The following is a 282,409-nucleotide window of genomic DNA, read 5'->3' as shown; positions in this document are numbered from 1 at the left end:
GAAGTACAACAGGATGAGGATACTGGTGTAGCTGGCGCTGGAGGAGGAAGTTGGCGAGGAGGATTCTGATGGTGATGTGGTTTGTTTAAATCAGGCTCCGGGGGAGACAGTTGTTGTCCGTGGGATGAAAAAGCCCATCACGGTCATGCCTGGGCAGAAGACCAAACATTTCACCTCTTTGGTCTGGCAATATTTCTATCCAAATCCAGACAACTGTCTTGCCATATGTACCATATGTAAAGGTGAAATAACTAGGGGTAGGGACGTTAACCACCTAGGAACATCCTCCCTTATACGGCACCTGCAGCGCGTTCATAAAAAGTTACTGTCAAGTTCAGAAACTTTGGCTAAGACCGTAAGTAGTCCAGGGACACCTAAATCCCATTGTCCTGTTGTATCCAAGCACCTGCAAACCACACCGTCAACTCCCTCCTCGTCAATTTCCTCCTTAGTCAGGATCGGAAGTAGTCCTGCAGGCCATGTCACTGGCATGACTGACTCACCTATCTGGGATTCCTCCGGAGGATCCTGCATTGCTACGCCTGCTGCTGCTGTTGCTGCTGGGAGTCGTTCATCATCCCAGAGAGGAAGTAGGAACACCACTACTTTTACTAAACAATTGACCCTCCAACAGTCCTTAGTAGCGAGGAGGATGAAGTACGGCAGCAGTCATCCTGAAGCAAAACATATAACTGAGGCCTTGACTGCTATGTTGGTGTTAGACGTGCGTCCGGTATCCACCATTAGTGCAGTGGGATTTAGACAATTGATGGAGGTAGTGTATCCCCGGTTCCAAATCCCATCTAGATTTCACTTCACTAGACAGGCGATACCGAGACTGTACAGAAACATCAGAAAAAGTGTCCTCAGTGTCCTGAACAATGCAGTTGTACCCAATGTCCACTTAACCACGGACATGTGGACAAGTGGAACAGGGCGGACTAAGGACTATATGACTGTGACAGCCCACTGGGTAAATGTATCACCTTACGCAGCAACAACAGCAGCGTCACCAGTAGCAGCATCTCAGAAACGCCAGCTCGTTCCAAGGCAGGCTACGCTGTGTATCACCGGTTTCAGTAAGAGGCACACCACCGACAAAATCTTAGAGAAACTGAGGGAAATAATCGCCCAGTGGCTTACCCCACTTAGACTCTCCTGGGGATTTGTGATGTCTGACAACGCCACCAATATTGTGCGGGCATTACATCTGGGCAAATTCCAGCATGTCCCATGTTTTGCTCACACAATAAACTTGGTGGTGCAGAATTTTCTGAAAAGCGACAGGGGCGTGCAGGAGACGCTTTGGGTGGCCCGAAAAATTTCTGGCCACTTTCGCCATTCAGCAACTGCGTGCCGAAGACTGGAGCATCAACAAACACTCTTGAACCTGCCCCGCCATCACCTGAAGCAAGAGGTTGTGATGCGGTGGAAATCAACCCTCTATATGCTTCAGAGGATGGAGGAGCAGCAAAAGGGCATTCAAGCCTATACATCCACCTATGACATAGGCAAAGGAGGGGCTATGCACCTGACTCAAGCGCAGTGGAGAATGATTTCCGTGTTGTGCAAGGTTCTCCAGCCCTTCGAACTAGCCACACATGAAGCTTGAGTCAGGTCATTCCCCTCATCAGGCTTTTGCAGAAGCAGCTGGAGAAAGTGAAGGAGGAGCTAAGATGGAGCGATTCCGCTCGGCATGTGGGACTTGTGGATGAAGCCCTTCATTCGCTTTGCCAGGATTCCAGGGTGGTCAATCTGTTGAAATCAGACCACTACATTTTGGCCTCCATGCTCGATCCTAGGTTTAAAGCCTATGTGGTGTCTCTCTTTCTGGCTGACACAAGCCTGCAGAGGTGCAAAGACCTGCTGGTGAAAACACTGTCAGCTGAAGCGGAACGTGACACGTCAACAGCTCCTTCTTCATTTTCTCCAGCAACTGGGGCTGCCAGGAAAAAACTTAGGCATCTAAGCAACCTGCTGGCGGTGATGCAGGGCAGGCAGGACCAAGTTTGGACATCTGGTCCGGACTGAATGACCTGGCAACAATTTCTGACATGTCTACTGTCACTGCATATGATACTGTCACCATTGACAGAATGGTGGAGACTTACATCGGTAACAGCATCCAAGTAGGCATGTCAGACAGTCCGTACCTGTACTGGCAGGAAAAAGAGGCAATTTGGAGGCCCCTGTATAAACTGGCTCTATTTTACCTGAGTTTCCCCCCCCCCCTCCAGTGTGTACTCCGAAAGAGTGTTTAGTGCAGCCGGGAACCTTGTCAGCGAAAGGCGTAGGAGGTTGCTTCCACAAAATGTGGAGAAGATGATGTTCATAAAAATCAATTAAGATCTCTTCCAGGGAGACCAGCCTCCAGACAGTACAGAGGGACCTGTGGTGGTGGATTCCAGCGGGGACGAATTAATACTCTGTGAGGATGAGGATGTACACAACACTGAAGAGGGTGAGGAATCGATGGATGAGGAGGATGAGGACGACATCTTGCCTCCGTAGTGCCAGTTTATGCAGGGACAGATTAATTGCCAGCTTGTTTTGTGGGGGCCCAAACGAACCAATCATTTCAGCCACAGTCGTGTGGCAGACCCTGGCGCTGAAATGATTGGTTTGTTAAAGTGTGCATGTCCTGTTTATACAACATAAGGGTGGGTGGGAGGGCCCAAGGACAATTCCATCTTGCACCTCTTTTTTTTCTTTGCAGTATGTACTGTTTGGGGCCTAGTTTTTAAAACTGCCATCCTGTCTGCCACTGCAGTGTCACTCCTAGATGGGCCACGTGTTTGTGCCGCCCACTCGTGTCGCTTAGCATAGTCATCCAGCTACCTCGGTGCAACCTTTTGAATATAAAAACACTATCGTGAGGTGTGAGGTGTTCAGAATAGACTGGAAATGAGTGGAATTTAAGGTTATTGAGGTTAATAATAGCAAAGGAGCAGAAAAACCCACAACTTCTGTGATTTTAGCTGTTTTTATGCTTTTTAAACAAAAAAAAAAATACAGATCCAAAACCCAGAACCCAAAACACGGAAGAGTGGTTTTGGCAAAACCAATCCTGATCCAAAACACGAAGAAAGATCCAGATCCAAAACCAAAACACAAAAAGTGGCCGGTGCACACCCCTAATATATATATGTGTATAGATATATGTGTATATATATATATATATATATATATATATATATTTATTAATAGTCCACATGGTCCGGCTTTCCCTGTGTTATGATAAAGACGCCCTGGGTGCCCGCACAGATAACATACAAGTTCCACGAGGTGCAGTAGTCCGGTTTCAAATAAGCTCTCATATGGCGAAGGGTATTATTGCAACTTTTCAGTGCCTATGTATTTTGTGGCACTTATATATATATTAATTACACACACTCACTCACTAGGGGACACCAGACAAAATTTTGCCTAGTGCACCAAAATGGCTAGGGCCGACTCTGCCTAGCCTAACCCTAACCCTCCCGGGGGGTTGCCTAACCCTAAGTCCCCACCGGAGCCCTAAACCTAACCCTTCCCCCCCGCGACTGCCCGTGCCCGGCACCCAGCTTACCTTCGTTTGGTATGCCGGGCGTCGGTCTTCGACGCCTGTCAGTACCACGCTGGGATTACAGTGTCTGGAAGCCGGCTGTCGGGATTTAGACGGTCGGCTTCCGGACTACATCCTACGGCTACAGCTACACTGACAGTGACAGCGACAGCTAGCCCGATGACAGTGACAGCTACACCGATGACAGTGACAGGTGTTTTTTTATGACAGTGACAGCTACACCGATGACAGTGACAGGTGTGATTTTTTTTTTTTTTCGGGGCATCAGCCATTGACAGACAGCAGCACAGCACTGAACAACAGTAGCCAGCCAGCCCCTATGGTCAGTGTGCCCCTATGGTCAGCGTCAGTCAGCAGCAACCAAGACACAAATCCCAACTCCCTCCCTGTGCACACTCCACAGCCAGAATGAAAAATGGCGGCGATCGTGAGACCTTATATAGAATCCAAAACCCGCGAGAATCTGACAGCGGGATGATAAAGTTTTGCCTTGTTTTCAGATCCGAGGAAGGCGGGAAAACCCGAGCCTGACTCTGATCCTGGCTCAGATAGGGGGGGTTCGGAGCAGGTTAGAGGCCTGGCTGATCGTACAGCTTGAGGTTGGGTATGTGCTCTCTCAAGCACCAGAGTACAATCGATACTATCGAATGTGACTGATGTTATGTTTTATGTTTCTATTTTGTGCCACACAATGCAAGCAGCTAATAATCATTTGTTATTGCTAATAACACTGCTAATTGGCTTGTAATTGATTCAGTTGCGTTTGCATTAGAGAAGAATAAGAATAAATATATTTCATGGGGATGGCTTATTCTATGCGTTTTTTTGTTAATTTTTTATGTAATTTGCACACAACACAAGCGGCCGCAACCATCGAAGAAAATTAACATACAGTGACTGACAACGATTTACTCGATCGCTAGCTGCTATCACTCACTAGCTAGAGGAGGTGCATTGGTCACGTATGGGCGTCACTTTGGTTGCGACCGACCGGCCATGCGATCGCTTCCTCTTTCAGTTTTGCGGTCGTTAGGCGTACGACCGAGTGGCCGCTTACGACCGACTCTGAATGAGGTCCTTTGTGTTTATCGTGCTTTAACTGATTTATACCCTGAGTCTATCTAGGTATCCTGTCCTTTTGTCTTGTCTCTTTTCAGCTTGCATGTTATTGCTGACTATATATTTTTTTGAACTTAATTGTGTTCTATACATTGTACTTTTCTTGTTTGTAGCTGCTTATATACAATATTTTTAGCCATGCATATTTCCTTGTCCACCTACTCAATTTTCCCTTTTTTGCTCAGCCCTGCTTGTCTGTACCTTTTTATTTTTTGTTACTATTGGTGGAGGCTCGCATTACACACTTTGTTTATTTTGGTTTCCATAGTGAGGGGCACGTCAGACGTCGCGCCCGCTGCATATTGCGTAGCGATGACGTCAGATGGTGAACCCGATGGACGCGATCAGCTGCACTCATGGTGTCTTTCTTTGTATATAGGTAAGGGTTGTATTTGTCTTTTGTACTTCCTGATGAAAATCTCTGTTATTGAAACGTTGAAGTGAATATAGAAGTTTACTCAGCCCTGCTGTAATTGTGCCTTTCTTGTCGAGTGCCGCTGCTCATTTGTGACTATATATATATATATGTGCAGTTCCACTTGTTCTTCAAGATATTTCAATGTCAAAAGGTCTGGGGAGAATTGTGACTAAACAAGATGTGATAAAGTGTGTCAGTGATGTATGACCGAAGAAAAACCCATAGATTAATTCTCTATATTTTATAGATCTACATTGAAGTCTCCTCCTATTTGGATCTGTGGTTAGCAGCATATTGTTTGCAGTTCCAGTCTTGGTTGCTGCTGAGCCTCTGCACTAATTACTGCCTGTCTGTGTGCACACTGATTGAATCTCCTGTCTGAACACAGCCCAGGTGCTCAATAATCTGTCATTAGGGAGGCTTGCTCTGGTTGGGCCCTGTTTCTGTTAAATTCCAGCCAGCCCTTCACTCCTTGCCGGTGATAGCGTTTCACGTGTTTCCGGTTTGTGTTGATCTTCTGTTCACAGTCGAGTTCCAGTATCTAGCCAGCTCCATTGTTCCTGCCGTTTGTGTCATCCAGGTGGCTCAGTCCGCATATGCACTACCTGCCGTTTGCATCATCTGGGCGGCACGGTCTGCACCTGCATTACCTGCCATTGGTGTCATCTTGGCGGCATGGTCTCCATTCCTGTCTTGCAGTTTGTGCCATCCAGGCGGCACAGGTCGAGTCCTGAGTGCGCGACTTAGCGTCCACAGTACGCAATCCTGTGTACAACTGCTTGTGTCATCCTGGCGGCATTTAGCGCACCTGGGCATCCTAAGTACACAATCCGGTGTACAACCGCTTTGTGTCATCCCAGCGGCATTTAGCACACCTGGGCGTTTTGAGTACGCAATCCCGTGTACTGACCGCTGGTGTCATCTCGGCAACACTGGCGCACCACAGCGTCTTCTAGCCAAGTTTTCCTGCCCTCAAGGCAGCATCCAGCCCAGAGGCTACTACCGGCCCAAAGGCCGCATCTCAACTAATAGGCCCACAGGCCTCATTCAGCCCAGAGGCTGCTACTGGCCCAAAGGCTGCATCTCTACTAATAGGCCCACAGGCCTCATCCAACCAGGAAGCTGCTACCAGCCCAAAGGCCGCATCTCAACTAATAGACCCACAGGCCTCATCCAGCCCTGAGGCTGCTACCGACCCAAAGGCCGTATCTCCACTAATAGGCCCACAGGCCTCATCCAGCCCACAGGCTGCTATTGGCCCAAAGGCCGCACTGCAACCAATTGACTCTAAGCCACATTTGGAGCTAGCTCCTTCAGCCATCAAGGCAACCACCCGGCTGCATCCTGCCAAGGCATTCCAGCCCTCAAGGCTGTGCAAGAATGCTCCTTTTGGCTACCATGGAGTTGTAACAGTAAGTATCCTAACCCTGTTCCTACCACTAAACCTAATCCTCCCTCCCTGCACCCTAAACCTAACCTCCGCCTCTAGTGCCTAAACCTAACCTTCCCCTCTAGTGCCTAACCCTAACCCTCCCTAGTCCCTAACTCTAACCCTCCCCCCAGTGCTTATCCCTAACCCTCCCCCTAGTGCCTAACCCACAACTTACAGTCAAGATTCTGGCACCAGATTCTGACTGGTGTTGTGATACCAGTGCCGGCATTCTCAGTGCCAGCATCATGACAGCTGGGATAATAACTACATCCTGTGTTAGGGACGTCTCCACCCCCAAGGTAAGGTATAGTGGTTGGTTAATGCTATAAATAGGTGCTAAATTGGTGGCATGTATTCACTGTGTGCTCTCAATTCCTTAGCCAAGAAGATATTTATGTTATATAGACTGCCTATAAACTTTGTCTGTCAACCAGGGGCGGATTGACCATAGACCTCACAGGGAGTTTTCCCCAGTGGGCCAGACAGTTTTGCGGTCACTGTAAACAATTTATTTTTCTGATTTATTATTTTTTTTAAATATGTGACCCAACCTACCCAATGAAAGTTCGCCCTAGCATATTAATGGCTGAAACCGACATGATTTGTTCATGGTGGCTGACCCCTCCCCAGGAACTAGCCACCTATGGCTGTGCTTCGCAGATCCACCCCTTCCTGATCCACTACTCACCCTCCCTTGGTTACCCAAGGGAGGGTGAGTAGTCAGGTGCTGGAAAGTAAGGATGTTAAGTGAGCAGCACAGGGAGCGTCTCAAAGCCGGGGTCACACATATACACTGACTGCCTGTCAATCTATTCTGTGGATGCTGGGATTGGCGACTGCTGCCCCTCCCAGTCGCTGCAGCAGAGGTCACCATCACTTCCACTCCCCTGCCTGCAGACCCCGGAGATCTTCTCTTTCGTCACCGGGCATGAGTTTGCCAGCAGTGAACACCAAGCAATGCCTGCCGCTGGATGAATTCCGGAGTGTGCATGTACCTGGGGGGCTGCTGTCTGGGGCGCTGCTGGGAGTTTACCCACCTGGTTGTCTGTGAGGGCTGCAGTATCTTTCATTGCATTGTATTACAGGCCCCTGGAGGTACGCCAGGGTATATAGCCAGGCAGACTGGAAGTATGGTAGGGTATAGGCTGGCGGTTTATCTGTTCCCCTCTCTGCCCTTATAGCACCTTGTCAAACATTGAGGCTCTGTAGCTGGGTGCCCTCTACTCCTGGTAATCCAACTCATGTAGTGTCTGCAAACATGTAAACAAGTTGTGACTATAGTTTTTAATGTAGCTGGGGACAGCGCCATGGGTATTCACTGCTAAAGGTGGTATCTACACTGGGGCCAGCCCCTTGGGCACTCACTGCTGAAGGTACCTACACTGGGCCCAACACACTGAACTAACTGCTGAGAGGGTACCTACACTGTGGTTAGCACTCTGGGCACTCACTGCTGAAGGGACACCTATACTGGGGGCAGCCATGAGCACTTACTGCTGAGAGAACACCTACACTAAGGCCAGCCCCCTGAACACTCACTGCTGAGGGGGTAACTACACTAGGGTTAGGCCCCTGTACACTCACTGCTGAGGGCAAGGGTGGATTGGCCATAGCTTCTCCTGTAATTCCCAGTGTACTGTTTTGTGGTTTTATTTTGTATATACTGTAAATAATATTTTTAAATTGCCCAGTGGTGTAACTTCCCTATGTGCAGCCATTCAAATAGGCTACATACCACAGTCTGCACTTACTGTGTACTGTGCAAATGTCTCTGCCTCTAGCTGATATTCCACTACTTGTCCTGCCCCCTTTGAAGAATAAGCAGCCTTGCTTCTCCTAACCATGGCTTCCAGGCAGGGTTGCATTAGGGGCTACATGGGCCTGGGGCTGTAAATGTACAATGGCTTATATTGAGAAGTGGAGAATCAGTGACCAGTGCTGTGTGGGTGTGACCAGTGCTGTGTGGGTGTGGCCACCCCCTACACTCTCAGCCCCACTGTCTCCCTAAATACATAAAAAGAAAAGAGTTGCAGAATTTTGTGAAAAAAATAGAAATACCCTTTTAATAGTTAAGATTTTTGGCCGACTATTTGATGCAGCCAGGGCCGGTTCTCCCGTTATGCATGGTACGCAGCTGCGTAAGGCACCACATAGTGAAGGGCGCCTCAGCTGCGTACCATGCGGGCTGCGGTGCAGACTGTGTCTCCGTGACACAGCTGCACCGCGTGTGTAGCACTGACCGGACGGAGTTCGGTCAACGCTACACAGCACAAACACACAGCCACCGGCGCCGGCAGCTGTGTGTTTGCTTTAGCAGCTGATGAGAGTCAGACAGACTCTCATCGGCTGCTGCTCCCACTGCCAGAGCTGGACATCTTCCGGCTCCTGCAGTGGGTAATGGGAGTGACGCGTCACTCCCATAATGCAAAGCGGCGGATGGAGGAGCTGATCTCGGCGGCAGGAGCAGGACCGGGGGTCAGGTAAGTGTTTTTTTTTTTTTTTTATTATGTCTCTACTACGGGGGGAGGTTTATTACTACTGGGGGCACTACAAGGGGGGGACTACTGGGAGCACTACAAGGGGGGGACTACTGGGAGCACTACAAGGGGGGGACTATTACTAGGGGCACTATATAATGGGCACTGCATAGGGGGGTACCATTACTGGGGGCACTGCATGGGGGAGAGTACTATTGGGGCACTATATAAGGGGCTTACTACTGGGAGCACAAGGGGCACTGCACTGGGGGGACCACTACCGGGGGTACTGTTAAAGGGGCACTGCATAGGGGGGCACCAAAAAAATACTCGCTTACCAAAAAATTTGGGCTAGGGCCGGCCCTGGATGCAGCTGATCACCATCATGCTGCTATGGTGATAGACCTATTTTTATGTGGAGGCCTTAGCTCCATCGGCTCCTTTGTTAATCTGGCCATGCTGACAGGAGGAGAACAAATGCCCCAAGTCTAGCAGCTGGGAAAGTCCCTCACTGAGAGGAAAGTCCTGTCTACTCGGTTACCACTAAGCTTGAGGATTCACCTCTGTTGATTAACAAAGTGGGTCCTAGCCAACAAGATTTCCCCTCATCAACATTTAATTGACTCCTCCTCTCGCATAAATGTGGTGAGGGAAATATTACATAATCGTCCAATCACACAGTGCACATATGAAGATCCCTTTATCAAAATAACAGAAACACACGTTATTTAGAGTGCCAGCAATCAAAATACAATTGTGATTAAACCAACTCAGGGATACATAATTTGGCATTCTCATACTCTAGTCTGCAGAATACTAACTTTAACTAGTGATGGTTATGAGAAAGCACAATAAATAATTAAACCAAAATACTGGGTAATTTTACTAAACTATAGGAAACAATTACTTAAAATACTGATGAAGACTAGAATAACTATGCACACCTAAACAACAGGGTGGATTGGTTGTAGGCTTCACTGGTAGATGTATTAAAAAAAGGTGTTCAGCATGCAACAGTAAGTGGGCAACAAGGGCCACTCAAGTATAGTGATCTCCCATGCTGGTCTCCACACAGTCTGTTGGACACGGGCTATGGCCAGAGTGCTGTTTCTTGAGTTTGTCATCCAGAAGTGACCAAGCTACAATTCTGGGGTGCTATGTACATTATGATGTACTGTATGGCATCAGATTGATGCTCAATGTACTGTATGACATTCAATGGAGTGCTGTCTGTACATTATGGCAGTCACTGGGATGCTGTATGGTGATGATGGGATAAAGCCTTTGCTGTATGGTGGTAGCTGTTTGTGCTGTATTGTCATTAGGATGCTCAATTTAATATGTGCCAGTCCCTGGAATGATCTATGTACTTTATGGTGGTAACCAATCTGGTGGTGGTGATTGAGATGCTCTTTATACTGTAAGATATTTCACTGGGATCGCAAGCAAGACCTATGGGGGCCCAATAGCAAAGATTTTAAAGCCCCCCACCCCAGGCAAATTTTGATTGTAAATTACCTAATACCTACCTACTTAGCTTAAATAAATTGTAATTAGCATATAGTAAGCATTATAAATGCAATATATATATATATATATATATATATATATATATATATATAGTCTCCCTAATCCTAAATGTTTCTGAAACAACATGGTATATAAGACGGCTATGATTCACTACTAAATCAGTTAATTAAGAGAGATGGAGGCAGAGACAACAGGACCAGTGGTAACAGATGCACTCAAAGGCTGCCAGGGCCCCTTAGCACCCCCATTTTCTGTACCTATTGTGTTAACACTCTGGCCTAGAGTTGAATCCTCCACTTGGACAAGTGTGTATTCATATTAAGTCATGCAGTGTCATATCAGATAAATAATTTGCTTTATCCATTGTTTCTAAATTAAAAACCACAGATAAAATGGAAGGAGGGGTAAGGGTGACAGGCCAAAATTTGTTATAAAGTCCTTACCTTAAGATGTTATTCAGATTCTTTTTCTAAAAATGTTGCTGGATCTTATTGGGAGATATAATCCAAAATTCATATCAGTAGTCCAAAGTTGCCTACATAAAAAAGGAACTACTCAGAGAGTATCAATGTAAAACAAAATGTCACCACAAAATGGCTGCCAGTAGCTGGGCATCCTTTATATAGGGCTGTGACCTGCATTGTGACATCACAATGCATGCAGGCAGCAGCTTGTGATGGCTGTAGCTTAGATCATGTCTGGGCCCAGATACCTTGCAGCAGCACTCTGGTGAGAATAGAAAAGCTGGGGCTCAGGAGATGGTGCACTCTCTGTACCTACTATAGCTACACCCTTGGCTGGGATGCTGTTTGTGCTGTATGGCAGACACAAAGCTACTCTCTGTATTGTATGGCTGTCAAGTTGGCTGTTTGCTAGCACAACTTATGATTGATTTGGGGCACCAAATGTGAATGAGGATACTCTCAGAATTTTTTCCAGGGCCACTTTAAGTTCACAATCCGCCCCTGCTGTTAACACATACTGTTATAAGATTTTCTGTGAAAATATGGTATATCATGGGGTTACATTCATAAATACTACCAATGACCACAAAGCCAGTTCATTTATGTGATGCTATCTTTTTAGATTTCTGATCAGTCTCTAATCACATGCACACAGCAATCTTTCTTGTGTGAGGTCATCCATAAATGCATACGTGTGCTGAATAACAAACTACTACACAAATAGAGTATTTGTTGTTGTTTCTTTTTAAAAAAAATTACATATTAATCATAGTAAATATCATTATATATAGACTTATTTGAAAGTAGTGTTTATTTTAGAAAAGGCTAAGATAAATAAAATAAAGTAGATTGCAACCTACTTCATTGGTTAAATGCAAATAACATATAATGCAATACAGGGTCATTACAATTTATGTTAATATATTTATACAATTATACAAATTATTATATACATTATTCCATACTTGTAGGCGGGATGGGTACAGGATGCCAGCGCTCAGAATCTCAGCAGTCAAAATTCTGATGCTGGAATTCCGACAGGGTTAGGATACCGACACCTGTCCCTAACCTAACCTAACCCTCCCTCCCTGGTGACTGAACCTAACCTCCCCCCTAGTGCCTAAACCTAACCTCCACCTACCCTCCCCGCTATCTAAATGTAACCCTGCCTCCCTAGTGCCTAACCCTAACCCTCGTCCTAGTGCCAAACTCAAGCCCCGAACCCTCCCGTCAACCCCGCTACTTACGTTCGAGATGCCGGTGGTCGGGATGCCCTGTGCCGGGATACTGAACGTATCCCTTGTAGGCCGTACTGAAAACTTCTTGTTGGTGAGGAATATAGAATCAGAACTGCCTTGCCTAAATTGGGACAGTTTAGAGATTTGTTTTTATTTAGTCCTAATAACATATAATTTGGATAATTAAGGTTTCCAGGGCTCTATTTACTACAATCCGCATTTTTAATGCAGATTGTAGTGTGATATTACCGACTGAATTCGCATTGCGATCACAGGGATTTACTAAAAATCCCTTGCAGAAACAGTGCTTTACGATAAAGCTCTGTCCCTGCGAATCCCCTCTGCACACTTAGCATGGTATTTTCGCAAAAAATACCGTGACAAGTGCCAGTGGATGTGCCACCAGGCCACCCCCCGCCATTAAGCCCCGCCCCCCGCGATCGAAGCCCGCCCCCGCGACCCCCCTTCCTTAATTATACTTACCTCCTGTGATCGGTGCTCCAGTGATGTCCTCCGTGGCTCCGGTCAGTTGACATCCCAACCTGCACTGGGACTTGGTCAGGTGACAACCAGGCCCCAGTGCGTGATGGAAGACCAGCTGAGCAGAGGGAGGACATCACTGGAGCACTGATCACTGGCCCTGGACTCTGGTAAGTTTTTTTTTTTTTTTTTTACAAATTTTTTTTTTTTTACAGTGTATCAGCGTGTGGTCTGTTTATCTGATCACTGGGGCCGGCTCCGAGCTTTGCTCTGCCCGTTAGAGCGGAGCAGGAGTCCCGTAACTGGGGAAACCCTGGATAACGCCACCTCCAGGTGGCGTTATTATCACAGGGCTTCCCCCAGGATTTTTTCACAATTATTTTTAGTAACTTTGGCCAGATCACATTTCCCATTACAATTATGGGAAATGCAATCTGCTTACTAAAAATAATTGATAATTATGGCTTGGAGTAGAATTTTACGAATTCTACTCCAATTGCCCTGTGGTAAATGTAGGTGATACTAAAATAATGTGATAAGGGTAATAGGCTAATAGTTGTGGGCAGCCATTTTGCTTTCCTGCAGACCTGAACATTGCCATATATTTGAAGCCAGTGTTCAAAGCAAAATGAGCTGTGCTTTAAATGTAAACTTCCAAGGACACACCATCTTTTCATCATAGCCATATTAATATGTAGATACATATTAGATGACCATTAGCATACAGTACTGAACTGGGAATTAAAATTGCTGATATAGTTTATGACAGACATCTGAATGGAAAATATAAATTATAGATATAGTTAGCAACAATGGTTGAAATTATTATTTCATGCCGACAGTCTCTTTGGAGTGTTAAAGCCTTCTAGATACTATAATTGTTACATATCATATCTACAGTAGTTCCCCTCATTGCTTGATCCATGTGAAACATAAAGGAGAATTAGAAACAAGATGGCTTCTCTTCATGAGTTCCAAATTTGTAGAAATTGTGATCTGAATCTATTTGTCCTGTTTCTATCATATAGGGTTGTACAGCTGGGCCTTTCAATCAATAGAAATATCAATATAAAAATGGCTTGACTGAATAAGGAAATACAACTATTTATCATAAAAAAATATAACAATATATCACAATTAAAAATGTTAGTCAATAAATGACATGGATATCAATCATATTCTAATATGATATCATAAAAATGTTAAGGGGACCCTTATTTGAAAGGTAATAGAAAAACAAAAAATCTGACAGAGGGTCAATGCATTGACTGTCACTGTATATGCCACAAGCAGTCTATTATGTGCACATATATGGTAGTTATCCAGCTATTGCCCAGCAAACAGGATGGATGTTACCAGCTAGTTGAGATGATGGAATGCGTGCAGTCAATGATTGACAGGAATATCTCGCAGGATGATAAATGGCTGACAGTGAATACAGGTTGAAAGAGAGCACAAGTGTAACTGGTAGTGGTGATCCCAAAATGTCCAGTATAGTCATTTAGATTAACGCGTTTCATTGTGGAAGAAACCCACAACTGCTTCAGAAGCATATAGAGTCATTTGTCCTCTGATGAAAAACAAATAAATTGTGTATTCCAATAGAGTAAGTGATGGTATTTGCTATAAGTTCAGCAGAAGATAGGTGAAATAATCGCTGCAGTGCTGCCCTGTTTTGGCCTCATTTACTCTTGCTACTGTGCTATGAAACCAACTGCAACAAGTCACAAACAACAATGAAGTATATCTTCATTGTTGTAGGTGACTGTAATAACTGACGGGAAACTGTTCAAGGTTCAGATACTCTGCATACACAGAACAACTGAAACCAACAAAAGAACCCCATAAATCATGACCAATGATCAGACAGTCATTGTAGTAACCACAGTAGTATAAAAATTACAATAAACCCTTATCTTAGAACTTTACATACTTTTATGTGATCATACGGAGCAAATGATGGAAGAGGAAGCTTTCCTAGATTAAATGTTCTTCTGACATAAAATGAAACAAGGAAACATACTGACAAATCACATAATACCTGTGGCATTTGCATGATGTTACAATTCCATCTTAATAGGAGATGAAACAAAGGAAACACCTCCACCAGAACTATATGATGGTGTCAGGACTGTTTCCCCTTTAGGACTTTGCCTGGGACCAATGATGCTAGCTTATCTATTGTGTTTAATGATGCGGTTAGTGTCACAAAACCCATGCACTTGATTAATTATCAGAAACGAACTTGGCAACTCCCACTCCCATGGAAGGCTAGGTGTTTGCCTATACTTGATAGCACACAGGACTTAGACCTGAAGCAGTGATAATTTATCAAGTACAGTTTCCCTCTAAGCAAAATACCAGATGATGACAATAAGCTGTAGTACCAAAAATATCCCATGGGCACAGTTCAATAGTAAGGGTAGCGATGAAAGGTCCATAGTAGGAGTAATCTAAAGTATATCTAATGGATGCAACAAGTGGTAGCATAGCTGGGGTACACAAGCAGAGGTCAGACTATACATATTACAATTAGCAGAGTAGGAGTACACAGGCAGTGATCATGAATGAAGGCACAGCAGCAGTCACAATGACAATGGGAATACTAGTGTGAAATGCCTTAACCAGCAAGGCTGTCATACTGAAGCTGCTATTTAAATCAGAAAGCGCCATTCAGCACACAGTATAAGACGAGCATACAGATGATTGGTGAGAGTATAAAAGCATGTTATCACAAATGTCCAGGATTCATGGCTAACAATGACAAAACTACAGCTGATCATAAACGCCACAATTACAATGCTCCTAATATTATGATTAAAGAATATGCAGATCTATGACAGAACTATGACAGGTCAGCAGTAGTCCAGTCATCTCAACCAGGGGACAAAGTGTTGGCATTAGTATCTACGTAAGAGAGCAAGTTTTTTGACAATGGTTATATGAGGTATTTGGGCCATTGGCACAGTAAGCTAAAAGTTTGGTTAATTTGATAAGTAAAATTGGATCAGCTAACCTACCTGAACCATGGAAAGAGGAAACGCAAGTACTGGAAATGAATGGGAATCATGGAGAGGAGCCCGAGGTGATTTTAGGGTTAGATTTGTCCAGCCAAAGAGCCAAGGCAGAAAACATGGTATACAAGAATAGAGATGTTTTTCCTTTTGTTCTAACATGTACTAATTTAATAGTTACTCAGTGTAAACCAGAAGCTGTAAAGCAGGTCTGGCCAACCTGTGACGCTCCAGCTGTTGTGAAACTACAAGTCCCATCATGCTTTACCAGCTGATTGGCAGGAGGGTATGCTGGGACTTTCACAACAGCTGGAGAGCAACAGGTTAGCCAGTCCTGCTGTAAATGGTGCTGGATGTTAGGTGGTCTGATCATAATAGGGTAGATTGATGACATGATTCAGTAGAAGTGAGTGGTCTAATCAAATCATGATAGTTCTGACAGCAGCTGCTACCATATATTTCTGTATTGACTTTAGATACTTAAATAGAGTTTCACGTTTTGGCACATAGCTCATGCCTAGGGTACATGTACTTGTGCAAAACCTAGCCTGTAGCAGCTACTGAACTACTTTTCTTTCAATGTCATAAATTAAACAGATGTTTACTAGAGGTGTCATAGAGGTTACTCTGAATTAGGAGGAGAAAACATTATATTTCAGTTCATAAAGCATGCAGACTGCTTTCTCTTTTTGAATGAGATGGCCGAATATAATCATGCTGCAAAGCTCTGTGTAGGGCTGGAAATAGAAGGGCTTATTTTAATGGGATTTCTGGCTCTGGGCCCCAGCTGCTCTGCACAAACCTGCCTTCCTCTATCCGTGAGCTATCAATGTGTGTGTGTTCCCTCTCCAGTAATGAGTCTATTTCCTAACATGGGGAAAAACTGGAAAGCACATTTGTTCTGAGGCAGCTACAACCCTTGTACTCAACACACAAGAGGAGGGGGGTGCTTCAAGTAAACCTGCCTGTGTTCAGTTGTAAATTATTAATAGGTTTTTAGATACAACAAAAGATGGTAAACCTAGCAGGGCTTATGCAAAGAGACTTCATTTATAGCAGAAAAATACAGTACAAATAAAACAACTTTATAATGTGACTTATTTTCTTTTTTTCATGATCATGAGACGGCTTGTGACATAGTTAATATTTCTGTGAAACATTGCATTGTATTTATGCATTAGTGCTTTGTAATATATTTACTTTTATTTATTTATGATTTATTTATTAGCAGTTATTTATATAGCGCATACATATTCCGCAGCGCTTTACAGAGAGAATATTCGGCCATTCACATCAGTCTCTGCCGCAGTGGAGCTTACAATCTATATTCCAATTTCCCTACCACTTGCTCACACACATTCACACTAGGGTTCATTTCTACTGGGAGCCAATTAACCTACCAGTATATTTTTTGTAGTGTGGGAGGAACCCGGAGTACCCGGTGGAAACCCACGTAATACTAACTCCACACAGTTAGGGCCGTAGTGTGAATCGAACCCATGACCTCAGTGCTGTGATGCAGTAATGCTAACTTTTACACCATCTGTGCTGCCCTAACTTTTCAGTGGATATATTTTTATTCAACTTAATAATAATAATAATAATAATAATAATAATAATAATAATAATAATAATAATAATAATTAATACAAAAATAACATAGCAGCTCTTGGAAAAAATTTAATCTGTCTACTATACATGGTGTCACACTATCATTCCTGAATGCCGCATTTTCTACAGCCGCAAAAATGCTGTGTACAGATGATATCACAAGCTCGTTGGATGCCATAAATGTTACTGTTACAAATTTTCTTGTGACAGCTTCAGAACACAGTGTTTTTGTTCCAGAAATGCTTGTCTTTGCCTTTATGCTTCAGTCTTCCTTCTAATAAAGCACAATACAAAAGTAGGTAATGAAGAAATTTTGTTCTCTAGTTCCTAATTTTAAACTAAAAGCATCCTTATAATTTTCCATAGACTATCACTTCTTATTGCCATTTTTTATATTTTTATAGTGAGAACTAACCTTCATAAATAATTAGAAAATCAGCATACTACCACTTTATTCATTAGTCTCTATTGTATACATGGTAGCTCTGTTAATTAGATAAATAATACATACAAATTGTGTGTGTGTATATATATATATATATATATATATATATATATATATATAATAATATTTTAATTATTCAGGCAAGGTACAGAAGAAAAAAGGGAATGGGGAAGAGTCAAGGGACCTGGAAAACAGTGTTTGAGCTGTAACTTAGGGGAGAAGGGGGGTATCTATGAAGTTCTCCCAGACCTAAAAAAAAGGATTGAACTTGTGATTCTTTATGAAGGGTAGTTTGCAGCCAATCCATCTTAAATATATAAAAAATGTTGTTTATTTTTTTTAAAGAGCTTCAAGGATAGGGGGGTCGCCGTAGATCCAGTGATGTAAAATAAACTTTTTTGTCCTTGGCAGAAATAATCAATAATAATTTTCTACTACAATGAATAATCTCAGATACGGTTGACATATTTCCCAGGATGGGCCACTCAGCGGAAAGAGGGAGAAAATGTATAAGAAATTCCATAGCATAATTATTGACCTGTTGCCAGTATTTCTTAATAGGGGACAGTTCCAAAGGCAAGTAGGAGTAGACCGCAGTCCGGTCATGAGATCTTTGGAGGGGAAAAAATAACCTCTGCAAAAAAACCTCAGATGCATCTCCCAAAACATGCTGGCTGAGAGTGTCTTATTAATGTATATCAGAGTATAAACAAAGGTGCTCTCCTGTATATGGGGAAACTGTAGTGGCCACTGGAAGATTCTACTTTTCCTGTGGCCATCATAGTATGGAGACCTCAGACCCTTATAAAGATCAGATATTGCTTTTGATAAGTTTTGTGCAGAGGCCAATAAATGGTCTAAGGGGTTAGCAAGGTCAAAAGGAGTTAATGAGTCCAGGACAGCGTTGGTATAATGTTGTACTTGGTAGAAAGCCATAGCATGTGTTGCCATAAAATCAAACCTAAAATTTGCAACCAAAAATATAAGGGGCTTTCTAGATTTATCTCCCAGCTGTCTAATAGAGGAAATACCCTCCCCAGCCCACATAGTAAGAGGAAATGCCTCTATAATAGTGCCCACAGTTGTAATGCCCACATTAGTAGTGCCCCCAGTAGTAATGCCCCCTATAGTAGTGCCCACAGTAGTAATGCCTCTATAATAGTGCCCACAGTTGTAATGCCCCCAGTATTGCCCCCTATAGTAGTGCCCACAGTAAGAATGCCCCCTATAGTAGTGCCCAAAGTAGTAATGCCCACAGTTGTAATGCCCCCATTAGTAGTGTCCACTGTAGTAATGACCCCTATAGTAGTGCCTCCAGTAGTAATGCCCCCTATATTAATGCCCCCATTTTTTAGTGGCCACTGTTGTAATGTCCCCCTATAGTCGTGCCCCTAGTAGTAATGCCCCCCTATAGCCATGCCCCCAGTAGTAATGCCCCCTATAGCCATGCCCCCAGTGCTGGTGCTTCTGAAAAAAAAAAGAATAACAATTAAAAAACAAACACAATACTTACCTTAAGCCCCGCTCCTCTGTCCACTGCCGTCCGGTCTGACCGCGGCTCCACCACGGATCTATGGGAGGGACGTCATGACGTCACAACGTCCCTCCCATAGTGCTCGAAGCTGGAGCTCAGGAGTGAGCTCCGTCTTTCGGCTGTCGCTGCAGGGAGGGAGCCGGGTGTCCGCTGATAACAAATATCACCGGGCACCCGGCAAATTAATCCTCCCTGCGGCGGCTAGCGAGGGGGGACCGGCACATTTTTGTTTTTACTGGGATTTTTTTTCTCTTCCTCCTGGGGACTCAGTGGCGCCGTTTAGGGGCCGGCACTCTGGGCGACGGCCCTGTTAGCCCGCCCCTAGAACCGCCACTGACTGTATTTCTGGATACAAGCATACTTCCCAACCATCCCGTTTTTTGGTATCCCAGCCATTTTTTCAGGAGGACTGTACCATAGTTTTGAGTCACATGGGGGCAAGGGCGGGTTGCACTGCCAATTGTTGTGGAGGCATGTGTCTCCACAGTGTGCATGAAGAAAAGCATTTAAAAAAAACACACCAGGAGCATGGCCACACCCACAGGAGGCATGGACACATCCCCAGTGTGCCACAGCCACATTCCTGTCCCGCCAACATTGAGAGGAATGGCACCATCCAATGGGAGGAGCTGGAGAATTGGGGGCTTACAATTCTCAGTGCAACTTAGGCTCATGTGTGCACCTATTTTTGCACCATCAGTAAAAACTTACTTTATTTTGCAAAAACAAGATTATTTAATTTAGATAAAAGGTTTTAGAAAGTAAAACATTCCTTGCTTCTTGGGAGGGTACTGAGCTTTTTTCCGGATTCCGGACAATAGATAGACAGTAAAAAGGTTGACAATGTCTAGATAGACAGATGTTACACAGTCAATAGGTCGACTTGGACAAAAGGTCGACAGGGACAAAATGTCGACACACTGAAGGTCGCCATGTAAGACGGTCGACGTCTACAAATGGTCGACCAATTCAAAGGGTCGACACAAAAATGGTCAACACATGTTTTTTATATTTTTATTAGGTTTAGGGTTAGGCACCTACTGGAGGGTTAGGGTTAGGCATTATCCCGATGGTTAGGGTTAGGCACTTACCCTGATGGTTAGGGTTAGGAACCAGGAGAGAGGGTTAGGGTTAGGCACTTACCAGAGGGTTAGGGTTAGGTACCTACCCCAACGGTTAGGGTTAGACCATTTTCATGTTGACCCTTTGACACCGTCAACCAGAAAACAAAAAAAACATGTACATGTCGACCTTCTTACATGTCTACCTTTAGTGTGTTGACCTTTTGTCTGTCTAACATCTGGTGTCTATCTTGAGACTGTCAACCTTTTTACTGTCCATCTGTTAATCCACACCCCAGTTTTCCAACACTTTTTAGGTGGCAGAGATCATGTCTCAACTTATTTTTTCAATGGGATGTATTTTGTACCTTCAAATTAGGATTTTGTATAGAAGTCCACTTATAGGTGGGCTTTGATCAATATAATAGAAGCATTCTAACACGCAAAAGTGACACCTAATAAAGTCAGACTCTAACAATTAATTTGATGCTTAAATGAAACAAAATTATTTTAGGAGACCAATTTGTGCTGTTTCTACCATGCACATTTTCAGCTAAAAAGAGCATCTACAGTACCTTAAACCCAAGAGATGCATTTGCAAATAAAGCAGTGTGAATCTGCATGTTTTGTAACCGATACAGACTGGAGTAACACTGGTGAAGTAGATCCTAGTAAATAGCATGCCTCAATGGTTCAGCCCCCAAAAATGGATGTTTCCACTGACCTTGTAGGTGACAGGCTCATGTTACTGCTGAAGGTCTAGTAGTTACAGTATGTTGTGTTACACAGATTACACAATCATGTTATCGTGGCTCCACCTATTCTGTGTACATCCTTTTTTATTTTTAACAATGCATGTAAATAATAGCAATGGCCACGTCTAAGTAACAGTGTGTGTATGTGTGTGTGTGTGTGTGTGTGTATGTGTAACATATGTCATATGAAAGACAACATACGCTTTTGAAATGTATTATGGTAGTTGCCCTCACATCATTGTAAAAATAATAATTCCAGATACATCTTGTGGCCATCCGCCACAAATGGGGGAAATCATGAATCACAGTACTTAATGCTCATTTGTGTTATTTCTCATATAAACTCCAGTTGAAAGCCATATAGAATACATTGTGGAATGTATACAGTATGATACTTTTGTCATAATGTTGTGCTACATTACCCTTGGCTATCTGTAAAGAAAATCAATTACTATAAAAATAAATATATGGTGGGAATTCTTGAATAATATGGAGAAACATGTGTGTGTAGTATAATTCCCAGGACATTTGCAGAGTCCTAGAACATAAGGGGTATTCCTAGAAGTATATGCTTGGTTATCGGAAGAAATATGTTCTAACCTATTTGGCCTTGTTCTATAAAAATAGAACAGGTCCAGAGTCCCCACCTGCAAACATTGTGTAAGTGAACAGAAGTCTGCATCACTGCGATCCATTGGGAAATTGTCAGCACTGCAAAGAGATATTGTCTATGAGTTTTAACGAGAGAATCATTCTACTGTACATTGCAGTTACTATGAACCCTTCAACACAGGATCCACAGGAAAATTCAGGCAGAATTTATGGCACTAAATAGCAGAGTTTATCTACATCATTCTTCACAATTATTTAATGTCCTTTGTACTAGCCAGTAATGCAGTGTAGAAGGAGTAGGACAATGCAGACTATCTCTAATCTAATCTAGCAATGATTACTGTTATCTGGGGAGAAATACCCTAGTGAGTCAGACTGTTTACAGCAGGGGATATGGTTCCCTGCAGAACCAGCCTCTTCACAATAAAGAGGGATTTTTCAGTGTCACATTTATCAACAGATACAATTTCCACTTTTATTAAAGGACCACTAAATATAAACAGTGTAATGTAGCTGTACAGTACAAAGTTCTACTGTATTTTACTTATTGCTCTTTAATAGATTTCAGATCTTTTCAGATTTGGCCGGGAGCCTCCCGATTATCGGGTGCCGCTCCTGGCCCCCCGGAAAAGTAGGCAAGCCTCCCACAAGCCGCCATCCCTCCCTACCCACTGCAGAGTTAATATCAAAACCCCCGCACCTGGGGATGCGATTCGCCCTGAATCACATCTTTGTGGCCCCGCCCCCCGCTTTACAATGCCGTTTACTCCGGCATTGTGAAGAGGGGGCGGAGCCGCAATGATGCGATCTCGCGCCCATGCCCCCGCCCCACCCTGGTCACGCCCCCACAACAGCATTAGCGTGCGGCCACGCCCCCCACTGTAGGTGCTGAAGGAAGGTGCTGAATGTCGGCAAGTATGATTTAAAATGTTCAGAGTGATTTAGAGTTTAGAAGGGGCGTGTCCTAGCTTAATTGTCAATTTCATTATAATAAACAAAGTTATCCGGTATTTGTTCTTCTCTGTTTTAGGAGAACTTGCTCCTTTTTATATTTGCTCCCATCCCTGAATTAGGCCCTGTACAGTATGTATATCTGGGAAGCATAGTTAAAAAATGTGGCTATTACCAGTGGTAGGCATCTCCAGAAATAGGTTCCCAAAGCATAATAACATGGAGATCATTATTTAACAACGACAGCAGTTGTAGTAGCAATGGTGATAGTCTGGAGCCAATAAGGGAATAAAATACTTTATTGTTTTCCAAAATTAGCACTATTAAAAAATGTTTCTATGTTTTGAACTGTTTTTTTTTCTTACTTTTTTTCTTAGTAACTGAACGCCCAGGAAAGTGAAGCTAAAAGCTGACTTGCACATGTGCAGAAGGTCCCCCAACTGGCTGGCATAGCAGTAAGAATTCTTTCACTACTTGGGAGCTTAGCATCACAACGGTTATACCTCTTTTTCACCAAACACTCGGGTCCAACCTGGATTTTCAGACATGGTTCCAACCCAGGTCAGACACCATTTACACAGCACCATCGATCTGGGTTATTCTCAGGTCAGCCCCATTCACACTGAACCTGGGTCTGCCCTGCTAAACTTGTGAGGTCATAAAAAGTGGGATGTGACTGCTCCACAGCCACCAATCAACTCATTTTAGGCATGACCCAGGTCGGATAACCCGGGTTGCGCCATTTACATGGCACCATTACCCAGGTCCATCCTGGGTCCGACTCTGGAAGCTACCTGGGTTGGATTGCCGGGTCACTTGACCCTGGTTAATTTTCAGGGACCCTTTTAGCTGCGACCTGGGTAAACCCAGCACAAACCCAGGTTTATGCTCTGGTGTTAAAGGGGTATTAGTGATAAATTGATCAAATAGACTTTATAAAATTCTGATAAACGCCAATAGAATCATTTCTATTGCCGCTATTTTAGAAATAGACCCCTAAATCTCTCTAGTGAAAGGGCCTGTTCAGAGATGGACGCAATGGTGAGTTTTACGCAGATGGAGCGATTATTTGCTAACGGGCATGTGAGAGCAACGTACTGCTCACGTGCATCGTTTGTATTGCAATTACACATGTACAGAGTACCCACCTTAAAGTGAGTAACAGGTAGTCACCGTTTGGGGGTGGTAAAGGGGGCGAGGGGGTGCTTAGAAAAATACAGGCAGTCTGACTGTTTAAACGCCATTTCATGGCCATGCATAAATTAGGCATTGCAATCTCTTTAGCAGCAAAAGAGCTCACTGCGTGTCAGGAGAGCTGCCGAGTCTGCGGCTGCTCAGACCTGCTGCATATGAAGCATGGCTGCCCAATGTGCATCGATGTTACAGATCTTTACGTTGTTGCATGTCGTACGCATATGCGAAGGCAGCAGTGGGCATCCCTATGCTCATGTGTTGGAAAGCATTAGCACATTTTTGCAACTGCTATCCGTGAGAGTATGCACTTGCGTATGCATTATCGTCTGTCTCTGAATCAGGCTCAAAGTCTTTAAAATAGGTTTCATATGCTAAACAGTGTTCTTGCTGCAGACACTATCAAATGGGAACCTGAGCTCACAGAAATTGTAGGAACCGCAATTAATCATAATGTGATTCAGGAGCATATCTCCAGTGTTTTTGTCTGAGAAGCAGAACTGTCACATTTTTCTATCTCCCCCAGTCTACACAGAATAGATGTTACTATTTTAAAACCTCTATCTATATTTAGGCAAATAGCAACTGCTGTGGTGTTGCTTGAAGCTGTTTGTTATATTAAACCAAGGATGGGATCACCTCCGTAAAGAAATGGTAGAATTATGAATAAATCTATTTATATAACATTAATAATAGGAAGCTAGATATTTATTTTTATATACTTATAGTTCACCTATTTGACCGTTAATCAATTAATGGACAGATAAGTAGTTTCCTGGGGGTATATTTACTAAAGTGAGAGTTTTTAGAAGTGGAGATGTTGCCCATAGCAACCAAGCAGATTCTACTTAACATTTAACTAGCACCTTCTAGAAGATAATAGCTAGAATCTGATTGGATGCTATGGGCAACATATCCAATTCTAAAAACTCTCACTTTAGTAAATATACTCCCAGGGGTATGCAGTCGGGAAGCCGGCGGACGTAATCCCGATTGCCGGCTTCCCGACTGCTTTATCCCAGCCAAGGTTATATGACAGGCGTCTAAATCTGGACGCCTTTCATTTTACCAATGCCTGGAGACCGGCGCCCGGCATCCCGATCGAAGTAATGCCGGGCACCGCTGCGGACAGCCGCGGGAGGGGGGAGGGTTAGGTTTAGGGCTCCTGGGGGGGACTTAGGGTTAGGCAACCCCCCCCCAGGGAAGTTAGGATTAGGCACCCCCGGGGGGAATTTAGGGTTAGACACCCCCCCAGGGGACTTAGGTTTAGGCGGCGGGGAAGGGGGGGTTAGGTTTAGGCACTTAGAGGGGGGATTAGGGTTAGGCGCTGGGGGGGAGGTTAGGGTTAGGCACCCCTAAGGAGGGTTAGGGTTAGGGGGGAGGTTAGGTTGGTTAATATTTACCTTGGGACGATCAGGATTTTCAGCCATGTCGGCCAGCCACTGTCGGGACTTGCGTCCGGCAGTAATTCATACCAATTCCCCCCCAGGTATTCAAATGTTTTTCAAAGCTCCCAACAGTCCCGAATTTGACTGTCCCTATTCTACAACCTAGAAAGTTGCAGTGTCTATTGAAAAGTGGACATGGTTTGGTATACAGTTTGGGGTGTACAAGTCCGACAAGAGCTGTGGCGGGCCCGGGTAACAGGGGGCGTGGCCTAATCATGGGAGGTGTGGCCACGCCCACTTCCCAAAACAAAAAACAAAAAAACATTTTTGCAGCACCGCTTCACGCTGGGGAGGGGGGGCGCTCCTCCCCACAGACCTAGGAGACTGCTGTGGCTGCTGCTCAGCAGCCACAGCAGTCTCCAACTGCAGCTCAGCACACGCTGTGTGCTGGGCTGCTATGAGGGTGGGGGGGGGTGGCGCCGGACCCGGTCCCCTCAGGAAGCCCGGGCCTGGGTAATCTGTACCCGCTCCCCCCCCCTCTCGGCGCCCCTGGCGATGTAGCTGCTATTGGTTTGGGTGGGTCATGATCAGACCTTTATTTTGTCCAGGTTTTGCTCTTTTAAATGCGGTATGGGGGGTAAATGGAATTGCTTGCGATCTTCAGCTGCTGCAGGGATTTATGCGAGTCTCCTCGCATTTTTAAAGTGGCAATCATTTTAAAGGCTAAACCAGCTTGGTTTAGCCTTTAAAATGATTGTCACTTTAAATATATGGGAAGACTCGCATAAATCCATGCAGCAGCTGAGGGTAGCAAGCTATAACATGTGGTTTGCCAATCAATCTTTTTTTTTTCGAATCAACTTTTGTGTGAGTGACGAGTACAATACAATCAAATGTAGGGTTCTAAATCAGTCTTTAGTCTGATTGTTTTAAATCTGATTACAGCTAATTTGTCTGTTGTAATCATGTGTTAAGCTGGGTACACACTTAAAGATTTTCTGTCCAACCATCCGACTAGTTGATGGGTTGGACTGAAAATCTGGTAACGTATGGGAGTAACTGATGATCAGCAATTTGCTCCTAAATGCCAGAAAACAGTTGAAAATAGTAATTCAGACAAGTTTGTTAAATGTTTGATCTAAACAATTTGTTCAAACAACAGTATTTGTCCATTTTCCAACATTTGGGAGCAAATTGCTGATTGTCATTTGCTTTCATACCTTACCAGATTTTTATTCCAACCAATCAACTATTTGGATGGTTGGACAGAAAATCTTTACGTGTGTATGCACCTTAAGTTCTACAAATCTTAAGGTGCATACACACAACGATTTTTTGAACGATTATCGATAACGATATCGTTTATCATTCAATCGTTGAAAAAATCATTCACTTTGTGAGTTAAAACGAAGAACTATTAACGTTCATGCGCGTTCTCGTTTGTAGATTGTAGTGTGTAGTTCAGTCAGACTGACCAACTCAACAATTTCAGTAAGGGAATATGCAAAAATCATTTGTAGTTCAAAAAAATCGTTCATTACATTTAGTAAATGAACGATTTTAGTAAACGATTTTCGTTCATTTTTCCCTTGAAAAAATGAATGAAAATCGTTAACTAAAATCGTTCATTTTCTAAATCGTTGTGTGTGTATGCGCCTTAACAATTATCCTACATTGTACATGTACTCCAAGGATAAATTTACTAAGATGGGAGTTCTATTTAAGAAGTGATGTTGCCCGTAGCAACCAATCAGATTCCAGGTATTATCTTCTAGAAGGTGCTAGATAAATGAGAAGTAGAATCTGATTGGTTGCTATGGACAACATCACTTCTTCAATAGAACTCCCATCTTAGTAAATTTACCCCTAAATGTTCTAATGCTGTCAGCAGTCACATAATAAAACATTCACATTACTAAAAATGCAATTGTACCATGTGTATTTCAATGGTATGCTGATATGATTATACAGAAATGCAATTGTGGCAATTCTTAAGCTTTTCAAAGGTTTGAGTCAGCAAGAATTTTATCAGCGTACAGTACATATGACCCACCATATGAAGTAGATGGACAGCACTCTTGTAGATTATGAAATAGTCTCAGAGTTCTAAATTTTTAATAAGAAGTTCTGAGATTACTGGTCTGACAACCCAATATTAGAACAAACAATGGACCTCATTCAGAGACGGTTGCAAGCGCCGAGCACTCGCAACCGGCTCGATGTTTTGGTCCTGCGCACGTGCAGCGGCCGCACAGCGCGTGCGCAAGCCCCGGAGCGAGAGAGAAACTCTCTCGCTCCGAAGCTCACTACAAAAGGGGCGGCTGTCGATGTTGATCAACAGCTCGCCCCGTTTTGTAGACGGAACGCTTGCCATTTTGTGGGTGGCCGCACTGACATCAGCAGTGATGTCAGTGGGGAATTTCCTGCTCGATAAGAGCAGGAAGCTCCTTGGGGCTTGTGGTTGCCGGGACCCAACCTTAGGGTCTCGTCGCAAGCCCCGATGGTCTTGACCATCGCGACCATCACCCTGGTCGGTCACTAAGCTGTGGGTGGTAACCCACAGCTTAGCTAGCGACCAGGAGGCCGCACAAAAAAAAAAAGAAGTGCCCGCCCTCATTCAGAGAGAGCGATCGCTTCTTGCAACCGCCTCTGAATGAGGGCCAATATGTGTTTAAATTAATACCCCTTTTCCACCTAAATTCCGTGTCTGACCCAGAATTGGAACAAAGGGCCTGATTCAGACCCACTCGCGAGCGGCTGTCCTCTCGCAAGTGGGTCGATGTTCTGCACTGAGCATGCGCACGACGGAGGGAGCTCCGTCGTGCGTATGCGCCAGACGCGACGAGCGAAGGAAAGTCCTTCGCTCGTTGTGTCTGATCAAAGGGGGCGTGCTGTCGATGTTGATTGACAGCACGCCCCCTTTGGTAGGCGTGCCGGGGGCGTGCCTCCCTGACGGGGGCGTTCCAACGGGAACGCCTCCCGTCAGAAGCCGGCCCACTGACATTACTAGTGATGTCAGTGGGAGTGATTTTGGCTCTGATAGAGCCAAAATCACTCCGGAGCTTGCGGTTGAAAACCTCAACCGCAGGCTCCGGCTCGCAATTTCGATGGTCGCGATGGTCTCGACCATCACGGCCATCAAAATGCACGCTCGTATAGCCTGTGGGTGGTGACCCACAGCTATACGAGCGTCCAGAAGGACGCTCCATTTTCATGGAGGCCGGCCCTCATTCAGAGCGTGCGCTCTGCTCAGAGCGTACGGCTCTGAATGAGGGCCAAAGTTCCTATCCGGATCAGACCCGGAATTTTGCCAGCGCCGACTCGGGATATTCCCGAGTCGGCGCCGCTCACACTGAAGTCGGGTCTAAATAGACCCGGCTTTTCCAGAGTGAAAGTGGTCGCTTGGAGATGACGTCATCTCCAAGCGCCACTGAAGCCTGACCAATCGGCCGGCTAGCAGCGCACTCCAGGTCATTGTGACCCGGTGCGCTGTTCTCACAGCAGGGTTTCACAGGCTACGCCTCTGTTAAACCCTGCTAGTTACCTGGGTTGGATTGCCGTGTCACTCGACCCGGCTATCCAACCATCTCCCCTTTTACACTAGGGAGCTGCCCGGGTTAACCCTTCAAAAACCCGGGTTTTAGCTCCGGTGTAAAAGGGGTATAAGATAAATCACATCCGACTCAGAATCAAGCCCACTGTTTACAAATAAAATTACAAACATAACGATTTCACTAGATTCTACAAGCTATTAAATGTATTGTACTGTACTGTATGTCAAATAATATTATGAAGAAAAAAAATTCCTGCTCTTTACCATATACCTTTATGTGAGCAGATGCAGGATTGGACACGATCACACCCCAAATTGCAGCACATTTTGTATTAATTTAAAAAGCTACAATTACTACTTTATGCAAACCAGTGACTATCTTTAGATGAATTTCAGGGGCACCGAGAGGGGGGAGCGGATACTAAATTTGTAGATTGTAAGCTTGCGAGCAGGGCCCTCTTACCTTTATGTATGTCTTTTACGTATGTCTTTTATGTATGTATGTATGTATGTCTTTTACAACCCAGTAAAATGTTAATGTTGATTCAAATTGTAAAGCGCAATGGAATTTGCTGCGCTATATAAGAAACTGTTAATAAATAAATAATAATTAACTGGAGCAGGGCTTGATGGAGGGGCCCAGGTTCACGTCCAGCCCCACCTCCCTTACCTGTGAGCAGTGCCATGTGCCCCCCGGGCCGCAGCGTCATGCTGGCCGCGGGCAGTCTGTGTCACTGTGACACAGACTGCACCGCGTGTGTAGCGCTGACCGGACGGAGTTCGGTCAGCGCTACACAAATGACAATCACACAGCCGCCGGCTCCGGCAGCTGTGTGTTTGTTTTGATCAGCAGCCAATGAGAGTCTGTCAGACTCTCATTAGCTGCTGCTGCGCCCACTGCAGGAGCCGCTCCATCTTCCGGCTCCCGCAGTGGGCAATGGGAGAGGCGTCATGACGTCATATGACGTCTCTCCCATAATGCAGAGCAGCCCGGCCCGGGAAGGACAGACGGAGGAGCGGATGGCGATGGCGGGAGCGGGGATTGCGGTAAGTGTTTTTTTAGTTTTTTTTTTACTATGTGTGTCTACTGGGGTTGGCTGGCACTACAAGAGGGAGACCACTACTGGGGGCACCACAAGGGGGGAATACTACTGGAGGCACTGCAAGGGGGGGACTACTACTAATGGGGGCAATACAAGGGGGGGACTACTTCTACTGGGGGCACTACAAGGGGGGGACTACTGGTGGCACTACAAAGGGGGAACCACTACTGGGGGCACTACAAGAGGGAGGGACTACTACTGGGGGCACTACAAAGGGGGAACCACTACTGGGGGCACTACAAGAGGGAGGGACTACTACTGGGGGCACTACAAGAGGGAGACAACTACTGGGGGTACTACAAGGGGGAGATCACTACTGGGGGCACTACAGGGGGGGCACTACAAGGGGGGACCACTACTGGGGATTATAACTGGGGGCACTTCAAGGGGGGGGGACTACTACTACAAGGGGGGGACTACTACTATGGGCACTACAAGGGGGGGGGACTACTACTAGAGGCACTGCATAGGGGGGAGGGGACTACTACTAGGGGCACTACATAGGGGGGAGGGGACTACCACTGGGGGCACTGCATCGAGGGACCACTGCTGGGGGCTCTATAAAAAGGGCAATACTGGGGGTACTGCATAGGGGGAGATTACAACTGGGGCCACTATTTAAGGGGCACTGCATAAGGGTTACCACTATTGGGGGCACTGCATGGGGTGTGGACTGCTACTGGGGGCACTATATAAGGAGCACTGCATAGGGGGTACCACTACTGGGGGCACTATATAAGGGGCTTACTACTGGGGGCACAAGGGTCACTGCACAGGGGGAACCACTTCTGGGGGCACTGCATAGGGGGGATCACTACTGGGGGCACTACTGGAGGCCTGCATAAGGGGGTCCTCTCCTGGGGCACAGGGGGGCACTGCATATGGGCACCACAACGGGGCTGTCCCTAATCTTTATTTTTACTTTACATTAATCCCATATGGCCAGCCTCCTCCCTGGAACACTTGAGGGGGGGGGCGCCATAGCACGCACGTTCTTCGGGCACCCTGGCTACACACTACTCCTCTGCCAGGGCTGCCTGCATGCATTTGCCCCCCGGGCTAAAAGTTGCCAGCCAGCTCCTGCCTGTGAGCACCAGCAGCCTGTGTCTCAAACAGCCCAGGACACGCTGCTGTGTGCTGGTCTGTGGTAGGACTAGAGGGTTATATGCGGTGGGGCTCTGAGGATTATATGAGTTTTTCGGTTTTCATCTCATGAGTATGGGATTAAAGAAACCTTGATGTGTCTGCAAAATGCTTTTTCATGTAAGCTGAAGTGTAAGCATTATATGTTTTCTCATACACTGAGGTGTTGCCACTGACAACGGGGGATTTCTAAAGATACCTTCATAAGAAAATTCTACGCCTGTTCCATGGAAACACACATGTGAGCACCCCTATCTTCTCATCGACACCCAGTAGCTGCACTTCGTTTATCGCTATAGATTTATAATCATCATTCTGCTTATTTATATATATATATATATATATATATATATAGTAACAAGTAAGGACGGCACTCAGAGGTTTTTTGCAAAAAATAGAAAAAATGGCTTGTATTGAGCAATTACAAATTCATCTCAATCATCATCATCAACGTTTCGGTGACCCTGCCACCGTCATCAGGATGTATAGCCAACATATATACAACACCTACAGCAAAAACGTAAATAACTTACAGGGCTTTATAGTCCCACATTTACTTGTATTCACCTTGTGTAGAGATGGCTGCTGCAGTGGGTCACGCCGGGACTCACATCAGTGACATCTTTGTGCAACACTGGTAGCCGAAGCCACGGAAGGCCGTCTCCTAGCAACAGCTAGGGATATCAACAACCTCTCAGGCTGCTGACATGGCAACCTAGATGTGCCACATACTGTCTCTGGAACAAACAAAATACAAACTATAAAAAATAGAAAACACCCACCCTAGCAACACCATAAACAAAATAATACACCTATATAGTGCCCCAACACCAAACATTAATGATTAAAAGAAAAATATAAGGAAAAATACTTAAAAATATCTAAAAATATTCAAAGAGATATATACACCCCCATGGGTAATTCCACAGTTTAACCAATCTAGGTACAGCCTAAACCTACTATATATAATGCTAATACATCTAATAATAATCTCCTCATATGCATGTACTAAATACATCCTCCCACTAAACAAACTGTATACCGAATATTATATGCACCAAACAATTTAAATAAGGCTATTCCAACAAATTTTTTCGTTCAACCCCATAGGTGATACCATGTCCAGCCGTAGGATCCAATTAGCCTCTAATCTCAAAAGTTCTTTATTACGATCACTGCCACGTTTCTTTTCTGGCAGATGGTCAATAATCATATATTTCAAATTGGCCATATTATGACCTCTTTGTAAAAAATTATTAGCCACAGGTTGATCACTGTGACCTTCAGTTAATGCCATCCGAATGGCCAATCGATGCTGCGCAGATCTCTCTTTAAATGGATGTATAGTCTTGCCAACATAATAGTAGCCACATGGGCACCTAATAAAGTAGATGACAAAAGCCGTGGTGCATGTGACCACATGTCTGATTGGAATATATTGACCACTGTGTGGATGTCTAAATGATGTTCCAATGTCCAGATGGTTACACGTGACACAATTCACGCAGCGATAACACCCATTCTTACGTTCACTGGTACTTCTGGGTTCATTTTTCCCAAACTTAGTGATATCTGTGCGTGCCACCATGTCTTTAAGGTTTTTGCCACGCCGAAAGCTCGCCATAGGTGTAATCATCTTGAATCCATTCAATTCGTTATCAGTACTGACTATTGGCCAGAGAGCTTTTGTAGCTTTTTGAATAATGATACTCATTGGATTTTGGACACCGGGGTGTTATATATGTTTGATTGAGTGCCTGACCTGTGCTATATATATATATATATATTTTTTTTTTTTTTTTTTTCTTTGCATACAACATTTCTCTGAGGATTATATGTGGATTGATTTCTCCACTAAAGAAGGTGCTATGAAACAAGCAAACAGAGAAATTCACACTTGAAACAGGATTGGCGCAAGACTTTTTGACCTTTTTATTGTATTGTTTGTCTTATATATCAGGTTTGGGTGACTTGTGTTAGGTCCTACTTGCAGCCTTTCTGGATGTGCCCAGATTGGTTATCTTTTCACTACTTGGACCTGTGAGGCTGCTGCCACTGATCAGTAGCAGCAATCTCCTATGGCTGTGCGGGGAGATAGGGGGGAGTGATCACACAGATTGAGTCCCCCCACTGGATTTTCCCCTGTGGAGCATATGGTGCAACACATACTACTTTAAAAAATTCAAAATTTTAAGGAGACGTAGCCATGCCTCTTTACAAAAGTACCACTTTTTGGGCAAGGGCGGAATAATATCACACAATTTATGCTACCCAAACTGGTGTAGCACGCTGTCTGCATCAGCCCCAAAGTGTTTAACATAAATCTCAATGATCAGAACTTCAGCAGTACCAACTAACACTGGTGCATATGCCTATTTTAATCTAGTATAGCACAAAAAAGTATTGTACTCTGTATTTATAAATTCTTCTTCTTCTGCATGTTATGTAAACAGAGTGCCTGGATGTATTGCTACACAATGTTCTCAACAAGCCTCTGAGAGATGAAACCAATCCTTGTTTTTAACAGAGTTTCTAAAAATAGAAACAACATTGATGACTAGAAACATATCTATAGAACTAAGTGAAGCATGGTTCCATAGGAAAGTTTTCTATGTATTGAAAAAAAGATTCTAACCAATAAACAGGAAGATTTAACAGACACACATCAGATCTGACAGCTTGCTGTAGTGTCTATGGAATGTAACCCATCATGTACAATATACATGCAGTTGTTGACCCTCCCCCAATCGCTTAATAAACTGATCTCTTTGCTGACCTAATGGGGAACAAAAATAGTTTGTGAGCAGGTGGCACCGCTCGCCTTGACCAATGAACAGGCAGATCTAGGAAAGGGTGTCCTTTTGAATGATGACTGGGCTCATCAAATATTTATTTTCGTTTCTGTTTATCTGCAGTGTGCCCAGTCTGAGGATTTTGGTGGCAGGCTGATATTTTAACTAGTGAGGTGCCAGATATAACCCAACCACTAAAGGTAACATCATACTTTCCAAATTTACATACAAACTAAAATGTCCAGCCATAGAGATGCCATGTTTATTCACCTTTAGATATAACACAATTTAATATTATGTAGTGGTAAATTTATGTCTTGTTGTGTCGCATATAATGAGATGATGTAACCAGCAATGTACATCTGAAAAATGGCCAATCGCAGGCAATGCATAAGGGAAACTCCTCCTCTTTCGTACATGTAAGAAAGGAAGTGTCCCATATTTGTAATGGAAGACATGGCCAACTCATCCGAATGTCAAGTAGGAAGAAACAGCCAAGCAATCAATAAATCAAGTTTCTTAAAAAAATCACTCTTCTATTTTCTGTGTGTTATGTCAGAGTGAGGAATACAAAGAAATAAAAGATACATTCCCTGTATTACAATTACAATAACATATGGGTACACGTGCTTCTTAAGCTTAATGGGTAGCTATGTTCAGATCAGTAAAAATACTATAAAATAGAAGAAATTGCTTATATCAATGTTGGCACAGAACAGCCAATGAGTGTAAAAAAATAATGCATAATGGTATAAAGTATGAGACAGCAAAGCTGCATAAATATAAGTTTAATAACAGCCTTATGCTTTTCTAGGTAATACTATTAATACACTGCTGGAGAACCACATCAGAAATTCTTGCTGTGTTGCAAACCCACTCTCTCCGCTGACATTGGCTTACAAACCAGAAGGGGTCAGTTGATGGTGTTGGCCTCGAAGTTATTAATAAGGAAAGAGTGATTTCTCAGCAGGACTTCTCTTATACATTTGCTGTAAAGATTAATGGGCTATGGATATGGGTAGGCCATCTTCCCTATAGTATTGTGTTTGGGAGTGGCTGATTATTTCATGTCCTGCATCTGAAATTACCATGTACAAATAATAGAACCAAATCTGTTTTAAGAATGTCGGAAGTGAACTATTCTTACTTCTTTACTGGTGTAGTTAGAAGACTATGCTGAGCTGGCTCAATGAGCAAGCAAGTAGGTTAATGCCACAGAGAGCTAATACCTGGGAGCACAGGTTAAAAGTGTTTCACTATAAATGTTTGTGCTGATGCACGAAAGGTGATTTTTTTCTTATTGTATATTATGGAAAATAAGCAAGCTTGGAAATCATGTAAATTCTGTATTAGCCTTATCATGTCATTTCTACTATAAATGTCATTATTAATTACTCCACATTCTCCCCTGATGAATCATTGCAGACTCATCTACTTACCTCTGATCAAGTTTTCTCCTGCCCTGTACTGTGGTGACAAGTGGCCTATCACACTTCACTGTTTTGTTTTCATTCCTTCTACTACATGAAGAATGTTGCCCTGGTAACTACTGTTCCTTGACTTATTCTGATACATAGGAAGTCTATGCACTAAGCCTTGGAGAAAGATAAAGTGGAAGGAGATAAAGTACCACCCAATCAGCTCCTAACTTCAAATACAGCCTGTAAAGTGACCGGAATTGATTGATTGGTACTTTATCTCGATCCACTTTATCTCTCTCCAAGGCTTAGTACATAAATGATCCCTTAGTCACTCAGCTCCAGTTCAATACAAGAAAATAAAATGATTGACCCACCATACAGAACAAAGGGAAGGAGTACAAGTATTAAGGGAGACATGCACATACCCCTTTCACACTACAAGCAATAAGCCGGGTTATAGCATGTGAACGTGCAGCAACCTGGGTTACTGTGCAGTGTGAAAGGGACAGGTTGAAATAAGCCGGGTCAACACTGGTCACGAGAAGGACTGCACGTATGTTCAACTTCTGCTTGCAGGGCAGTGTGAACGGGTAACCTAGGTTGATGCGACACTGGTCCCATTCACTGCATAGGAAGAGTCGGCGCTTAAAGATAAAATCATCTCCAAGCTCCGGCTCACCTTGGGATGGCGGTGACGCCATTGACCCAGCATTAGTGCTGGGTTGGGCCGCCAGTCTGAAAGGGATCTCAGCCGGGTCACACCCGGGATGGACGCGTGAACAAAATCCTGGGTGTAACCCAGCATGCAGATGTGAAAGAGGTATTAGTAAACCATTGCTACAGAGTTTTTTTTCTCTGGCTCAACCTAATCTTTACCTTCTTTATCAGTTGGAGTTTAGGGCCTGATTCATTATGGATTGCAACAGCGTTCGCAGTTGGCCGATTGTTGCGTACTGTGCAAGCAGTGCATGACGGCCACATCATGTTCACACTGCGATCATGGAGAGCATACTAAGCAATCACAGAGTGGTTGACAGGTAGTAAGCGATTGGGGTTGGTGACGGAGGAGTGGTTGGAGAAACACAGGCGTGTCTGTCCATTTGAACGCTGTTGCATGGCGTGCATAAATTAGCCACTGCGATGGCATACGCTGCTTGAGTACTCACTGCATGCGACAAGGTTAGCAATTTCTGAGTAAGGTCTGACCTGTTGTAATTGTGCGTGAGGGGCCGATGTTACTCAATGCTCCTGATGTATATGCAGGACTGCAAGGTTTTATGGATGTGATTTAGCAGTAGTGGGCATCTCTATGCTGGCTGTGCGACGGCATGCGATAGCATTCATTAGCATATTTTCGCAGCGAGTCTGCTTGTGTAATCGCAGCTGCGATAGCAATAGTGATCTGTAGTGAATCAGGCCCTTAATCCCCCTGTTATTGTCTATCAAATACCTCCTATGTTACAAATGAATAACCTCCCTTGGATTTCAGTATCAACTGTATGAAAATTGCAACCAAACATATCTATGCTTTCCAGATCTTAAACCGTTTGTGTTTGCCCCCACTATTTTTTCCACTAGTCAACAAAAGATTTGAATCTGATATTTATGTATCCAGAAATATCAATAAACACTAAAATAAAATAAAAACAATATAGGTCATTCACTCAAAACTGTACTTTGTTTACCAAATCTAATCTGTATCCAAGTCTTGAAACATTTCTAGATTATGGATGTACAGTGCATCCGGAAAGTATTCACAGCGCTTCACATTTTCCACATTTTGTTATGTTACAGCCTTATTCCTAAATGGAATAAATAAATTTTTGTCCTCAAAATTCTACTCACAATACCCCATAATGACAACATGTAAAAAGTTTTTTTTTCATTTTTGCAAATTTAATTAAAAAAACAACAACTAAGAAATCACATGTACATAAGTATTCACAGCCTTTGCTCAAAACTTTGTTGATGCACCCATGGCAGCAATTACAGCCTCAAGTCTTTTTGAATATGATGCCACAAGCTTGGCACACCTATCTTTGGGCAGTTTCGCACATTCCTCTTCGCAGCACCTCTCATCAGGACATCACAAAAACATTAATCATTCATCTATAATCTCCCACATTGACTAATACAAGTCTTCCCCTGCAGCTTGGTAAGTATCATCACTATGCACAGTATTGGGGCCAAGGGTTTTATTTTGACCAAGGAGTTTGTATGTTCTTCTTGACTTTTGCATTGCGTTTCCTCCAACAATACAAAAATAAAATTGGCCGGTTAATTAATTTCTGACAAAATGGATCATTAGGCTGTGTGTGGTAATGAATTTACAATGTAACAGTCACTGGGGCTGTGACTGATGTGAATATATTCTGTGTACAGTGATGTGTAATATGATTGGCTCTAAAGAAATATTAACCAGATTTTCACCTCTTCATATTGCTATGTGATTGGCTCTTTTACAGCAGTAGCTTCTCTGCAACTTTTTCCCACTGCAATCTGGTTGGACAAATATGGAATACATTGCACTTTGGGCCTGATTTAGAGATGGACACAAAGGCCGTCTATTTTACGAAGTGGATCTGAGAAGTTATGCAAATGTTGCAGCCACCGTCCTTTGTAAAAAAAAAAAATCCTCACTACCGGCTTCTCAGATTCGCTATGTCAAAGGAACATCGGAAACATCAGCCGCACATTTGGACCTCTGAGCAATCCTATGCTCATTGCTAGAAACCAAAGCCAGTGACACTGTGTCCGAAGACACAGTCGCTGGCTGCAACACGCCCCCAAAATGGTCACGCCTGCATTTTTGGTGTCACTCCCAGTTACCTCCACCAAATGGACGCTGTCTTTAAATCACCTTGTGTCTTAATCCACACTGTGACTCATCACAAGATCGTTGCGTTATATGTGCGATGCAGCTCAAATATATGCGCAGAAGATAAAGCAGCAGCCAGTTGCTATGAATTTAAACTGCGTCCACCTCTGAATAAAGCCCTTTATCTCATGTATCAGCTGCTATTTCTTATATATTGTAAACGGTGCCCTCTTACCTCTGTCTGTTTATTAATACTCTGGGCATATATTTATTAAAGTTTATAGAATTGGAGGTGTTGCCCATAGCAACCAATCAGATTCTACTTACTTATCTAACACCGTCTAGTAAATAATAGAGATAATGATTGGTTGCTATGGGCAACATCTCCTCTTCTATAAACCCGCACTTTAGTAAATATACTCCTCAGTCTTGTTTTATTATATTTATTGTACCCAGTACTACATTCTCTTCAGGCAGGTGCAGGAGGCAGCCTGGTCTATGGGAGGACAGGTCGGTGATATAAGAACTACTTTAAGTATTTCGTATGAAAGACATGACATATCACTTTTAATGCATTTTATTAGTGTTTTTATTGTCAGGATAATGCATGTAAATAGGTTTATCATTGTTTCTAGTGTCACTATACTCTCTGGATTTTTGTTATGTAATGCTAGAAACAATAGTGTCTATAAAATGCATGTCAATGATTCTGACGATTTTGTAACTAGCTAATTCTTTAGAGTGAAAAGATACCAAGTACACAACTCAATACAAAGCCTCACAGTGCTATAGTGCCCAGGGAGGAAAGAATACTCTTGAATTTAGAATTATGTATTGCAAATAAAAACAGGGTACAATGGGCCTGATTCAGTGTTGTATGCAAGCCCTATGATTTGCGCACAACTCCAATGTTTAATGAACAGCGCATTCGCAGGATCTGAACAAGGGATGGATTATAGGCAGGGCGACAGGGGTGGTCGTCCCAGAGTTTCCACACAGGGAGCCCCCACACACTGTCCCCATCCCCTGGTCACATCCCTCTGATGACCCATTTTTTTTTCTTTTAATAGAGCCGCCTGCCGTGGCCTGCGTTTGAGCCCCGCCCCTCCCGGAATTTTGCTCTGCTCCCTCTTCAAAAACCCACGAATCGCGCTGGTCCAACTTCTGCTGCTCCTGCCTCTGAAACCAGGAGAAGTAAGCAGTAATGTATATGTGTATCTGTGTCTATATATATGTGTGTGCCTGTATATGTACAGTATATATGTATGTATCTAAAACCAGCATATGGAGGCATTCCTTGCAAGAATGGATGAGCCTGGTTCATTCTTTCTTGCATGGAATGCTGCTGTATGCTGGTGTGTGTGTGTATATATATATATATATATATATATATATACAGTACTTGTCAAAAGTCTGAGCACACCCCCTGAAATCGAAAAGAAGCTTGTTATCATACATTCTGCTACTTGTGTATGAAAGGAGTATGATATAAGTAACAAAGTATATTATTTCCAAATTGTCAACAAGTTTCCTGAAAGCTCCAGTTAGTCAAAAATAGCCAAAAAGAACTGTGAGTTAAGTGTGGAAACACGTGCTCAAATCATTGTTTCGAGGGAAGAAGGTTATTCTTTGCGGAAAATCCACAAACGGTTGAAGGTGTCCGTTGGGGCCGTGCATCGGGTTATTGAACGAAAGTCAAAAACCGGTCAAAATGTTACAAGAAAACAAACTGTTCGTCCAAAAACAACAAACTGTTCATGAGGACAGCTTCATTGTGACTGCTAGCAAGCGTAACAGATGTTTGACCGCTCAATAAATAAGGGAGTTGCGGAAAAGTCGTTCCCAGCCTGTGTCCGATAGGACGGTGGCCAGGCGCTTGCAGGAATATGGCCTTAGTGGCAGGGTTGCGGTAAGAACACCACTTCTATGTGCTACAAATGTAGCAAAAAGTATTGCATGGGCTAAGAAGCATAAGGATTGGACTGAGGAACAGTGGAAGAGGGTGCTTTGGACCGACGAATCGAAATTTTTGGCTCGCATCGCTGGGCTTTTGTGCGTCGCCGCTCAGGTGGGCACTTTCTTCCAGACTGTGCAGCGCCACAACAGTTAAGCATGGAGGAGGCAATGTGATGGTTTAAGGATGTTTTGTGGGCAAACAAGATTGTGACTTAGTCAGAATTGATGGAATAATGGATCAACAGGTGAACCACAACATATTAGTGCGTCATGCGATTCCCTCAAGAAGGCAACTTGTGGATCAGAACTTCATTTTCCAACAAGATAATGGGTGTAGTAGGTATTACCGCCGGACGCCGGTTCAAATCCCGACAGTGGCAGCCCAACAAGGGTGAAAATCCTGATCGTCCCTAAGGTAAGTATCGCTAACCTAATTCTACCCCCTAACCCTAACCCTCAGAGGTGCCTAACCCTAACCTCCCTCCAAGAGCCTAACCCTAATCCCCCCTCTAAATGCCTAACCCTAAACCCCCCTTCCCCTAGCCTAAACCTAACCCTACCGGGGGTGTGCCTAAACCTAAGTGCCCCCGGGAGCCCTAAACCTGACCCTCCCCACCCACCCCCGCAGCTGCCCGTGCCCGGCGCCTGGCTTACCGTCGTTCAGTATGCCGGGCGTCAGTCTTCCGGCATCTGGTTAATGACAAGCGTCGAGTTTTCGACGCCTGTCATAAGTACCACGCCGGGATTAGAAAGTCTGGAGGTTGGCAGTCGGCATTTAGACCGTCGGCTTCCAAACTACATCCCAAGATAACTATCCAAAACATACGTCCAAGTTGTGTACTAATTATTTGCAAAAGAAAGAAGACGCTCAAGTCATAACATAAATGGAATGGCCTCCTCAATCACTAGATGTTTCACCCATCAAGCTTTTGTGGGAAGAACTAGACAGGGAAGTCCGAAAACAGATGCCTACCAACACTGAGGGCCTCTGGGAGGCTCTTCAAATCTGCTGGAGTCGAATGGATCACCAAAAGCTGGAAAAATTATTAAATAGGATGCCAAGGATATGCAAAGCGCTTATCAAAGCTAAGGGTCGTCACTTCAATGAAAGCAGACTACCTAAAACTACCTAAATAAACTTGCCTAAAAGTCAAAACAAGTATATTTTTTTGTTTCCTTATTGTTCAAACAGTTGTTTATTTTGTAAACAAAGCCAATAAAACAGGTTTTATTTTGTTACTGTGCAGTTAAATTGAAAATTCCTTAAAATATACTGGTGTGCTCAGATTTTTGACAAGTACTGTATATATACACACATCAGACGGGTAGCCCGATGTCTGTGTGTGTGTGTGTGTGTGTGTGTGTGTGTGTGTGTGTGTGTGTGTATATATGTTAATATATATATATATATATATATATATATATATATATATGTACATACATATACACATATGTGTATATATATATATATATATATATATATATATATATATAAACACAGTGCATCCGGAAAGTATTCACAACACTTCACTTTTTCCACATTTTGTTATGTTACAGCCTTATGCCAAAATGGAATAAATTCATTTTTGCCCTCAAAATGCTACCCACAATACCCCATAATGACAAAGTGTAGAAAGTTTTTTTTACGATATTTGCAAATTTAATAAAAAAAAAAACTAAGAAATCACACGTACATAAGTATTCACAACCTTTGCTCAATACTTTGTTGATGCACCTTTGGCAGCAATTACAGGCTCAAGTCTTTTTGAATATGATGCCACAAGCTTGGCACACCTATCTTTGGGCAGTTTCGCCCATTCCTCTTCGCAGCACCTCTCAAACTCCATCAGGTTGGATGGGAAGCGTTGATGCACAGCCATTTTCAGATCTCTCCAGAGATGGTCAATTGGATTCAAGTCTGAGCTCTGGCTGGGCCACTCAAGGACATTCACAGAGTTGTCCTGAAGCCACTCCTTTGATATTTTGTGTGCTTAGGGTCGTTGTCCTGCTGAAAGATGAACCGTCGCCCCAGTCTGACATCAAGAGCGCTCTGGAGCAGGTTTTCATCCAGGATGTCTCTGTACATTTATGCATTCATCTTTCCCTCTATCCTGACTAGTCTCCCAGTTCCTGCTGCTGAAAAACATCCCCACAGCATGATGTTGTCACCACCATGCTTCACTGTAGAGATGGTATTGGCCTGGTGATGAGCGGTGCCTGGTTTGTTCCAAACATAACGCCTGGCATTCACGCCAAAGTGTTCAATCTTTGTCTCATCAGACCAGGGAGTCTTCAGGTACATTTTGGCAAACTCCAGGTGGGCTGCCATATGCTTTTTACTAAGGAGTGGCTTCTGTCTGGCCACTTGATACAGGTGTCAGGATCTGCAGCTTCCAGCCTGAGGCACTGCATTAATTACTGCCTGTCTGTGTGCAGTGTCAGATGCTGATTGCTTCTCCTGTCTGTTACCAGCACAGCTGCACACTGGTCTATCATTAAGGGAGACTTGCTGTGATTGGGCCTTGTTCCTGTTAAATTCCAGCCAGCCTTGCACTCCATGCCGGTGATAGAGTTTCTCGCACTTCCGTTTACTCCAGTCTCCTGTCTGTCATTCGAGTTCCAGAGTCCTGTCTGTTGAGTTATTTCCCTGCCGTTTGTTTCATCCAGGCGACATGGTCCACATACCATAGTCATCGAGGCAGCACAGTGAGCATCTCTGCCGTAGCCATGTGTGTGATCTCAGCGGTGCAGAGTTCACTCCATCCCAGACGCAGATCAGCATCAGGCAGTTTGTGTCACCCAGCAACACTGGTCGCATCCCTGTGTCACAAGTGCGCAATCCAGCACACCATCGTCAGTGTCATCCCAGCGGCACTGGTCGCATCTCAGCGTCCCAAGTGCGCAATCCAGCACACCATCGCCAGTGTCATCCCAGCGGTACTGGTTGCATCTCAGCGTCTCAAGTGCGCAATCTGGCGCATCACCACTAGTGTCAACCCGGCGACCTTGGTAACATCTTCTTGCCTTGTTCACATTACACCAAAGACTTATCAGCCCAAAGGCTGCATCTCAACCTTGGCCCTCAGGCTACAACTAGCCAAGACAGACCAGCCCTCAAGGCTGCATCCACAACCCAAAGGCTGCATCTCAAACCTTAGCCCTCAGGCTACAACTATCCAAGAGAGTCCAGCCCTCAAGGCTGCATCCACAGCCCAAAGGCTGCATCTCAACCTTAGCCCTCAGGCTACAACTAGCCAAGACAGACCAGCCTTCAAGGCTGCTTCCACAGCCAAAAGGCTGCATCTCTCCCTTGGCCACAGGCCATGACTAGCAAGGACTAATCAAACCCTCAAGGCTGCCTCCACAACCCCAAGGCTGCATCACATCCTTAACCCTTGGCCACGAATAGTCACTGCAGTCCAGCCCTCAAGGTTGGCACCAGACTTTAACCTGCCAGTCCCACTTTTTAACACTGCAGCAACGAAAGACCACTCAAAGGGGTACCCCCACCAACTTCCTACTAAAGTCTCCACTCTTTGCTATCTTAGTCAATTCCACCCTGGAATCGCAACATTATCACCGTAGAGCCACAGAATTGAAACCATGGATTCAGGTCAAAAGCCAATTCAAATTCTTGCTGCCCAGATCCCGGTCCTGATGCAATAAATTCAGGAGCTGTCTCTTCGGGTAGATGAGACACAAGCAGCCCCAGCTCTAGTTCACTCTCCGGAGCCAAAACTTAATTTGCTGGATCATTTTTCTGGCAATCGGAGGGACTATCTTAACTTCCGAGAAAGTTGGAGTACTTTAGGCATCGGCCTGGGTTATCAGGATCAGAGACTCAACAAGTCGATATTATTATCTCCCTGCTTCGGGGTGATCCTCAGACCTGGGCCTTTGGTCTACGTCCGGCCCACAGTGCTCTCCAGACAGTGGATGCTTACTTCGCCACCCTAGGCCTTCTCTATGATGACCCGGACAAGGCGGCATTAGCAGAGTCAAAACTTTGATCCTTGTTCCAGGGTCAACAAACTGCAGAAGACTACCGCAGGTGGGCAATTGACTCTGGCTGGAATGAAAGAATAAAATAGTTTTCCGCACTAGTCACTCTCTTATTCTCATTTATTTATAAGAGGTGTGTGGAGGATAATTACCTTTATACAATATGGGTTATAGGTTTTTATACCCTTTAATCGAATCCTAACAAATTGTAGGAGTGCTACCAATACCCCTCCAATAATACTTTAATGAACAAGAAATAGAAAGAAGAGGGGATTATTACTCAGTGCACTTATCCTCCACTAACAGGCAAGTGGTTACTGCCAAATGATGTTTAATAGAAAATAAAATATAACTTTTATTGTAAATCTATATAAAATAATTAGCGAAATATTAAAATTGTATAGACAAACAGTGTAAATGTTATTAAAATTTCCCATAATGGAAAAAATGTGCCCTCATGTAATCAGCAAATTATCGGTATTATGATTATTTAACTATTCATTGATTGAATAGATATTTGTTCTTAATTGTATAATAAAAAAATTGTTATTAATACCTCTTTGTGAATGTGTTATTGTATCTATTAATACAGTGTTTTAAATTACCTCAGATAATTTGTGTATATAACTGTTACTTGCCATTGATGCAACACACTGTATCATATTCCTTATAGAATAGCTAAATTAATAGCCATAGGGGCTCTGCATTCTGAAGAGATCTTGTTCCTGTTGCTCCAGTGTCCACTGGCACCATTGGTCCTTGGTCTTCCTTGGCTCAGAAGACACAAACCTGTCATTCATTGGCATATGGGGGAGATCCTTCAATGGAGTGATACCATTTCCTCTACCTGCATCAAGCTTCCTGTCCGCCTGACTGCTGCTGTCCAATCTGAATCGGCTTTTAAGATTCCGGACCCTTACCAGGATTTCCAAGAAAAGGGCAGATACTTTACCATATCACTGCTCCCATGACTTCCCAAGGGTATACTCTATACTCTTTCCTTGCCTGAAAGTAAGGCCATGGAGAAATATGGAAAAAGTCTTCATTCGGCCTTCCAAATCGCCCGTCAGAGCAGGGTTCTTTTTTGTGCAGATAAAGGATGGCTCTCTCCGAACGTGTATTGATTTTTGAGGGCTGAACAGCATACTGCCCTTAATCTCTGTCTTGTTTGACCAGCTCCGAGGGGTCTCCATCTTCACCAAAATAGATCTCAGGGGTGCATATAACCTGGTTCACATTAGAGAAGGCGATGAATGGAAGACAGCCTATAACACCCATTCCGGCCACTACGAATATCTGGTGATGCCATTTGGCCTATCTAATGCCACGGCTGTCTTCCAGGATTTTATCAATGATGTGTTGAGGGAATATCTCAAAAATATGGGTTTTTGCTGTGGTCTACCTCGATGATATTCTGATTTATTCCCACTCATTAGAAGAACATCATAAGCACGTGTGACAGGTGCTACTTACACTTCTGGAGAACAACTTATATGCAAAACCGGAGAAATGTGAGTTCGAGATCCAAGAGGTTTCGTTCCTGGGGTACATTATCTCCTCTCGAGGGTTTTCGATGGACCCGAGTACAGTTAAGGCCATTTTGGATTGGGTTCAGCCTACCAATCTGAAAGCTATACAATGGTTCCTTGGCTTCACCAATTATTATAGGTTTATTACATCTTTCTCCTCCATGTCGCACCTATTGTGGAGCTTACCAGGAAGGGAGCTGATTGACGAACTGGTCCGCCAAAGCTCCTCAAGTGTTCAATTCCTTAAAGGCTGCCTTTACCTCTGCTCCGTTCTTCAGACATCCTAATCCAGACCTCCCATTTATTGTCAAAGTTGACGCCTCAGAAATCGGTGTGGGAGCTGTTCTATCCCAGAAGGATCCTGAAAATGGCAAGCTACATCCCTGCGTGCTTTTTTCTCGGAAATTTGCCTCAGCCAAGAGGAACTACGATGTAGAGAATTGGGAGCTGTCGGCCATCAAGAGGGCATTCGAAGATTGGATACATTGGCTGGAGGGAGCAAACCATGTCATCACGGTGCTCATGGATCACAAAAATCTCTCTAATATTGAGACTGCCAAGAGGTTGAATGCCAGACAGGCTCGGTGGGCATTATTTTTCACCCGCTTTAATTATATCATTTCGTTTCGGCCGGGCTCCAAAAATTTGAAGGCGGATGCACTGTCCCGCAGTTTTCAACCTGTTCAGTCACTCACTACCTTGGAGGACACCATTGTTCCTTCTTCGAATATCCATTTTGCTATGACCAGGGACCTTTGCGGATCTCATCTGTACCTGCCAGTCGGAAGCTAAAGCAGGGATGCCGCCAGGGGTCTCGTTTGTTCCGCAAAGATTTTGGAAGGCAGTTCTTTTGGACTTTCATTCTTCCAAACCATTTGGGCATCCGGGGAATTGCTAAAACTACCAAGTTACTGTCTCGTTCTGTCTGGTGGCAGTCTATGGGTAAAGACATTCGAGAATTTGTGTCAGCATGTTATTTCTGTGCTCGAAACAAATCTCCTCGCACAGCTCCTCCTGGTCTCCTGCTTCCTTCCTAATCCTTCCAAGCCAAGGACCCATATTGCCATGGACTTCATCGTGGACCTGCCATCTTCCTCCCGTTGTTCTGTCATCTGGACAATTGTTGACCAGTTTAGAAAAATGGTGCACTTTGTTCCACTCTCCAAGCAACCTTCCACTAAAGAATTGTCTGCTTTATTCATACTTCACGTTTTCAGACTCCATGGCTTTCCGATTGATATCGTCTCTGACCAGGGGACGCAGTTTGTGGCGCGGTTTTGGAATAACTTCTGCTCAGCTTTAAGTATCAACGTCAGTCGGTCTTCTGGGTATCATCCACAGTCCATTGGGCAGACAGAACGGGTGAACCAGTCTCTGGAACAGTATCTTCGACTGGGTGTCCCTTCTTCCTATGTTCACATTCAATAATTCCTGTCACTCCTCATCATCTGTATCACCTTTCTTCTACAACTCTGGGCTGCACCCTAGAGCAAATTCCTTTGAGGTAAGTTCAACTGGCAATCCATTCTCCACGTCTGTTGCTAGGCTATGGTCAGTTTGGAGAAAAGTCCACCAATGCCTGATTAAGGCATCTTGTCGTGCAAAAGCCTGGGAGATTGGATGTGGCTGTCCTCTAAAAATATCAATATCCATCAGCGGTCACAGAAGTTAGGTCCCAGATTCATTGGACCATTTAGGATTATTTCTTATATCAGTCCTGTGGCCTTCCGTCTGAAGCTGCCTGCTAACCTGAGGATTAACAATACGTTTCACTGCTCCTTACTCAAGCTAGTGTCCTCTTCCCTCAGGTACAGCACTAGATGGCCAGCAAGACCTCCACCTGTCCTTGTCCAAGGACATTGAGAGTTTGTGGTGGAGAAAATTCTGGACTCCAGACTCTCACAAGGAGCCCTTCAGTTCCTGGTCCATTGGACCCTTCCATGGGCCAGAAGAATGCTCCTGGGTGCCTATGAGATCATTGAATGCTCCTACCTTAGTAAGATATTTTTTCAAGATTTTCCAAAAAACCTGGAGCTAGGGGTTCCTTAACCCCTCGTGGGGGGGGTTACTGTCAGGATCTGCAGCTTCCAGCCTGAGGCACTGCATTAATTACTGCCTGTCTGTGTGCAGTGTCAGGTGCATGCTGATTGATTCTCCTGTCTGTTCCCAGCACAGCTGCACACTGGTCTATCATTAAGGGAGACTTGCTCTGATTGGGCCTTATTCCTGTTAAATTCCAGCCAGCCCTTCACTCCAATCTGGTGATAGAGTTTCTCGTGCTTCCGGTTACTCCAGTCTCCTGTCTGTTAGTCGAGTTCAGAGCCCTGTCTGTTGAGTTATTTCCCTACCGTTTGTTTCATCCAGGCGACATGGTCTGCATACTTTCTGCCGCGTGCTGCTTGAGTCATCGAGGCAGCACAGTGTGCATCTCTGCCGTAGCCATGTGTATCATCTCAGCGGTGTGGAGTTCACTCCATCCCAGATGTAGGTCAGCGTCAGGTGGCTTGTGACATCCAGGCGACACTGGTTGCATCCCTGCATCCCAAATGCGCAATCCAGTGCACCATCGCCAGTGTCATCCCGACGGCACTGGTCGCATCTCAGTGTCCCAAGTGCACAATCCACTGCACCATCATCAGTGTCATCCCAGTGGCAATGGTCGCATCTCAGCATCTCAGGTGCGCAATCCGGCGCATCACCACTAGTGTCAACCCGGCGACATTGGTAACATCTTCCTGCCTTGTTCACATTACACCATAGACTTTTCAGCCCAAAGGCTGCATCCCAACCTTGGCCCTCAGGCTACAACTAGCCAAGACAGACCAGTCCTCAAGGCTGCATCCACAGCCCAAAGGATGCATCTCAAACCTTAGCCCTCAGGCTACAACAAGCCAAGACATTCCAGCCCTGAAGGCTGCATCCACAGCCCAAAGGTGGCATCTCAACCTTAGCCCTCAGGCTACAACTAGCCAAGACAGACCAGCCCTCAAGGCTGCTTCCACAGCCAAAAGGTTGCATCCCTCCCTTGACCACAGGCCACGACTAGCAAGGACTAATCAGCCCTCAAGGCTGCCTCAACAGCCCAAGGCTGTATCACATCCTTAACCCTTGGCCACGACTAGTCACTGCATTACAGCCCTCAAGGCTGGCACCAGACTTTAACCTGCCGGTCCCACTTTTTAACACTGCAGCAACGAAAGACCCCCACCAACTTCCTACTCAAATCTCCGCTCTACGCTATCTTAGTTGATTCCACCTTGGATTCACAACAACAGGACTGATTGGTTTATTGCTGCAGAGATAGTTGTCCTTCTGGAAGGTTTTCCTCTCTCCAAAGAGGAATGCTGTAGCTCTGACAGAGTGACCATCGGGTTATTGGTCACCTCCCTGACTAGGGTCCTTCTCCCACAATCGCTCAGTTTAGACGGCCGGCCAACTCTAGGAAGAGTCCTGGTGGTTCCGAACTTCTTCCATTTACGGATGATGGAGGTCTCTGTGCTCATTGGGATCTTCAAAGCAGCAGATATTTTTCTGTACCCTTCCCCAGATTTGTGCCTCGAGACAATCCTGTCTCGGAGGTCTACAGACAATTCCTTGGACTTCATGCTTGGTTTGTGCTCTGACATGCACTGTCAAGTGTGGGACCTTATACAGACAGGTGTATGCCTTTCAAAATCATGTCCAAGCAACTGAATTTACCACAGGTGGACTCCAATTAAGCTGTAGGAACATCTCAAGGATAATCAGTGGAAACAGGATGCACCTGAGCTCAATTTTGAGCTTCATGGCAAAGGATGTGAATACTTATGTGCATATGATTTCTAACTGTTTTTTTTTTAAATAAATTTGCAAAAATCTCAAAAAAACTTTTTACACGTTGTCATTATGGGGTAATTTGTTTAGAATTTTGAGGACAAAAATTAATTTATTCCATTTTGGAATAAGGCTGTAACATAACAAAATGTGGAAAAAGGGAAGTGTTGTGAATACTGGGCCTGATTCAGAGCCGCTCGAAAGCGGCCGCTCGTTCGTTCCGAGCGATGTTCGCACATCTGCGTATGGGTTTTAGTATGCATGCGCAAACCAGTCAGTGCGGTCAGAAATCGTGTGCTCGCAATATAGCGAATGTCTGCTAATTTGAGTGACAGAGTGAGGCTTTTGTGGGTGGTAACAGGGGAAGGTGCTTGAAAACGGGGAGTGGAGATCCGAACGCAGGCGTGCCAAACGGTCAAAATGGGCGTTTAATGGGTGTGCATAATTAACAAAGCAGCGTCATCGACCACGTCAGTTGGGTGTCTTTTAGCCAGAACTGCTCGCATGATTGCGGTAGGAAAATGCAACCACAAGAATAGCGAGCAGTTAATTTGCCTTTCGATGTACTCGATTAATCTAATAAATAGCGGAGATGACGTATGATGCGAGCGGCCAGGGGGCGTTTTTTTAGAAAAAAACGTCCGCTTGTTTTGTTCGCTTGTTCAGACCTAGAGGCGTCAACAGACCGCAAAGAGCGAACGGTCAATTTAAATAGCCTGCCCCTTTTTCTGGTCGAGCGAGGGCAAATAGCGTCCGGCTCTGAATGAGGTCCACTTTCCGGATGCACTTTATATATATATTCAACTTTTATTGATAGGGGACCCCACTCGTTTGTTACTTAGGGGCCCACACATCCGGCCCTGATCTGAATTGATCACTGACTGCAATGGTGGTCACAGTCCCCCCTAAATCACAGCATGATTGACATGCTGCAGTCATTTCCAGAAAACGGGGGGTGGCGGCCCCGTTTTTCAGGTAGTGCTGAGGTCAGTGTCTAACTCTGCTGACACAGATATACTGGCCTTGCAAGCAGACAGGAGGTGGCCATTCTGAGTAGGCTTACCTATAGTCACAAAACTCGCAATGTAGATGCGATCCTGTGTCTTCGGATGCAGGCAACGGATCTGAGATGCTGAATTGAGGTGTCTTTTTCCTTCAGGCGAGTCCTGCATTAACATACATGCCCATAGCGCCTGAATCCAAATGTTGTGTGCATAAGCATACGACTCTGAATCAAACCCAGTATACCTTATGGTGCGTACACATGTAGCGATTTTAAAGAGCAATTTGATCGATACCGTTATCGTTTAACTCGCTCATTAAAAATTACCCTACCAACTTACCATCGACCAACGATGTGTGGCCACGTATGAACGATAGCGAGATCGGCCATCGGCTGTGCATGCCGTTCAACTTGCTCAATATCGAGCAAGTTACTATGTGGCCCCCCCGTGATTGTTGATCGCAGGGCCGCTATAGTCAACGGTAAGTATGTGGTGTGCTGGGTGATCGATATCAATCACCCAGCACACCAGGGAGGGTGCATAACGATCCGTCAGCGATATCGTATCGCTGACAGATCGCTATGTCTGTAAGCACCTTAACTCTTACTGCAACAAAGTATAGGGCCGTACCCAGATGAGTTTATTGCAGCTACAGCTGTGAGAGCTGCATTTGACAATTAGCTGTATCACTGAAAGGAGCTGCAATGAACAGAACCAAGCTGCATGCATTTACATGCATCTGTCTTATAAGGAATGGGTATGTAATGCCTCCTGTCGGGTCAGTAAACTTACCCTCCCCCCCTTTCCCCCTAACCCTCTCTTCTTGTAGGCTAATCCTAACCATCCCCACCCCACACCCTAACCCTCCCTGTTAGTGCCTAAACCTGTTCCCCCCCTTAGTGCCTAACCCTAACCCCTCCCCTGGAGGTGCCTAACTACCTTGTCAGGATTCCAGCATCGGGATTGAGAGCAGCGGCTGCGACATAACTACATCCCGTCTTATAACACATACAACATTTTCAACATCGATTTACCCAAAAGGGAGCTCTATTGTGAGCAAGAAAACAAGTTTGTGTGATAAATTCCCAAAAATACATATCAAAGGCAGAGGCATTTAAGGGGCAGTGCGGGGGCGGCCAGCGTTCCCGGAAATGGGAATGGCCAGCCCAGGGATTGTGTGGACGTACGCAGTCTGCTGGGCTCGCAAGCTGGCCAGCCTGAGTAAGCTGAGGCTTACTCAGCTGGCCAGTCGCCTGGGGCGGTCCTCCATCGCAACCATCGACCACCGCGATGGTGATCCCAGCCGGTTACCTTCGTCGCAGTGCTGGTATCGCAAATGCAGCAGGGGGTGTCATACACCTTCTGCTGCATTTGCTTTATTGCAAGGATCGCAATTGCAAAGCTGCCTGTGTGCAGCTTTGCAATTGCGATCCTTGCTGAATCAGGCCCTAAATGCTTTTTGAATGATTAAACTGTGACTGCATGTAAAAACATTTGAGTACATATTAAAATATTAAACACAGGCCAGAAAAAAGCACTGAGAATTTTTTTTTCAAATCTTGGAGAGTGATAAAGTGGAGAAGTTGCCCATAGCAACCAAACAGCTTCTGTCATTTTGCTAGCACAGCTGGTAAAATATGGGCCTAATTCCAACATGTACTTAATCCAATGGTTTACATACATCTCCGATGGTTAGTGATCTGTGCATGCACAGGATCTGTACTGCACATGTGCAGGGTTTATTCTGCGACTATGGTTGCAGTGCCACTAAGCTGCAGCATGATTGGTATGCTGTGGCCATCGGGATAGGGCAGCAATGGGCTGCGTTCATGTCGGTCCCTATCTCTGGGAGTGTCGAGGCCAGGCTCTGCATTTTGTTATGCAGATTTACTGGCCCGGAAGTGTGAACAGCCTGGCCATCCTGAGGGTTACTCAGATGACTAATGTTCACGCAAGTGATCCGATGCTTCATCTTAGGACACAGCACTGGATCACAGAAGCCAGCAGGAATCGTCTATTTACACAAGATGCCTCCTGCAGCATTACCATATTTTAGCACAGTAGTTACCAGGGACGTAACTAGGGGTGTACGAGTGGTGTGCCACACAGAGCTCTGTGGGCTGCACAGTCACTGCCCCATGGTACCTGCATGTGGCTTGCCTGGAACGGCACCCTAGCATTACTGCAGAGCCACCTGACGCATCCAAGGGATGCTCTGGAGACCAGCCTGTGGATGCTCCGGGCAGTAAGGGCACTACTTATTGGAGCCGATGCCCCCTGGGCGTGACTGGTTTAGGGGCAGATGCGGCACAGAGCCCTGTTACAGCACTCCAAAGACGCAGCTGCTCTGCTACTGCGTCCATCAGGCCCTCTGTATCAGTCCCTATATGTGAATTTAAATTGTTTCTGCTGCAATTGCAACTAATTACAAACTAACTACAGAGAACCTTGGACATTGTGGTAGCATGAGGATGCATGAAGTCACATGTATAACAAAACAGAATGTCGGGCTTTGCTCAGCAGTGCATGAAGATCTTGTGCAATATTAGGTAAACTTTTTGAGCATTGTCATTTATTTCCTAGAACTGAAACTACATTTAGGAGTTCACAGAAAAGCTACTATAGTAAATGTGTCATATCTGCACTTTAAAATGTTTCAGATACAACAGGGTGTTGGTTTCTAGATAATATAAATTAAAATGTTGTGTGTCTTGAATATACAAATTCTTACAGTGTGCAGAAATATGCAGAAAACATGGAGCAGAGGAGAAATTCCAAAATCCCTAAATATTCATATTTTAGTTATGTATATACTATAGTTCTTTTTATTGCAAGTTTATCTAATTAACAGCAAATAAAATAAAGATGCAGTTCTTGCACGACTGTTACAAGTTTATGTAGTAAATGTTTTACTGATTACTTAACAAACATTTCCTAAATAACATCATTTTTACTACTACATTCCAAAAGCGAAAGCAGAATCAGAGATTGTAAAGGTGCGTATCCACTAGATGATTAAAATGAACGATTGAACGATTACATCATATTCATTCAATCGCTCATTAATCATTCATTAATCGTGTAGTTAAGGTGTGTATCAACTAGACGATTAAAATGTGCGATTGAACGATTACGACATCACAATTGTTCAATCGCTTATTAATCGTGCAGTTAAGTGTTGGAAACGACCAGCGACATATCATTCAGTGTGTGCACATTATCCACTGCACGGGATGAAGAACGACATATCGTTCAGTGATGGCATATTATCCACTGCACAGGATGAAGAACGATTGCGCGATTATAATATTGTAATTGTACAGTCGTTACAGTCTGGTCGTTTTCGACATCTGTCATCGCCTTAACATGCAGGCCAACATGCCGATATCGACAGGTTGTGCATGTTCGGGGATGAGGGAGGGTGCCTGCACTGAACGACATATCGTTTAGTTTGGGCACATTATCCACTGCACAGGATGAAGAACGATTGCACGATTACAATGTTGTAATCGTACAGTCGTTCCACTCTCGTCTAGTGGATACGCACCTTATGAGATTCACAAACCTTAAGGGTCACAAGTATGTATGGTAAGTTTAAGTGTAATAATATTGCTACAATGTCCCGTTTTTATAGCCCTATTTATTTTTTTACTGATGGATACAATACCTTTTAAGTGCCAATTATGTTACTTATTGTTGCTTCAGGTCTCTCTTGAAAGTTTAGAGTTTTTATAAAGGAACACTAAACTCAATGTAAAGGTATAAATTATGCTTGTGAAAAGATAAGTATTTTTTTCATATAATTTCTATTATTTTAAGTACACATAATGGAAAAACAAATAATGCTAATATACACCTATTATATTACTACACAGTATAATATATCTCAATCCAGTACAATAATGCTGATTTACTAAAAGTGAGAGAGCAAAATGCAGATTATATCCTGCCTGTCACCAGCAGGCAACACCCAAACCTCCTCTGGCTGACCCTGTCACAGACACTGACTGTTCATGCACTGTTCATCAGCAGTGACCTTAATGGGCGGAGCTAAGAATGGTGACCTTCATAGGCGGAGCGCAGCATCCTATGTTATGTCTACTTAGCGTCAGCGTTTTCTGTAACGTCACCTGCTTCTCCTTCCTCTTTTGACCTTCTAGGGCGTGGCCTGTGCGGCACTAGTCAGGGTGCGATTGGCTAACTATGGCTGTGACGACTGCCTCTCTTCTCCGCCATTGGCTGTCGGTGTACAGAGGGGCAGCACTGTGTCCGCCGACTGCGCGAACCGGAAGCGCCTCTCGCTCCAGCTGGTTGTCATTTCTCTCTGCGCTCGGTCCTGACTAGAAGGACGGGGAGGAGCAGCGGAGTCGAACAGACCCTGGAGAGAGATAGACACACAGAGGGTACCCCTCCCCCGCTCCCGGAGCCTGACACACGGACCCCCCTACTCCTCCTGCTCCCCCCTGACACCGAGACCCCCCCCTCCTCCTCCTCTCACCTGACACACACTAACACGGCGTCGCACTACCATCTCTCTCCTCAGCTGTGACACACCGGGGCCGGGCTGCTGCTGTCACCGGGGCGGGGGACCAGAGCCAACCATATGCTGTAATGTCACTGAGGCTGGGGGCCGAGCTCCTGCGCTAGGGACACAGCATTATCCCCTGTTCAGAATAATATACATATATATACTCCCAGTCCCCGGCAGCAGGCAGAATACTACCCGGAGACAGACAGCTGCTGCCCCAGAATATGCTGCTGGCTTCATGAGGTAATTACTCTGCATGGTGACTGTAGTGTATAGTGCTGTGCTGTGTGGGTGGCTCTGGTGTCCTGGGAATGATGGTGTATGAAGCCATGTATATATGTATGCATATATAGTCTGTGAGGTGTAATGCTAATGAATGCAGCTATGTAGGTGTGTGTATGTATATGTGTATAATATATAAATATTTGCGTTGGTTGCATTAGGATTTTGGTTCATTCTAAAGAGGAAAAAAAATGAGACGTCATCTTACTTTCCTCTCTCTCTGTCTCTTTTCTCTGAATGATGGGCGAGCCAGGGTGCTGAGAGGAGGAGGAGGACATACAGCCAGCTGCAGCCAGGAGAAGATCCTATCCAGCCCCCTTATATTCTGCCTCCATACCTTGTTAGCTGCATGAAAGGAAAAAGCCTCTCAATGACAGAAAAATCCCCATTGATCTCTGTGCTGCACTTAATGGATTGAAGCTGGGGGTGAGGCAGAAGCCAGCCCAGGCACAACCCAGTCTCACTAAACCAAAGAATATTTTGGTATATTCCACCCATTATTTCCTCCTCCGCTTGACAAGACGGCACGCTAGGCTGTGGTAAATGTCTGCAAAGGAATATCATTAGAAGGTGCAGATTTTTATTTTTTTTTTGTAAAGAAGGATATTTGTAACTACCATTATATTTTGGTGAAAGGTGTTCAGAAAAAAATTGACACATTAAGCACAATTTGGCCTCAACCAGAAAAAATATTTTTGTTCTGAAAATTTGTAATGGGGGATTACGGGTTTGGAGTGCTGGTGCAAAATAACACTGGGAATAAATCGGCTTTTCCAGTCAGGTTTCATCCACATCTGCAGCCTCCTCACCATCATCAAAACGCATCCCAGAGCCCCGCTGCTTTTATAAATAACACAGCTGCCAATGGCAGCAATGCTGGATCAGCTTGGCTCTTTCCTGCTCCAGCTGCCCATAACATTCAGGATGAGATTTTGGGGTCAGACAAATCCAAATCTCAACAACAGGAACAGCAAGAGTCCTTAGAAAAACAGCAGCTTTCCCCTAGCCAAAGCCAGGAAGCAGGAATTCTACCTGACCCTGAGAAAGTGAAATCAGAAGAAAATCAAGGAGATAGCTCTTCAGAAAATGGCAAGGAGAAAATAAGAATAGAATCTCCTGTGTTGACAGGGTTTGATTACCAAGAGGCATCAGGGCTTGGGTCTTCAAATCAGACCCTGACTTCCTCTGCATCCCCACTTACAGGTTTTAGCAACTGGTCAGCTGCCATTGCTCCTTCTTCTAACACTATAATTAATGAAGATGCAAGCTTTTTTCATCAGGGAGGGGTCACTGCTGCTTCAGCAAATAATGGCGCTTTGCTATTCCAAAATTTCCCTCACCACGTGAGTCCCGGTTTTGGAGGTAGCTTTTCTCCACAGATTGGACCCATGTCACAACATCACCCCCACCATCCTCATTTTCAGCATCATCATAACCAACATCAACAGCAAAGGAGGTCTCCTGCCAGTCCACATCCTCCCCCATTCCCTCACAGAAATGCCGCTTTTAACCAACTACCCCATTTAGCCAATAATCTCAACAAGCCTCCCTCTCCATGGAGCAGCTACCAAAGCCCATCACCTACACCATCTTCTTCATGGAGCCCAGGTGGCAGTGGATATGGAGGCTGGGGTGGGTCCCAAGGTAGGGATCACCGTAGAGGACTTAATGGAGGAATAACACCATTGAATTCCATCTCACCCCTAAAGAAAAATTTTGGAAATAACCACATCCAATTGCAGAAGTATGCCAGGCCCAACTCTGCCTTTGCACAAAAATCTTGGATGGAAGACAGCTTGAACAGAGCCGACAACATATTTCCTTTTGCGGTGAGGATATATGTATTGTATGTGTTTGTGTGCGTGTGTATCTCTAAATATTAAGTACAAGGAAATTAGATGGGAATGTGATGTGGGGTTATTCTCTTCATTTTATGCCAACATCTTTATAATCTTAGGTTTGTAACCGACCATCAGTGAAATGTAGCATAATGGTTTGTTATTTTTGCTGGAATCATTAGAGCATTGTGAAGTAGAATTGTGCATAATTTTGGCTCTTAATATACTGAATGAAGTAATAGTACATTCACAACTTCTCATGATGTTACAGCTTCTGTATTGCAAAACAAAATTTGCAAGGTTTTAAACAGCAGTTAATGTAGAGGCCTCCAGCAGAAGGTGGGAAATATGCAACACTGTATATTGACTAATTTAACAAATTCCCTGTTTGGATCTGTAGAACACAGCGTTTTCTTGCATGGCATGCCTATGTCTCACAGTGTAACTGTAACTGATAGCTGGGTTCCTATTTACCAGCTAATATCAATGATTGCGTAATGCTTGACCTTGAAATATTGCAGCAGAGCTACAATACTTGCCCATTGCTCAGCAATTGTGCAGTTTGATGATAGGCTTAGGCAGTGCATTGCAGATATCACATCAGCTCCTGGCAATGGCCCATGGCTCTAGGGCTTTTAAAAACAGATAAAGGGATCTTTTTAGTTCCAAAACAAAAGCAAAGACCAACATTTATGTCCATTGTTTTCAAATATTTCTCAAATGTGGTTAAAAAAATTAAAACATTTTAGTTTTTAATTCTGGCATCTTTTCAACTGCAGTAAGCATTGCTGCTTTATAATTTCCTAGGCTACCTGTGTTACACATACTTACAATTGAATGATTTTCAATGTGGTGGTTTTTTTTTTTTTTTTTTTTTGTACATATATGGAAAAGAATGCATCCAGGCCACAGCACCTTCCCATCTGAGCACAACATGCAGTAATGTCTTAATTATCTATCAATCAGACTAGAGCTACTGTAATTTTATATACATTATTAGCATTTTGAATAGTTGTGTATGTTTATATGTCATGTTTTATACATTTTCTTATTTTTTTTTTAATCCACTAGCTTGTGGTTGTAGTATGTGTATGAATGGTTTGGATTATGTTGTCAGAGGTGTTAAAAAAAACAAAAAATATCAATTTACATTGACTTCCTATGAGAATGCAGGTAATTGCTAGTATCATTGGCAGCTGTTGTACTGTTTTTACATAGATCCATAGGATGGCTTCCTTTATGTGTAGCAATTTCAGGGTTGCAGCATAACCTTTTTCTGTAGACTTGTCATGGCTATATTTAGTTCAGAGACTGCTGAAGCATCAGCTCTTTTTACACTATGAAACCAAGCCTTTGGTATATAGTTACTTTTGTCCCATTATTAATGAAACATCAATGGAATTGTCTATTTGTAGAAAACCAATACATTTAAAATGAGTAACAATTTTTTTATTTTTTTTTAATTTATTGATAATTTTAGTCAGTAAATGTATCTAAAATGCATACTCAATGTTTAATGTTGTTGTGCAGGCGGAATATAGCCTTGCATTCGCAATTTCTCTGCAAAAAATGGGAGAATTGTCTCAGCTCGATTCATAGGGGACAATTCAATTAGCGGTGATATCTTGTCGAACATCCTGCCATGTTCAGCTGTGTACGTATCCATCTCTGAGGTGCAGGAAAACTAGTGATGTTAAATCACCTACATAGACTATAAATGTAAAAGTTGCAGATATAGGGCCTGATTCAGCTTAGGACGAAATTGCAAAGCTCACACAAGCAGATTTGCAATTGCGGTAATGCAGCAGGAGGCATCACGCTTCCTGCATGTATTACTTATCCAAGCTGCGTTGTACAATTTGTGAGAGCATTGACCGGCTAAGTGACCCATGGAGTCACGCAAGCCATCCACCGCAGATGAGAGAAAGGGGCTAGGAAATCTCCGTCAGTCGACGGAGATCCTGGGCTCTTTCCCTCCCCGCCCACAAATGGCAGCAGACTGTCAATCACTGACAGCCTGCGTGCAAACACGCAGGACCTGTACTGCACATGCGCAGTACAGGTCATGTGCCTGCGCAGATACCTGACCTTCGGGAATCTGCGTTCACCAGTGCGGGATCAGGCCTGCAGTGTGGAATGGAAGATTGCATCTCCAGTACTTGTACTGTTTGTGAAATTGCCTGGTCTGCCACTCCGGGATCTGACTTCTGGGCCTGGCACATGTGATGCTTCACGAGGCTTTCAATAGTCTAAAACTGGGTACACACTATATGGTGTGTCATCCATTATATAGTTCTGATGTAAATTGTAATGATATACAGTATCGTATACATCCGTCGTTCATCGAATCATCCCATCTTCTGTGCTGCGTGTCGCAGACAATTGCATGTCCGCAAGATATCTCTGTCCAATCTTTCATGTGAAGATGTCATCTGGACTGCCAGTAAACGACATGATAATTGTAGTGTGTACAGGAGAAAAGACTAATTGGATACAATCCTTTGACATGATATATCGTGCCGTTGTTCATAAAATTGCATAGTGCGTACGCTCCATATCGTGTGCCCTGGGATTCAGTGAAATGGGAACGACCCTGCATTGTTTGTTACATCATTTAGTGTGTACCCAGCTTTACAGTCATTGCAGTGCTCTAAACTTGTTTCTTTTAATTTTGCTACATTTATTTACATTACACATGTCGTTTCTGAAATGTGTTTTACAGTGTAGTAGTACTATTAAAAAAAAAAAAAAAGAAAAAATTAAAGAAAATCAACATTTAAAGGTTGTGAACTGTAGTGAAAAACCATACACCTAGCTGATAACATGAAAAGGAACTTTCAATAAAGGTGTCAGTGCTTGTCCTTGAAAGTACAAACATGATTATATCTAGCACACTAGAAATGGGTCTGATTTCAGAATTTAGGATTGCAACCCATTGTTAAGGATCATCCATTTTGCAAGTCCCTAATTACATGAATGCTTTAGATATTGATGAAATGCAGGTAAAACCATGTGCTTTCCACTCTGTACATATGTGGGTAATTAGGTAGTCATAATAATTGAACCACGTTTTTACATATAATGTACTTACTGGTAGCCTAATTTACAGTGCCTTTTAAGACAATGGCATACAGTATGTTACATAAAATAACCTTCTGAATGTGAAGGCTGTATGCTTTTATGCCAATGGCTGCCCCACCCTCTCCTCCGAGCATCACACTACTGCAATTTGACAGTCACTGCTATCATATTGTTGGTACTTAAAGTATTGTTGCTATGATGCAAGGAAGAGGATAAGTGTAGCTTTTATTCCTGTCCATGGTAACCAGAAGAACAACTACAAATGGCTGTTTGAAACGGCATTTATTAAACTGCATCTACACCTCCTGAGCCAAGGCTTTTCTATGGGGATAAAAAGTGTATTGCAATTATAAGTCTGATATGTAGACACCCATTAGAAAGTCAAAATCTTTAGTTTCTTTAGAAACATTGACATTGTTAATTTTAATCACATAATAGGTAACTTGGTTATTGGTGATCGTGTTCAATTCAGGTAAAACACCAGCTGAAATACATTTTGCAGTGTTTCTTCCTCCTGATCTCTGAAATTGCAAATATTTCTGGGGGTCGGTCATTACCAATGCCCGTCTGTCCCCCCCCCCCAAATAAAAAAACAAAGAGAGAATTACCTAGTCAACTGTACTTTATTTTCAATATTTCCTAACATAAGGTTTGCAATAGACTGTTAAAATAATTGCAGCTGCTATTTGTCATTAATATAATAGGATATCACTGAGTTGAATAGCTGGAATGCTTAGTTGTTTACTGTATGTCTACAGTACTATGCCCTTTCACTTTTGTAGCAGGTTGCCATGTGTAGAAGGACGTGCTTCTCTAAGTAAATAAGCAGACTGTGCATTTCTCTAAACTAGCTCTGCCTAGCTGTCAGTTACCGAGAGTATTAGTTGCTTTGTACACTAGGGCATGCCGATGTCACAACAGTGCAGTCTTGTTTTTCCTGTGTCAAAAGTTTCAGGACCCTTTCCTCAGATATGAGATGATTTGCACGCATCTAACTTATTTGTAGAATCAAACTTCTTTTTATAGATGCATTTTAATGTGCATTTAGTATATTTTGCAATATTAAATGAACTAATCAATCTTCAGTTTAAAACGTTACATTTGTGTTGTGCGGGGTTAGTAATAGACCCCCCAAAATTATCTATTTTAGAAACTAATCCCTTATCGGTATCTCTTAACCATTGTTTTAGATGTTGTAGCACAAATTAGTTTTCATCTTCAATAGGTTTGCAATTAATTTGACTTGATCCACTATGCATCTGTTTGCGGTCACTGTGTTGAACTGAGCAGATTACCAGATAATTCAATATCTTTTAAAGCTAAAGTATTATTGAAAGTCAATTAGCTATTGTCTGTCCTTGTTTGTTTATGTGAGAGGTGCCTGTGTTATTGTTTGTATGTGTTGTGTGAATCTGTGGAAAGTCCTTGTAAATTGTGTCACCTGTTTGTTCAGTATCATGGTTGAAACATTCCTCTTAAGAGAGAGTGGTTTTGTAAATTGATCAAAGGTAATGTACTATTCATTTAAATGGTAGGACTATACAAATTTGTGGGTCTTTTTTTTTTATTTTATTTTTTTACTTTCCTTCCTTAGCATGACTGCTAAATAATATAAACAGACTATAATATGTAATTACAGCCCAATGACCAGATTATTATACCTAGTGTTGCACAAAATATACAAGATTTGTCAAAAAACCTGAACTTAAGAACCATCTCTGCTGCTCAGTAATAGATGCTGGAGAATTGTAAGTCAAATCTCATTCATTCAGATTAAATTAAACATCAGGTTGCCTAAAACACATTAAAGTAGATGTTGAGTATAGCAAATTGTGTTGAGTATGCCAATAAATTGTTCTATAAATTTGTTATATTTGAGTGTTTTTATTGCAATAGTATATTAAGTGCAATGTTATAATACCTTTTCTAACATTGTCTAATTTTGAAATTAATATATACTAATCTTTCCACTGCTGCCAGTCTTGTAATTTGAAGGAAGATCTACTGTAAGTAGAGAGAGAAGCTGTTAAAGCAGAGCTCGTGCAAAAAAGTGTACATAGTCTTCTACTCAAGTTGTGGTATTGGGGCAAGGGGTACAGTGCAATGCAGCTCTCCTCCGGATATAGAAGAGATGCTGCCAGGAAACATTTGTATTCAGTACTGGGAAGGTTTGAATGTATGGGTTAGTTTTGGAAAGCCAATCTAAAAAGCTATGGGAATTATGTTATTCACAAGATGTATATATTTTTTCTTAAATATTTATGGCAGCCATTAAAATATTAAGCTCCATACTAGATGGGTAGATACAGGTAGTTTTTGAAATGGCCCCTTACTGTATATATTGGAGATACTGTTCTTTCCCAGTGTCACTGGCAAGTTGCATGCAGTTAATGTTTTCTGATAGGGGCTTACCTGTAAGGCCTGTGACTATCCTGGTGCTTCCAGTATTCTATGTTGAGCTGTTTCTGACAGCTAAACGGATTTGTCTTTCCCATGTCCAGTCTCTTGTGTTACATATCCAGGGATACTGTAACTGAACAAAAGCACTTGCTTCAGGAGCCAGGCAGAAAATAAAGGATATTTCCTGCATAATCCACTTGTTAATAACGTGATCCTTTGTGTGGACACAATTGGGGGTAATGTCAGGCTAATAAGATACTAGAACATAGTTATCTATTTGTTGGTGTATGGTTCCTAAAGTGTGTGCAACTGTGACAAGCATGTTTTTGCAGTCTACTGCCATTTAGAACAGGGATGGGGAACCTCAGGCCCGGGGGACGTATAAGGTCCGCGGAATCATTTGGCCTGGCCCTCAGAGCTTTTTTCCGCTAGCCAAAAATCTATGAAGCAGTGCCGTCTGGAGCGTCCTTAGGATGCTTCAGACTGTCACACCGCTGCCCTTACCACTCCCCTGAGCATCCTCAGGATGCTCCGGGCATTGCTGTAATCACCCGGCAATTGTGGTCCCCCCCATGTGATGTCGCACGGAGGGGACGTGGCCTGCACCAGGAACGGGAATAATGTTATATATATCAAAATGGCCCTCGGCAGTAAAAAATGTTCCATGCTCTAGCAGGCGGATAGCTTAATTTAGACCCCATGAATAAGAAAATTGGAAAAATACTTTATTCATGGACAGCCATTTAAATTAAATTTGGTATTTCCCTGATTTTTCTCTATTTATGATTTTGGATTCTCATATGTAACTCCCTCTTTTTTTTTTTTTTTTTTTTTTTTCCTTCCTTCCTTCCCTTCCTTTTTCTTTTCTGTACCCCATATTTGTTTGATAATTCAATAAAAATTATTTAAAAAAAAAAAAGTTATTTTTATATCCTCAGCCTCCAGAGTTCTTAGTTTGCGGAAAAAGAAATTTCAGACAGACGTTGAAGAAAAAAAATAGATAATATCTAGTGAAGGAGCATAATTTTATGCAAAATGTGACTTCTTGTGTGTTACTACTTTGAACAGCATTGTTTCTTCATGTAAGACTACATCATGCTTTTGTGTGACTTGAAGAGACCTGTAACTATGGCTACTTCTCTGGATGGTAGATTGGTAGTCTAAATACAGCTTTACCAATCTTCCTTGTGAAAGTGATTTCCATTTGAAGAAAAATGTGATCCCATGATATGCCTCAAGGATCGAAGGACGAGTTAACTCAACTCTCTTCCTCATGACGCAAGAAGTTTAAACCAGGAAGACCGTTCAAAAGCCAGGAAAGCTATTTTACTTTTTAATCTTTCAAGAGGATAAATTAAATGAAAAACAGGCAACCTCAAAATGAATATTTCCAGTATCCGAGAACCATAGCTAAGCATAAAAAGTGTACAAAATGTAAAACTAGGAGACAAAATCGGGACTTTTGCCTTAGCTCCAGTATGTTACTGGGACAAAAGTTTGTCACGTTACCCCTTGTCAAGATCTTTTAATAGTATTTATTTGCAGTATGCTGATCCTCAGCAAACACAAGTATTTTTATGCAAAACCGTTTCTCAGAAAGTCCATGACATGACCTTAACATAGAGTATATTCAGGTTGATTCTATTTAGGTCCTTGCTGCATCGCAACAAAGAATACTAATTATACTCTGGGTTCTCCTGCTCATTCCTCCACTAAACAATCTTTCAATAGATTCGGAGATACCAAGAATTAAGAAAATAAAAAATCGGAGTGCCAGATGTGTTTACCATTCAGATGCTGAAAGAGCTACAATAAAGCTAAAGAAGGAGACTAGCCTGACCAGTAGGAAACATGAAATTAGTCTCAGCATTCAAGGTATTGGGTAAAGTGAAAGTATCAAACTAATCTGTTTCAAAAACAGGTAATTCTAGCAAATGTGGGAGGGCCTCAGCAGATAAGGACTGTCAATCATCCACAAATGTATATTTTATCAGCAAGTGCAATATAGCTTTATTCCATTCTGCAGTGTCTTTTCAGCCCTGCTAAAAAGCAACCAGCCCTTGCTAAAAAGCAACAAGGGGACAACAGAAGTAAAGCTGGGTACATACCAATGGAATTATCGGGCATTTTGGCTCATTGGGGTGATGCAATTCAGCGAGATGCTGAATAGCCTCGGAAAGGTGTTCCCGCAGCAATTCACTGCGCTGTTAAGTCTGACTGAAACCACTTATATTTGTGAAAGAAATTTAGCACACCTAAAGCTGGATGTTTAGTTGCACAAACCGGCATTCCCTGACTAAAGTACCGACTGCACGAAGCTGAAAAACAGCATCTGGTTCGGCACTTTAGTCTGATTTCTCAGGAGGGTGCGAGAAGAAATCATTTAGTCGGGCTAACAGCATGCAGAATTGAATAGCTTCGGGAACTCCTTCCCCGGGCTATTCATCATCGTGCTGAATTGAATCACCCTCTAGAATAGCAAGTGTGTATGGAGGCATGTTGGCTCATAAGCAGCTTCAAATGCTCCTACAACGAACAGATCGTGAGGTCAGGATTTTTAGTCTTGCTTAAAAATTGTTCCCAATCTCCTTGAAGAAATCACACACTGAGCAACCTCGCTGAATCTATACTTAACAAGTGGGTGATAAAACATTCGATTTTGAATATGACTGCAACATTAGGCACTAATTTTGGGCGATGAGCTCTGGCTTGCAGTTATCATCCCAGTTCATCCCAACTGTGTTCGATGATGTTGATGGTCAGGGCTTTGCACATACCATTCAAGATCTTCTACATTGGGTGGCAACAATTCACTAGAATTAGTCGTGATTAGTCATAATGCCAAATGGTGAAGCATTATTCATCACTCCAAATAACTCATTTTCGCAGCTCTAGAGTCCAATGGCAGTATATTGTGATCAGAGGCTTGTGCATGGCTGCTTGGCCACATAAACTCAATCCAAGAAGTCTTCTATGAACAGTTCTTGTGGTGCTGATCCTTCTATAGGCAATTCATAACCTTACTGAGTTTTGTGACTGGGGATCGACTATTTTATGTACTACAGATGTATCCTTATACACCTAGCCTTAAAACCCCATGCAGTGCTACATACCTGGCACGAGCAGTCTAGTTTCTTTATCTTTTTCACCCAAATGTGCATCCTGGTTGTGATGTGATGCTACACAACCACTTCATGAGACTGTAGTGAATAATTTGATATGCAACACTTGTATGTCCTGTGTGCAACGGAGTCTGAATCTGTATACAAAGTACTATGGAACTTGGCATAAAAAAAAGTTGCGGCCACTGAATCGTAGCACTTCGTATACAGCCAAGTTGCAAGAACCTGAAGAGCCTAGAAGGACTGTTTTGGCGCAACTTCATCAATAGTGTTTGTAGACACATCTGTTTATGCTTCAGCACTCACATAATCTTTTTTTTGTGGTTTACTGCTTCGCGGCTACTCCTGTTAATCTCAAACTTCACATTTTAGCATTGCTAGAGCTGCCATGTCAACTTTGAATTGTGTTTATTGTGATCTCCTGGACTAACTCTAATCTAATCTAAAAATATATCTTAAGGGGACTATCCATTAGCAGATTTTTCTATAACGATGAAAGACAAAATATTATCCCTTGAAAATTCCTGGGGCTGCGGTGACATATCTGTCATGTACATGACAGATTTTTGCAAACGACGAACGATATTGCATGACAACATTCAGGGAGAGGATTTTTTTTTTTTTTTTTAATGTTTCTATGAATTTTCATTAAAAATATCGTTCGTCGTTGACTGCTTTTAAACTGCCGATAATTGACCAACATGTTGGAGAGACGAAAGACACAATTTATCGGCCACAGGAGTGCGCATCTGTCATCGTTCAATCCAGTAGCAGATGAACGACTGAACGATATATCGTTCAGTCGTTCAATTTATCTGCTAATGGATAGACCCCTTAACAGTGACCCATAGTACATATATAACATAACTTTTAGTAACTTTTTAAGACCGCAAAATATATATATTTTTTTAATAAAATAGTGTACATGTGTTAAAACCAGTGTTGTCCACAATTATTCATAGTTCTGATTGATTTATATCTCCGATTCAGTTATATATACCACACTATTATTTATTGGGATGTATAAATTATCCCAAATCACTTCTATTTTATAAACCTAATAAAATACAAATCTGAGTGATTGTAAATCACAATATAGATTTATATACCTCAGTCAATATTTCATATTGTATAATTGTACGCCCTTCACCCCCGTATAATTCCATTAGTTATCATGTAGAACATCAATAGTTTGAAAGGCTGACTATTGTCACAATTTGGAGATGGCTGTGTTACAGTGTAACCATATTGTTCATTTAGGAACTCCGCAAGTTCCATTCACTGGCATATCAGTAACTCTCATATCCATTTAACTACTGCCCTATCGGGAGCTGATTTGTCCGCAGCTTGGTAGATATATCCATTATAACTATTTATCTATATATCCCAATTAGTGCATGCTTGCACTTATCCCATACAGTGTACACTTTTCTCTCACTAAGAGCTAATACTCGTACGGTACAAATCAGTGTTATTCATTAGATATCTCATGAACATAGAAATACAGTTTAAGCAATCTATTGGTTACACTTTCATTTGGACATGACTTGGGTTTAAGTGTATCTCTATTGTAACATCTGTCTTGGCATGACTTGAGTTGTAGCAAATTACAATTAGGTATTATCAGAGCTGTAGCCTATATATATCGTTGCTGTCTGCTGAGATATTGCAAGTGAGGTCTTTTGCATCTCACTATTAATTATTATTAATGCAGATATTCAAATAGCGTCCCACCAGATCAGGGTTGCATTAAATTGGATTTAAAAATAAAGATGAAAAAAAATCAAAAACTGATCTATTTGATTTAAATCAGATTTTTTTGGATTTAAATAGGATTTTTGATAAAAACTTTTTTTTAAGTAAACGTTTTAATTTTTTTTTTTTTTAATTCTTGCCAAGTTATCATGATGTGCATTTAGCTTAATCATAGTGATTTAGGATAATTTATACATCCCAATACATAATAGTGTGGTATATCTAACCGAATCAGAGCAATAAATACATCAGAAATATGAATGAATAATTGTGGACAACATTGGTTTTAATTCACCTACACTATTTTATTTAAAACATTAAATAAACATTTTGCGGTCTTAAAAATAGTTTTTAATAAGTTATGTGTTATATTCACTATGGGACACTATAAGATATATTTGTTGATTAGAATTAGTCCATGAGTGCCCTATAATAGGAATACTTTGTCTTCTCGTTTTAACTGTACTGTATTCCTGGGTGTACCTTCCCTTAAATTATGTACTACATTATAATGTAAACCAAAGTCTGTGCGGATTTTCTCCCCCCCCGCACCCTCCCCCCCCTCCTTTTGACTACCGTTTATGTGTGAGGTGGCATCCTATGACAGTGCCACACTGAAATTCACTGAGCGCCTCAATACAGTCCATTCTCCTGCTAATGTTTGACTATGGAGATTATATGACTGCTTGATTTTATGCAGTGTTTGGGCAAACCTACTAAGCAGGACTGACTGTGTATACATCCATCAGCCATACCATTAAAATCAATTACTGGTGAAGTGAATAACATTGATTATCTTGTTTCAATATTACCCATTGAGGGGTGGGATATATTAGACAGCAAATAAAGTCCATTCTTGATGTTGATTTGTTGGAATCAGGAAGAATTGGTAAGTGTAAGGATCTGAGCGAGTTTGACGAGGGCCATATTGTGATGGCTAGACGATTGCATTATAGCATCTCAAAGGTCAGGTCTTGTGGGATGGTCCTGGTATACACTGGTTAGTAACAACCTAAAGTGGTCCAAGGAAGCACAGCTTTGACAGGGTCCAAAGGCTCTCATTGATGTGTGGGGAGAATGAAGGCTAACCTGTCTCTTCTGATCTCACAGAAGAGATACTGTAGCACAAATTGCAGAAACAAGTTTATGCTGGCTCTGTTAGAATGGTGTGAGAACACAAAATTGTATTGCAGCTTGCTGTATATGGAGCTGCGTAGCTACAGTATGGTCAGAGTGCCCATGCTGACCTCTTTCCACCCCTGAAAGCTCCTACAGTGGGCATGTGAGCATCGGACCTGGACCATAGTACAATGGAAGAAGATGGCCTGTTATGATGAATAACATTTTTCTTTTACATCATATGGATGCCCAGGCTTGTGTGCTTTGTTTACCTGGGGCAGAGATGGCACCAGGATGCACTCTGGAGAGAAGGCAAACCGGCGCAGGCAGTTTGATACTCTGGGCAATGTTCTGCTGGGAAACCTTTGGTCCTGCCATTCATGTGGATGTTACTTTGACACATGCCACCTACCTAAACATTATTGCAGCCCAAGTGCTCCCCATTATGGCAATGGTATTTACTGATGCCAGTGTCCTCTTTCAGCAGGATAATACGTCCTGCCACACTGCAAAACTTGTTCAGGAATGGTTTGAGGAACATGACCTATTTCAAGTTGTTGGCTTGGCCTCTAAATTCTCCAGACCTCAATCCGAGAGCATTTGTGATATTTACTGGAAAAACAAGTCCAAGCCATGTAGACCCCACTTCGAATCTTACAGGATTTAGAGGATCTGTTGCTAACCTATTGGTGCCAGATATCACTAGACACTTAGAGATCTTGTGGAGTCCATGCCTTGACGGGTCAGAGCTGTTATGGTGGCACAAAGGGGACCTTGGGTCACCACCGAGGGTGAGTTGTCAGTCTCACCCAGAGCTTCAAGAAGTAGTAATACACCAACTGTTATTTGCTTAGCAGCTTGGTCACCTTTGATCTCTGGGATGACTGTTGGCAGTGCCTTTGCTTATTATTTGTGCCCCATTTGAAATGAGCTATCTTAGACATACAAAAGGATAGGAAAGGTAATGTAATTTGGTATTGTAGAGAAGTTTGTACTTGGACAGGGATAGGTGACTCAGCAACTGGAGTTCAAGTTGGAGTTGTACCCACAGTTAGTTGTGCTCTCAACTTAGTCTACAACCCTTATAACCAACTTGGCTGTACAAACATTGTATATATACTGTGCTGCCATTACTGGACTAGGTCTGTCGATGAGAGCCCAAGGATCCTTTGATGCAAGGACATTGCTGAATCGCATTTAAAAAAAAAAAAAGGCAGTGCAATTTGTTCCCCAACGGCACGTGCAGTACAAAAGGTCAATAACCTTTTTGTTAAAGACTTAATTGTTAAGCATATCTTGGTCACCTTCTGCAAATAGTTCCAAGCAATGTTACAGCAATAGCAGAGGTGTGTGTGTTTTTTCTCCTGCAGTAAGCACGATTAGCAGACCGCATTATGTAATATTTGCACTTTCTGTTGCAGTTATGAGAGGTTTCGAAATGATATGACCATTTTTGGATTTTCAGGACTTTTATAGGGGTATTCAATATGGGAGCGATAAGTCCGTTTTTGCGTTAATATCGGAGCTATGACATCATTATCGGAGGTTTTACTTTTACACCTTATTCAATATCAAAGACTTATCGCAGTTTTGAAAAGTCGAAGATAAAAACCGGGGATAAGTTTTCACCATTGAATAGGTGTCGAAAAAAAGTGCAGAATTGGAGTTTAGGGGTGCAGGCTTAAAAAAAATAGCCTGCACCCTTCAGAATTACTCCTTGAAATGATCTGTGTCAAAAAAATAAAAAATCGGGACACCCCAGAAAAAGCACTTTGAATTTGGGGGCCAAAAAAAAAAATGTTGGGGAACAAAGTTGAAAAATAGCGAACTTGACTCTGGGGGGGTCCCCAAGTATACCCCAGGTGTTTTTTTTCATTGCAGCTCCTTGCGCAAGTGGGTTTTTCATGATTTTTTCAAGTCTGTTTAGCAACTTTAAAATATGCTGACCCCCATTTCCAAGTACCCCAAATTTGCTGGGCATAGTTATTTTTCCCAAAAAAACATTCTAAATGCTCTTCTGCACCACTTTCTTCAAAGTCGCATTTATGCACTTGCCGCGGCTATTAGAAAGCCCGACTTCCTTCAGGAGTTAAAAATGGGGGTACCCATAGTGATCCCCCATGTCTAGACATCCCTAGAATATTTCCAGAAAATTCCCGTTTTTGTTAACCTGTAAAAATTTAGGGAAAAAAATGACATAAGGTCCCCCCCCAAAAGCCAAACCAGCCCCACGCTTGCCAGCCAGTGGTGGTTTCTAATAATACGGGGAACAAAATGTGTAGGGTTCCACCGTATTTTAGAAACCAACACCAGGCTGCAGGGACTAGTGCTGGTTTTAAATATAGGGGGCAAAACGACGTGGGGTACCCCCTATATTTAAGACCAGCACCAGACCTAACCGACCGGGGGTGTAAGGCCACAGCCCGGAGACCCAATCACCGGGGCTCCAGGTCCAAAGCATTACACCCCAAGTCGGTCAGCGCAAGCCGGTGATCTCGGGGCAGTCGGGGACCCCCCCAAAAGGGTCCCCCCTCTCCCGAGCACCACAGGCTTACACTGAAGCCTGGGGCTCTTCCCCATACCCCTTGCTTGGTGGGTATGGGGGTAATAGGGGGGCCAAATAATGTAACACTATTGTACTTCACAGTGGAACTACAAGTGCCAGCATGCCTGCCATTTTGCACTTGTGGAACTACAAGTGCCAGCAGACATGCGGCACCTGTAATTTCACTGTAAAATAAATAGTTAAAAAAAGACAAAACACCCACACCGTGCCCAGTATAAGTTTTACATACACCTACCCATTCACACATACTTACCTATACCAGAAGTTTCTGTCCCCTTCTCCAGTAGAGATCCTTCAAATTTGGCCCTGTAATGAAGATTTCATACACTCCTACATCCAGCGCTGGTCTCCGCAGTAATCCATGAGATTAAAAAACAAAAAATACGAGTTACCCGATCCACGCTACAAGCTATCTGTATCACACATACAGATAGCTCCCGAATGGCCGCTGCTGGGACTTCACGGGGCATTGCAGTCCCATCAGTCAAACAGCGGCAGCGCTCACTGTAGAGCGCCCGCTGATTGGCTCCGGCAACTGACAGTTCCCACGTGGGCTGATTCACCCACGTGGGAACTGTCAGTTGCCGGAGCCAACTTCGTAACTTTACGCAAATCCAACTTTGGAGTTTCCCGTTTTCATTAATTTTATATTGAATACGGGGATAAGCGGGAGCGCGCCCGATACTTTAACGCAGGTAAAAACTCCGATATGAAACGTTAACATCGACAGTGAAGTTAACGTTTCATATTGAATACCCCTCTTAATCTTTTGACTGCAGGATAATTGTGCAAACCAGCACGATAATCACACGATAATAGTTTCCAGCCTAAATAAATTATTTGGGCCGTTTTGGTTATAAAACTTATCCGATCCACTCAACCATCGATCAGACAACTTGATGCCGTGACTGGAGTTCGCCTCTGTACGTCATGCAGTGTATGGAGGTCTTTGATTATTGGACTGTTGCTCCTCTCTTCATCCGTCTGCCTTGTCGTCTTTACTGATTGTGTAGTGTATGGCCTGATTTAGGAGTTTGTATGTCGGTTACTTACTTTCAAGTCCACATGGATGTCTTTCAGAATTAAGTTGCTTTTCTTAAACAAAAATACCAAGGGCTTCATTTATAGTTAGGAGCAAGTTCATCTAAATAGTGCTAATTTACACCTGGACAAATCTTGAGTTGTAATGGGTCAATTTATTAATATTCACATGTTCCGTGCGATATTAGCACCCATGATCTCATTGCAGTATGCGATATTAATGCTGGAATGTATTGCACATGCGGGGACAAGCACATCCCTGCAATGTGCTTGGAGTAAAGTGACTTCATCATTGGTCCCTTCACTCTAGCGGGACTCCTGCTCATGTGCGGTCTATAAACCACGCATGTGCAGCGGCCATTGCTGCGGAGGGTCCCATAGGAACCTTCTCTCAGTCATTTTTGCTAAGTGTAGCCTTTAGGCTACAACAGCACAACACCGTCTTCAGATGGCGTAAGCTGCGGGGGCTAAACTCTGGAGCTTGGTAATGTGTCTGCTGTCAGGAATGGAGGGATCACAGCAGATATCAGATATCTGCTGTGATCCCTCCATATTACATCTGGAGGATACGTATTGTTTGCGGTCATCCCCCAAACATTGAGGAATATGCCACAAATATTTAATGATAAATAGAACTTTTACTGATGCAAATGCAATATTTTAACACGTAGGAAAAATACCACCTGCTCTCATATATAGCACACACAAGCTGGACGATTTATATTAACATTGCAGTTCAGAATTGTGCTAGAGGTTGTGCAATTCCTTTAAATATAAGACCGATTCTTGAAGGATCATTTCTTACTTTATAAATAATATGCACACTAAATAATAGTACTAGCAAAGATCAAATGATGCAAACCAGGGGAAGACCTCAGAGTTCAGACCTGACTGTAGTGTATATTACTAGTGAGGCAATTTTGTCATGTAATTTACAATTTTTGGTTAGCTAAAGGTTTCTCTATGTTCTGCTGCTTCACCTTCCACCGTCTTTGAACACAAATAACTACCAGCAGATTACACAATTCGTTCTTTCCCCACATTGTTATTTGGAGGTAAAATGGCATGGAATTTACATGTTTGAACTCTAGTCACAAGCAGACTGTTTTATGAGCGTTGTGCATAACCGAATAAGTTCAATAAACTGGTTGTGATATATTGATTTTCCCATCCGTATTTATTTTTACATTATAGCTACAGTGCATTAATCTATCTTCTACTTGTACAACATAAACATGACCATAATTGTAGGTTGTGCACATGCTTAATAGCCTGAATATTAGTCTAGCTTTCCTGAAACTAAATGGAGTGTGCTGCAGCTTTGTCAATTTAAAAACAAGGTGTTGATACATTGATGCAGCAGAATAAAATGGGAGTACTGTATTTTGGTGCCTGAGTGCAGTTTCACAGCATTAACTCTACAATGTCGTATGAACAAGTGACCACTGGGGGGTGTGCTTATATAGGAGCTAGTACCTACTTATGCAAGTGAGGAGAGTTGGTGTATGTGTATTCATGTAATATATCCTATTTTATACAATGGTTAGGTGTCTTGCAGAACATTTTAATGATCAATACAGTAAGTTACCTCTTTATAGCTGTGTTACCATCAGTTTGTTGATTTTATTCACCTGCTCCTTTTTCACCCTGGAGTCCAAGGGGTTTGCTGAAAACTGGGACTCTGAATGACATTGCAGTGGAAGGAAGATATAATGGGTGGAGTAGAAGTGAGTAGGAGGACCAAGTTGCAGTAACAGGCATTGTAGCTTCTGATTGGGCCTTCATCTCTCTCCCCTCCCTCAGCAATTTTTAAGTGGCCCGCTCTACATTACAGAAATGTAGGAGCCCTAGTGAGAATGGCTGCATGAAGCAGTACCTGGATCTCCTGGAAGGGGACGGAGCAGATGAGTAAAACTGTGTGAATAAGTTGCACTGCACCTTTTCATTTTGTTGAGGATTGTAACAAATTTTTAATATTAAGTAGTACCTGGAAGGGAATCTAATATTGTATTCATAACCGGTAAAGGCATGTCTGGGAGAGGTCTGTGTGCTTTTCTGATAAATGGAAAAAAAAGGTAATTCTTTGCTGACAGATATTAAGCATTACTTTGTGTGATAGACTGTCAAGTATGGTCTTGGGGAATAAAATGGATGACACTATATACATTTTGTGGCTGCAAGTGTGGAATCTTGCCGTAATAGTGTCTAAATAGAGTTGGTAACAAGTGACTGATATAGACATATTTAACCTGATTGCTTAATTATATTAGATTTAATTTTAAAATTTGTTTAGTCACTTGGAGATCATCTTTATGGTAAATTTGTTACAATTGTGGGTCATGCATCAGGGACAGTACTTTGCCATTGTGGTGTCACACAGCAGCCATTGGATGCCATGCTTTATCAGCCTCTTTCAAGATATAACTTCTGGGCATACACTATACAATTTTCTGTCATATCTGTCCAATCTGGCTGGTTGGAATGAAAATCTGGTATTGTATGGGAGCAAATGACAATTGACCATTTGTTCACAAACACTGGAAAACAGACAAAAATGGACGTTCAGCCAAATTGGTTAATAAAACAAATTTAACCAATTTGAACAATCTTTTTTGTCCATTTACCAGTGTTTAAAACCATATGATCGATTGTCATTTGCATCCCATCTGCCACTGCGCAATTCAGAGACATGACGGCATCCACAATCATACAGGTTACAAAAGAGAGATGCAATAAAGTATGTCAAATGTTTTGTATAGTAGCTACCCACAGTCTTTCTGTATTTCATTCATTATTTATATTTTAGTGTACCTACCATCAGTGGTCACACACACTTTTTTTCTTGCAGAGTAAAATGTTGACTTTCTTGCAGGGCACTTCAATTCATGGTACTGTGCATTAATGCATGCATTTCTGAGAATTATAGTAACTTTACATTGCAGATATTCTTATTAAAATATGCTGACAGATTTAGAGTTTGGGGGAGTTTTCTAAAGCTGGGTACACTCGATTATATGTTGGATGATTTGTAATTTTGAGGCGAATCAGAACAACAAATCGTCCATATTGCCCAGTGTGTACGCACTATCCCATGCTCTCATGTGTCATTCATTGCATCTTCTGATCTGCGGGCAGTGCAGGCAGGTCTGCAGATTTTGCATGTGGTGCAGTGCATATTAATGATGGACGGAATGACACGTTGTTCCGTCGTTCATTAAATCTTCTAATGTGTACTAGCAATCTTGCTTGGTTCGGGGCAAAGGTAAATTGCCCCAAACATTGGCAAGATTGCTGGGTTGTCTAGTGTGTACCCAGCTTTTAAATAAACTGTCCAGTGTTTCTGCAAATGAAGGAAGTATGCAAAAATAAACCTGCTAGAATTGCAATATGGTTTGTCAAGGTGCATGATTTGTTGTTAATTCTGAATTATTATTCATTGCCAAACTGTTTGCTGACATATAATTGGTAATGAAGCTTTCTAGAAATATCCGTGAATAATGATATACACTGAAGTGCCAAAAGTCATGTGATAGCAGTATGTTAAAGTAATGGTAGGTGGCATCACCATACTGTGACAACTTGGAAATGCACAGACCTGCATCAGTTGTAATCTGACATCTCGTGAGTCAGTTTGAACACAAGCTAAGCTGCTCATGGCTAGGCGATGTGAATTATCAGAGTTCGAACTGGGCATGATAGTGGGTGCCCAATGGATGGGGCATTCCATTTCCAAAGTTGTGCGGACATTCATCATTCCTCTATCTAGGGCGTCACATGAGTATTGGGAATACCACATGGAAGATATAACTACCCACCGTGGACAGCGCAGTGGTCGTCCACGGGTGCTTAATGATCATGACCAGCGGCGTCTGGCCAGAGTTGTCCGTGGTAACAGACCAACACTGGCTCAGATCATATCCACTTTCAATGTAGGAGGTCCTAGATGCATATCCAGCAGGCCAGTGCAGTGTTCTTTAGCTTCCATGGGATACGGGAGCTGTAGTCCCACCAGAGTACCCCTGTTAAAACTATTACACTGGACACAGTGCCTCACCGGGCTCCTGACTTTGCTAATTGGACCCTGGAGGACTGGCAACATTGGTGTGGTCAGATGCATCACGGTTCCAGTTGGTTTGGGCTTCTGATAGGGTTCGGTTGTGACATGGACCCAAGTTGGCAACAAGGCACCATACAGGCTTGTGCTGGTTCCATAATGGTGTGGGGTGTGCTCACGTTACATGGGTTGGGTCTGCTGGTCCGCCTGAACATGTCATTGACTGGTAATCGATATGTTTCATTGCTTGATGAGCATTACAGCCCTTTACGGACTTCATGTACTCCCACAACTGGGGAATATTCCAGCAGGATAATGCACAGTGTCATAGGTCCCGATTTGTTCAGAATTGGTTCGAGGAACATCCTGGAGAGTTCCGAGGAATGGTGTGGCCAGTTTACCTGACGTGAACCCAATCAAGCATTTATGGGACGTAGTAGAGAGGTCCATTTGCACCCAAGATCCTGCACTTACAAATATCAGGGAGCTGTGGGAAGCCATCCAGACTGCATGGGTCAACATCTCTCCAGAGGTCTTCTGTCCACTTATAGAATCGATGCCACGTCAAGTTGCTGCACTTTGCTGGGCTAGAGGGGTTCCTACACTATATAATAGGCATTCCCTGACTTTTGGCACTTCAGTGTGGTTGGGATACGGGATGCTTGTGCTCGGGATCCCGGCAGTCAAAATTCAGACACTGGCTTCCTGACAGGATTAGGGTAATGACACCTGTCGGTAGGTATCCTAACCCTTCTCCTAACCCTCCCTCCCCAGTGCCTAAACCTAACCACCCCCTCCCCCTTAGTGCCTAAGCCTAACCCTTCCCCTAGTGCTTAACCCTATCTCCTAATTCTCCCTCTAACCCTGCTAATTACCTTTGGGATACCGGCGACAGGATTCTGACAGATGGCAAAGGGGATGCTGGCACTTAGAATAACGACGACGGCATCCCCTTTGCCAGTATATTGACTGTATCCCCTTCAGTGTATATAATAGCATGTACAGCCTTAGTATTAGCATTCTAGTCTCCACCCAGCCTGTGTTACCCAGTGTCCGCTAACGGTGCAATAGATGGGATACACACACACAGGGTAAATGTGTCAATACTTTTAGCCTCTAGAGCACAATGTAAATTATTGGTTTAATACAAACATGTACAGCCATGGCCAGAAGTTTTGAGAATGACACAAGTATTGGTTTTCACAAAATTTGCTGCTTTAGTGTTTTTTAGACCTTTTTGTTAGAAGTTACTATGATATACTGAAGTAAAATTACAAGCATTTAAGAAATGTCAAAGGCCTTTATTGACAATTACATTAAGTTTATGCAATGAGTCAATTTTTTGCAGTGTTGACCCTTCTATGGGCAATTTCTCTACTCTTTAGTAGGTTAGATACATTTCCCCCGTTTATGTGACCGGTCTCTTACTGCCCCATCTGGCTTCCTGCGACCTGATATGGTATGGCAGTACCTGTATAATTCGCATTCTAGTCTCCACCCAGCCTGTGTTGCCCAGTGTCCGCTTCTAGCTAGCATTAAGTACAGTCTGTAACATGATAGGTAGAATATAATTGGTTGCTATGGGTAATTCCTTCTCTTGTCCTTTTTCTCTACTCATTTTAGAAGGCTATATATATCTTCCCCATAAGTGAGCACAGTATCTCCTAGCAACCGACTTGCTGGTGGCTACTACAGAAAGATGATCTATACTCTTAGATTTGGGGGCAGTTATCTATACTTCCTATGTAACAAAATAAACCTGTTTAATTTAATCAATTTAAATTAACTGTTTTTTATCCATTTTCCGGTGCTTGGGAACAAATGGTCGATTGTAGTTTGCTCTCATACATTATCATATTTTCGTTCCAACCAGCCAACTGGTTGCCTGGTTGGGAACTTAATCTATAGTTGTGTGTCCAGTGTCTACTTTACTGCAGAGAAAGGGATCTCACGGCAACATATTTGTTGTTAAATTAAGTCCAGAGTTAGTCCTTTTTAAAGTGACCATATATATTAGTCAGCCCTCTGTGATGCATGCAGGGCATAACTTTTTGGTCTCCCCAGAGGTGGTAAAACCCACATACATTTGCCCCCACACAGAGCCCATCAGTGATCGCGCTGAGCGAAAAAAATTGTGGGTCCTGAGGACCCCTGACTTTAAAGAATTGGGGTTCTACTCCCATCACATCTTAATGGAGGCGAGAGAAGGCAGCAGTTTGGACAGTCCTGGGGGCAGGTAGTAGCTGGGGTAGAGGGGATTAAGGGCAAGCAGCAGTTGGGGTAGACCTGGGGGTATAGGCAGGGAGAAGTTGGGATAGAGCTGTGGGTGTAGGGGAGTAAGAGCAGGCAGTGCCACGGTTAGGGAGAGGTAAGTGAAGACAGCAGTTGTGACAGTGGTGGGGTGCAAGGAGAGAGGTAGGGGCAGGCAGTGGTGAGAGTAGGGCGGGGGGCAAGGGTAGATAGGAGCTGGGACAGTACTGAAGGTAGGGAAGGGTGTAAGAAAATGGCAGTTGGGGCAGTGGTTACCTCCTTCTTCCTGGTGGGAGCTCCCCGCCTGGTCATTGTTGTCAGTCTGAAAAGAAAAGCATGTTCTCAAGCGCACCTAATGGGAAATGATGAATAGGTTTACAGCACAAAAATGTTTGAGTCTATTTATAGTGCTATTAAGTCAATGTATGTGTGGTGTTATTACACTACTTAATCGATCGCAGTCAAATATTACTGTATCAATATCACTGTGTCGTTAAAGAAAAGTAATCTCCAGTAGTTCACCGTAACTCCAATAATATCAAGTCGTCACTCCAAGCTCTGATTAAAATCCTTCATCCACGGTCAACCTTTTCTGTGTAGATTTTCTCAAATATGCATACATGCAAGACAAAAGAGGGTTGCCGCAATAGTGTAAAATCTTCACAGTTTTATTAAAATCTAAAACACATAAATGGATGCATACCATAAAAGACCTTTTAAAGCAAGATACACTGTTGAGCATATAGGGGTATTAGTCTGCTCCCCCTATAGAGCGTTACTTTCCTGGTTTTTGGTAGTTCAAGTGCAATCACCATAAAACCTACACGTTTCCACTAGGTATGTGCAGGCTCGGATAGGTTCGAGTTTGCACACAGAGTTCAGATTTTTCCCTCCAAAAAACGGGACTCAGAAAGAGGCAAAACGTCATCTTGCATGGACAATCATCATTCCTGGACAAAAGTTTTGGAGGGAAAAATCCGAACTCTGCGTGCAAACTCGAACCTATCAGAGCCTGCGCATCCCTAGTTTCCACCCCCTCTGAGGTCTTTGTCAAGGTATATGGTGAAATTACTTGAAATATATAGCCAATATGGGCGGAGCTACCATTTTTGATATGAAGTACATAAAAGTAGTACTTAATTTAAATGGCTCTGTCTCTAAGTTCCTAGGTGCTGAGACGCTAGCTCTGGAGTGCACCACATGACCACTACTGAGGCCCGGAAGTATCGCATTCCAAACTATCCCGCGTGGTGCGGTCCAGCTCTCGGAGCGCACCACATGGTCTCACCGTCGGTCAGAGTGCACCACGTGACCACTACTGAGGCCCAGAAGTGTTGCATTCCAAACTATCCCACATGGTGCGGTCCAGCCTCCGGAGTGCACCTTGTGGTCTCACCATCGGTCAGTGCGCTGTGCTCCACTATTTGAAACGCAGCGTGCTGCTAATATAAGCTTCCAGGAGACTTCTGGCTATTACTGCCGCTGTCACTTTGTTTACCCCACGCGACTGATTTCTCCTAGCAGCGTCATTTAAAAAAATGCAGCCAATCTATTTTCCTATTTTTATTTAGTAACATTTATCATAATAGGGTATATATAGAGGTGGGATATCATAACTCTGTCATACACTTTCATGTATGTCAATATATCTGGATCTTGTCCAGGGTGCTGAATATACAGTACCATGTGTATTGTCCCGTGTGTGTGTGTGTATATGTATGTATGTATATGTATGTATGTATGTGTATATATATATATATATATATATATATTACACATCTATCTATCACATATATATATATATATATATATATATATATATTTATTATGTGCGCTGTGACCCAATGCAATGGGTCCATCGTCATATAGATTCTACAACATAAATTATGAAACCGGTATATAAATACATAAAATGTATACAATAGTCAATAAAAATGGATTTGAGTATAAAAAATTAAAACGCAGAGTAAGTCTTCTCAAAACACAATACTCGATAAACCTCCAACCAGAAAAATATATATTTAAAATTATAATAGAGATTATATATATATATATATATATATATATATATATATATATATATATATATTCTATACATAAAAACCATTTAAGCTCAAAGTCCGTGTTCAAACCATGTGGTTCCAAGGTTTTAACCTTATTGGAGTTACGGTGAACTACTGGAGATTACTTTTCTTTAACGACACAGTGATACTGATACAGGAATATTTGACTGCAATCGATTTAGTGGTGTAATAACACCATACATTAACTTACTAGCACTATAAATAGACTCAGAAACATTTTTGTGCTGTAACACTATTCATCATTTCCCATTACGTGCGCTTGAGAACATTCTTTTCTTTTCTGTATTTCACGATTGTGACCTGTGAAAGTCACTTTGATTCTCAGGCAGCCCTATTTAACGTGGATCGCAATTGTGGTGTGTGTGTGTGTATAATATATATTTTCATTGTTGTCAGTCTCCAGCTCCTTCCTGTCTGTATGCAGAGAGCTGGCATAGAGCGCAGGCAGCACTGCTGCAGCCAAGGAGGATCCTCTGGCACCGATGGATGCAGAGCCAGGAAAGACTAAGTACGCTGGCGGGCAGGGAGGGAAGGAGGTTGTTTCCGGTTGGTGGTAGTTGGATGAGACCCTGCTGGTGGCGATTGGTTGGAAGATGCTGCCGACAGAGATTGGTTTAGAGGGCGCGTCTGCAGGACGCGCTGTGTGTGCGCTATGTCTCCAGCAACCAATCACTGCCGGCATCATCTCCCGAACCTATTGCTGCCGGCAGTCTCTGTCCACGGATCAGCGGTTTTGGTCGCAAATGGCAGAAAATGCCAGCAGAGGTCAAAATAGGGAATCATGACTCAAGTGTATGGTGCCCTTAGCTATGCTTTACTCAATGCACACTGATGTGCTGGTACAGCGCCCATCACTTCCAGGTTGCATATCAGGCAACAATGTGGGAATAGTCTCTACCACAACCCAGTCTATAACTAGCACTAAATGGAGTAGGGCAATATTGCACCCTTGGCAATCCTCAATCCCGTGTTACTATCCTCCTACATCATACAATAATTTGAAAACCCGGAGACCCCTGCCCTTTACCTGATTCCTGGGTAGCTGGCTGAATACTAAGTCTGCTACTAAAGTGCTTACATAGCACTGGGGGCGGGGCGTGGTCACGTGGACTCAGCGATGCTTCCTGACTGCATATAACGTAAAGGTGATCTCCTATTGGTCACAGCGGACAGCGCTCCCATTGGTCCTGCTGTTACATCGCAGACAGCAGCTCCTTAGATAAGTCAGAGACGCTGCAGTGCCGACAACGATCGGATGAGAGAGCAGGCCTGCGCTGAGTGTCTGTGTGCTATGTCCGCAGCAACCAATCACTGCCGGCATAGTCTCCCGAACCAGTCGCTGCCGGCAGGGATTGGTTGGGGAGATGCTGCAAGGCAGCAATTTGGCTGCTGCGGATATAGAACACACAGTGTGTCCTGCAGGACCCGCTCTGTTTTAAAAACCGGATCCCTAACTGCCTGTATCGCTTAAATACACCCTATAGCGCATATTTTGCAATCACTGGCCCATTCAGATTATACCACACAGACCCCCATTCTGGTTTTGCCACACAGTAGTATCCCTTGTACACATTATGCTCTGCAGTAGTAGTGCCCCTTATACATTATGCCACACAGTAATGCCCTTTACATATTATACCACACAGTAATGCCCTTTACAGATTATGCCACATAGTAGTAGGGCCCCATAAAGCAGATTATTCCACACAATGATAGTGCACCTCCCAATGTCCATCCAACAGTCTCTCGCCTCCCCATGTGTCGATTTGGGGCCGGGCCGCCAACTTCTTACAGCTAGCGCACTCAGGGCCTGATTCAGACCCGCTCGCGAGCGCAAGTGGGTCGATGATGGCCCAGTGCGCATGCGTACGACTGAGCCGGCTCCGTTGTGCGCATGGGCGAGACCCGGATAGCGACGGGCAATCTGTCGCTTCGGGTCTCGTACCAAAGGGGGCGTGCTGTCGATGTTGAGTGACAGCACGCCCCCTTTGGTGGCCGGGCCGGGGGCGTGTCTGCCCAGACGGAGGCGTTCCCATGGGAACGCCTACCATCTGGGGCCGGCCCCACTGACATCACAAGTGATGTCAGTGGGAGTGCTTTCGGCTCTGTTAGAGCCGAAAGCACTCTGGGGCTTATGGCAACGAGACCCGACCACAAGGGTCTCGTCGCAATCCCGATGGTCGTGATGTTCTTGACCATCGCGACCATCTTCCTGGCCGCTCGCTATAGCTGTGGGTGGTTACCCACAGCTATGCGAGCGGCCAGGAGGCCGCTCTAAAAAAACAGAACTGATTCTTCAGAGCGAGCACTCTGTCAGAGCGTCCGGCTCTGAATCAGGCCCTCAGGCAGCAGCAGACATGGACAGACAGTGCCAGCTCAATTTGAATCTGATGCTGGTCGCAAGCTAATTGGAGCGCGCAGACTGGCAGCCAATCTGGAGCCAACACTGCCGATTGGCTGTTGGTCCGTGAGCTCAGAGAGCCTCACGCCCGACGGCGCTGTCTCCATGTCTGCCTGCCGACGCGCCAGCTGTAATAAGATGGCGCTCCGGCATCAAATCAACACTCCTGCCACCTGGGCCCCCTTCGGAGGCTCTGACTGGACCGGCCCACCTTATGTGCGTGACTGGGGTGCAGGGGGAGCAGCGGGCCACAGAGCCAGCTCTGGCATCATGGCAGCAGAACCACTTGCACAGACGGTAGTTACACCACTGTTTGCAAGCATGTTGGCAAAGAGTGGGGTCCTTTTCAGGATCAATGGAATGGGGTTATAGGCGAGGACAATGTAAACAAATAAAGGATGCAGGTGTATTTCAGGGTTCAGTCTTCAACCCGGGCAACACAGAGTATTTTAAAACCAAATGTTTAATACAAACTAACATGTTGCATAATATGTAGATTTAATGACACTGCCCCTTTTTATGTGTCCTAATTTCAGTGTATTTCTTGAATGACATCCTGCCTGTATGTAATTTTCACAAATTCATCTAAATATTTAATTTCTTGAATTTATATTTTTGCAGGATCGAACTCGAACATTTGACATGCATTCACTGGAAAGCTCACTGATTGATATAATGAGAGCAGAAAATGATTCTCTGAAAGGTAACTGTTCTGTTTCATGGCCCTTTTTCTTTCCACATTTAATTTTAAAACAGTCTATTAAATGTTACAAGCAGCTTGTGCAGTTAAGGAATCTGTCAGTGCATGCAGTAGAAAATCTATACATGCTTCCTTTTTTTTTTTTTTTTTTCTTTTCTTGGTGGGGCCATGATTGATTCTGTAAAAATATTTATTACTTATTTTGTGTGCGCTTACATTTCAGGATGTATTTATACATTGTTTCTCAACATTTTTTTTATTTTATTTTGAAATGTATGGTTGTGTAATGAATTCAGCAGAATTTTACAGTGTGAGCTAGAATAAGATATAAATATGATGCAGACCAACCTCTACATTGCACTTTCATTTTCCTTCATGAGTCACATTAACTCCTCTGTTCTGCTCTACCCTTTCTTTTGCTATCAGCTTTTATTTATTTATTTTAAGTGATGAACAGGAGGCGTTGCTCCAAATTTTTTTTGTTTTTTTTGTTCGGTTTTAGATGAATTGATGAGACAAACTTCATATTAGGAGTTACATTCAGCTGAAAATTGTGATAGCTATAATTTAGATGTTTATTCCATAGCTGAGCATAACTCTGATATAAAAGTTTTACGGTTAAGGTCAGACACCTGTTTTAGTAATTGCCTTTTAATGAAAGCAGCTTAAAGAAGTGGAATTTTCTGAATAATGTCCATCCTGCATTATTTGTAAGTATGTGAATAAGACTTATGTGGGTATTTTCTGCTGCTAAATTAGTGCAACAGACCTATTTTGTTTTCATCTTTCCTGCTGATCAGCAAGAAATATCATATGTTGTCACATGGCACTGAGATTTACTGTTGTGTCTTTTTGTTTTTTAAATAAAATAAATATTTTGGTAACTACTAAAATCATCTCAAGATAATCTATATCTAATGCTGGGCATACACGGCCAGATAAAATGTCTGTCAGACCGACAGACATTTTATCTGGCAGCCTACCAGCCGCAGATGTCGCCGGCATACACTGTGAGATTTCTCTCAGTGTATCAGCCCGACATCCGCTCTCCGCCCCCGGGGGAGGAGACATTTCCCTGTTCCTTCCGTAGGAAGGAACACAGGAAATGTCTGTCTGTCAGCCGCGGCTGGGCATACACTGCCCGATGCAGCCGACAGTTTACTGGTAAATATCGCATCGGACGGGCATGCTGGACAATCCGGCATGCCCGACCGAGAAATATTTAACCCTCGGTCGCCCCTCCACACACTACAATTATCGGGGCGATCCGCCGATATCAGGCGGATCGCCCGATAATTGTAGCGTGTATGGCCAGCATAATCAGTAATGCCAGGCATACATTGCCAGATAAAATGCCTGTCAGACCGACAGACATTTTATCTGGTAGTCTGTTAGCCTGCAGATATCGTGGCCATACACTGTGATGTCTCAGTGTATTGACCCCGATATCTGCGCTCTGCCCCCAGGAAGGAACAGGGGAAATGTTTGTCTGTTGGCCGCAGCTGAGCATACACTCCCTGATGCGGCCGACATTTTAACTTGCATATATCGCATCAGACAGGCATGCTGGACGATCTGGCATGCCCGACCTATATTTAAGACTCTGTCGGCCACACACTACAATTATCGGAACGATAGCGAATATCGGGTGGGTCGGCCCGATAATTGTAGAGAGTATGCCCAGCATAATTCAGATACTTTATTGGATCTACTGTAAAATCATACCCCTTTTATTTATGACTATGGGAATCTTCATTTATTAGACAAATATGGTTTTAAACTGTATACTTGCCTACAGGCAAATCTTGGCGTGTTGTGCCCGATTCTGCCAGCATGAATGCAGTGTTCCACAGTACCTACAGATGTGTCCACATACATCTAGCCTCCTTACACGATGAACAGCCACTGACACAGTAACATAGCATTTCACATACAGATATAACCGCAGTCGCACACAGGATTTATACATCTATTAATCAGTATAAGCTGCTTGTGCATCCTATTCGCATCACATTGTACCGGAAAAAGACACACGAAAAGACGCCCGGTGGACTCTGGTGTTATGAATCACGCTTTATAATTTGGTAGTCTTATGGGCTAATATGTGTTTGGATGCCAGAACACTTCCTACCAGAATGCATACTGCCACCTGCAAAGTTAAGTGGAGGAGAAATTCTCGCCTGGAGCTGTTTCTCCTTCATCCACTAGGGGACACTGGAGGCTAAAGACAGTGGGGTATAGACGGTGCTAAGTGGAGCTGGGCACTTTAAATTTCAAGAAGTGTGACTAGCTCCTCCTCCTCCTCCTCCTCTATACCCCTCTACAAGCCTCAGTCTAAGTTTGTGCCCGAGTGGAGCTGGATGTATGGACACACTCTCCTCAGGGTTTTTCAAATGAAAGAGCGCTGCTGCGCTGAAGTTAGAAGATTACATTGAGGACAGACAGGCAGTAGCTGCACTGCCTGTCTGCAATGATGGAGCTGCCGGGGGGACCCACTCGCAAGTGCATGCACTTCGCCTGGGGTCCCCGACTGCTTAGACCACAGTCTACTAAACGGGGGTTCCACATTCAGCGTGCATAGCGGCCCCTATCAGTCACACCGCCGCCGGCAGCATAAGCAGCTTGGTGGGTAAAACCTGACTCCCTGAGTAGTGGGGTAGCCATGGTATGATATTAAGGCGGTGTATATTACAACAGGTTGCTCTGACGTCAGAGCAGCAAGATAGCAAGGTTGTCTGAGCTGTGGCTGCTGCATATCCCCCGGGTCTGTCTATCTACACTCGGGTGTAAAAAAGGCCAGTGTTAATGTGTACAATTATTAAGAGGGGCTGAGTGTCCCGTATGTATCTATAACTATAACTGGCAGCGCTGTGCTGAGGCTCAGCGCCGTTTATGATCCCTTGCAGTCCCCGATCAGGCTTCCCCCTTCTGCTCAATAAGAGAAGGGACATGGCTTATACATATGCTGGTAACTGACCCTCGCGTGTTTAGAGCATGCAGGGGTGATTGTTCATATCGCGCTCCTCATTGAGCGCCATAGCGGGGGGCGGAGCTTAGCTCCGGAGCTCTGCTTCTCAATATCAGCGGCCCCAGCGCTACCCTGACTGCTGCAGATCCCTGACTGCTGCAGAGCACCGGGATCTTTCACATACAATTGGCTGTGAGAAAGCCAGTGTTAATAAGTACACTAATAGCATGCTCATCACCAACATTGAGCACCATAACAGGGGACGGAGCCTAGCTCTGGAGTCCTGCTGCTCCCTGCAGTGTCCCCAGCGCTTCTCTGAAAAAGAGGGCAGCCATTACACACTGAGTATTATACAGTGTAACCTGGTGCAGTGATCACTGAGAAAGAAGACCCGGTTTGCTGTCTGAATAACCGCTGCTGCACAAAACTGGTATCCTAATCCTGGACTGCAAGTACACAGCAGGGTTTAGGCAAGGCAGGAGAGCATTTAAGTATCTGTGTATACATCCTTCACGGACTAGCGTTTTCTGGCACTGCTAGGAGCGCTATTAGGCTAGTGTGGCTCTATCCTGCCTCTCTGTATCCCAGTTCTTCATGTGAGAGGATATTATCTGCAAATATAGTTTACACAGGGATAGTCAGCTAACTCCCTATTGTGTAGCGCGGATGGTGTGGTGTTTGGCGGTACTGCATCGCAGCGCTGTGGGTTCAGTTGCCGCTGCAGTTCTGACTGAGCGGAGTTGGTATGTTCTCCCTATTATATAACTGACCACACCTTCCTTTATACACCCGGGGAATGCCAGGTGTTGTAGGCTTATGCATCCTCTACAATTATATTCACAGATGGCTGATTCGCTGTCTTGAATGACACAGGTTACATAAGCAACTGGGCTTTGGACTATTGGCATTGCCCTTAAGAAGGTTATCAAGTCAGCATAACATATATGAGAAGCGGCGCCTTTCTTGGCGTCCATTTACGTTTGCCTGTACGCCTCCCATGAGGTGATTCCGCGCGTTGAGTATAACCTTAGCTTAGAACTATGGCTCTTTTCCCAGGCTTTATTTTCTGCATTACGCCAGGTATGGCAGTTACGGGATTAGAACACTAGTCCTGCTACACTGTATTTCCTTAGAAAGAAGTAAAAGTCAAGATATTATATTTCCAGTTTCAGTAAAACTGGAATATATTCTGTTGTTAGCTTGGGCTCTTCTGGATAAACAAGTTTCAGAAGTCCGGCGGTTATTATCTTTTTCTCTTTTCTTGCAACACTAGGTACATTGGTTCGTTACTATCAATGTCACCGATTCCTGGGACCATGTTTTTTTAAAGATCGGGCTAGAACTTTAAGTATATTCAAGTCCATTTATACTCGGCAGGAGTGATTCTGCGGCCTGTCATTGTAATCTGCTTAAGGGCGGAAGTTATATTGAGACAGCTGTAAATATCACTTCCATTGGCGGATAGTGTATTACTTACAGTAGATCCTGATAATTGGATTTCTCAAGTTACTGGAGGTAACTCTTTTTATATTCCACCAGCAGTTCTCCCCCTAATAGTTCTTTCTAAGCACCCTCGTCTGGGTTCTTTAGTACTCCAGCTTGCTCACGGGACCACCATCTTCACGTGATTCCAGAGGCCGGGGCTGAGTCACAGCAAAATCTGTAAGCAAAATGCTTGCTGATTTTTTCCTCTCACCTTAGGGTCCCCAAAGTGGGAACGTGTCTTATGGACTTCAGAGTAGTAAGATTGGAATTTAGTAAATACGTTTACGTCCAGGCTTTCATCACTCGAGATACAGTTTGACTTTTTAGTCTCCTCCTCTACCTTGGTTTTTGCAGATTTTTACCACAGGTTAGCAGGACAGGAGCATCGTTTTACTGTATTATAACACAGGTCTCTTCGTGGTTCTGAAACTGGGTGGCTTGGTCAGACCTACTCCGAACTTTATGTATCTCAATCTATTCCTAAGAATAGAGTCCCTTCCCTCGTGGAGGGCAGCACTAGGCTCATTAGTCTTGATGGATTCTGAATTTTTCCCTAGTCTCAACCAGCTGACGTTACCATTTCTGGGTGTGATCAGGGACACCTTATGTCAGCGAGTGTTCTTCCCTCAAACAGCAACTTCCTTTTTGGATATGTTGAGGACGGTCTTTCGACGTTTTGGTGCATGTGTCCATTCGCCTCCTGAGGTAGATGGGTACGGCATTAAAGTCCTTTCCTTACGGACGATTCTCTCTGGGTCGTGTCCACTTCACCACTTCTCAGTGTACAGAATACCATCTTTTCCTTCACCAACACGTAAGGTTAGGTTCCAAAACTCGAATACCTCCTCTTTGAGGTTGACCTTAGTACAAGGGAAGACATTTGGAGTGTGGGATTGGATTCTTCTTACCACAGAAGTGGGTCTGAGAGAATGGGAGGCTGAAATTAAAAATCCAAGACCGCCAGGCTTCACAGTGTTCTGTGTTATTCATACAGCAGATTACCTGTGGCGGGGCTGAGCAGCCAGGGTCCAGTCGGTCTTCGCCACGACAATGGCATTCTTGCACGGTGGCTCCAGATGGTGAGCTGCTTTGAAAGAAGTAAGCCGAATTTACACCTGGGTGACAGAGTTCGCTATGATGATGGACAATTGGTAGGCAGACTACCTTGGCCAGCAGAATGCATCCAGGGGCTGCTTCAGCAAGTTTTTCTACAGCTAGTCTAATGCAGGTTGACATCATAGCTCCAACACAAAATCATTGACTGCCTCTCTACTGCTTTTGGACAAGAGACCTGGAGGTTGTCACAGGGTACGCCCTGTCAACGTCGTGGCAGTTCCATTTTTGTCTACCTGTTTCCTCCGTTCCACTTCTCCTTCAGATTCTACAATGTATCTAAAGGGAGACGGCCAGGGTTCTATTGGTAGCTCCGGTTTGGTCTTGAGGAGCTTGGTATTACAACATTATACTTCTGATGCTCTAGCATCCATGGCCGCTGCCTCTGAGAGGACATCTCTTCCTAGAGGGTCTTTTTGTCTATCCTGACTTAGAGCGGCTACATTTGATGGAGTGGCTGTTGAAAGGGCCATCTTAGGATATAAAGGATCCCATCCAGGGTAAGCCCTACTAGGCTTAGCACCCAAAAAGTAGTTATTTCTCAACATTGCCACTGGTTTTGGAGGATTTAGGTTTCAGGGTGTGGTTATAGAGAGATTCTCCCTACAGACTTCAATCAATGTTTAGGTAGGTGGTACGTGTCAAAGCAACATCCACATGAATGGCAGGACCCAAGTTTTCCCAACAGAACATTGCCCAGAGCATCAAACAGTCTCCACCACTTTCCTTCTTCCCATAGTGCATCCTGGTACCATCTCTTCCCCAGGTAAACAATGCACACGCACCCGGCCGTTCACATGATGTAAAAGAAAACGTGATTCGTCCTACCAGGCCAACTTCTTCCTAGGCTCCATAATCCAGTTCTGATGCTTATGTGCCCATTGATGGTGGGCAGGGGTCAGCATGGGTCTGATACCGTGACAGGTATATGGTATTTGTGCAGTGTGGTGTCACTTAATCCTACCAGATTTGAGTGAGTGCTTTAGTTCCTTTTCTGTTGACAGAGAGTTAAGGAGGGACTACAGGCACAGATTGACAGTAGTGTGGTTTCAATTAAGGGTTACAATTTATTTTAACATTTCACAATGGGTCACAATCAGCAAATCACAAATTACAATATTCTTCCTTCACATCTACTAGAAAACCACACTTAAACTACAATGAAGGTTTTATTAAACTGGAACTCTGGAAGGGTTGGATACCTTTTTCCTCAGAAATCACAGGAAACTGGAGAAACACTGGGACTTGAATGGATTAGTGCAACAATGTAAGAACCACAAGGATATTACAACAATATAAATATATTGTATAAATGAACTTTACAAAATATTGCTGGATCTTCGTAACCTCAAACGCCCTTTCTCTAACTGTCTAACTAATCCTAATGCGTGCATGTAACGTACTACCAATAATAAAGTCTAGCGCTGTCTGTAGAGATGGTGCACATTAAAAGGAATTGTCCTTTGTTTGCTTTTATTGTCCTGCTAACTCTGTGGAATACTCCAGTGGGAACTGCAGTTCACAAATATTATCACTTTGCTTTATATGAGTAGCTTGCTGGATCCCTGTAAGATACGATGTAGCCTTTCTCCTTTGGCAATTCAGACGTTAATTAGAAGTGTTTGAAGGACTAGCAATATAGTCACCTTTTGTAGTAATAGAGGGATTTTTTTGTTGCAATTAATAGTGTCTCTCTTTCTAGCAGATCTCCTTTTTTACCAACTATGCTTTCCTTATAGAAGAGTCTAGTCTTCCCTGAGCTGAGGAGAAGCTTGCTGTCCCTATGGCTGACTTATGAAGAAGAGTAGCTGCTGCTGAGTGGATCTAGGCATTTAGTACTGCAACGGGGAGGTGGGACTATAGTGCAGGGTTGTGTTGGGCAATTTAGTTATTATAGACCTCTCTCGCTGACTCCGGCTGCCCTGTAGCCAGTGTCTGCCTTTGCAGAGAGTGCTGTTCTCCCTCTGTCTGGTTCCCTCAGCTGGCCCGTTGCTCACTGTGCCGCCCACCGGGGAGGTCCACAGCTCTCGCAGGGACACCGCTCCAAAGTTGCCAATTGTCATATAGCACCGAAGGTCACCGAATAGATTCTGAGGACAGGAGATGCCTCGGCACAGATCCCCCCTGTATCCAGGCTCCCTTAGGACTCAACTCAACTCAGAACCTGCTGGAACCAGCTGCAGGGGGCTATGTGACCTGTGGCTGACTCACCATTGGTCTGGCAGCTGGACTTTTTATAACCTCCCTCCAGTCCCTTGATTCTCTTTCTTCAGAGAGAATTAACATATTTTTGTCCATAATATTGGGTTAAACTAGATACTGTACAAATTCTTACACAGGGTGCTAAATATCATACAGGAGAAATACTGTAAGTATGGCAAAAACAGACATTCAATGTTTCCATACATTGGAATCTGCTTATGTACCCTTTTTACACCTAAATATATAAGTTTCTTAGGGCACTCTTACACAGGTGGTATTCCCAGGTTCTTGGGTACCACATGGGCACTGCACAGACCCATACACAGCAAGCTGCTCTACACTGTGTGTTCGAACACCTTGCTGTCATAGCCAGCATTAACATTTTCAGCAATTTACTATACATTAGCTCCTTTGTGCTATAGGACCAATGTTATGGCTGATGTGTGTATAATATAGGAGGTCTGAAGAGCTTGAAACTTCACACAATATTTGAGGCATATACATACATGTATTGAGAATAAAGGGTAAAACACACAATTAACACCTGAAGGTGGCATTGGGCTTTTACCAGTATGATCTATTATTGTACTTGTAGCATGTATTAATACATTCGATGTGGGTCATACCTTTGTTTTTTTTTTAATCACTGTTAGAATTTTGTAATGCAGTGGCAGGAACAAGAGGATAAAAAAAAAATCCTATTAATTCCTGTTTTTAGTGCGGCTTTCAGGCATTAGATCCTGAAAAGTGAAATTACATTAGAAACTGTAGGTGTGAATTAGCCCTTATAGGTAAGGTGATAAATGAAAAAAGCAAACGTAGAGACATGTAGAATATGGAACCATATATAATACACATACATTTTAATGTCCAGTGAATTGGTATTCAGATTATTTTGGAATCAAAATTCCAAGAAGAACAAAGCAAAAATAGCATAAAAAGATACTTGACAATAATTATCTGACAATTGAATCTGATGGTTTCCGTTGGCACCTGCATGGATGTTCGCATTAGCAAAAGGTAGTAACTCTAGCTTCCCCCAGCTGCCTGCAACTACAGCCATTTTGCGTGCGACTCAGAATCAGCCCCTATATGTGTATGTATATGAGGAGCTTGGGTGGCCTTTATTTGGGGTAGACTGTAGAAAAAGCTGCTAAGAGTACAGACTACCACCGGATATTATGCAACTAGCCAGCAGCTAGTTTTCAATGTGCAGTAAATGGATGAGCAACAAAATAAATCCTTAACCCAAACAAAAGAAACTCAGGCGCTGATATATAAATACTGTTTCTTCCAGCAACTATTTAGTTTAGCAGTTTAGGGAATACTCAATCCTAAGGTATATAGTCAGGAAAAAGAAAAAAAAATACTATAAAACTTTAACCCATCTGACTCCAATGGACACTCACGATTTCCTCTCCACTTATGGGTGTGACTAGGGTCTGTCCCACACCATACTGTTTATCTGACTCAAGCTGGGTACACACCACACGGTATATTGGCCAATCTTAAGTACTGCAGTGGATCGCAACGCCCAACATATAGTGTGTTCCCCCAATTCATTGTCTTGATAAATTGTCAGATTGCATCTTCCCATCTGATGTGCTGCACGCCAGATGGGACTATGTGACATTTGATACGATGCGCTAACGTTACATCTGTATTGATAGATTGTGACATTGTAAAGCAGATCGTGTAGTGTGTATGCGTACACAATATATCATTACATCATCCTGTTCAATTGTGTGCCCAGTCATTGATGTTTGAATATTCTCATCCCTGATTTCTCCCCCAAAGGTGGGACTACACAAGAAAGTTTCCCAATCCATTTATTAATGCCTAGCAGATGCAGCCTGCTAATCACTCAGTCACCTTGCTGGGAAGCCAAAGACTAGACCTGACCCAAAGGAATGGGGGGGGGTCCATCCACTGTTATTCCTTAAACCAGTTTTTACTCAAGCTGAACATAGTGAAAGAAGACCAGAAATGTGGGTCACACATTGTATGTACCCTTGCTTCTCACAGTATACAATGGCATTATTTTCACTTACTATACTTGCAAGCAGACATTGGCATCTGCTGATCTTGAGAAAATATATAAATTTTCCTTTGGTACCTTTTTCAAAGCAACCAGACAGGTAAAATGTTCTGATTGTATAACCAAAGTGGGAGTTTACTTAACAACATTATTCTAAAACGCAAATAAAAGGACATGACCCACAATTTAATTTCTTCTTTGTAGGTCTGTTTACGAACATGCAGTGTTAACAAAGATTTACTATTGCAGCAATTTACTAATAAAGTTAATATTGGGTCAGCTGATTGATACTCAACTACCCAGTGATACCGACTTAATTTACTGCCTGCCTGAGCAGTCAGGATTGCTGTGCACAGTGCACTGAATACCTGGACTTGTGCTTCCAGGTCCACATTTGTTTAAAAGGCAAACAATAAAAAATTGAAAATATATGCACCATGTATGATGACGGCCGATCCGATGCCCGAGATCGGGCAGTCCCCACACACGGAGCGAAGTGGTGGTCGAGCAACCGATATGTCGGCACCTCCCTCCCTCATCCGCATAGCGCAACATGGGGTTGTACATCACATCCCCTGATCGAGTGAATTTTCCGTAAGATCTGGGGATGTGATGTGTGAGCGCACAGAACGATATCATGGCCATACACGGTATGATATAGCAGCTATATCGTACCAATCCATCGAGTCTGCTACTATATCGTACCATGTATGGCCGGCATAAGTGTTGCGGTAACACATGTAACGCCATGATTCTTCTTAAATAGGCTTCTGCAGTGGTGTGATTAGCATCTGGTACTATAACTCTTTAGTAAATGGGGAGAAGCCTGTATTAGATTTTGGTCTTCCTAGTTAAAAGGTGCCTTTTCTATTTATAGCTTCAATTTGAAGCTACTATTGAACATTTTGGTGTCTACCTTTTTAATCATACTTGCCTACTCTCCCTGCAGTCGCGGGAGGCTCACGATTTTTTTGGCTAACTTAAAAATTTTTTAGAATGATGTTGTTTGAATGTAACCTTACTAAAAATATACCATTTTATATAATTCCCTCTTGGCAGTCCCACCTTGCAATCTGATATCCTGTTTCTGTTCTTTGACAGCACAGAATGTATTTCTGTAGTAGTAATCTTTTCATAAATTTTAACATAATATTTGTCAAGACTGCCAAGAGGGAATTATATAAAATGCTGTATTTTTAGTAAGGTTACATTCAAACAACATCATCCTAAATTTTTTTTAAAGATGCCATAGAACTCTTGCATCCAGACATCTCCCCTGATTGGCACATATATATATATTTTTTTTGTAAAATAAAATATCCACACAATACTTTAACTGAAATGTGGAAAAGTAGTGTGAAGATCTCAAAGTAGGGAAGCCAATCCTGGGAGCCCAGATCTATGGGTATGCCCTGTATATGTAGTTTAGCCCTTTTTTGTTTGTCAATCTGATTCTAAACAGAAATGTAATTCAAAGTGGGCATTTTGTTGGAGCCTAGAACCGGTCACATAACTGGTACACATGCACAATAGCTAGCAGTTTATTATAAAAAAAATACGGTTTCCTCTCGGTCATTTTTCACCAATTTATCCGTCTACCAAACTTAATATGTTTACAAAACATTTACTTTACATGGGATGCGGTCAGAATCCCAACTGCTGGGATTCCGGTGTTCAGAATACAGACGCCGGAATCCCGACCATTGGAATTCTGAAGGTAAGTACTGGGGTTAGGGGGAGGGCTAGGATAAGGGGTTAGGTTTAGGCCAGAACTTCCCAAACGCGGTCCTCAAGGCTCGCCTAACAGTTCATGTTTTAGAGAGATCCAGGTTGAGCACAATGTGACTTAATTAGTACCTCAGTCAATTTGATTCAACCACGTGGATATCTCTAAAATCTGAACTGTTGGGGAGCCTTGAGGGTCGCATTTGGGAACCCCTGGTTTAGGCACTAGGGGGAGGGCTCTGGTTAGACTGCGGGAGAAAGGTGTGTAGTTTTTAGGCACCTAGGAGGGTTAGGTTAAGGAGTACTTGCCTTTAGGTGTCGACATTGTAACCTAGTTGGGATTCTGACTGACGGTATCCCGAGTGCCAGTATCCCATACCCAACCCATTTTACATGCCCTACAGCCTGTATTCAAGCTTCAATGACAGCGCACAACAGAAAAAGCAACATTTTATAATTGCATTAAAAGTGACAGTCAAAAAATGTATTTAGGTTAAAAGACCACAATTGTAAGTCCATGCGACTGGACTGCATTTGATGACACAGGCAGATATATAAATATATACACACGTGGTTCAAAAAATAATAGCCCCCATACTTGTCTAAGCATTTGTTCCAACAGTACACCAAGGCATCTATCCTGGCATAGACTAAATCTGTGTCAAGCTCCTGAAGCCAGGACAAGACAACTTGCTGGACGTCAAATCGCCTTCCACCCAGGTGCTGCTTCAATAGTCCAAAGAGATGGAAATCACTTGTTGCCAGGTCAGGGCCATCTTTCAACTGATGTTAGGACAGTATGTTTGATATGAGGTGCAGTCTAATGGTCTTGAGGAGAAGCAGTGGTGTGCCTGGCGGGAAATTAGAATGAAATAGAACATTACACAATTGAGAGGTATTGTTTTCTTATTGAACTACGTGTGTGTGTGTGTGTGTGTGTGTGTGTATACGAGGGCGAGTCAAAAATTATCTGCACCGTGGCTGTAGAATTTATTTTAATCAACTTTCAAAAAAGACAAATACATTATATTTCGACATAATCTCCCTGCTTTTCAATACACATTGTCCATCTGTCAACAAGCTTTCGTATTCCCTCTTTAGAAATGTTTTAGGCAGAGCTGCAAGCCATGAATGCACCGCTGTCTTCATCTCCATCAGACGTGAATCTTCATCCTCTTTGGGCTTTTTTCAAGGGACCAAACAGGTGATAGTCCGATGGGGCAAGATGAGGACTAGAGGGAGGATGTTTTAACACCTTAAAACAAAGTTTTTCGAGGGTGTCGACAGTATGAACAGCGGTGTGTGTGGACGTGCTTTGTCATGCAACAACATCCTTGGATAGCAGTCCTCTGAGTACTGTTGATTGTTGAAAGCTTTTTCCTGATAATGTTCCAATACTGGCCCTTGAGAGTCCCAGAAAACTCTAAGCATCAATTTTCCAGCTGATGGTTGACTTTTGAACTTTTTCTTGGCGATTAAAGATGTTTCCATTCAACGCTCTGCCGTTTACTATTATGCTCGTAGTGATGAATCCATGTCTTGTCACCAGTAATGATTCTTTTTAAGAAACTTTCATCTTCCTTAGAGTATCGGTTTTGTTTGCAGATGTCCAAACTATTCTGTTTGTGCTATTCTGTGAGTTGTTTCGGTACCCATCTCGCACAAACCTTTTCAAAACCCAAGTCTTTTGTGGATTATTGCATAGGCAGAGCCATGGCTGATTTGCAAATGATTTGCAACATAATCCACTGTCACTCGTCTATCGAACAGAATCTGTTCACGTGCACGCTCGATGTGCTCAGCAGTCGTGGATGGGCATCCTGCTTCTTCATGGCTGACACTTGGGAATCCTTCTTTGAAATTCTTATCCATTCATACACTCTTCTTCGCGACAAAACACTTTCTCTATACTGTGCACAAAGTCTTTGATAAATATCGGCACCAGACACCCTCAGACCACAAAAAATGAATCCCTGCATGCTGCTCTTCTTTCGTGCAAATCACAAGTGGAGCAGCCTTTTTTTTCTTGCACTGCAGTCACAATTGAACTGACGTAACACGTTCAAACCTGCACAGCAGTGACTGGAGGGACAGTGACCTAGTATGGAAAGCGTTGATAAGAGTGCGGCCAACAGAAGTTATAATATAACTTGAGTGTTGACCCTCGTGTGTGTGTGTGTGTGTGTGTGTGTGTGTGTGTGTGTGTATATACGTATGATCACTGTTTAGTATAATGTATATCTCATACTCTTATATCATATATACTCATCTAAACAGTGATCATAGCAAGAAACCTAGAGGTTATTTTGCAGCCACATTGGTACCACTGTTAAGGGCAGCCCAAAAGTAATTGTGCAGTTTGTATTTTGCGATTCTTATTCTTACTCTCTCATCACTTTTGATTTGTTCTGCTATTACTTTGTGCAAAATTATTTTGTTGTTAACCATTTAAATTATTAGTTATTTCATGAAGTCCAGAAGAAGCATTTAAAAATGTATTTAATTTCGTAAAATAAAAATGCAGATTCCTGTAGCATCATCCCCCACTGCTGTAGCATTTTTCCTTGTATCCATAGATCTTCCTGTAGCAATTGATGGCCCTGTATGATTATACCCCCACCCCTGTGTCCATATATCCCCATTGTAGAATCCCCATCCCCAGTGTCAATAAACCCCCTGTGGCAAAATGCCCCCTCCAAAACAGTGTGTGTCTAAGCACCCAACTGATCTGAGTGCAGAGAACGGCAAAATAGTTATCAAAAGGAACTTCCCCTCTATGCACAGAGGTACACTTCTGTGTGCACGGCATTCTGGGGCGCAGACTTGGCAGTGATGTTTGCGTTCACAGACTGTTCAAATACTGCCAGGAAGGGGGGTAGACAGCAGGAGGAAATCCATTCTGTACTCATTTAAAACGCTGGGCATGCTGCATGAGGTCACATGGAATGCAAACGCATCAGAAAAAGCCCAGACTTTTTCAGACCAGCCATGGTTAGCACCCTTGCTGCTGTGAGTACATATTTATGTACAGATACATTTTCCATGTGTCATAATATACAGATACACACCTTACTTATGTCCTCATTTCTATCAGCACTTATGTCATCATTTATATAGCAGCATCTTCATATATATCAGAAAATATTTGACCTGAAACAAATGATACAAAATTTCCCGGTTGGCTCCCAAAGTAAGAACAGCTGGATGCAAGGATTAAATAGTTACTGGGCCTGTGAATAAGCCGCTTTCCCTGCTTTGCCTTACATTTTGCAGTCCTCTATTCTAACACGTTCATGATTGTAATTGTGGGATATAAATAGATTTTAAATTACATGCTCGTAGGTCAAATCTCATGACAAAACAAACTTTTTTTTTTTTTATATTGGAAACAATGGATGTCCAGGATCATCAACCAGATGTGACTATCTCCCAGTGCTTAAGTGGACTTCATATTGCGAACAATATAAGGGTGAAGTCATGTCTGAGAGACAAATTAAATATTTTAACATTTCTCACAATTTTGGCAGTAGCGGCATACATGGCTGAACATTTCACTTCAGCTGTGCTAGTTGCATGATGTACCTCACCGTAAACTACGTTAATAATCATATAATTTAGTAGATATTCTAAATATATCAATTAAAATCTTTTTGATTATGGGTCTATAGCTTTATTTGTACTCTGAGTTAAAAACGTATATTTAGTATTTCTATCAAGAGCTAGCTTCTTACATTTAAGCTGGGTACACACTGTACGATTGTCCTGAACACTCCTGGACAAACGATATTGTGCCTACACATGGAACGATTGTACAAACAAAATTAATGGGTCGTTAACGACTGCAAATTGTTAATGATCTATCGTTTGGCAGCAAAACAACCTCACAATGCATCTTCTGTCTCTACATTGGCTGGCACAAAATGGTGGAGGGTAGTGGCCAGGAAAAGTGACGACAAATCGTTTGTCGTCCATTACATCGTTCATCGTGCGTACACACTGAACGATGTGCGCCAAATCGTGAAAGCCAGGTCAAGATCTTTCTGCATGTTCAAGAGATCAGCGACCACAATCAACGACAGCGGGAGCGCGTATCGGCATCATTATCATGCCCACACACACTTTTTAAACAACTTGTCGTTCCAATCGATCGAAAACTGCCAAATCGTTTAATAAATCGTACCATGTGTGGGGGCCTTTAGGCTACATTTTTGAGATTAATGTGACATATCATGAAATTGAATAATTAGATTTTTCCATCAAAAGATCCAGACTAATTGCAAATAATGCATCTATAATTTTGTAAGTTGAACTTGATAGACTTGTCATATCGATATCTCTTACCATATGCTTTATAATTATTGTGTAGAAAAGGCTGGGTTGTGACCCAGCACTGGAAAATTTAAATTTAAAGCTTAAATAAACAGAGTGGTGTAGTATGTGATTAAGTACAGTATGACATGAAACTTTCAGTAGTTGGTGGTGCTACCCGGGGTTACATATCTGACTTAACCAGGGGGTTGTTTTGGAATTGAGCAAAACCAAAGAAAACTATTTTTTTGGGGGGTACTCTTATTATTTAAATAACTTTAAGATTACATTATTGAGAATATTTTTTTCTGTACAAAATAAACTAAATCCAAGGAAGAGAGAACTCTTCCTAATAAGGTGGTCAATACACTGTTACCTCCCTTATGAATAATTAATCACAAAGGGGGGTTTTCAATTAGCTGCAGTAATTTTACAGTGGGCTAATTGGTTCCCCAGGGCTTTTCAATTCATCCCAAAATGCAGTCCACAGGCTGCACTTAACTGGAATTTTTTTTTCGAGTCATCAGATCCGAAAATAAAACCCAAATAAATTGCCTGTTAATGGGTGTTTAGATAACAGTTAACTCATAGATCCGTGTTAATACCCACTATCACCTTTAATTTAGCGGGTGTTAAAAATGGTGTCGGGTGAAAAATAGGGGCTCTAATTAAATAGTCCAAGGCTACCACCATATTTCACACCTGTTAAATTAACTGGTCTAATTGAATTCCCCAAAAATATGTATGTTACATATATTAAATATAACAATGAAAAATTGACTATCAATGTAGTTGTCAATCAAGTGAAAATCTAAAAATACTGCTATATATAATTTGGATGAATCATATACTTATATGAAGAGTATCACACTGGTAATGTGCATACACAAAAGTTTGGATATAGATATGTCCTCAAATTTGTTAGTGTATGCCCTTGGAAAGAAAAAAAAAATGGATACTTTATTTTGGAATGTTTCCCAAATCTAGAGAGCAATGATATAATAGGGAACTATTCCTAGCTAGTTTGGAATTAGATAGTAAGTTACCTGTAACAGTGTTGTCCCTCAATAGCGGATAATAATGATATGTTAGCAGTAAAATGCCATTTGTTAGTTAAATACAATAAGATATATCTTAGATCTCTAGTGCAACTTTCGACCAGAAAGTGCAATAGTGAATTTAAATTATTCAGACCAATTATACACAATCTTATCAATGAAGCATACAGTGATAGTGTATAACCCATGTATTCATTTGTGGACATAAGTATAGAACGTATTAAGAAAATCCACTAGTGGTTATGTATAACAATGTGTTACAGGAGAGGTCTGGTGCTAGCGTTTCAGCTGTGTCTGCTGCCTTTCCGTTTGTGTAACACAGTGGATGGAGGGTGAGAGGGCAGCTGGCTAGTCCCGAGAGACGGGCCGTTTCTCCTATCATGATTTGCACTGATCCGCTGCCCTATTGCCATGGAAATTTGCAGGGCAGTGTCAGAGCGTTGGCCTGATGCAGTCTGCCTGCAGGAGTGGTGTAATTAATGTGATTCCTGTAATTCCTAGATGCTGGGACTCGTGTGCACAGCACGAGTACCCGGAATTGGTGCGGTATAACACGCTTTTGCCCAGCCTATGGGCTTGTTCACATACAGTCAGGAAAAGTTTTATCTGTTCGGTTTTGCTCTCTTGCAAAACAATCCCCTGTTTAAATTATTTTGTAGACTACACCACTTTCCTTAATTCAGCTGATACATAACTGTGAGAACTGGCCTTAGTATTGAGATATAAAATATCTCCATGGAACACTGGTGGAACTCCCAGAGGCAGCAAAAACAGGCCTATAGACACCAGGTGTGTGTGTGGGGGCGCCAACAGGGAAGGGATACTGACATCTTCAGTCTTAACCTGGGTACACATTAGACAATATTTCGGCCAATCCGATTGATATGTCGGGCCTTGCCCGCTACTGTTTGGTCGTCAGACGCATCGTCAGGTCGGCCCTACATGCAGCAAAATATCACTATGCCACTGACGACCCCATGCAGGGGGTGATGCGGCAGGGGCCGACATGTCGGGCACCAGATATTCTAATGTGTACCGGGCGCCCGATATGTCGGCCTGTGCAGTCACCCATCAGATTGCTGAATACACATCGTTTAATTTGTACCTAGCTGTAGCCAGTTTGCACACTTTATACCCGCTCCTTGAGTTGGCATTCCCCAACTCAAGGAGCGGGTGAGTCCTTTAAGGATTGATGGGTGGTTTAACATTTTGGGACAATTGGCTGGAGAGGTAGGGACGGAATTGGAAATTCAAGCATTTGGTCATACATGCCTACCCTCCCGGTTTTCGCGGGAGGCTCACGATTTTTCGGGTAACCCCCCGCATCCCCGGAAGGGTAGGCATTTCTCCCGCATTCTGCCCACTTCCTAGTGAAGTTGGCAGAATTAGGGAGAATACCCGCGGCAATCGCGGGTCTCCGTGAAGGGGGCGGGGCTTAAGCTGTGATTCTGGATGAATCACAGCATTTGGCCCCGCCCCCTATGTAAATTGTGCCCAATCGCGGCAATTTTACCGCGAGGGGGTGGGGCTTAATGACGCGAATCGACAAGCCCTGCCCCCGTCGGCCCCCTGCTGTTTCTCTTACCCGGGCTTCTCCCGGGAAGAGAATATTAAAGGTAGGCAACCCTGCATTTGGTATATTTACTTCCAGTGACCCACACAGTAACCATCTAGTGCAGTGGTTCTCACACTCTGTCCTCAGGACCCACACAGGTCACGTTTTGCAGGTCACCCAGCAGGTGCACAGGTGTATTCATTACTCACTGACACATTTTAAAAATCCACAGGTGGAGCTAATATCTCACTTGTGATTCTGTGAGGAGACTTGGAAAACGTGCACTGTTTGGGGTCCTGAGGACCGAGTTTGAGAACCTGTGATCTAGTGCATCTCTAATATAATGCATTTGAGCGAAGGAGAAATTTAAGAATAGTAAAGGTAATTCTGGAACATATAATAATCAACTTTTGGTGGTCTTTTTTTGTTGGCTTGTTTTTTGTGTCGTGTTATATATAAAACAAAAAATATTAAAGTATGCATCTATTAACTATATTTTCATTGCTGTGGAATGCTTTGCAAACTATTCATATCCTTCTGGTTAACATAACATGGTCCTAGACTACACTGAGAGAGTGCACTACACTGTATGCTTGAACCCTTTTGCAATTCTATTTCACAACAAGCGTCTCTTGCACAATTTCAGGCAGCTGATCGTGAAATGTGCAACCTGTTAACTCATTTAACACCGAAAGCATTTTTTTTTTTTAAAGAATTTTGCTGGTTAAATATGATTATTTTTACTTATTTTATTTAACCAAGTTTTATTAAAGCATTTGTATAACTACAGAAGCGCTAGCTATGTCTCTCAGTTCTGTCAGACCAAAATAGATCTGTGACTGAAAACCTTTCTCTACAATCAGAGTACAACTGGGTAGCCTAGATTTCTAACTTTAGATTTTATTATTACACAGATATTTCACTGCCCAAATGTTGGGTATTTATAACCTATTTGCAGATTAACAAATAATTATAAACTAAAATCAGTAATTACCAACTCTCTCTCCCTATAAGTGAGGAACACTTCTGTTTACTCTTATGGAGATTAATTCTTCCCACCTTTATTTTAGAAATATAATATATTGTTTTTGTATTTTAAAAAAGCAGCTCACAATCCCTGCACTCCGTTTCACCCTTATCCTTTCCAAGTTTTCATTCCTGTAGCTTTGCTTCCCACAGCAATGCCACAAGCTATCCTAGTGTAGAATCTTGGGGGTATGTTTACTAAAGTGTGGGTTTTTAGAAGTGGAGTTGTTGCCCATAGCAACCAATCAGATTCTACTTAACATTTTTATAGCTTCTTCTAGAAGATTAACTAGAATCTGATTGGTCGCTATTGGCAACATCTCCACTTCTAAAAACCCGCAGTTTAGTATATATACCCCTTGGGCCCAAAAACACTGCAGTGTGCACAATTCACACCTTGTGGAATAAATGCAGTCTACTGAGATCTCCACTCATTTTATTCTCATTAAATGATTTGCAGCTGATGCGCATGCAGCTAAAGGCACCCATACATTTCCAACGATCTGTGTGATGCTGGGTCGGAAGATCGGTGAAATCCAACATGTTAGATTTCACTGATTAGCAGATCATGACCAAAATATGATCATGATTGGCACATCGGTGATATTTACCATGGAGAATTTCACCGATCCACCGATGGATCGCGGAACATTGATGGCCGCAGGTCTGCATTTCTGACCAGCGGATCGTTTCCGATCCCCTCACTGGATCCGGTGATTCGTCGGTAGGTGTATGGGGGGGGGGGGGGGCCTTTAGAAGGGTGGGACTGCAAGTATCAGTATTGTGACTTAAGCTGGGTACACACCAGTGATCGCGCTGAGCGAGCAAAAATGTGGATCCCAGGGACCCCTCGCTTTAAAATTGGGGTCCTACTCCAGTTTCTGGGTCCCATCACAATTTATTCCTCGCTGCCTGTAGTGCGTAACAATGCGCTATAGTGCATGTTTTGCACTGAGAATGACAACTGGGTCTATTCACTATACCTTGGAGAGAGAGAAACTGGAGAAAGATAAGTCCCAGCCAATCAAATCGCAGCCTGTAAACTGACAGGAGCTGATTGGCTAGTTAGGAGCTGATTTGCTAGTCATTGGCTAGTTAGGAGCTGATTGGCTCTCTCCAAGGCTTAGTGAATAGACCCCATGGGGAGAAGGGAACAGGGGTGCACAGGGGTGGGAGGGGAGAGTACACAGGAGAGCAGAAGGGGTACAGAAATGGAGAGAGGATAAGAAGGGCACAGGGGTGCAGAAAGGGTACAGACGTAGAGAGGGTAAGAGGGGGCACGAGAGCAGAAAGGGTACAGACATGGAGAGATGTTAAGCAGAGGGGGTAAGAACATGGAGTGAGGGGTAAGCAGAAGCGGTACAGATATGGAGAGGGGTAAGCAGGTGGTGTACAGACATGGAGTGGGTAAGAAGGGCACAGGAGAGCAGAAGGGGTACAGACATGTAGAGAGGGTAAGCGGAAGGGATACAGACACATAGAGAATATTGGGCAGTGCAAACTATTGACTTAACTATAGTAATATTTAAAACAACATTGATACCATCTTCCTTTTTGGGAGTAACGTATCCTCTGTTATATACTGTATATGAAACACACATGCCTGAGCCGCAAAAAGGATCCTGGTAGGAATGGCTGTAATCTGGCAGCCCAGCAGAGATGTTTGGGAAGTCAGGCTTCCTCCAATTACCACTTTCTATCCCTCCCATGCCCACCCTGCAGTGGCCCCCGCCCCCATACCTTCTGTGTGGCAGCTGGAGGGACAGGATGGTGTTGGGAGGCAGGTCGTGAGAGAAGCATTTCCCCTTCAAATGAAGGGACATGGGCAACAGCAGGGTCTTCAGTCCCTGAGGAGTAGGACGCTGCTTCTGGTCACAGGGCATGGTGCGCTGCTGCATGCACCTCCAGGCATGTCACCGGGGCTCTGGATGCTGGGGAAAGCCTCCCATTACTGCAGACAGCACACAACGCTGCTCCTTCAACTCTCACGTGGTGCGCTCATTAGCTGACACTCCAGAGCAGGATTTGCTGACTTGCCGCCAGCGGTGATTGGCTGCTCTGTGGTGCGCACACAGTGCATCCTGTGGGACCCGGTCACTTTAAAAAAAAAAAATGGGTCCTTCACCTCCTGTTTTGCGTAAGTACGCGCTATAGCGCGTATTTTGCAATCCCTGCACACTAGATGATATAGTGGCCAATTCGTTGTTTTGGCACAAATCGTCCAGTGTGTAGGCACTATTGCGCACTTTTGTGCATCGTTCGTCAAATCTTGAGATCTGCCCACAGTGCCCACATGGTTGGATGTGGTGGGGGAACTGTTCATTCTAGGTCCGGCGCATGGTACCGGAACGTAGAAAGGACACACTTGCGTGTGCCGAAAAGGGGGCATGACCAACAGGAAAGGGGTGTGTCATTCCCTTTTCATCCCTCTTGGGGGGCATGCCCAGCACTTACGGACATGTTGGGCTGCCCCCTAGATCTCCCCTCACTGTGAATAGAAGGCATCTATTCACCGGTGGTGAGCACTGCAATTTTTCCCCACCACGGGACACTGCGGCCCGCTGGTGGAGACTGTATCTAGCAAGTTGTTTGAGCAGGGCGCCGCCATAAGGACAGGGCACATGCTGCCCTTTTGAAATCGGGCAGGGCGAGGTGACCAGCTAAAACAACCTAGCGGGAAAGCTATATATTGGGCGGTCGTACACCAGATCGTACAGCGTGAATGGTCCGCCCAATATATCGCCCTGTTGCATTTGACGTCACTAGTTACACACATCGTCTAGTGCACAGGTTCTCAAACTCTGTCCTCGGGACCCCAAACAGTGCATGTTTTGCAGGTCTCCTGACAGAATCACAAATTAGCTCCACCCGTGGATTTTTTTAAATGTGTCAGTGAGTAATGAACACACCTGTGCACCTGCTGGGTGACCTGGAAAACGTGTATGGGGTCCTGAGGACCAAGTATGAGAACCACTGGTCTAGTGTGTACCCAGCATTACTCTTGTCTTGATCTTTACAGTTGCCCACTATCTCTATGGCTCCATCCCCCTATAATGAAGCTCTGCTGTAACCTGAAGCCTTGCAGCAAGTGCTGCCTGATCTCTACGTCTGAGTTTAAAAATGTACTTGTAGTTTCAGATTTGTTTAAATGTTTATACACAGTTTGTTAGAAGTAAACTCTTTCACATTGCATCTATTTGTATTGTAAGCTATTGTATTCCGTTAACTGAAGAACTGGACCTGTGGCTCTTGCTGGTAGTTGTCAGCAAAAAATGATACAGATGTGTGAGTTAACGCGTTAAACAGTCCTAGTTGCGCCATGCCGTGGTGTGACTCTGTAGTGCCGAGCTTCTTTTTGTGCGACTTTTTACTTTCAAATGCGTCTTATTTGCAAAGCGTTGCAAATACTACTGATTCGCACAGTGCTCATGCACTGTTTAATGTGACTTGTAGCGCGCGGAGGTAAGATGTAGGTGGACACTTATTTTGAGCAAATATCATTTTTCTTTGGTTCTGGTATATGTCAAGTCCTTTCCAGTGTTCCACAGTCCACTGTAAACATTTCCAGCTTAAATATTGAAGTTAAATTGAATATGCTGAGAGGACTAAACAAAACTTTTTACGTGACTGTCTAGTAGAGTAGATAAAACAAATGGCTTTAGTTTTGTGACTGGTTATTTTCTACTTGAAATGAATCTTGTAGTTATATGAGCAGCCCTGGAGAGGAAATGTACCTTTTATCATGTTGCACACTATTGTTTTTCCATCTAAAACAAGAATATGGTTATGTTGGATGAAGACGACATATTTTTTTTGCTAATGAAAGACCTGACTAGTGTTGATTGTTTCACCACCTTTTGGTTAATTTGAATCCTGAGTAATAAACCCATATTGCAAATGAATTCACCTATAACACATTGTAAATATTTTGAAGTTTGATCACAGTTTACATTTAATGGGTTGTAAAAGCTGCTCCACTTCTATATTTGGCTCTGCTATGATCAGTGGGTGTGCATACTTCACATGTTGTCAGGAATGTGCTGTTTACTGACATAGCAGTGGGGTTGCCTTTTGGCAGTATTTTCAGTGTCTTGGACATTAAGTAATTATAACCTTGGATTTCATTAGACTACAATAATATTGTATGCTAGCCTGAAAAAAATAAATCCTTCTTGAAAAAAGTTTGGATAGAGTAACTATGTAAAGATTCATTGCTCTGTTACTTCAGGAGATAATACAAAAATATCCATGGACTTTATTCGTTAAATATAACTTCGCTGGTTTATATAAATTTACTCTGACGTTTAACAGAAAAATGGGGAAACCATACTAAATCATTTGCTTTTAGCAAGAGGTGTTTCTGTGTTGTGCAATGATGTGGATACCAGCTCCACAACCAAGGGACCAACATCATATTCACTTTTACAGTAGAGAAAGTGATGAAATCCTGCAGTAGTTTAAATACATCATATAGTTTGAAGTTTGATAGCTTTTGGCCCAGCGATTCCCCTGTCTGGTTTGCTCTTAAAAATGTCTGTACAAACATAAGTGACTATGCATTTCGTAGAAGTTCGACATGTTGTGTTTGTTGCATTTGGGAGGCAATTTATTGAAACCACACACTCTGAGTATCATTATTTGCAAATTGTAAATATTCCAACTGCTATGGGTCATTCGGAAACAATGGTTTTAATTTTCTGACCTGTGTTCGTACATTGCAATCGTGTTAATAATACCAGTACAATACCCAAATTGGCACCAGTTTAGGGCCTAAAGAAGTCTTACAGTATATTGATCAATGCTGTCCTACAGAGTTGGGCTGCAATTTATGTATTATATAAATTTCTTCTCTGGATAACCATAATTAATGTTTTTACATAATAATTTTATACCTCTGCCGTAAGCAAAAATTGGTCATGTATTATACATTATATATGCCTTATTTTACCATGTAATTTCTGTATATAGGTTTAATACTGTAGATAGCCATCCATAGACACCAATGCCACAGATACCATAACACATTAAAGCAATTGCATGGCTTTAATCTTTGCCATGTTTTAGTCAACAAGGAGAACCATAGATGAAATTGTTTGATTTTGTAGGATTTTCTTAGGTACATTCATGTCAATTGTCCTGGTTGATAATCTAGTAGCGCACCTGTGAAATTTATAGCTGCTTCTGTTGTCACTACTCGAAATAGTGTAAAAAGTGGTTAATGCAAGAAGCGCTTTTTTTTTTTTTGGATTCGTATGTACTAATTACTATTGATACACCTGCTGGTCCACAGAAAGATGAATAAATAAATAAACTGCAAACCAAACGGACAAATAAAAAGGAGGTATGTAAATACTTAAATAAAATTAAAAAGAAGAAAAGAGGATGAGTTACTTTGAATAGAAATGAAGATAAAATAAAATAAAAATAAAATCAAACAACAAAAACGAAATGTGGCTAGTGCAAAATTAAATGAAATTGATAAAGTACCAGTGATATTTAAGCATAAATGTTTATACTCCTTTTGTGGGAATGATAGGTGCCCGCTGCTTTGGTGCAGTGCAAACGGGTAACTGTCCCTATCTTACCCTAAAAGCGGCGTTTGTCCTTTGTTGCTGGTGAACATGTGCTGCTTGATGCTGTACTCGCTCCCACTCTGCTGTCAGCGGACTGTACCCAGTCTGTTAGCGGGGGTTGCAGCTCAGCATGCAGCGATCTAAGCTGTGCCTCCGGCAATCTTTCTGGCCTCTGGCTCTATTGATGAAAGGTGGCTGGTGGCTTGTGTAGTGGTCTGGGCTCCAACATGTTTCGTCCACAATGGACTTTTTCAAGGAACTTGAGATGCGGCTGAAATGTGTTTGCATATGGATTTCCAAATGCATTGGATGAAAGAAGACGCTCCTACCTTGGTGATGCCAAAGACAATGTTTGAATGATACTCCGATTGTCAGGTGGTTTTACAATGCATAATAAATTCATACATAAGTGCATTGAATTTATAGGCACGTTAGTTGCATTTTAACATGCATTAAACATGTTGTAAACTTCAGTAAATGCTGAGCATTAAGGCTGCTATATTAGACCAACTCTGCTATGGAAAAAAAACAAACAATCCTGAGCAGAATTTTAGCTGCACCGGTGTTTGTATCCTACTAACACTGGAGAACTTGAATGAATTCTGGGGGGAGGGGACGAGAGACTGCACAGGACCAAGGGATGAACCACTTTCTCAGATGATTTCTTGCAAGTATAATCAAATTAAATATCAGCACTCTCTAACCTGCTTGCTATTTCAACCCAGATCTCTTGTGTCTATGGTTCCACCCCCTCCTTCTACAGTTTGCATGTTGTTTTGTTTTTTTGTTTTTTTTACATTGCAAACACATGTAACTCCATTTAAAACCCAATTTAAAAAAAAAAAAAAAAAAGCTTCAAAAATAAATGTCAGTGCACACCAACTAATTGTGTTGACTGAATTACATCTGTTCAAAGTGCATTGTAAAAGTATTCAATAACTGCCTGTGTTCAGACCTTCCAAATTTGGTCAAATATGAAAAGGTTGAGTCTCCCATGTCCAAATATTCCGAAATACTTTGTCTAAGGCACTAATTATTACAAATATTTATAAAATTACCTTCAGGCTGTGTGTATAAGATGTATATGAAACATAAATGAATTTAATTTCTGTACACAAACTTTGAGCCACAAAAATATTGAAAATATTGTATAAAATTACCTTCAGGCTGTCTATATATAAGGTGTATATAACACATAAATGCATTCTGTGTGTATATTTGGGTCCTATTCCCAAGATATTTCATTATGGTATGCAATTATTACAAAATACGGAATATTCCGTTATCCAAAATACCCCTGGTCCCAAGCATTTTGGATATGGGAGACTCAACCTATAGTTGCATATGGACCCTAACGCTATAGTAAAATAGATAGTAAAAATATCTGGGGTATATCACAAATCATTAATTTTTTTTAAACTTCATAATTATTTTCACAGCATAAAATGTATATTATCTGATCATACAGAATACAGAAGAGAAGCTTTTGTGGTTACTATGTTTTTAAGGAAGCTCAGTAGTTTTTGTTTTAGTCTTTTTTTTTGTTTCTTTTTGCTGATATGTAATGAAGGGTGTGTATATTACATTGTATGCTGCCACCAATTATATAATTGCTGGTTCACTGTTTAACTGCTAGTCTCAAATCACTTGTTACAAGCTGACAGGTTTTGAGGTGTGGCTACATAATAACTGACACTTTGCTGTTTCAAAACAGTGATTTGCCCACTGGAGGTTTAATGTTCTAATGTCATCTTTACTTTGTTATTATTATCCTTAATGTACAGTGCTGCGAAGATGGACACTTTATAAATGGATCATGATACTATTAATTACCGTAAAATGACATTTAACAGAAGGTACATATGGCTCTGGACAAATTAGTTTATAGTTGATTCTGGGAAAATGTGTGTTTAAGAACGTTTGTTACCCATGGATATTAAAGTAGACATTACATGTCTTTATTTGAATATGGGCATGAAAAAGTGCATCACTGGATCCCAAATGAAAGTTTTATATAAGGGGACCATTGAAGCTGATTAGGCTGCGCACTCTGCTCTGAATAGTCTTGAATAGAATAAGCGCTTTGGAGGGTTTGGCGCCTCTGGAGGGTATTTGTTACCTGGAATTGCCGTACTGCCCGCACCCAAGGTAGTTCAGCCACTGGTTATGGGCACCAGTATTAGAGACTCCTCTTAATATGCTTAGAAATACAATGAGTTTGTATAGTGAATTACTTGCTTCTTGTGGTTGCTGTAATTCCTTTATAGTCCTTTTGAAAGTAAAAACGTATTAAAATACATTATAGTAATTTTCATCTATATCAACTGTCACTTCATGTGGATGGAATTCTTCGCTAATGGGGTAAAATTTGCACAAACATCTTGGCATACATAGGAACTAGATCTTAAATAATGAAATATCACTGTTTGGAGCTAGTAGCAGTATGATGGGTACTGTGTGTATGTTTTAAGACAAAATTCACTTCACCCCCTTAAAATCTATGGTTGGTATTAAGTACAGTATGACTATTTCCCAGTGGAAATTATCCATAAGCTCATTATATTGTCACTTTTTTTAAAACTTTTTATTTTTATTTTTTATGCTGTAAGTAATTAATTTTCAATGTGACAATTTTTGTCTAACACTTTTGAAACCGGGTGCATTTTCTTTTTCATATTAATGAATAACAGATTGGAGAATGCTAAACTGAATGATGTTGAAAATAACTAGGTTATATACTAGGTAGTATTTGATATTAAACAATAGCTAATTGTTTTTTAATTATTTCCAATTGGTTTTCGCCCAAGATGAACTGCAGCACAGAGATAAATGCATATATTGTTTGTATGTTCACTATAATCTCGACTACTGAACCGATTTTGATTGGGTTTTCAAGGAAATGTTCCTTGAGACCCTCTGGGTAACATAGGCTACACTCACGCATGTCCTTTCTCCTCATCAGAAAGCCATTACAGAGATTTAATTTACTGGGCTTCTTCCAGCAGCAGCTCCTCATGTAATCTGGGGGACGGAGCTATTGACTGACCGGCTCCGGAAGACCCCAGTGCAAGAGGGGACTGCTGAAAGAGAGGGTGGTCACCTACTGTCAACACTGCTCTGAGCAGGCAGACTGACTGATATCATTGATAACTAGGTGAGAGAGTTCCCATCCACATAATACTTTGATAATCGATTCAGTGTCATTGAATAAAATGAATAATCACTCAACATCAGCGAATAATAATCACTCGGTAACGACAGGTAGGCACTGCTAGTATTCTATCATTTGGGGGTATAGTTTCTTAAAGCTGTAGCTGCGATTAACATAGGTTTAACACCCATATCTGATGCTTTCAGGGTTGGAAAAAAAAAGTAAAAACAAAAAGATTGGTTCAAACCATTTTATTTTTTTTTTGTTTTTTGCATTAATGTTTTAATGAAGAAAAAAATGTATCCTGCTTATTATATTAATAGTGTGAAACATTGCTATGTATTAGAAACCTTGATCAACCATGTTTTAGTACATTCTATTATTAACAATCCAAAGTTATTGGGATTTTTTCTCATCAAAAGAGAGCCAGTTTAAAGGTTCCTACACACTTGGCGATGTGCTGCCGATCCGACGATGTGTACGATTTCCCTTGAAACTCCCCCAGCAGCTCCCCGGCAGCCCTGTTCACGATTTGGCACACTATTTGGTGTGTGTACAAACAATACATCGTGCATCCTTTTTTTTTTTTTTTCAGTGCATCGTGTCCCAGATTGTCAGATTTGCCCTACAGCACGGCAGATCTGAAGATGCAGTGTGCGACCAGCTTCAGCATCGGCGTGGGGACTCAAGATTAGGACATATTTTATACGATCTGTCGTTCTGATGCGTCGGAATCGGCAAGATCGGGTAAAATATCGCCAAGTGTGTAGGCACCTTTTAATGTCTCTTCCTTCCACTCATCTCAAGGTTTTGAATTGAAGTAAACATGAAGGAGCTTAAACCATGAGGTGTTTCTCTGTGTATTGCCGCTTTAATGTGTTTGGGTCGTTTACCCTTTAAGATTGAGAATGGTGTGGTTTTCTCTTGTCCTATAGGATTGCTAGGGGATGAGCTTGTGGAGTCTCAGCTGATGCTAGGCAGATTTAGTACCTCTCTAATCTGGTTCACCTTCCCTATTTTTCTGTGTGTGTGTGTATATACTGTATTGGTACAGCTCACTCAAATGAAGACCACAAGCAACAAGAATGCGGAATAACAGGGGATTCCCTTATAATAGGCTTTTTTTTAAGAGGTCACGGCACCATGCCTGTAGTCACAGCATATTAAAAAAAACAGTATTTTTTTTTTTTAAACATTTGGTTTAAACCAGCCAACCTGGATGCTTGTCTAAAGAACAAAAATAACCTCATATTTATGTGACTAAATATACATTAATAATTAAAAAACAACTGACCACGAACAGTGTGCAGACTATACATGTCCCCAATTAAAACTTTGTATTTTTCCATGTCTTTTTTTTTTTTTCTATTAACCTATGTACAGTACAGGCTATGCCCAATATAAATGTTTGACTGAAGGGCATATATTTTAATACATCTGTATTAGCTTGATGTAGTATATTGTACAACAAATGTGCTCTTTACCATCATTTTTTTCCCCTTTATTTTTATATTGCATGCATGCATGGCATGTATGTTGGGGTAACCAGTTTAGTTAAAGCTGACAATGTCTTAAACGTTTATTTTTGAATCTGATGAGAATAATACAGTATGTGAGAGTTAATTTTTATACAGTACGTAAGTACGAGCATACTGCAGTCATTTCAGAGAAACCAGTAAATGAGATATTGTGCAGAGGATGTAATTAGATTTGCTACTCATGATAACATTGTCTGAAAGGTTCTTTTCTTTCTCTGACATGCAGCAAGGACATATGGGCGAAGGAGAGGTAATAATTCTGCATTTCCATCTTCTAACAATGTTTATAATGTCAGTGATGAGCAACAGATCTGTTTCCAAACCTGTCATTTTAGTAAAATTGTGTTTACTAACCAGATGATTTATTATTTATAGGTCACCAGAATTGTATTGACCGAAAAAGAGAATTTAGCATATCAAAATATCACCTGTTCATAGTTTGATAAAGGAACAGTCCCTTGTAATGCCAGATTAACTGGTAAAGGCCGGATCTTTTCACTATATTGCAAAACTTTTTTTTTTTTTTTGAGTAGTAAACAATTGGCATTTTAGTTGTCTTGTAATAGAATATAATGGTATACAGATGTGTCCACATACACTATTGCTGCAGTGATGCCAAACAGCCTATCTCTGTGCAAGGTCCTGTGCTACTCTGCTTTTGTTGAGCGTCTTTTTGTGTCTTTTTATATGAAAATGCATTTTAGGCCTGTATTCAATTAGAGGCGAAAAGTCAGAAAAGTTTCGCCTGTCCGACTTTCTGCCTCCATCGCCTATTTCAGAGGCGAAAACTTTCCGTGAACATTCCCAGTTTTTCGCCCTATTCAATTCCTAAACAGGCGAAAATGGAAAGCGGCGAATGTGGAACAGGCGGAAAGTACTGTCAGAATTGGGGAAACCAGTCTGTACCACCAAAAAAGATACACTGACATAGAGAATCAATGTAGATATGTACTAATAGCCCTAATAAAAGTGTTTGGGGTACTTAAATTGTTTAAATTGCTTCTTATTAGCGTCTTTGCAAAAGTGGTGAAGAACGGCATAAAGCAGTATTTTTTGGTGAAAATAAGGAGTCCAGTCAAATTTGGGGTACATGAAAATGTGTGCTAGCATATTTTTATGTCCTAAAGTGAACTTTTAAAAAAAACGACAAAGGCACCTGCAATCCTAAAAACACCTGACCCATCCTTGCAGACCTCTAAGAAGTCTTTCGCTAGTTTTTATGCTAATCACCCCACTTTACTTTTTTGTCCACAAAACGAAAGTACTTTTTTGGGGTGTTCTGATGTAATTTTTTTTTTTTTTTTTTTATCATTTGTCCTTTGGGAGTGGCTGTCCCGAGGGTTCTGAGTAGTGTCCCCACACTTGCACCCCAAAATAACGGTTTTGCACTTTTCTTCACCTGCTATTCATAGGAGATACTTTTCCGCCTATTACATTGCATTGAGTTTCCGCTTAGGCAAAATCGTCCGTGAATTGAATATGGAGATATTTTGAAAACAGACGGAAAGTCCGAATCTGCGGAAAGTTTTCTCCAAACCGCAATTTTTGCCTCTAATTTAGTCCGGCTCTTAGTTGCAGTGCTACGAAGATGCACCCGGATACTGCACTGATTAATTTGATATGTGACACTTTTATCTATGTGCGACTGAGTATAACTCTGTATGCGAAGTGCTACAATGCAGCAGCCACAGCTTTTTCCATGCCAAGTTCCATTGTGCTTCATTTAGAGACTCCATTGCACACAGATGCACTATTGTCGCTTAACAAATTATTCCGTGCAGTCTCTTGGTGTGATTTAGTCACTTCACATTGCTACTAAAACACATATTTTGGGCGAAAAAAAGTCTATCTCGTGGCTCTCTCGTGCCATATGGCGGATTGAGAACACATCTGTACTTGGACAAAAAACACAGATCTTCGACGATCTGTTAAAAAAAAAAAAAAATCCTGTATAAGAGAACAATATTTTAGTCATTCTAGGGAGGTTAATTTAAAAAGGGTGGTCTAGCTTTTCTGCTATGAAGCTGCCTACCCCCATGTGGTCATTCAGTGCAGGGCCGGATTAAGGTCTGTGGGGGCCCCTGGGCAATAAACTGGTGGGGTCCCCATCAATTACATTATCAAATATAAAAAAAGTTACAAGTGATTTTCCAATATTTCTAAAGTTAACAAAAAACAATTAAAATCACACACATCTCTGTACCCCAAAATAATTTTTAGTTACAGTAGGTGGAATCTTTAGTTAGGTGGAAATCAATCTCTCTCTCTCTCTCTCGTGTATATAGATATACACACACACATTTAGATACATATATATGTATATACATACGTGTGTGTATATATTAGGGATGTGCAGGCTCGGATAGGTTCGAGTTTGCACGTGGAGTTCGGATTTTTCCCTCCAAAAAAACGGAACTCAGAACGAGGCAAAACGTCATCTTACATGGACGAACATCATCATTCCTGGTCTTTTGTCCAGGAATGATGATGTTCGTCCATGTAAGATGACGTTTTGCCTCGTTCTGAGTTCCGTTTTTTTGGAGGGAAAAATCCGAACTCCACGTGCAAACTCGAACCTATCCGAGCCTGCACATCCCTAGTATATATATATATATATATATATATATATATATATATATATATATATATATATATATATATATATATATATATATATATATGTTACCACACGACTGGCACTCCACGATATAGACAAAAAGCTTGCCTCGTTGCTTTTCCGACTATTTCTAAGTTCTACGAGTGCCGCCCATCTGCTGATTATATATATATATCAGCAGATGGGCGGCACTCGTAGAACTTAGAAATAGTAGGAAAAGCAACGAGGCAAGTTTTTTGTCTATATCGTGGAGTGCCAGTCGTGTGGTAACTATATATATATATATATATATATATATATATATATATATATATACACACATACACATACACACACACACACACACACACACACACACACACACATACACATACACACACACACACACACAGGTTGAGTCTCCCATATCCAAATATTCCGAAATATGGAATATTCCGAATCACGGAATATTTTTAGTATGACTGAGAATGTGAAACCTTTGCTTTCTGATGGTTCAATGTACACAAACTTGTTTTAAAGCACAAATTCATTAAAATACAGTATACAATAACCTTCAGGCTGTGTGTATAAAGTGTATATGAAACATAAATGAATTTCATGTATGTACACAAACTTTTTTTGATGCTCAAAATTATAAAAAATATTGTATAAAATGAGCTGCAGGCTGTGTGTATATAGAACATAAATGCATTCTGTGTTTAGTTGTGGGTCCTATACCCAAGATATTTCATTATAGTATGCAAATATTCCAAAATACGGAATAATCCGATATCCAAAATACCCCTGGTCCCGAGCATTTTGGATATGGGAGACTCAACCTGTGTGTGTATGTATGTATGTATGTATGTATGTATATGTATGTATGTGTGTATATATATATACATATACATATACATATATATATATATGTATATACATATATATACACACACACACACACACACACGTATAACCTTGACTGGATTTGACCTGCACTGATATAAATAAATGTGACCTGTAATGTGTGCCCATTATATGTGTAGAAATGTGTGGTACCTGCTTGTCAGCTGTCTACAGTAGCTCAGCTCACAACCACACCCGGGGAAGTAGCTCAGACGTCTGATTCATCTTTGAGGACTCTGAGTCTCCCCTGCAGTGCTCTGTGAGTTGCTTACAGCGATTAGTTATAGCCCCGGCTCTGGTCCTGAGTGAGCAGTCAAAGTCTCGCGAGATTGTGACTGCTGCTTACTCGGGACCAGTGCAGTACAGTGAAGCTCCTCGGAGGAGCTTCCTAGATGTACTGCTGTGTTACAATGCTGGTCCTCGTCGGTGGCTGCTGTTAGGAAGCAGCTGAGCAGCCGCCGAGGAGGACCTGAGTGCACACACTGTTCTTTTTTTTTTTTGTTCTAGTTGTGGGGGTCCTGTGTGTGTGTGTGAGGACCCCTGGAAGACCCACCCTGCCTATAATCCGGCCCTGATTCAGTGTCTCCCTCCACTCACGTGTCCTAGTCATAGGCAACTACAGGTCCTGCAGATTGGTGACAGAGTTGTCTGCTCTGGCGGACGTAGCACATCCTCACTGTTTAAGTAGGTAATATGGTGATGTGTAATAAACCTGGCTTTCAGTTGGCCTTCCCTCTTTCATGAGCTGCATTCATTTATATTCCTACTGAGAGAAAGTTTGAACCTTAGCTTTCAGTGCCAATGCCACCTGCACTCTCCTCTCTGCAGGGCTCAGCAGTCTTGTAACAGTAACTTGGATTGTATATATTTTTAATTTGCATATACATTCTTTACTGACATTTAGTTAGTAACTCAAAAATAAGTGAATTGTAAGTATATGTACATTTATGAACTACAGTAAGTCTGTACTCTTTAAATGTACATGAATTGCAGGTAAAAACTGCAAGGACTATTAAATATGTTAACTCATGTTGCGTTTACCTTCCATACCTTTTTGTTTTTAGCGTAATCTATAACAAGGACTACATCAGCACATACTTGACCTGGCCCCATCACATGCTTTTTGCCCCTATGGAGCGTGACATTGAGAATCTTTCAATAACATTTCTATAAAAAAAAAACTTATAAAATAAGTGTATTCCAAAATTCTTTCAGCTAAATATATCTAATCCAATTTAAGTAGAAAGTCTCTTAATATTTGGCTTCATATCTTGGTTTGTTTCCCTTATTTATCTGCAGTTTCATGCCTAGTTTAATTTTTAAATTTTTTTTGAGTATTCCTGTTTATATGTATGTGATACAGTACAAATGTTTTTATAGACTAACCAGAAAGAACAGTCTTATCCTTGTCCCAATTATGCGTGCCTGATTGAGTACAGTATTTGTACTCAATCAGAAAAAGGCCAATTCTTTCCAGCACTAGAATGACAAGGTATTGGTTGCGTGAATCATGAGCATCCTCTTGGATTTTTTTATTCACTCTTTTACTGCTTGAGGAAGCGGCCAGGAGCTGTGAAACACATCCACTTTTACCTATCTGTGAGATTTTATTTTATTCTTATTTTCTGGTCTGAGATTTTATGCCAATGTTACTTTTGATGCTGTATGATTTTTTTCTAAAATAAATTTATACTTCTACTTGCATACTGACTATTATAGTGAAGCTGTTTTTATTATATTAACATGTTTGTTGAGGACAGAACCGTAATGTACTGTAAAAATGCCATTAATAAATTATGAATTTTTAAACCTGTTGGTGTTATTCCTATGCAAGAAACATCTGGTTATTCTGAGGTTACCAGTTCTACTTGATTTGTGACATACTTGTGGCTCATCCCATACATGCAGATGTACTGTCCCTAGATGGGTGGGTAAAGTTACAGTTCTGTTTCATAGACCCGTTTTATGCTTGTACCCTCACAGCCCTGTAAAGTCCCCTTGTATTTCAGTGCCTTTAGATGCAGCTAAATTTTTGTGCATCCCAAAGACCTATTTTGATCTTTTATTGTCAACATTTTAGCTTCCGGCTATTCAAACCTTTTTTTTTTATTTAACATTTAATATTCCTTATTATATGAAAGACCTCTAAATTTTAGCTGTTTTTTTTTCTTTTAACATTTAATGATACCCTAATTTAGCTAGCATAATCCCACCTCCCATCTAAGAGAATTGTGTTGGGTCCCTTGCAATCAGATCTTGCACCTTCCTTGTAAGCCTGTGTGGACACCATGGAACCGTATAATTTGAAACCGTGCTGCATCCATTTCTAACATGATCACCACTTGGACAGAGCCATCGTTTTGTCGGGTCAGGCATCCGTGTAATGTTTTCAACAAGGAGAAAAGAAACTTTACAACTCTTGACGGGTAGTTCTCCAAAAATATTGGCATCTCTGGCCACAGTTCTGCTATTCAGGAGTTTGGTTTTAGGTACTGTAAAGGATAATTCCAGTTTTGTTTAAACACATGGATATACCCAAACCTATACATACTGCATATTTGCACTTCTTAAATTAGTAATTACGTCTGCTCTTAGTGTATTTTTTATTCTTTCTTTTTTAATAAAGAAAAGCTATTGCCTTCATTCTAGTCTTGTAAATGTTACATATTAAATATTGCTGCTCTACAATTCTGCTCCTGCCAATGAACAGAACATGTTTATGGCTCATTTCAGCCTGGACAGCTCTTTAAAACATTAATGCCTTGAAACTCTATAAAAAGCAAAACTGTAGAAATAAACCAGACTTTATTCTCCTTTCTGTGCTTTAGCTTACTATGCTTTTCATTGGCTGCAAAGTTAAATGCAGTTACCATTGGCTATTGCAGCTTCAATGGCAAGCAAATGTTTATGCACTTTACCTTGTTTGACTACTTATATACTGCAAGCAGAGCAATATTATGAACAAAAATTGTGTTTGTATTTATATGCCTCTGATTGTGCTATTACTGCCTAGAACAGTGATTTTCAACCTTTTTCAACTCGAGGCACACTACACAAGTTTTAAAATTGCCAAGGCACACCACACTATCCGGCGACGCATCGTGCGTGACCAATTAAATAACATACACTTTGGCTCCCACATAAAAAAAATACTCACATATTGGCCTACAGTACAAGTGTGCTGAACTGACTAGTGTTCCGCAGCACAGTGGTCGAAGAACGCTGGCCTAGAGAGATTTTGATGTAAAGTAGATGTTACACAGTATAGATCTATTATTTCTATGCATATGTAAATTTCATTTAAATATATATAATTGTCCCATTAAATAGAATATTTATAAAAGCAGGTAGTCTGTGGAACTCACTGCATAAATAAAGACTCTGCAGTTAGGGTATCTTACCAACGTTTCAATAAATGGAGTATTTTTGTAAGCGTACAAAACTTACCAGCTTAAATTCCCCTCTGGACTGTCCATGGCGTCGAGGAGCCGGCGGGTCACGGCAAGCTTGGTGCCGTCATCAGTGACGCAGCATCATTGGAGGTCCAGATGTGATCTCCTACAAGTGCAGTGATTGGTAAATATGTTGCTAGGACACAGTTAAGGTATAAACAAGCACTGAACATTTTAGCTGGATATACAAGGAAACCCCCTAATACATGGCCCGCATCCTAACAACAAAAAATGAGGGGGTGTGACTGTACACTATATACCGTACACTATATATAAAAGTCAGCCTGAACAATACACACTAAAATAGACACCATATAATACTAAGCATATATAAACAAATTGGAATATAGAAGTCCCTGCAATGTATACTAAAATGAAGATACCAAAAAATTGTTAATAAAATATGTACTAACAGATTTATAGAGACATTCTGCTCAAAAAACAGCCGTATAGCTGCATCAGTGATCATTCCGTATTGTATAGACTAGATGTTAAACTATAAACAGGAGAAATGCAGTTCTGTAAAAAAGAGGGGAGAGTGCAGTTCTGCAAAAATAAAGGGGGTATATTAAAGGAAAACAGATAAGCCAAGGTTCTCATTGAGGGCCCTAGGGGAAAGTATCCACACGGTGATCCACCTGCTCTCAGCCTGTCAGAGCATTAAAGATCATGTTGCCGTCACTTCTAGGTGTGGGGATATGATTGATGATCCGGTAGCGCAGGGTAGCAAAACTTATATTGCTACCTTTTATCACTATTTGGATATATAAATTGGCAGTATTACATTGTGTGACCGAAATGTCGATTCCAGTAAATTACATCTGTGAAGAAACTTCTAGCAGGATTGAACTGAATTATGCTGAGACTTTCAGTTACTCTGATATGGATGCAGAGTCCATATTATTCAAGGATAATTTGACAGCCTCATTGGGCAATCCAGATAATATTGATTTATACAGAGAGTGGCTTAAGCTTAAACGCTGAGAAATAGACTTCTATTACCACGGAGTAACACTGTTCGATTATTTTAAAGAGAAAAGAATCCCACATGGGTTTAGGATCAGAAATGTTCCTACAATTGGACGCTTCAACATTCCATTTTGTAAAAAATGGATATCCATTTTGAACAAGTGTTCATACGATGTGATGCTTCAGGTCATTGAAGAAGAAAAGAGCTATCTGAGATTAAGGGTAAGATTGACCGCTTTGAAATCATAAACAAACCCACCTTGGAGACAGATTTAAGTTCCAAATGGACTGAAAAACTTTGCTCCCAACTTAATAAGGTTCGGAAAGATCTCATTGCCTCTAAGAAGAAACTAGAGAAAGCAAATCATGATTACAAATGTCATTTGGTGTATCCGTGGCTGACAAGTACCTCACATTCCCCTCGGGGTGAATGACGACGTCCCTTTAATAGACCCAATAAAAGGCGTCTGAATACAGATACATCAGGTAATGGCTCTTCCTCTATTAGTAATGTTGACTTCCGTGGTCGTGCCCTTCTTAGGAGTACGAACCCGGGCACAGATCATGCAGGAGATACACCCAACGAGGGGGCAAAAACGAGAGGAAAAAGAAACGAAGCCACCGCTACCCAAGTGGAAATTATATTTAATTTATCAACTAGACCACTATTACCTATGGAAACTACGGTTCTATCGGGAGGCCTACATTTTGGACCAAATACTAGATTTGACTCCTTTCAGTGGAATATTGAGCAATTTTAAGCTTGGTCATCAATTACGTCTTAAACAACACTTCAACACTCAAGACCATACAAGTGAAGACCATATTAAAGTAGTTCCACCTTGCATCAGAAGACAATTAAATTTTACCTTATGTCCAGTAATTTTTCTATTAAAACTTTAACGCGGATGATTGACAACGACATCCAACACATCATTAGACAACATAGATTCCAATCTAATTTCTCCAGATTAGAGTGGCAAGCATTATGCTCTTTAGGTGAAGATTCATCGATCACCATTAAACCGGCCGACAAGGGTGAAGACATTGTGGTCTAAAATACCGAAGACTACATTCAGGAGATCAATCGCCAACTTGCTGATACACAGGTTTACATCCATCTTGATGGAGATCCCATGTGTGCATACAAACAAGAACTGGATATGATTTTGGACTGGGCGGTTAGGGAACAAATTTTGTCCAAATCTGTACAAGAGGCTTTGACAACTGAGTTCTTGATCACTCCTGTATTGTATACACTTCCAAAACTTAACAAGGACTGTCACCATCCTCCCGGGAGACCAATATCGACCCGGGGTTCTCTATATCAACCTGTATCACAATATTTAGATTTACTACAGCAGTGTGTAGAAGCAAGTACAAGTTATCTTAAGGATACAAGTGATCCTATTCAGAAGCTCCAATGTGTAACTCTTCCGTCCGAATGTCTTTTATGCACCATAGATGTAAAAAGTCTGCACACCTGTACGCCCATGAGGAGGGACTAGGTACAGTGCGAAAACTAATTACCAACAATAAACTTCACAGGATGTGATTATAGAGCTGTTTTTAAAACTTCTGACATTAACTGTTAAAATAAATGACTTCTTGAAAGTGTCCGGCTGTGCCATGGGCTCAAACATAGCCCCATTGTTTGCCAACAGCAACATCGTTGACATAAAGCAGGTCCTGTTTTACCAAAATGCAAGTGTGATGGATGATGTCTTTTACACATGATATATTGACAATCTCATATTACTTTGGAAGGGTGATCGTGAAGACCTTGTATAACTTCTAGAAACACAATGCATCCCTGTCACCGGTTCAATTCACCAATAACATTGACACACGATCTGTCAATGTTTTGGATGTGACAATCTGTCAGTAATGGACAAATATTCACTGCTATTTTTCATAAAAGCACTGATCGCAATAATCTCGTAGCATTGAGCCACCATGTAGCCCCATTGAAGCAGGGACTTCCATACTCGCAGATGCTTAGGGTGAGGAGAATTATGAGTGATGCTACTAAACTACAAAGTGAATTTCTGAATATGGTTGACAAATTTGAAACCCGGGGTTATAATAGAACCCAGTTACTTGCCACCATGGAACGTGTAAAGAGGATACCACAGGATGTAGCCTTGAATGGATATAGCAGTCTATCTAACAAAGATAAGAGGTTCATTTGGGTGAACCGTTTCAATGAGTATAGTTCCTACATCAATAGGTCCTCTAAGAAGTATTGGCCCATCATACAGTCTGATCAAGCACTGTCTTCATTACAGGGATGTAATTTCATGACCGCCTATCAAAGAGGGCGTGACATCAAGGATTATTTGGTCCACACCAACATTTCATATAATAACCCACCAGGTAGTGGCAATGCCAACACACCGAGTTTTTGAACATCAGCAAACGTGGCTGCTTTAAGTGCATCAATTGCACCACATGCAGGTACATGGTGCCTGGGGATACCTTCTACCACCCCCTTTTCTGTGAAAAAGTTTTCCATTCGTCATAAAGTATCATGCCACAGAAAGTTAGTAATTTATATAATCCGCTGCCCGTGTGGCTGGAATTATGTTGGAAAGACCTAGAGAGCCTGCAAACAGAGAACCACCATCCGTTTAGCTCTTCAGGACAGAGTGAACACCCTGTAGCAAGACAGTTTGTGGATAGTCTTGCTACCCTGCGCTACCGGATCATTATTCATATCCCCACACCTAAACATGGAGGCAACCAATCTTTAATGCTCCTACAGGCAGGTGAATCCACTGCTTGGATACACTTTCCGCTAGGGGCCTCAATGAGAATCTTGGCTTATCTTGTTTCCTTTAATATACCCCTTTTTTTTTTTTTTTTTTTTTTTTTTTTTTTTACAGAACTGCATTTCTCCTGTTTATTTTTTAAGCATCTAGTTTATACAATGCGAAATTATAACTGATGCAGCTTATATGGCAGATTTAGAGACTTTCTGCTCAAAAAACAGTTAGTCCGTATTTTATTAACAATTTGTTGATATCTTCACTGTAGTATACATTGCAGGGACTTATATATTCCAGTTTGTTTATATATATGCTTGGTATTATATGGTGTCCATTTGTCAGTGTATATTGTGCGGGCTGATATATAATTAGTGCACGGTATCTCCGGTACAGTCACGCCCCCTTTTTTTAGTTGTTAGGATGCGGGCCATGTATTAGGGATATCCCTGTATATCCAGCTAAATGTTCAGTGTTTGTTTATACCTTAACTGTGTCCTAGCAACATATTTACCAATCACTGCACTTGTAGGAGATCACATCTGGACCTCTGTGACGCCACGTCAATGATTACGTCACCACGCTTACTGTCACCCACTGGCCCATTGGCACCATGGACAGTCTGGAGAGGGAGTAATGTTTTGCACCCTGAACGAAAATACACCATCTATGGAAACGTTGGTAACATACCCTGCCTGCAGAGTCTTTATGCATTGAGTGCCGCCGACTATTTGCTTTTGTCTGTCTGCCGACGGACTATGTCCGGCTGCCTTTTTGAGCACCTGCTTTGATACATTCTTACTGATATTGGGGGAGTGCTGCCCATGCCATTTTCCTATAGAAATAATAATAATAAAAAAAATATATATATATATATATAATTATTAATGTGATTCAGCCAACATGAAGAAGAATACATAGCACAGTAATGTAGTAACAAAAGAATATACAAAGGTTTTTTTCAACATTAAATAACAAGGAAGTGGGGGGGGGGGGGATAATATGAGGATAGACAGCCGAGTTCACAGTGACATTAGAATACTGATGTGTCCTCGCACATCTTTGCTACAGTCACGCCGAAATGCCTCTTTCGGCGCACCAGGCCCCCGTGCCACTCTGCTAGAATTGGGCATCTTTTTCATGTTTTTTTTTTTTTTTTTGCAGAAAATGCGCCTCAGTCACAATGCGATGCAACTAGGCCGCACCAGAAGACACTGCTGATTAATTTGATATATTGTTTATCTGTGTGACTGAGTCTCTGAATCAGCATACAAAGTGCTATGATGCAAAGGCCACAGGTTCTTTCCACTCCAAGTTCTGTATACAGACTCAGTCGCACACAGATATACAAGTTTTGCATATCAAATTAATCAACACATTCTCCTGGTGCGTCCTAATCACATCACATTGCCTCTAAGATACATTTTCTGCAAAAAATACGCCCGACGCAGAGTTGCACAAGACATAGCTGCTCACCAGACATGTTGAGCTGTTTGACACATCTAAAGCGCAACATTTCTCAGCTGTAGCTTCAACATCAAGCGAACATTCTAGGCAGTCCATTTGATACGGTTATCCTAGTGGCCATAAGCGAATGGCCACAGCTTCTCCATTAATCTATTGGAGTAATGTTGTTTTCGCCACTGATGCATTGTGAGCTAAGAGTGTAGAAGTATAAAGTAGTGATGTGTGGAAGGAGTGCTGCTTTCCCATCCTATATCTACTGTAAGAGCTATGCTCAAATCCCTTGTTATGTATGTCTGAAAGTTTAACCAAAACTACTGCAAGGTTCGACACAGGATCACATACAGTGTAATAGGTCTGCATCAGACTGAGAACACTTAAAGCCTTTCCAGTCTAATGCGACACCCATCAAACATCTCAGCTTCGGAGTGTAATAGGCTCTATGAAGCAGTTTGTAGTACATTTCAGCATATGATGAGGACACTAATTGTTTAGTCATACGAAAGAGCTAATAGTCTGTAACTAAGGACCTGATTCAGGCCCTCTCGCTAGCAAGGGGCCGCTCGTTGCAGACTATGTTCGCAAATGTGCGCATGCATGTAGTGCGCAGTGCGTGAGCGCAAACTAGTACGAGCGATCAGATTTTGCTCGCTCGCCCTGCAAAGAGAGCCCAGTGGAATGAGTGACAGGTGAGGCCATCTGTGGGTGGTAACAGGGGCAGGGCAGTAGTAACGGGGGACTGGTGTTGCGGACGCATGCGTGCCATAGTGTTTCCACGCCGTTTCTAGGGTGTGCATAATTAACAGGCAGTGTCATAGTACATGTCACCTGGTTGAATAATACACTGAAGTGCTTGCGGTAGGGTACAGTCACCCGCAATCGCTGCGGTCAGATACGATGGAACCTGATGTACCGATGGTTGGATATACTTCTTGGAGATTACGTACGCTAGTGGGTGGCTAAAGACAGGCTGGTTGCATCTATAAACACAAAGTGATCGCTCACCAAGACCTAGTGGGTGTGCTTATGCCTTGCCGAGCGAGCGGCTGCCTTGATGCCACTTTGCAAAATGTAATTACGCTGGGAGTGTACGGGTCTGAATCAGGTCCTAAACACCATGAAAGACGTCTTGCCATGTAGCCACGCCACCATTCAAGGTAGCCCAATCCATTTGTCTTCTAGTATGAAAATAAATAAGAGGTGGGTGGGGTCCTAGTAGTCTGTGACGTAGGGCACTATCCATTATCTGGTTAAATAACTATGTATTTGAAAATAAGGTAAAATTCATGTGGAGGTACCTTTCTTTAAGTTGGGAGAGAGTGAAAACTGAGGAATAACTAAGAGTGCACCACACTGATATTAATACCCTCTTGTAATTCAGTATTAGAATCAATAGGTAAAACAGTAAATGGGTGGTAAAGAGACAGTCATCTCCTAACGTTTCACCAAGCATGACGTTGTGGAAATCAGCAGATTATCTAAAAGATTAAGTGGAGGCTTGGTAGGGTGTCCGTGTAGTAAACTAATTAAATTAATATTTGGGCTGAAGTCCTGTTCAATAGCCCAATTAACAAAATTATCACCCTTCTAATCCAGTCTAGTGCTTATTGATAATTGGCAGCTAATGCACAATCTTGGAGACAAGGGAGGTTAACCTCTCGAAGATTTGCGGGTTGCTGTAATTTGAAGAGAGATCTGAAAGGGGGTTTGTTAGCCCAAATGAGTTTGCTTAGGGCCGTAGTAATCAGATGGTGGTCATTTTTCATAAACACAAAGGGAAATAAACAAATTGGGGGAAAATTGATCATTATTGTAAACAAGTGGCAGCAGCCTAGTATGGAAATAGGGAGGTGCTCCCACTTCCAGAAATACGCCAGCATGATGCTTATAAAATCCTGGAATTAGCTGAATATAATTGGTAGGGATACTGTGGAATGCCTAATTCAAAATGAGTTATGTGACCACTTGATGGGGAAGGAATCACCCCATCCAGCCATAGCAATCAGCGTGAAGTTTCGGGGCCTCCGTTTAGGAGAGATTAACCTGAAAGAAAGAATTCAAATGGAAGATGCGTAATTTGTCTAAAAGGGGGCTTTGTGGCTCGCTAAAGTACAGTAACAAATCATCTGCAAAGGCAGATACCTCAATATGAATACACACAGATATGCCCTTCCTGTGGGAGTAATGACTAAAATTCCTAATAAGGGGATCAAGGGCTAAATTGAAAAGACGTGAGAATAATTGACAGCCCTGTCTGGTTTCCCTTTTGGAGTACAAAATATGGACTGTTTAAACCATTAATTGTTAAAAATGCAGTCTGCTGATGAAAGAGCACCTGAAAAATGCGTATAAAGTCTGGACCAAATCGTTGCCAGTGAAGGCCCTCAAAATATGTGACCAGGAGACCATGTCAAAGGCCTTATTAGCATCACAACTAACTACGATGTCCATCTTGTTACCTTGCAAGTGGGACTCGTGTAGAGCAGCCACGAAGCGATGGACGACCCTTAAATCCAGTCTGGACTAAATGTAAAAGTGTGGCAAGGGCTTTTGTAAGCGCACCGCAATAAGCCTGGTAAATAGTTTTAAGTCCTGATTTTGCATGGAAATTGGCCAATAAGACTGTATTAATGTCTGGTTCTTCCCTGGTTTTGATAAAACTATAATGCGTGCTTCATTAAAGTTAGACAAGGGCGCATTTCCTTTCAAAGTGAATTGAAAAGGGAGATTAAATAGGGGAGAGGGTGGGGGCAACATTCGGTAGTATGTCACCCCAAAACCATCAGGTCCGGAAGATTTACTCTTGCGAAGGGATTTATTCAAGAAAAGGAGTACTGAGTCAGTAATTGGGGCGGTCTATAGTGCTGCTTCCCGAATAAACTGCATGCCGAGGGTAAGAGCTTCAGATGGGGCTTCATATAAAGATCGATAGTACTGGAATAATTTTGTGGAAATGGATTCTGGGTCAGCCACATTATGAGAGGAGTCCGTTTTCAAATGTAGTATGGGGGGGGGGGGGGCAAAGTAGGACAAAGAAAGTTGACCAGTAATTTACCAGATTTATTGTTCCAGCGAAAATATCTATAGCGCTGGTTGTCTAGATCAGTGGTGCTCAAACTCTGGGACTGATTCAGAGCCGCTCGTAAGCGGCCGCTCCAAGCGATGTTCGCACAACTGCGCATGCGTATGGGTCATAATGCGCATGCGCCAACCAGTCATTGCAGTCGGAAATCGAGCGCTCGCAAAATAGCGAGTGCCTGCTAATTTGAGTGACAGGATGAGGCGTTTGTGGGTGGTAACAGGGGAAGATGCTTGAAAACGGGGAGTGGAGATCCGAACGCAGGCGTGCCAAACGGTCAAAACGGGCGTTTTAAGGGTGTGCATAATTAACAAAGCAGCGTCATCGACCACGTCACTTGGTTGTTTCTTAGCCTGAACTGTTCGCATGATTGCGGTAGGAAAATCCAACCACAAGCACTGCGAGCAGTTCAGACGCCTTTCGATGTACTCGATTAATCAATAAATAGCGGAGATGACGTAGGATGCAAGCGGCCAGGGGGCGTCTTTACAAAATAGCGAGCGCATGTTTCGTTTGCTCGCTCAGACATAGAGGCGTCAACAGACCGCAAAGTAAATAGCCGGCCCCTTTTTCTAAACGAGCGAGCGCAAATAGCGTCCGGCTCTGAATCAGGCCCTCTGTCCTCAGGACCCCACACAGGTCACCCAGCAGGTGCACATGTGCATTTATTACTCGCTGACACATTTTAAAATATCCACAGGTAGAGCTAATTATTTCACTTGTAATTCTGTGGGGAGACATGGAAAACATGCACTGTTTGGGGTCTTGAGGACAGATTTTGAGGACCTGTGGTCTAGATTAAATTGAGCCTGCTCAGTGTACAATGTATCGTATTGTTGCTTAGTGTCTGTATCGGATTGTCTGTTTGCCAAGGACTCATGTTGGAGAACCCATCGTAGGCATCAGGCCAAAGACTTACGTTTCCTGGCAACATACTCCAATATTAGGCCTTGTACAAGTGGCTTAGAAGCTATCCAAAATAAATTATCAGGGATATGTTCAAGGTTATCATCAACACCATTGAGGAACGCTTATTCCAGGTGTGCTCTAAAGACTATTTATTATGGTAAGCTGGAAATCTCCAATTGTATGATGTGGGAAGGGGGGAATTTGAAGTGAGGGTGAACCAGACAAGGGACTAGTCAGAGATGGCCAATGCCAGATTTTGCCACCTGGCTAAGGAGGGAAGGTGAAATTAACCAGAAGTCAATACAACAGATGGTGTAGTGGGGGTGTGAGTGTAACGTGTACTTTCTTTATGTGGTGTGTTGGCATCTCCAGGGGGTCACAAAACGCTAGTCAGTAAGCTCAAAGAAGGCTGTGTTCCCTGATCCCGATATGCTCTTGCGGTGTGGATGTTTGACCATGTTGAAGTCTCCCTCCAGGAGAATACTACCTTCTACCCACTCCTGCAAGCTAACATAGAAGTCAGTGAAAACAAAGTGTAGTGACCAGGAGGTGCGTAAATAATTCACCAAACAAAGACAGTTTGATAAAAAGGAACCACCCAGCTGGGTAAATGAGGTTATTCTGATACAAGAGATGTTTGCTAAACAGTATCACCGCCCTTTTATGCTTCAAAGTAAAGGATGGGTGGATTTGAGCCTGGTAGAATTAGCTGGAGATATACTAATATCAATCTATTCCTACTCTGGGCCAAAAGATGATCAAGTGTAAAGGTAACCAATAATCCTTACATGTCCCAGCAAACGAGCAAGGAAAAGGTTGTGGAAATAAAATAGACAGTGGGGTTGGAACAACATTTCTGTGAACATAAGGCTAAAAAACACAAAATACTGAATGTCCTAATTTTAATGGTGGTTATAAGAACCACTTTGGCAGCCAAGAGGGCTGCCTAATATTAATATGAGAGTGAACCTGAGGCCTGATTCAGTCCCGCTCTCTAGGATGCGTTCGCATGTAACCGTCAGCAGCCAAAGTATGCAAATTCCGCTATCGCTAGCAAGACATTAGCACGCCCACTATGTATTGCCATGCGATTTCGGCATGTATTTAGACGCCCACCAGCCTGTCATAAGACGCCCACTTTCCCTTAGTAACACACGTCCTCTCCAGGAAGTGTATGAAACAATCGGTAACATCGGACCCATACGCAGCACTTGTGGCTGACCATACCCTACCGCAAGCACTGCGAGTGCTGTAGTGTATAATTCAGCTATGTGATGTGTATGCTGATTCTGCGTCTTAATTAAGCACACCCCTTAAACGATGTTCAGGTGCACAGACATGCCTGCGTTCGCACCACCACACCCCTGTTACCATCGACCACCTCCTGTCACCACCCACAAATTGCATGACCTGACACTCATGCTTGCGGAGCGTCTGTGTGCAAGGGGCGATCGCTTCGTGATTGCATGGACTGGTACGCGCACTGCTTCTTATACGCATGCGCAGATTACAAACATTGGCAGGCTACGTGTGAACGCAGCCTAGCGAACAGGTCTGGATCGGGCCCCTGGTGCGAAGTAGATAGGAAAAAGAAGTGAGGTAAGTACAGCGGAATCAATAGATCCGTATATGAAGAGAACTGGGGAACAGAAGGGAAACTGGGAAAGGTGAACAAGGAATCACAGAGAACAAGAAATTATTGCAAAACAAACAGGAACAATAGAAGTGTCCGTAACCAGAACATAGCGATCACATGTTAAGAGGTATGAGGAACAACTGTAGTCGTTCAGTCTGCATCTGCCATCCCTACAAAGTATTCCGTAGGAAGAGAATACAGGAAATTCTTGGCGGCGAGAGGGGTGTCGAGTTTTGCGGAATGGGAGTCTCGCAGTTTGGCTGGATATAGTAAGGCAAAACATAGACCCTGTTCAAAGAGACATTTAGAAACGGGGGATAATTCTTATAGTTTCCTAACCATTTTATAAGAAAAGTTCTGAAATAGTAGAAGTCGATCCCGATTATGTGAAAGTCCAGAGTGTTTTGTGTAGGCCTCTAGAAGCAGAACCTTGTCGATGTAATGAATAATCCGAATAATAACCTGATGTTGTCTCCCCTGCTGATTCAGGCGGTCCAGGTCAATACAATGAACTTGTTCCACAAGCAAGGACCCAGTGGTTAGGTGCAGCACAGTTCACTGGGCATTCAAACCAAAAGGTATTTTGGGTTGACTTTTTCTGAGAGGCCAATGAGGCGAATATTGTTCCTTTTTCTGTTTTTGAGATCCACTAGTGTGTCTTGCATTAAGGTAGGCAGCTTCTTGGGTACGCAGTACTGATTGCGCTGCTGCAAGATCATCCTCTAAATCTGATATCTACTGCTTTGCCTCAGAAATACATTGAGAATACTGATTAATCTGGATGAGAACAGAGGGCCAGATTCAGAGCCGGACGCTCTTTCAGAGCGCTCGCTCTGAATCAGTGCCCTCCCTCTCTTTTTTCAGAGCGGCCTCCTGGTCGCTCGCATAGCTGTGTGTAGCGAGACCCATAGCGACAGCTTGCCTGTCGCTATCCGGGTCTTGCGCATGTGCACGACCGTCGTGCTGGCTCCCTCATGCGCATGTGCACTGGGCCAACATCGACTCGCTTGCGAGCGCTCAGTGCTTGCAAGCGGGTCTGAATCAGGCCCAGAGTCCAGAGAATTTTTCAAACGAACCAATTTTTGATCCAGAAAGTGGGACAAACTAAGTTATTTCCTGAGTCATGAAATAGGAGGGTACCCCTATAGCGGAGGTGTCAGAAGTGTGTTCCACAGGGCTGTCACTGGAACCGGATGCAGGAGAGCGTGGGGTCTTCACCACTTGGGTCTTTCCCCCATCCCTTACCAGCTTGACTGCCCCTGGGTTGTTTGGCCACAAATTTCTCCATTGTGGCTGGTGTTAATAAGCAGCAATGAGACCAGGGTCACCAGGGAACAACGCAACTCAGTCCCGCAGCCAGATAGGATGTGATTTTCACCCAGCATCCTGGGGATATAACAGCAGCTGAGGTGCAATGTCAAGGGCGAGGGAAAGAAGCAAGAGGCTGAGTGACCGGCTGAGGGAGCGAGGAGGTCCACTCATATCCGCTTTCAAAGGGAAGAGGAGCAGTCCAGTCCACTGAAAGCTGCTGAGGGTGCTGCACTAAGACACCAGGTCATTTTCAAGATGGCAGCAGCGCCCATCACATACAGGACAGGGTTCCGTGACTCAGGAAGTCTGCCCCGGAGGCCAGCAGTAGCCGCCGTATGCATCAGAGAGTCTACACCTGTACCATCTCGGTGCCCGTGGGAGCTTACACGGAGGGCAGCAGGGAGCTTTATGAGGATGTGGCCATATTCCTGGGACTGCCAACCTGAAGTCTCCATAATATATATTCTTAAAAGCAAATATAATTGTTCTCAAAATGCACAGAAAGGTTGCATCTGTCAACAAAATAATCGCGTTAATAAGTTGTACTAGATCCATGATTGCCAGTTCTTTGCAACATCATCATTAAAATAAGGCTACATTTATTTATTGATTATGCTAAATATCTAGAGCTAGCAAGCAGCATGTAATGGTAAGGAAGAAACCATTACTGAAATACACTTCCAGCACCTCCTCTCCACTGAGTGTCATCTCTTAAGCTGGGCACACGCTTAAGCAACCTAGCTACTGACTGGTAATTGTGTATCGTTTGACCAATCATGTCAATCAGACACACAATGGAGGCGATTCAAATGTTTTTTTGGGCGTGATAATTAATGTGCGCCCAGTTTGATATTCAATTGTTCTGGGCGCTCATTAATTATCGCCCTCTTCGCCGCCTAACAGACGAGGTTTAGCCGTCTAAAACGGCTAAATCCATCTTAATTTCTGGTTAGGGCTTGCTATCTGCGGTTAGCGCGCCCTAACCAGGGTGTTTCAGACACATTTCTGCTCGCACCCTCCTGAGTGCGTGCAGAAATGCCGGCGGCTATCGCGCCTTGACAGAGCAACAATTGAATTGCTCTGTCGGGCGTCGTAATAAAAAAAAAGCTGCCGGCAGAACAATTGAATTCCACCCATAGTGTCTGGCCAGACATCACAACCGGGCTTTAAAATTTGCGCACCTAGCTGTGGTGTGTGTCGGCGGTTCCTGCGGCCATTGTACGGGTGGTCGGCAGGTCGCCCAAACACACTGGCAGATGTATCTGCAATATGCATCGGCTGTGCTGCAGGGCCGACCTGATATGTCTGTGAACAACATCGTTCAGACTATCTCGTCTGTACACACCCGCAGATGCACTATGCGATATGTCATTCATCAGCTGTACAAACGACCTATGGCATAGTGTGTACCCAGCATAAGCGGCAGAATGACATCACTGAGATACAGTAGGAGTTTTCAGCTGTTGATCTGCTACATGGCAAGGTTATGGCATTTCTATACATAATATATGGTATGGATTTCAAATATAATTTTTTTTATTTTAAATTGAAGCAAGGAAATCATTTACATATACATAATACAAAAAGATAACAATGCTGAGTTCAATTACATATTTGAAATCTACAAATATTAAAATTTTCCATTTGTTTAGCAATAATTTCTGTCAATCAAATAACATATACTGATACTTATTTAGCTCTTGATATTGTAAAAATTGAAAAAAGATTAAAAACATATAATGAAGTGAAGTTCTGTCTGGTGTCCACCCATCGACCAAGCTCTTATTCTTAATTTAGGAATACAGTCACCTTTCTGGTAATTTAATTGGTGAGTCTCCCATCAATATCTGTGTCTCATACCATTGTGTCCTACACATAAAGCTGTGAATTTGTGTTTGCATTGTGACTGACGGTGGGGATATAACTCGCCCAGGTCTCAAAAAAGAAAGAGGCCTTCTTTTCTCTATTAAACATAGTCTCTACCCAATCCATTCTAAAAATAAATCTCAGTTTTTCTTTATATACTGTGAAAGTTATGGGAGTTGGGTTAATCCATTCCTGTAAAATAGTTTACTTTTAATATTTTGAATCAAGTTACACTTAGCTCAAACAATACAATGAATAACACGTATTGGAAAATAGTTCTAAGTGTATAAAATATATACACACACAAAACCATTGACAAGTGAGTTGAAAAGCATGGCACCTGGCAAGTGTTCGGAAATAATATGCTGCAAATGTAAATTGTGATGGCTAGACTGATATAGAGCATCCCCAAAACCGAATGCACTGGTTAGTACCTACGAAAAGTGTTCCAAGGAAGGACAACCAGGGAACAGGTGACAGGGTTAAGGCTCATTGATGCGCAAGCATAGCAAAGTTTTGATCCCACAGAAGAGCTACTGTAGCACAAATTGCTGAAAAAGTTAATAATGGCTATTATAGAAAGGTGTCAGAACACAGTGCAGCTCAGCTTGCTGCAAATGGGGCTGTGTAGCCGCAGACCAGTCAGAGTTGCGTTCCCGCTAGGCTGTTTTACCGGGACGCCGCACTGCGCCCTGCCTGATTTGAAAAGGCCCCCTTTGGTGGCGCTCCGCTAAAACAGCCTGCCTGGTTCCGCAGTGTCCTGCAGGTGGGGAAAACTGCCGTGTAGTGATGACTGCCGGTGAATAGAGAAGGGAGAGCTTGGGGATAGCCCGGCATGTCCGTAAGTGCCGGGCATACCCTCAAGAGTGATGATAAGTGGGCGTGCCTCCTCTTTTTGCACCGGACCTAGGGCCTGATTCAGCAAGGAACGCGAATGCAATAGCGATTACGCATGCAGTTCAACTGCGATAGTATGCTAATCCATTGCGATTACAATGCAATCTCAGCACCACATAAGGGCGCCCACTTTACCTTACACACATCCGTAAAGACTGCGGAAGGATTGGCACAATCGAGTACCATCGCAGCCTCATGCACACTTGCAAAAGCCACGCAAGCTATCAGGCCTCAGGCTGCATAGAGCATCGCAGTGGATAATTTATGCACGTCCCTGCAAGGCGTTCAAATGCCCTGGCACGCCTATGTTCGACCGACCCCCCCCCCCGTCACCACCCACAAATGCCACCTCCTGTCAGTCACTCTGCGATGGGTCTGCATAGTCACTGCAATAGCATTCCCGATCGCAGAGGTTAGTTTGCGCACTGCGATGCATGCGCAGTATACAACAATCGGCCGATTGCATGCGTATTAGCAACTGTGTTCCTTGCTGATTCAGGCCCCTAGAATGAACACTCAAGAGTGCCCATGCTGAGCCCTGTCCACCACTGAAAGCGCCTAAAATTGTCAAGTAAACTTCTACAGTGGGCATTTAAATGTCAAAAGTGGACCATGGAGCAGTGGAAGAAGGTGGCTTGGTCTGATGAATCACTTTTTTTTTACATCATGTGGATGGCTGAGTGTGTTTGCGTTGTTTACCTGGGGAAGTTATGGCACCAGGAAGCACTATGGGAAGAAGGCAAGCCAGTGGAGGCAGTGTGATGCTCTGGGCAATGTTCTGCTGGGAAACCTTGGGTCCTGGCATTCATGTGTATGTTACTTTGATATGTAACACCTACCTTAAACATTGTTGCAGACCAAGTACATCCCTTCATGGCAACGATGGCAGTGGCCTCTCTCAGAAGGATAATGCACCCTGTTACATTGCAAACATTGTTCAGGAATGGTTTGAGGAACATGGGTGTTCAAGGTGTCGACTTTGGCCTCCAAATTCCCCAGATCTCAATCCGATCGCGGATCTACGGGATACCCTGGATAAACAAGTCCAGGCCACGGAAGCTCCACTTTGCAACTTACAGGACCTAAAGGATCTGCTGCTAACATGTTGACAGATACTATAGGACCCCTTCAGTGGTCTTGTGGAGTCCATGCCTGATGGGTCAGAGCAGTTTTGATGACACGAGAGGGACCTACACAATATTGTGGTTTTAATGTTATGGCTGATGGGTGTATACACACGCACACACTTACTATAGCTTCTCTTTCTCCCTTCTGGTCTTTTACTGTGTGTCACTACTGAAACAACTCACATTTGGTACTATATATGTATAGACAAATGTCATCAATCCTTTAAGAGAGATTATGGAAGCAGTTGACCAGTGATGTGCGGTCAGGTGCGTCAGAGCCTTTCCTGTCATACTTCGGTATACACCACAGTTTTTACTATTCAAATTATAAGAACAATTTAACGACAATATTATAAATCTTTGTATTATTCTAATCATTTTATAGTCCAAGCTCTGTAATAAATAGTGTTTTTTTTATCCAATGAATCAGTAATTCAATTAATGTTATACTGGCTTATGATTTTCAAAACTCACCATACAAGAAAGGCAGCATTGTAAAAATAAATCATGTTCTTTATTATTGAATAATAACAGCAATTAGGTTATAAATCATTTTTACAGCAGCAATTTGCACATTTAGGTTCTTTGCCCAACTAATAAAACAAATTGCATGAGTCATCCATGCTGCTTCTGCTGCAATCTGTAGACTGCCACGGATGTATGATGCACTTTAACTTGCAGTACTGTAGATCTTTTACATGATGAAACACTGCATTTCACACTCATCTAGCTCGTTATTTGAGTTGCATTTCTGCAGTGTGGTGACTAATGTATAGAGAGCACGTACTTATTTTAAAGGGCATGGCTGGCACCAGCACCCCTAGCAGATTGCTAGCCCCTGCCCCTGACTACAGTTGCACTGTGGGATTCCATAATAGTTATGGGTATGGGAGACCTGCTGCACTTCAAGGGCCACATTTACGACTCTTCTGAGTTTGTATCTATATGTATTTGTCTTTTCTTGTTTGTTTTTTTTCTCCTGATCAGGCTGGTCTATAGTGCCAGGGTATATCAAGGCAATAGAGACTTATACCCCTTTTCCATTGGTCACAATACCCGGGTAGCTGCTCAGTGGAAAAGGCTCCAAAGAACAAATCCTGGGTCAATTGACCCGACATTTCTTCCCATGTCTCAAGCAGGATTTTACGTGGGTAAAACCCTGGTCAGGCTCAGTGAAAACAAGTAACACTGGTCTTCCGACCCGGGACCCGTTTACCACATGGTGATTGGCTGGTATTCAGAAGCTGTATGTGACAGCTGTCACTGGGGAGGGAGAGATTACAGCCTCCCCGTATGGTGCAGACCGTTTTTTACCCCATCCCCGCTTCATACGGGGAGGCTGTAATCTCTCTCTCCCCAGTGACAGCTGTCACACAGTCTCCAGAATGATACCCCTACCCCCTGGAAAGGACCCCCTCCCCTGGTTGCCGATCCGCTCCAGTCTGGCGTTTAGGGGAAATCCTGGAGATTCTGGCGCTTGGTGATGACATCATCTCCAAGCGCCAGCACTGCACCACAGTGGAAATGGGGTAAATCCTGTGTCTGACACTGCTTGGAACAGTGTTCCAAAACCCTGGTCAGACCCAGGATTTTGATGGAAAAGGGGTATTATATACATGCCTTAATACGCTGGATGTGATTGCTTGCTTTTATTCAATTCCTAACCCATGATGATATCCCTGTAATAGAAAATGAATGCCGTAGACTTGCTATGTATTTATTTTTTCTCTGAAGAACCATTCAGCAGTATAGGTGATGTTTTTTGGATAATATATCCATATTGGCACAGATCTATTCATGTTAGTGTTTAATTACACTGTCCCATTATTATTAAGGGGTGTGTAGGTCAACACCAATTGGTAGACAAGCAGTAGGCTGAAGGGTACAAAAGGTCAGCACACAAAAAGTTGACATGGGTTTAGGTCAACAGGGTCGACATGAGCATGGTCAACACAAAAATATTTGAAACACTTTTTTGTTGTTGTTTTTGAACCCTAATCTTCACTATAACCCTCCCCTTGGTGTCTAACCCTAACAGTCCCTCCTAGTGCCTAACCCTAACCATCCCTCCTAACCCTAAAAAAAAAAAAAAAAATGTTTCGACCAATCATATGTTGAGCTTTTGGACCTGCCGACCATATGGTGTCGACCTATTGACCCAAACACTATTGACCATGTTGACTTTTTTACTGTCAACTTTTTGTCCAGAACCCAATACTTAGTTAGATAGTGTGTACTCAGTAATGGGCAGTCCACAGTACTGTACAGTAGCATTTTTATTGGAAATTAATAAAAACAAATATGGCAAAGTCAAATTACAAACAGCGATATTACTGAAATATGTGAGCCAGGACAAGGCTTGTATTTACATAATATTTATATTTTTAGTAACAGTCATTAGCTAGTGTTCTTCTGTGGCTCTGGCAATGCTAAGCTGAAGGGCCATTCCATAAAATGTCCCATACTTGACACTGTAAAAAAAAAAAAATAATCTGTATTTGTGTATATTTTGAGTTTTCAACATAGGCTGACAAAAACTTTTTATAGCTTTTTCTCATAGGTTTTCTTAAAAAAAAAAAAAAAACCTTAGACTCTTAATACAAAGAGTTGAGCTGAATTATCAAGTAGAAGTTTTCTATGTCCCGTACTAGACAAGTAATGGCCCTGAATAGTTTCATCTGTACTGCGATGCGGACCTTATGTGGCGCCCTATATATAATTTAAATAAAGTCTAATAAAATAGTCTTCTATAGCTCCAACTTTCCTTTTGTTACATAACATTTACTGCCAGCTAACCTGAGGCAGGCCCTAATATTTTTTTGCTGAAAGTTCACTGTATTTTTTCTTCAATTAATTTTATTTACACTTTGCCAGTTTTCTGCCCGTTTTACACTTCTTTACATAAAATTTAAGTGGTATTACTAAAACACCTACCTTCTGAAAAACATAGTGTTGTGTATATATAACCTTTTTTTTTTTAATTTGTAAATTTCTTACTTTTTTAGTTGTGTGAGTATTTCCGATCTTTCCAGAGTTAGCTGTTTTTGATAATTTTACTAGAACACTTGAATGAATGACTCATAATTTTTTTTTTTTATTGTTTTCAAAGGGGTGTAGAGTTTTAGAACTTCCTCATATCTTTCAGTATGTGTGCTTCTATGAATGCTTGCAATATTATAATTTAAAAAAAAAAAAAGAGAGAAAACCCTGAAGTTTAGCTTAATTCTATCATTTGTAAAAATTTGCCTTGTGTTCTCATCAGAGAGTTGTTTGCATAAGTCTCTGCTAATGTCATCCAAGCTGCAGAAATATGACTATATAGAGCTCGTAAGTAGACTATATATATGTGTTATTCCCTGAATCTGCATACGAAGTGCTACAATTCAGCAGTCGCAGCTTTTTACTTTGCAAGTTCCGTTGTTGTTTTTCATATACAGACTCGGGTGCACACAGCTATACAAGTGTCACCTATCAGATTAATCAGTACAGCCTGCTGGTGCATCCTAGTGAGTGCATAGCGACTTAGACACATTTTCGGCGTTGCGTGACGTATTGAGGCTAGATTATGAGGACATATCTGTAAGTGAAAAACCAAAGTAAAAAATTTAATTTTACAAACCTAGACATATCTCTTAACACCTTGAAAGCGTTACCTACTTTCCAAGTTCTTCCTTCCTTTACCACCCCTCCTAAATTTCACAAGTGAATTAAATGCCATGAAATGACTTGTAAGCTCACTGCTGAAGATCTGATGGTATGCAGAATCTATCTTGACGTGTCACTCAAAATAAAATGAAGATTACAATTTCTTACAGAATTTTCAGGTGCATTCTAAGCTTAAATTTTGTATTAAGCATTGTAGCTGCATCCATATTGAGGTTCTTATCAAATCACTTGACATATTCTAATCTCTTTATTTGTATATTTTTAGGTCAGTCCTCTCTCTTTCCAATGGAAGATGGTTTTTTGGATGATGGTCGAAGCGATCAAACTCTGCACAGCGGTTTAGGGTCTCCGCACTGCTTTCCACATCAGAATGGTGAAAGAGTGGAGCGATATTCCCGCAAAGTGTTTGTGGGTGGTCTGCCCCCTGATATAGATGAAGGTAATGTCAGTAAAAATCAAGAAGACAATTTCAGCGTCGAAAGAGTGATAAGCAAAGTATAAATAATATAAATCAGCAAACAATCCTACGCAAGTGAATGCAGAGTAGGTAAAAATTAAAACAATGGTGTACTCTTCAAAGATATTATTTATTGTGCCTCATTAACAGATAATTAATATAGCTGCATAATTAATCTGTTCCCATGATAATTTGGAATTTAATGTTATGTCCCTAATACTTTGCCAAAATATCTCTTATTTTCTTGTGCAATGGAATCCATGTGGGGGATAAAATAAAAAAAACACACAAAACATCCACAAACCCTCTGTACGGAACAGGCCGCTCACCTGGGGCACCTTACAAAGATTGAGTTACTGTAGTCTCGCCTAATTAATACCCGTGCAGTCGTTGAAGAATGTTCTTTTACCTGTAACTGGCTGAGCAGTTTTAATGTATTCCAAACCTAGTTATAAACTCTTTGTGTAATGTATTATTATTTCTACTTACTGTAATATATCTGTTTTGTAATGGTTTCTATTTTGGAACAGAGGTAGGCCCTAATCCACCCTGAAAATATGCACAGAATTACAAAAACACATTCAAAAGCAACATTTTCTCATCTATATGAAATCAAATAATTCTCATGGATGGTCTAGCTAACCTATTGTGACTTTTGGGCCTACTAACAGGCTTAATGACATTTTAAATATGATCCATAAGACTGTTGTGACCAATACTGCAGCAAAGTATAACTTCATAACTGGACATTTGTGGGCCCCATAGCAACATTTATGATGGGGGTAAGTGCCATCCCCACAACAGCTGTGCCCAATGTTGTTATGGTAGTTACAGCAAGAATCATATAATTTAAAGCTGAGCTGAAAGCATCCCTTCTTCGTGTTTGCCATTCCATAGCCCACCTGAGCAACTGGGAATGCCCCAAATCACCCACTGCTGTTAATTTATTTTCTTCTTCAGGGTCCATAGGGCTCCACAGGGAGACCTTGGGGTGTAGGTGGTGGATGAGGACACCGGGCACCACGCAGTTAAAGCTTTAGCTCCCAGAATGCACCAGTTCATACCCCTCCCACGAGGCACCTCAGTTTCGTTGGTGCCCGGCTGGAGTCGGTTCACCATTACGCGGGGCACTGCTCAGGCAGCCCTAGAAGCTTTTTATTTAACTTTTTTTCGGTTAAGAGCGCGCAGCAGCAGACTGTCAATAGGACGTCTGCGCTGTTGTTCCGCAACACCAGTTCAGGCTGGGGATTTTGGCGGACACCCCGGGGTCCCTGCTAGCCGGCCCCATGGACGGACCCAGACTGCAAGCCGGACGCCAGGGGACAGGTAAGAGGGGGTCATCGCTAGCGTCGACCTGCGCTGTAGCAGTCATACTTCCGGTCTCAGGGGACAAACCGGAGGTGCCGAGTTTTGACGCAGGCTCCAGCCACAGTGATCCACTAGACAACCAGGGTATACATGGTGCAGGAACCAGCATCCTGGTGTGTAAATAATCGGCAAGGAGAGGCCAGCTTCCCCGTTAAAGCGGCCCCTATCATCAGGGCGCCATTCCACTGAGGTATCGCTTCCCTTAGCTGCTCTCCTCTTCCGACCCCTTTGAGGTCTACGGTGGACATTTTCTCTAAGGCACAGCCACAGCTCTCTCAGGGATATGCAGGGTCTGGTCCACCTACATACCTTTCCCTGGAGTCTGCGTATGTAGCGCTATAGCCTACCAGACACTGAGTCTGTGTAGTTGATTGTAGTGCCAGTTTGCAGTTATATGTTATTTCTGCATTGTATGTGACTGATGCTAGCGCTGCCTGTCTGTTTTCTATTCTACTGTTAGCATATATCTTTCCCTTTTTTTTTTTTCTGACTTTGCCCTAAAATACAGGTGTATTCAGGGGTTTTCCTGTACCTCACAGATATAGAACTAAGTATTTGTGAGGTTTGTCACATACAGTTGGTCGTTGCACTGTGCCATATTGGTTGCGTGCTCCTGCAGCTTACCCAAGCATAAGACAGGACCAGTATATTGCATTCCTACTAGTATCCTACATACACGGTGGTTGTATTATACCCAGGGCCTCTGTGCAGAGTCTAATGGCTACATCTAATGCCTTTCAAACCATGCTGCAAGGTGAGAAGACCTTACCCAGTAAGCCCTCTAAGCGTCTTGTGTTATCGTCACAGTCCACGCAACTCTCAGATTCTCAATTATCATCTGAGGAGGCAGTAGATGCTGATATCTTTAACCATGACTTCCCTCTGGAGGAGGTTGAGAGTAGGTCAAAAATTTTATATTCCTACCTTGGTACGAGTTGTCAGATCCATCTTATTAATAGAAGATGAGGAGCCAGCCCCTAAATCCAAGCACCCACTGTTTAAACGACAGAAAGTGGCTTCAGCAGAATTCCCTCTATCGGATCAACTAGCTGAACACATGGCTGCAGCCTGGCAATCACCTGGTAAGAGGTACATCTTGTGACACATCGTGCAGCTTTTGCTGCACATCGTGTCCTGGAGTGCCGGGGAGTTGCCGGGTAGAGTTCAAGGGAAATTGCTTACGATATCGAATTGTGAGCACATTGCATAGTGTGTAGGCACCTTTACTCCTCCCTTTGTAAACAAAGCAGTTTGGTGTATAATGTACATATTTGATTATTTTGCACTTTGTGCTTTTTTGTATTGGGTACAACTTCTGATTTTAACCACTTAACTGGCACTGTTGCTTGGGATGTGACCGCAGCCAACTGGGCTTTAGCTAAAATGGTCACTTCCCATTCTGCTGTGTATATAAGAGGGGGGCTCTTACATAGAAAATTTGTTCAGAACGGATTTGTTTAGGCTCCCCCCCAGCTGTGATACCCATGTCAACATTGTGTATATTGGCATTTTGTACCACACCCTTTTTATTATTTCATCCTGTCTAATGGAGTCTTACCTTAGGTCAGTGGTTCCCTAACTTTTTTGAAACACGGCACCCTAGAGTATCAGCATTTTTTCCTCAGCACCGCTGGACCAGAAGTTTCTTAATGAGAAATTCAGCAAAATTGAAATGAAGTAAATTGTGATTATATGTCACCCTTAGGTTCAGTTATTGTGTTGACAGGGCTGTGCTTCTTTTTGTCCACATATTGTTTTAATTGGCATCCATTAGCACTGGTTATGCCTATCACACTGACTAAAAATAATTTTATTTGGTACTGGACCACCAACCCGAGGCACCCCTGCAAGTGCCCAGAGGCACCCCAGGGTGCCAGGGCACCCAGTTTGGGAACCACTGCCTTAGGTTCTGTGAAAATGAAGAAGGAGCTGTTGACGTATCACGTTCCACTTCAGCTGACAGTGTTTTCACCAGCAGGTCTTTGCACCTCTGCAGGCTTATGTTGGCTGGAAAGAGAGACACCACATAGGCTTTAAACCTAGGATCGAGCACGGTGGCCAAAATGTAGTGGTCTGATTTCAACAGATTGACCACCCTGGAATCCTGGCAAAGCGAATGAAGGGCTTCATCCACAAGTCCCACATGCCGAGCGGAATCGCTCCGTCTTAGCTCCTCCTTCACTTTCTCCAGCTGCTTCTGCAAAAGCCTGATGAGGGGAATGACCTGACTCAAGCTGGCAGTGTGTGAACTGACTTCACGTGTGGCAAGTTCGAAGGGCTGGAGAACCTTGCACAACACGGAAATCATTCTCCACTGCGCTTGAGTCAGGTGCATACCCCCTCCTTTGCCTATGTCATAGGTGGATGTATAGGCTTAAATGGCCTTTTGCTGCTCGTCCATCCTCTGAAGCATATAGAGGGTTGAGTTCCACCGCGTCACAACCTCTTGCTTCAGGTGATGGCGGGGCAGGTTCAAGAGTGTTTGCTGGCGCTCCAGTCTTCGGCACGTAGTCGCTGAATGGCGAAAGTGGGCAGAAATTTTTCGGGCCACCCAAAGCGTCTCCTGCACGCCCCTGTCGCTTTTCAGAAAATTCTACACCACCAAGTTTATTGTGTGAGCAAAACATGGGACGTGCTGGAATTTGCCCAGATGTAATGCCCACACAATATTGGTGGCGTTGTCAGATATCACAAATCCCCAGGAGAGTCTAAGTGGGGTAAGCCACTGGACGATGATTTCCCTCAGTTTCTCTAAGAGGTTGTCGGCGGTGTGCCTATTACTGAAACCGGTGATACACAGCGTAGCCTGCCTTGGAACGAGCTGGCGTTTCTGAGATGCTGCTACTGGTGACGCTGCTGTTGTTTCTGCGTAAGGTGATACATCTACCCAGTGGGCTGTCACAGTCATATAGTCCTTAGTCTGCCCTGTTCCACTTGTCCACGTGTCCGTGGTTAAGTGGACATTGGGTTCAACCGCATTTTTCAGGACACTGAGGACACTTTTTCTGACGTTTCTGTACAGTCTCGGTATCGTCTGCCTAGTGAAGTGGAATCTAGATGGGTTTGGAACTGGGGACACACTACCTCCATCAATTGTCTAAATCCCACTGCACTAATGGCGGATACCGGACGCACGTCTAACACCAACATAGCAGTCAAGGCCTCAGTTACACGTTTTGCTTCAGGATGACTACTGTCGTACTTCATCCTCCTCGCTAAGGACTGTTGGAGGGTCAATTGTTTAGTAAAAGTAGTGGTGTTCCTACTTCCTCTCTAGGATGATGAATGACTCCCAGCAGCACCAACAACAGCAGCAGCAGCAGTAGGCATAGCAATGCAGGATCCTCCGGAGGAATCTCGGATAGGAGAGTCAGTCATGCCAGTGACATGGCCTGCAGGACTACTTCCGATCCTGACTAAGGAGGAAATTGACGAGGAGGGAGTTGACGGTGTGGTTTGCAAGCACTTGGATACAACAGGACTTAGGTGTCCCTGGACTGCTTACAGTCTTAGCCAAAGTTTCTGAACTTGACAGTAACTTTTTATGAACGCGCTGCAGGTGCTGTATAAGGGAGGATGTTCCTAGGTGGTTAACGTCCCTACCCCTACTTATTTCACCTTTACATATGGTACTTATGGCAAGACAGTTGTCCGGATTTGGATAGAAATATTGCCAGACCAAAGAGGTGGAATGTTTGGTCTTCTGCCCAGGCATGACCGTGATGGGCTTTTTCCCACGGACAACAACTGTCTCCCCCGGAGCCTGATTTAAACAAACCACATCGCCATCAGAATCATCCTCGCCAACTTCCTCAGCGCCAGCTATACTAGTATCCTCATCCTGTTGTACTTCAACAGTGACATTTTCAATTTGCATATCAGCAAGTGGACTGTGTGTGCTCCTTTCAGCACTAGCAGGGGGCATGCAAATGGTGGAAAGAGCCGCCTCTTCCCGTCCAGTGCTGGGAAGGTCAGGCATTGCAACCGCCACCACACTTGGACTCTCCTTGGGGATTTGTGATATCTTCTTAGAACGCACAGTTCTTCGCTGTGCTTTTGCCAGCTTAACTCGTTTGATTTTTTTAGCGGGAGGAGGGCTTCCATCGTCATGTGAAGCTGAACCACTAGTCAGGAACATAGGGAAAGACCTTAACCGTTCCTTGCCACTCCGTGTCGTAAATGGCATATTGGCAAGTTTACGTTTCTCCTCAGATGATTTAAAAAATTTTTAAGGTCATTTTCCTGAACTTTGTCATTTGGGATTGTATGTGCCCTCTACTATGACATTGGGCATCGGCCTTGGCAGACGTCGTTGATGGCATGTTATCGTCTATGTCATGACTAGTGGCAGCAGCTTCAGCACTAGGAGGTAGTGGTTCTTCATCTTTCCCTATTTTATTTTTATCGGAGAAAGTTTGGTCCTCCATTTATGTTATATTGATATATACATACGGCTAAGGCGCACACAAACACAGAAAATAATTTTTTATTTTTGTTGGGAGACTAGTGCACTTTGTGAGTTACACCACCCTTTAAAAAATGAGCCAGCCGGCTCTTTAGTTATGGGACACAGGCGCACGCTTGGCGCTGCTGCTTTGAGGATGCAAGTGTGGCTATAGCCCACACAATTCACAAAGACAGAAAAAAAATTATTTTTTATTCTTTGTGGAGCGCACTTTGAAGGTTACACCACCCTTTAACAGACAGACGCACGCTTGGCGCTGCTGCTTTGTCGATGCACGTACAGTGCACACAATTCACAAACACAGAAGAAAATATTTTATTTTTGTTGGAGTGCACTTTGGGGGTTACACCACCCTTTAACAGACAGACGCACGCTTGTCGCTGCTGCTTTGAGGATGCAAATGCGGTTACTGCGCATACATTTCACACACAAACACAGAAAAAAAGATTATTTTATTTTGGTTGGAGCGCACTTTGGGGGTTACACCACCCTTTAACAGACGGACGCACGCTTGTCGCTGCTGCTTTGAGGATGCAGGTGCGGCTATAGCCCACACATTTCACAAAGACAGAAAAAAAAAGAATTTTTTATTCTTTGTGGAGCGCACTTTGAGGGTTACACCATCCTTTAACGGACAAGCCAGCCGGCCCTTTACTTATGACACAGGCGCACGCTTGGCGCTGCTCCTTTGTTGATGCACGTGCAGCCACAGTGCACACAATTCACAAACACAGAAAATATTTTTTTATTTTGTTTGGAGTGCACTTTGGGGGTTACAGCACCCTTTAACGGTCAAGCCAGCCGGCCTTTTACTTATGACACAGGTGCACGCTTGGCGCTACTTTGTTGATGCACGTGCGGCTACTGCGCACACAATTTACAAACACTGAAAAAATATTTATTTTTTTTGCACTTGGGGGGAGCACCCCTGATGGACAGAGGACCCCTTGGACAACACTACAGCACCCCTTTAGGACTGGGACACTGCACAGCACTTTGGAGTGGACACAGCCCCTATGGACAACTGTCTGCACAACACAGTCCAGCCAGCCCCTATGGACTTTGGAGGAGTGGACACAGCCCCTATGGACAACAGCAGCACAACACAACACTGCACTACACTACACTACACAGCCCAGCCAGCCCTAACTCCCACCCTCCCTCTTCACTGTCCACAGCCGAGTGAGAAAATGGCGCCGACGCGGGTACCTTATATAGAATCCAAAACCCGCGAGACTCGGAAGGCGGGATGATGACGTTTTGCCTCGATTTCAGATCCGAGTCAGGCGGGAAAAGTCGAGCCTGACTCGGATCGGCCTCGGATCGGGGGGGGGTTTGAATTTCAGAAATCCGAACCCGCTCACCCCTAGTAAATATACCCATTAGAATCTGATTGCTATGGGGAATACCACTGTTTTCATTTGTACCGTCCATCATAAATTTTTTCCCATGATTGAACACGCTTTACACCTCTACTCGCATTTATAGATGTGAAGCCTCTCTCTCCCCCCCCGACACGAAAAAATAAAAAATCTAATAAAAGGCTGGGCTCTTAATTGTGATACAACTTGCTGTGTCTGTACCATTACTATTGCTATTTTGGTGATCATGAAACGACATGTAGTCTAACTAAAATTTTATACACTTCATTTTTTTACAATGACTAGCTTTTTCAAAGCTTTTAAAATTATTTTGTATGTGTAGCTTTCTAATAACGTGATTAAAAAAAATAGTATATGATGATTTTGTCTGTTTTAAGTTGTTGGAATTTAAACATTTCAGTATGTGCTAGGTTTATTTATATAAAGTTGTGTCTTTTCAAAGCAATTTTTTCCCCATGATGAAGCATCACTAACAACACACCCACTCTTTCTTGGAAATTCTAACATTAGAATGTCTTCTATATGTGTTACCAAAGACTACATTTGTAGTACTTGATTAGCAGGTTAGATGAAATGGCAAGCAAAGGTTTCATTAATGTATCTAGAGATTTAAAAATCCAATTTGCTTTCTTTAATGGAATTCACATATCTTACTAGAGCGATAAAGCGGACACGCTGGCAAGGAGACCACAATACAATGAAGCTTGTTTAATATAGCCCTTCAAATTTTTGTTGTTTAACCAGGCAATTGCAATCAATCTTAATGTCCAGATTTGAGATGTTTGTTAATGGAATTTACATTTACATTCGGTGTGTGTGCAGACTGACTGAATTTATATATGGACCCATAGTCTAAATGGGGAGAAGGAAAAACTGGTTAACATGTGGTCAGTGCATATCTAATTTCCCTTCCTAAGTGTTCATTTTCTTCAGAGCATGTTTGCCAATATAAAGAGGTACTGTATCTTCAATTAGTCCACTTATACAGCAGAGGTTATCTGGCAGGAAAACCGCACTCATTTTTTACCCGCACAGCAAAGAGTTGCAAGCAAAAAACGAGTGAGGCTTTTCAATATGCACATCTGCACCTCGCTCTTTACTAAATCTACCTTTTAATGTGTTGTATTTCTGTTTTTCGCAATGGCATGCAAGCCTCAGACATGCAGGGTAACTGGCTGGGTAACCACCCTACTGGGTGCTTTAGTAAAAGGCACTCCATTTACCCCCTTGCATTCACTTAAAGTGAATAAATAAGGCAGAGTTCAAAACATAGATAAACCAAAAATCAGTGGAGCGCTTATTCAATCAGGGATCTAGGTGATTACACAGCAGCTGACATACAGAGGAGACTGCCTGACTACCTCTCAACAAAATGCAAATACAAAAAAAGTGTGTCTGCCCTGGTGTACACCAAAAATTTCAATCAAATGGTCAAAATAGATAAATGCAACAGTTTATTATAAAATACATACGGTATATAATCTAGAACTGCAGTTCCTGTATTAAGTATACAATCAGCATAATACACTAATATACTAGTAAAACATACGGATTTATAAAATTGAATGTTATTTTGCTTCCTATGGAAATAAACGTCTGTGAAAGATCCTGTTAGGGAAATATAAAATGAGTATATACATGGCATTCCCAATATCCAGAGGGGAAAAAAACAGCCAGCAGAGAGTGTCCTATGGTATAAAGCACTCACCGCTTCCCCATAGATGGTTAGTTGAAATTCCAAGGAAGTGTCCCATAAGGCTCTTATTTTATATAAAGCTGAGCTTCCTAAGAGGGAAAAACACCACGAGGTTTGCTCCAGCAATATTAGATGCAAAGTAGCCGCTGGCAGTCCGTTGAATCCCCACTGACATCTAAAAACTCCGGCAGGTGCTCAGCTGTGTTGGCTGCAATAAGGAGACACAGTGTGATGCACATTTCCCAGGAGATCTGTAGGCTTCAGCAGACTCTCGGCTCCAGGCACTTGAACGGGGTGAAAAGCGGTGGTTGGCGGCTCAAAAAATATGCGCTGATGCGGTCTCTGATTAGTGTCAGGAACAAGTGCAGATAATAGTTGTCTCCCTTTTACTATTCAAAACATACTGCTGTTCTCAACTGCAGATGTAAGTGGATTAGGGGTCATCGAAAAACAAATGGAAAGCAAAAAAAATTGTTTCGAAAACTTTATTAGGAAAATGAGACACTTTCAGGACGTTATGGGGTTAAGTATCCTCCCTGTAGTCTCAAGGTGAAAGGGACATATCAGGGTTAATATTCAGCTATTACTCACGTTGCACACTGTTGTGGTGACAAGGCATATCAGGGTTCAGTACTCACCCTCCAGAGTGTCGGGGTGACTGTACATATGTTGTTTTTTTTACCTACCCTGCACAGTATTGGGGTTTCCAGATATTTTAGGGTTCATTACTCACGCTGTATGATTGGGCAACTGTTAAAGCGGATCAGTATTGATTTTGCATGGTAATATTGGGGTCAAGTAGTTTCCATACATAGTGTGAGGGTCTGAGGACACATTGAGGCTCAGTATTCAACACTGTATAATGTTGGGGTCAAAGAACGTATCAGTGTTCTTTACTCACCGTACATGGTGTTGGAGTTAACTGATGTACACTGAAGGCAGGGCAGCAAGTGTGGGCTTTAGATAATCAGCTAATACATGCTGCATGTCTCCAGAAGGTTGCGGGCAGTCTACCCTGCGAAAAGCTGTAAATTCGAGCAAATGGTCCAAAAACTTTTCTCCAGAGAAAACTCATCATTATCTCAGCTAATTGGATACCCCTCTTAATACCTAAATCATTAAATTAAGATTATTTTTTTTTAGTTTAAACCATATAAACAGAAATATACAGTAAAAGGCATACTGTTATACTGTATTAGATATAAACTGAGAAGATCTTCAACCAGTGGCTCATGCTGGTAATACATCTTATTTTATTCTAATAGAGATCTGTCCTTCGATGAGGTTTGCTGTAAAGCAGGGATGGGGAACCTCAGGCCCTGGGGCCGTATAAGGCCCTCGGAGTCATTTGGTTTGGCCCTCTGAGCTTTTTTCTGCTAGCCTCATCTGGCTAGCAGGGTGCCTAGAATGGCACCCTGCAGCCAGAATCGATGCAGCAGTGCCGTCTGGATGCTTCAGACGGTCACACCGCTGCCCTTACAGCTCCCCGGAGCATCCTCAGGATGCTCCAGGCATTGCTGTAATCACCGTTGATTGTGACCCGCCCCTTGTAACATCATACAGAGGGGGGCGTGGTCTGCACCATGCCTGCGAATAATGTTATATATATATATCAAAATGGCCCTTGACAGAAAAAAGGTTCCCCACTTCTCCTGTAAAGGATGAATTGCTGCAATAAATACATTAATAAATTGTGAGGGTGTTTTTTGTTTGCTGGTGTATTTTAACAAATAAAATGTATAGATTTTGACCCTTATGTAATAGCTAAACTAAAATAATTTTAAGAGTATGATGCATTAAATGTTTTTTTGCAAAAAGTGGTGTTCTATCCTACAGATATGATGAATTAACCTCTCAGAAGATAAAACATTACAGGTCATGTCAGCAAGAGGCTTCCTTTCCTCTCCTGTAGGGAAGTGCTAGGGATAAATTTACTAAGATTCAAGTCTGATCGAGCTTGTTTTTTATAAACTCTATTTGCATCGAAAAAATTGGGTGATTTGATGCTTCTGAAACTCGCTGCTTGTGTGTTATACCTGTCAAAAAAAGAGTTAAATGTGGAAAAAAGTAACGTAGTTCTCCCCCCTCCTCCCTCCCCCCCCCAAAAAAAGCATAACCAGCCCGGACTGCTCAGCCAGTCCTGGTTACTAAAAATACAGGGAAAGAAATGAGTAGGGTTAACCCGTATTTTAGGAACCCGCACTGGGCAGCTGAGCCTATCCTGTTTAAAAATAGGGGGGGGGAATTGCGTAGGGTTCCCCCTATTTTTAAAACCAGCACCAGACTCAAATCCAGCCGGGATGTAATGTCACAGCCAGGGGATCCTATCACCGGGTCTCCCCGACCAAAGCATTATCACCCCAAGCCAGTAAGGCCAAGCCAGGGATCTCAGGGGAGGTGGGGATCCCCCGATAAAGGGGTCCCCCCTCTCCCGAGCACCCCAGGCTTAGTCTGAAGTCCGGGGCTCTTCCCCGCACCCCTGGGTTCGGGTGTAATAGTGGTGTCAAAAAATAAATATTGTTTTTTACCGTGGAACTACAGGTGCCAGCGTGTCTGTCCTTTGGCTTGTGGAACTAAAAGTGCCAGCAGGCGGCCGGCACCCGTACCACCACTGTAAAAAAAATAGTTAAAAACCACAACAAACACACACCGTAGAAAGTAAAGCTTTATTTCACACCTACCTATCTCACTCACACATACTTACTTGCTGCCCGACAATCGGTCCACTTCTAGAATTCCATGGGTGTACCTGTGAAAAAAGATCCTATACTCACCTCCGTCATGGCGCTGGTCTCCGTAGCATCCCCGGGTCATGGCAAAAAAAAGTGGACTGTAGCGATGTATGTGCTACTTACACATACACCGCTACCTGGCTAATGATGGGACACCCCCACGTGTGAACTGTCAGGAGACGGAGCCAGCCAGCCAATCAGCGGCTGCTAATTGTAGAGCGGTCGCTGAGTTAGGTAGGTGTGAAATAAAACTTTACTTTCTACGGTGTGTGTGTTGTGGTTTTTTAACTTTTTTTTACAGCGTGCCAAAGGACAGGCACGCTGACACCTGTAGTTCCACAGTAAAAAGTTTCTATTTTTTGACACCACTATTGCTCCCGCACCTACCGCTCCAGGAATGCGTGAAAGAGCCCTGGGCTTCAGACTTAGCCTAGGGTGCTCGGGAGAGGGGGGACCCCTTTTATGGGAGGGTTTTTCCCCCGAGATCCCCGGCTGGGGCTGAAGGCTTTGTGTGATAATGCTTTGGCCGGGGACACCCGGTGATAGGGTTCCCTGGCTGTGGCATTACAGCCCGGCCGGATTTCAGTCCAGTGCTGATTTTAAAAATCGGAGGACCCCTACACAATATTTTTCCCCCTATTTCCTATTTTTAAAACCAGAACTGGTCAGCAGCCCAGTGCTGCTTCCTAAACTATGGGGAACCCTACTCGTTTTTACCCCCATATTTTTAGGAACCAGGACAGACTCAGGGGCTCGGGCTGGTTATGCTTTTTTGGGGGGGAGGGGGGAGACCCTACGTCCATTTTTTTTTTTTTTAAATATTAAACCTTTAGATAAGGTTTATATGCAGAGACATACACAAATCACACTGATCTGTATATGTTTCTGCCAAACTCTCAGATCAGGAGGTGGTCTATTTGAAACTTCTAATTAGCTGCTAGCTTGCTACAATTACACCTGGGATTGTAATCTTGTTTATTAGTAAATTCCCTAGTTGTATCTTTTTTCATGAAAAGTATTTCAGAGTTTGGCTGATGGTGAGTTTATTTGAGTTTGCAATTTCACCCTTGTTTATCAGTGAAAAGAGAGAAATCTCACCCGAGTTTGCCTTTAGTAAATTTGCGAGTTGAAAAAAATGCCTAAACTCACCCGAGATTGCAATCTCGACCAAACTTGAATCTTATTAAATTTACCCCCTAGAGTATATAATAAAAAGGCCTGATTATGTGCACAAAACCTAAAAGCCCCTGAGTTGGGAGCAGGTAGAAATTGTTCAGATCTGCCTAGTTTGCTGGATACTGATCGCCAGAGTTTATCACCTGGGTTTTGTGTCATTAGTGCTTCTTTCTGCCATTTTGGAGCCCCTGACCAACATGCACAATAGCTTGCTTGAAAATCCCAGGAATATTAAAACAAAATAAATGATTGAAGTGGTTTTGGCAGAGCAGAGATATACAGAACTATATAGCCCCAAACATCCCACCCATATGTCTTATGATTAAGCCAAGAGACCGTTTAATGTGAGTAGATCTAGTAAAAGAACCCATGACTACATGAGATCGGATTCTAGTCCTAGTGCATCTTAGTGGAAATATAAAGGAATAATGGTTTCTGAAAGGTTAATCTCCATGGCAACTATAGTTGCATTGAGACTGCTGATGGTGTGTCCTCTGTGCAAGAGCATGCACATGTAAGAGCTAAATTTACCTACGACATTTTCTCCTTCACGGTCAATTATCTGTCTTTTATTGGACTTTTTAGGAAAGCACGTGATGACCACCGTTATTTATGCCCAACAAAACAATTACTACTTTTTTTTATTCCTATTTACAGTTTTTCATTTCTATGCAGGAGCATGACTGGCACTATTTTACCTTCCCTTTGCTTAATTCGGGCCAGAACAATGGCTGAGGTAGTTGCAAAGTGAGAGATACTTACTTGTAGCATAGTGTGGGTCCTCATAGTAACATTAAACTGTTTTCCTTCAGCAAAGTATTTTGTTCTGCACAAGTATACAATTTTACACGTTTTATTTCAGTGTTTGGCATATGAGCAGGCGTGTGGGGAAATATTAAAATTGCATTTGATTTTTTTGTTCTTTGCCCTGCATTGTAATATGCATATAATACACTAGCATTCATATGTGTAGAAAGTCTATTATTATTAATTATTATTTTAAACAAAGCAAAAAGTTATTTGACTGAATGTGCTCAAGAACAATAAAGCATAAAACACTTTCAATGGTCAGTTTTGGAGGTCCTTAAGGTTACCCCTGCAGTCCATTTATATAGATAACAAAGTATGTATAGCATTACATATCGCTACATACTTGCCAACTCTCCCTGACTGTCAGGGAGACTCCCTGAAATAGTAGCAATCTCCCTGATTGCACCTTACCCCCATTATGAAGCTGTTGTATAAAAAAAAACAGAAATTTATACATTAAAATGGGATTATTAGTATAATTTCCCTGCATTGGGTGTAAGGAACAATGATCCCTACGACTAAATGCATTTTCTGAGTAGTATCAGTGTGTTTTTATCAACAAGTAGCTCTAACTAACTGCTTTATGGCTCATTTACATTTGGACGTAAATCAATGTTATGACAGGCCTCTAAGATGTATCCGTACACGTCCACTTTATTGCAGTGCTCATAGGTGTTGTTATCACAATCTCACTGAAATGCATTTTCAAAAGTAGGCAAGTATGTATCACATATACTAATATGTGTCAAGATGTACAGAACTTTCACTCTGGTCATCCATCTAGTCTTGCTAGAAAAGCCTTCTAGTATTATGCCGTAAATAAATACATTTAATTGAGTGGTAACCATTGAAACATAACTTAGTTTAAAAAATAATACATATAAAAGTAACCATATATTTTAAAGATACTTCATATTATTCTAGTAGCATTTTCAATAGGTCTCATTTATTAGACTGAGGTTTGTAACATATCCTTTTCATAAGATTGCAAATACCTTACTGTGTGGGATGTAAACATGGATTTACATTAAATGCCTCCTCTGTATAATTGCTTTTATAAACTATATACTACACTAAATTGGGAATTGGGGGAAGGGGGGTAAGGTTTAGGCACTTAGAGGGGGGGATTAGGGTTAGGCACCCCTAAGGGAGGGTTAGGGTTAGGGGGTAGAAATAGGTTAGTTAGTACTTACCTTAGGACGATCGGGATTTCCTCCTCGGCCGGGATGTCACTGTCGGGATTCCAACCGCCGGGCATGGGTCCGGCGTTAAATCATATCGATTCCTACTGTTACCTTAATTTGAATACTAATTATATGCTCTTGTCAGTTCTTTGATTTGCACATCAATATTAATTCGGTGATACATTTCTAGTACTTAAATAGGTTGGGGGTCAATACTATTTTAGTTCTGCATATACTTAATATTTATGTTGATGATTTTTTTAAATTGAGAATAATGCAATGTATGCAGTGCTGGGAAAGTGTGTAAAATAAGTCTAAGAGGCCTCTGATTATAGACACCTCTTAAGATATGTTTACACTTTTCTTAGAAGCTGCTCATTAGTGTCTGATGCCGCCGGGATTAATCCAGCCTTGGTGTGGTTACTTGCACCATGCTGGTACTCTTTTGCACTCCTGTAGTTTGCTATGCAGATGAAATGTTACTACGTTATTTTGCTAACTATTTTCTTTGTATTATTATAGATGAAATTACGGCTAGTTTTCGTCGGTTTGGTCCTTTGATTGTGGATTGGCCACACAAAGCAGAAAGCAAATCTTATTTTCCTCCCAAAGGTATTCTACTTTACAGAAGTCACAGTTTTGATGCCATTATTTGAATAGATGATGTAATATTCTCAATACAGTGAATTTATCCCATATCAACATATCTCCTCAACTATCAAGGAAACATCGATGACAAGTTTTAGAATTGTCTTCACATTGCTAACCATCATTATCATATTAATCTTACATTTTCTTATGCAAGGTCAGGGGCGTAACTAGGTATTAGACAGCCCCATTGCAAAATTTTGTAAGGGCCCTTGTTTACCACCCAGTAGTGAAAATATATATATATATATATATATATATATATATATAACACATGTAACTTTAACTAAGAAGATGGGCCTCCCTAAGCTCTGGGCCCCATAACAGCTGCACTCCTTGCACCTACTGTATGTTATGCTCTATTATATCCATATGTATCTGAATTTAATTACTGTTCCAATAGCAATTTACAACAACTACATTTTGTACACTTGGGGGAGATTTATCAGAGTTTGGAGAAAGTACTAACCAATCAGCTTCTACCTTTCATTTTACAGGCTCTATTTTAAAAATGACAGGAACGGATTGGTTGGTACTTTATCTCTCTCCACAGTATGATAAATCTCCTCCTAGATGTTGTGTTATGTTTTTTTTATGATTTTTTTTAATCCTAAAGTTCAACTTCAGCCCTTTTAAGGCCATAATTTATGGTATTGATTTGTTGTTGAATTGTAAACTTTCTCTTCTTATTAATCCAGGCTATGCATTCTTACTGTTCCAAGATGAAAGTTCTGTGCAGGCTCTGATTGATGCTTGCATTGAAGAGGATAGTAAGCTCTACCTATGTGTGTCAAGCCCTACCATTAAAGACAAGCCTGTGAGTATTCATATAATGTCATCATTTCTCTTCGTAGTTATTTGTGAATGGTAAGTCAAAGTACTCACACCACCCAAATGACTAAGCTTACGAAAGAAATCTTCATTGAAGCACCTCCAGTGTTTACATAGCATTTTGAAAGCTTTAACTGGGTGGAATGGCCCGGTCTTGTACAACTTCAAGTGCACTTCACAAGCTCCTCTTCATTTCAGAATGAGACCAGCTTTCAAAATCTGCGGATGCTCTGGTTGTGATAAGCTTATTAGTGATAATACCTGCTATGTAATATATATGAGAAGCATTAGACATTTTTCTTTTGTCTGCAGTTGGTGATTATTGTTGCTTCTTCTGTATTGGAGTTTCAGTAACATAAAATGTTCACATATTTCAGCACTCAACTTTTGTATTAAATCTGAGGGTGCTGCGATTTGTTTTCCATAGACCTAAAGTAAATGGGTAAAATGAGTTGTAAACAGTCATATTGTGTATAATGATGCCAAACACTGTATTATTCTAGATAATAAATCTGTCTTGTCGAATGCAGTATTTAACATATAAGGAAATAAGTACGACAACAGTCACAGTAACCGCTGATAGTTATGTGCATAGTGGCCTGTTATTGTGATTTGCTTCATTGTAATGTCCCATGGTTTTTCACCTAGAGGAAGCATGAGCTCAGTTAGCTCTTTCCTTTGTCCACCAAAATGTGGAACATGTGAACATTGGCATTGCAATCTATCTTGCACCGCGACATCCACCATCATTTACTCCAGTGCTTGTCTCCTTGTCACTTTACTATTCATTATTGTATTATGGACCAGTTCAGTAGATGCTCTACTTGTGCTGCTTTTATTATTTGCCCTTTATATTAGTACTTTAAATTCAATTTTTTTTTCTCTGTGTGACCTAAATGCAAAGTGCGATTCCACATTTAAATGCAATCAGTGTAACCTAAACTGGTTACAGATTCCAAACTTAAGTGGCAATGCCATCTTAAAAGCTGGCTATAGATCTACTGTAATACCTAGATAGAAACTATGTCATCATTGATAACTATTAGTTTCACTGCATCTGCCATGAAATGTTCCATTCAATTCTTGACCGTTAAGTCCACATGCTCTGTGCATTCTACAAAGGTCTATTTCCTGGGCATGTGGGGACGCCTGGGTTTTACTATACTATGGGCAAAAGTCTCTGATCAGACTCATGTAGACTGTTTCACAGTGCCCCTTCTATTTCAGCTTAGACCTCTAAGATTGCTTATGTGCATGTAAACACATCCTATAATATTTGAAGTACTTATTACAATTGAAAATATGTTGGAAATATTGCATCTTTATATTTAATTTTGCAAGAATGGTGAAGCTCACCTAGGGTAAACATTTTCTTACGAATAGTGTATTGACTAAAAATTACTTAACTGCCCACAATATATCTGCATTTAAAGTTCTGTATTGGGAAAAGTCGGGACTTACATGGGGAAAGTGATTAACAATTCAATACATTTTTTATCACCATGGATTCTCCTGACATCTCTAATGCTAAGGCCACCTTTTCCCATTATACACATTTAATTGGATGCAGAAAGTAAGTTGCAGTATAATGTATCCCACATGCTGAAATTCCATGATATTCCTTGGCAGAATTCAAAAGAACAATTATGAAAGGAAGTGGCTCTTGTCTCTATAGTAAATCTACTAGAAATTTAGGCTAGGGGGTATATTTACTGAAGTGCTGGTTTTTAGAAGTGGAGATGTTGCCCCTTAGCAACCAATCAGATTCTAGCTATTATATTCTGGAAGGTGCTAGATAAATGATAAGTAGAATCTGATTGTTATGAGCAACATCTTGACTTCTAAAAATCCACACTTTAGTAAATATACCCCCTGGTGAAATTTTGAGTGAAGGAAAGACCCCTGAAACCTTTATTTTGATCTAATTTCATCAATATATAATTTGATGCTTGTAGAGAACATACATTGGATCCACATTTAGATATCTCTGAAGCATCATGTAAGCAAGTTCACAGCTTGTGCCATCCATCACAATTGAACCGTAATCCCAATACATGGAGAGATGTGTACTACCAGTTTTGTCTCTATTACTATTACTGAATTAATGGTTGGCAGCAGGTGTGTATCTAAGGGTCAGAGCGCCACTGGCAAAATAATTGACTGGCGCCCCCCTCCCCCCCAGCTCTCCCCCCTCACAGCCCCGTCCCCTCACACAGCTTTTACTATTTTAATAGTAAAAAAAACACACTTTTACGTCCACATGGAAAAAAAACAGCCTGCCACCCTTCTAAGACACCACTCCCCAGCCAGCCCTAGCAGGTCACCTTCTGTAACCCCACTCCCCAGCCAGCCCCCCTTCTAAGTCCCCACTCCCCAGCCAGCCCCCATTCTAAAGTCCCCACTCCCCAGCCAGCCCCGGCAGGTCCCATGCCGTGCCCCCAATCCCCACTTACCTTGTTGTTCCACTGATCTCGCGGGCCACGACTCTTCTGTCCTCTCTTTAGCATTGGTCACGCGCGCCGGGTCTTCTCTCCACACAAAAAAAAAAACCTCATCTCACGGCGCAGGCAGGTGCGTAGCCGCGCACTACAGGAAGCTGTGTGGATGAGGCTGCTGCCAGCCCTCCCCGGGCTTGTGCAGCTTCCCGAAGTGCACGCCTACTGGCGTCGGGAGATGAAGGGTTTTTTTTTTTTTAGAGAATAACCAGCGCGTATCTACCACCTGTCCAAGGATGGCCTGCACCCCTGGCGATTGCCATCCTGGCCAATGTGTAGATATGCCCCTGGTTGGCAGCAATCCTGTAACTGCACAGATTGAAATGCCCACCCAGCTTCAGGTTCAGTAGAATGAGGCAAAACTGGGGGGAAAAATGATGGAGCTTTAAATTTGCCACTCACAATTCTCCCTCCCTATTTAAGGCTTAATGATGCAAATGATGCAAACTATATATATATATATATGTATATGTGTATGTATATATATATACACAAATCCCGGGAGCAGTGAAAATCCCGATCGTCGAAAGGTAAGTATTCACTAACCTATTCTCCCCCCCTAACCCCCCCGTAGGGGTGCCTAACACTAAGCTCCCCCCCCCCCAAGTGCCTAAACCTAACACCCCCTTCCCCGCCTCCTAACCCTAAGTCCCCCCCGGGAACCCTAAACCTAACTCTCCCCTCCCCCCCCCCCCCCCCCGCAGCTGCCCGGCTTACCTTCGATCGGTAAGCCGGGTGTTGGGCTCCCGGCGTAGGGTAAATTACGCCTGTCATTTAACCCTTGCCGGGATTAGACAGTCAGGAAGCCGTCGGTCGGGATTCCGTCCATCGGCTTCCCGACTGCTTCCCATTTAAACAATTAAGTAGTGTCTTTATATCCAATGCAAAAAATCCATCACATAATTTACTTGTTTAGGTTTGAGGAGACTTGTTAGCAGCATAGAAAATGGTATAATGTAACCCAGTCAGATACTTATCAAGCAAAAACGATCAATCAGAAAAGTCCCCATCATATGTATGGTGCCCGGCAGCAGCCGTTTCCGTGTCAAACGCACACCTTCATCATGAGCATAGATACACGTGCTAAATACCTGCAAACCAGTTAACACAAGAGGACTCACCTGCACATGTAGCCGCACCTGTGGGTGAATACCAGCGTCACAAACACGCGCCGGAATCAACAACTAGCGAGTCCTAGCAACAACAACCAGGCATCACAAACAAAGGCGACGCAAGGCAGTTGGAAACCAGGACCAGCCCCTTAGGCGGCATGACAGCGGCAAACAGTCAGGTGTCACACACGGAAGTGACGCCGGACAACCGGAACTCGTAATAAGGATCTCCATAGTAACCCTGTAGCATAGCGGTAACCATACCAACAAAACCAAAATTTAACAGCGTCATCAAAATAGGAGAATAATATGTAAACAGACATAATCATGTGCAGATTATGCAAGTATGTAGTTGAGTTGCAGGCACTGACACAATTTGTGATATTTGTAAGAACTTGCCACTGTTCTGTTACAAAAGAAGTAACAATATTAAGGACATTATAGCCAAGTCAGATATTGGAATAAGCAAATCTAACACCTGGCTTTGTGCTAAAATGGGTGTATTCAAATGCCATGGCTGTGTCAATTGCCAGTATTTATGTGTGGGTACACACTTTGTAAATCCAACAAATAACATGGAATTTAGGATCAAGCATCACTTGACTTGTGACCGCCGTTTTGTCATTTATATCATCAAATGTCCATGCCAATTGCTATACATTGGAAAGACCATAAGATTATTGAAAGAAAGGATTGCGTTACATCGCTCTTCGGTTAAGAAGGCAATGTTTTCTGTAGACTCCAATACCCCTCCTGTAGCAAAACATTTTTCATTGTGCAAACATACCATGAGGGATTTTCATTTTCAACCTATTGATCATATCCCTCCTCTCAGGGGAGGTGGTGATCGTAACAAATTGTTACTCCAAAGAGAATGCTATTGGATTAATCGCCTTAATACTGTTGTACCCAATGGGTTAAATGAGGGTTTGTCCTTAAGCTGCTTTTTGTGATGTTTACTTTACCTGATGGTGGTCTCTTTAATATTGGTATTCTCATTTTCCTATATGTTGTACTTACTATCTGCTTTTTCTTATTTTCCATGAAGTGGTTTTTGTTTATATATATATAGATCTATATATCTCAAATTTGAAGCTCCATAATATATATTTTGCGCTACAGGTGTCGAATCTGGCTGCTTTGTAAATGTACCTGAATAGAAGACATCATTATTCCAATTTTAGATTTCATGCGAGAAAAGTGTTTACATTTACATAGAATGCTTTCTCGGAACACTGTTTATGTACAGTACTTGGTTGTGGTGCTTCAGAAAAGCATAGCTTTTTGTGTGCATGTATGTGTAAATACTTAAACCCTTTGTGCTGCAGCTGCATGCTTCAAAAAATTTATTCGTGTTAATGTATGGAGCTTCAATGTGTTTTTCCACAGGTTCAGATCCGGCCCTGGAACCTCAGTGATAGTGACTTTGTGATGGATGGCTCACAGCCTCTTGATCCACGGAAAACTATTTTTGTTGGAGGAGTCCCACGGCCTCTGCGGGCTGGTATGTTTTTGTTGTACAAGTGCTTTCGTTTTTCTTGACTTTGTGAAACATAATTGTCTAATGTAAATATTTTGTTTCCACATAGAAGAGGTTTTATAGTCAATCGTACCTTAGTTTAACAACCTGTTTTAAACAGTAACTTTAAAGAGAAACTACTCAAACTAAATAAAAAAAAAAAATCTGTCCACTGAGAAAATGGAAAGATGTGGCATGGTTTAGCAGACCATAGTATCTACCCCACTGCAGGATCCGGCTTGTATGTGCCTTTCCATAAATAATCTGGGACACAAAGACTGGCAGCGCTGATGAGAAAATATATAGCCGTGCCTTGAACTCCACGTTTTAAATATTTTATTAGAGTATTTTATTTCTGATGTTCCATGATTAATTCAAAGTGGAAACTGATTCTGTTCATTTCTTTAAACTATTGGACCTTGTGAAAGAAGGCTATAACAGGTTTGTGAAATTTTGAAGAGGGTCATTCTAAGAACTGGTAAATGTTTACTGTTAGACTGCCTTTAAAAGCAATGGGGTGAATAGCTAGGTGCCTCCCAAATCCCTCCCCTTAACTACTTACTGTAAATAGCTAATATTTTTTCAAAAAAAATCCCCAAAATATAAAATGTAAAAAAAAAAGTAAAATCAAGTGTAAATAGCTATTATATATTGTGATAAATTACAATTTTGGGGATGTTTTTGAAAAAAATAATTTTATAGTTTAAAAGAACTATATAAAAAAAGTCAGGAGTGTGTGTGAATATATGTGTGTGTGTGTATATAATATAAACATGCAGCTGCAGTTTCTATTAAAGTGATGGCTGCCCTGCAGCCATGCCGGGTAGGGGGTGCTGCCGAGTGCCCAATCACTGTGGCCAGCAGTGATCGGAGCACACAAGAAAGGGAGCCATGGGTGCAGGGAGGAGCGCGGGTCCCTCTGATATAGGCGGATGCTGCAAGATTAGTTTCTGGTAGCCGTCTAGTAGGCGTTTTTGACTGGTCGCATCTGATGCGACCATGCCAGGCAAGTGGTTAAAGTAACAATTTAGAGAAAATTTTATTGTAAGAATGGTGCTAAGAATTTTATATTAAAGAATGGAGAGCACCAAACACCATTTACAGAAAAATATTTGCTACAGACTTTAATAGGTACAGTATGTATGCAAAAGTTTGAAAACTTTATTGGAGTTGAAGATATTTTTGATAAATCTCTGGTAGTGTGGGAACTCCTGAACCTCCAACTTTATACTTAGCGGTAGTAAGTACGTGTGTGTCCTCCTACACCTATCCATTTTACACCCTATGGCGCGAGACGTTTGGGGCAACTCCGCCAAGGGAAGTGATTCTAGTGCTTGAGTTGTGTTATCCAGAATTTTGCTTCTTCATTTGATAACCATGTAGAATTACTTGGCGCAAAGAGTTGGTATAAAATAGCAGATTAAGCATGACAATGTGTGGCGTGAGTTACTCGTATAGGACCTCTGCATTTTTTGCCTTTTTACCCAGATTACATACTGTATCCTGAATTTTGCGTCATACTTGGCTAGTATTTTACTACGGATTAGTAGTTTTCTGTCAGAAAGGAATTGGTATAAAGTAGCAAATTAAGACAAATTTTTAAGAAAAAGTCAATCTGAGCGATTTGAGGTTAGGTGTATGTGGACACATCTGTATCATATGAACAAGAGATAGTGAGTTGGAAGAGGGCCTAGTTACATATATTAGTGAACGTTCTACCAGTTAATTGCAATTAGTTGGAGTATGAGTATTATTATATACATGCATGAAATGAATATTTTTATTTGACAAGGTATACAGGGAGATCTGGACATTATAACCTTCCCATTCCTGGAAAGCTTAACATTTTCTGTTTGATGATCAATAGAATAATACCTACTAAGGGGGTACTTTATTTGAAAGAGGGTACTATCTTCTTTCAAACGTGGTATAAGGATGGAGATAATTTATTTTAAGAAACTGCTGCATGTATTTATCATATACAGTTGACACATTAAATTTGATCATTTTGAATAAAATGTTGAGTAAAAATATTCATGATTGCTCCACATACCACAATTTGTAATCTGACAGCAGAATGGCATTTGCAATGCATTTGTAGTAAAATTCTAGAATTCTTAGACTATAGTTGAACAATTAGAATGCAGACTTCACCTTCAGGGCCTGGTTCTTAGTCACACACAGTGTGATGTTCAGAGTTGAACTATTTTTTTTTTGCTCTTGTGCTTGCATCTAAAGCTGGGTACACACTATGCAATCCGTCTTACGATATATCCTTCTGACATTGATCGAAATAAAATATTGTGTGGATCACATAGTGTATAAACCCGATCTCACGCAGCGGTCGGTCATTGTATTGTCTTATCTGCTGTGCTGCACAGCAGATGCAATGAGCGATGCCATGCTGCTAAACGCAGCATGGAACAATATATTGCATAGTCCTAAACCGAATTGTTGGAGGGGCCCGGCAGAGTCCCGGATCCGACGCCCCCCTCCCTCCCCTCGTACCTTTCAGCATCCTAGCACATTGTTTGCTGCCGCTAAGCAGCAGTCTCCTCTCCCTGTTTGTGCCCCCCCCACCCCTGGATTTGCGCCGGGCTGATGCCCCCCCACCCCACCCCAGCAGCGCTGCAAATAGTTTTTCTGTGTTTTTAAGGGGGCGTGGTCATGCCTCCCGTGATTAGGCCACACACACACTGCCCCTGGGCCAGCTCTCTACAGCCTTGAGCGGTTGCGAACTCAGACGCATAGTCGCTCACATTGGAGGCCATACTCTGACTCGGAATCTGAATCTGCATGGGGCTGGTGCAAGTTTCAGTGGTGCGACAGATGGTTGCATTTAGAGACACCAAGTGGTATTTGAGTATCTAAAGACACTGACAGTGGGCGCCTCAGTTCTTGCACATGCAGACGCACTGCCGTACACCAGGGAACAATTTGTAGTATTTAAAGTCTCAGAAGCAATACCGGCAAAAGTCGCACACATGTACGCTGCAGGAGGTCTGATGCTGTATAATTACAATCCTCCATGTTATAGGTCCAGATTATTTATATATTTTAAAAAGACAATTCAATTAATATAATCAATTTACTATGCCCTGTGCAATCATCACTGCAGGAGAAAATGTACTGTGTAATGCATATAGCTTTATTCGCGTCAAGGCAATGTATGTATAGTACACTAAGTTCCTTTTTAATTATTTCTGTTACAGTGGAGTTAGCTATGATAATGGACCGCCTATATGGAGGAGTATGCTATGCTGGCATAGACACAGATCCTGAGTTAAAATATCCTAAAGGAGCTGGGCGAGTTGCCTTTTCCAATCAACAGAGTTACATAGCTGCTATCAGCGCCCGCTTCGTTCAGCTGCAACATGGAGAAATTGATAAGCGGGTGAGTGGCTGTGAATGTATATGTTGCAATGAATGTGCATACTGCATAAAAGTATTATTTACCATACCACATTATATCTATGCTACACTGCGTTACTTTCTACAGTGTACAAGCTCCTACATTCATTGAAGAGCCGAAAATGCAGGGTAACCTCTGCCCATCAGGTTTGTTTGCCATTTTGTCCCATTCTTCAAAAATTATACCGGTTTTATTTTTTTAAGTCCACAAATGTGCACGCACGCACACATATATACAGTCAGGTGCATAAATATTGGGACATTGACAGAATTTTCTTATTTTGGCCTCTATACACCACCACAATGGCTTTGAAATGAAACAAACAAGATGTGCTTTAACTGCAGACTTTCAGATTTAATTTGAGGTTAATTACATCCAAATCAGGTGAACGGTGTAGGAATTACAACGGTTTCTATATGTGCCTCCCACTTTTTAAGGGGCCAAAAGTATTGGGACAAACTAAACAATCCTAAATATAACTTTCACTTTTTAATACTTTGTTGCAAATCCTTTGCAGGCAATTACAGCCTGAAGTCTGGAACGCATAGACATCACCAGACGCTGGGTTTCATCCCTGGTGATGCTCTGCCAGGCCTCTACTGCAAATGTCTTCAGTTCCTGCCTGTTCTTGGGGCATTTTCCCTTCAGTTTTGTCTTCATCAAGTGAAATGCATGCTCAATCGGATTCATGTCAGGGGATTGACTTAGCCATTGCATAACATTCCACTTTTTAGCCTTAAAAAACTCTTTGGTTGCGTTTGCAGTATGCTTCAGGTCATTGTCCATCTGCACTGTGAAGCGCCGTCCAATGAGTTCTGAAGCATTTGACTGAATATGAGCATATAATGTTGCCTGAAACACTTCAGAATTCATTCTGCTGCTTTTGTCAGCAGTCACGTCATCAATAAATACAAGGGAACCAGTTCCATTGGCAGCCATACATGCCCATGCCATGACACTACCACCACCATGCTTCACTGATGAGGTGGTATGTTTTGGATCATGAGCAGTTCCTTTCCTTCTCCATACTCTTCTCTTCCCATCACTCTGGTACAAGTTGATCTTTGTCTCATCTGTCCATAGGATGTTGTTCCAGAACTGTAATGGCTTTTTTAGATGTTGTTTGGCAAACTCTAATCTGGTCTTCCTGTTTTTGAGGCTCACCAATGGTTTACATCTTGTGGTTAACCCTCTATATTCACTCTTGTGAAGTCTTCTCTTGATTGTTGACTTTGACACATATACACCTACCTCCTGGAGAGTGTTCTTGATTTGGCCAACTGTTGTGAAGGGTTTTTCTTCACCAGGGAAATAATTCTTCTGTCATCCACCACAGTTGTTTTCCGTGGTCTTCCGGGTCTTTTGGTGTTGCTGAGCTCTCCGGTTCGTTCTTTCTTTTTAAGAATGTTCCAAACAGTTGATTTGGCCACACCTAATGTTTTTGCTATCTCTGATGGGTTTGTTTTGATTTTTCAGCCTAATGATGGCTTGCTTCACTGATAGTGACAGCTCTTTGGATCTCATATTGAGAGTCGACAGCAACTGATTCCAAATGCAAATGTCACACCTAGAATCAACTCCAGACCTTTTACCTGCTTAATTGATAATGAAATAACGAGGGAATAGCCCACACCTGAAAATTCTGTCAATGTCCCAATATTTATGCACCTGACTGTACATCGACCAGTAATAACATTAAAACCAACTGCCTAATATTGTGTAGATCCCCCTCATGCCTCCAAAACCGTTCTGACCATCCTAGACTTTGGCATCAAGACGTTATCAACAGATCATTTAAGTCATGTAAGCTGTGAGGTGGGGCCTCCATTGCTAGGACTTATTTTCAGTATATACCACAGATGCTCGATCGGATTAAGATCTGGGGAATTTGGAGGCCTAGTCAACACCTTGAACTCTGTCATGTTCCTCAAACCAGTCCTGAACAATTTTTGCAGTGTGGAATGGTGCTTTATCTTGCTGAAATTGGCCATTGCCATCAGGGAATACTGTTGCCATAAAGGAGGATGCTTGGTCTACAATAATGTTTAGGTAGATGGTACGTGTCAAAGTAACAACCACATGAATGCCAGGGCTCAAGGAGAACATTGCCATCACGCTGGTGCCATATCTTCCCAAGGTAAACAACGCATCCATCCGTCCACATGATGTAAAAGAAAACCTGATTCTTCAGACCAGGCCACCTTCTTCATTGCTCCATGGTTCTGACACTCATGTGTTCATTGTTGGTGCTTTTGACAATGGACACGGGTTAGCATGGGTACTCTGACCGGTCTGTAGCTATACAGCTCCATACATAGCAAGCTGCAATGCACTGTGTGTTCTGACACCTTTCTGTCATAGCCAGCATTAACTTTTTCAGCAATTTGTGCTACAGTAGCTCTTCTGTGGGATTGGACCAGACAGGCTAGCCTTCACTCCCCACGTGCATCAATGAGCCTTGGGCATCAATGACCATGTCACGCGGTTCACAGGTTGGCCTTCCTTGGACTACTTTTGTTAGTAACTAACTTATTTTACTAACCACTGCATACCATGAACACCCCACAAGACCTGCCGTGTTGAAGATTTTCTGACCCAGTCGTCTAACATTTACAATTTGGTACTTGTCAAAGTCGCTGAGATCCTTACGCTTGCCCATTTATCCTGTTTCCAACACATCAACTTGCCTAAAGCGTTCCATACCTTGACAGGTGCCATTTTAACAAGATAATCCGTGTTATTCACTTCACCTGTAAGTGCTTTTAATGTTATGGCTGACTGGTGTATGTATATATAAATATACACGCGCGCACACACAATATTGAAACCTAATTTTGAGATGATCTATAAACAGAACAATACATGCTTTTGCAGGATTTCTGGCTTTATCATATTGTGCACCTGAAAGCAAAAAACTAAATATCCACTACTCAATGAATACTTTATGTGCACTTATCTAGTAATGCATAAGTCACCACAGAACTGCCTGTATTCTTTGTGGCATGGATTCAACAAGGTGTTCAAAACATTCCATAGAGATTCTGGTTCATGTTGACATTATGGCATCATGAAGTTGCTGTAGATTTGACTGCAGCACATTCACTGCAAATATCCTGTTGCACAACATCCCAAAGGTGGACTTATAGATTGAGATCTGGTCACTGTGAAGGCCACTTGAGTACACTGAACGCCTTGTCAAATTGTTGATATCAGCTTGAATTGATGTGTTTTGTGACTTTGATGGATATTAAAGGGTATAATGCAGCCATAAAGGGATGCACATGGTAAGCAAATATATTCGGGTAGGCTGTGGCATTTAAACGATTCAGGGATGCTTATCTACACACTATTATTTGAGTCACTGTCACCATTTTGAAAGTTTGAATCAGTCCTGGCCATTCTCTTGTGAATGCTCTCATTAAGTCGTTTTTGCGCACCAATTTTTTTTTTGCACATCATTCTCTCTAGAGACAATTATGTATGAAAATCCCAGGTAATCAGGGCTACTCAAATAACCCTGTCTGGCACAAACAATGATTCTACTAGTAAAGCCACTTAGATCACATTTCTTCCCCATGCTGGTGTTTGATCTGGCCAACAACTAAACCTCTTGAGTAGGTTTGTATATCTTTGTGCACTGAGTTGCTACCACTTGTTTCATGACCACAATATCTTCTGCCTTCTGATTGCTTAACTATGACATCACCCAGACTTCCTATTTCTCTTTTCAAAGAGTTACATATTTTGGCCTGAAAGAATGGCTTATTTTTAGAATAACCTTAAACTGGGTACACACTTACCTATGTGTGTATCCAGCAATGCAACGCCCGACGGGCCGACATATCAAGTGGTCGGTGCCTGACCGATATGTCAAGCACCTGCTCCATTCACCTGCCTGGAGTCTTTCATCACATTGACCAACATGTACTGCAGATCTGTTGATGTGATGATTTGCCCCACGGGAGCACCCAAGGGCCGACATAGAGGGTACACACTTGCCGATGTAGGCGATATGTCGGCCCAATCCGCTGGATCGACAACAAATAGTCTAATGTGTAACCACCTTTTGTTCAAATATTTTTAACCCTACATCATATGCCAGCACCTGTTTTACAAGTCCAATTTCTAACTTAATATTGCATGATAAATACTGAATATGAATAAGAATAATTGCGCTAAAACATTCTTCTCCACATTTTTCTGATGCTTTGCCCAATATCCTGTGGCTGCTCTTTTAATTGTTCTATCATTTTATGCTCACAGGTGGAAGTGAAGCCATATGTCTTGGACGACCAGCTGTGTGATGAGTGTCAAGGAGCTCGCTGCAGTGGCAAGTTTGCTCCGTTCTTCTGTGCTAACGTTACCTGTCTGCAGTATTACTGTGAATATTGCTGGGCTGCTATCCACTCACGTGCTGGCCGGGAGTTCCACAAGCCGCTGGTGAAGGAGGGAGGAGATCGCCCAAGGCATATTTCATTCCGTTGGAATTGAGCTACCCATTGCTTAACTTCCTTCCCAAGGATCCAAATAAGTGCACTCTTCTGTTCTCTTATCCTCCCTCCCTCCTACCATCCTTAGGAAAGCATGTCCTCTTGTTGTAGTCTGTATTTTAACAATAGTATAACGAAAGAATGACCTACACCATAGGTATTTTGTAGAGTCTTGTGTCATTGAGAACTGTATTGGAACGCCTTTTTTGTTTATAACAATATCACACTGATGCATGCAAGTTTCATGCTGTCCTCATTGAAAACCAAGGGAGCAGGGAGACTGCAACAATTTTAATTAATATTATTATTATTATTAATGTATTTTTTTTATTTTGACTCAAGAGAAGAGCTTAAAATGACAAAGCAAGAAAAAGAGAAAACCAGAGTATTTTTTTTTATTAAATTATTGTTAAATGAAAAGTAACAGAAGAATGCTGTTAATGTAACCATGCAACCACAATAACACTATTGGTCTGTTTGACACAGCTTATTTTTTACTAGGGGAGATTTTTTTATTTCCTATTTATTGGGGATTATTTTTAATTTTCTTTAGTTTTATTTTTTACCTTTTTCGTAGTAGTTAGCTATTGCTTTTTGCAAACATCCCCCTCTGCCCCACACAGAAACACACACACCACCCAATATTTTCCCATATATGCTTTTTTTAATTTTGTAGATGACCACAGAACTGGCTTGATGTATTTTAACAGTGGGCTATTTGCATTTAAGCTTTTTAAGAATGTAAATGTTGAGTGAAGTTACTACTGAGGGGAGTGCACTTATTTATTTTTTCAGTGAAACTTAAAAAAATATAAAAAGTGAAAACTACAATATCGGTTATCCCTCATCTCCCCCCCCCCCACCCCACAACACACAAAAACACACACCCCACCCCCACAAAGACTCCTACCAAAGCTCATATAAAGTTAAATTACAGAAGGCAGGTATTTCTGCTCCGAATGAACAAATGTATAGATTTTTATTTTTTGATGCTTAATATATATCTATAGTCCTAATTTACTTATATCGGGTGCCAGCTTCTGTTCTCCATTTTGACTCTGAACACTTGAAAGATACCTCAAGGATGGAATTAGTTGTGTTTATAGTGAGTCAGTCTGGAATTCTGGACTGTAACGAGGAGCCCATTCTTGCTTATGTAACACCTTTGCTGTCTAAGAGTAGAGTAGCAGCACATGTCAGTTACAAGATGACATCCTACAGATTTATTCTGGCCCTTTGGCAGACAAAGGGCTAAAGAAGGGCTTCCCTTAGCATAAAGTCACTTTACACACCTGCATTGTTTGCTTGTCTGCTAGGTTGTATATAGTGCAGTGGAATTTTATCTCAATGAGTGTGATTAGGGTAGGAAACATGGAAAACAAAATAGTACTGTACTGCTGTCAGGCAAAATGTTCAAAAATGCTTTGCACAAGATGGTTGGATCTCAATGCAATATTTCTCATAGTTGCTTTAAAATACCCATTCTACTTTGTTTATTGCAGGTGAGCAGCAAATGGTAGAATTGTAGATTATCATTATTGTGAAATATTAAACACTTTACATGCTAAACCAGCTTGACCAGAGTTTGGTTGTGAAAATTTCAGTACCTCGGTTTCAGGCTCTTTGGCACTTAGGACTTTAAGCTGCTTATATCACTGAATAATCTTTTGATGCCTTAACCCCTTTAGAGCCAAGTAACGTGACCAACACAGCTTTGTCAGCCCCAGTCATTTTGAATTGATAAAAAAATATATATTTAGTGGATTTGAGGTTTAATATTCAGGTTTTCAACAAGTGCTGTCCTTAATATTTAAGCAGAAGAATCCCATTTTATCGATTTTTCAACGTTGCAAATGTAATGCAAATGAGTTGCTGCTACTTATCACACAAAAGTGTGGAAGTAATCTCGACAGCCTTAAAGCAAAGACAATTTGGATAAATAAATAGATGAGAATTATAAGTAAATTAAATCTAGGACCTGAACTCCAATTCATGGAAGCAAACTTAGATGATATGAACAGATTTGATCAAATAAGATAAGTTCTGTAATGCTTAGCATCACCTGGAAACTACAGTCCTTTTATAGATTAAACCAGAAGTTACTAGCCAACTAGGAACCAGCAATATTACTGAATTTTGAATCCCAATACTTCAAAATACTTATTCACCTTACAAAATGGCTGCCCCCACCATGTGTAGGTGGCTGGTTCACTTTAAATATTATGTTCACAAGTACAACATGAAGAACATAAGGGCATACTCATGGTACACATGCCACTTTTTTGCTGTCAAAGGAAATATTTAGTATTTGGCATAGGCTCTTGTGAATGTTTTTGTTTTTTTTCTTGACTAGCTGCTTTGAAAGCAAAGATTTTCAGTTCTGAAATGGTCATGGGAGCTGGTAATAAAGTGCAATCTGACTTCAAAAGAGTTACAGTTCTAGTTGTATGCGTATAGAGGTAGGTGCTGCCTTCAATAATTGACCAGTTTATTTAAAACACTGCAGACATAATTGGTTATCAATTTTTATAGATTGAAGCTCATTGCTTCTAACAATGCGATTTCACCATCATAGGTTGTGAAAACCAAAGATTTGCTTCAGTGCTGCTGCTTAACTCTTGAAGAGCACCTCTGTTATAATTGTTTTTCTTTTTTACCTTCCACAATTGGAGCCTGTTTATAATAGAATATTGAGGTATTTAACCTTCGCAAAGAAAGCAAAAATGACCCTCCCTTCCCCTCAGCATTAACATTACTAAACAACACACCTAGGTTTGTTTTTTTTGTATTTTAATGTACATCACTCTACCAACAGAGAGACATTTGCTGATGGTTAAAGAAATTAAGGGAGCTGCTTGTAAAACCCATCCCTGTACTGCAATGACAAATATAATTTCTATAGTGGGTGCTCTTGTGTACATCTAGTCAACGAATTTTCATAACTCTAGACCATTTATTTTAATCCTTTTATCCGTTAAAAATGAGTGTAGGTGGCTTGGGGTGTGCTAGAGTGCCATTCCTACCAGTAAACAGTGGCAATGATTTAACCTTTTCACTGCCAAATGTTTGCACTGCAAAATCTGGCAGTGTGTTTGCCTCCAAGATGTAAACTAATAGAAGACTGGATGGAGATGGCTTTCTGTAGCCTCCACCACAGCAGGGAAAAGGTTAACTCCAGAAATAATCCACTGTTTGGAAGCTAGCTTTGAAGAATATTTTCTTTTTATTTCCCTTTTGTACATGACCTGCTGACTTTCGGTACAGTGTTTTTGTAGCTTAACTTATTTTTGTCATGCACATATTGTACACTTGTTATGCACTAATTTTGTATATCTTATGTTTCCAGCAGTGAGCATTTAGGCCCACTTTTCACTGGCGGGATATCTCTTTATGCAATACCTCAATTTTTCATATTGCAAAGAGTAGCTTTTTGTACTTTTATTACGGAGAGATCTTCATATAACTTCATTTTTTAAGATAAATAATTTTAATAAATTTTTATTTTCTTATATTCTGCTTTTTATACATTTCAGTGCTCTGCATACATTTTGAATGATGGATGTTGTGCACTGGTAATGCTACTTCAGAACCTGCAGAGATACAAAAGCACGTGGCTTTAAATATTCTAGCCCACACCAAGCATTTGGTGTATTTTTCATTTAAAAATGCATTAGATCTAATATTGAGAGGTGAAAATAGAAACCGCATGAATATGACAATTTAATCTCGTCTTTAGTCCCTTGGAAAAAAAAAAAAAAAGTAGCATAGAATTTAAAAGTACAGTAACAACTGAAAATGTATTCTGCTTCTTTCTCATTTTTTAAAGAATTGAAAAAAAATATATATATATATATAATTGCAGACTTTTTTGGTGAATGTTTATCCATTTTACATATTAACAAAATTAATGTTAGGTGTTTATAATGCAGAAATATCTGCAGTTTTGGAAAACAGTCAATTTTAAGTGGAAAAAAATTCAACCATACCTTCTGGTTCCAGATGTGTAATGTTAGTATGCATGACTAATATAAGGAAAAAATATTGTTATTCTACTAATATTCACTTGTTGTTATTGTGTGAAAAGTGTGTTTACTGATGACTTGGTAACACTTTAATTTACAGAGCATAAAGAACCATGAACTTTTACTCTGCACTCAGAGTTCCCATTGTATGGAGTCATGGCTTTAGTATAATGTATGCTAGTAGATAATTTATCGCCTTTCCAGCCCATAGTTGGCACCTCAGTTTATTAGCTGAGAGTAAGCATGTGATATATAGCCTAAGTCCTCGTCTCTTCACATGCCTAGAGTTTTTGGTTTTCTGTAACCTGCTTTTTTCTGAATGAGCCTTTATTAGCAGTGAGTGCAGTGCTGGTACCTTCAGCTGAAAAGCAGTTAAAGCATCACATCCCAGGGTGTTAACATGGTTAGTTTCTGCACTGTAAAACAACGTTACTTATTGTATTAACATGGTGAAAACCCTCACTGCCCAATGCTTTGGCCTAGTATATACTTCTCCATACACAGACCTCTGCATAATGCAAGTTAAAACGTTTGCAGTGAATGACTGGCATTTTATAATAAATGCTGTTGGAAAGACTTGATGATCTCACCCTTTTTTATTATTTTTTTAATTTATATATTTTTAATTGTTTTTGAAGAGTTTAGCCTTCTGTTAAAGGTGATTTAAAACTTGAATGTGATAATGAATTGTGGAGAGTTGAACTTCAAGTTGTTATGTGCAATACTTATTTCTGACTTTTGAAAGATCTTTGCAGTGTAATTCTTCATTGTTTTTAATTGCAGGCATTTAAAGATGTCATTTTCTACTGTTCTAGTAATCCTCTTTATTGCTGGTGTTTCTAAAGAAAAGAATCAGAAATCAATCTTTCTACTAATGTAAAACTGAGATTATTTTTTAAAAAAATGGAATATAAGAGGTTTTGGTCATTGGCGTTATTTTGTTACCTTCTTTTTAACTCCTGATATCCTGGAGGAGCTTGAGACTTCTAGAGAATCTTGCCTTTCCAGATATTCAGGGTTTAAAGCTACTGTGATTGATAACATTGTAAGAATTGGGACAATATTGTATTCAACTGTTTTATTTTTTATATTTTTAAATTTAAAAGCATAATTAGTTTTTATAATTTTCATCAGATTTTTTTGTTATATTTTTTTTGAAAGTGAAATTATTAACAAGTGGGTGTCTAATTTTTACTAATCCCTAATGTTATCTTCTTTTCCAGTGTATTGCTCATTTATCAGAAGGAAAAAAGTTATTTAAGTATGTCAGTTAATTGTACCACTTGGCTGAATTTACACATAGTTTTTACTGTGTATGGGGAGGTTGTAGTATTTATTATAGCATTTTAAATAAAGGTAATTCATTTTTTTATTAAAGTCATTTTCACGTTTAAGTTCATATTTTTGTATGTTCTACTCTAATTAAGTTATATAACACAAGTTCCTTTTTTAAAGAGTTCATTTGTTGAAGTGCTAGTGAAAAATTAATGTTATTAAATAGTTTGCAAATGACTATTTATACCAGTATGCATATAATTTTTAAATATTTGTAATGTGAGATGTTGAATGAATAAAACTTTTAACTCTAAATTGTCTAGATTTGTAGTTATTTTTTAATTATTTAATGTTTCATATGCTTTTGAAGAAAACAAACAAAATACACATTTTACTAATGAATTTTACCTTAATTTGCTTTCTCTGTAATCTGCATACTTTTTATATAGCCTCACTTTTATAGTTAATGTGTGCATACTCATGCAATATTTAGTACCTTTCTGTAACTTTTATTGAATACATTATTCTTTAGCATGGCTCAGTGTTTGACCAAAGTCATTGGATCAGCTAGGCAAAGTTTATTTTAAGGCCCTAAGATATGACATAAAATTGCTCTATAAACATTGTTTTATCCAGTGCACATGGTAGAGCTGTGGTATTTACAAAGTCACCTGTCGGCTGCACATCTGGAGGTCTTATTCAATATTAAGCTGGTCACAAAAATCACTTCTAATTTATCAGCCTCTTTAATTAGGGATGGGAGACCAGAGATGGTATAAACGAGTATAACAGAAAAGAAAGAAGAAACTCTGTTTGGTGAGCACTCTTGATCAAATACAGAAGGGAAAATTGGAATAGGTCCAATCACGCCCCTAAAAAATAACTTTTAATGATTATTCTTAAAAATAAAAGGTCGCATAGTTAAGCTACTAAATAGGACCCAATAAACACTCAATTACTTACATACAAAGTTACCTACAACATATAACATAAAAAAGAAAACAGAAAAAAGGAAAAATAATAATAAGTAAAGGACACTTGCATTGAGACAAATATTATCTTGTTTTTGAAAAATGAAGCAGCAAGTGTAATATCCTCCTTGTTAGCGAAAAATATGAGATCTGATATATTACAATCAATCAGTTTAATACAAAATAACTGCTAATAGTCTATTAGTACCCATTAATAAATGGTTCAAAACATGTCTGAGTGTGGAATAAAGTAGAAAAGGTCAGAGCATAGGACTGCTACTCCTCATTCTACTTCTCTTCACCTCTGCAAATAGCTATCTGTGAAGAGTGAGAGATTACTGGAGAGCAGGTTGCCCCTAGAAACAACAGTTAATCAGGGGCTTTACTCACATTTCGTTTCTGCTTTCGGGTGTCATACTTATTGCATTGGACACCCAATGAGAGAACTACTCTAATGAGATCGTCCGCAGTTAATAGAGCAATAGAACAGATAGTAAGAAGAGACCATAAATCACATGTGAAAATACAAAAATTCTATGATTATAGGGAGCCTTAGGTGATTAATTGGCTCATAAGTAGGCCTATTACAGGTGTGACATCACTTAGTTTTCAAGAGATATGCAATATAACCAGTGGAAAAATAGCAATAAATCCTTAAAATGTGAAATTATAACAGCTATTAATATAAATGATATTAATGAAAGTGCACAGGGCTATAAAACATAAAAATTCATATCCACACAAATCAAAAGTATATGTAGATACCGTGAATGAGTGATTTGCACATAAGGAACCATTTATTCAATTATTGATAGAAAATCCAACATTGCTGTTCTTGTAGACATAGACTATAAACTAAGTAGATGACATAAATGTGTTAGTCACTTATACAAACAAACAAATATAATGCCTGAGGTCAGGTATAAATTATTGGCACATAAAACACAGTAAGTGTAGTCTAAACTGTTTACAGCAGGTATAATCGATACAGTTACCGATACATATAGTCAGGAAAAAATGCAAATGAACAGGTATAGATCATATAACAAAGTAAGTAAAATCTATACTATTGCTGATGCAAATAAACGCCTGACAGAGAAGAACATTTATTCAATAAAGATCAAGGGCTCTTATGCAGACAATCAGATACAATGCCCAAAATCAGGTATAAGTTTTACAGCAAAGCAAGTGTAGTCTATGCTATTCACAGCAGGTATAATCCATGCTGTTACTTATGCAAATGATCAGATGAGATGCAAATGAACAGGTATGGACCGTATAATGTAATCAGTAATAGCTGCACTGTTGCCGATACAAATGCCCAGATATGGTGTAAATAATTGTGTATGAATCATGTGCTGGTGAGCACAGCCAGTAAAGTCTATGCTGTGCTGTAACAATGGTCTCAACGCGCGGGACTGCCGCTCACAAACCGTTACCTCCGGGTACCCATTGTCCTAGGAGGTGAGTGGAGACAGAGTCCTGTTGGGTACTAGTAGGTGATGCCGGTGCCTCGTGCCGTACAGCCGCGGGCACTCGTTACTCCCCGACGTGCGTTTCGCTATTAGCTTGATCATGGTATAAACGAATGACTGTCTGAGAAATGGTTTAATAAAACACTAATGATGATATTTAAGTGATAGATCATCTCGCCATGTAACATTTCATTTCTTTTGTATGCAACCAGGGGGTTTGGTATAAAAGATCTATTCTAAAAAGGTCTACAATGTCTAGATAGACCCCAAATGGTAGACAGGGACAAAGATAGACAGGTACAAAAGACCGACATTGAAATGGTCGACACATTTTTCTTTTCTTACCCTAATCTTCACCCTAACACTAGACTTCCACTTGGTGCCTAACCCTCCCGGTACCTCAACCTAACCGTCGGAGTAAGTGCCTACCCCTAACCATCCCTCCTAGAGCCTAACCCTAAAAAAATAGTGTCAACCATTTTTGTCAGCCATTTCAATGTTGACCTTTTGACACTGTTGACCTTTTGTACCTGTATCATTGTCCATGTCGACCTTTTGTCCCTGTCGACCAATTGACTGTCTACCATTTGGGGTCTATCTAACGTCAACCTTTTTTAGTGTAGATCTATTGACCGGAAAAAGGGGCGTAACTAGGTATTTGAAGGCCCCATAGCAAAAGCTTGTAAGGGCCCTATGTATCACCCAATGGTGAAAAATTTATATAACAGATGTAACTTTGAGGAGTAAGATGGCCTCCCCTAAGTTCTGGGCCCCATAGCAGCTGCACCCCTTTCACCTATGGTTGTTACACTCATGTATGGAACTACCTCTGCAGGATGGACACATCTGGGGCTCTGTGCGCTGTGCGGCCTAGGGCTCCGCTGCTGTGTCCTGTGAATCGGAGATGTGGGTGGTCAGGTTTCAATACAGGTGAGGTGGAGTGTGGCTGTGACAATGGATGCAGCCCGCAGTATGGTAGCACGAGTGAGAGCTGCAGACTCTAGGTGATGTTTGAATGTCCACAGTTAGAGAATATGCAGTTGCAGGCAGAGAGTCACTCTGTGTTGTTGTATAGCTGCTGTTAGTGGACTTCTATGCTGTGAATCAATTGTTTAAGGCTGCAGGAGAATGGTGATTGTTCAACTTATCCTTCATTTAGATTGCTCCAAAAAGAATGAAAACTATCAATCAATAACACATTTCTTCACTGTGGTGGTTTTCTCGCAGAGTAGATAATGAATGTAGAGCAAACCTGTAGTGGCCTATAATAGCGGAGTTTATCCATTAAATCGTAAATAACTGAAATTTCAGTTGAATGTATAATCAAAGTGCAGTTCTCGTTGGTACACATCCAGGAAACTGCGCCAATTACTGTATGAATCAGTGCAATATCCTGAAATGTCCTAGTCCCATTTCACTGGGACTAATGCTGGGCATCCTGTCAGACCGACAGACATTTTATCTGGCAGCCCCATTTTCTGGGAGTGAACAGCCCAGGGACTGCATCGACTGATGCAGTGTCCTGGGCTCGCAAGCCGGCCAGTCTTGAGTTATCTGAGGCTTACTCTGCTGGTGGCGGTCCACCATCGTGACCATCGCCCAACAACAGTTACGATGATACTGGCTGTTAGCTAAATCTCCACCAGCTCGTCCACCCGGGGCATCGGATAGGAATCAAACTGTGACACTTTATTTATTTTGCGAAAATCATTGCAGAATCTTAAAGCACCTGAAGGCTTAGTCACTAAAAGTATGGGATTATTCCATTCGCTATTTGATTCCTCTATGACCCCTAGGCGCAGCATCTCCTCTACTTCATGTTTAACCGCTGCCCGCTTTGCCTCAGGTATACGGTATGGCCTCTGTTTTATTACCACCCTGGGAGGAGTAACTATATCATGCTGGATAGTTTGGGTATTGCCCGGAATGGCAGAGAACACATCTTGTTGCAGCGTTACTAAACTCACCGCCTCCTGTTTCTGGCGGGTATTAAGGATAACTTCAATGGGTACCTAACATTCCGGTATTTTCTTGGCAGCCAAAGAGGGCTGACCAGCGCTTTCTTTCCTGGGTTTTAACAGGTTTACATGGTAGATTTGCACTTCTATCCTTCTACCCTCCTGTCGAACCTTATAATTAATTAAGTTTATCCATTAAATCGTAAATAACTGACATTTCAGTTGAATTTATAATCAAAGTGCAGTTCTCATTGGTACACACCAGGAGACTATGCCAATTACTGTAACTTGATATGCGACACTTGTATATCTGTGTGCGTCTGAATCTATATACGAAGTGCTATGATGCAGCGGACGCTACTTTTTACCATGCCAAGTTCTATTGTGCTTTGTATACAGCCTTTGTCACACACAGATATACAAGTGTTGTATATCAAATGAATCAGTGCAGTATCCTGATATGTCCTAGTCCCATCTCACTGGGACTAATGCTGGGCAACCTGTCAGACCGACAGACATTTTATTTGGCAGCCCCATTTTCCGGGAATGAACAGCCCAGAGACTGCATCGACTGATGCAGTGTCCTGGGCTCGCAAGCCGGCCAGTCCGAGTTATCTGAGGCTTACTCTTCTGGTGGCGGTCCACCATCGTGACCATCGCCCAACAACAGTCGCGATGGTGATCCCAGCCTGCGACCTCTGTTGCAGTGGTGGGATCGCAAATGCAACAGGGGGTGTTTATACACCTCCTGCTGCATTTGTGTAATAGCAAGGATGTAATTGCAAATCTGCCTGCATGCAGCTTTGCAATTCCTATCCTTACTGAATCTCACCCCCTAAGATGCTTTGAGAAATTAAAATATTTGTGCAAAATGCAAACCAGAGGATAAGGACTTAAATGCATGAATGAAGGAGGTTTTGTTACCAGAGGATCAAAATACCTCTGGTAATACTACTAATATTAAACAAGGATTGAAAGACATAGGTCTTTAATGAGTACAGATGAGGAATTCTGGGCCTGATTCAGAGCCGCTCGTAAGCGGCCGCTCGTTCGCTCCGAGCGATGTTCGCACAACTGCGTATGGGTTGTAATACGCATGCGCGAACCAGTCATTGCGGTTGGAAATTGTGTGCTCGCAAAATAGCGAATGCCTGCTAATTTGAGTGACAGAATGAGGCGTTTGTGGGTGGTAACAGGGGAAGGTGGTTGAAAACGGGGAGTGGAGATCCGAACGCAGGCGTGCCAAACGGTCAAAACGGGCGTTTTAAGGGTGTGCATAATTAACAAAGCAGCGTCATCGACCACGTCACTTGGTTGTCTTTTAGCCTGAACTGCTCGCATGATTGCGGTAGGAAAATGCTACCACAAGCACTCCGAGCAGTTCATACGCCTTTCGATGTACTCTATTAATCTAATAAATAGCGGAGATGACGTATGATGCGAGCGGCCAGGGGGCGTTTTTTTTAAAATAGCGAGCGCATGTTTCGTTCGCTCGTTGAGACATAGAGGCGTCAACAGACCGCAAAGAGCGAGCGCTCTAAATATCCGGCCCCTTTTTCTGAACAAGCGAGCGCAAATAGCGTCCGGCTCTGAATCAGGCCCTCTGTTCAGAGTATGCACATCTCTTCCACAAGTGTCGTGGATAATTCCTCTAGTGTAGAATTGGATGAAATTGAGGAAACGCCAAGAAAATGTAGGGTAACGTGCAAATTTTATAAATATACAGTGTAGGAATAAATGTATGAACAGCACTGACATCTGACTAATCGTCTTTGAGTCCAATAAGCAGGGTTTTGCTTCATACACATTAATTCATTTTGAAAGAATGGTCACAATTGGAAAGATACTGTACACAGAATGGTAGTTGCTCAAATCAATTTATTGGTCCATCACAGGTGCATGTCAGAGAGGGTTTAGTCTAGACTAGAATTTTTGTTTGTCTAGCCACATTGAGAGATGTCAAACTGATACGAAAAAGAAAAATGTTTCACGATAAAAATGGGGCTCACAACTAATATATTTGAAATGAAACAAACAAGATGTGCTTTAACTGCAGACTTTCAGATATAATTTGAGGGTAATTACATCCAAATCAGGTGAACGGTGTAGGAATTACAACGGTATCTATATGTGCCTCCCACTTTTTAAGGGGCCAAAAGTAATGGGACTATCAACTCAAAAGCTATATCATGGACAGGTGTGGGCTATTCCCTTGTTATTTCATTATCAATTAAGCAGGTAAAAGGTCTGGAGTTGATTCTAGGTATGACATTTGCATTTGGAATCAGTTGCTGTCAACTCTCAATATGAGATCCAAAGAGCTGTTACTATCAGTGAAGCAAGCCATCATTAGGCTGAAAAATCAAAACAAACCCATCAGAGAGATAGCAAAAACATTAGGTGTGGCCAAATCAACTGTTTGGAACATTCTTAAATGGAAAGAATGCACCGGAGAGCTCAGCAACACCAAAAGACCCAGAAGACCACGGAAAACAACTGTGGTGGATGACAGAAGAATTTTTTCCCTGGTGAAGAAAAACCCCTTCACAACATTTGGCCAAATCAAGAACACTCTCCAGGAGGTAGGTGTATATGTGTCAAAGTCAACAATCAAGAGAAGACTTCACAAGAGTGAATATAGAGGATTCACCACAAGATGTAAACCATTGGTGAGCCTCAAAAACAGGAAAACCATATTAGAGTTTGCCAAACAACATCTAAAAAAGCCATTACAGTTCTGGAACAACATCCTATGGACAGATGAGACAAAGATCAACTTGTACAAGAGTGATGGGAAGAGAAGAGTATGGAGAAGGAAAGGAACTGCTCATGATCCAAAACTTACCACCTCATCAGTGAAGCATGGTGGTGGTAGTGTCATGGCATGGGCATGTATGGCTGCCAATGGAACTGGTTCCCTTGTATTTATTGATGATGTGACTGCTGACAAAAGCAGCAGAATTAATTCTGAAGTGTTTCGTGCAATATTATATGCTCATATTCAGTCAAATGCTTCAGAACTCATTGGACGGCGCTTCACAGTGCAGATGGACAATGACCCGAAGCATACTGCAAAAGCAACCAAAGAGTTTTTAAGGCTAAAAAGTGGAATGTTATGCAATGGCCAAGTCAATCCCCTGACCTGAATCCGATTGAGCATGTATTTCACTTGATGAAGACAAAACTAAATGGAAAAATGCCCCAAGAACAAGCAGGAACTGAAGACATTTGCAGTAGAGGCCTGGCAGAGCATCACCAGGGATGAAACCCAGCGTCTGGTGATGTCTATGTGGTCCAGACTTCAGGCTGTAATTGCCTTCAAAGAATTTGCAACAAAGTATTAAAAAGTGAAAGTTAGATTTAGGATTGTTTAGTTTGTCCCAATACTTTTGGCCCCTTAAAAAGTGGGAGGCACATATAGAAACCGTTGTAATTCCTACACCGTTCACCTGATTTGGATGTAATTACCCTCAAATTAAATCTGAAAGTCTGCAGTTAAAGCACATCTTGTTTGTTTCATTTCAAAGCCATTGTGGTGGTGAATAGAGGCCAAAATATGAAAATTCTGTCAATGTCCCAATATTTATGCACCTGACTGTATATATATATATAATTTCACAGTGTATATGTATGTGTATATAATATTGTGACAAGAATCACGTAGACCGGGCAAAATCCATCAGTAGCTTTATTGCTCACCACAGGCAGGTATACAGGATAAGGCAGTTTCACAGGCGAGATGTTCCACAGTCTTCCAAACAGCAATGTTTTCTTCAGTGGACTCGCAGGTCCAGGATCCCTAACATTAGCAGGCCCGGCAACAGGGGGGGTCTAAGGGGACGACTGTACTGGGCCCCGAGATGCCCGAGGTCCACAGGAGCTCAAAATAAGCCAGTGGACTCGCTGTTCCAAACTGTGCAGTGCGTCTGCTGCCAGGATCCAAACCCACCGCTGCGCATCTTCCATGTTGTAGCCCGGCCTGGGCAGTGCTGTGCTCTGCGAGGTTGGTCAGGCACGACGCGCAGGCGGCACCAGCGATGTGGCGTGATGTTATAGGACACGTCGCAAGCGCCGCACGTCCGGTACAGCCGCCCGCAACTTTCACTGAAGGAAGAGCTAACTCAGCAGGCTGCAGTGGTGAAGGAATTGGGGCTAAGGCACGTGATTGAGGAAGTTTGATGGGGGCTGAGGATGGTGATGGGGCTGAGGATGATGATGGGGGCTGAAGATGGTGATGGGGGCTGACAAAGCTGGTGCGGCTGAGGATGGTGATGAGAGTGAGGGCTTACAAAGGTGATAGGGGCTGAGGAAGGTGGAGCTGTGGATGGTGATGAGAGTCTGAGGGCTGAGAAAAGGGATTAGGGACTGAGGATGGCTGGCTAAAGACACTCTTCTACCCCTGAGTCATCCACATCACTGTCAACAAGAAGACCTTGGAAGAGATGTCAGACAAGAACTACAGCCTGCATTATCAGTGACAGAGACAGTGTGGTAAGTCATAATGTATTTTTACTTTATTTAAAGGCTGGCAAATCTTCCAATTAACATCATGCATCACATATCACACATGCACGGGAAACCTGGTTGGGTGGTGGGCTCAGGGGTGGTGGTGAGGTGGGGGCCCCAGAGATATCAGTGTACCGGGCCCCAAGATTTCTGTTGCCGGCCCTGAACACTAGTCATCCCCGGGCCTATAAGCTGGTTGACTATCTCACCGTCAGGCTCAGTTTCCCCAGTGTCTCTGCAGTTCTTAAACCAGCCTCACACAGGTGTCTGTAATCCGCTGCCTTATAGATTATGATTCAGGCAACACCTGAACTGGACATTAGACATTCCAAAACCCTTTGCTCTGCCAAACCTGGGAGAACTGGATATTCCACATTTACCTCATGTGGAATTATGCTGACCCTGTCACACTCCTCCCCCCCTTAGCTTCAACCACCCTGGTGAAGCTAAAACACTTTCAGGCGAGCTATCTGCCTCGCTCACATCTATTTGTGCCATCTGTCTGGGTACACATCTATTTGTGCCATCCGTCCGTTCACCATCCTCACCCTCTTCCTCCTCCTCTAGCTTCACCATAGGGTTGCTTGGAGGATTGGGCCCAACAAACCTTCTGCAAAGGGCATCAGCATTGAGGTGCTGTTTCCCAGGACAATGCTGCACCTCAAACTTAAATGGCTGCAAAGACAAAAACCAGCAGGTTACACAAGCATTCACTTATTTGTGTGCATCCACTGTAAAGGAAGGGGCATGATCTGTAACCAACAAAAACTCTCTCCCCAACAAATAATATTTTAATGAGTCTACTGCCCACTTGGTTGCCAAGCACTCTTGCTCCACAGTTGAGTACTTGCGCTCCCTGGGCAGAAAGTTTTGGCTAAGGTAGAGGATGGGTTTCTCTTCCTCTTCTACCACTTGGGAAAGGACTGCCCCCAATCCCTTACCTGAGGCATCTGTCTGCAATATAAACTGCTTTTTAAAGTTAGGAGCCTGCAGAACAGGTTCTGCACACAAGGCACACCTTAAATCCTGCCATGCAGCTTCTGCTGCTCTAGACCATACTAACTTGTCTGGGGACTGTTTTTTAAGACACTCTGTTAATCGTGTTGCCCTAGTGGCAAAATCACAAATGAATCTGCGGTAGTAACCCAATAGGCCAAGGAATGTTCTGAGCTGGGATTTACATTTGGGTTTAGGCCATGTGAGGACCGCCTCCACCTAACTGGGCAGAGGTTTTACCTGCCCTCTGCCTACAATATATCCCAAATATGTTGCCTCCACCATTCCAATGGCACACTTCGCAGGATTAGTAGTAAACCCATGTGCTCGTAAAGATTGCAACACTGCTTCTACTCTTGGTAGGTGTGACTCCCAGTGGGGACTAAAGATGACTATGTCATCTAGATATGCAGCTGCATATTCCTTGTGAGGCCACAGCAACTTGTTCATAGACTTCTAGAAGGTTGCCGGAGCGCCATGCAAACCAGACGGCAGTATTTTACACTGAAACAAACCTGGGGTAGAGAAGGCTGTTTTGGCCTTAGCAGTCTCAGGTAAAGGAATCTGCCAATACCCTTTTGTCAAATCTAGGGTGGTGAGATACTGGCTGTTTGCTAAATTCTCCACCAGCTCGTCCACCCGGGGCATCGGATAGGAATCAAACTGTGACACTTTATTTATTTTGCGAAAATCATTGCAGAATCTTAAAGCACCTGAAGGCTTAGTCATTAAAAGTATGGGATTATTCCATTTGCTATTTGATTCCTCTATGACCCCTAGGCGCAGCATCTCCTCTACTTCATGTTTAACCGCTGCCTGCTTTGCCTCAGGTATACGGTATGGCCTCTGTTTTATTACCACCCTGGGAGGAGTAACTATATCATGCTGGATAATTTGGGTATTTCCCTGAATGGCAGAGAACACATCTTGTTGCAGTGCTACTAGACTCACCGCCTCCTGTTTTTGGCGGGTATTAAGGATAACTTCAATGGGTACCTGCATTCCGGTATTTTCTTGGCAGCCAAAGAGGGCTGACCAGCGCTGTCTTTCCTGGGTTTTAACAGGTTTACATGGTAGATTTGCACTTCTATCCTTCTACCCTCCTGTCGAACCTTATAATTAACAGGTCCCACTACCTCTATAAGTTCATAAGGGCCTCGCTACTGGGCATACATTTTGCTTTCAGAGGTGGGTACCAAAACCAGTACCTTATCTCCTGGTTTAAAAGACCAATTAACGTGGATAGGGCATATCAACGTTTTTGCCACTCTTATGCCCTATCCATGTGCTAATTCATGGGTGGCGCAATTTGCCTTAAACAGCCATACAATTGGGTTACAAATTGAACGATGTTAGGCTCTTGACATGACTGTTATTCCCAGCCTTCTTTCAACAGATCTAAAATCCCTCTAGGTTGCCTCTCATAAAGGAGTTCAAAGGGACCAAATCCAGTATAGGATTGGGGTACCTCTCGTACTGCAAACATTAAATAGGGTAGGAGTAAGTTCCAATCTCGTTTTTCCTCAGACACCGCCCTTTTTATCATTCGTTTAAGGGTCTGGTTAAAGCATTCAACAAACCCATCTGTTTGCTGGTGGTTAACTGAGGTAGTAATCCTATCCACCTTTAACAATCAGAACAAATCTTTCTTTAATTTAGAGACAAAAGGGGTACCTTTGGTCCGTTAAGACCTTTGGTATTCCCAAGTGGGTATATAGCATCAACAATTCCTGGGCAATAGTGCTAGATTTCATGGCCTCTGGGTACCTTGTGGCATAATCTACCACCACTAATATGTATTGATGCCCAAGAGCAGATTTTTCCACCATCTCAATCTTAACTGAATACGCTGGAGAGCTTTTTCCTCCCTCAAATGGCCACCCCACAGGTGTGTATGAGCCACCCTTAACACCAACTGCTCGTGTTTCTGGGGAACCAACAATTGGTCTACTCTCTTACTTGCAAATAGGTTACATGATATAACAAATCATTTTTCAATGCAAAGTATGGTACACCTTCTGCTGGTAAAGCCGTGATTACTCTACCATTTATCTCTACAACATTTTCAAATGCATTTATTCAAGTACCCATCATTCTGTTAATCCTGGCGAAAGTCCTTGCCAATGAGAACCCACTGTGTCTCAGTCTCTCTCCCCTCCGGTTGCTCACTGGCCAATGAAAGCATTACATCCACCAAACTTTGGGAAACAGCAGCGCTTGGCTCCTGGGACACCTCTGATGTGGACCTTCTGCTGCCATCGGGTTTGCAGCCCGGATGCCAATGGTCGAAATGCCGACTGCCAGCTTCCTGACTCTGTAATCCCGACAGAGGACTAATGATGGGTGTCAAAATCCTGATGCCTATCATTATCCCTATGCCGGGAGACCGACATCCAGCATACCGAACAAAGGTAATTAGGTGGGTTGTTGGCTTTAACAACTAGAACCTGGGTTCTAGGCTTGGGAACTGGCTGGAATCCCTGTCTGGCTTTGTTTAACTTTCCAAGAGTCAGGTACCATTCAATCACCACCAATAGCTCCTCAAACATTTGAGGATCAGCCTGTAGAGCCCACTGTTGCACCACACGATCTAGTACCCACACAGCATGGTCCAAAGCTACCATCTCTACTATACACTGAGCAGAGTTCATATTTGGGTGCAACCACGCCTTACTCAGCCTGGCTAATTTGGCCAGCTTGACCCTTAGAACTTCAGACTGGTTTAGCTGACCCTTGGAGCTTCAGACGGGTTTTTTCTGAAACTCCTGAGCTTTGCTAGGTCCAGTCACTCCAAATCTGCTTAATATGGCCTTTTTCAAGTGCTTATAGAAGTTTGCCTCAGTCACGTTTAAATCAACATATGCTCTCTGAGGTTCCCCTGTGAGACAGGGAGCAAGTCTGGCAGCCCATTCCTCCTCAGGCCATTTTAAACATGAGGCAGTACGCTCTAAGGTGCACAGAAAAGTTTCAAATTCATCAAATTGAGTAAGCTTCTGTAACACCTCTCGCTCCTGCCCACCTTTCCTCACTTAAGTTAACTTTGCATGTAATAGCTGAATTTCAGTTTGTTGCCCAGCAGCCAAAGCTTGCTGCCCTACAGCCAATTCAGCAAACAGTTTAATCAATTCCTCCATATTACACTGCTTTATCCCTTTATGGACAAATTTAGCAGGATTTATAAATTCTCTTTTGCAAGCCAGATCCAGCAATCTATAACAGTAGCTTTAAAACTGCACTACATTCCCTGGATACTCAACTACATACATAGGAATTAAGCAGTTTTTATATTGTGCACAATTTGCATATACACATACAAATTTTCACTGAACAACTGCCGTTTTATGGCTGGCCTGCCACACTCACCCACCCAGCTGCTAGTAAAGCGACTCACTCACCAAGCCACTCCGCAGTGGGTAGCATCCTGCAAAGCATCTCACTGACGCTGTGGGCGGATCCGGTCACTGTATCCGGGCTCTTGCTGCATAGTTATTTCCAGCAAGTCCCTGTTCGGTCGCCAAATGTGACAAGAATCACATAGACTGGGTAAAATCCATCAGTATCTTTATTGCTCACCACAGGCAGGAACACAGGATAAGGCAGTTTCACAGGCAAAATGTTACACAGTCTTCCAAACAGCAATATTTTCTTCAGTGGGATCGCAGGTCCAGGATCCCTAACACTATTCACCCCCGGGCCTATAAGCTAGGCGACTATCTCACTCTCAGGCCCAGTTTCTCTAGTGTCTCTGCAGTTCTTAAACCAGCATCACACAGGTGTCTGTAATCAGCTGCCTTCTATATTCTGATTGAGGCAACACCTGAACCGGACATTACACATTCCTAAAGCCTTTGCTCTGCCAAACCTTGGAGACCTGGACATTCCACACTCAACTCATGTGGAATTATGCTGACCCTGTCACAATAAATATATATATATATATATATATGTAAATCCGAGTAAAACCGAACCCGCTCACCCCTAATATATATATAATATATATATATATATATATATATATATATATATATATATATATATAGTATTAATCCACTCCTGAGGAAGTCCCCAGAGACTACAGCGGGACGAAACGCATTGAGAGCTGGAGAATTGGACCTCCTGTACATCTTCTCCCTAACACTTTGGACAGATAAGCTCTTTTTATACTGTTAAATTGTTCAAATCTTTGTTGTATGTTTAATTAAATTCTGTGTGTTTTAAAACGTATCACACGATCAGGAGGCTCTCTTTTCTTGTTTCCTATATGCCTGGCTCTTTATTGAAGTGGAAGTTCACCTAAGGACAAAGAGACCTTATGTACATTACCTTATGAAAAGCTGCAGTCGGTACGAGGCCAATATTTTTTGGGTGTTGATGATTGCATAGATTCATCACACGAGTGATTAATGTTTCTTTTTGATACTTTGTGTGTTTTGTGCATGATCACATTATTTCTGTGCTAAATAGCATAGTCATATATTATCAGGTTACACTATGTGTTTTTTTGTTTTTTCCTTTGTTTATGCTATATTTCCTGGAGCACTGTACATTGAAATTCCACCAGGACGTCTTTGAAAGATCATATGGACTCTCTATGAACATTGTTGTTGTGAAGCATTCAAATTTAGAACTGGTACACTGAAGGCGCCGTTCCTTCATCATTTCCATTATTTCTCAATGATTGTCTGAATAGATCATCCTGTGGGAGGATTGGCAGCCACCTTATAAGGGAGTGTCCTGTATTAATTTTGATTTACTATTTGATTTACTTTTGCATGAGCTTAGTGCATCACTTACATTACTTTGCGCTATATATATATATATATATATATATATATATATATATATTAGGGGTGAGCGGGTTCGGATTTCGGAAATCCGAGCCCCCCCGATCTGAGTCGTATCCGAGTCAGGATCGACTTTTCCCGCCTGACTCGGATCTGAAATCAAGGCAAAACGTCATCATCCCGCCTTCCGGATCTCGCGGGTTTTGGATTCAATAAAAGGTTTCCGCGTTGGCGCCATTTCTCACTCCGGCTGTGAACAGTGAAGAGGGAGGGTGTGAGCTAGGGCTGGCTGGGCTGTGTTGTGCTGCTGTTGTCCATAGGGGCTGTGACCACTCAGTCCATAGGTGCTGGCTGGGCTGTGTTGTGCTGCTGTTGTCCATAGGTACTGGCTGGGGGCTGTGACCACTCAGTCCATAGGGGCTGACTGGGCTCTGTTGTGCTGTTGTTGTCCATAGGGGCTGGCTGGGCTGTGTTGTGCTGCTGTCATAGGGGCTGGTTGGGCTGTGTTGTGCAGTCAGTTGTCCATAGGGGCTGTGTCCAGTCCAAAGTCTATAGGGGCTGGCTGGACTGTGTTGTGCAGTGTCCCATAAAGGCTGTAGTCCTAGATGGGTGCTGTAGTGTTGTCCAGGAGGTGATCTGTGCATCAGGGGTGCTCCCCCAAAATGCACTCCAAAAAAAATTTTTATTTTTCTGAGTATGTGAATTGTGTGCGCAGTAGCCGCATGTGCATCAACAAAGTAACACCAAGTGTGCGCCTGTGTCATAAGTGAAGGGCCGGCTGGCTTGACCGTTAAAGGGTGCTATAACCCCCAAAGTGCACTCCAAACAAAATATAAAATTATTTTCTGTATTTGTGAATTGTGTGCACTGTGGCTGCATGTGCATCAACAAAGGAGCAGCGCCAAGCGTGCCCCTGTGTCCCATAAGTAAAGGGCCAGCTGGCTCATCTCTTAAAGGGTGGTGTAAGCCCCCAAAGTGCACTCCAACAAAAATAAAAAATAATTTTCTATGTTTGTGAATTGTGTGCACTGTAGCCGCATGTCCATCAACAAAGGAGCAGCGCCAAGAGTGCGCCTGTAACCCCCAAAGTGCACTCCGAAAAATATATATTTTTTCTGTGTTTGTGAATTGTCTGCACTGTACATGCATCCACAAAGCGGCAGCGCCAAGCGTGCGTCTGTCTTTTAAAGGGTGGTGTAACCCCCAAAGTGCACTCCAAACAAAATAAAAAATAATTTTCTGTGTTTGTGAATTGTGTGCACTGTGACTGCACGTGCATCAACAAAGGAGCAGCACCAAGCGTGCGCCTGTGTCCCATAAGTAAAGGGCCGGCTGGCTCATCTCTTAAAGGGTGGTGTAACCCCCAAAGTGCACTCCAAACAAAAAATAAAAAATTATTTTCTGTTTATGAATTGTGTGCGCTGTAGCCGCACGTCCATCAACAAAGGAGCAGCGCCAAGCGTGCGTCTGTGTCCCATAAGTAAAGAGCTGGCTGGCACATTTCTTAAAGGGTGGGGTAACCCACAAAGTCCACTAGTCTCCAGCAAAAATAAAAAATTATTTTCTGTGTTTGTGTGCGCCTTAGCCACACGTATATATCAATATAACATAAATGGAGGACCAAACTTTCTCCGATAAAAATAAAATAGAGAAAGATCAAGAACCACTTCCTCCTAGTGTTGAAGCTGCTGCCACTAGTCATGACATAGACGATAACATGCCATCAACGTCGTCTGCCAAGGCCAATGCCCAATGTCATAGTATAGGGCATATACAATCCCAAATGACAAAGTTCAGGAAAATTACCTTAAAAAAACATTTAAATCATCTGAGAAGAAACGTAAAATTGCCAGTATGCCATTTCCGACACGGAGTGGCAAGGAACGGCTAAGGTCTTTCCCTATGTTCATGACTAGTGGTTCAGGTTCACATGATGATGGAAGCACTCATCCCGCTAAAAACATCAAACAAGTTAAGCTGGCAAAAGCACAGCGAAGAACTGTGCGTTCTAAGAAGATATCACAAATCCCCAAGGATAGTCCAAGTGTGGTGGCGGTTGCAATGCCTGACCTTCCCAGCACTGGATGGGAAGAGGTGGCTCTTTCCACCATTTGCACGCCCTCTGCAAGTGCTGAAAGGAGCACCCACAGTCCACTTGCTGATATGCAAATTGAAGATGTCACTGTTGAAGTACAACAGGAAGAGGATACTGGTGTAGCTGGCGCTGAGGAGGAAGTTGGCGAGGAGGATTCTGATGGTGATGTTGTTTGTTTAAATCAGGCTCCGGGGGAGACAGTTGTTGTCCGTGGGATGAAAAAGCCCATCACGGTCATGCCTGGGCAGAAGACCAAGCATTCCACCTCTTTGGTCTGGCAATATTTCTATCCAAATCCGGACAACAACTGTCTTGCCATATGTACCATATGTAAAGGTGAAATAAGTAAGGATAAGTAGGGATAGGGACATTAACCACCTAGGAACATCCTCCCTTATACGTCACTTGCAGCGCATTCATAAAAAGTTACTGTCAAGTTCAGAAACTTTGGCTAAGACCGTGAGCAGTCCAGGGACACCTAAATCCCTTTGTCCTGTTGTATCCAAGTGCCTGCAAACCACACCGTCAACTCCCTCCTTGTCAATTTCCTCCTTAGTCAGAATCGGAAGTAGTACTGCAGGCCATGTCACTGGCATGATTGACTCTCCTATGTGGGATTCCTCCAGGGGATCCTGCATTAATGCGCCTACTGCTGTCGCTGCTGCTGTTGCTGCTGGGAGTCGTTCATTATCCCAGAGAGGAATTAGGAACACCACTACTTTTATTAAACAATTGACCCTCCAACAGTCCTTAGCTAGGAGGATGAAGTATGACAGCAGTCATCCTGAAGCAAAGCGTATAACTGAGGCCTTGACTGCTATGTTGGTGTTAGACGTGCATCCGGTATCCGCCATTAGTGCAGTGGGATTTAGACAATTGATGGAGGTAGTGTGTCCCCGATTCCAAATCCCGTCTAGATTCCACTTCACTAGGCAGGCGATACCGAGACTGTACAGAAACGTCAGAAAAAGTGTCCTCAGTGTCCTGAAAAATGCGGTTGTACCCAACGTCCACTTAACCACGGACATGTGGACAAGTGGAACAGGGCAGACTAAGAACTATATGACTGTTACAGCCCACTGGGTAGATGTATCACCTTATGCAGCAACAACAGCAGCATCACCAGTAGCAGCATCTCAGATACGCCAGCTTGTTCCAAGGCAGGCTACGCTGTGTATCACTGGTTTAAGTAAGAGGCACACCGCCGACAACCTCTTAGAGAAACTGAGGGAAATCATCGCCCAGTGGCTTACCCCACTTAGACTCTCCTGGGGATTTGTGATATCTGACATAGCCACCAATATTGTGCGGGCATTACATCTGGGCAAATTCCAGCATGTCCCATGTTTTGCTCACACAATAAATTTGGTGGTGCAGAATTTTCTGAAAAGCCACAGGGGCGTGCAGGAGACGCTTTGGGTGGCCCAAAAAATTTCTGCCCATTTTCGCCATTCAGCAACTGCGTGCTGAAGACTGGAGTGCCAGCAAACACTCTTGAACCTGCCCCGCCATCACCTGAAGCAAGAGGTTGTGACGCAGTGGAACTCAACCCTCTATATGCTTCAGAGGATGGAGGAGCAGCAAAAGGCCATTCAAGCCTATACATCCACCTATGACATAGGCAAAGGAGGGGGTATGCACCTGACTCAAGCACAGTGGAGAATGATTTCCGTGTTCTGCAAGGTTCTCCAGCCTTTCGAACTTGCCACACGTGAAGTCAGTTCAGACACTGCCAGCTTGAGTCAGGTCATTCCCCTTATCAGGCTTTTGCAGAAGCAGCTGGAGAAAGTGAAGGAGGAGCTAAGACAGAGCGATTCCGCTCGGCATGTGGGACTTGTGGATGAAGCCCTTCATTCGCTTTGCCAGGATTCCAGTGTGGTCAATCTGTTGAAATCAGACCACTACATTTTTGCCACCATGCTCGATCCTAGGTTTAAAGCCTATGTGGTGTCTCTCTTTCCGGCCGACACAAGCCTGCAGAGGTGCAAAGACCTGCTGGTGAAAATACTGTCAGCTGAAGCTGAATGTGACACGTCAACAGCTCCTTCTTCATTTTCTCCCGCAACTGGGGCTGCCAGGAAAAATCTTAGGTATCCTAAGCAACCCGCTGGCGGTGATGCAGGGCAGGCAGGACCAAGTTTGGACATCTGGTCTGGACTGAAGGACCTGGCAACAATTTCTGACATGTCTACTGTCACTGCATATGATACTGTCACCATTGACAGAATGGTGGAGGATTACATCGGTCAGGGTCGGATTAAGGGGGGGGCGACAGGGGCGGTCATCCAGGGGCCCCCACACACAGGAGGGCCCCCACACACATACCCGACTGGTGACGCGGGGACTAGGGGCACATGTAGACTGCTGCCTGCGCTGCTGCATGATCAGCAGGGCGCAGGCAGATACCTGTAAGGGGACAGGACAGTCCGGGGATCCGCGTCGCTTAGTAACTTTATTGAACCGGCGGTGCCAGTGGCCGGAGCAATAAAGTTTTTTTTGTTCAATCAGTGAAGCGTGCGTGACGTCATTACGTCACGCAGCGCTGCACCTATTGAAAGAGCAGGCATACGAGGAGCTGTGCTGCAGTGAGCAGCCGACAAACAAATAAGGTAAGTGTGGGGGCTAGGCGCTGGGGAGGGAGACACAGTGTGCCGAAGAGACAGACAGGGTCTGTCAGAGTGTCATCAGGGGGAGGAGGCACTGTGGCTGTATTGGAGGGGGACAAGGGCCCCCACAATTTAGTTGCCCCGAGGCCCCCACATGACTTAATCCGGCCCTGACATCGGTGACAGCATCCAAGTAGGCATATCAGACAGTCCGTACCTGTACTGGCAGGAAAAAGAGGCAATTTGGAGGCCCCTGTAAAAACTGGCTCTATTTTACCTGAGTTGCCCCCCTCCAGTGTGTACTCCGAAAAAGTGTTTAGTGCAGCCGGGGGAACCTTGTCAGCGAAAGGCGTAGGAGGTTGCTTCCACAAAATGTGGAGAAGATGATGTTCATAAAAATTAATTATCAACTCTTCCAGGGAGACCAGCCTCCAGAACGTACAGAGGGACCTGTGGTGGTGGATTCCAGCTGGGACGAATTAATACTCTGTGAGGATGAGGATGTACACAACACTGAAGAGGGTGAGGAATCGGTGGATGAGGAGGATGAGGACGACATCTTGCCTCCGTAGAGCCAGTTTGTGCAGGGACAGATTAATTGCCAGCTTGTTTTGTGGGGGCCCAAACGAACTAATCATTTCAGCCACAGTCGTGTGGCAGACCCTGGCGCTGAAATGATTGGTTTGTTAAAATGTGCATGTCCTGTTTATACAACATAAGGGTGGGTGGGAGGGCCCAAGGACAATTCCATCTTGCACCTCTTTTTTTCTTTGCATTATGTACTGTTTGCGGCCTAGTTTTTCAAACTGCCATCCTGTCTGCCACTGCAGTGTCACTCCTAGATGGGCTACGTGTTTGTGCCGCCCACTCGTGTCGCTTAGCATAGTCATCCAGCTACCTCGGTGCAACCTTTTGGACTAAAAACAATATTGTGAGGTGTTCAGAATAGACTGGAAATTAGTGGAAATGAATGTTATTGAGGTTAATAATAGCATAGGAGCAGAAAAACCCACAAATTCTGTGATTTTAGCTGTTTTTTTTTTTTTCTTTAAAAAATACAGATCCAAAACCCAAAACCCAAAACACGGAAGGGTGGTTTTGGCAAAACCAATCCAGATCCAAAACACAAAGAAAGATCCAGATCCAAAACCAAAACACAAAACACGAAAAGTGGCTGGTGCACACCCCTAATATATATATATATATATATATATATATATATATATATATATATATATATATATATATTGTAAATTTGCTTGTGGACTATTTGTGGTGTCTCAAGAGAAATGTTCCAGGTGCAAAATACTCACAACAGTCTTTGAAAAGGTCCTTTCTTCCAGTATTACTGTATTTGTGTACCATTTCATATATATATATATATATATATATATATATATATATATATATATATATATATACATACACACCCTATACAATTGATGCCAATGTAAGTCTGCTTTAAAACAAACCTCATAATTTAACTATTATATAATTTATTTAAGAAATCTGAACTTTTTTTTAAACTTGAGAGAGCAAAAAAACCTTACCTGATTGAGCAAAATGAGTTCTATTTTTGAATTTACCATCCACTAATTATAAAATATCACCTAAAAAAACCTTAACCTCAAACATTACGCAGACCAGTGTTGTTGTAGTTCCTATTTTGTGCAGTCCTGTGCAAAGAATCCCATCATACGCTTTTAAAATGTGCACCAGCCAGTTTTACATCTTTAAGATTGGCTCGTGGGCCAGCACTCTGTTAAAGTAGACAATCCTGACCTTGTATTCACATCTAAAGCTGTACACACTATACAATGCATTGTACAATATTTCTTACACATGGTATAGTGTATACGCCCAAGCTGTCTTTTACCGCATGGTCCAATCTGCTGTTCTGCATGGCAGATAGGGCAACACAATGACAATATCATTACATCACCTCATAGCACCATTGTATGGTGTTTACCCAGCTTTATTCTACTGTTCCTACTTATGGTTTTTACCACTAATTGTCAATAGTGTTTAGAAAGTTGATTTTATATGGTGGACAGATTGAGGGCTTAATTCAGAGTTGGAAGTAAAGCAAAAATGAGCAGGTAACTGTGCACCTGGACAAACCATGTTCAAATGCAAGGGCTGCAAATACATTTATTTCCTTTCATCCATCTGGGGGATGCCATTACTTCTGGGTTATGTGTAGTGAGGTTTGGAGTCGGGCACTAACTAATTAAAACTAGCTCCCACCCCCTATATAACCCCTCTCCTTCCACCAGAACCTCAGTCTTGTTTTTAGTTCCTTGGAGTAAGGCACTAGCTAGGTCCTAGCTTTTAGTTAGGCTTAATTTCTTTATTTTGATGTTTGGTTTGGGTGCTTAGTTCCTCTCAACAGTCGACAAGCACTAGTAGAGTGGGAGTTTGATAGTTGTAGAAGTTTGTGTGAACCCTGTATTCCACTCTAAAGATGGCCCCTGGGAGAGTCACCAAACTGCATAGTCCCTGGGTCTCTCTCCATACCAGACACACATCTGAGGGGGCCGCGGGCAAAAGAAAAGGTAAGCTTTATACATTATATGTAAAAGATCTTGTTGACATTTTACTGCTTCCTGGCATGCTGCTTTTAAGCAGAGTGGCCGGGCATGTTATTAATCACGTGGCTGCAGCTGTACCTGTCTCACACCTCCATAGGTTTCCACAGCACCTGCCACTTTCAAACCCAATGGGTCCTCATGGAGGACCACTGGTTGGGATTACAGAGCAGCAATATGCTACCGGCTTTTGTGGGAGAGAGAGGATTGTGGAACTGCCCCAGGATGCGGTGCATGCAGGCGCTCTGTCCATGACATCATTAGTACATCCCGCGGTATCATTGGAGGTCTCCGGATGAAAACACCGGAGGCTTGGATGATGTCAGGCATCCTGAATGAAGCAGGACGCCGACGGTGGGCCCAGCCACACCTCCCCAAAGTATTTGAGTATCAGCAGCTCACGCAGCTTCAGAGCCCCACACTAACAGAGGTTGAGAGCTGCTGGAGTTCTGCTTGGAGGAGACTCACTGCAGATTACAGTGGAATGGCTGTATATTAACAGATCAGCTGTTTAACTGGGATTATTATTTTTGAGTATTAACATGGTGATCTATGTGGGGCTTATAATATTGTGATGTGTATGTATAAGCACTTTTACAACACGGTTTCTCAGGAATCTAGGCAGTAACATACAGGGGTATACTTAAGATTATTTGTTTGCCTTTGGTTTTTTTGCAAGTGAATATGGACTTCAAGTAGTCCGAGGGTGTTTGCATTAGCCTCTTCTTTGTTTTGTTTTTCTATTCCATCAGTGCTACACTTTTTCCAGAGGAATTTAGGTAGCTATCTGTATTGGTTAGACTTGTCTTTCTCTCTCAGTATGGATAAGCCAGGCAAGGGTTCCAAAAAACAGGGATCAGTCACTTTTTATACTTGTACAAAATGTGATAAAACGTTGCCAAAAGTTTGTACGGACCCAGGGTTGCTCTGTGCTAATTGTTCACAGGGGGATTCATTACTGGGAGGTTCAACTGGACCAGGTCTATGGTTAAGGCCACTGTCTGATCACCTGGTAGATCCCAGATGGGCCCAGGATATGGGGCGATGTCTCGCTCAAATGGCAATGTCCCTAAATAAAATGGTAACGTCAGCAGGTGTCACAGCTGTTAAGAGACGTTCAGGCCATTCCTCATGGGATTTTCCTGGAGAAGAGGCTTCAGCTACCTCTTCTCAGAAAGAAGGGGAATTGGATTATGACTGGGAAGACACCTCAAACTGGGAGGGTGACTCAAATTCTGGTTCAGGAGTTTCTATGTTGAAAGATGTGGTCAAGGAGACCTTGCATCTACAGGAAACAGATATTCCAGTAACTAGTTCAGTTTCTTTAAAAGTAAGAAGAAGCTTGTATCTGTTTTCCCAGAATTTTCACATTTTGAGGAAATATTAAAAGAAATCTGGTTAAAACCTGATTCCAAATGTTATATTCCCTTTTTGGAAGAGGATACCAAGCTTTGGGAAATTCCACCCTTGGTGGATGCTCCTATTGCTAGTTTGGCCAGGAATACTGTTATTCTATGTCAGGAGTCTTGCAGTGCCCAATTCTGGCCAGTGCATGGGTGATAAAGGCTATCAATCCCTGGATAAACCAAATGATTACTACATTTCAAATCAGGGGATTTGTCTGAAGCTAGTTCTTGATTACCTGATTACATTTTGGAAGCTTTAACCTATATACAGTCAGGTCCATAAATATTGGGACATTGACAGAATTTTCAGATTTTGGCCTCTATTCACCACCACAATGGTTTTGAAATGAAACAAACAAGATGTGCTTTAACTGCAGACTTTCAGATTTAATTTGAGGGTAATTAAATTCAAATCGGGTGAACGGTGTAGGAATTGCAACGGTTTCAATATGTGCCTCCCACTTTTTAAGGGACCAAAAGTAATGGGACTATCAACTCAAAAGCTATTTCATGGACAGGTGTGGGCTATTCCCTCATTATTTAATTATCAATTAAGCAGGTAAATGGTCTGGAGTTGATTCTAGGTGTGACATTTGCATTTGGAATCAGTTGCTGTCGACTCTCAATATGAGATCCAAAGAGCTGTCACTATCAATGAAGCAAGTTATCATTAGGCTGAAAAATCAAAACAAACCCATCAGAGAGATAGCAAAAACATTAGGTGTGGCCAAATCAACTGTTTGGAACATTCTTAAAAAGAAAGAACTCACCGGAGAGCTCAGCAACACCGGAAGACCACGGAAAACAACTGTGGTGGATGACAAAATAATTATTTCCCTGGTGAAGAAAAACCCCTTCACAACAGTTGGCCAAATCAAGAACACTCTCCAGGAGGTAGATGTATATGTGTCAAAGTCAACAATCAAGAGAAGACTTCACAAGAGTGAATATAGAGGGTTCACTACAAGATGTAAACCATTGGTGAGCCACAAAAACAGGAAGACCAGATTAGAGTTTGCCAAACAACATCTAAAAAAGCCATTACAGTTCTGGAACAACATCCTATGGACAGATGAGACAAAGATCAACTTGTACCAGAGTGATGGGAAGAGAAGAGAAGGAAAGGAACTGCTCATGATCCAAAACATCGCTGTGGCTTAAAACATGCAAAGCAGACTTAGGCCTGTATTCAATTTGAGGCGAAAAGTCCGGATCAGCGATCCTTTTTTGCCAAGGACGTCATTTTAGCCTGTTTTGCTTTTACCCCGTATTCAATTTAAAAGACTTTCCGCCTAGGTGGAAAGTCAATGCAATGTGCTAGGCGAAAAAGTTTTGCCTATGAATTGTAGGCGGAAAAAAGTGCAGAATTGGAGTTTTGGGGTGCAACGTTGCGGGAACCCCCCCATGCAGCTTTCAGACAGTCCCCCAAAGGTAAACGGTGTAAAAAAATTTCTAAAAAACACTAAAGGACACCCCAAAAAATGACTTTGAAAAAGGGGGTGAAAAAAAAAATGTTGGGGTACAAAGTTAAAACCTAGCAAACTTGACTCTGGGGGGGTCCCCAAGTATGCCCCAAGTGTTTTATTGCTTGCAGGTCCTTGTGGCAGGTGGATTTTTCACAATTTTTTCAACTTCACTTTAGCAACTTTTAAAAATGCTGCCTCCCATTTTGAAGTACCCCAAATTTGCTGGGATAAGTTATTTTCTGGAAAAAATACTCTTGAATACTATTCTTCACCACTTATACAAAAACGCTATTTATCAGCTATTGAGCCCGTTTAAAAACACCAAATACCTTCAGCAAGCCAAATCAGGGGGTACCATAGTGAACCCCCAATGTCAGAGCATCTTTTGGGGCTGTCAGGCTGATTTCCCCAAATCTGACAGTACTTTCCGCCTGTTCAAATTTCACCGGGTCCTGTTTTCGAGTACTTTCAAATTGAATACGGGATAAAAGCGGGCACGCACGCGATACTTTTCCGCCTACAAAACAGGCGAAGTAGGCGAAAAGTCTGGGATGCGAAAAAGTATTGCGGCTCGGCTCAAATTGAATACGGCTCCCAGAGTCCAAGCATTCTTTAGAGGCATTGCCTTTTGAAGGAGGGTCTTTGTTTGGTCCAGAATAAACAAATTATTTCTCAGGTCACAGGAGGAAAAAGTCCATACCTTATTTTACTGTAACCCCCTAGGTTTTGTTCCTTTTGATCTTAAGGCAGAGGAAGCTTTCAGGTTTTCTGGGGTGTACCTAGGGGCCCCCAGAAAGGGACCTTCAGGGGATGTTCTGTCCCTGGCACTAAGGTGCCCTGTTGCTAAGCCAGCAGGTAAATTCACATGACTTTCATGGGACTGGGACCCATTCTCTGGTGGGAGACAGCTTACTCAAATTCTGGGAAACTTGGATTCAATCCAATCCGGATTTTTGGATGTCAACTAGTAACCAGAGGTTACATTTTAAATTTGGAGGGTTCCCTGTTCCAGAAAGATTATTTTCCACTCCTCTTCCTTTGGATGGTTGCAGAAAGGCGGCTCTCATACAGTTAATTTCTGCGCTTTATGATTCCGGAGTAATTATTCCAGTTCCAGTACTACAGCAAGGCCTGGGGTTCTACTCCAGTCTTTTCTTGGTAGACAAACCAGACAGGTCGTTTCGTCAAATTCTAAACCCCAGGGGGTTATTTCCATTTGGAAAAATTCAAGATGGAGTCCATAAAGTCAGTTATTTGTTCCTTGGAGGAAAAGGAATTTCTGGCCTCCATAGATATCAAGGATGCCTACCTTCATATTCCTATATGGAGGGGTAATCAACATCTGCGGTTTGCAGTGGGGCATCTGCCTTTTCAGTTCCAGGCTCTGCCATTTGGTTTGGCCACCACACCTTGAGTCTTTACAAAGGTTATGACACACATGATCTCCCTACTTAGGAATGGGGGATACATGTCTTGGTTTATCTGGATGATTTGTTGCTAAAGGCACTCTCAATAGCCCTATTGCAACATTTTCAGATTACCTTAGGCATGCTCCTGAGATTCGGCTAAGTCATCAATTTTTCCAAGTCAAAATGCCATGACAGCACATTGGGTGTTCCAGCTGGGATACATCTTTCATAATCTGGTAATGTTACCAAAGGTAATTCAATGGATTCAATCTGTGGCACGGCCGGTCATTCTGTTGGCTCCGGACTGGCCGCGCCTTTATTAGTACATTGTCACGGCCAGGGTATTTCAGCATGGCGCTAGGCGAGTGTTACCTGTGAGGTTATTGTGGCGCGGGCTGTCTGGTGGCGGAGCTGGTGTCTGGCGGGGGGCTTTGGCTGCACGCATTGTTGTGCGGGCCTGTTGTCACTCTGCGCTGGTAAGGCCTGGCGGCGTCTCCATTCCGTTTGGCATGGGCGCTGCCATCTTGCCTTCTGGCCATGTGATGCGGCTGGCCAATCCTGGTGAGTCACATGTTCCCTCCAGCCAGTAACAGCACGGCATGGGGTATTTAGGAAGGGTCAGTGCCTTCCTTCTTTGCCAGTGCAACGTGTATCTCAGCCTAGCTGAGAGGGAGTTCTCTGTGCTTTCCTGTTCCTGTGAATCCGCTGTCTGCCAGTCTGCCTGTCAGCTCCTAGTTCCCACTGGACTACCCCGCTACCTCCATCACCCTTGCCCATACCTGAGTGCCTGAGCCTGCTGACATCCTGCACTTCAGTTCACTATCTGAAAACCTGGCTTGTTTATTTTCAGTTTCACTATCTGCAAACCTGGCTTGTTTATTTTCAGTTTCACTACCTGCACACCTGGACTGCTCTAATTGTTTCTACCTGGACATTAACCCTTTTGCTCCCACCACAGAACTCTTGTGCACATTTATATTTTCCTGGACTTTTATTTACTGCCACATTATATGTCCACTCGAGCACCTATTAAAAATCCTAGTTTTATTTACAAATCTGCTTCTGTGATCGCTCCTGCTACCACCCCGGGTCCACAAATAACCCTGAACGTAACAGTTTGCACTGGCCCCATGGAGCCGGCCACGGATCAGGAGTCAGGAGTGGATTTGTTCAGGTGCATTTCTGGTCGATTAGAAAATCTGGAGAACATGCAGCATCAGATGGCTAAATTTCTGCAAGAGATGTCCAAGCGACAGGATAGTTTGCAAACTTCCTTTTCTACCCCTGAAATACCAGCAACTACATCCGCATCAGCGTCTGGGAATACAGGAGGCAGATCATCTCCCCGCTTACGTCTTCCTTTACCAAATAAATTTGACGGCAATCCTAAACTCTGCCGAGGATTCCTAAATCAGTGTGACATACATTTTACCCTGCAGCCTGACAACTTTCCAACTGCAAGAACTAAAGTGGCTTATATAGTCTCTCTGTTATCCGGCCAGGCCTTGGAATGGGCTTCCCCACTCTGGGAGCGCTCAGATCCACTGCTGGATAATTACGCAGGCTTTGTGTCATCCTTCAGGAGGATTTTCGATGAACCTGGGCGTACTGTATCAGCATCATCAAACATCATGACACTGAGGCAAGGGGTCCATCCTGTCAGTCAATATGCCGTGCAATTTCAAATTTTAGCATCAGAGCTCAAATGGAATGAGGAAGCCCTCACCTCGGCCTTCTGGCATGGGTTGTCAGACCGACTAAAGGATGATCTAGTCACTCGAGAGCTTCCTACTAATCTGAACGACATGATTTCATTGTGTATCAAAGTTGACCTACGCTTCAGGGAACGTCAGGCTGAAAAAAACAGAACTGACCGGCAAAGGTCATTTACCCCCTCCATTTCTACCCGTCCCATTCCTTCTCCCACTGAAGAGGAGCCTATGCAGGTGAATCATACACACCTCTCCAAAGAAGAATAGCAGAGAAGAATGCAAAAGAACCTCTGTCTGTACTGCGGAGAGTCTGGTCACCTGCTGATCTCCTGTCCCCGTAAACCGGGAAATGCCGAATCCTAACTGACCCTGGAGACATCAAGTTAGGAGTTATGAACCCGTCTCCAAAAATTAAAGATTTCACGATTACCCTAGCCTTGGATCTTAAACCCAAACCTGTCTTTGCTACTGCTCTAATCGACTCAGGAGCAGCCGGAAATTTCATAACGTCTAGTTTCATTGATGAATTTCAGATACCTTGTTTGACTCTCAACCATGCTATCTCTCTGACCTCGATAGACGGACGCCCTCTGACTAACGGGATAGTCACCAAAGAGACTCAACCTGTATTGGTCCGAATTGGGGCACTTCATTCTGAGTCCTTAAAATTCCTGGTGATATCAGAGGCCTCTCAAGAAATTGTTCTTGGTCTACCCTGGTTACGTAAACATAATCCCAGGATTGATTGGAGTTCTATGCAGATTCTGTCATGGGGTATGGACTGTCAGAAATCCTGTCTTCCAAAAATTCGTAATGTGAGAAAGACAGTTTCATTAGTTTCTTCTGCCGTTCCCAAGGAATATCAGATGTTTGCCGATGTTTTTTCTGAACAACAAGCAAATATCTTACCCCCTCATAGGGAGTGGGACTGTCCAATTGAATTGATACCTGATAAGATGCCACCTCGTGGTCGTACCTATCCGCTGTCCTTGCCTGAGACTCAAGCCATGACCGAGTACATCTGGGACAACCTGGCAAAGGGGTTCATCCGCCCCTCTACTTCACCTGCCGGAGCTGGGTTTTTCTTCGTTGGCAAGAAGGACGGTGGTCTAAGACCATGTATCGATTATCGAGGCCTTAATGACATTACTGTAAAAAATCGATACCCTCTTCCCCTGATTACTGAGTTGTTTGATAGGGTCAAGGGCTCTGTCATTTTTTCTAAATTAGATCTAAGAGGGGCTTACAACCTCATTTGTATCCGAGCTGGCGATGAATGGAAGACCGCTTTTAATACCAGAGATGGACATTTCGAGTATTTGGTAATGCCTTTTGGATTATGTAACGCCCCTGCTGTCTTTCAAAGTTTCGTTAATGAGATTTTCCGGGATCTGTTATATGTTTCGGTTGTTGTCTATCTGGATGACATACTGATTTTTTCACCCTCTGTGGCTAAACATCAAGAACATGTTAAGGAGGTCCTGACCCGTTTGAGAGAAAACCACCTTTACTGCAAACTGGAGAAGTGCGTCTTTGGAGTGCCCAGTGTACCTTTTCTCGGCTATGTAATATCTGGCTCCAGTTTAGAAATGGACCCCAAGAAGGTACAAGCAATTCTGGATTGGACCCAACCTCAGACACTGAAGGCCATCCAGAGATTGTTGGGCTTCGCCAATTATTATAGACGCTTCATTAAGGGATTTTCTACACTGCTGGCTCCCATTACAGCCTTGACCCGCAAAGGTGCTAATCCTGCCCAATGGTCACCTGAGGCAGAGTCTGCCTTTCATCTTCTAAAACAGGCCTTCATCTCAGCACCAGTCCTTCGACAACCAGATCTGGACAGGCCTTTTTTGTTGGAAGTAGATGCATCATCTGAAGCTGTGGGAGCAGTCTTGTCTCAACGTTATGAGGACAACCGAGTCCATCCGTGTGGGTTCTTTTCTAAAAAATTCTCTCCTGCCGAAAGGAACTACGCCATAGGTGAGCAAGAACTACTAGCTGTAAAGTTGGCGTTGAAAGAATGGAGATATTTGCTAGAAGGCGCCAAGTTTCCATTTACTGTATTTACGGACCATAGAAATCTCCTATTTCTCAAAAACCTCCAATGTGTGAGTCCTCGTTTGGCCCGCTGGGCAATATTCTTTGCCTGGTTTCAGTTCACCCTGACCTTTCGGTCTGGAGCACTTAATCAGAAGGCTGATGCCCTATCGAGATCTCTCCTCTGTGATGATCAATCTGAAAATCAAAGCAATACCCCTGTCTTGGAATCAAGAGTTTTCGCCGCATTACAACTTCAGCCTCCTACGGGAAAATCATTTGTGGCCCCGGAATTAAGGAAGCAGCTTCTCACTTGGGCACATTCCTCTCGCTTGGCAGGGCACTCAGGCACTCGGAAGACCTTGGAGTTCCTGAAAAGACACTATTGGTGGCCTTCTATGAAGACAGACATAATGGAGTTTATCTCTTCCTGCTCCTCCTGTGCCCAGCATAAATCATCACGACAAGCTCCAGCTGGGGAATTGCTTCCATTACCTACTCCATCACGTCCATGGACGCATCTCTCCATGGATTTTGTCACAGACCTGCCAGTCTCTCAAGGTTTCAACACTATCTGGGTTGTAATAGACCGATTTTCTAAGATGGTCCACTATATACCGTTGAAGAAGTTACCTTCTGCCCCTGACCTGGCACAGTTGTTTGTCCAACACATATTTCGTCTACACGGCCTTCCTGCTGAAATTGTCTCTGACCGTGGAGTGCAGTTTACTGCAAAATTCTGGAGGGCTTTGTGTTCTGTTCTTCAAGTGAAGTTAAACTTTTCCACGGCCTACCATCCGCAAAGCAACGGCTCCACCGAGAGAGTTAATCAAGATCTAGAGACTTTCTTAAGAATTTTTATGTCATCTTCCCAGGACAATTGGGCTGCCTTGCTGCCGTGGGCTGAGTTTGCACATAATGCTTCCTACCACTCGTCAACTAACCAAACGCCATTTCAGGTTGTATATGGCCTTCATCCTCATGTTCCCGAATTCCGAAGCCTGCCTGTTTTCGATGTTCCGGCCGTGGAGGACACGGTGCAGAATTTTGCTGCCATCTGGACTCAAGTACGGTCTGATTTGTTGCAGGCATCCTCTCGCTATAAGACCCAGGCCAATAAGAAGCGTAGAATAGTTCCACGCATGCAAGTTGGAAGCCAGGTCTGGTTATCCACCCGGAATCTTCATCTGAGGGTTCCTTCTATGAAATTTGCACCACGCTTCATCGGTCCCTTCTCCATAACAGAAGTCATTAATCCAGTGGCCTATCGTCTACAGTTACCCCTATACCTAAAAATCCCTAATTCCTTCCATATTTCCTTATTGAAGCCCCTGGTCCTGAATAAATTCCATAGTGCTCTACCTGCTTCTCCTCGAGTCCAGACGGAGAGAGGAGTTGAGTTTTAGGTCGCCCAGATCTTGGACTCTCGTCTACGCAGAGGTCATCTACAGTATTTGCTGGACTGGAAAGGTTACGGTCCAGAGGAACGTTGCTGGACCGATGCTCGTGATGTCCACGCTCATCAGGAGATTCCACTCTGCCCATCCGGAGAAGCCTGGTGAGTGTCCTGAGGCCACCCCAAAAGGGGGGGGTACTGTCACGGCCAGGGTATTTCAGCATGGCGCTAGGCGAGTGTTACCTGTGAGGTCATTGTGGCGCGGGCTGTCTGGTGGCGGAGCTGGTGTCTGGCGGGGGGCTTTGGCTGCACGCGTTGTTGTGCGGGCCTGTTGTCACTCTGCGCTGGTAAGGCCTGGCGGCATCTCCATTCCGTTTGGCATGGGCGCTGCCATCTTGCTTTCTGGCCATGTGATGCGGCTGGCCAATCCTGGTGAGTCACATGTTCCCTCCAGCCAGTAACAGCACGGCATGGGGTATTTAGGAAGGGTCAGTGCCTTCCTTCTTTGCCAGTGCAACGTGTATCTCAGCCTAGCTGAGAGGGAGTTCTCTGTGCTTTCCTGTTCCTGTGAATCCGCTGTCTGCCAGTCTGCCTGTCAGCTCCTAGTTCCCACTGGACTACCCCGCTACCTCCATCACCCTTGCCCATACCTGAGTGCCTGAGCCTGCTGACATCCTGCACTTCAGTTCACTATCTGAAAACCTGGCTTGTTTATTTTCAGTTTCACTATCTGCAAACCTGGCTTGTTTATTTTCAGTTTCACTACCTGCACACCTGGACTGCTCTAATTGTTTCTACCTGGACATTAACCCTTTTGCTCCCACCACAGAACTCTTGTGCACATTTATATTTTCCTGGACTTTTATTTACTGCCACATTATATGTCCACTCGAGCACTTATTAAAAATCCTAGTTTTATTTACAAATCTGCTTCTGTGATCGCTCCTGCTACCACCCCGGGTCCACAAATAACCCCGAACGTAACATACATAGTTCTTTGGAACTTGTTGGCAGATGTTCCTTATCATCTGCCCCTGCATCCAGATCTGTTACTTCAGGGTCCATGTTGTCACCCCGATTTGCCTTGCTTGGCTTTGACATCATGTTTCTTGAATCCAATATCTTGAGGGCCAAAGGGTTTTTAGAATCTGTTGTGAAAACCATGATACAAGCTCGCAAGCCAGTCACTACCCAGATTTATCATCGATATGGATGATATATATTTCTTGGTGTGAACGACAATTTCTCATGGTGTGCAAGCCAATCTTTACATATAAAGCGGCTACTCATTGGCTGCTCTCACGTGGGTCCCAGCCAATGAGCGGCTGCTTCAGACCAAGCCTGGGGTTTTGGGGGGGGAGACCCCTTCTTGAGGGGGGCCCCATCTCCCCTGAGATCCTCAGCTTGGTCTGACTGGCTTGGGCTGATAATGCTTCAGCCACCGAGCCCCGGTGATAGGGTCTCTGGGATGTGGCATTACAGCTTGGCCGTTTTGGGTCCGGTGCAGGTTTTAATTATAGGGGGACCCCTACACAATTTTTTCCCCCTATAATTAAAACCAGGACTGGTCCTGCAGCCAGGTGCTGGTTCCTCAATTATGGTAGAACTCTACTGATTTTGTTCCCTGTAATTTTAGGAACCAGGACTGGCTGGAAAGTCTGGGCTGGTTAGGCTTTTTTTTGGGGGGGGGAAGGGGGACTCTGTCATTTAAAAAAAAAAATTTTACCTGTTTTAATCAGGTAGACCACACAAGCAGCCTTCACATATTTCACTGAAATGTGCAGGCTGCTTGCCTGTGTGAGTTTTGCAGAGAGAAAACACTGCAATCTCAGGTAAGTAATCTCATCTAAACTCTCCTTTAAACTCTCCTCTAAACTCGCAATTTGGGGAAAAAACTCGTTCTGCTTCACCATCGGAAAACTCACTTTCAGCTAAACTCACTTCTTAGTAAATTTACGAGTTGAAAAACGGGAAACTCACCCGAGTTTTGGCGAGTCAAAGTGAGTTAAGAAACAAAAAACTCGACCAAACTTGATTCTTGGTAAATTTACCCCTTAGAGTGAGTACAGACAGCCTGTTCATAGAACTCATTTAGCAACAAATGTTGCTAAAACATTGCTACATTTGGGATATTGTGGAAGAACTGTATGCTACAATTTATAGAGAAATGCACAGGATTCAACCACATTTACTTTAAGGCCATTGTACATAATACAATTACAACTATACTTTTGCAAAACACACAGCGGGACAATTTGTTTTAAATTCACACTCTTTATTTGTCAAGTTTACGCATTTCATGTTTGTTTATTGTCTAGAAACAAACTGTTTCTTTTAATTATTTTGCTGTTCAATCTGTGTCATATATATTAACCTTTTATGAATCAAGTAATAAAAGTTAAGTTTTAAATTAATATAGTGCACCTTGATAATAAGACAACTTCTCTCTGTTCTATTGTATTCCATGGAACCATGTCCACCAAGTGGTTAATGAAACTCTTGGTACAGGATTACCATGGGTCTGGTGACAGCACTACTGAATGCCCCACTTGTTGGCGCCTCCAAAACCCAAGACAAACTGATTACTCACATTTGCAATGCCACTAACACCCTTATAGCCAAACACTGGAACGTTCACCACCCACCTTTGAAGGATGCCCTTGTGACTAAAATTAACTATATTGCTTCAATGGAATATATTTCCAGTTTACAAAACATCTAGATGGCTAAATATCACTCAATTTGGTCTCCATGGTTCCATTCCCAAGCCCTCTCTACTCCTGGAATCTACTGATTTCCCTATCCTAACCCCACCCCCCCTACTCTTTCCCTATTCCTTTTTTCTTTTCACAGTTGTTTTTCTACATTTTTTTATCTATTTTAGTCTTTTTTTCTCATAATATGACATTTTGGGGTGACCTGGATTATATTATTTCATTCATTTAGTTCTGCTGGTATACTAGTTTTACTACCATAGTACTTACATTATTAATGTATATCTGCTTTTGTAAATTTGTACATTTTGAATATGTTTTAACATGTCATGTGCTCTATACACTGTTTTGCTATCTGTACTCCTTCTAGTGTCCTCCAATAAAATAATTTTTTTTTTCAAAAAAGAAAAAGGAAATTTGATTTTTACTCACTATAAAATATCTTCCTTGAATCCTTCCCTTGTTTAGTTTCATACTAGTACCTGTTTGTTTCTGGTTTCTCCATTCTTCTGTGGGTCTCTCTCTGGCTTTGTTAAACATAGACTGAGAATCTGGTGAAAGGGGAGGGGTTATATAGGGGTGGGACCCAGTTTTAATTAGTTAGTGCCGTACTCCACACCCCCCTACGCATAACGCAGAGGTAATGGCATCCCCCAGATGGGCTCCAAGGAAGAGATTTTACGGTGAGTAAAAAATCAAATTATATTTGCATGTGGGATAAATACTGACTGCTTTTGCATGTAGACCAGAAAAGGCAGACCAGATGGGCCAAGTGGTTATCTGCCATCAAATTCTATTTTGCTATGTAAATACTGGACCATTTATTTTTACACTGCAATTTAGATCTGTGTGTGGAGATCCAGTGCCGCACTATTCTGTTTTGGCATTAACATTCTAAATCTGTATAGACTGTTTTTCTGTGCAATCCAACACTTCATCAAAAGAGTAATATCACTGCCTTAGTCTGATTGTGCCTCTGAAAATTGCTAGTCTAATGTTGCTTTTTAACACCATAGTACACCATTATGACTAGCGGTAACTGTGTGCTGACCCTGCCTACTTTTATGTTGCCAATTTTTTTCAGGCCCCATTCCGCTCCTGATGGCATGCATCTAATCAGTGCCACTTGGGGCACTTTTAATAGTGAGTGGAGAGTGCCATGACAGTATTTTCTGGCAAGAGAGAGTCCCCAAGCAGACCTTTTGTACAGTGTTGGGCACACTGCTCTCATCACAAACCTCCCCCTTCTTATACTCCTAATATAACTGGGTTGCAAGTATTATCACACAATGTGTATACACACACGATCATCACTGTATTAGTCATGTAGTATACTGTTTGAGGTGCACTCTGGATATATATGCCGTATTAGTACAGAGTGGTTAACAATACTCACAATATTGAAGTATGGATGTGTACATTGCCCTTTTTCAGTACACTAAAGCCGGGTACACACTGAGCAAAATGTACCAGTACCCTATGTTGGCTCGACAGGCCAACACATCATACCGTTGTTACACGTTAGAACGAGGTAATGAAGTAACCTCATTCCATCCTTCATTACTTGCAATGGGGCCACATGCGATATCATTCGGTTGGATGTGCAGCACAGCCGATTGGACGATACCGCATGCGACCACGGGAGCGCGCATATTGGCCTACACACTGAGCGATGCGGCTAATATGTCGCTCTGATTCACCCAGAAATAACATATCGTGTCAACATCGTCTCAGTGTGTACCCAGCTTAAAGAGCTGGGAAACAATATAACTGCTATAAATTAGGCTGCCTTCATTCTCCATTGTGCAAGCCGAAGAGGGCATTAAAAAAACAAATGATGACACTCAATCTCATAGCAATATGTATACATTTAATGATGAAGACATACTAAAATGAATAATTATTCCTAAAGTAGGTGCAGCTAAAGTTAAAATATCAGGTAGAACTGTACTTTAAGATGTAGAAACCCTTGAGGCCATATGGTCAGATGGAGTTGAAAAACAGTTTACATTTCCTCAGGAACAACATTAACGTCTGGCATCACCATCCCATCAGTTATTAGAGCCGACAGACTATGGGTAGAAATTCTTCACAGGAATGTCAAGCATAAGGTAAACACACTATTTAGTAAGTAATGTCTAAGTATTCAGGTGCCTACACACTAGAAGATATTTTGCACGATTCGTCCGCTTTCAACGCATCGGAATGACAGATCGGGTAACATATGTGCAAATCGTGAGTGTCCACTCATGATGGCGATGCGCGTACCCATGGGTCGTCCTTCGTATCTTCAGATCTTGCCTACAGCAGGTAAGATCTGCCAATCTCGTACACAATACACTGGAAATCGTTAAGGACGCACGATAGATTGTTGGTCAGATTGGACACTTTTGAGCACCATATCGTGTCCTGGAGTGCCAGGGAGCTGCAGGGGAGAGTTCGAGGGAAATCACTCACGATTTTGCATCGTTTGCACATCGTCTAGTGTATCCAACCTTTATACTGAGAGGACACAATCAACATCTGAGATAACCAGCCAGGCACTACTGGAGGTGGCTTGTCCAAAGCAGCTGTTCGATATGGAGTAAGTCACTCTCCAACAATATAGAGGAAATACAAACAGATGATTGTGCTAAAAATTAAGTAAATGTAGCATGTGGGTAGAATAAAATACACATTATTTTGCATATAAAGTTATTGGAATATATTTACACAATCAAAAAATGCACAAAAAAAAACAAAACGTGGGATACACCCTGGATAATTAAGTGACAGCTTGTAATAAATGGACAGTCTGTGTGATACATGCTGCTACTATTTTCCAATTATACACCAATTAGCAGTAGAATTGTCCAAAAGAGCCTCAGCCCTTTTTATTTTTGTAGCAATAGTGAATTTTAATTATCAGTTTCGTGTGGGTGATTGCGAGGTCTCCTTTAGCAATGAATCTTCATGCAGATTACATTGGTAACTTCCGGGGGCTGGAGCTCCAAACAGCAGTGAAAGCAGGTTGTAAGTAAGACCACAGAAGTCTTTGGAGTGTAACAGTGCTGTCAGATAAGACCCTCTGATATGTTTTGTTGTTGCCTTTCCCAGGGCTGGCAACAGAAATCTCAAGGCCCGGTACACTGATGCCTCTGGGGGTTGCACCTTCTCACCACCACCACCCCCGATCCCGCAAATCGCTACCCTGCATGTGTGATATGTGAAGCATAATAATTTTAACTGAAAGATATGCCAGCCTTTAAATAAAGTAGAAATACACTATGACTTACCACACTGTCTCTCTGCCACTGATGATGCAGGCTGTAGTTCTTGTCTGACATTTCTTGCAGATCTTCTTGATGACAGTGTTAATGGATGCCTCAGGGGTAGGAGGGATAATGCCTGCATCCAGCCGCCCTCAGCCACTTATCACCTTCCTCAAATTCAGCCTCTCATCACCATCCTCAGCCCAGAAGCCCCCCATCACCTTTCTCCGTCCCCAGCCCCCAATACCTTCCTCCATACCCAGGCACCATCACCTTCCTCTGCGTCCAGCCAGTCACCTTCTGCCCCCAACCCCTATCACCTTACTCTGCCCCCCAGCCTCCTTCATCTTCCTCTACCCCTTCACCTTCCTTCATCTCCAGGCATCATCACCTTCTTCCAGCCCGTCACCTTCTGCCTCCAGCTTGCATCACATTCCTCTACCAATAGCCCCCTTCATCGTCCTCTCCCCCCTTCACCTTCCTCTGTCCCAAGGCACCATCACCTTCCTCTGCTTCTAGCCCCATTCACCTTCCTCTGCTTCCAGCCCCTGTCCACATTCCTCTGCCCACAGCCTCCTTCATATTCCCCTGCTCCCTTCAACTTCCTCTGCTTCCAGCCCGTCACCTTCTGTCCCAGCCCCCATCACCTTCCTCTGCCCATTCACCTTCCTCTGTCTCCAGTCCCTATCACCTTTCTCTGCCTCAGCCTCCATCTTCCTCTGCTCCCTTCATGTTCCTCTGCTTCCAGCCCCTGTCACCTTCTGCCCCCAACCCTCATCATCTTCCTCTACCCACAGCCTCCTTCAACTTCCTTTGTGTCCAGCCCCCATCACCTTCCTCTTCCAGCCCCCATCACCTTCCTCTGCCCCAGCCTTTTTCACCTTCCTTTGCATCCTGCCTATCACCTTCTGCCCCAACCTGTCCTCTTCCAGCCCCGGTCACCTTCCTCTGCCCCCACCCTCTTTCATCTTCCTCTGCTCCCTTCCTCTGCTTCCAGCCCATCACCTGTCCCAGCCCCCATCACCTTCCTCTGCCCCCAGCCTCCTTCCTCTGTGTCCAACCCGTCACCTTCTGTCCCAGCCCCCATCACCTTCCTATGCCCCTTCACCTTCCACCATCCCCAGGCACCATCACCTTCCTCTGTGTCCAGCCCCCGTCACCTTCTTCTGCCTCAGCCTTCTACATCTTCCTCTGCTCCTTTCACCTTCCTATGTTTCCATCCCCTGACACTTTCTGCCCCCAGCCCTCATCACCTTCCTCTGCCTCCAGCCTCCTTCATCTTCCTCTGTGTCCAGCCCCATCACCTTCCTCTGCCCCAGCCGCCTTCACCTTCCTATGCATCCTGCCTATCACCTTCTGCCCCATCACCTTCCTCTGCATCCAGCCCGTCAGTTTCTGCCCCAACCTGTATTACCTTCCTTTGTCCCCAGCCTCCTTCACCTTCCTATGTGTCCAGCCCCTGTCACCCTCAGCTCCAGCCCCATCACTTTCCACTGCCCCATCCTCCTTTACCTTCCTCCATCACCAGGCACCATTGCCTTTTTCTGCATCCAGCCCATCACCTTCTGCATCCAGCCCATGTCATCTTCCTCTGCCCCCTTCACCTTTTTCTGTCCCCAGCCCCTAATCCTTATGCTCTATCCCCTAATGGCAACCTCAACTCCTTACCACCTGATGGCCGGCCGGGGATCTATCCACTTCCACCCGGGCAGGGAAGACGTGTGGCGACATAACCTGTGATGTACGCCGCTGCGTTGTTGATTTAAATGTAATGCCAAGGCCGCAGCTGAGCCACCTAGAAGAGCCCAGTGCTGCCCAGGCCAGGCTACAAGGGAGCAGCTATGGGTTCCGGCAGCCACAGCTGGAACAGTGAGTTTGCGGCCCCGTTTTGTGCCTGTCTGGACCTCGGGGCCCGGTACAGGTGTTACCTTAGTCCCCCCTGATGCCGTGCCTGGCCTTTCCTCAGCTTTATCATTCTACTGAGAGGAATTGCATTGCTGTGTGAAGTAGAGATGTGTGCAGACCCCCGTGTTTTGGTTCTAAATCACCCTCAATGTTTTGGATCTTGATTTCTTTAAAAATAGATAAAAAACACTAATATCATGTAATGTGGATCTGTTTTTGTTCCTACAGTATTATTAAAATCAATAAAGTAAATTTCCAGTCAATTTTGACCACCTCACAGCTCTTTATATTGTTTTCACCAATATTAGACAAAGGCTGCAGCAAGCTGGCTGTCTAAACTAAGCAACAGTGCATAGCACACATGGCAGTTTAAAATAATATAGTACATAAATGAAACATAGTGGCAGACAGGATGATAGTTTAATAAACTATACAACCCTATGGAATGTTTTCATTCAGAATAGCCTAAACTTAAAAGCCTAGTAAAAAATATATTACGAACACACTTTTCAAGCTGCTAGTTTAGATGCTGCTCATTGCAGCAAAAATGTTACATTTAAAAAAAAAATGCGTAAGGTCCCCCTTAATATCAGTAACTAGCCCTGGACCTCTCAGCCTGGTCTGATATTGGAAAATAGAGGAAAAAAATAGAGTGGTATTTTATCTCTTCTGAACCAATTGGGGCATAATAATATAGCAGGGAGACACTCAGCGTGGGGTCCCTCTGCTATCACATTAACATGCCCCAAACTGGTCAGCCCAGGCTGGAATTCCTCAGAAAATGGGGTCTCCCCTCCTAGGGAACAACTAGCCCTAGGCTGAAATCCGACAACCTTCCCCGCACCAGGTGTGACCACGGGTAGGGACGCCACTGCTTGTGTCAAGCATCTTTTTTGACTGAAAATGCGTCTTCGTCGCAATGCAACTGTACTAATTCATTTGATATGCAGCACTTGTCTGAGGGCAAAATTTACTAAGCGGCGGGTTCTATTCAGTTCTAAACCCCGGGGGTTTGGTGGAGGTTTTGCAGCGGTTTCTAAATGAGAGCCTTGTTCTATCCTATTCTAAAATGTGTTTTGACAGCGGTTTTGGCCTTAGGAAATCTGCAGATAGCAAAACCGCCACCAAACCCCCGGAGTTTAGAACAGAATAGAACCCTCCATCAAACCGCCGCTTAGTAAATTTTGCCCTCAATCTGTATACACAGTGCGATGATGCAGCGGCCGCAGCTTTTTTTTCTGCCAAGTTCTGCTAAGCTTCATTTACAGACTCAGTCGCACACAAGTGTTGCATACCAAATTAATCAGTGCAGTCGAGGGTGCATCTTAGTCGCATTGTATTGTGATTAAGATGCATTTTCAGGTGGAAAATATGCTTGGCATAAGCAAAGTCGCACTGAACCTGATGGCTTACTCATGCTAGGCATCTCACGTCACATGATGTGTCGAGGCTAGATGTATGAGGACACATCGGTACTTCAATATCTACTTTTAACGGAGTTCAAGGGAAAAGAAGGTGTAAGAAAGAGCAACTATGAAGAGAAAAAGTACAATTGCCAACATGCCATATTCCACACAGGGTTGCAAGGCAAGGCTCAGACCATGGTCTTTCTTTTTGAGTGGTGGTCCCTGTACTGTTCTTTCATGCATTAGAATGCCTAATGCAAAATCAGGGGCCAAACACAGTCAGGCATCTTCTGTAACCATGCAAGTACCATCTTCTCACTCTAAATCTAGATGTGTCACCTCTAAAATAGGCAAATTAGTGCAAAAAAAGAACACTTAGGGGTATATTTTCTAAAGTGTGGGTTTATAGAAGTGGAGGTGTTGCCCATAACAACCAATCAGATTATAGATATTATCTACTAAAAGGTGCTAGATAAATAAGTAGAATCTGAGCAACACCACCACTTCTATAAACCTGCACTTTAGTAAATATACCCCTATGACTGAAGAACAAACTGTGTTTACAAACTTCACTGGATCCTGTGGAAAGTCTAAGGGCTATATTTACTAACTACATGTTTGTAGAAGTAAATATGTTGCCCATAGCATTCAATCAGATTATACTTAATATCTATCTAGAACCTTCTAGAAAATAATAACTAGAATCTAATTGGTTGCTATGGGCAACCCTACTTCTAAAAACATGCACTTTAGTAAATATACCCCTAAGGGTTCCACGAGTGCTATATGTGAGTCTTACATTTCTGACACTGTAATCCTTTTACCATGCCGGAACCCTCTGGAATTTTAGGATGAGTAGTAGTAAAAATAATGATGATGGTGGTTAAGACATTGAAGATGCTACTTTGAAAGTGCAGGATGAGAGAGATAATTGTATATCAGACACTAATGAGGATGTTGATGTTAAACAAGAATAAATTGATATAATTTAAGAGGATTATGTTTTGTGTGGCAAAGTAAGTCAGCCACCAGTAGAAGCAGTTCTTGCCAGTGATAAGAAGGACATTGTCATGCTTAGACCAAAAAAAACACCTCTTCCATGTGGAATAATTATTACCCAAATCCTGACAACATTTGTTAAGACACCTGTAGCATTGACTTTCTAGGCACCTCCTCCCTGTTACATCATTTGCAGTGAGTTCATGCTAATTATTTAAAAAAATCTGGAAAACCATATAAAATAGTAACTAACAGTCTAGTATTCTCTACCAGCAGCACTGATAGATTCCAGCACATGCAATCTCCACCCCCAACACCTTCATCATCAACCTCCTCATTGATGATCACAGGTAGTTATGTTGATTATGGCCCATAACATTTCTGCCCATTTTCGGTATTCGGCACCCACATGTTGAAGAATGCAGCAGCTGCAAGAACATTATCATTAGCCATGCCATCAACTGAAGCAAAATATAGTAAGCAGGTGGAACTCTTCTCTTTATATGCTTCAGTGACTGGAGGAACAGCAAAAGCCATCATATCTATACATCAAACCATGACATAGGATGGGGAGGGACAAGTTACCACCTTAGTGCAGTACACTAAAGAATACTATCGGTTTTATGCAAGCTACTAAAACCATTTGAAATTGTTACCAATGAAGTGAGTTCAGTAACTGCTAGCCTGAGTCAGGTCATACCCTTAATTAATGTACTGGAAAAGCAGCTACAGCAGATAAAGGAAGAGATGAAACTTCTGATAAGTATGTTGGACTTGTAGATCAAGTTGTTCATTCACTTCGCTGGGACTCAAGGATTTGCAATTGGATCAATACATTTTGGAACCAATTCTTGATCCTAGGTTTAAGTCCTACATAATGTCTTTCTTTTCAACAGATCTTAAGAGATGGAAAGAGCTCCCTGTGAGCAAGTTGTCAGTTTAAGTTGCACATGACACGACAAAGTCTCCTGCTTCAGTTTCTCCTGCAAATGCTTCTGCCAGGAAAAACTTGACCTTATCCAAAAGGTAATGATGATGAGTCAGCTCAGTGTGCCAGAGTGAAACATTGTGACATGGTCAAGATTAAAAGAACTGCACACAGATTGAGCCACAGTAGCAGTGTCAATGTGTGATATAGTAAGCATCAATAGAATGGTGGAGATTACTTTAATGAAGGAATAGTAGGAGGAAATTAGGCAATTTGGATCCCCTTGCACAAACTAGCTATTGTGTATTTAAGCTGCCCACCCTCCAGTGTGTACTTAGAAAGAGTATTTAGCACAGCCGGGGACCTTGTGAGTGGTCAGGGAAGGAGACTACTTTCTAAAAATTTGAAAAAACTGATATTCATCAAAATTAGCTATAAATTCTATGAGGAAGACCTTTGCAACAAATTACAAAAAAACTGAAACTGTAACAGTTGATTCAAGTTGGGATGAGCTAATATTGTGCGATGATGATAGTAAGAAGAGTGATGGGGTGAGGATTATTAAAACATTTTGTAACTGTGAGGATAATTAACACTGTTAGCCTTAGGTCCATTGGTAGCTTGGTTTACCCAAACCACCTAGATGTTTTCTTTTGTGGGATTTCCTGCCTGGTTTGTTAATCTGTGCATGTCCTTTTTAATATACAACATTATAACATAAGAATAGGTGGGATAATTCCAAGGACAATTCCGTTGTACACCACTTTTCATTATTGGCTATGCCAAGATTGTGTGTGTAGATAGCAGCTTATATGACTGTACTTTACTAGGGCATTGGTGTTTTTTACCTTGTTCTGTATCTTACAAGAACATTTTTTTATGTCTGAATTATTTAAAAGAAATAATGTAGACAATTTAAAAAATCCCACCAATTTAAATCCAACGTAAGCTGGGCATACACGTCCAGATAAAATGTCTGTCAGACTGACAGACATTTTATCTGGCAGCCTGCCAGCCGCAGATGTCCATGGCATACAGTGTGAGATTTCTCACAGTGTATTAGCCCGACATCTGCTCTCCGCCCCTGGGGGAGGAGACATTTCCCTGTTCCTTCCATGGGAAGGCCGTGGCTGGGCATACACTGCCCAATGCGGCCCACATTGTACTTATTAATATCACATCGGACGGACATACTGGACAATCCAGCATGCCCGACCAAGCAATATTTAACCCTCGGTCGCCCGCACACACACTACAATTATCGGGGCGATTTGCGAATATCGGGTGGATTGCCCCGATATTTGTGTAGCGTGTATGGTCAGCATTAGGCTTTTCTCATCTAAAGTTATTTTTTGTTATACTATGTCTAATTAGGTTTCTTGTCATCACTTAAGCTTTCTGAAATAGTACCTCAATTTTCACTTATCACATCTGTGTTTTAGTTCTGAAAGCAGGTGAGTAAAACTGTAAAAAAAAAGAGCATTACATTTAACTATAGACTGGTGCTCCACATTGAATCCTGCTACTCTACTATCTAATGAGAATAGTCATTCACAGAGGGTGTGAGAGGAGTATCAGATTCTCACTATGGAGAACATGACTACACAAACTTTGCAACCAAATATTTTTTAATAAGAACAGACATTTCAGATACTCCCCTATCAAATGCTGATCTACTGTAACATTCTATACAATATAGCAGTTGTCACAGACTACATGATATGGGAGCACTGTGTACAGGATATGCAGTTGTGTCAAACAGTGCGGTTGTAGACGCTTGTCCAATGGAACAACCTCATTTGGCCCACAAAGTTGTGATTAAATGTCTAGCTCACATATCACAGGAAATGAATTTTAAGCACATTTTAAGCAATTAATGAACAGAAGGGATGTCGGTCGAGGTAGACATGTACCTCCCAAATCAGCACTGCCAGTACTAGCTGAAGCAGCACATGGAATGACCCATGTAAAAAGAGAAGGTATGTATAGAATGACTGGGAGATGCTGGTGTGCACCAGGATCCTCATTCTATGCAGAGGAGAAAAGAGTATTTATGGTCTTTTCTTCGACTCCATAAAAGGCACAGAGATCACTCTGGGTATAGCCTGGAGAGAGAGAATCTGGGCACCAAATACTTATTTCTTCCCAGCAGCCATCTTGTCCCTCTCCACTGTACCCCGTCTCAAGCCGCCGGCCAGCAGTTTAAGTTAACAAGCCAAGGATGGGAGCGAGGCAAAGAAGAGGGAGAAGGAAGACCAGCACACACTCAGAAACACACATCAGAGAAAAGGTGCACCAAGAACCGGCATCAGAGGAAATAAACCCCACAAGCCAGGTGCGTCAGGGTGGGCACCCTGTGCCCCCTATGGAGTCGAAGAAAAGGATTTAACAAGGTAAAACCATAAATCCTCTTTTCTTCTTCCTCCACTAGGGGGCACAGGGATCACTCTGGGATGTCCTAAAGCTGTCCCCAAATGGGAGGGGACACTCCTGGGCTGTACTGGAAACCCCCTTTGAACCCGAAGGCAGCGTCCGAAGACGTGAAGGTCAACATTACATAGAAACAAATACAAAGTGTGGGCAGATAACCATGTGGCAGCTGGACAAGTTGTACCATACAAACGCCACAGTGAGTCCGCCACGATACCCGCTGACCTAGTGTAATGAGCCATCACCGTGACAGGGGCAGGAGATCCACCACAGAGAGTGGCAAAAAGCAAGCAGGGCTACCAGGATCAGAAACAGGCAGCCTTGCTTGTGAAATCATACAGGAAAACATACATGCCCTGCTTATGAAAACATACAGAGAAACTGAACTCCAGGTCTGTCTAAGAAAAAATCACCAGAGAGCCTACATCCACAGATGCGTCCATCAGGGAGGAGTCTGGAAAGCTGAAAAACCAGATCAACACAACCGCAGGTCAGAGAGGAGAGGAACCAAGACAACTGGGTAGGAACCCAAGCAAGAACGAAGAACGGGCCTATCAAAAGAAAAGATCAGAAAAGGGGGAGCGACAAACAAGGCACATAGCCCGACAACCCCCTGTGCCAAGCAAAGGCCAGGAGTATTACAGCTGTTTCAGGAAACCAATGAATGAGCCAATTGCACCGCAACTAGGAATCAAGGACTCTTAAGCGAGCCTACCGAAGAGTCCTAAGAAGGTTCAAAGGAGCCAAGGTAAGAACAAATGGTGATAACACACTGAGGACACCCTGAAAAAGGCATCCAAACTTCAGGTAGGTGCGGAGCAGATTTTGAAGCAAAACAACAGGTCATAGACCAGTAACTCTTGTAAGAGGGCCAAAGGCCCTAATGCGCAAAAGACAAGGTTCAACATAGCTGGTATGAACTGGGGAAAAAGTCCCCAGCTAAACTCCTAAAAAAGGTCCTCTAATTTGGTAAGAACTCCGGACCAAATTGGCATGTAGCATGGTACAAAAAAGTCACTAAAGGACACTCTCTATGTTGTAGGATGGGTGACAAGAGCCACTCTGGCAAGTGAGGTGAGCCCGAATCTTATAGAAGTACAGACTCATAGAACCGACCATAGCGGAAGACACATTGAAGCGCCATCTGAAAGGCTGAAGGAGCAGAAACAGAATCACTAAAAATCATGGTCATGAAAACGCATGCACAGACATCAGCATATGATTTGCAAATGGATTCCCAGCATGCCGGGCAGCTCCTGATGTTCCTCAGGCCCCCGGGATCAGAAGGCACTGAAAAGTGCGTATTGAAAGACCTGGCAAACTAGGAGTCCACTATTCCAGGAGAGCTGTGGGAAAGAAGGCTGCCTACAGAATCATAAAATTATGCTCTGCCCAACTGGTAGAGCAGCTGACCTGTGGGCAATGGAAGTCACACTGTCAGGACCGGACAATGCTTTAATCTTCTTTAACAGTAGTAACATGCTCGAATGAGCCACCCAAAGACCTAATCACAGGTTACTGCCCTCCACCCATAGAGATGTGCATTGGTGGTGAGAAGGTACTTTGTCCTGGATCCCAAAGGGAATGGAGCATGGGGATAGAACCGGTGACTGTCACATGCTAATGTTGTGAAATTTGTGCACTAGCGCTTTGAGTCACCACAAAATAGAGGGCGCCAGAATGTATCCTAAAAAGCAGACGGGATATATGACATAGGGCCTAAATTTCCCTGTAAAGTGGCAGGGGAACAAAACAGTGTAGTAGAAGGGAAGGAGTAGCCTAAGATCTGCCTGCAAGAGTGTAAAAACACTTCAAGCACCTGGAGAATTCGTAGTGGGAAATGAACCCATGACTCCAGTGCTGTGAGGCAGCAATGCTAACCATTACACCGTCTGAACTGCCCTGGTAGGGATGTCAGAATAGGGAGGATGGTAACCAGAAGACCCTTATCTTAATGTGATGGCAGGTAGAATACTAACCGGAACTTGGAATGCAGCAAAGTTCTCCCCCAAGGGGAAAAGCTTTTAAGTAATTATCCATCCATAGGACCACCAAAAATTGCCTTGAGATAGATGGATATCCCGTGACTGAGCCCTGAGGAGCAGGCCTAGAGGAGCTGCCATGACTGTCACACTGGAAACTGTAAGTAATGGAACTGCACAGCATCCCTAGGAAGTGCTGGTGACTGATTCACCTGGTAATATGTAAATAAGCCTCCTATACGTATGTAAAAGGTTGTTTGTAGTAATATAGAAACCCTTTAAGCGCAAAGAACTGTTCAGAGCCTGCCGGTGAAATGAAACACAATGAGGAATTCCCAAATTCCACAACATAAAATATTGCAAAACAAACAGTAGTGATAATTCCTTGGCGCTCAAAATGTATTTTTTATACTATCCACTCATATATTACTAATAAAAATGTATATATTACTAATAAAAATGAGTTTAAAAACATTTTATTAATGGCATAGTAAAATAAAATCCACAAGTGGTAGGATAATATACAATATTAGGTATTACACAAAAAATCCTGGATAGTGTCACAAAAAATACATAGATGAATAAATAAATAAAGTGCTAAGTATAATATTGCACAAAAAGTCCTGGATGGTATTGCACAGAGGCCCTGATTCAGAGCCGGACGCTCTGACAGAGCGCTCGCTCTGAATCAGGGCCGGCCTTCTTGTTTTTTAGAGCGGCCACCCACAGCTATAGCGAGAGGCCAGGTAGATGGTCGCGATGGTCAAGATTATCGCAACCATCGGGCTTGCGACGAGACCCTTGTTGTAGAGTCTCGTTGCCGCAAGTCCCAGAGAGATTTTGGCTCTCACAGAGCCGAAATCTCTCCCACTGACATCACTCGTGATGTCAGTGGGGCCGGCCCCAAATGGGAACACCTCCATTTGGGCAGCCACTCCCTCGGCCCACCCACCAAAGGGGGCGTGCTGTCACTCAACATCGACAGCATGTCCCCTTTGGTACGAGATTCGGAGCAACGGTTTGCCCGTCGCTATCCGGGTCTCGTGCATGTGCACGACGGAGCCGGCTCCATCGTGCGCCTGCGCACTGGGCCACCATTGACCCGCTTGCGAGCGCATAGCGCTCGCGAGCAGGTCTGAATCAGGCCCCAGAGTCCAAAGTGCTTAATGCTGATGTAAGTGCTGGATAGACATAAATAAACAGAGAGGATCCAGAAGAAGATATGGAGCCACAGGATGTTTCAAAATACAGGGTAAATCCGGATTACCTTGTATAGGCTCCACAGGATTTCATCCAAAAAGGCAGGATTGTCTCCCAAGTCAGTCCAAATGGAGGTGCAGCATGCAAGATCCACCAACATGTTTCGAGCTGCTATGGAGCTCTTTGTCAAGGTGTAGGTCTTAAGTATGCTTCTTGTCTCCCTTTATACCCTGGATGAATGGTCTGAATGCCGCGGACCGGAAGTGCGCGGCCGTGCACTTCCGGTTTGAGATCCACGTGTTCTTGCGTGTACACCGGAAGTCCATTGTCCCATGACTTCCGGTTTCTTGTTCAGACGTCAATTGCAAAGTAAGGTTGAGACAGGTTGATAAGATGAAAAAGTCTCAAAACTTTTTTCAGTAGAAAAGTGGATTCTTTATCATGTATCCAATAAAAATTCAATGATGAATCAATAGGTAGCAAGTCACTCACACCTACAGAGATAATAACCTGGAGGTCCGAGGGGAGCGAAGAGAGTCTCCCAGAGGAGAGTGTTTGGGAAACCTGCTAAAGTCTAAATGAGTCGCTTATGGACTTAACCCCGGGCTGTGCTGGCCCCCAGACAGGAACACTACCCCATGTCAGAGGTGGGATCTGAATATCAGGTTAAGAACATACTACACCTGATCTTGGTCAAAGGCCAAAAAGCGCCCCCAGTGCTGTAAAGCCTGGATAGGCCAGTACTGAGGCAGGAAAGGCAATCAATGGGCTGAACTGAACACACCTCACAACCACAGGATACATACAGTTAGCCACTCCTGTACGGGGTAAGTAAGGGAATTTTGCATCTACTAGACTTAATGGCAGGTGTGATCCTCCTTGTAGGAAGGAGACCTGCCCATTAGTCTGCAAGTCCATATTCTAACTGGTCTGGATTTGCAAACTGGTAAGTAAACATTTGCATTACCTGTAGTCTGTTACGGCTTCCTTGACCGCTAGCCCTAGTCGAAGGAACCCTCATGCAGCATAGCATTGAACACCGGGCCCGAGACCTGTGATAGGGATTCCTCTGCTGGTTTTAGAACATGGAGATCTATGGAGAAAGTATATTATTACACAGCTCCAGAAAAAAAGGTTCAACAGCTACTTAAAACATGAGCAACCACCTCCCTGGGTGCTTCAACCTTTGAAACCGTTTAAAGCAATCCAATAGTTAACCCCCCCGCACAAAAGTGTATATGGGGTTGTATTGCGTGAATGAGAAAGCATCAAATAGAGAAATAAGTGGGGCTAGGGAAAAAGCTTTGGTCACGCAAAGCAGTGTGAGAATGTAAATGCTATACCTGGGGCAGGAACCCAGTACTGCACAAATTACAGTCACACCCCTTACATGGAGCTAATTTTCCCTGTTCAAATAAAAAGTATTTATGGAACGCTTGTATCATTCCAATTTTAGTATATGTGCTGCCAAAGAGAGCACTGCACGCATAATTCAAGACACAAAAACAATGAGCAATAACAGTGCTCAACAAACCAGCTTGTATAGAGCAGGAAGGAGGTAAATGTATACCAGGCTAGTTATAGCAAAGTATACATTAAGACAGTAGCCAATACTCTCTGGAAACTGGCTGAAGCATGCATTTTATAAAATGGCTGCCAGCATAATTTCTATAGGAGGTGAGAGAGTGAGATGGAAGCACCCTGGGAAAGGCTGCCTGCCTGCGAGAGAGAGAGTGCGTCCAGGAGTTGGGGAGGGGCTAACAGGATGAGCCAGTCTCGCCCTATGGTGTGGACCCCAGGGACCTGGTCATTACCGCTAGTAAGTGGTGTCCTGCTCCCTCGTACCCTGGTGGTCTAGTGTAAGGAGAGGGGACACCCAGACCTGCACTACCAACATTGCCGGTGATCTCACTGGCAGTGAACACCCATTCAAGCATGCAAGCAGGGAGCTGCTCTTTCCTTTCCCTGATTGCGTCGGACAATTGCTGCGGGAGCGATGTGCTGAGCCGCAGAGACCCGTAGCGGAAGTCACCGACCCAGTCACTGATGCTTCTGCCACCGATGCAGGGGTCGTTGGAACGGCAGTGACGGCATCCTATTGGGCGCCCTTCACTGCCCACTCAGGGAAATATAAAATTTAAAATATTAATTAAAACAAGTAACCAGGGGCCACAATAAAGCAGCCCTCACAAACAGATGGCTCTGCTCTGCTCTGGCACCAAACTAAAAACTGCTGGCCGGTGGCTTGGGGCGGGGTATAGTACAGAGGGAGCCAGGTGGCTGCTGGGAAGAAATAAGTAACTATTTGGTGCCCAGATTCTCCCTCTCTAGGCTATACCCAGAGTAATCCCAGTGCTCCCTAGTAGAGGAAGAAGAAAGCAAACTCTTGTCTCATCTGCAGTAGAAAGAATTCAGGTAAGGCAATATCAACAGACCATGAGACATCCCTCCCATAACAGGCCCATTCCAAAGACTGTTGTTTGACTTTATAAAATGCCAGAAGAAATTTTAAATATGCATTGACTGTTATTTATGTATTTTTGAGCTGGGTGGAAGGTTACATAGCAGCTGCCTGTATAGCTGCTTTTGTAGCTAAGAAATTAGTTTAGAAATTCATCTCTATATATGATATCTCATGAACATTAGAGAATGACTGAGGTAAGTATTTTACAGGAAAATTGCAAATATATGGGTATAGATAGGAAGTTACACACATGCCTTATAGGCCAGTGGCAAAATTGAGAAAAGCAATGGGAATATATAGAGCAATTTAGCAAGAGTAGTAGTGGAAAATGGCATGAACTGACCAGACTCTTTGCATCTGATAATACATAGTCTGCTCATCACTCCAAAGCCATCACTGAACTTTTTTTTCCTAGAAATTACTGTTTGTAAAGTTACCCAATTGGATTGCGAGTCCTCCTCAGATGAACTATTCTCTTTCACATGATTTAAACAATGATTATGTGATAAACTTTTCTCTACATCTACTGTCACTCCAAAAGGAAGAAGGGAAACTGTTACAAGAAGTGCACAATGGACCAGGCCATTAGGTCCTACCCAGAGATCATATAATGGTCATAAACGTTTTATGCTCTACCTGCCTTGTAGATCGATGGGAAAGACCACATCAAGCATTGCTGATGTTCACTACTTCCCTGCAGACTTTAACTTCCGAAATGAATAAAGAGAAAGACAACAGTATTGGACTAAGGACCCATGTGTATGATGGTTGCCCTATCTTATTATTAATTTTGATAGCCTACACTAGGGGTGTGCACCGGCCACTTTTCATGTTTTGTGTTTTGGTTTTGGATCTGGATATCTGGATCTTTCTTCGTGTTTTGGGTCTGGATTGGTTTTGCCAAAACCACCCTTCCGTGTTTTGTGTTCTGGGTTTTGTGTTTTGGATCTGTATTTTTTGAAGAAAAAAAAAGCATAAAAACAGCTAACATCACAGAATGTGTTGGTTTTTCTGCTCCTATGCTATTATTAACCTCAATAACCTTAATTTCCACTAATTTCCAGTCTATTCTGAACACCTCACACCTCACAATAGTGTTTTAATGTCCAAAAGGTTGCACCGGGGTAGCTGGATGACTATGCTAAGCGACACGAGTGGGCGGCACAAACATGTGGCCCATCTAGGAGTGACACTGCAGTGGCAGACAGGATGGCAGTTTGAAAAACTAGGCCGCAAACAGTACATAATGCAAAGAAAAAAAAGAAGTGCAAGATGAAATTGTCCTTGGGCCCTCCCACCCACCCTTATGTTGTATAAACAGGACATGCACACTTTAACAAACCAATCATTTCAGCGCCAGGGTCTGCCACATGACTGTGGCTGAAATGATTGGTTCATTTGGGCCCTCACAAAACAAGCTGGCAATCAATCTGTCCCTGCACAAACTGGCTCTACGAAGGCAAGATGTCGTCCTCATCCTCCTCATTCACCGATTCCTCACCCTCTTCAGTGTTGTGTACATCCTCATCCTCACAGAGTATTAATTCGTCCCCGCTGGAATCCACCACCACAGGTCCCTCAGTACGTTCTGGAGGCTGGTCTCTCTGGAAGAGTTGATAATTCATTTTTATGAACATCATCTTCTCCACATTTTGTGGAAGCAACCTCCTACGCCTTTTGCTGACAAGGTTCCCGGCTGCAATAAACACTCTTTCGGAGTACACACTGGAGGGGGGCAACTCAGGTAAAATAGAACCAGTTTGTAGAGGGGCCTCCAATTTGCCTCTTTTTCCTGCCAGTACAGGTACGGACTGTCTGACATGCCTACTTGGATGCTGTTACCGATGTAATCCTTTAACAGACAGACGCACGCTTGTCGCTGCTGCTTTGAGGATGCAGGTGCAGCTACTGCCCACACAATTCACAAAGACAGAATAAAAAGATTTTTTTATTTTTTGTGGAGCGCACTTTGAGGGTTACACCACCCTTTAACAGACAGATGCACGCTTGTCGCTGCTGCTTTGAGGATGCAGGTGCGGCTACTGCACATACATTCACACACAAACACAGAAAAAAAGATTATTTTATTTTGGTTGGAGCGCACTTTGGGGGTTGCACCACCCTTTAACAGACAGACGCAGGCTTGTCGCTGCTGCTTTGAGGATGCAGGTGCGGCTACTGCCCACACAATTCACAAAGACAGAAAAAAAAAGATTTTTTTATTTTTTGTGGAGCGCACTTTGAGGGTTACACCACTCTTTAACAGACAGACGCACGCTTGTCGCTGCTGCTTTGAGGATGCAGGTGCGGCTACTGCACATACATTCACACACAAACACAGAAAAAAAGATTATTTTATTTTGGTTGGAGCGCACTTTGGGGGTTACACCACCCTTTAACAGACAGACGCAGGCTTGTCGCTGCTGCTTTGAGGATGCAGGTGCGGCTACTGCCCACACAATTCACAAAGACAGAAAAAAAAAGATTTTTTATTTTTTGTGGAGCGCACTTTGGGGGTTACACCACCCTTTAACAGACAGACGCACGCTTGTCGCTGCTGCTTTGAGGATGCAGGTGCGGCTACAGCCCACACAATTCCCAAAGACAGAAAAAAAAATAAGAATTTTTTATTTTTTTTGGAGTGTGCTTTGGGGGTTACAGCACCCTTTAACGGACAAGCCAGCCGGCCCTTTACTTATGACACAGATGCACGCTTGGCGCTGTTCCTTTGTTGATGCATGTGCAACAACAGTGCACACAATTCACAAACACAGAAAATAATTCCTCCACCATTCTATCAGTGGTGACAGTATCATATGCAGTGACAGTAGACATGTCAGAAATTGTTGGCACGCCCTTCAGTCCGGACCAGATGTCCAAACCGGCCCTTGACTTATGACACAGGCGCACGCTTGGCGCTGCTGCAGTGTTGATGCACGTGCAGCTACTGCGCATACTTTTCGCACACAAACACAGAAAAAAAAGAATTGTTTATTTTTTGTGGAGAGCACTTTGGGTGTTAACAGAATTAAGGGACACAGGCGCACGCTTGGCGCTGCTCCTTTGTTGATGCACGTGCAGCCACAGTGCACACAATTCACAAACACAGAAAATATTTTTTTAGTTTGTTTGGAGTGCACTTTGGGGGTTACACCACCCTTTAACAGATGAGCCAGCCGGCCCTTTACTTATGACACAGGCGCACGCTTGGCACTACTTTGTTGATGTTCGTGCGGCTACTGCGCACACAATTCACAAACACAGAAAAAATATATATATTTTTTTGCACTTGGGGGGAGCACCCCTGATGGACAGAGCACCCCCTGGACAACACTACAGCACCCCTTTAGGAGTGGGACACTGCACAGGACTTTGGAGTGGACACAGCCCCTATGGACAACTGACTGCACAACACAGCCCAGCAAGCCCCCATGGACTTTGGAGGAGTGGACACAGCCCCTATGGACAACAGCAGCACAGCACAACACAGCCAGCCCCTATGGACTTTGGAGGATTGGACACAGCCCCTATAGACAACAGCAGCACAGCACAACATAGCCAGCCCTTATGGACTTTGAAGGAGTGGGCACAGCCCCTATGCACAACACAGCCAGCCCTTATGGACTTTGGAGGAATGGACACAGCCCCTATGGACAACAGCAGCACAGCGCAGCACAGCACAACACTACACTGCACTACACTACACAGCCCAGCCAGCCCTAACTCCCACCCTCCCTCTTCACTGTCCACAGCCGAGTGAGAAAATGGCGCCGACACGTGTACCTTATATAGAATCCAAAACCTGCGAGACCCAGAGGCAGGATGATGACGTTTTTCCTCGATTTCAGATCCGAGTCAGGCGGGAAAAGTTGAGCCTGACTCGGATCGGCCTCGAATCGGGGGGGCTCGGGGGGGTTCGGATTTCAGAAATCCGAACCCGCTCACCCCTAGTCTACACTATTAGTGTGACAGTGAGTAATGGTAATGATGCAGAAGACTATCCAACAGGTATTAACAAGATAAACATGACAGATTTCACTTCCACTTTTACAGAGGCACATACCTGTACATTCATCTTAAATGTAAACACATATCAGATTGGTGACACAGATGAGCTTTGCTCTGGGTCATTGACCCCTCAGATTAACTGCCAGTACTAATCATAATGTGGGTTCCACTGACCCAAACAAAAAGTGCTGCATAACACATTTATTGATAAATCTTTGTACTGTATGCCAGGTCAAGGTTAGAGCAGATAGACATGTAGGTGTTGCACAGGAAGTATAAGCATCCTTTTATACGATCCACAGGATAAGGTTGGATTGGGATTTAGGAATATAATTCCAATGATACATTATTTAGGAGATTTTATTGATAACATTATAGAAATATAGTACATTCATATATATTGGTAGGGAACTACAAGCATTTATACGGAGCTTCTACAGCACAGAATGGTATTCAACTGCCTTATAGTGGCCTCCGCAGGGAACTGTATTATAGTATATTGAAAATTGTATGGAGTGAAATGTTGCATGTACAGGGTGTTTCACTCGTTATTTGCCCCAAAGTTTTTCTTATAACTTTTGAAGTAATTGATGTAATTTAGTAAATGTGACACAGCCTTATCTCATGTCTGCGAGTTACATGCCGATATGAACCAGTATACAGCTGAACATGTTTTTATTGTCTAGATGTACTGCAAAACTGAGTTGATAAAGCTTCATATGGGCACATAACACACAAACACAATGATTGTGGATGCCTCAGTACACAAAATCACTGTCAGGAGCAGGAAATACCTACTGACTAGCAGTGGCAGCTCCAGATGTAGGGATGCAGCACAATCCAAAATTCAGATAGGGGAACCTCACCAACTGCCATCCTCACTGGCATCCCCACTGGCATCCTCACTGACATCCTCACTGGCATTTGGAGTGGCTCCCCTATTTGAATTCTGGACTGACTGACTAAGGTGGTGAACAGCTGGCCCTCACTTTGCGCATGCATGATCAGCTGGCCTGTGTGCTAAAGGTGACTTCCTCATGCTAACTTCCTCATGTTTCTCATAGACCAAGGTATGTCTGTGTCACATTTCACTAAATTAGTCAATTTCTTTAAAAGTTCTAAGAAACACTTTGAAGCCAATAGCAAGTGAAACATGTTGTATTTGACTAATTCATCTAACTCAGAACTTGTTATTTTAGAGAAAATGAACAAGATTATTGGTTTAAAGAATAAGGCCCTCATTCAGAGCCGCTCGTTAGCGGCAGTACGCTCGTTCCGAGCGATGTTTGCACATCTGCGCATGCGTACGCTTTTTAGTACGCATGCGCGAACCAGTCAGTGCGGCCGAAAATCCTTTGTACGCTATATAGCGAGTGCCTGCTATTTTGAGTGACAGAATGAGGCGTATGTGGGTGGTAACAGGGGAAGGTGCTTGAAAATGGGGTGTGGAGATCCGAACGCAGGCGTGCTTAAAGGTCAAAACGGGCGTTTTATGGGTGTGTATATTTAAAACAGCAGCGTCATTGACCACGTCACTGGGTTATTTTATAGCCAGAACTGCACGCAAATTTGTGGTAGCAAACACCAACCACAAGAATAGCGAGCAGTTCATACGCTGGTCGATGTACTCGATTAATCTAATAAATAGCGGACATGACGTAGGATGCGTGCGGCCAGGGGGCGTTTTTAACAAATAAACGAGCGTATGTTTTGCTCGTTCGTTCAGACTTAGAGGTGTGAACACACTGCAATGTGCGTACGGATCATTTAAATAGCCACCCCTTGTTTTTAAACGAACGACCGCAAATAGCGTCCGGCTCTGAATGAGGGCCTAAGTTTGCTAAAGAACACAACTTTACTAGTGTATTACCAGATTCATGTTTTGTTTTTTATTAGATCCATCTAACTGGTTTTCATTGATAGAACCTCTAAGTGATTTTCATGGATAGAACCCTGGTTCTCAAACATAATACATACTCTGGGAAAATAATTATAATTTGTGTTAACTGTATTACTTGCCGTTTACCTAACATTTAAATGTGAGTTAAAGCTGCTTAATTGTGTAACAATCAGGATAACCAAGGAAACTTGAATAAAGAAACCTTGCTATAAGCAACAGAAGGAAATTAAGGTGTTTCTGGTTTCAAAATTTTTAGCGGGTGGAACTTTTAAATGGGAAATATATGAACTTGTTTAGCTATACATAATCATATACATAATAAATGTAACGCTGGAGACCACTTAAATTGGTAGCCGTCCCTCTGACCACTGCTGCTTGTAATTCCCTCAAGTATCCTCCAGGTGAGATGTGCTCCATGATCTTACTAATAGGTCCCAGATCTCCTTAGCACATGAAGGATGCTTTGCCTATTTCTGCATTACCTATTGTCCTTAATAATGAAAACAATCCAAGTCTGATTTGTGTCATAATAGAACTAGATGAAAATATTATGAATGGCTAAAAACAATAGTAAGAGAAATAAAGGTATTGTATAATAGTTTTTAAATAAGCTTTCTAGATAAATATGATATTGAAGGTCATATAAACCAAATATAGGTTTTGAAACACAAATGTATGAGTTGTCATATGTGATAAATGTTGCAAAAGTTATATGAAGGTGGTGAACAGCAATATATGTGACCAAAGTAAAAAAGTGGATTTTATGTCGAGTGACTTCATCTTGTGTACGGTCTTTTACATATCTCTATTAGATGAATGTGACTTTTGCCCCATATCCTAGCCATGTGTGTAATTTGTGTATGTCATTGTTTTACTCTAGTCAAAGGCCTGGGAAGACATTGTATTAATATAACATATTGTACTCTATCAACGCTAGAACAAATAAACAAAACAGAATTATGGTTATAGTATTACAATGCAAGGTGTTTGTCCTTGGTATTTCAGCTTATACAGGATAAACTGTCTTTGTTATTTAATTAGTTGTTGTCAGCTAGAAGTACACTATTTAAGGGAAATTGGTACCAAGCCAAAGCAAAGTCAAGGGACTGGTAATTCCAGGGACAGTAAAACCAAAGCAAAAATTTATATTATGGATGATTAGATGCAATGGTATATCCGTGACATTATATTATAAGAGAATATTCTAAATATTTAGAAATTTCAACAAGAAAAACAGGCATAGACAGCTTCAGCTTCTGTTTAACATTTAGCTGATGCAATCATTATGGAATGTTAACAAGCAGGCTTATTTCTGCAACATATTAAAATGTTATCTTTTTCCATGTAGCTACTAAATTGTTATTGTTAGCATGCAGGTGTCTGCCAAGGACCTTTCCCAATCACAAGATTATAATAACCAAGGTTTAGAACTACTAAATTTGGCACTAAGAAGGGACAACTTAATATGTGATGAGCTAAAAGATGATGGCTGACCATTTAAAAAAATAAATAAAAGCCGGAGAGCAATCACAGACATACTGATTTACATAATGAGCTCTTATGGACAATCATAATTGAGACATTCTCCCTTAAAGGCTGAGATCTGTCTATTTCTTGGAATTGGAGTGATATGTGATAAATATCTATTAATATGTATTAGTCTAGGTAGATTGAAGTGAATAAGGGGTCTATTTATCAAGCAGTGAAAAGTGTGGAGAAGTAGACCACTGGAGAAGTTGCCCATAGCAGCCAATCAGCTCCTACCTATTATTCTATAGACTGTACTTGAGAAATGCTACTTCAAAGCTGATTGATTCCTATGGGCAACTTCTCCACACTTTTCACTGCTTGATAAATAGACCCCTAAATATCCACTCTGGTATGGCCATATCCCCATGAAATAAACTCTCTCATACAGTATCTTGAGCTTGTTGTTGAAATACTTTCAAATCTGAACAGATTCTTTTCAATCTTTTAAGCTGTACAACCCCCTCCAGAATTAAGTTAAGATAGTTACTAGGATGACAACTACTGACCTCTGTGCATGTAAGCACGTGAATCTCTTGGATTGAAGGTAAAAATAATCTTTTGAAAAATAAATAATTTTTAAAAAGAATAAACGAGATACATTTGATTAATAATTCTTGTAAACCTTTATCTTAATGCTCTTTTCTAAAAACAAGGTGGAAGTTTTGATGCCCGCTTCATGCTCAATTATACTATACAGCAATTGTACATCAGCTGTCACTAATACAAGGCCATCTTCCCATTCAATAGTCTTTAGGAAGGTCAAAATATCTTTTGGATCCTTCAAGTGTGACTTATTCTCCATCATTAGTGGCTGTCGATAGAAATCGATATACTACAATAAACTAGCAGTACAGTTGACCCCTGTATTCTATTTGTCTCCCTGAGGGGTGTAAAGGGTCTTTAGGGACCTTGGGGAGTATATATTGAACCGCAGGGATGCAACTAGGGGGGGCTAAGGGGGCATGTGCCCCGGGCGCTGGACTTGAGAGGGGTGATGAGGAGAGGCTGCAAAGGAGGGACAGCCCCAGGTAGTTGCATGTGTGAGTTTGTCCCACCTGCAAACCGGCCTTGAGAGACACAGCGCAGCCATCAGGCTAATGTGACGCCAATCACAAGCCAATTAGCGCTTATGGACCGGCAGCCAATCAGCAGTGGCTGCTGGTCTGCGAGCTCCAATCGGTTCATGACCAGTGCCATTAGAATGAGTGGCACTGACCGATCCCCAGCATGTGGCATCTCTGTCCCGTCACACGCTGCCCGAGCTCACCCACCCCCGGCAGGTAAAAGGAGAGAGCTGACTTACTGGGAGATCCCATTTTAATGTGAAAGTCTGATTTTAATAGTGTTTCATCTGTCAGTTCTGGGGGGCTGCTGTCACTGGGGGCATTACTGTGGCATAATGTGTAAAAGGCCTTACTGTGACATAATGTGTATTAAGGGGCATTACTATGACATGTGTACCCTTAAGGGGCATTACTATGACATGATGTGTTGCAAGGGGCATTACTGTGTCTCAAAACCACACATCCTTTATGTGCTCTATGTTGTCTTTTTTATTGTGTGTGTGTGTGGGGGGTGCCAAATTACAGTCTTGCCCTGGGTGACAGAAATCCTATGCTCCCTTTCTGTTAATACCTAACTTTCCTTATTGTAATTTATGACATCTCTTCTGTTGGGTATCCTCCTAATTTATGGTACAGGAGATGGTTTTGTCATCTATTTGTTTGTTGTTTTTAAATTCTTAAGGATTGCTCTCTCTTTAACTGTGAGGTTTGATTTAACTGTTTCCAAAAAGACGAGGCGATTTTATTGAAAATGTTTATTGAATATCACAAAGCTTAAGCATTTTTAATGTGTCTGGTGAATTGATACATAAAGGTTTGCATCTTGGAGGTTCACTGAGGTAATTAAACTTCCTACTTCCATGACATTCAGAATAGATCTCACAGACTCCATTTTGGACCACCTTGTGTTGATATGAATCTCTCTTAGATCTTGAATAATGTGAAAACTGCAACTGATTTTCCACAACTCTTTAATTTGTTAGCACTTTGAAAATTACCTTTTGCTGCAACAACATGTTCAAGTTCTGCACCACTTAACCTTGAACCAGGCATTGGAGATCTTTAAATATTGTTCCCCTTGGGAGAATCCAGAAATTCTACCATATATAATTTTCTTTTTAGCAGTAATATACAAATTTCCTTTGATGAACAATAGTTGAGGTCCTTTTTTTATGAATTTCAACAGTCTGCCACTTTGTTCTCCTCTCAAGAGAAGACCGCTTTGATATCATTGGGAAGAAAGTCTGAATGATCCTCAAATTCTAGACCCTACCATATGCTGGCGAAAATATTTCCTTTATGCACCTACTTTGTAATTTTGGTTATAACCTGTTGCAAGCCTTTAGAGAGTAGTCTCCATAAAATCTCTATGAGGGCTTCCACAATTTGTTCACTTTTGCAAAAATTTGTAGTGGGCACAGTCCTGGGGCAATCATTTGATAGTAATCTGCCTCTTGAGATCTTAGAAATGAAAGCATCTAACTGCTGACCAAAAAGCTATTCTCCCTCAAATGGAGTGACAAAAATGTATTCTTAGGCTGAAAGTTTGGAAACAAAGGATGTAACCGCAATGCCCTTCTGACTACCTGTAGGGATTTAATTTCCCCTTTTACAGACATCGTAGAGTATAAAGAGTTGGAAAGAAATATAGAACAGAGAATGAAAGAGCCATTTTAAACAACGTCTTTCACAGATATATCATATTGGCTGTGCAGCACGGCAGAAAGATATATCATTCACATCTACGTGTGTGTACAGATGACTGTCCGGCCGATATGCTGGTCACAGGCACCAGAGACAATGACATAACTGGGCAGGCATATAAATACCCGTCCTGTTGATTGGTAAGTGTATATGCTTACCAAAATCAGTTGCCAAGTGTGAGGAAAACGTAAGGTTAGTAAATAAGCTACAGTTTATGGACATATATATATATATTCATATATATATATATATATATATATATATATACACATTATCACCAATAAATAAGTTTATTCTACATTACTTTCCAATAACACTATATACCAGTGTTTCCCAACTCCAGTCCATCCACTGTTAGGGGTTCATGAGGACAGGAGTTGGGATCACTGCTGTACACAACAGCACCATGTATATATTACAATCTCTGCTCCAATTACTTAACAAGTGCAATTAAGTTGTGAATAAAACTTACGAATTGCATAGCTTGTGAATAGAATTATAACTGCATTAGTTTAACTAACCAAATAGTCCTTAAGAGCATATGCTTGTGTAAAAACATAACAATATTTTGAAACAAATGTTCATATAAGTCAATTGAATACAACTAGTCTGCGACTTTTAACACTACTTCAATCTGAAATAACAGATCATTGGCGATATGCATTGCTTCACAGGCAAGGGTTCACATGCTACACTAACATTTGCCTATCTCTTTGTTGGAACTCCCAGGGAATGGTGCCCACTGAATTCAAAGCTCAGTCAGACCACTGTCCAACAGGCTTTTTGCTGGCCACAGGAAATTAAAGAGGAATAAAAGCCCTTGATGGCTCCGATTAAAGAACTGGATGACATCATGTCTTCCACTGCATAAAATAAATAGACACAGCTGAGCTCACTCATTAGGTTGGCATAAAAAAGCCTTTAACCCCTTTGCATCAGTTCATTGCTCTACTAAGCTAGTCTAAAAAGAAGGCAAGCCAACACAGGTGCATTGCTATGACTTTTCTACAAGTTAAAATTTCATTTTTAAAGTTAACAACCTTTGTGAACAGTGTAAAGTTTATTTTTTTACTGACAATGATGGACTTAAAATGACTACATTTTCGGAACATTTATTGTCTGCTGTATGTGATGTATTAAATCTCTATACATGATTAAATCTGGGTACACACTACAGCAGTGGTTCTAAACTCGGTCCTAGGGACCCCCCACAGGCCATGTTTTCCAGGTCACCCAGCAGGTGCACAGGTGGAGCTAATTATTTAACTTGTCATTCTGTGAGGAGACCTGGAAAACATGTAGTGTTTGGGGTTCTGAGGACAGAGTTTGAAAACCTATGCACTACAGCAACAAAATTCTGGTAATGTGTGGGAGCAACTGACGATCTAACATATGTTCTCAAACACTGGAAATTAGACAAAAATGGTCATTTCAACAAATTGTTTAAATTCATTTGATTTAACCAATTTATCAGAATGACTATATTTGTCTGTTTTCAAGTGTTTGAGAACAAATGGTCGATTGTCATTTGCTTCCATAGTGTACATTACAAGATTTTCATTCCAAACAGCCAGAATGGACAGATAATCTTATAGTGTACATATCTTAAGAGTGCATTGCTTGACAGTTGCTTCTCCGTGGTGGCTCCTTACACAACAGGTGTCTGATTGTGTGTACTAAACAGAGTATACTAAACAGATCCTGGTAAATCTTTCATATCCAATTCCCATACATGCATGTAAATTCAGCATGTAGCACATAACCCTTGTAAAGAATGAGATTTCAAAGAAACTTAGTATAATGCTAAAGCTACATTAACCCTCTTATCTACCGTATATAATAAGCGAGAAAGCGTGTCTGTCTGTTTGTTCTTTATGCCGAGTCAGAGTTTTGGACCTAGCTCCACCAAATTGGGCATGGTGAAGTAGTTTGACCTGGATTAGGTTTTAATCCTTTTAACCTCAGTCTGAGCAAACTTAATGACTCCTGCAAGTTCATATCAAATCCAGAGCTTCTGCGTTTGCATGCAAGGGCGTAACTCAGTGGTTCCCAAACTGGGTGCCTCAGGGCACTTGCAGGGGTGACTCAGGTTGGTGGTCCAGTACCAAATAAAATTATTTTTAGTCAGTGTGATTGGCAGCCATTAGCACTGGTTTTGCCTATCAAAATATGTAGACAAAAAGAAGCTCAGCAATGTCAACCACCACATAACTGAAACTAAGGGTTAAATAAAAGCACAATTACTTCATTTAATTTTTGCTGAACTTCTCAATAAGAAACTTTTGGCCTATGGGTGACATGGAAATAAATCTTGATACTCTAGGGCACCGTGATTTGCCACATAGCAAAATCTTAAAAGTGCCCCCCCAGAGGTAAACACAAGCATTTGTTTCCACACAAAGCCCTTTCAGGTTATGCCACACCGTAGTATATGCCTTATGTACATTTAACCATGCAGTAGTAGTGCCCCTTATGCATTATATCACACAGTAATGCCCCTTACACATTATGACATACAGTAATGCCCTTTACAGATTATGCCACAAAGTAGTAATGCCCCATGTAGCACATTATTTCACACAATAGTAGTGCCCCTTACACATTTCGACCCCCCCAGCAACTCTCCATGTCCCTTCAGCAGCCTCTTGCCTCCCCGTGTGCCATCAGCAGCCAGCAGGTGTGGATTAAATTTTTTTTACAGTAGCTACAGATTTAGGGCCTGATTCTGAGTTGCACACAATTTCGAAATCACACAGATTGAGTAATTTTTAGCAATCTCCGTATGCTTTGCGGGCTGCATAGACATCTTAAAGTACTTCCGAATGATCATGAGTTGTACGCATATTGATCACTTGTCCCTTCTGATTAGATAGGCATTACTGATTAGTAATGGGGTGTACGCATGAAGAATAAATTTGCCATGGACATGTACACAGTCTTACATTAGGAGGTGTTATTTAGATTGGATAATAGATACACTGTGGTGGTGGTGGGGGAGGGGGAAGTGAGCTGGGTTTGTTACGATAATGGATATTTTTGAAACACTGGTGTGGGGGTTGTGAGGCACCTACTTTATCTGGTTTAGAAGGAAACAATTTGGTTGTAAAATGTATCACTCTTAACTCTGCCTTGATTAGCAAAGTGTTAAAAATGTTAGAGAGCAGTGTGATCCGGCACTGTCTCCTCTCTCTACTATATATGCTGGGTATTAAAACACAGAGTCAGAGAGAGACACCACCTCCGACCTGTAAATCTCACCACTGCTCATGTGCATCTACTGCCATCATTACTGTATAGAGTGTGACAGTACTGCTCCTGACGTGAGACACCTAAATATAACTGTCAACCCTGCAATCCCTCTATTCTACTTACAGCTGATGGCATGCTGTGTAACTGCTGCTACTTGTTACACTACCTAGCTCTGGAGCAGCACATGTATTCCATGATTCACAGGATAGTTTCAGTGCATTATGTGGATAGCCCTGCAGGCAGTGTATGAAGATAAGTGTCTCATGAGAATAAACCTTAGACATACACTGTGCATGCAAAAACATGAATGAGTACAATGACAATATATTATCCATATCTCAGCAATTGACATCTGTAGGAGTCTAGGTGGAAGAGGTTGTGATAGCAATGCTGCAAAATCTAGCACCTGAATTTGACTTCTAATTAGTGGCTTTAGAATTCACTGTGACTAATCTATCAAAGAAGATCATAAAGGGCTAAATTGCTGCAAGTCCAAGAGCGCATACCACCTGAGAGTTCTGCATTACTCACAAGGAACACTGAGTCTAAAAAGCCTAAGTACAAGTGTTTTGTATGTCACAAGATATGATATAAAGCCTCTGAATGCAGACTGTTAGATGCAAGTGGTTTGCAGCTAAAGAAGCATGACAAAAGAAACAGGTCAGCTTTGAATGTAACACAGTTTTAGGAAGAACTACTGGTACATGGTCTCAAGAGTCCCATGGTATTTCAGTTCTAATCAATAATGGTTTACATCACTGAGCATGTGTGATCCTAAAACAGTCAGAGGGATTGGGGACAAAGTCCTAACAGCCACAAAAGTTTGGCCAATAACTGTGCACCTGAAAATAAATGGTGAAACCATAGTCACAGACATCCAAGATGTGTTATTTATATCAGATTTAGGGACAAACCTCATTGCCATAAGCATCCTAGAAAATAAAGGCTCCGAGGTCAAGTTCACAGAGAGCAAGTGTGTTGTACAAAATAAAAGAAGTGATAGCAACAGCAACCTGGTTCCTGCAACTATATGTCTTAGACACAGAAGAGTGCCACTGAGACAAGTAAGTCTATGGAACTGTGGCACAGGAAGCTAGGCCACATGGGGTATGATAAAAAAGCTTCTTGATGGAATAGTGACAGGAATAGCCCTGAGTTATACAGAAAGCCCGGCATGTGAGAGCTGCAAAATTTGTGAGCAGACCCACTGGCCCTTCCCAAAGTTAGCAACAAGAGCTGAGGCACCATTAGCATTGCTGCATACAGATGTGTGTGGCCTGATGGATGTAAAATCGATAAGTGGATACCAAAGGTCTGGTGGAGACTCAAATGGGTCAGAAATGAAAAAACTTGAGATCTAACAATGGCTGGGAATACGAAAACAAGAATTAAACAATCTTCCTAAAAAAATATGAGATAGAGCATGAGTTAACCATTGAATACATGCCAAAACAACATGGTTTTAGCAAGAGTGAAAACCACACAATTGTAGAGGGATCGCGGATTATGCTGAGTGATACCGGCGTGGAAGAGTGTTTTTGGGCAGAAGCAGTGTCTATGACGGTATACTTAAAGAATTGTACATGCACAGTTGCTGTATAAGGCAAAACACTACTGACGGTGTGGTCTGGAAGCAAGCCATACTGTATGTTGTTCACCTCAGAGTGTTTGGATGCAAAGCTTATGCGCACATTCCAAAAGCAAAGATATGCAAGTTGGATACCAATTCAGTGGAGTTTTTATTGCTCAGATATTGCCAAGAAAGCAAATAATACAGAATATGGGACATTCCAAATAAAAAAATTATAAAGTCCAGGGATGAGGTGATCTGTGAACCAGCACCACCTAACAAGAGGCTGGAACAAATATCACAGCACAAGTTTGTTTCATTGGATATGCCTACAGCTGGAAGCATGTCTGAGTTGGACACTACCAGTGTGAATACCCAATTGCAGAACAAAAGTTCTGTAAGTACAAAGGATAGCCCTCAAAAAATATCATGAGGAATTTTCAAATATCACTTTCTGTGAACCCAAAATATCCAAGAGGTAAAATCAAGCAGTGATTGGGAAAAATGGAAAGCAGCAAAAGACAAAAAAAGGCATCATTGCTTGACAATAAAATGTGAGTCTCCTGTAAGAATTTTAATGTAGACAGAACTGTTGCCTGTTACAAAGCCCATCTTGTCACTGTGTGCAGATATCTGGAATTGACTACAGTAAAGTCTTCTCGCCTTTGGCAAGGTAAAGTACACAGTTTAGTCATTGCCATTTCTGCCATGTATGACTTATTGCTGTACCAGTTAGATTTTGATTCCGCTTTTCTGAATAAGATTTAAATTAAGAGATTTATATGGTACCTCCTGAACATTATAATGATGATACAGTATGTTCCAAGAAGAAAAAGTCTGTTTATTAAAGAAAGCATTGTACAGTGTGAAGCAGAGTGGCCGCTGCTGGGACGTTAAATGAGACACAGTATTTTTGCAAATTAACTTTGTACGTTCAGATACTGATCACTGTCTGTTCTACAAAACAATAGAGCAGATATTGTTCATCATTGTTGTGTATGTGGATGACTTCTTACTAGCTGGTCAAGAAAGGTACTTAGCCAGTGTCAATCATCTGTTAGAGCAGATACCAGAAAGGGGCAAAGACTTGGAGGGGAGTTGTTCACACCTCATCCTCCTCTAACCTTTAGTCCCTTTCCAGTCTCATATGGACCACAGTGTCATAATTTGCTGTGAGAGAATGCGGGCATGTCTGATGTTATACTGTGGCATGGTACTGTTGTCACTACAATTATGTGGCACTTCCGCATAGCTTGTGTTATCGTCAAACCTTTATGCTGTGCCATGGCCCTATATGAACTGGTCATAATGATTTGTCCTAAAGGACACAATTCACCCTCTCTTTTTTTTCTACACCTATATTTGGTGTTTCCTGCCATGCCCCCTTAGATTCCCTTTCTATACTGCTACCACTACTACTGTTATGTCACTTGTTTAGTCTGCAACCTGATCAATGAACTTAGAGGTCTTAAATCTTCTGTCATTCCTTTTTTTCCCTTATTTTCACCATCCCCATTACCACTACCATTTATTCAGCCCCTGGCTGCATTGCAGGTTTACAGATACAATTTGGGGAAAAGGGAAAGGGGTTGTTAGGTGGGCGCACAAAGAAGATGAATAGTAAATAAAATATAACTTTTATTAATTATTAAATTAAAATATATCCCAATTTATTGGGAAATACACAGTGAAATATAAGGTTTAAAACATTTTATTTTGACAAAACAAACATTTATTATAAAACGGTAGATCCACTAATGAATTGTTAGTAATATAAGGTAATTATATATCTATTGGAATTGGAAATATATTTATTTATAGATGTTGAAAATATTCAGGCAATAAACACAATAATATTATATTAATATCAAGAAATCAACTATTACTGGCTGATGTTGCCTGGTTATCTCAATAATGTACTTATAACTCCAATCCACTATAATTATTGTATATAAGTAGCGGACAGAAATTAAATCCTTGTCAATGGGATGCCAATTATTATAGGAAGTATGTTATTCACACTACTTGAATAAAAGTATAGTCAAAACTGTATCTATATATTGATGTCTTGTAGTTGACACACTTTATATATACATATGGAAATATTATATATATATATATATCACTGCATAAACATATTGATGTACATCCACATCCTCAGTATTGGAAATTGAATCACATAGAGAGAGAGAGGAATTGATATTATTTCCAAAATTCCCCAATCAATTATACCCCTTTCCCTTGTCCCTAAATTGTATAATCTAATCTGGTTGATTAGGGCTACACCCCCACTACTTATAAAGTATTTAGCTTTAATAATAACAGGGGCTTAACATCTCAATCAGTGTGCAGATACTTTCCTTCCTTCCCCTTCCCTACATTTACAAAGGATTTATAGAAACACAAGTAGCCTTAATAGGGTTTTTCTCTGGCTATAAAACACACAGCTAATGGCGGCATTTTCAGCATTATCTACAGATCCTCACCCTGGAGTATTTTCAGGTTGTTGTTTTTTACTGAAATTGACATTACGCCTCTTAGAGATCTCTTCCTGGCTCAGCATGACTTCCCACCCATTCTCAGTAGACAAGTCTTATAACCAATGCTTAATGTTCAACCCCACAAACAACTATATGACTATTGACACCAGAATCATCAATAAAGCTTACTCAAGGGGACTATTACTAAGCAGGAACATGATTACCTCCAGGTCAAATATCTAAAGGTACTAACTTTTTAATATGAATGCACAATACGTAATAATGCATAAGCAAGATGTTGTTGCTGGTGACTGAAGACACTGGTGGGATAGATGGAAAATTGATGGGAAACAAATGATGGATGTTGAGGCACACAGGTGCAGGTAGATAGGATAAAGAGCTACATTAATCAGGAGGACATGATCAGGTGGAACCCGGAGTAGCTCTCGACAGCCAGAATGAGACTGGATTGCTGAAACACTGGAATGGGCCCGTAATGCTGGAACACCAGAATGGGACTGGATTGCTTGGAACACCGGAATGAAACCAAAATACTGGAGCCACCAGAATGGAACCGGAATACTGGAGCCACCAGAATGGAACTGGAACTGGGATACTGTAGTCAGTAGTGCAGCAAGATGTCAGTTGCACTTGTATGTGCTAGATAAAAAATGTAACACTGTGGAGCTCAGGTATTACAGGACTCAGTGAGAGAACTGTGTTAGACTTTTCTCAGACTGGATATAGCTGATTATGGAAAGTACTGAGGAGATTGCAGGATACATGAAGGAGTCAGTACTACTGGACACTGATACAATGGAAGTAGAGGTAGAGAACTCAATGAATCACATGTGAAATGCAGGGGATTCAGGAGTTAACATCACACTAGGGATCAGCATCTCCGCAGCATATTGGGAAATGCAAAGCAGCATCACTTGTTAGAAGGACTGTGATAAACACTGGAATCAGGATCCTGCAGGCTGGAGACACAGATAAATCTTCAGGTAGATAATTAGCCTGGACTGAGGTTAGCAGTCAGGGTCTCAGGCAATTGCTAAGGCTGTAGGCATTGCAGAGTGTAAATTTAGAGAGCTTAGCAGGTTACTGAAGACAAAGATCAATGGCTAAAGTCTGTATACAATCACTATAGCTGAAGGGAATCGGTATGATATGCCAGCTGCCGCATGGCCGGGAGTTCGAATTCCGGCCGCGGCAGCCCAACAACAAAGCAGAGCCCGGCAGTGGAAGCCCGACAGCACTGGAAATCCCGATTGTGGTGAGGTAAGTATGAACTAATCTAACCTAACCCCCCTAACCCTCCTTAGGGGTGCCTAACCCTAACCTCCCTCCCTGTGCCTAACCCTAATCCCCCTCTAAGTGCCTAACCCTAACCCCCCCTTCCCCGCTGCCTAAACCTAAGTCCCCCGGGGGGTGCCTAACCCTAAGTCCCCCCCGGGGGTGCCTAACGCTAACCCTCCCCCTAGTCTAACTCTATCCCTCCCGGGGGGGTGCCTAACCCTAAGTCCCCACCGGGTGCCCTAAACCTAACCCTCCCCCCCGTGGCTGTCCGCTAACGGTGCCTGGCATCCGCTCGATCGGCATGCCGGTCGCCTGTCTCCCGGCGTCGGGGAATGAGCGGCGTCTAAATATAGACACCGGTCATTTATACCACGGCGGGATAAAGCAGTCGGGAAGCCGGCTGCCGGGATTCCAGCAGCCAGCTTCCCGATTGTATACCAGCTGAAGCTTGGTGGAACACAGTAATCAGCAGGTTTAACAGAAGAGGAACTCAGCTAAGCAGGATTCTTTGGTAGACAGCAAACTGAAGAACTACACTCTGGAGCCAAGGATTGCCGAATAGCTTGCTGCAAGCATGAGTTTGGATAGCAGGATATCTCTCAAGCAAGAGACTAGTTGCTCTGGCACTGGACTGATGGCCAGAGAAGGCTTACAAATGAGTTGTAAGTGTCTGATTGGTTGCTGGTGTCAGCTGAAGCCAGGAAAACTCTGACTAGAGGGAATGCAATCAACTGACAGGCTCCAACATGGTGACGTTAATGCATCTGTTCTCCAACCAAGACAAGCAGAAAATCTGACCTGCAGAATAGGTGGCAAGGCACGTCACATGACAAATTACTTAGCGTATGAATATAGCAAGTCAGGATCATGACAGTAATATACAAGGAAGCAGATTTGACTTAAAATGCAGTAAACTGTGGCAATAAGGCAAAGTCCCATAACATGACAAGCACTAGAAGTGCTAATGAGAACAGCCACATATACTCACTGGAGGAGCATGGATTGTATGGGTGCAGACTGGCCTGTCAGACATCATGAAGCTGTAATGGGCTGCATACTCTGAACAACCTGTGAACTGAACTGGTAGCCAGGAACAGGATAGATTCAGGTAAGGTGAATTGATGATCTGGCACTGCAGTGTTTAGATAAACTGGGTAATAAACAGGAGTAACAGGTGCAGCTCATTAGCCAATTGCCTCCAACTGCAGAGAGACAAACCATTGAATGCTAGGAGCACCAGCAGAAAATAACACTGGAAGAGCACCACCACTGGAGGAAGAGTGTACTGTTGTGGATCGTAACACAATCCTTGGTCATATTTGATATCAAATTCCTTTACACCAGCACTGGACACAATGTAGGTGTGGGAGCAAACAAGTACTTTTTAAACATTGGAGGATAATAATGACTTCTAAATTTTTTTATTGGATCTACTGGAATTCATTTGTCATAGAAATTATGTTATATTCTGATATCAATTATTTTGCAGACTAGAGGTTTGGCCATGATGGCAGTTTATACATCCACAAATGCCAATCTTATCCTAGGTTGGTGGGAATCATAATATATCTTAAGACAAATGAGGAATGTATAATAATAATAATAATAATAATAATAATAATAATAATAATAATAATTTTATTTATATAGCGCTTTTCTCCTTAAGGACTCAAAGTGCTTAACATTTACAGTACAAAATACAAAATAAGCTTAAACAAGGGACATTAGTGAAATGCTTGGGTGAAGAGGTAAGTCTTGAGTCTATTTTTGAAGGATTCTAGAGTGGAGGCCTCTCGAACTGTGCGGGGAAGAGAAGAGAGTTCCATAAGGATGGAGCCACAAAACTGAAAGCTCGACCCCCAGATGAATTCCGGGAGATTCTAGGTACTGTTAATAGTCCTTCATCAACGGATTGCAGTAATTGAGTGAGACAGTAAGGAATAAGAAGCTGCTTCAGGTACTTTGAGCCATGGTCATGTAGGGCTTTGTAAATTAGTAAGCCAATCTTGAAAACAATTTGCCATCTGACAGGCAGCCAGTGAAGGGAGTAGAGAATGGGTGTTGTGTGGCTGGAAGAGGGCTGGTTGGTTAATAGCCTGGCAGCTGCATTTTGTACCATCTGCAAGTGGTGCAATTCTTTTGCTGGGAGACCAAGGTAGAGGGCGTTGCAGTAGTCTAGGCATGATGATATAAATGCATGTATGACTTTAGGCAGATCTTCTGAGGGAATTAAGTGCTTGATTCTGGCTATGTTCCTCAGATGAAAGAATGAGGATTTGATTGTGGCTGATACCCAGAGGAGTAGCGTGGAACCATGGCCCCCAGAGAAAGTGCATGTCATAGTGCTCCCTCCCTGTACTGAATTGTGCCAGTGGGGTATACCCAGCCGGTGGGGGAATACTGAAGTGAAGAGAAAAACAGCAAACAGTGGGGAATGGAATGTTTTGGTGATACACTATCTGTATAGCACCTAGGATCTGTCTTTTATCTCCTTTAAATCACTGTTATTAGTCAATAGAGGAGATTGTATTATATATTCTGATCATTTAACTTAAATTGACAGAAAACATGTGCTAGAGTGAGATTCCACAGCAATTACTGCCCCAAGCAGCTTTCACTGGAGTGGGGACACCTATGGGAAGCTCTATTCTTAGCTATGCTCCTACTTTGCATATATACATTGCACATATATTAATGTGAGTACTACTAATCATGTTCTGTCTACCACCATTATTATTATTCCAGGTCTCCTAAATTTTTTTAAAAGACCATTCAAATAACACTTTGTGGTCATACCTGGGAACATCTTATTACCTCAGATGTGTCACTTTTAAGTCCTTTGAAGCACAGAAGGAGGGGGGATCAAAGAGGAAAGGGGAGAGGAAAGTGCCGATCAGAGAGGGGATGTGACAGAGGCCAATAAGAAAAGGAGAGGGGAGGTGACAGAAGCCAATAAGAAAAGGAGAGGAGATGGGTAGTGACAGAAGCCAATAAGAAAGGAGAGGGGATGGGCAAAGAGTCGATCAGAGAGGGGTGATGACAGAAGCTAATAAGAAAAGAGTGGAAGGCAAAGAGCCGATCAAAGGGTAGAGAGGGGAGGGAATTAAAGAGGTGAGAAGTGAATGTTATCAATCTGACAGGAGGTGACAGAAGATGATCACAGAGGAGGGAGGGGCCAAAGGGGAGGCAACCTGGGCAGCTTGAGGGAGCATGAAATGTAGAAACAGGTCTTAAATCCAAAACTAATTTAGAATATAGAGCAAACAAACCAAGATAAAACTAAAAGGTGGCTGTCATACTATGTAGCACTCCATGAATTCCAGAACCCTGGATTGCGCCCTCTGTCCATTTTGGCGCCCGGAGCTCGTGCTCCACTGGGACCACCCTTGCTACTCCCCTGCTGATACCTGATGTTTAAGTGCCAAGTCATTATCCAGGACAACACCAAGATTCTGCACATGTTCAGTGTTTTGTAATTCTGATCCCCCAATTGAAGTCCTGTTGGTTTGCTATGCTGTAGCCCTGTTCTGTGACCTACCATAAGGACCTCTGTTTTATCAGGGTTCAGCCGCTGCCAACTGGCACTCATCCACTCCTGAAGCTCAGCTAGGCAGCCATTTAGGGTTGTTATGGGGTCGTTTGTACCTGGAGCAAACAACAGGTACAGTTATGTATCATCTCCATAGCAATGGTAGACCAGGCCATGACGTCTGATTATTTCACCCAATGGAAGCACGTATACTGCAAAAAGCATGGGAGATGGTAGAGAAACCAGTGGGACACCACATGGAAGTGGCACTGGTGATGAAGAGATTACTCCAGAAGAAACTATCTAACTAGCTAAGGACTGTGCCATCCAGTCCACAGAAATTTTTCAGGCACTCAATTAGAATCCCGTGGTCCACAGAATCAAATGCTGCTGAGAGATCCAGAAGGATTAAGATTGTACAATCACCTCTGTTTCTTGCCATCATAAGATCATTAAGCACACATACCAGGGATGTTGCAGTGCTATGCATTTTCCTGACTGGTGGATCATAAATATCATGGGTAGACAGGTGGGTTTCCAGTTGCATTGCTACCACTTTCTCAATGACCTCGGGGTCTAAATTAGGTTTTTTAAGAAGTGGTCTAACAATTGTTTCCTTTAGTGGTTCTGGAAAAATGGCTGTTTGCAAAGAGCATGGAACTATTTTTGCAATTATAGGGCCAATAATATCTATTCACCCTATGAGAAGCTTGGTTGAGGCAGGGTCCAGATCACAGGTGGTGGGTCGCAACATTCTGATAATTTTAGCAATGTCTTTTACATCCATTATGTCAAAGCTGTTCCAGGGAGACAGGTGGCTTACCTTGGCAGGCTTCGTAGTTTGGCACTCCTTTGATGGCACCGTGGGTATTCCAGCCTGGATGGAGGATACTTTATCTGCAAAGAATTTTGCAAACTCATTGCATCTTGACTGGGATAGAGTTTCATCAAGCTGCAGGCATGCTGATTTGCAAAGCATCTCCACTGTATGGAAAAGATGAGCTGGCCTATTGTTTTCTGCCTTGATCTCATTTGAAAGGAATTGTTTTCTTACAGGTGATGGTTGATTGATATTCTCCAATATGTTTGATTAGTGTTAACTTACCCTCTACCAGGTTCGTCTTCCTCCATCATCTTTCAAGTCTACATTCCCTTTTCTTGAATTCACTAACACTATTGTCAAACCAAGGGGCTTGACGGTGTGGTATGCAGGGTAGTATATGCACAGGGGCGATAATATCCATTGCAGCTGTCACATCTCTGTTATAGTAATGGACAAGGGAACAAGGATCTTCACAGGCCCCCATTATGGCAGAAAGATCCAGGTTTGCTACAGGAGCCTCATGCCCCTTCTTGGACGATACCTTGTCAACTCCATGGGTAAAGTTCTATTTTGAGTGGTTGTGACTGAGAAGCGAATTAAGTGGTGATCTGACCATGTGATTGGGTTTATATTTAGGTCAGAGACTGCTAATACAATCTGGAAGACAAGATCAAGAGTGTGACCACTTATATGAGTAGCCGACTTGTGTGAGGCCCAGAGCATTCATTGTGCACAGGAGAACTTGGCCAAGGTGAGAGCTCTCATCATCAACCCATGCATTGAAATCCCCAAGGATCAGCCATCTTTGATGCTCCAGAACTAGTCCAGCAACAATATCTGCAAATGCTTGTAGAAATATCTTTCCATTCCCAGATGGGCAGTAAATGAGAAGTACTCTGAATCCTAATTCTGTAGAACTCCGTGCAGCAATGCACTCAAATGAGTGAGTAATTTCCATGGGGTGGACCCTAAGTTAAAGTGCTTTTTTAAAGCAGATGGACGACTCCTCCTCCCCTGCAGTTAAGTCTTGGGTTGTGAGTGACAGAGTAATTTGTTGGAACTGCAGCTTCCAAGATAGGTGATTCATTTTTGTCTAGCTAAGTCTCTGTAATACAGGCATTTCATGTATGAAACATTTATTGTCATGGTTATGTTACATTGACAATATTCTCACATTATGGATTGGTAGCAAGGAATATCTGCTTTATTACATCCAAATCCTGAATGACAACAAACTCACACATTACATCAATGATGAGGCTATAACTGAACAACTTAAACACCATCTCAGCTCTTCTCTTTCTACTTTATTTTTCCATATTTTTTTTCTCGTGATCTGCATATACAGTATGGTGTAACCTAGATATCACTGTTGGACTATCTACATCTTATATAAATCATGTATGTCCTATAAATTACTCTTCCACCAACACATTGCAAGATAATTAAACACAAACAAAATGCAATATGCAAATTAATTTTAATTACAAACATCTTTTGTTTTTACCTATGTAAACCAAATGACAATATTTGTTACTACCATTCTCCAAATACAAATACAAATATCAGTTATGTAATGTGAATAGATGGCCTCAAATTCAGTACTTTTAGCTAGAGGGGATAATCCACAATCAGCCAATTAAAAGCGGCTCAATGGTGCTGCTGATCATCATTACCATCATTCCATTTTGTTGTCCAGTCCTTCATCTCCAGCAAGAAATATGCCTCATGCAAGGTGTATATATGTTTGCACTCTGGTCTGCCTCAATCTAAATTGAAGTGAAAACACCCTTATGGGCAAATTTACTAAGATTCGAGTTGGTCCCGATTTGCTTTCTCGGGTGATATTATCACTTTTTTGCAAATCAGGAATTTACTATCAGTTGGGTGATTTGTTCATCTTTTGTGGTTAAAATCGGGTGATTCAATGCCACAAATTTGTCTGTTTTTACCATTAGAAATTAATTCACCATCGGCCCAAATCGGAAGTACTTTTCATTAATTTCTGCCTAAATCTAGAATTTACCATTATTTGTTTTGCTAAATTTGGCCGTTTTACAATCAAATTGGGGACTCAATAGAAACTTTAAATGCACCACCTCCAGAGCTGCGAGTTGCAATCCAACAAACACAAATCAGTGTGATTTGTGTATATTTATGAATGGAAAGTGACATTACACCCCGGTCGGTTTGGGTCTGGTGCTGGTTTTAAATATAGGGGGCCCCCTACGCAATTTTTCCCCCTTTATTTAAAACCAGCACTGGCCCTGCAGCGAAGTGCTGGTTCTTAAATTACGGTGGAACCCCACTCGTTTTGTTCCCCATAATTTTAGAAACCAGGACTAGATGACCAGTCTGGGCTGGTTAGCCTTTTGGGAGGGGACGCCACGTCCATTTTTTTTTTAAATTAACCCTTAAAATATATAAAAATAAACAAGCAGTCTTCATATATTTCACTGATATGTGCAGCCTGCTTGTTCGGGAGAGAAATTCGGGCGGTGAAATCGGGACTTCAAAACGGACAGAATCCATTTTTAATAGACAGATTCTCTCCCCTCTAATGGCTTAGGTCTAATTCAGTTAATATGGTGAAATGAAGTTTGCACTCTGGTTTTGAACAGTTTAGGGAGTATTGAGACATTATATCCCAATTTTTGTAATTTCCTGGCAACAATATCCTGAGAAAGCTGCAACTTGGCTTGGTCGACAGTAATCTAGGTTACTTGTACATGGGGGGGTGTCCAATTAGCAGCACTAAAGTAGCACGGGGCTATCCAATTAGCCCTGAAGTGCCTCCCAACACCAGCACTTATTGTGGATATTTTCTGGACCTGATGTGTCCCAAAAAATAATCCACGATAAGTGCCGTTTTTTTACCACCTAAATGGCAAAAACACATAGGTCTGCGAGATTATTGCAGGTTCTATGTGTTTTCTGGAGAAATTTCCTATTATTTCGACCGAAATAATAGGATAGAGTGAACGAAAAAATCGCCAAAAAATGAGGATTGTTGACAAAAAATCAGAGTTTTTCACGGATTGCGGCTATCCATTAGCGACTGTACACTGTTAGGGGCTAATTTGATTCCCCCTTAGTCGTTATTGGAGTTCCTGTAATGAGTAGCTAAAGCTGCTCTATATGAAGAAGACATTTGTTTTGTGCATCCTTATCCCCCGGGAACCAGCTTGTTTGCAGTGCCAGCTCCCTCATTGTGTCAGGAGCCGAGTGCTGCATGTAATGCTACAGTGCAGCACCCAGCTCCTTTCATTGAGGATGAGTCGGCACTTTGGTGTCAACCTTTTGCCCACACCCTCCTTGTGACGCCACTGCAAAAGAATCAAGCATGCAAGTTCGGTACCTTACTAGCGGTTCTAAAGCCTGTTTTAGAAGTCTCTCAAGGCACGCTGGTTCCTAGTGGAGCTGGACTGGACAGACAGATGAGCAGCATCAGGGCTACCAAAAAGGTTTCTCTTGAGCAATCAATAGTAGGTGGCGGAGTCTCACAACTGAGCTGCAAGGGGTTCCTAGTTGTGGCTTAGATGGATCCTCTAACTGACAGGCAGCAATAATTAAGTAGTTGCAGGGATGCAGTTGGGGGAATAGTAATCTTATTAAGTAGAGAGCCACTTAGGAAAACAAGAGGGGTTGGACTGCTTTTTCTTGTCAGAATACACTACAAAGCCTGCAGGGCAGAACTGTCTTCATTACCTTTATTAACCAGAAACAGCAGGCTGTGCCTATGGGCAAGACCTGTTGAGCAGTCACCTCAGCACTGCGGCCAGTCCACTCACCGGGCACCTCAGAACATCCTAGTGCTTCACCTCTCACAGCTGACAAGTCACCGGTCACAGTGCCCGCACTGCCACCCTGACATACAGCACTCCAGGAGCACAGCTTCTGCTGCTCAAAAGGTTACCTCAGCTCTCTCCTCAGAGTCAGTGAGAGCGGCTATATATAGCTTCTGGCTAGGTGCCAGGATGGTTCCCACCCACAGCACAAGCTAGTCCAAATTCTCTCTCTGCCCAATTGTCAACTGTTTCTCAGATGAGTCACAAGGTCTGGTGACACCCAGTGCACACTTAGACATGCCCACGGAAAGGGGACATGGTCTAAAATAAAGGGGCGTGGCCTTACAGAGGATCCGATGACTTCACTCTGAGGACAACCCAGCATCGCCGGAGATGCAGGGCTTTCCCTGGAGACTGGGCTGTCGGGAGAATGTCACACTGCAGCACCTGGCTCCTGTCACTGCAGAGGAGCCGGCATTTTGGTGTCACTACCTCCAAAGGTGACACCCGGGTGCAGCCCTCACACCCCCTCTTGATGCCATGTGGCTCCTTCAGCTGCTGTGTGTGAGGTGAGAGGGGGGAACCCCTGCAGAATATATCACAGCACCATGTCCCCAATGCAGCTCACACACAACAGTTTATTCAAAACAGAAGCAGTACATATATATAGGGAAGCCATATTAGTTCGTTTTTAGTACAAGAGTGATACCACATTATATATAAACAGATAGTCCTTGGGTTGGGATGTAGTCCGGAAGTCTAAGTCTAAATCCAGACTGCCGGCTTCCAGACGCTGTAATCCCGGCGTGGTACTAATGACAGGCGTCGAAAACTTGAAGCCTGTCATTAACCAGACGCCGGAAGACCGACGCCCGGCATACTGAACGAAGGGGGGGGGGAGGGTTAGGTTTAGGGCTCTCAGGGGGATTTAGGGTTAGGCACTCCCCGGGAGGGTTAGGGTTTTGCTAGGGGAAGGGAGGGTTAGGGTTAGGCACCCCCGGGGGGAGGTTATGGTTAGGCACCCCCCCGGGAGACTTAGGTTTAGGCAGCAGGGAAGGGGGGGTTAGGTTTAGGCACTTACAGGGGGGATTAGGGTTAGGCACTTGGGGGGGGAGGTTAAGGTTAGGCACCCCTAAGGGAGGGTTAGGGTAGGGAATTAGGTTAGCGATACTTACCTTAGGACGATCGGGATTTTCACCCTTGCCGGGCAGCCTCTGTCGGGATTTGAACCACTGGACGCACCCCTTGGATGGGGTATCACATGTGCATGGTACAAAAGATCCTAATGAGTGTCTGTTTTATTGGGGAGAAATCAATGGTTATTTCTTTCGGGGTCAAAAGGACATCTCATATATATATCACTTCTTTCTACTGCTTTGATGGACAATTTATTACATCATTAGAGACTGTTTCGTATCATATTTAGATAGATTAGTAATATTGTGTAAGTGTCATCCATCTATATTTGTATTGTTTGCTTTTTGGGGAAGATGACCTTCAATGGAGTCATCCTAAGGACTGTTTCTGCGCCAAATTTTTGGGAATTCAACAATTTTATTATCTAAACTAAAATAAGTGGCATGCTATGGTCACACATGGTGCACTGTAAGCATTTTTTTTAAAACTCAACAATATGTTATTGTTATCGCTAGTGAACTTTCAAGGGAGAAACATACAGTATTCATAAAATCTACAGATGTTTCCCTCATACATGTAGCCTTAACACACCACACAGCACGAATTCCATTGACAGGTCCCGTGCAAGTCGAAAATGCATCTAAAACGCAATGTGATGCGACTAGGATGCACTTGTATATCTGTGAGTCTGTATATGAAGCACAACAGAACTTGGAATTAAAAAAACTGCAGCCGCTACATTGTAGCACTTTGTATACAGATTCAGAGACTCAGTCACAGAGCCGTAACTAGACTTTTTGGTGCCCTGCGCCAGAAAGAGCATGGCGCCCCCTCATTTTTCAAAGGGACATAATGCACCCAAGAAAGGACCATGGCTTCATGGGGAAGGGCCAGGGAAGAGATAGGAGAGGTCAGGAGATACTGGGGATGAAATAAGAGGAAGCTACAAGCAAGAATGATAATAAACAGAAATATGACAGGCCCAAACAGCGCCCCCTGACCTGTGGTGCCCTGTGCGATGGCACCGGCCGCACTACCCTAGCTACGGCCCTGCTCAGTCGCATATCAAATTAATCAGCACAGTCTGCCCCACGCTAGCAGAGTCTCACGGGACCTGGCGTGCTGAGATGGGATTTTTAGCACGACTGCAGCAAAGATGTATAAGGATACATCTGTATGTTTTCAGAGAAGCAGAACGATATTATTTTACATTTCCAGAATAAAGGCCATTTAAAAAAATCAGTGCAGTATGTTATATATATATATATATATATATATATATATATATATAGCTTTATATTAATTAAATGTGCTGCTTTTTCCATAGAGCTGTATGAAAAATGACACATATTGTTCATACCTCTTCCATTATAAGATCTATGACCGTGGACATACATCTGTGTACGAGTAGAAATTATGACATTACTTTATATTGTTAATTACAGTATATTTTCCACTTGGAGTATAGGTTACCATGACAATGAATGAGGATTGTGTGTGATCAGATAGCCAACTATAGCTACAACATTTCAGAACACGGCACTAGAATCATCAGAATCTGTAAAATGCAGTTTATGACATCAGAATTGGACAATGAACAAATCACAAATAATTATAAATGCAAATCTGCACAACCTTCTAGTCCCAATTTTTAGATGTGTGCTTATTTGTTTTAAAAACAAAGGAATCTTGCCATATTATTATTATTATTATTATTATTATTATTATTATTATTATTATTATTATTATTATTATTATTATTATCCTTTATTCCACAGTGCCTTACAAACTACATAGACAGTACATAAACAATTGAACAGAACAAGAAAACACTGACATACAGTTCAAGACATTGCAGGACCTCTACATGGTATACAAACATTGGAGTATAGAGTAGATAACAATATAAGTAAAGGAAGGAAAAACACATGAGGGAAGAGGGCCTTGCTCGTGAGAGCTTACATTATAAAGGGGAGGGGTAGACAGACAGGGGTGAGACAGATGGGGTAGACAATGAGCATGGGACCAAGGGTTAGGATGACAGTTGGGTGGATTCCTGTTTTACACTATGTGAGGAAGTCATTTGGAGTAAGATTTACACCACTGACATTCTATTTTACGTGACAGTTATTGTAGGTGTCTGTGGATGGTTATTATTTCAGTTTACATGAAGTTTGATGGGTAGCTGGAGCCACTTCATCAAGGGCTATTTAAAGAGTTTGGGTAAGGTGTAAACCAGCAGTCTCAGGTAAATGTGGAAATTGGTGAAAGTAGTTGTTGTAAAGAGATGTTCAGATGTAAAATAATGATAAGTTGTGATCGATTGTGGATTCCATATGGCACATTTATTGATTTCGAGGGTGATGGGAGACACGTGAGGTTTGCAGGCCTGATTGTCATCAGGCCTATTTTTAGATTTATTAATGGCCTAAGCATTGGTAGTGAATACACACTAACTAAAATAATACTTGTATCCCTGTTCTTCCATCATGGTCCCTGTCAAAATAGGCAAGATTGTTGATAGGGCTGAGGTAGTACAAATGGGCAGAGATCAACCAGTGCAAGTTTCTCTTACACGTGATCTGAAAATCCTCAGTCACATATAGAGAAACACAGAATTACTCCAATATTGGCCATGTGCTTTTCCGATATAGACCACAACATATGTCTGAAAACAGATCCAGTATTGCCTAGTAATTTGGCAGTCTCTTATGTATCTAACTGTCTCTCTACCATTTACTCCTGGATGTCCCAACACTTTCCCAAACTCAATATGTCCAAACCACACTCATTGTTTCCCTTCCATCAAGGACACACACACTTCCTTTCCTCTCTCTATCTGTTGATATCTCTATCTGTTGATAGCATTATAATCTTCTTTTTAACCATAACCCACTGCCTAAGTGAAATCCTGACTCCTCCCCCTCCATTACTCCCAACATACAACCTCACAAAAATTGCTGCAGTATCTCTAGTATCATACCCTTCGTCACCATGAATACCACCAAAACTCTCATCCATGCACTTGGTATTTCCAGATTTGACAACTGCAACCTCCTCCAGTCTGGCCTTCCTCTCACTGGTATCTCTTCTCTTCCGCTGCTCTGTGTCTACCTCCCACTCTGTAAAAACCTTTCACTAGCTCTTCATCAACAACAACAAAAAAATTTGCAGTTGTAGATAACCAAGGACCTGATTAAGAGATGTAAGCTAATGTCATCGAATCTGCAATCCTGTATGTAGCCAGTCTGAAAATATGCAAATTTTGCAGACGCTGAGGAGTTTATTGAGATTCCCACTTGCAGCTTTGCAAATCCAAGTATCTGCATACAAAGACAGAGTATCGGTCACAGATCCTTTGATAATCGTACTTCTGAGTAGCCGTATGTTCATGAAGAATGGCTATGTGTGCTGAGATGCCAGAGCCATTTTCACTGCATACAGGATCAAAGACACAGGCTATAGCATGCCCTAAAAACGCTCGCAATATGCCTGCATTCTTTGCCATCACTCCATGTTACCTCGTGCAAACATTCTGTGACTGTCAATCACATTGTGAGTAAATAGTAGCTGCAAGCAACTAAATTAATGTACCTTGACGCATGTGCCGACTGCCGAGTGACCTAGTTGCACATGCAGATTGCGATAAACAGGGCAGGCTCTAGGGATTTTAAGCACCCTGTGCCGGCCCTTGGGGCATGGCCTAATTACCATAGGCCACGCCCCCTATGTGATGTTCTTTGGAGGCGTGCCCGCATGGCATGCCTCGAAATAACGTTAGGCTGGGGGTAAAGCCCAGCCCTCCGTCACTGGCTGGTCTTCCCCTAGCCCTCACCAGTCAGTGAATGGATGCCAGTTCATGCAAGCTGCATCCATTCACACTCCGGGGGTCCGGCACCGCCGCACGGCTGCGGCGGTGGGGGTCCCCAACCTCCCGATTTGACCACCCACGGGCCACTTCATCCTACCGGTGGAACAGCGGGACAGTACTGTCCAGCTGTTTGGGATGCTGGGGGGAGGGTGCACCCTTTACGGGTGGTGCTCCTGTGTGACCGCACTGGTCGAACAAGCCTAGAGCCGGCCATGCCGATAAATGCTCAACTGCATAAACATCATTCACCATTAACAAGAGACTATTGTACTCCTGTCCACAAGTAAAGGGAAACAAGTGGTCATTTTAGCATCCCTGTGTTAATTGGTCATGCAGCCCCAGGCCTGTGCATTCCAAGTCTGTAATGACAAAGTTTATGAGATATTTTTTACTGAAGAGCAATTTTGAGTTATTGGGCGTTTTCCTTTTAGTTTTGCAATTGAATCATTTACTAAAGGCAAAACTGATGAAAAATGTACCAAATGACCGACTTTAGAACATAGGCTCACTTTACAATGCATCGAGTTTAGAACCCACCGATGGCAAATCCACACTAATAATATACCTGCCTGTAGCAGGCAAGCTTATGAGTACCACTGCACAGATCTCTATGGACCTAATTCAGAGGTGAACACAGTATCAATGTTTGCACAGTTGAGTGATTATTTGCTACTAAGCATGGACAAAAAAATGAGTAAACCCTTACTGTGCACATGTGAATCAATATGTGTGATGGCATATGACCCCAGTATGGGGTCCTCTTGCCATAATGGCAACTAGCCCCAAACTGGTCAGCCCAGAGCTGGAATCCCTAGGGAAGTGCAGACCCCAAAAAACGGGGCCTCCCTCTACATGGACAAACAGGGCTGACACCCCCTTGACTTTCAGTGCAGCTAATAGCGAAAGTGATTAAATAATATTTTTTTTTAAAGGTGGACTAAATGTTCCAGCAAGCCTGCCCTGGCATGATGGCACTTGTCGAACCACAAGTGCCAGTATGCCTGGACATCAAGGGCCTGCTAGCTCCTTTAATCTACCTGTAAAAACAATATTACACCCAGTACACACACACTGAATGTGAAAGTATTGTATTAATTTAAAACACCTCCAAACATCCCTTTTTCATCAATTTATTACTTACAATATCAATGGGTCATGTCCTTTTCGGTCCATGTAGCAACCTGAATCTTGGCAAGAAAAATAAATAACTACTGCTCCTCAAGGAGCCCCAGCGTAAATGAGTGGTCACTCTGGTACACTCTCCATAGGAATAAATGGGGACGCACTGATTGGTATGAGCATGGGAACTTCCACAAATCATAGTGGTTTATGGAGTGCTTTTACTCAACCTCAGATTGATGGTGGGTTTGCCGTGGAATTGGGCCTTGAAATCCGACAGGTACTGACAACTGTTGACAAATGACAGTCAAATCTGACACATAGTAAATACTGTTTATTTAGAATTCCATCTGATAGCAAATCTGACCCTTAGTAAATTTACCCCTTATGGAGCGTACACACGGTCAGATTTGTCAGACTTGTCAGATTTGTCAGATGAACGATTGAACGATTAAACGATCTGAACGATTTGAACGATTTTACCAAAGTTTTGAACGATTTGAACGATTTGAACGATTGAACGATTTTTGACTGCATTAAAATGAATGGAATCGTCCAAGTCTGACTGCAAACCCATCAGATGTCAGATATCGTTATCTGACAAACGGGAACGCGCATCGTTGATCGTCCATCGTTCAGGCATGTCAGATATGAACGTTTTTCCTTCAGATATGAACGACTGAACGATTTTTAAATCGTTATCGTTCATATCTGAAGGAAAAATCTGATCGTGTGTATGCACCATTAGACTTGATATTAATAAACAAAAAATATTATTGTATTATTTAGATATCAAAGAACTATGAACCTGTTCTTTATGTAACCCTTGCCCACCTGATCTTCCAACTGGTTACTAGAAACTCTCTCTCTCTGACTGAAATCTCTGTGCCTCCACCCAAGATTCTAATGTTGATACCACTATCCATTGAGATTGGTCCGGGATAATCCCTACACCCTATAAAAATAAAGGCTAGTCGACAGACTTAGCATCTTCAATTAATTTGACCAACAAAATGTTAAGTTTTATTACATCAGCAAAATGAATAACTCAGGAAAATATTTAATAACATATCTAAATAATTCTATCCTTAATCCCCATTACTGTATGCCCAGAAATTCAGACATTTGTTCAGAAATCTTAGAAATTCCTCAAAATAGACACACTTACCGTTTAGCTATCTTATCCCTTCTGGTTACCAATGTTAGACTACTCCCTTCACTTTGTCTATTATTCTTTTTTAAGAGTTGGATATTAAGACTCCTATATAATACATCCCCTCACCTGTTACCTTTATATTTATTCACTCCAACCAATTATATTTCAAGATAAATAACATTTGTATGTTATAAATCCCCATTTGCTTTATATCATATAAAAGTTAATCAGTCCCTTGGCCAACAGCTGGGTATGTAGTTGGTGCACAATATTTGGTTGCAAACCTGGGTTTGTGAAGTTGTCCTTGATGGGATTCCTGAAGCTGGTTATACAGAAGAGTGATTTAATTCCTCTGATGTCGTCTCTAGCGTTATCTGTATCAAACTACCAGAGTGTTACCTCTCTAAGATCTGGAATAGAGGCATATAAATCCCAATAAAGGTTAGTGGCATTCATTTATCTGTGGAATGTCTTGTAGGGGGCAATATGTTGTAGTAGAGTTCAGATTTAAAGAGGTCAAATGCGCTATATGTCTAATTCAGAGATGTACGCAAACCCAATGGTTTTACATACATCTCCAATGGTGTGAAATCTGCACATACGCAGATGCCACACTGCACATGTGCAGATCTTGTTCTGCGAGATTGCTCGCAGTGCCATGGACACCGCAGCCTGATTGACAGGCTGCAGCCATTTGGGGGCGGTGACAGGTAGTATTGCAGAAAATTCTGGGCATTCTGAAGCCAGTGGCTGCGTCCTTGGATACAGCTTCACTGGCTTCAGCAGTGTGAATTCCCTGGTTATCCTGAGTAACCTGAGGGTTATTCAGATGTCCGATCTTCACGCAGATGATCTGATGCTGCATCTTCTGACACAACAGTGGACCACATAAGCCAGCAGGAGGTGTTATATTAGCCTTATCTTTTAACCTTTAGGTATTCCCTTTTATTAGAAACTCTGCACCCTATTAAAATATGAGGGATAATGGCCTGAAAGTAGCAGGAGGGATTAGTATTCTATGTACATCTATGCCCCTACTGTATGTATCTGGCAGTTTCTTTGAACAGTGACTGACATATAAAGGTATCATGCAGGATGGGGTTTACCCACCTCTATAATTCAAGATTCTGCTGTCACTGTCAGTGCTTCTGGAGTGAAGGAGGGCTCTGTCAGCCTCATACTATGAACAGTGGTTGAGAAGATCACCTCCACTAGGAGGAATAGGAATCTTGTCCCCACCTTCTGTTTTGCCCTAGTTATTGTACCAGATGTCTTCAGTCAAGCAGTCAACACTGCCCCTATATCTCCTACCTGAAAGGAGTCTCCTCAGCTGTTGGTCAAGCTGTTACCTCCAACTGACTAGGCTCCTTTATGCACTGCTTAGTCTCTTTAGCCGATGCCTCTACACTCTTGTCTCACTTTAAATGGAGAAAGGGAATGGGTCTGTATTTCTGGACCGCCTCTGAAGAGGAAGACTCTTATCTCCCCCTGACCTCTGCAACACTTTACTCCACCTGACCTCTGCAATGCTTTAGCCCTATTGGGACTCAACCTAAAGATCTCCGCTGATTGCAAACCTCAGAGCTCTCTGTGGAGGACTATACTCTCTCCTGGCTACTCCCTGCTCCTCCTCTGGTTCAGCCTGCTAGAAGGGCTCAACTCTGGCTCCAGCTACAGGCATACAGAGATGCTACCTCCCTAGTGAGAGCACAACTCCATCTCTCCTACCAGGTACCTCACAATGACTCCCCTAATGGTCCAAGTGCTCTATCTTTTATATCCTTGCCTCATACAATAGTCTCTCTCCTGCTCATAGCACAAGAGGCTCTAGAAATCTCTGGCTCCTTCTCTGCTCACTTCAGTTCTATACACTTTCGATATACAATGGCATCATAATACATTTATTATACATACTAGAAGATAGAATGAGCACAGTATATGTATATATATATATATATAAATATAAGATAAGATATATATAAATATAAGATAAGAAAAAAGCATAGTGTAATACAATAAAGGATTAAAGCACCCTTGTGGGAGAAAAGAAAAACACTTCCATTTATTGAAACACAAGTCAGTAGGTGGTAGAGGATGTAGTTATGTGACCGGAGGTAGCAGAATGCCGGCAGGGGATGTATGATAGGCATCAACAAACCAACGCCTATTATAATCCCGATACCGGGATCCAGGAAGACGCGGGACAAAACGAGGTAAGTCTGGCCCGCCCGTCCTCTTAGCCACGGGGGGGTGAGGAGTGTTAGGTTAGGGAGTGCTTAGGGTTAGGCACCCCCATGGGAGGGTTAGGCTAGGGGATGGGGGGGGTTAGAGTTAGGCACCCCCGCCAGGAGTGTTAGGTTTAGGGAGGGGGGGTTAGGCACTAGCGGGGGAAGGTTAGGGTTAGGCGCTAGGGGAAGAGGTTAGGGTTAGGCACCCCTAAGGGAGGGTTAGGGTGGGAGAGGGGAGGGTTAGGTTTACTTACCTCCGCTGTCGGGATTTACACCTGCCGGGTTTGCGTTGTCGGGATTTGAACCGGCAGCTAAACAGCCTCCGGCAATACAATCCCATTCCAGGTAGTAGAGATACATGTATTTTTTCCACCAGAAGACAGATGGTAATCACTAGATACTCTTACTACCTCAAGGGATAGATGGAGACATATTTCAGTATCTTTCAATCCTTATATTCTGCCTTACTCGTATTCACCAATGAAGTTTACTCCAAATTTCCAAAACATCAGATATTATGGAAAACATAAACTAATGCAATAGTGATGTTCTGCCTTGTGAATTTAATTAGTACACTTACAAGAATAAAAATATTGGAGCCTTTTCATCATTACATAATTATCACTAGTGATTTATTATGTTTTGAAGTTGCTGCAAGTTCAAAAAACCTTATGGAGGCATTCATCATGCCTCATTACCTAAACTATCACTTCAGAAAAGCTGCTTTTTCTGCAGAGTCAGCATTTCATATATGAGGGACTTTTCTCTTGCTGCTCAAGGCTTTGTAGACTCTTCACAGCTTGTCTTCAAACTGCGCATGCGGAAGATGAAGACAGACTGTGTAGTTTCTCTGAAGACCAGAGGTGGAAAAAGGAACATTAAGGGGTAAATTGACTAAGAATCGGGTCTGGACGAGTTTGCTTTTTTTTTTTTAACTCGATTAGCTTTGCCGAAACTCGGGTGATTTGAGGCTCCTGAAACTCTCAAATTTACCAAGAAGTGAGTTTAGCTGAGAGTGAGATGTCAGATGGTGAAGCAGAATGAGATATCTCCCCCGAATAGCATGTTTTTCAGATTACTCACCTGAGATTGCAGTGTCTTCTCTCTGTCTAACTGTCCCGAGCAAGCAGTCTGCACATATCAGTTAGAAAAAATACTTGCCAGCCAGTCCTGGTTCCTAAAATTACAGGGAACAAAATGAGTAGGGTTCCACCGTAACTTAGAAACCAACAGCAGGCTGCAGGGCTAGTCCTAGTTTTAATTATAGGGGGAAAAAAATTAAATAGGGATCCCCCTATAATTAAAACCAGCACTGAACCCAAAACAGCTAGGCTGTAATGCCACAGCCCGGAGACCCTAGTACTGGGGCTCCGTGGCCAAAGCATTATCAGCCCAAGCCGCTCAGGCCAAGCCGGGGATCTCAGGGGAAGTGGGGACCCCCCAAAAATGGCGACACCCTTCTCCCAACCCCAGGCTTGGTCTGAAGCCCGGGGCTCTTCCCCGCACCCCTGGGCTGTGGGTATGGGGGTAATAAAGTGAAGTATACATGTAAACTATTGTATTTTACAGTACGACAACAGGTGCCAGCATGCCTGCCCTTTGGCACTTGTGGAACTACTAGTACCATTTCTCACGGATTCTACATTGGAGAAGAGGACAGAAACATCTGGTAGAAGGTAAGTATGTGTGATAGATGGATGTGTGTAGTAAATCTTTACTATTCATGGTGTGTGTGTTATGTCTTTTTTTTTAACTATTTAAGTTACATTAGGGGTATGGGTGCCAGGTGCCTGATGGCACTTGTAGTTCCACAAATGCCAAATGGCAGGCATGCTGGCACCTGTAGTCCTACTGTAAAATACAATAGTTTACATCTATTCTTTACTTTATTACCCCCGTACCCACAGCCCAGGGGGTGCGGGGAAGAGCCCCGGGCTTCAGACCAAGCCTGGGGTTCGTAATAGGGGGGACCCCTTTTTGGGGGGTCCCCACTTCCCCTGAGATTCCCAGCTTGGCCTGAGTAGCTTGGGCTGATAATGCTTTGGCCACGGAGCCCAAGTAATAGGGTCTCTGGGCTGTGGCATTACAGCCTGGCTGTTTTGGGTCCGGTGCTGGTTTTAATTATAGGGGGGACCCCTACGCAATTTTTTTCCCCTATAATTAAAACCAGGACTGGCCCTGTAGCCTGGTGTTGGTTTCTAATTTATGGTGGAACCCTACACATTTTGTTCCCTGTAATTTTAGAAACCAGGACTGTCCTGCAAATCCTGGGCTGGTTAAGCTTTAGAGGGGGGACCCTATGTCATTTTTTAAAAAACTTTTAACCTTTTTTTTATCAATTTACAGGCAGAAACATACATGGATCACAGTGATCTGTGTATGTTTATGCCAAACTCGCAGATCCCAGACAGTTGAATTTTTTTCACAAGTTTTTACAGGAGACTTCTCCCTTCTCATGCTTGGTAAATTCCCAAATCCTATCTTCACTAGTGAAAAGGTTCTTGAGTTTTGCCGATGGTGAATTGAAGAGAGTTTGCTAACTCTCCAGTATTTTCCTGTAGCAAAGGAGATCTCTCTCCCGAGTTTGACATTAGTAAATTTGAGAGTGGGAAAAAATTACCAAACTCTCCAGAGTTTGCAAACTCTCCCAGACTCGATTCTTAGTAAATTTACCCCTAAGTGTTTCTCTTGGATTATTAATTAATTCACTAGAGTTCACATCCCTGATAAGCTCATAGGGTGGAGAGCAGAGTAGAAAGGAGGACAGGAATAAAAATGCATTACTCACTTGCCTAAATTGCAGTCTTATGGGTCCAGTACAACTGGGATTGTCCACATTTTTCTAATCCTCAATCAACAAAATTAATTACTGCTGACAAAAGATGATTATTTCTCTAATTTTTTTATTTAGCATTACTTATGTATATTTGTGCCTGTTAATAAATGTATCTTACCAGCCTATTCTTACTGATCCAGAATTCTTGTCTCAGAAGATAAATAGTCAGTTTATGGTACATGTAATCTTAAATCAGTAAGACTGTGATAATTACTAATTGTACAAATATTTTGATGCAGAATGGTGCCAGTCTATAACTAATTTTAAGGGCTCTTAGAATCAAGACTACTCTTAATAGTTGCAGAGTTATTGTAATATAATAGGATTTGAATTTATCTTGATCATATTCTCTGAAAAATGGTGGAATATATTTAACTTCTTGTGGGTATTTAATTGTGCCCCAAAATATATTCTCTGCATTTAAAATGTATGCATTTAAATTTCCCGCTGGGCCAGGTTTCTCTCCCTCTCCGTAGGGCCGGTTTTCAGTGAATGGCAGCTGCTACCACGATTGGAGCTCAGTTCCGAACAAGCAGAGGTCAGAAGCTTCTGTGCATGCGCAGAAGCTTAATCAGCAGTAAACTGTGAAAGGGTGGTGGAAGGGCTGCTGCACATGCATAGACACAGCAGCTCCTCCCATGGGCCTTCGCAGAGCTTGTGAGTGGCAGCTCACAGCTCTGCCTCCAGTAGCCACCTGACCGAGTATATAGCAGGAGTGCAGATATAGCCGCGGCTGGGCTGGCGCCTAAAATGCATCACAAGTATATAATGTAAGTGATCAGTTTAGATGAGTGGTGCAGTACTAAGAGGGGTGCTGTAAGGGGTATACTGTGATGGGTGAGGGGTGCTATGCTGAGAGGGGTGCTGTGCTGTGATGAGTGAGGGGTGATATGCTGAGAGGGGTACTCTGAGGGGTGAGGGGTGCTATAAGGAGAGAAAGGTGCTATGCGGAGGGCTGCTGTGCTTTGAGGGTAGAGGGTTGCTGTACTGAGAGGGGTGCTGTGCTGTGAGGAGTGCTGTACTGAGCGGGGATAGGGGTGCTGTGAAGAGAGGGGTTCTGTGTTGAAATGGGTGCTGTTATGTGATGGGTGATGTGCTGTGTGAGGGGAGCTGTGCTATGAGGAGAGAGAGGGGCGAGGGGTGCTGTGCTGTGAGGGGAGAGGGGTACTATGCGGAGAGGAGTACTGTACTGAGAGGTTCTGTGTTGTGCTGAGAGGGGTGCTGTGCTGTGATGGGTGAGGGGTGCTGTGAGGAGAGAGAGGGGCTGTACTGTGTGGGGAGAGGGGTGCTGTGCTGTGAGGTTAGAGGGGTGCTTTGCAGAGAGGGGTGCTGTGTTGAGAGGGGAGAGGGGTGTTGTACTAAGAGTTTTACTGTCAGGGGTGCTGTACTGTGATGGGTGAGGGGTGCTGTGATGCATGCTGTGAGGAGAGAGATATGCTGTATTGTGTGGGGAGAGGGGTGCTGTGCTGTGAGGTGAGGGGTGCTATGCTGTGAGGGGAGAAGGATACTGTACTAAGAGATTTACTGTCAGGGGTGCTGTACTGTGATGGGTGAGGGGTGCTGTGATGCATGCTGTGAGGAGAGAGATGTGCTGTACTGTGTGGAGAGAGGGGGAGAGGGGTGCTGTGCTGTGAGGTTAGAGGGGTGCTTTGCAGAGAGGGGTGCTGTGCTGAGAGGGGAGAGGGGTGTTGTACTAAGAGTTTTACTGTCAGGGGTGCTGTACTGTGATGGGTGAGGGGTGCTGTGATGCATGCTGTGCGGAGAGAGATGTGCTGTACTGTGTGGGGAGAGGGGTGCTGTGCTGTGAGGTGAGGGGTGCTATGCTGTGAGCGGAGAAGGATGCTGTACTAAGAGGTTTACTGTCAGGGGTGCTGTGAGGTGGGCAGTAAATAGGCAATATATGGTGCTGTGAGGAGGGTCAATAGAGGTTTAATGTACATGCTGTGAGGGACTCCGTGTACTGTGGGGGTGGTGGGGCAATAAGTGAGCTGAAATGGAGGTCCACTAATGGGCACTAAAATCTATATACGCTTACCAAAAAATAGGTCTCGAGCTTAATGCCAGGTACACACTAAATGATATATCGTCCAATCTGATGGATTGGACGACATATAGGGCAGATTGGCCAGTGTGTACTTGTTAGGTCACTGATGATGCGGGCTCCTGCACGTTATCACTCATCGGACCTGGCTGATATCGTCAGTGGGGACCATGCTGCCGATGCTGGCACCCCACCAGGTCCCGCCGCACGCGACATTGGCAATGGGTACACATTGCTAAGTGTGTACCCAGTTTAAGGATGGAATCTGCTCAGACTGTTAGGATTGCATGAAGCCTGCACAAAGATGAACAGCTGGGAAAGTGACGAAATAAAACAAAAGGAGCTACAAAAGGATAAGGAAGTACTGTAAGTAAGAAAGAAGTGAATGGGAAATATTGTATGTCATATTACATACTGAGGAGCATTGAGTTGCATATTATCTACTAGGGGCACTGAGCGGCATATTATGTACTAGAGGTCATTGTGTGGTAGATTGTGTACTGGAGGCAATGTATATCATATTGCTTACTGTGGAAACATTGAATGGCATATTGTGTTATTGTGTACAAGGGGGAACTGAGTGGCATATTATGTAGTTTGGTGGGCACCGATTGGCATATTATGTGTGGGGGCATTGTGTGGTACAGTATATTGTGTACTGGGGCACTGAGTGGCATTATGTACTGGAGGGCATTGTGTGATAGATTGTGTACTGGGGGCAATGTGTATCATATTGTATACTGTGGGAACACTGAGTGGCATATTGTGTTATTGTGTACTGGAAGAACATTGAGTGGCATACTATGCACTGGGGAACATTGTGTAGTATGTTGTGTACTAGGGGGTACAGTATGTGTGCCGTATTGTTTAGCTTACTTGGGGTACACCAAGAGGCATATTGTGTACTGGGGGGACCAGAGTGGCATATTATATACTTAGTGGGCACTGAGTGGCATATTATGTACTGGGGACATTGTTTTTTTTTCCTGTCAGGGGCCAATGTGTTTGTTATTTTTCGTGTGGAGGCAATGTGTCTGTTGTTTTTCCCTGTGGGGGGGCCGTGTTTCTTTTTACCCTGCCCCCTCAACAAACCCCACCCCTTAACAGACTATGCCTCCTTTAGGGCTGCTTCCTAAAATTGTCTGGGCTGGATTTCCACCCCAATCCACCCCTGCTTAGTGCAGAGATTCTCAAACTCGATCCTCAGGACCCCACACAATCCACGTTTTCCAGGTCACCCATCAGGTGCACAGGTGTATTCATTACTTGCTGACACATTTTAAAAGTTACACTGGTGGAGCTAATTACTTCACTTGTGATTCTGTGAGGAGACCTGGAAAACATGCACCGTTTGGGGTCCTGAGCACAGAGTTTGAGAACCTGTGGCTTAGAGTAATAAACATAACATACAAAAGAAACCTCCTTCCTTCTTCTGTTTTTATTTCCTACTTTTCTGTATACATATGACAAAGCAAGGCAGCACTACTTGGCCTTTGTGAGCAGCAAGGTCTAGACTGGCTTATCTGCCACTGTTTTGTGTTTGTCAAGCACCAACGAGAAACCTTCTGATAATCTACAGGTGGACATAGGTGGATTGGGAGATACAGGGTTTGAGATTACCCTGGTATGCTCCGAAATTGTGAATAAGTACCTTATTCCTGGGAAAACCGTGTCTGTTACAGGGATTGGAGGAGTCAGCCCAGCCATCCCTGAATATTTTACCACCAACATATTTTTGGGTACCGATTAAGGGTGTTTAGTTTCTCACTAATGTGCATGCTAATGTTGTTCCCTGTCAATTTTGTTTGTCTGACTCATCTCAGGTTATATGTGTTAATACTAGGGGTGAGCGGGTTCGGATTTCTGAAATCCGAACCCCCCCGATCCGAGTCCGATCCGAGTCAGGCTCGACTTTTCCCGCCTGACTCGGATCTGAAATCGAGGCAAAACGTCATCATCCCGCCTTCCGAGTCTCGCAGGTTTTGGATCCTATATAAGGTACCCACGTCGGCGCCATTTTCTCACTCGGCTGTGGACAGTGAAGAGGGAGGGTGGGAGTTAGGGCTGTGTAGTGTAGTGTAGTGTAGTGCTGCTGTTGTCAACTACTTCAAAGTCCATAGGGGCTGGCTGTGTTGTGCTGTGCTGCTGTTGTTAATAGGGGCTGTGTCCACTAGTTCAAAGTCCATAGGGGCTGGCTGGACTGTGTTGTGCAGTCAGTTCTCCATAGGGGCTGTGTCCACTCCAAAGTCCTGTGCAGTGTCCCAGTCCTAAAGGGGTGCTGTAGTGTTGTCCAGGGGGTGCTCTGTCCATCAGGGGTGCTCCCCCCAAGTGCTAAAAAAATAATATATTTTCTGTGTTTGTGAATTGTGTGCGCAGTAGCCGCACGTGCATCAACAAAGTAGTGCCAAGCGTGCGCCTGTGTCATAAGTAAAGGGCCGGCTGGCTTGACCGTTAAAGGGTGCTGTAACCCCCGAAAGTACACTCCAGTCCAAACCAAAAAAAATATTGTTTTCTGTGTTTGTGAATTGTGTGCGCAGTAGCCGCACGTGCATCAACAAAGTAGTGCCAAGCGTGCGCCTGTGTCATAAGTAAAGGGCCGGCTGGCTTGACCGTTAAGGGTGCTGTAACCCCCGAAAGTACACTCCAGTCCAAACCAAAAAAAATATTATTTTCTGTGTTTGTGAATTGTGTGCGCAGTAGCCGCACGTGCATCAACAAAGTAGTGCCAAGCGTGCGCCTGTGTCATAAGTAAAGGGCCAGCTGGCTTGACCGTTAAAGGGTGCTGTAACCCCCAAAGTACACTCCAGTCCAAACCAAAAAAAAAATTATTTTCTGTGTTTGTGAATTGTGTGCGCAGTAGCCGCACGTGCATCAACAAAGTAGTGCCAAGCGTGCGCCTGTGTCATAAGTAAAGGGCCGGCTGGCTTGACCTTTAAAGGGTGCTGTAACCCCCGAAAGTACACTCCAGTCCAAACCAAAAAAAAATGTATTTTCTGTGTTTGTGAATTGTGTGCGCAGTAGCCGCACGTGCATCAACAAAGTAGTGCCAAGCGTGCGCCTGTGTCATAAGTAAAGGGCCGGCTGGCTTGACCGTTAAAGGGTGCTGTAACCCCCGAAAGTACACTCCAGTCCAAACCAAAAAAAAAATTATTTTCTGTGTTTGTGACTTGTGTGCGCAGTAGCCGCACGTGCATCAACAAAGTAGTGCCAAGCGTGCGCCTGTGTCATAAGTAAAGGGCCGGCTGGCTTGACCGTTAAGGGTGCTGTAACCCCCAAAGTACACTCCAGTCCAAACCAAAAAAAAAATTATTTTCTGTGTTTGTGAATTGTGTGCGCAGTAGCCGCACGTGCATCAACAAAGTAGTGCCAAGCGTGCGCCTGTGTCATAAGTAAAGGGCCGGCTGGCTTGACCGTTAAGGGTGCTGTAACCCCCGAAAGTACACTCCAGTCCAAACCAAAAAAAAAATTATTTTCTGTGTTTGTGAATTGTGTGCGCAGTAGCCGCACGTGCATCAACAAAGTAGTGCCAAGCGTGCGCCTGTGTCATAAGTAAAGGGCCGGCTGGCTTGACCGTTAAAGGGTGCTGTAACCCCCAAAGTACACTCCAGTCCAAACCAAAAAAAATATTATTTTCTGTGTTTGTGAATTGTGTGCGCAGTAGCCGCACGTGCATCAACAAAGTAGTGCCAAGCGTGCGCCTGTGTCATAAGTAAAGGGCCGGCTGGCTTGACCGTTAAAGGGTTCTGTAACCCCCAAAGTACACTCCAAAACAAAAAAATATATATTTTCTGTGTTTGTGACTTGTGTGCACTGTGGCTGCACGTACATCAACAAAGGAGCAGCGCCAAGCGTGCGCCTGTGTCCCATAAGTAAAGAGCCGGCTGGCTCATTTCTTAAAGGGTGGTGTAACCCACAAAGTGCACTACTCTCCAGCAAAAATAAAAAAATATTTTCTGTGTTTGTGAGCGCTTTAGCCGCACGTATATATCAATATAACATAAATGGAGGACCAAACTTTCTCCGATAAAAATAAAATAGGGAAAGATCAAGAACCACTTCCTCCTAGTGCTGTTGCTGCTGCTGGGAGTTGTTCATCATCCCAGAGAGGAAGTAGAAACATCACTACTTTTACTAAACAATTGACCCTCCAACAGTCCCTAGCGATGAGGATGAAGTACGACAGCAGTCATCCTGAAGCAAAACGTATAACTGAGGCCTTGACTGCTATGTTGGTGTTAGACGTGCGTCCGGTATCCGCCATTAGTGCAGTGGGATTTAGACAATTGATGGAGGTAGTGTGTCCTCGGTTCCAAATCCCGTCTAGATTCCACCAGCTTCCTCAAAGCAGCAGCGACAAGCGTGCGTCTGTCTGTTAAAGGGTGGTGACACCCTCACAGTGTGCTACACAAACAATTAAAATATTGTTCTTTTGTTTTCGGTCTTTGTGAAATGTGTGGGCTGTAGCCGCACCTGCATCCTTAAAGCAGCAGCGACAAGCGTGCGTCTGTCTGTTAAAGGGTGGTGACACCCTCAAAGTGTGCTACACAAACAATTAAAATATTGTTCATTTTTTTTCTGTCTTTCTGAATTGTGTGGGCTGTAGCCGCACTTGCATCCTCAAAGCAGCAGCGACAAGCGTGCGTCTGTCTGTTAAAGGGTGTTGTAACTCTCAAAGTGCTCCAAAAAATAAAACATTTTTTTTAATGTGTTTGTGACTTGTGTGCGATGTAGCCGCACTTGCATCCTCAAAGCAGCAGCGACAAGCGTGCGTCTGTCTGTTAAAGGGTGTTGTAACTCTCAAAGTGCTCCAAAAAATAAAATTATTTTTTTAATGTGTTTGTGACTTGTGTGCGATGTAGCCGCACTTGCATCCTCAAAGCAGCAGCGACAAGCGTGCGTCTGTCTGTTAAAGGGTGGTGACACCCTCAAAGTGTGCTACACAAACAATAAAAATATTCTTCTTTTTTCTGTCTTTGTGAATTGTGTGGGCTGTAGCCGCACCTGCATCCTTAAAGCAGCAGCGACAAGCGTGCATCTGTCTGTTAAAGGGTGGTGTAACTCTCAAAGTGCTCCAAAAAATAAAAAACTATTTTTTTAATGTGTTTGTGACTTGTGTGCGATGTAGCCGCACTTGCATCCTCAAAACAGCAGCGACAAGCGTGCATCTGTCTGTTAAAGGGTGGTGACACCCTCAAAGTGTGCTACACAAACAATAAAAATATTCTTCTTTTTTCTGTCTTTGTAAATTGTGTGGGCTGTAGCCGCACCTGCATCCTTAAAGCAGCAGCGACAAGCGTGCGTCTGTCTGTTAAAGGGTGGTGACACCCTCAAAGTGTGCTACACAAACAATAAAAATATTCTTCTTTTTCTGTCTTTGTGAATTGTGTGGGCTGTAGCCGCACCTGCATCCTTAAAGCAGCAGTGACAAGCGTGCGTCTGTCTGTTAAAGGATTACATCGGTGACAGCATCCAAGTAGGCATGTCAGACAGTCCGTACCTGTACTGGCAGGAAAAAGAAGCAATTTGGAGGTCCCTGTACAAACTGGCTCTATTTTACCTGAGTTGCCCCCCCTCCAGTGTGTACTCCGAAAGAGTGTTTAGTGCAGCCGGGAACCTTGTCAGCGAAAGGCGTAGGAGGTTGCTTCCACAAAATGTGGAGAAGATGATGTTCATAAAATGAATTATCAACTCTTCCAGGGAGACCAGCCTCCAGAACGTACAGAGGGACCTGTGGTTCCAGCAGGGACGAATTAATACTCTGTGAGGATGAGGATGTACACACTGAAGAGGGTGAGGAATCGGTGGATGAGGAGGATGAGGATGACATCTTGCCTCCGTAGAGCCAGTTTGTGCAGGGACAGATTAATTGCCAGCTTGTTTTGTGGGGGCCCAAACGAACCAATCATTTCAGCCACAGTTGTGTGGCAGACCCTGGCGCTGAAATGATTGGTTTGTTAAAGTGTGCATGTCCTGTTTATACAACATAAGGGTGGGTGGGAGGGCCCAAGGACAATTCCATCTTGCACCTCTTTTTTTTCTTTGCATTATGTACAGTTTGGGGCCTAGTTTTTCAAACTGCCATCTTGTCTGCCACTGCAGTATCACGCCTAGATGGGTCACGTGTTTGTGCCGCCCACTCGTGTCACTTAGCATAGTCATCCAGCTACCTCGGTGCAACCTTTTGGACATAAAAACACTATTGTGAGGTGTGAGGTGTTCAGAATAGACTGGAAATGAGTGGAAATTAAGGTTATTGAGGTTAATAATAGCATAGGAGCAGAAAAACCCACAAATTCTGTGATTTTAGCTGTTTTTATGCTTTTTTTCAAAAAAATACAGATCCAAAACACAAAACACAGAACCCAAAACACGGAAGGGTGGTTTTGGCAAAACCAATCCAGATCCAAAACACGAAGAAAGATCCAGATCCAAAACCAAAACACAAAAAGTGGCCGTGCACACCCCTAGTTAATACTGAACTTTGCCATTATGTGAATCCATGTAAAGCTGGCCATACACGCTACAATTATTGGGGTGATCCGACCGATATCCGCGGATCGCCCCGATAATTGTAACGTGTGTGCGGGTGACTGAGGGTTAAATATTGCTCGGTCGGGCATGCCGGATTGTCCAGCATGCCTCTCCAATGCGATATTTATGGGGTAAACTGTCGGCCGCATCGGGCAGCGTATGCCCTGCCGCTGCCGACAGACAGACATTTCCTGTATTCCTTCCCATGGAAGGAACAGTGAAATGTCTCCTCCCCCGGGGGCAGAGCGCAGATGTCGGGCTAATACACTATGAGAAATCTCACACTGTATGCTGCGGATATCTGTGGCTGTCAGACTGCCAGATAAAATGTCGGTGTGACAGGCATTTTATCTGGGCTTGTATGCCCAGCTTAAAGGTATATATCTGCAGATGATGGTCGTTCATACACACTGAACACCCATCATTTGCGGGACCCAGCGACCAGGGGGCGTGACCCGGTGGGTGGGGGGGCGTGTCCTGCCCCCTCCTCTCGGCTGCCGCTCTATGTGTACAGGCGGTCTGCAAACCACTCGTACACACCTGCCGATGGACATATATGTCTGTAGATATCTCTGTCCATCGGCTGTGCAGCACAGCCAATGCAATTTGTCGGTGAACGCCGACGTTCACCGACATATCGCGGGTACACACTGCCCGACGGGCAGCAGATACATTGACCGATCAATTGATTGGTCAATGTATCCGTCAGTGTGCACCCAGCTTAAGGAAACTCTGTTACACTGTGATATTGTTGATCTTTGTGATAATGAAGGATGTCTGGACGACACCCAATTGAATACACTTACTCCTGCAGCCTAAGGAGAGAAGAGGTAAAAAGTGGGAGGCACATATTGAAACTGTTGTAATTCCTACACCGTTCACCCGATTTGGATGTAATTACCCTCAAATTAAATCTGAAAGTCTGCAGTTAAAGCACATCTTGTTTGTTTCATTTGAAAACCATTGTGGTGGTGAATAGAGGCCAAAATCTGAAAATTCTGTCAATGTCCCAATATTTATGGACCTGACTGTATATTTATGTTTATGACCAGCGACAAGGAGATAGAGACATATATATATATATATATATAATAGAAATTGAAGAATCCGGCACTCGATGGATCTGGTACATATACTTGCCGGGTGCCCTCTGAAGTAGTTGCATAGACGAGAAAGCGGCGGCACTCCGAACTTGAATTAAATGTAGAAGATGCTTAGGTAATCTGCAACGTTCCAGTGCTTTAATGCGCTTTTTTCAAGCAATACAGTATCAAATATATATATATATATATATACACACACATATACACACACAAATGTGTATATACATACAGTACATACACATAAATACATGACACAGCCCCAGCAACACAGGCCAACACCCTTTGCTGCTCTGACCCCAGTGCCCAGTGGGCGCCCGCCCTGTCGCCCCTCCCCTCCTGTCTCCCAGCTAGCCTGAGCTAGCTAAACTTACCTACAGTGTGAAAGGACTCACTCACCCTGGCTGCCACATTCTTTCTTGTATCTTGATCCTCATGGAGCTAATGCTGCTGCTCCTGTAGTGAAAATGTCTGGTCTGAAGGCTGGCTGGGCAGTGACTGCTATTATGGAGGCGGACCAGAGCCATGAGTTGTCACTTCCGGCTCTGCCTCGCAAAGGCCCATGGGAGGAGTGGCCACATCTGCGCATGCCCTTCTGTGGCCATCTTGTGTCCTCCTGTAGGTAGAATGAGCTTCTATGCAGAAATTCATTCTGACCTGACCCACGGACCGGCTGACACTGACAGCTGTGCTGCCTGATTGGAGCTGAGCTCTGATCATGGCAGTGGGGGGCAGCGACACAAAGGGCCCATGGGTGGAGTGGCCGCATCAGGGCATGTGCAGCATCCCCTTTCATGGCCATCTTGTGTCCTCATGGTGAAAGCTGGGTTAGCAAACTCCTCGAAGTTCTAGCGAACAACTGTTGGTGTTATTTGCATACATGGTGACACCCAGCATTATGTCAATGCTGAAGTGAATATTGAGACCCCTTGTGGATCAGCTATTGTTAAAGGTTGGAGTGGTACCTTCCTTGGTACATGAGGCTATAATAGTGAGAGATTTTCTGCATTTTTGGAAATTTGGTAAATATGGTCACAGTTGTGAAGAGTATAGAGCCGGTTGTTCGCTGGCAGTGAGCATGTCCTCTGAACTCTCTGACCCATTATCTTTTGCTAGTATGGCTGAGGAAGTAGCAAATGATGAGGATCAAAATGAGGCACCTTCTACAGGGGAAGGAAAAACTGTAAACCGAGCGAGTAACCTTGAGGTGTTGAAAGAGCTGTTTGCATCAAAACATTTAAAAGACCCCACCCTTATAAAAGCCAGAGAAAATGTTAAAGTTATTAATGGGGAGCCAGTTGTACCAGGTAACAGCTTTGCCATCCGCTGTTGTACTAAATGGGTGAGGATGTGGTAGAACAGCTGGTAGTTCCCCACCATATAGAACTGTATTAGACCTACCTCATGGTAACATCACAGCAGGGCAGTTAGGAGCAGGAAAAAAACAAGAGCATTTTAAAGCGGTTCTTATGGCCAGGGGTACATAAAGAGGTGCCCGAATATTGTTCTTCCTGTCCTGACTGCCAGTATCATGCTCCCAGACCCCATTTCAGAAGCCCACTAGCTTCCATGCCTATTATAGATGTCCCATTAGACAGAACATCCATGGATTTTTTGGGGCCTTTATTAAAGTCTGCCCGAGACCATCAGTATATCCTAGTGATAATGGATTATGCTACCTGATATCTTGAGGCAATCCCTTTGTGCAAGATCTCAACCTAGACAATAGCTAGAGAGATGGTGCATGTCTTTAGTAGGGTGGGAATGCTAAAAGAAATCCTTACTGAATTAGATACCTCCTTTATGTCTAGGATCATGGAGGAATTGTGCAAGTTGTTTGAGATCACTTACCTTAGGACATCTGTTTACCATCCCCAGACTGATGGGTTGGTAGAAAGGTTTAACATTAAAAAGCATGCTGAAAAAGGTTGTAGATAAGGATGAGAAAAACTGTGATTATTTGTTGCCATATTAGTTGCTGGCTATTAGAGAAGTCCCACAGTCCTCTACAGGGTTCTCTCCATTTGATTGGTTACATGGGCGACACCCTAAAGGGTCTCTGGACATTTCTAAAGAGACATGGAAGGGCAGTCCACTCCTTATAATAGTGATATTGAACACGTATTGCAGATGGAGGACAGAATTGGGCTGTTTGGACCCATTGTCAAACAGCACTTTGAACAGGCCAAACAAGCTCATCAGAGGGTGAATAATCAAATGCTCGGGTACATGCATTTGCCCCTGAGGACAGAGTTCTCATTTTGGTGCCCACAGTGGAAAGCAAGTTTTTGGCTAAATGGCAGGGTCCATTTGAGATCAGGGAGTATGCGTATGATGTTAACTACAAAGTATACCAACCGGGAGAGAGGAAACCTGAACAAATTGACCATGTTAACCTAATAAAACCCTGAAAGGATAGGTTAGCCTTCTTAGCTAAACCTTGCCACCAGTAAGTTAATTCCCCTCTGTTCCGGAAGTAAAAGGTATTGGAGACACTGTCAGCTGTTCAAAATAACAAGGCTAAAGAGTTCTTCATAAGGAACAGGGATGGGTTTTCAGAGATACCTGGCCCACACGGCCATAATAAAGCATGGCATTGTTACAGAACCAGGGGTCAAAATCAACTTAAAGCCATATAGAATTCCTGAAGACCAGCGAGAAGCTGTCTCTAAAAAAGTAAATAATATGTTAGAACTTGGTGTTATAAAGAATCTAACAGTGACTGGTCAAGCCCCATAGTTCTAATTCCAAAACCAGTTGGCAGCATAGGCTTCTATAACGATTTCCGTATGCTGAACGCAGTGTTCAAATTTGATGCATACCCCATGCCCTTTGTAAATGAGCTGATTGAAAGGCTGGGAACAGCCAGATATCTTACCACACTGGACTTGACAAAAAGTTATAGGCAAATATCATTAACTGATAGGGCAAAAGAAAAAAACAGCCTTTTCTCTTCTAGTAGGGCTGTTTCAGTATAAATTGTTACCTTTTGAGTTGAATGTTGCCCCAGCAACTTTCCAGCATACAAGGGATAGGATTTTGAAGCCTCACAAACTTTATGCAGCTGCCTATCTGGACAATGTTGCAACTCACAGTCCGGACTGGGAGTCTCACTTGGTTAGAGTACAAACAGTATTGGACAGAATCAGAGAGGTAGGGCTAACAGTCAACCCAAAGAATGCTGCTTAGCAATGGAAGAGATTAAATAAGCCCCAATTGAAAAAACAATTGAGACTATCCAAAACTGGCCCTTTCCAGTAAATAAAACAAAAATCACAGGGTATTTCCTTGTCAGACCTTACCAAAGAGAAGCAGTCAAATATGGAGAAATGGAAACCTAAGGCAGAAAAAGTATTTCAGGCATTAAAAGTGGCATTATATTACACAACCTGTGTTAATAACACTAGACTTATCTAAAGAATTTGTAGTACAGACTGATACCTCAGAGGTAGGGATAGGGGCCGTATTGTCCCAAAACAGAGATGAGGAGGAGCAGCCCATAATTTATTTGAGTAGAGAACTCAATGAACATTAAAATAGGTATGCTATTGTGGAAAAGGAAGTCTTGGCCATTAAGGGGGCATTACACACTTTGAGATATTATCTCTTGGGCAGACAGTTTAAGCTGGTGACAGATCACACCCATTTACAATAAATGTGTAAAAATAAAGGTCAGAATGCCCGGGTTACAAGATGGTTTTTAGCATTGCAAGGTTTTAAGTTGCTGTTTAACATAGGCCCGGCCCAAAACTAGCCAATGCAGATGCGTTGTCTCGCATCTTCTGTTTAGGGGCTAAAGTGTTCCGTCCCCTAGGTCAAAACAGGGGAGGTGTATGTGTGACAAGAACACTGGAATAGTTTTTGAGGGCAGGTATATTTGTCCTTGGTTTCTGATCTACTGTACATGTTTTAAAACTGCAGGAAGATGTTTGTGATTGTTCTGCTGAGAGCTTTTGGGCTTTGGTCAAAGATGGTAAAGGGTTTCTAGGGTTATGGATGGAGAGTGAGGGTGGACTCCATCCAGGGCCGTAGATAGGGTAGTGCGGCCGGTGCCATTGCACAGGGCACCAGAGGTCAGGGGGCGCTGTTTGGGCCTGTCTAATTTCTGTATATTATCATTCTTGCTGGTAGTTTCCTCCTATTTCATCCCCAGCATCTCCTGGCCTCTCCTATCTCTTCCCTGGCCCTTCCCCATGAAGCCATGGCCCTTTTTTGAGTGCATTATGTCCCTTTGAAAAATGAGGTCAGCGCCAATGCTCTTTCTGGCACAGGGCACCAAAAAGTCTAGTTACGGCTCTGACTCCATCCACTAGGCCCAGTTCGGGTCTTGGGACCTTTAGCCTTAGAGAATGTTAATTAGTGATTTCATCTGCATGAGGGTGTTAAAAGGCTGTCAACCTGATCATTATGTCTCTCACTGCCTGGGGAAAGCGACTGCAGAGTCTCTGTGAGAGAAAACCTGCTACTTGATAAAAGTGAACTTGTCTTGTTTAACTTCTAAAGGTGCATACACACACAACGATTTTTTGAATGATTATCGATAACGATATCATTTATCGTTCAATCGTTGAAAAAAACGTTCACTTTCTGAGTAAAAACGATGAACGATTATTGTTCATGCGCGTTCACATTTGTAGTTTGTAGCTCAGTCAGACTGACCAACTCAATGATTTTCAATAAGGGAATATGCAAAAATTGTTTGTAGTTCAAAAAAATCATTCATTACAGTTAGTAAATGAACGATTTTAGTAAACGATTTTCATTCATTTTTCCATTGAAAAAAATGAACGAAAATAGTTTACTAAAATCGTTCATTTACTAAATCGTTGTGTGTGTATGCAGCTTTATGTTTTTGTAGTGTTAGTCAGGAATGAATTATGTTTAGTTAGTAGTGTTAGTCAGGAATGACTTATGTTTAGTTACTGCCTGACAGGTAAGACATTTATTTGAATGTTTTATTTTATTTTTCTGCTTAATAAAACTGTCTGTTGCCAATTGCAGGATAAACCTTGGATTGTGTGTAATAACTCGGCTAATGTTCACTACCATCTACCCCAAATGGTACATGTTCCCCTAACCCTGTTCTTATATAAATAGCTTATTTACACCCATATACAGAATTTCCCCTTTGCTAGATGCATCAGCTCTGTACCTTTAGTATATGCACAACATTTTTGTCAGGAATGCATACATACACATACACACAACCATATAAATATATACAGATTCTGCGCTGGAGTACAGAGATCAACTAAAACATTTATTAATCACATGAACAAGAAACAATGAATGAATAGAAAATATATTAGAGTACAGTGCAAATAAAACAGAAGTAAGTTACTTAAAAAAACAAACTCATATGGGTTCACTTATATGTAGGGGTGTGCACCAGCCACTTTTCGTGTTTTGTGTTTTGGTTTTGGATCTGGATCTTTCTTCTTGTTTTGGATTTGGATTGGTTTTGCCAAAACCACCATTCCGTGTTTTGGGTTCTGGGTTTTGTGTTTTGGATCTGTATTTAAAAAAAAAAAAAGCATAAAAACAGCTAAAATCACAGCATTTGTGGATTTTTCTGCTCCTATGCTATTATTAACCTCAATAACCTTAATTTCCACTAATTTCCAGTCTATTCTGAACACCTCACACCTCACAATAGTGTTTTTATGTCCAAAAGGTTGCACCGAGGTAGCTGGATGACTATGCTAAGCGACACGAGTGGGCGGCACAAACACATGGCCCATCTAGGAGTGACACTGCAGTGGCAGACAGGATGGCAGTTTGAAAAACTAGGCCCCAAACAGTACATAATGCAAAGAAAAAAAAGAGGTGCAAGATGGAATTGTCCTTGGGCCCTCCCACCTACCCTTATGTTGTATAAACAGGACATGCATACTTTAACAAACCAATCATTTCAGCGCCAGGGTCTACCACATGACTGTGGCTGAAATGATTGGTTTGTTTGGGCCCCCACAAAACAAGCTGGCAATTAATCTGTCCCTGCACAAACTGGCTCTACAGAGGCAAGATGTCGTCCTCATCCTCCTCATCCACCGATTCCTCACCCTCTTCAGTGTTGTGTACATCCTCATCCTCACAGAGTATTAATTCGTCCCCGCTGGAATCCACCACCACAGGTCCCTCTGTACGTTCTGGAGGCTGGTCTCTCTGGAAGAGTTGATAATTCATTTTTATGAACATCATCTTCTCCACATTTTGTGGAAGCAACCTCCTACGCCTTTCGCTGACAAGGTTCCTGGCTGCACTAAACACTCTTTCGGAGTACACACTGGAGGGGGGGCAACTCAAGTAAAATAGAGCCAGTTTGTACAGGGGTCTCCAAATTGCCTCTTTTTCCTACCAGTACAGGTACAGACTATCTGACATGCCTACTTGAATGCTGTCACCAATGTAATCCTCCACCATTCTGTCAATGGTGACAGTATCATATGCAGTGACAATAGACATGTCAGCAATTGTTGGCATGTCCTTCAGTCCGGACCAGATGTCCAAACTTGGTCCTGCCTGCCCTGCATCACCGCCAGCGGGTTGCTTAGGATACCTAAGTTTTTTCCTGGCAGCCCCAGTTGCGGGAGAAAATGAAGGAGCTGTTGAAGTGTCACATTCCACTTCAGCTGACAGTGTTTTCACCAGCAGGTCTTTGCACCTCTGCAGGCTTGTGTCGGCCGGAAAGAGAGACACCACATAGGCTTTAAACCAAGGAACGAGCACAGTGGCCAAAATGTAGTGGGCTGATTTCGACAGATTGATCACCCTAGAATCCTGGCAAAGCGAATGAAGGGCTTCATCCACAAGTCCCACATGCCGAACGGAATTGCTCAGTCTCAGCTCCTCCTTCACTTTCTCCAGCTGCTTCTGCAAAAGCCTGATGAGGGGAATGACCTGACTCAAGCTGGCAGTGTCTGAACTGACTTCACGTGTGGCAAGTTCGAAGGGCTGGAGAACCTTGCACAACACGGAAATCATTCTCCACTGTGCTTGAGTCAGGTGCATACCCCCTCCTTTGCCTATGTCATAGGTAGATGTATAGGCTTGAATGGCATTTTGCTGCTCCTCTATCCTCTGAAGCATATAGAGGGTTGAGTTCCACTTTGTCACAACCTCTTGCTTCAGGTGATGGCGGGGCAGGTTCTAGAGTGTCTGCTAGCGATCCAGTCTTCGGCACGCATTCGCTGAAAGGCAAAAGTGGACAGAAATTTTTCGGGACACCCAAAGCATCTCCTGCACGCCCCTGTCGCTTTCAGAAAATTCTGCACCACCAAATTTATTGTGTGAGCAAAACATGGGACATGCTGGAATTTGCCCAGATGTAATGCTCGCACAATATTGGTGGCGTTGTCAGATATCACAAATCCCCAGGAGAGTCTAAGTGGGGTAAGCCACTGGGCAATGATTTCCCTCAGTTTCTCTAAGAGGTTGTCAGCGGTGTGCCTCTTACTGAAACCGGTGATACACAGCGTAGCCTACCTTGGAACGAGCTGGCGTTTCTGAGATGCTGCTACTGGTGACGCTGCTGTTGTTGCTGCGTAAGGTGATAAATCTACCCAGTGGGCTGTCACAGTCATATAGTCCTTAGTCTGCCCTGTTCCACTTGTCCACATGTCCCTGGTTAAGTGGACATTGGGTACAACTGCATTTTTCAGGACA

At 42.7% G+C, this 282,409-nt stretch overlaps 1 protein-coding gene across 1 annotated transcript; it reads left to right on the top strand.

The window, feature by feature from the left end:
• The first annotated feature begins 54,715 nt into the window (after positions 1–54,715).
• CPEB4 (cytoplasmic polyadenylation element binding protein 4) lies at positions 54,716–175,409 on the top strand. Its single transcript, XM_088475780.1, has 9 exons — positions 54,716–55,190; positions 55,483–57,058; positions 83,562–83,643; positions 140,286–140,459; positions 155,813–155,902; positions 156,637–156,755; positions 161,766–161,880; positions 165,108–165,289; positions 169,571–175,409. The coding sequence occupies exons 2-9, from the start codon at positions 55,943–55,945 to the stop codon at positions 169,796–169,798; spliced, it is 2,106 nt and encodes a 701-aa protein (XP_088331906.1). The 5' UTR covers positions 54,716–55,190; positions 55,483–55,942; the 3' UTR covers positions 169,799–175,409.
• Positions 175,410–282,409: the final 107,000 nt, after the last annotated feature.

This window comes from Taudactylus pleione, unplaced genomic scaffold (genome assembly GCF_031769625.1).
Source record: "Taudactylus pleione unplaced genomic scaffold, aTauple2 ptg000178l, whole genome shotgun sequence".
Taxonomy (NCBI): Eukaryota; Metazoa; Chordata; class Amphibia; order Anura; family Myobatrachidae; genus Taudactylus; species Taudactylus pleione.
Note: the sequence above shows the minus strand (reverse complement) of the source record. Positions and strands in the feature narration are given on the sequence as shown.

Bases quoted from the DNA above. Each gene is read 5' to 3' on its own strand.
- CPEB4 (XM_088475780.1), top strand. From the start codon at position 55,943: ATGGGGGATTACGGGTTTGGAGTGCTGGTGCAAAATAACACTGGGAAT. The intron at 155,903-156,636 runs GTATTCTACTTT...TTATTAATCCAG, and splicing joins ATCTTATTTTCCTCCCAAAG to GCTATGCATTCTTACTGTTC. The intron at 156,756-161,765 runs GTGAGTATTCAT...GTTTTTCCACAG, and splicing joins CTACCATTAAAGACAAGCCT to GTTCAGATCCGGCCCTGGAA.